The sequence below is a fragment of the Pituophis catenifer genome, unplaced genomic scaffold, assembly GCF_029215685.1.
Source record: "Pituophis catenifer annectens isolate HBS135680 unplaced genomic scaffold, rPitCat1.0.hap2 SCAF_1, whole genome shotgun sequence".
NCBI lineage: Eukaryota > Metazoa > Chordata > Lepidosauria > Squamata > Colubridae > Pituophis > Pituophis catenifer.
In genome coordinates, this window is record NW_027256881.1 from 225,503,073 (window position 1) to 225,791,430 (window position 288,358).

A 288,358-nucleotide genomic window follows, 5' to 3' on the forward strand; every position below is an offset into this window, starting at 1 on the left:
CTAATTTGGTGTACTGGTTAAGGCGTTAGATTAGGAACCAGGTGAGTTCTAGTTCCTGTCTTAGGCCCAAAGCCAGCTGAGTGACCTTGGACCAGTCCCCCTGTCTCAGCTCTAGGAAGCAGACAAGGGCAAACCACAAAAACTGCAGGGATCTTTCCAGGCAGGTGCTAGAAGTCAACATTGAATTGACATTATCAAAAACAAAATAATAACCCTCCATTTATGCCAATGAAACATCTGTGCTTGCTACCGTTTCTGGATTAATACCAGACTTCCAGATACCATCCTTTCTTGAGGCAACATGAGATTATTTCCCCAGTCTTCCTGACAAGAGATATTTCCACATATATCCCACCCCCATTCCTTTCTCCTTTTCTTTCTCATGCTTATTCTTTTCTTTGTTTATATATTTAGTTTTTAAAAATCATAATACTCATATTTACCTGGGCTCCCACTTTCACTTTCAAAAAATTGGCTTATTATATTTCTTCAAACCTTATCCTCTTGAAACTACTTTCACTTATTTGAAGGTCTCCATCATCAGAGGTCCATAAAAAGGATTTGTGCTGTTGCCTGCCCCTATTATTTCTTTGCACTATTTTCAAATTGAGTTCACCACTGAATTATGGAAGCTCAACCATTCTGTTTTGTTCTTCAAAAATCTAGGAGCCACCTTATCCTGTTGGGATTAATTTGCCCCATTTTCTCCAGTGGAAAGGGCCTACTTGGCTCCTGCCAGCCAAAGAATTTCAGTTGGCAGGGTCCAAGAGAAGAGCCTTTTCTGCTCTGGCCCCCACCCTCTGGAATAACCTCCTGTTAAAGGTGAGATCCTCCCCCATTCTACTGACCTTCTAGAAGAGCCTAAAAACTTGTCTCTGCTGTTTGGCCTGGGCCCCCGACAGGGATGGGTTACATTGGGTGGCAGATAGGATGGACCCAAAGAGGCAACTGGACTTTCTATTTTTTCTTTGAAGATGTTTTACTTCTCATCCAAGAAGCTTCTTCAGCTCTGACTGGATGATGGGGAGCTGAAGAAGCTTCTTGGATGAGAAGCGAAACATCTTCAAAGAAAAACCAGAAAATCCAGTTGCCTCTTGAAAAAAGCATGTTTGGGACAACCATGACCTGGATGAGTGAGAATCTCCATAGACAGACAGGATAGAGACAATTCTCTTCCCCATGCTGTCCATCATCTCGGTTTTTAATTTTAATTGTTTTTTGCACTTTTCAACTTTTATTACATTGTAAACTGTATTAGTGAGATCAGCAGCAGAGAAATCCAACAAACAAACAAATGAATAAAATGTCACTTATAAAGCGACAATACCTATTGAAGGAATGGTTTTAAAATACAATTTTCTTATTAGCCCATGATGACATTGGAACTCTTTTTAATTAAAAAAGGACGAGAATTTGGGCCTTCTTTGTTCTCTTTCAGCACGGCATAAGAAAAATCTAATAGGATTTTTCCATGAGATGCTCTGCTTCTCTTATAGCAGATGCAAAGCTTAATAACATCTGGGATCCATTTTTAAATCCACAATTCTGTGACATGTTGAACCAAAATCCAGACAAAATCAGCCCAGCCACCCTGTCATGTCTTATTGATCTTCCCATATCCTTTAACAGCCAGCATTTACTAATAAACTGCAATATGTAGCTCTTGCAGTTTAGAATTACGTACCCATAACTAAATAACTTTGTAATCAATGACAGGCCATTTTTAGTTGATGCCTTAAGACTGCTTTGTCTTTGAAGAACAGAAAATGGTGCTTATTGAGACAGGCTGTGACTGGAATTAACAAAAGGTCCTGGAATTCCGAGAAGGGAGAGAGTTACTAAAAGTCTACCAACACCATTTGCCAACACAGGTGGAGCTGGCTCTATTGCAACTATTCAGCAGGTTCTGACAGGTTCTGGAGAACCGGTAGTGAAAATTTTGAGTAGTTCGGAGAACCAGCAAATATCACCTCTGGCTAGTCCCAGAGTGGGATGAGAATGGGGATTTTGCAATATCCTTCCCCTGGAGTGGGGTGGGAATGGAGTTTTTGCAGTATCCTTCCCCTGCCATGCCCATCAAGCTACACCCACCAAGCCACACCCATAGAACCGGTAGTAAAAAAAAATTGAATTCCACCACTGCTCTATTGCCAATACTACCTGGTCTGGCCTGGAGAAAACCAGAGGGCCACGAGCTGTCCACAAACAATTAATTGTATACATTTTACTCTGACATCTAGTGCTGCCTGGATCATCGCAGCCTAGATCTGGAAACCCAGCCTTTTGATTTCATTGCTTGGCACCTTGTTAGATTCAGAAGCTAAGTGGAGTCAGGCTGGATGAATACTCAGATAGGAGACCACCAGGGGCTCACAACACTCTAGGCTATATTGGGAAATCAAAAATCATTCCCAGATCATCCCATTCCCATCATGGCAGTGGCAAACCACATCCATTCTGTTGCCAAGGAAGCTACACGAAGGATGAAAATCTCAGCCCGAAGGAGATTTTACATTTCCTTATACAGATGTTTAGATTTGCAGGCTTAAAAACCTGGCAGTTCTCTACCCTACCCTACTCAAAAGTAGGAGGGACTTTTGTTCTATGCTCCCCCGCCCTTCATAATGTAACCACAGGTTTCTCCTAACGCAGGCAATTCTCGGTCTCATACTGATAGGCCAAGAAGCCTGCTTTTGCTAGAAACTCCATGCTGAAATAGCACTAAAGCCACACTAAAGCTTGAACCGCCGTTTCACTTTGGCATAGTTTTTCAAAAGCTCCCATTGTCTCAGATTGTCTCCCTCCCCTCCTCCTTGTTTCATGCCTTATCAGATAACTGCAGATCATAATAAGAGTAATGCAGCCTGAACCCCCAGATTCCAGGAATTCCTGGCTAACCACGCATAATCAAATGGAAAGAAGCTCTAAGGAACTCTGACACATAGGAACCTTTTTAAGGGACCCGCAGATTTGAAACCTTAACCTGTCATGGGTTTAGAGAGATGAAAGGTCAGCAAAACAGGTCATTAAGTGGTTGGGGTTTTTTGGGGGTTTTTTTTGGCCGTATCTGGAGAATTAGAGTGAAAGCACCAATTAGAGGGAGGGAGTGTCACACGGAGATTGTGTTGCAGTCTTTTTCTTTTTTCTTTTCATTAAACTTCAGAAACATTACAGTGAATATATCCCCCCACATCTTAATAGTTTATACTATTCTACGTAAACTGCATTCCACCACTTCCTTTGCAGCTATTCATTTATGAGGTCTAGCAAAATAAGTTTTTCTTCCACATCACATTCATTTTGAATGTTGCACAGTAAGGCCTGGTTCTCCCATTATCATAATTCACTGTAGTGTAATGTGTATGAAGTGGTTCGGGAATAACGAGAGGCACAACCAAGCAAGTGACAACAGCTCTTTAATATACAGTGAGACTTCAGCAAAAACTCAGAGGCTGCAGCCCTCCTTATATACAATCCAGGAGGGACTGTCAGCCAATCAGAAATGATAGCAGGTTTGAAACTCCCGCTCAAAAGTATCAATACATAACACCCCTCCCTTCCCAGAAAGCACTGACATTCAAAAATTTACATATGTACACACAAAATCTCGCAGGTGCCTAGGACGAGTTCTCGCTCTAGTTGACCTGCGCAGTTCAGTGTCTGGTGGGGCGTCGAGCTGGTCGGAGGGACTTTCTGTCTCTCCCGGCTCTGCCAATGGAACCTCCTGGATTTTGTCCGGGGCGTGGTTATCCCCGGTTGGGAGTGGCGACTCGCTGGGGCAGCGCTGGAACCAGGGCTTGTCAGCTAAGTATTCTCGCGAACCCGGGCTTGAGTTAGCTGTTTTGGGAAAGTTGTTATAGTTAGGCTCGGAGATGTCTAAATTGATGTTTGCTTCACCGACTACCCTTTTTCTCAGTTGGTCTATGTGGCGCTTCCAGAGTCTGTCTACCCCTACGTCTACCGTATAAGATTTCGGGCCTGTTATGCCCACTATGGTTCCTGCAACCCATAGAGGTCCGCTGGCATAATTGCGAGCAAACACCGGGGACCCAACCTGAAACTGTCTTAGTCCGGAGGTTTCTCCCTTGAAATTTTCATGCGAGTAGTTAGGGTGAAGCCTGTCTAGCACGCACCGAAGCTTCCTGCCCATGAGGAGCTCTGCTGGGCTTCTCCCCGTGGCTGTGCATGGTGTGGCATGCTGGACAGCTAAGAATTGGTCTATCCTGGCCTGCCAGTCCCCGTTATCTAGTCTGGATAGTGCCTCTTTGGCCGTTCTTACAAAACGTTTGGCCAATCTGTTAGAAGCCGGGTAGAACAGGGCCGATAGGGCATGGCGGATGCCCAGTCCGGCCAAGTAGCCCTCGAACAGGGTTGCTGTGAATTGAGGGCCGTTGTCAGATACTAAGGTATCCGGTAGGCCATGTGTGGCAAAGAGTTTGCGAAGGGCTTTAATGACTGCCTTGGCTGTGGTAGAGGGCATTAGAATTATTTCGAGCCATTTCGAAAAGGCATCAACTACGATTAAAAATGTTTGCCCATGGAAGGGGCCAGCGAAATCAATATGGATCCTCCCCCATGGCCCTTTTGGTTTCTCCCACTCTCGGATGGGCGCTACTGGGGGATCGGGGCGAGACTCCTGGCAGGGTCTGCACTTCCCCACCCACTCGGAGATAACTTGGTCCATGTTGGGCCACCAAACATAACTGCGGGCTAAACTTTTCATTCTGACAATGCCCGGATGCCCTTCATGCAGCAACTCTAAGACCCTTGTTCGTAGTTTCTTTGGTACTACCACCCTGTCACCCCACAACAAACAACCCCCTTGCATAAACAGTTCGTTATGTTTGTTAACATAACCTTGGTATTCCCCCCCCGTCCACTTTGACCGGCCACCCCTTCAGCACCCAACCCATTACAGTGCAAATGGTTGGGTCTCTAGCCGAGGCTTTCGCCACCTCACAAGAGGAAATAGGCCCCAAAGTCAAAGTGTCCAGCAAAAGAACGGAGGCTTCTGGCGTTGGGTTGGCAAGGAGGTCAGGTAGGGGGCAGCGGCTGAGGGCATCCGCGTGACCCAAGGTCCGTCCGGGTCGATGGACAAGCTGATACGAATAGGCCGACAGAAAAATGGCCCATCTGGTCAAACGTGGGGAAAGGGCAGCGGGGGTTGGCCTATCGCCCGCCAAAAGTCCTAGCAAGGGCCGGTGGTCAGTCACAAGTTCGAATTGCCGGCCATAGAGGTACTCGTGGAACTTTTTAACCCCCGCAATTGCAGCCAGAGCCTCTCTGTCCAACTGACTATAGTTCCGCTCTGCGCTTGACAGTGTGCGAGAGTAAAACGCAATGGGCGCCTCTAGGCCGTTCGGCAGTCTATGGCCTAGGATGGCACCAACTCCTACGGGGGAGGCGTCACAAACCAATACAAGCGGTAGCGCTGCGTTGTATTGGATTAGGAAACTGTCTTCCAATAGAAGTCTCTTTACTGCCTCAAAAGCGGCTGCTTGTGATTTCCCCCAGACCCATGGTACATTCTTCCCCAATAGTTTGTGTAGGGGATCTGTGACGGTAGCTTTGTCTTTCAGGAACATTGAGTAAAAATTGAGCAGTCCAAGGAAGGCTTGGAGCTCTGCTTTGGTCTTGGGGGCAGGTGCGCTCTTAATAGCTCTCACCTTGCTTTCGGTAGGGTGGATGCCTGTGCCGTCCACCCTGTACCCCAAAAATTCAACGGAGGGGACAGCGATCATACATTTATTTTTCTTTAATTTTAGTCCCGCTTCCCTAAATCTAGAAAGGACGTTCCTTACTCTGTCCCCTAGCTGACGTTCGTCCTGAGCGCTGACTAGAACGTCATCAAAATAGGGCACCACTCTGGGGAGCCCTTGCAGAAGGCGCTCCATGGTGCTTTGAAACAGGCCGGGTGCGACGCTCACCCCAAACTGGAGCCTGGTGCATTTGAATGCACCCCTATGAGTTACAATCATTTGCGCCTCTGCCATGGCTTCATCAACTGGTAATTGTTGATAGGCCTGAGCCAGGTCTAATTTGGCAAAAAATTTTCCGGGCCCCAGGGAGTGTAGTAGATGATGCACGATCAGCACCGGATAGGCGCTCGGCTGCAAAGCCTTGTTGATCGTGCACTTGTAGTCGGCGCAGATCCTAATTGAGCCATCAGACTTTACTGGGGTCACTATAGGGGTTTCCCACTTTTCATGGTCAACGGGAACCAACACCCCTTGTTTAATTAATTTGTCCAGTTCCGCATCGATCTTTGGTTTCAATGCGAAAGGCACCCATCTGGCCTTGAGTCTTATTTGGGCTACGTTGGGGTCTAAATTAAGGGAGATGGGGTCCCCACATACTTGCCCAACGTGTCCCCGAAAACGTCCTGGAACTCGGTCAGGAGACTGTCTTTTAATGATGACTTGAGCATCTGGTGGACGCCGGTGAAGCCCATGCCGAGGGCTCGGAACCACCCCATGCCGAGAAGGCTGGGAAGCTGCTTCGTGACGATGGTCAGTGGCAGGTCTCTTTCGTAGTCTCCGTAGGTGACTCGGAACGTGCCCACGCCTTCGAGGGGGACTCGGTTCCCCTGGTAGTCTAGGATGCGCAGTCTCTGTTTGGAGAGCTGGTCCTTCCAGAACGACGGCAGGAGGGTCTTTAGGGTCGCCCATGACATTATGGAGAGAGCTGATCCGGTGTCGATCTCCATCGAGCATGGCTTGCCGTTGATTTCGACCACCATGCTGACTTTGTCCTCGATTTCCGCGCTGGCCTGGTCTATGTGAATGCTGCGGCCATCTTGAGGTTCAAATTCGCGCCATTTTTTCGCGCCGCCTTCTCTCGTTGGCTGTTTCTGGTGCGTTGATTCTGGTTGGCTGCGGCGCTCACGTGGTTGGTGTTTTCTGGGCAGAATGGCTCTACAGACTCGCGCCAAGTGCCCTTTTTTCTCGCAATGCCTGCAAATAGCCTCCCTGTATTTGCAGGACAGTCTATCATGGTGCCCTCCACAGCTGGGGCAGCTTCGCCGAGGGCTGTCTGTGTCTTTTCTCTGGTGCTCCGTTCGGAAGACGTCCTCATCCGACTCGGACTCCGAGCTGGATCCGGCGTCTTCTCTGTGCACCGGGGCAGGCTTGGGGTTGTCTTTGCTGGTCAGCGGACGCTGCAGCATTTCCGCGGCTTTTGTGGAGGCTTCATGAGCCCTGGCCTCATCTAGGGCTCCAGCAAGCGTCAAATCAGGCTTGGCGAGCAGGCGCCGTTGCAGCCTAATGTCCCGAACACCACAGATAAGTTGCTCAAGCAACGCATCATCCAAGTCTCTATAGTCGCAATGGGTTGCGGCTTTTCTCAGGCTGGCCATGTATGCACTGACCGGTTCTCCCTCTCGCTGAACGCGCTGTCTGAGTTGGTATCGTTGCACGAACTTGGAGGGCACGGGAGCATAGTGAGCCCGGAGCGTGGCCATCAGGGTGTCCCAGGAGACGGTCTGGACCGGCGTTGGCTCACACAGTGACTCTGCCATCTCGAACACGTCCGGTCCGCAGTGGCTTAGGAAGAGGGCCCTCTTCCGATTAGCGGAGAGCCCTTGCATGTCGCTGGCTTCGAGTGAGCATTCAAACCTCGTTAGGTATGAGACCCATTTTTCGCGGGTCGGATCAAAAGTCTTGGGCGGAACGTAGGCAGACATGTTCGGTATGCCTCCTGTAGTTCGCCTCGTCGCCTAGCTGAAGCTCGTGGTCTCACTGGTTCGCTTCTTGTGACCTCTATCCCACCTTCGTCGCCAATGAAGTGGTTCGGGAATAACGAGAGGCACAACCAAGCAAGTGACAACAGCTCTTTAATATACAGTGAGACTTCAGCAAAAACTCAGAGGCTGCAGCCCTCCTTATATACAATCCAGGAGGGACTGTCAGCCAATCAGAAATGATAGCAGGTTTGAAACTCCCGCTCAAAAGTATCAATACATAACAGTGTAACTAACATACTTATGAATTTCTAATTTCACACATATCCACGGCAGTCTGAGATGACACAAATTCATATCTTCTGATCTTTTGTTCGTAATAAAACCTACACTTTCATTTCTATGCACATATACATATTCATCAGTTTCATTTACATGATCAGTTCACCTTCATTCGGACCTATTACAATGAAACATTTAACTGCTCCCCAACTTTAGATGTTGTATTATGTTTATAATAATTCAGTAATGATATATAATAATGTAATGATATGATATTGTTAGCAATGCTTCAGAACACGTCTGTTTGAATATCCATCTCAAATAACAGACAAGTCCACTGGATCTGAAACAGGCGAGGCAGTTCAGTTTCTGTGAATTTTACAACATTCAAAGCTCTTTACAGTGTTTATGCAAAGTGATTTAACAGCACAGTTTATACTGATTATAGAACAACGTAATTATACAAATAATGCAAAATACAGCCATTGTAATGAGACAGGGAAAAGAAATGGCTCAGCTGTGAAAACAGAAGAAAAATAACAGCACCCTTTCAATAAGGGAAGTAGTAAAATAACTATCCTTCTGTGCCAAATTTATCACCAACTGAAAATATTTAGAGGTTATTTCTTGGCCCGCTAAATTACTAAATTATTTGTATACCGTACTCTGCTCATACTTCCATTTTACTTAGTTTGATGCAGATTTAGAATGATTTGCAAATTAATTTTGTCTTCTTGTATATTGAGGGTGGGCACAACTTACTTAATTTATAATAAATGCAATTAGAGAAATGAATGAGCTATCAGGATTTTTAAAGTATGATCCATCGGTATTGGTCTAACTTGTAATCCTGGTTATTATAAATAACAAAGAACTTTGGCTATATGGAATGCAATTTCCCTTGCACTTTTTCTCATTATTTTATGACATATGGGTTAATATTAAATTACAATGCCTTAATTTTCAAATCAGAGCTTAATTTCTAAGTAAAAGTAAATTGCTTCTGCAGAAGTAGGTTTTGGTTTGTGTATTTGTGTGTGTGTGTGTGTTTGTCACAGCCTTTTGCTTTTAAGGTTTAACATATTTCGTTGGTTCATTTTTTCTGAATTCTTACTCTATTCTACATAGACCTCCACTATCAAGTATCTCTGATCCTACATTCTAGAAGCAGCTTTAAAAGAGTATGAAGCTTTTCTGTATTGGACGTTTTTCATAACTTCATAATTTTTATGAATCTGATAATAGTTCTAAATGTGGAATGCTCACACACTGCTAAAACAAAATAAATTTCTTTCTGTTGAGTGTCTGAATGGAAACTTGTTTAGGAATGTCTAAGATCCTTAAGATAACAGTCAGAAAGGTCAGAATTTTCAGAAATGTTGGTATTCAGAAATACCTTGAAACCTTTATTTTCTAAGATTTGTACAGGGCTTCAAAAGAACAAGGCACAGCCATGGCTTCTTGGCTTCACTCTAAAACAGATTCACAAAGGGCTAGAACTACAATGCAATGTAATTCCCCTCCGGAATAGAAAGAAGGATATTTACTATATTCAATTTGATTCCTTCTGTACTGGAATTGTAGCTTTGACACTTTGGCTCACCAATAAAATCTCTCTGACCTGAAGTTGACTTTTGATTAGACTATTAAATAGGAACAACACTCACCACACAACCATTCTCCACCTCGCAAATTACATTGAATTTATCTCTAAACTGTTTAAATACTTCCATCTTATTTGACTAAGTCTCCCATAAATTATTTGTATTATACAAAGCCAATAAAAGGTCTGGCTACAATATTCAACATTCCAGTTGATCTTCAGTGAGGGGAATATTAAGGCAAACTCTCTAATGGGGTGTTATCATATTGGTATATTTGAGAGAGGGGGGGGAGAGAGATGATAGATAGATATAAAGATGATAGATAGATAGGTAAATGATAGATAAATGATAGATAAATAGATGATAGATAGATATAATTCTATCTATATCTATCTATTTAAAATATCTGCTGCAAACTCCATGTAACATCAGGAAGGGTATCCGTCCAGTAAAGGGCATCACCCCAACTACACCCTGAATTAAAAGGGAGTTTTAGATAGATGATAGATAGATATAGATAATATTTAAAATAATTATTGCACAGTCTTCCACAGCCAACCTACAGCCTTCCTAATGTGTTGGATTACAACTCTCATAACCCCAAGTGGCATTTCTTGAATTGCATTATGGGAATTGTAATTTCAGCTATTAGGAGATCACTAGTTTGGCAAACCTTAGAGAAGGTTTATAAAAAAATATAAAGTCCTCTGAGATTTAAGAATTATTTACATATAGATACAAATTGAGCCTTCCATGAAAATTTATAGCACTTAAATTCCTGCTCTCTGATTGCTATAGGCTTTTATTCTGGAGTCTCTAGACATCAACAAAATCACTTTCTGCTACAACTCTTCTCTCTCTCTCTTTCCTCCTCCCCTCTCTCCTCTCTCTTTTATCCATCCATCCATCCACCCATCTCCTACCTAACAAGAGAGTAAAAGGTGCATCTTTCTGTTACCTCTGTACCATGGTGAACCATCCCTTTCCATCATCAAAGACACAGTTATGCTGGCTATCAATTCATTTTACCACCTCTTAAGTGGGGTTATTCTAGGGTAGCTCAATTTAGAATTACCAAATCAAAAGGGATTCACTCCTGAAAGCTGTAATTGATTGATCAAAAGCATGGACTTTCTTTTACCAGTTGCTCCTTGGTCAATGCAAAATTTGGAGCATTATTTTTTCAACCTCTGTAACATTAGCTTTGAATGTGATGCTGCGGGTTTTGTCTCTGCCCCGTGAGTATTGCTTTTATGCCAAGGCCAATTTGTGTTTATATTATTTGCTATATATTTGGTGATCCCATTGCTCTTCAGAACTGCATATTGGTGAAAATAGGAAGGTAGAGATTGAGGAATGCAATTTGGAAAAGTTCCAGGCTGCAATTCAGCCAAGCTACAGATAGGGGGTCTACACAGCTTCTCTTTCCTGTTTATATGGAAAAGACAGAGATGCTCCATTTATTAATTTAATTTATTTCAGGAAGAGGCAACAGTGCTGACCTTTGAGTGGTAGAGGATATATTCTCTGCAGAAAGAAGGGCCAGATCTGAAAACTGTTAAAAATCGTGGGTGGGTGAAGAGAAAAACTAGTGGGGGAAAAAACGAAGCATAAATTTTTCATGTCTGGTAGTTATACTTAAACGGATCTCAAAATGTTTGCCTTTTATAAAATATTTGAAAATCCTAAAATATTTCAACAATTAAAAAATATGTGGGTTAGGAAATGAGCCAGCAGCACTTAAGAGCAACTCTTCTGGCCTGTTCACAACAAAGGTTGGGTACTGACTTCCTATTGTATCTGATTTAATCAATATCCTGGCCTTTCAGTTGAGACAGGATCATGCCCTATAAATTGCATTTGTGAGTGACTTTACATCTGATTTTTCCTTGAGATCCGAAAATAGATCTATTTACATTTACCTAGGAGCTATGCTTCTGGGCAGGGTTTCCTGGTGTGCAGTGACACCTTAGAGCAGGGGTGTTAAACTTGCGTTGTTACGGCGGCTTCATGTGACGTATTGGGACTTTCCCCCCCTTTGCTAAACTGGGCATGGGCATGGCCAGCGTGTGACACATCCAGTCTGTGGATGTTTGACAGCCCTGCCTTAGAGCATGTGGCTGCCTAACTTTTCATCTTGCAGCATCTCAGAGTAAAATACAACAGGCCTAGTTTTCTTGCAATGGGAGCTTGAGAAGAACTACCATATTTTTCGGAGTATAAGATGCACCTTTTTCCTCCCTAAAAGGGGGTGAAAATTTAGGTGCGTCTTATACACTGAATGTAGCCCTGCCCACCCACTGGCCCCCACCCTTTAGCCTGTGCCTCGCAACAGTTACCTCCTTGCAAGCAAACAGCAAGAAAAAACAGCTCCTTTCAGCTTCAGCATAGGCTAATTAGCACAAGTTGATTAGATTGGCCTCCCGACTCTCAGCTAAATTGTTCTCAGCTGTTTTGCAGAGGGCTCTGCTGCTTGCTGCAAAGAGTGCTGGAGCAGATTTTTTTCCCCTGGTGCTAATCAAGCTATGCTGAAAACGAAACTGAAAGTAAAGCATGCTGTTTGCTGCAAGGAAAAATTAGGCAGAGGAAGATTTCTTTTTCTTCTTTTTCCTCACTAAAAAAGGTAGGTGCAAACAATGGGAAATTTAGGGCAAAAGAGGAGAGTTCAAGATTTTAAAACACAAAAGAAAAAAAGGAGAAGAAAAAGGCAAAGAATAAAAAGGGAAAGGGAAAGGGATAAAAAGAAAAAGAAATGAAAGAGAAAGATGTTATACATATTTAGAATTGAAATATGAATAATAGTAAGAAATAAATGGGAAATCATGATTGTAAAATGAAATGAATATCCATCATTCTAGAAAGCATTATTCTCTGTCTCCTAGTGAATTTCTGCTGTAATATTTCTGCCATACCTGTGAAAGCATGGAGAACCTCTTATAATATTCTCCCTCAGTCATGGTCCACAGCCATCATACATGCTTAACTGAATCAGCAAGGGGTTGATGTAGTATAGGAACACCAACAATTGGTTAACTATCCTTCTCTGGGGTTTAAATGTTCTCACACAGGATTATATATATATAAGCAATATTAAATCCATGTAGCCACTTGTACTGGGAGATGACTTAAATATTGTACACTGCCCTATTTTACATATTTAGTTTTCCAAGAAAAAGAGCTGGAAAGGATTTGTAAAGGAAGTCAGTTTGCTCTAGTGGTTCAGGTACCAGGTTAGAAACCAGGAGACTGTGAGTTCTAGTCCTGCCTTAGGCATCAATGCCCAGTGGGTGACTTTGGGTCAGTCCCTCTTTCTCAGCCCAACTCACAGGATGGTTGTCATGGGGAAAATAGGAGGAGGACGGAGTATTAAGTATGTTTGCCACCTTGAGTTATTTATAATAATAATAAAAAACAGGATAAATATATATATATAAATAAAAAACAACAACAAGAAAAGTCAAGATGGCAATTGCAAACATTCAGCTGAAGCCCCACTTTTGTATATGCCTTCACGTTTGCATGCACATACAAAGGGGAACAATTTTGTACTGTATACAAATATCCTTGTGGCCACCATCTTGACACCAACACATTGCTGTCACTGGTTATTAGCCTTTGTTACCATATTGTGTCTCCCAAACCACAGAAAGCTAAAAGTCATCTGCTGGAGCAACAGCCAAGGAAGAGCAGCATCTTCATGCTCACCTTCTGAACTTGTGAGAGGCAGTTTGTAGATTGACCTCTGTCTAATCTAGCAGGGTTCTTCCCATGTTTGTGGATATGGAAAGATATATATGTATACTATAACCTAGGGGTGTCAAACTCGCCTCATCACATTGTCGTCACGTATCACGACTCCCCCCCCTTTGCTAAAACAGAGGTGGGCATGGCCAGCGGTGACGCATCCAGTCCATGGGCCGAGAGTTTGATACCCTGCTATAACGCATACCTCAGTTTGAGAGGAGAAGATTACATCCTCAGAGTAGCTTTGAAAACGCTTACAATGCCAAAAAAGCCAAACCTGGAGCTTTACCAGTAAATTAAGTAAGTAACTAACTCTTGTTGGAGTTCCACATGCAAGTATAATTTAACAAGTCAGGATCAACACTCTATTTATGAACTTCACTTTGGTCTTGTTTGTTTTGTTACTTTTACAGCAACATATTTAAACGGATAGTTTGCAGATTTTACTTGAAACATAAATTCTGCAGGAAGAAATTATACTTAGAGAAGACAAGTTTGTTTTCTTCAGCTGTTTTATTTACACATTAAATAGCTGTCAGCAAGAGGATCTGCTTGGCCGTAAATTGTCATCCATACAATTTATTGGAGAATGTTTTGTGGATTTATAATGTAGCCTAGCCTCCAGGTGCAATTCCCTGTTTCTGAGGAGCAAGATTCCTTGAAGTAGAAAGAGAGACCATTAGGATAAGAGGTCACAAGTGACATTTGAAGTCAGGATGACCTTTCTCTTCTATGACCATGTCACCAAATTTGTGGTTTACAATTAAGTGGATGAGAATAGACAGAATCAGTACTGAAGCAGTTACTTTTTTGGAGTTATCCTTTGATTATTATCTCCTTGAAACCAACGTTTATTAAAAGTCATTACTTCTTTCCACAAGTCAAATCAAAAATATGCTTTAGTGGATCCCTCAGGTAGAGCATCTGTTCCATGGCACTGAAAGGATCAAATCACATATAATGGCAAAAAACCTTGCCTCCCTAATAGCTAGAATAGGCAATGCATAGTTGGATTCACCATTAGTTTTTATAAGCAGTTCCTTTCCCATTCTTTGGGAAGTTTTTTTCAGTGATCTCTTAAGCTGAGAAAAGAGGAATAAAACAATAAAACAACAAACCCTGTTTGCTTTAGCATAGTCAGGCCCATGTTACCTTGAGCTTCAGACCAAGCCTACCACCAGAGTTTACTTGCAATACTATTTTTGTGTTTCATCAAAGGAGCATTGCTAGTTGTATTATGCTGACAGAGAAGTGAATGTGAAGCAGATGCAAAGAAGAAGAGACTATTTTAAGCCCATCCTCAAACAAGACTGTTTCCAATATGTTGGATGCAAAATAAGGTTGTATTTTTACAGTGGCCTCATGAGTAGATGTTGTTGTTACATTAGCAACTTTTAGGTATGGAACAATGTTATGTTGCTCTTCCTGATCAGGATAGCTATTCATTCAACGTAGAGTAAAATATAGTTGGCTTGCATAAACTTTAATTCTAACAGGATTTACTCTAGAAAAGCCAAAGATCTCTCACACAATATGGAGGAATAAATAAATAAATAACTTCAAATGCATATCCAACCCATAGTAGGTCTTAAAATGATGTATGGACTGAGAGAGAGGACTTACAAAGAAGGGCAAAATGTATCAGTCACCAGGCAAAATTTTTGCCCCCTCTGATAATACTAAGATACACAGGAGTGGATCCCCATTTTGTCCATTTCTCCAGATTTCTCTGAATAAGGAGTTTCAGCCAATAGCAGCACCCTAGTGATATGCTTGTATGATGATGATGATATTCATTCAGTCCAGTTATTCATTGGCAATTGAATGGGCCAGGTCTTTCCACATCTTCTGACCTTGCACTACTTCTTTGAGTTGCAAAGAGTTGTAAATTATGTGTCAGATTCATGCTATAATTGTATAGAATAACAGCTCAAACATGTGCAAGATTCTATAATGGACTGTATGTCAAAAGTTTAACTTTTAATGTTTATGGTTTTAATATATTAATATGCTGTTTTATTATTGATATTGTTTTAATTGCTGAACACTGGGAGCTTCCCAGTGTTTGATATAAAATGGGCAGCTATACAAATGTTTAAAATAGAGACAAGTGCTTATAAAATATAATGATGTAATGTGTAATGATATAGAATTTTGTGCCTTTATCTTATGACACATCCTGAATAATAATGAATAAAAACAGAAATTATGAAAAAAAATTACTTTTTTAATGTACAAAACATTTATATACAGTTTTAGCATATGACTGCCATCCGTACGATGTAGAAAACAGATAAAAAGCTCCTGGAGATATAAAGGCAGAACAATTCAGCTACAGTACTCTTATTAATAATGAATGCCTTCTATACAGAATATATACAGAGCCAGTTTTTGTTTGTTTGTTATAATACTATTACAGTAAATAAAGGGAAATCACCATGGACAAGTTGAAGAAAATAATGGACAAGTTGTATTTGCATTTGCTAATGCTTATCTGGGTTCATATCAGTATACAATCCTGCAACTAGGCATCCTGATGGCTTGTGGGATGCCCAATATCTTCTTCGCTCTTTGAAACTTTGTGCTATTCTTATTCTATATCAAGACAATTCTAAGTGATGGGGATGGGGGGGGGGGGTGTCACACAACCAAATCATGTGTGTAATGCTACATAATTATCACTTGAGAATGGTCCTATGAACAGATCTGAAAGGTCCACATTAGTAGGCCGATAGCAATACTGTCATCCTACTGAAAGAACTGAATTCATTTAAAAAAAATCACTTTCCTATCATGCCTTAAGATGTGCAATATTCAGATGTATTGAGAAGAACTACTGTAGTCATCTCTCCCATTCACCTTCTTTTAAGTCTTCCATTGTCCATTATGAATAATAAAACAACAACAACAGGAATAATACATTTTTGGAATACTAAATTGGTTTTCTTGTGACCCCTAAGTAAACATATTCTGCAGGTTAACCTTTAACATGGTGAAAGACATAACCAAAGTGATTTTCCTTGATGACACTGAAAAATATACAGGCAAAGGAAAGGATAACTAATAAGAAATGGATATGGTAATGTACTATCAGAAAATTTTGCCACCACAAACTCTGATGTGAGAAAAATGTTCCCTTTAGACACAGGAAAAGCTGTGAGACGGTCATCCATCACCTGCTTATACTCGGCTATTGATTAAATTGGACTTACACTCCTATGCTAAGGTGAGAACCAGTTCATATATTGGCATTTCTTGATGTAAACATGGTTATTCAAAACTCTCATACTTTTATGCATGGAAGGAGGCAGGGAGAAATGTCATTGGCTTGACTCTATGTCCATATGCTTATACACAGCCAGAATGGTCCACATTCAAGTCATCCTAATCAGACTCAATCTTGGCAATGTTTGCTGGACTGTGTATTTCCAAGGTAGAGGCTACAATGTGGATAAATGGCACTGCAAATGGATCAGATTCTGATACAGAATACTGATAGGAAAAAAAAAATGAGCAAAGACACTTTTGGGGCCCCTGTTTTTTTGTTTTTTAAAGAATTGGGTTTACAGCTCCTTTTTTAAAGTTCAAAAATAAATAATGAAACAAGTCACTCTAATCAAATGTATAAATATATAAAGTGGGGAATTTATAATACATCATCCTTTTACAGCTATGCTTTTATAATTCTGCTGAACCATAAAACCCACAGAGCTAACTCTAATGTCACACAAGATAATTGGACTTGTCCACCTTTTTTGTCTCCTCTGCTCCTCTTTTTGGTGTGCTCTCAAACCCGTTTTAGATAAACTTCAACCGTCTGAAGCAGATTTGGAAAAGCAGAAGCTGTATAGGAGAGAATGAACTTGGTTTTATCAGCAGTTACCCCGAAATGTTGGCTAGATAGATACTGATGTTATGTTGGTGTGTAGTGCCTATGATTTGGGCTTGAATACCTTAACTCAAATCTAGTGAGCCCCTTTATAAAAATACAAACCTTAGTACACCAAGGTTTTTACATTTGATATTTACCCTACCCTGTATTGCAGGGCTGTCAAAGCTGTGGCCCATGGGCCAGATGTGCTGGCCATGCCCACGCCCAGTTTAGCGAAGGGAAAAAAGTTGTGATACATCACGTGATGCCGTTGTGACACGTGTTTGACATCCCTGCTGTATTGCAGTTGGCAGCTGCCTAATTTCATGTTCTACTTTTTTCACAAGCTTTTCCTGGCTGGAATCTCTGCCCTTAATGATTGTCTGATTTCATAATTTTCTCTTTCCAAATAATGCTTTCCAAAATTCTATTAGATAAATGCATAAGTACCCCCACTGGTTTGCATGAATTAATTTATGAATTTTCCAGTGCAAATACTTCTGGATGACATGCAGTTTTGGCAGGAGCTGCTTATTGACACCAAAAATTATCTTAAGAGAGAGGAGACAATAAGCATGTATGTACTAGCTCTTCTTACTGAAGGGGTTAGGTATATAAATAGTATATGTTAGCTAAATACATGGATACTGGATGGCAACCGAGATGCCATAATACTGACTACAAATTTGCCATTCTTGTAATAGCACTGTTCATTTTTATGAGCTCAAGTTGATGAGCATGTAGCACTGAACCATTCTACTACTCTATTGTGTTATCTTGAAGGTTTGGCTTTTCAAGGATCTCCCCATTTCATCTAAGCACAATGGCAAAGACATAGAAGACCTTTCTGAAGGACTGCTGTTGAATCTCCTTGTTTTCTCCATGCTTAGGTAATATGGGAAGGTCTTCAAAGCAGTTACACGAAGCCTTCAAGCGATTATGCCACCAAGAGTTCCACCAGTGGGTTTGGAGAGGCGCCTGGCATTATATATTCATTTCATGCTTAAATGATTTTCTTTCTGTGCTATCCTTCTTTCCCAAGGAATTCTGAGCAGCTTTATAATCTCACAATAATGACATCACAACTGGCCAAGCAAACAGAAGATCATTTTTAGGAAAGCCAGTTGGCCAGTTGGCCAAAGTGACATATCAGTCAGAGCTAAGTTAACCCATGCAGTGTGTAATTAAACAGTTTGCTAGAACACCTAACTGGGAGGGATGAACAAATGTTATGACATAAAAACATACATATTTCTGCAGCATCATTTTTTAGGTCATATTTAACAAACTCCAGCACTGTTCTTTTTGTATGAGCAATTCCAAAGTGAAGTCCATAGAAACTCAGAGTGATCTATGTTTCACACCGTGCATGATAGGGATTGTTTTTTCCTACAATATTTTTAAATTAGTTTGGTTTTCAAACCTCCACTACATTCTCCATGATAGCCTCTGATTAGAAAAAAGCAAACAAACCAAAACCCAATAGGCCATTCAGTGTTTCCCATTTTCCCCATCAGCGTGTCTCTCTCAAATGTCTTTTTAGCAACACGGTGTTGCCTGACATAAATGCACCTTAATTTTATATATGCTTCTGGCAATACACACTTTGACATTATTGGGACAACAGATGCCTAGATGTCTCAACTGCTAATGCACAGTAAGGCACTTCGCCTCAAAGCTGATTCTCAGCTAAGGTGCAAGATACAAAGAGCGATACTGGATGTAATAATGACGTGTGTGTGTGTGTGTGTGTGTGTGTGTCTGCGCATGCATGCACAACTGGTCATAAGCAAAGCATGAAGCATTTATAGTATGGCTTTGCATATGGTTAAATTTATAACTCTCACTAGGGAGGACAAGGCAGTACATATTTGCAGCTATAGGTAAGGGAAAGCCAAAAGAAGATTGCAAAAAGTAAAGCTTCATTTGAAACATTGATTATTTTAACACATGGCTTTTGAGTGTCCCACAACTGGCAAAGTGCCGTTTAATTTTGAGGTTGATGGTTTGAAGAAACGTTAACCCTTTGCAAGCTAACAAGGGAAGGGAGGGTGGCAATGGCAGTCAGGTTTTTGAAAGGATTCTCAATGTGTCTACTTTTTTATAAATGGCGACACACTTTAGAAGCACTTTAAGAAAGACGGTGGCATCTTTCAGCACTCCAAAAAATAAGCACCAAAATAATACTAGAAGTGCATCCTTTCAGTGCTTTTTTTTTTTAATATAGTTTATGCATGTTTGTACAAAGATATTTTTTTCTTACTTGGAATTCCCTTAATACGTTTTAATACTTGTAAAAGTCTACTCTATGGAAACTTTTTTTTCCTTCTCCTTTTAAAAAAAAGAAAAGCACATTCATAACGTTGCCCAGCACATAATCTCTGGATATGTCTAGAGGTACATTTGTGCTTTATGCATTAAGACATCATGTTAAGAAATTTGCTCTCTTCTGCCAGGGTGGTCAGCATAGAATTCATGTCCCCTATTGCCATGTTACTAATTCCAGCTGGTATAGCTGGCAGTGTCAGAGAATTTCGGGGAGTTGTAAGGCGAGAAGAGTTCTGAGAGAGATTCTGCAGGATGCTAGGGCTCAAGGTTCCTGACATCAGACTTGAATGGTCGCCATCATCCATGATAGCATCAAAATCTATCTGAGGAGATTCCAGACCCTGAGAATCCACTGTGCTAGAAACTTGATTAGCACCAGGGGAAGGCATGGTGGCTGGTTTGGTGTTCAGCGCACATTGTTGTCTGACATTGTAATCTGTTTGGTTGCTGACATTCCCATTTTGTTCATACATATGTATTTGACCATAATAGTGCATCAAATGGCCTTCCCTCATACTATTGTTAAATTGTGGTTGCAACGATCCTACACCAGTTGTTCTCTTGGGGGAAGAGTGTGCCCTTTGCTGCCCTGAACTCACATCATTTGTTGGGTGAGACATTCTCACGTATCCCAACTGCTGCCCAGCACGGACTCCTTGGTGCTTGTTTCCTGGATTAGGATTAGGTGGAGGGTGAGGTTGTACCATTGAGGAAGTGAAGCTCTGTCCAACGGTACCGATTGTATTCTGTTGTGGCTCAAAGTTTGGTTGATTTGAGGTTATTAATGCAGAAGCTTGGTGGAAATCCTCTTGTGTCATGGAGAAGTTCATATGGCTTGACTGAGATGAAAAGCTCTGCTGATACCCTGGTTCCTGCATGTCTTGACTGTGCATTACATATTCTCTGCCATTGCTAACTATTGAAATGGGATTAGCCACGTTATCTAATTGCTGAGAATGGACATGGAATGCAGGCTTCATGGTCATGTTATTACAGGAAGGAGAAAGTTGGGTGACATCACCACCCATCGTATTTGGACTTAGTATTTGATGAACTTGGTTGAACACCTCATGGGAGTTCAGGTCTAGGTTGTTCCCAGAACCTGGATTCACCTGTTGCTGCTTTAAGTGCATGCAATTGAGCCTTTGTCCATCCATGCTTGCATTTTTCTGCACAAATTGCTGCAGATTCCCATTCATGTTGTTTTGGCCTACCTGCAACTGCTGTTGGTTGAAGTTCTGATACTGACCAAAATTTTGCTTCTGATGGAATACAGCTAGGTTCCGCTGAGGGAACTGCTGTTTTGCTTGAGAGGAGGGTACATCAACAGTTCCTGAGCTAACTTCATTCCACTGGACTGGCATGTTATTTTTATGCACATTAGAGTTAGCTCCATAGTTTATTTGGCATCCACCACCAACAGAGGTTGAATGGTTCATACTCAGATCTGGAACAGCCATTCTGCGCTGGTTTAATGCATTGTTGTTTTGCACTTTTGCATTTACTTGGAAAGTTTGCATTTCACTGCCATACCCTGTAGAAGAGTTCTCTGTGGCAATCCCACTGTTTTGGGATTTAATGTATTGTACCACATCATCAGGTAGGACAATATCGTCATCTCCCACAGAACTATCTGTCTCACCAGGCATTGCTTCCATGGGAATATTTTCACTAATACTTGGGGGTCGTGGGGAGTACACATGCCTAGCAAGGCTCCTGTCTGAATATGGAAAGACTGGAAGGTTGAATTGTCTTCTGTCTGCATGAGGGTGAAGAAGATTCATGCTGTTGGTGCTATTGAAAGTATGGATTCTAGGAAGGGAACTTGGGTCTCCAGCAGGTCTCCTCACTGGATCACTTGCCCGTCTTGCACTATTCCCAGGCACTTCATGAGAGAATGCAGGTGATGTCCCATACACATAAGCATTGCTATCACTACAACGCCTTGGCCCTGGAGGGAGACGAAATGAAGCCAAAGCAGGCTCTGAACCATCAAGGAGAGAGATTTTATTCCTCAGGGTCATTCTTTCCATGTTAGGTAGTGGTGTAGGTGGTGGGCCACCTGTGGCAGCAGCATACCTAGCTTTCAGCCTGTACTGCTGAGCTGGTGTGAGATTCAGGAGACCAGAGACCCCATTACATTGACTGGCATCACTTGACCTGCGAGAGGCATCTGTGGAAATAGGGTCATAGGAGTCAGCAGAGCTTGTGTTGTTAGGACGATTTCCAAATTGAGAAGCTTCACTGGAACGGCGGCTGGAGAAGTAAGGGGATATTCCTGATGATCTGCGGCTGACTGTGTAAGCAGAACTGATGGTACTGGTTGAGCTGTCACGGCGTTCGGCTAGTTGGTTTAGCATGGTAATTTCACTGATGGACAGCTCATTTATCCTTGGATTAGGCAGCATTGTAGAGGTGCCATGCATATTGTCCAGCAGACAACCTGAAAGAAAATGAGAAAGAGAGAAAGTAAGATTATTGGTCAGTGATTAAAAAGAAAGGCATCCCATTATTGTACTTGGATACAAACAATATCATCACCGTCATGTTGTATATTTATCCAGCTCACACATATAGATAAAACAGGTTGGAAAATGGAAAGTGGTCTGGAAGAACCATTGTTGTCTTCCAAATTATTTCCAACAAAATTGTTTGTCCATATTGTATCTTATAATTTATGTTGATTGCTTTTATTTAGTATCCTATGACTATCACTGAGTGTTTTATCTTATGATTTATAATGAGCTGTTCCGGTTTGGTGGCATGGTGAGAGAGTTGGGATAGCAGGGCTCTGCGAAATCCTGGCCGATTCTTCCTTGTTGGGGGCCCCTAAGAGGCTAAAGTCACCCTGGAGGGGTGATGAAGAAAGAAGGGATCTCTTGCTGATCATGGGAGAGTGGCGGTTCTTCTGCTCAATCTGAGGCGCCCTCCCGACCAAAAAAAAGAGAGACAGCCATTATGGCCGAACCGAAGCTGGGGCAACCGAAGAAAGAAATGAGCTGGAGCGGTTTGTGAACAGTGGATTGGAACTGGGTGAGGCAATTTTCAACTTCTTTATTAGAGACCCACCCTAAATAAAAGAATTCTTGAAAAACATCTAAGTGCTGAGAAAGTGGCGAATTAACACACAGAGATAAATTATAGATCCAAAAGAGAAATGAAATTTTAATGGAAGAATATGAAGTTTTAAAAGAAAGAAAGACTGAATTGAAATTTGTGGTACTGTGAAAAGTGATTTTAATCTTCTGGAAATACTGTCTGACTGCCGGAGGAAATTGTATGAAGAAAATGGGTTTTTTTGAACTTTGATAGCTTCCACCTCATTTTATTATTGGAATTTAGAGCTGGTGAAAGAAGATATTGTATTATTATATGGTTGGAAAAGACCTTGGGGCAGAAAAAAAGTCAGGATTGATAAAGAAGAAAGGAAAGTCAGGATTGATAAGAAGAAAGGACATAAAGTGAAAGGCAAACAACATCTGGAAGGCCGTCTTTTCGTTTTTGCTTCTCTATCTACTTTTTCGGTGGTTGGGGAGTAATTGATGAGCCTTTTGAAATTTTTCAAAGTAGTGTGGATTATAAATAATAGGAATTGCCCTTGAAACTGAACACCTGACTCTGTGAACTATTGAGACATGGTGTTCTGTCCCCGTACCATGCACACACCCAACCAACCAGCCAGCCAAGGGTTAAATAAACTCTTCAAACACTCAACATCAGTGAAAAGGAACTTGGCAGCAACTCCGTGGCTGCTTGCCAAGAGCTTTTACTCCGATAACACAGACAAAAATACACAGTTTGAATATTCCAGTTTGTAAATAAATCCACAGCAAATAGGTGTTGTGTCCGAAGGTGCAAAGTGCCTCGCCAGAGATTAGCTTTGTCCGTCACAGAGTCCGAATGGCCACCACACTCCCTTTTATAGCCTGTGGGGTGTGGTCCAGTGACTCAGCTAATCTCTGGCACGCCTTCCCCTCTGCTGCGCACGCTTCTCCCTGTGCCTCTGGCGAGGGTCCAGCCAGCACTTATTTTCCTCGTCGCTGTCCACCTGTGGCTGTGGGGACGTGCTTGGCTCTGAGCCTATCGTTTGGCCTTCAGTGTCCTCCGGAGGCATTGCCAGAGAGGAGAGTCCTGGAGAGGGAGGCCTTGCCAACTCCTCCCCCTCACTCTCAGAGTCTGCATCTGTTGATAGCCCAGGCTCAGGAGAAATTTGGTGGGCCATTCTGGACTATAATTACTATATGATATAACATCTTAAGAGGTGAAAGAAGAAAAATTAAACAAGACTTACAAATTTGGATAACTTTGTGGATACAAACATTGTGGATACTGAGGAACAGTTCAGGGATTGAGTAAATTTTTCTAATATTGGTTGTTTGGTGTTTTTGGACACTTGGGACTTTGATGGATTACTGAGTAACTCATAGCCCATTAAAATAAAGTAAAATGTTACAACAAGGGAAAACAAATACACTCCAAAAGGAAATACTATTAATGCTTCAATGTATTCAGGAAGTGATGAAAAGGAACCATAGGGAGATGATGGAAATAATGCATGACTCAGATGTGGGACTAGGAAACTCCCAGCAAATGACAACGAAGAATGAACAAAAAATTCAGAAAATAGAGGAGAAAGGAGTAAAGAATAGAGGAGATATTCTACTCTACTCTACTCTACTCTACTCTACTCTACTCTACTCTACTCTACTCTACTCTACTCTACTCTACTCTACTCTACTCTACTCTACTCTACTCTCATACAGCACAAAACACAAAAGACCAGGAAAGACAGCAATGACAATCAGTAATAGAACTGATTGCTTTGGAGTCATTGAATTAACAAAGAAACAATTTCAGTGGTAATATTTTTTAGAAACAGACTGTTAGAATTTAAATAAAGTTATGGACACATGAGTTGTTTGAACTAGTACAATTGATTAACCATGAAGACCATGAATATGAGGTATTTAGGAAAAGGTGTTTAATTTCTTCATTGAAATTATGATATTATTCATCTACACCTTTTATGTCCATAATACTCCAGTAAGCTGCCATTTTGGTGCCTGTAAATATAGGGCACAAACAAAGAACCCCCAAATTTTAAAAAAATCTATGTCAACTTCATGTCTTTTTAATTTCTCATCTGAGTCTAAGAGTGATGGACTGAGATCCAGAAAATATTTACCAAAGAAATAGAAGATTTGTTCAAGATAGCAAGGTAAGACTGAGAAAATGAAACTTTGTAAGGCAGGCTTCGTTCTGCCCTTGCTGACCTAGAGAACTTCTATATTAGTCATTTATATTACTGTGCAGGTAGTCCTCAACTTATGACTGTAATGGAGCATGGAATTTCTGTTGCAAGTCATAATGGTCATAAGTCAAGGCACTCACATAACAAGGTCTGATTTTATGACTTTTTTTGGTGACAGTCATTAAGCGAATGCCGCAGTTGTTAAGTGACTATAGGCATTTTTTTTGCCAGAAACCTTATAAAGAAGGGCGAGAATCATAGTCACATGATTGTGGAACACTGCAACTGGCTCTTAAGGTGAACTGGTTGTCAAAAGCCGAAATGCAGTCATGTGACTCTGGACCAGGTCATAAGTAGTTTTTTGGGGGTAACTGTCATAACTTCATTAAACAACACAATCACTAAGCAACTAGTTGTTAAGTGAGGACTACCTGTACATATTTTGAATGGTCTGTAGAGATTCTCAGTCATCCAGATCATGATTGTCCCAAAGGTGCTTTTTCAGGAGGCAACTGGACTATCCTGTGAGAGCTGAAGAAGCTTCTTGGATGAGAAGCGAAACATCTTCAAAGAAAAACAAGAAAGTCCAGTTGCCTCCTGAAAAAGCACCTTTGGGACATAATTTGAATGGGTTAACTGGGCTAACTTGAATTGACATTTTTTTGCTTTGTAAGTGTTTGGAATGCACTAATTTTATTGTACATAAATTAGACAGCCAAAAAAAATGTACGCCTGTTCAAATTGTAATTCTATATTTCAAAACTGGCTACCATCCCAATATCCTTGTTAATTTTCTGCCAGTCAATAAACCTTCAAGAATAATGCAAGATGTTATCTTTTTCAAGACTGAGACATCACAAGACATGCTGGTTGCACATCCCCATTTTCTGTTTCAAGTATGAATCTGCACATTACTTTTCAAGAGGGCAGAAAAGACTGGAATATTGAACATTGGAATAGAATGTCTATTTTGTCTAGGTAAAATTTGGAGCACATTCTCTTTCAAGTTGGCCTCTTGAATTTCTATCTCATCCACTGGTTGTCATGACAGTTAAAAAATGCACAAAAGCAATACTACAATGTGATACAGGAGTAGAGACAAGGGAAGGGGTGTTTGCAGGGGTGAAATCCAGCGGGTTCTGACAGGTTCTGGAGAACCGGTAGCGGAAATTTTGAGTAGTTCGGAGAACTGGCAAATGCCACCTCTGGCTGGCCCCAGAGTGAGGTGGGACTGGAGATTTTGCAATAGCCTTCCCCCAGGAGTGGGGAGGAAATGGGGATTTTGCAGTATCCTTCCCCTGCCACGCCCACCAAGCCACACCATGCCCACCAAGCCACGCCCACAGAACTGGTAGTAAAAAAAAATGGATTTCACCACTGGGTGTTTGTACATCTGTTTCGCTCATCTTATAGGTTTGGATCCCAGCTGAGCCTCCGACACTGTTTTAAGTAGAGGAAAGATATTCAGAAACACTGTTGGATAGATATCAAATAGTAGGCTAACTTACCACTGCCTGGGATGGGAGGCAGCTTGCTGTTTTTGACTTGTGGTGCTGGATTTGCCCATGAGCAAGAATCCTTCACTGTCCTGAGTTTCTCTTTCTTGAGCTGCTCAAGGCGTTGCATTGCTGTCATGTTTTTCCTTAGTTGAAGACTGACAGTTGAGTTGCCAGATGAGACTGTCGAGTCCACAACTGGAGTATTATCCTCCAACACAGTCAGGTCCCCCAGACTTCCCCCACTGTGCATGTTCATTTCCACTCCACTGTCATTGTTGTTGATGCTCCCAAGGGGTGATGGTTCACTACTGCATGATGATTGGCCACCAGGACTGGACTGATACATCTTAAAGAAGCAAAGAAAAACACCACCAATTGAAGACATTCCAGGTTTTCCCCTAGTGTTCTTAGTTAGCTCTATAAACTAAGGCTGCTTCAGTTCACAATTCACCGCAAAATGAACACAAACGAGACAACCAAATGAATTCCTAGGAAATATACTATTCTGCTAAACATTTGGGATGTTCTGACATCCTTTGATTACTTTGTATCTTGGCACATCTTTGTTTTTCCTTTTTGTCTTACTTCTTTGTGTTCTCCTCTGCCTCATTTTCCCATATTATATTTAATCTGATTGGCAGTGATGACCCAAATGATTGAAGTTGGTGACTGGTCCATGACATCATCACAAAATATATTGGACTGGGATGCGTTGACAAAAATCCCATGAGTTAATACTCCCTTAAGTTAAACTGCAGTGTGGATAAATGAAAATAAGGAAAAAATAGCATTGAGAAGATTGAAATATTTTTGGTCTCTATCTGAACATGTCAGAAATTAGCTATAAATTATAGATGCTTTCAGGGCGCAAGAAAATAAATCTTACCAGGGAGGGGGAGGACTTTCTTAACTAAGCCATTTAAGTGGTTTTTGTTTTTGTTTTTTTTAAAAAAGCAATTTAACTGATTAAAAAATTTCCCTGCAGACAAAGAAAAAAGAAATCAGAAAGTTTTACAGTGCCTATTGCGGCATGTCATCTTAAGAGTTGTGTTATTTATCCTAGAAAGGTTTAATTTTTCTTTCCAAAAAGTTCAGATTGTGTTCTTCAAACCTTGTTTTGATCTCAGGTCTGGGATTAGTGTATTAGTGTGTGTGTGTGTGTTTTATATTGATCTGTGTTTAAGACCGTTTTAGTCTGAGCTGTCCGTGTGGTTTTACTGTATATTTTGTTTTTATACAGGTTTTGGTCCTGTACGCTGCCCAAATTCCATTGGAGTTGGCCGGCTATTACAAATTTGACTAAACAAAAATATTTTATTGACTTAAGCTTAGGTATCATATTAAATATTCTCAAATTTAAATTAGCAGGAGAGGGAGAACTATAGAAAAATTTAAGTCTGCCTTCAGTACTGAAATTCTGGTGTATTCAAGTCCATTGCAATTTTAATTTAAACTGGATCTGTTCTTTAGGTAAACAAATCCTCATTACCTGATAAGTCAATGTGCCTATTATTGCCAGGAAGGGTGATGGCACTGTAGTGTGGACACAGGATTTTCCATCAGATAAGCCATTGAAATGATTTACTTAATTTTTATGACTTTTTAAAGCAGTGGTATGTAAACAGCAGGGAGCTAAAAGCCAAAGGGGCGGATTTTCTTTTTCTATTTTTTGTTAGCGAAGAATTATATGTGCTCTCTCAAGAAAAGTTAAGCTCTTGATGCCTCTGTCAGATAAACCTGGAACCTGAGTAGATTTCCACTTCTACAATGTGCCTGTTTATCTGCCGGCAGAATCAAACCTGAAATGCTTTAGGCACCATATATGCCTTTTGCTTCAAAGGCGAGCAGCATGCTTGGCTGACAGTCTTTATAAGCAGATAAGGGCATGATTTGCAGGCTTGGGTTTGGTCAATGTTTTTTATTAGGAATTACATTTCACATTAAGTAATTTATCTGCAATAAAAGTTAAATGTCCTCTGTTGGCTCCCTCAAAGGAAGGCTGTTTCGTTTTCTTTTGCTGTCTGACCCATGGCATTGTGATTTATGATTGCTGGCCCTCTGTGGCTATAGACTGGGAACGCTAGGTAACCCCTGAGTTGAATGGACTTTTCCCTTTTTTTAGCATAATATTTGTTGCTGAGGACTAAACAGGCGGTTCGGTCTACTATGCTTTATTTATCAAAGTGGATTTTCTTATGAACAAAGATTATTTGTAAATGGACAGGAAAAAGAAGCCTTTTGTCAAGGTGAAATGTTCTAGCAAGAAGATGCTGGCAATGTAATTCCAGCCAATGCTATAATGCTATTATAGCCCAATGCTATAATAGCACTTTGCAATAGCACTTAGACATATATACTGCTTCACGGTGCTTTACAGGCCTCTCTAAGCAGTTTACAGAATCAGCATATTGCCCCCAACAATCTGGGTCTCATTCTACCCACCTTGGAAGGATGGAAGGCTGAGTCAACCTTGAGCCTGGTGAGATTTGAACTGCCAAATTGCAGGCAGCTGGCAGTCAGCAGAAGAAGCCGGCAGTACTGCATTCTAACCACTGCACCACTGTGGCTCAACAACATAATGTTGTTATCACAAGAGGGACTTGGCTAACATGGACACAGTAATGGAATCATATTTCTGCCACTTCTTAAAATGTCCTCTTTGTCTGTTGTCTGTTCCACACTGCGTCTTGAATTGAGGAATTACCACAGTACCCCATAAATTTTGGATCAGGGAGGATTTGTCTAATGAATTTTATAGGTGTGGGTTCTCAATGGGTTAGTTTACTTGTGGAATGCCAAACTTAAAAAGGATGAGAGAGAAAGAATTGCAGACCACTATAACAGCTATTTAACTATAGCTGCTTTTCCAAACAGGCCATCATAGCTCCTGAAGGAATTCTACAGAGACCAACCACACAGCTGGTTTGCTTAGCCATACACACACAGGACAAAGCACATTATGTCTTTTGTAAGAGACTTTGACAAAGACAGGGTATTTGCTCACCTTAGTACCGACTGTCCTTGTGAAGTTGAGTAGAAAAAGTTAAGAGAGGAGAAAGAACAGGTTGTTAGAACGCAGACAACACAAAGGGGAAGGGTTGAGGTTATTGATGGAACAAGACATGAGGCAAAAAAAATAATAATGGCAGATTAGCAACAGCCACGGCACAGAGAAAACACTGCTCGAATGTCTGTAACATCACATTTATAACCTGTTTTTACACTACTGTCAATGTATATAGCACTTTAGAGAATCCAAATGTGACAATATGCCTTGGTACACAATCAGTTCTGGCGTCTCATCATGAGGGATCAGAAAATAAATATTTTCAGAGTATCCAGTTCCAGACATAATTTCATTCCTTCACCCAGATGTCCTGAAGTGGTATTTCGTACCACTCAAATATGCAGAATGTGAAATGTAGTTCTCTATATTATCACTACCATTAAAAATGTACATTTTATTTAACATCAGTAATGCACTTCATATTTGTGGTTGACATTTTCTTAAGGATACCTGTTCAATATATCCCGGTTTTATATTTAATTCAAATGCAATTTCTGGTATTTCATAGTGCTGCTAAATCATATCTGCAATGAATTTAAGGTATTTCTCAGCCTCACCACCTGTCATTTTGTCATGTAAAATCAATGTATTCTGCAGAATTGTTAATTACTATAGTAATTGCATAAATGGTTTAAATATTTGTCAATATTATTAGTCTCATGTAATAAATGTCAATATTATTTTAAAAAATAGTGGTTGAGTTTTGTTTGCTTTTGGTTACTTTGGAAAGAACATGCCATGGCCCATATTTTAGCCAGATGAATAAAGCCAGACCAGGCCACACACATTCATTCACATACAAATATGGGCTTCTTCCATAGGTTCTGTTGGGAAGAAGAATCTTTATTTAATATTTTAAGCAATATGTTTTCTTCTCCATCTTTCTTGCTAGAGGAGAGAAACTCCACCAACTTCTAGTCAAAATTAAGATGAAGAGCACAATTAGACAAGCTTTTTTTCAGCTTATCTTCTCATTGCAAAATGCTCCTCTCCTCATACTGAAATTTCCAAGTTAGTATGCCTGCCTGTGTCACTAAATACTGCAACTAAAGAGGAACAATTGAGGAAAGCAAGAAAAGCAGAGCAGATGCTGAGGTGAGTTGTCACAGGAGTAGGAAAGTTTATCACAACTTTGCTAGGATATTTAGAGAGGGTATAATTTGGGGAATATGTCAAGAATGGAGCATAACTCTATATCTGAATCGTGGTTTGGAGCTTCTCACACTGAGTCTTCAAACTGTCTTTTCATAATAGTTTGGAGAACCAGATGGACAATACTAGGAGAGAGCATAATTATGGTCTTGCTTAGAACATAGGTATTAGAAAAATAAAGTCTTTGTGCAAAAGACGAATGCTCTGGAAATTATAGCTTTACGTGTTATTAAAATTCAAAATATTATCTCTCTGAGGGTGGACAATTGTATTTCATGGATTTGCTCCTGGGAATCCTATCAAATTTTAATCACAGTGTAATGTAAAAGCTAGTCTGCTGTTTCACTCATCAGGAAAAAGAGTTTTCCCATTCTCAGAGAGAAACTCCAAATGTTAATTTTTCATCTTTTGTTTGGCTTATATATGTAAATATCTATTATACATGTCTGTGGCTGTATGAAGTCTTAAATTTGACGTGCAAAAGGATGCTGAAAAAATTGGAGCTGGGCTAAGGCAAAATCTAAACCTGGAGATCAGAAAAGATTGTACATCTGTGTGTTTGGGGGGTGAGGTGGAGAAAGAGTTAAGATCTATTTGCTACATATTATACAGTACTGTCAATAAGTCAACTAAAGCAAGTGCTTCTCTTACCACAGACTTCTCTGTCTTTATCGTTTTGACTTGTAAACTGTCCTCTGTGCCTGTGGTAGTGCTGTTTGCCTCAGCCCGCTCTTCAGTAGACCGGCTGCTCTGCTTGGCACTTGCTTCATTGTCATTGTTTTCCTTAAGAACAGGTGGCCTCAGATGAATGTCATTGCGTTGCTTTTTGGTGACGTGGGCTTCCGGTCCATGCACTGTCTTCACGTGTTTCCTGAGAGAACTGGGGTCTGTGTATCTCTTGGTGCAGCCTGGGATCTTGCAGACATAGGGTTTCTGCCAAAAGTAACAAAGCTGAAGCGATTCACCATAATAATAATAATAATGACAGCTGAGATATGTAGTTTAGCGGCAGTTTTGTGGAGAGAAAATGGTGAGAATGTGAGAAAGGTAAGAAAAGTATGTGAGAGAGGTAATTTTTTTTTACATTTAGGCAAGAAAAACCAAAAGCACAGGTACCACAGAGAAGGAGGGGGGGGGGGGTCAACCTATCCTTCAAGGCACCTGAAGTCAGGACAAGAAGCAATGGATGGAAACTAATCAAGGAGATGACCAACCTAGAAATAAGGAGAAATTTCCTGACAGTCAGAACAATTAATCAGTGGAAGGACTTGCCTCCAGAAGCTGTGGGTGCTCCAACACTGGAAGTTTTTAAGAAGAGGTTGGACAACATTTGTCTGAAATGGTATAGAATTCCCTGCCTGAGCAGGGGTTGGACTAGAAGACCTCCAAGGTCCCTTCCAACTCTGTAATTCTGTTATTTTGTGACATGGGGCTGATATGTTTTAAATATACAGCAACTTGTTTACGTATCATAGATACTATCACTACCCAGACAGAAGTGTATTTTTACAATCTGGGACCTTAATGTTGCTGAAGGAGGAACACTTTAGGAGTAGATCGCTTGTTTTGTCAGATTTGCTTGGTTTGCAAACAATCTCGATGTGGCCTTCCTTTGGATCGACTCATTCTTCTTAGCTATTCATAATCAATGAAAGGGTGATTCCAGTGTAAGAATCCTGCATATGCAAACTCCAAACTGAAAATGAGAAAATGTGAATTGTCGAAGCATTTTAACACTTAGCCCAATAATTGCATTGGACTGATTTCCATTTGTTCACGTTACTGCATTAGTAAGATTAGCATGGGATGTGGCTGGGACATGCAAGAAATCTCTTTAGGGCAACTTTTCTTTTCAAATATAATTGGCTTGGGTGGTTGATGGGAGGGAGAGAGAGGCATCCTGTTCTACAGAAAACCAGGAGTCAATCTGAACTGGGTTTGTAGCCCATCAGACCTCCCCCACATCTATATTCTGCTGTCAAATGGGTAGCTGTTTATGCTGTGGAGTGAAATCCAAAGCCCCACAGTGATTTTTGAAGATGATGCAATCACTTTGAAAATTTGAGCCACTGATAAACCACAGCACAAATAAATAGTGTTCGGCTCTACAGTTGGAGAGAGAAGCAAGCAAACAAGCAGAAAAGAGACCCCCTTCCCCCAAACCCAAATGCATTTCTTCAAATCTGCTTTCAGCAAGATAGTTCTGGTATCTCCTTCTGAAAGGCTGGATTCATGTAACATTCTGCTTCAGGCTGCTTAAAGCCTTTTTCCATTAGATCTTAGAAGGAGACCATCCAAAGAATGCTAATTTACTGCTTAGCTTTAGTGCAAAATACTTTTTCTACTTTCCTTAATTCTGATTTAGATATTGCTTTCCATATACAGGGAATGTAAAATCCTGTTAGCTAATTCACCCATTTCTAAGGTGGATAGGTAAGACCAGAAGGATGGAAACAATCTAGTTTCCCAGATAAGAAGAGTGCCTTATATTCATTCAATGGCCCTTATGCAGTTCCTAATAGAATTATAGGTAGGATCTAGGCACGCTAGTCTCTCTGTGAGGGAGATGGGTAGTTTAAAAATGTGAAATAATATTATGAAATAATATTTATTATTAAAACTATTTACAATTTTTAAAATAATTAAGTAAACTGAAAATAGAAAGGGTACTTCAAACAAAAATGTTTTGTCATATTATTCATGAACTGGCAGAGGCATGTAACAAGGTCAGCCAATGAATAGGCATAGCAACTAAGTCAACCAATGGGAGCTGAGACAGACTGGAGCCAGGGCGCGTCTTTGTCTGCAGCTTCTGAGTCTGTGCAGAGAAACTGAAACTAGTCTGCTCTGCTGAAATGAAACTAACTGTTCTCTCCTGCCTTGTGTTTTGCTTGTAACTGCTACTATGTTGAAGAAGAATCTATACTGGTATTGTAAAGTTACTTCATGTATTATTGTGTATATAAAGAAGTTAATGAATCCTGCTGCATCAGTCTGCCTGTGTGTGCTTTCTGGATTTGATTTTTGCAACAAATTCTGACATGTTTAAGACCGAGTTCGGATAGCAGATCCCAATTATCAGAACATAAAAGGTGGCTGAGACTATTCCAAAATGGATTAGAAGCACTTTTATTAAGCATGTTCCTATTTTATTATGATCAGTCCTCTGAACCCACCCTGAAAGTTTTATCTTTCTCCTCTCACAAAGCCCCTGAATTGATTCCATTGTTTACATTTCATCCATCTCATTTGATGGACATGCAGAGGGATGTGCAAATAAACCCAATAACACAACAGTTACAACTTCTGCACAAAACAAGTAGAGATTAACCATAAACTAGCAATATTCTTAAAACATTTGGCAAAACAATGTTGCCTTTGCTAAATGCCTAAAGAGATAATAATGAGAAGCCAAGCATCATTTCTTTAGGGAGGAAACTATACAATAGTTTGGATCTGCTCAAAAAAAAAAAAAAAAAGGTCAATTTGAAGTTTCTACCAGCCTTGCCTTTGAGGGAAGAGAAATATGTAAATAACATCAGAAGAGAGAGAGAGAGAGAGAGATAGAAAAAGGGAAAGAGGCAAGAGAGAGAAAAGAAAGAGAGTTGGGAGTTTTATAATAATCCCATCTGGAGAATGAGTTGCCTCTTGGTAAATCTACCTAGCTAGGTGTGAGCTGTCTACAAGCAGGCTAGAGTACTTTGATTCATTGGCCTACTTTGGGGTGCAGCTACAACTTTGGCTTATCTTAATTTTCCGTCCTCATCCCTCTTTCTTAGGGGGCAAAATTTTCCCTGCTTAATAAAGGGTTTTGATGGCTCCACCTCTTACCATTGGTAGCCTTCTGCCACCAATGCAGTCTTTTGCCTTCAAGCCATACATAACAAACACGAGATGGTATTTGTTAAGAAAAATATTGTTTGAAAGGAAGCGGTGAGGTGGCAAAAGAGCTTCAAAAGCACATCACTGGGGTATATCACTGATAACGATCCCCAAGTTTTTGAATCCGATATCACTTTTAAAATCCTCTGCTTGTATTGTTCCACTTGTTCATTATAAAGTATACTTATGATTAGATTATAAATTAATGTTACCCAGTTCCAGCGGTTTTTCAGAACTCCGGAGCATTTCCCCTTACTGTCCTTTGCTTAATTAGTGGTAATATAAGTTTCAACCTCAGCATTAGCCATTTGCAGCAGACCATCACATGTTGTTACAATAAATGCAATTTCCCGACCTTCCCCAGTTACTAATAATGGATCTTAATTAGCAAAGAGGACGACACAACATTTGTCTTGTGCGCCAGCCCCTACGCACTCCCAAGGCCAGCCACTTCATCTAGTTTTAGGCACTCAGAGGCTAGCTTGGTGAATTTATTTCTCAAATATACCAACTAAAATTGAGCAGGAGGAATACTCAATCTGGCCAAATTTATACGAGAAAATGTACAGGTATTAAACTAGCATCATCTCCCCTTCCAGCACAATATATGAGAAAAAGTCACTACGGTATGATTATAATACAAATTGGTGCATATTATTATCAACATAGGAAAAAAAAGTTTGATAAAGGACATTCCCTACCTCATTGGAATGTGTTCTGTTCTGGTGTTTTGCTCGATCGGAAGCATTGGAAAAGGCCTTATTGCAGCCCTCGTGTTCACAGACATAAGGTTTTTCTCCTGTATGTGACCTCAGGTGTGTCTTTAAGTTCTCTAGCCGCGAATAGGCTTTGGAGCAACCTTCAAACTAAAAAATAAAAGAAAACTGGAGTGTTAATCAGCTGGAGGCATTTTTCCATCTCATCTGGTTTTAATCTCTCTTGAAGAGAATAAATCCCAGGCAGATCTTAGCTTTCATGAGGAGTCTGAGACAGAAAAGGTCCTCCCCCCCCTTTTCTTTCTTTTTTTTAATGCAATTTGTAATCTGGGCAACTGATGGAAAGCAGGTGCTTGTACTTTTAAGACCAACCCACTCACTGGGGCTCTCTTCACGCACAATTTTCATGCAAGGAGCATTCTTGTTAGAGTCTACGTTTAGAACTGGACTGCAAGTCTGGGCTGCAGAGATCTGAATAGTCACTAAATTGCAGCAAAATACACCAAAAACTTTAACCAGCACATAGAAATTCTGAATACAAACATCCATATTTGAGCAGGGCAGCTGGTCAATCCAGTCTCCTATTTCTATGCCTGGATCTCGGTATCCGATGGGATTGGCTTCCATCCAATTATTTATCCTGAATAAGGATGCAAGCTGAAGGTTGCATCCTTCAGCTTGCAACCTGGCCTTCTGTTTGACATCCTATTTCTTATCTCAGCTGACTTTTAAAGAACGAGGGCAGGCTGAGACATGTTGCACAATGAACCTGGACACTTCTTCACTAAATGAGTTTTTAATCTAGATTATGGCACTGTGTGGAAGGGGTCTCTTGCTCTGAAGTCAGGGGTGGGATTCAGCCGGTTCGTACTGGTTCATGCGAACCAATAGTTGTGACCTGTGGGTGGGCGAACCGGTAGTTGTGACCTGCGGGTGCCCCCCCCGCCCCATCGCTATGCTGTCCTATTTAGCTGTGTTTTTTAAGCCGCGTGCATGTGTGCAAGCACGCGAGAGAACAAAGCGCATGCACAGAAGACCACACGCATGTGCGGAAGGCACACACACACTCACATTTTCAGTGCTAGGGCGAACTGGTTGTTAAATTATGTGAAGCCCACCTCTGTCTGAAGTTAAAAGTACTAATAGGGTCACAGCTGGCTAGATGCTACCATTCCCAGATGCAGGAATCATTGCTTTAACTTTTAAAATTCTCAAATTACTTTGTGGGGTTTCAAGTGAAGAACACATCTAAGTGGGGGGGACATGAATCAGACATAATTAATATGCTTTAACAGGAGACAGCGGAAGGAGGAAAACAGTAGCCTTGCTCACTGGATGTGTTTGTGCAAAAAGGAAGCTCCTTTTTGCAATTCAAGCAATCCCAGTTGCTCCCTTTGTGAAATTTCTGTTTTGCTAATCTGCAGGAGATAGTGGCCCACAGCATAAAGGAGCAGTCTTTGCTCTTTTGCTGGATATGCAGTGGATATTTTGCTGGATATTATATACTTAATAAGCACAAGTGTCTAGAGAGTAAGAAATGTTCTTCACATATTGAAACTGGCTCTGTGCTTATGGCCACATGTGGAGGATTATAGTATTGGCGACACTTGGGGCAGAGGCTGAAATCAGAGTGCGGGGTTCTCTTAATCGTCTGCCAAACATCTTTCCTTCCCCTCCTTCTGCACCAGACCCCACCTCTGCAAAGAAATCCTGGGTTTTTCTACCTTGAGGTAAAGACTTTCCCTCCCATCAGATGCAGATCAGAGAGAGAATCCCCTTTTCCTTCCCTGCCACTGAAAGGATCTTCCTCTCATTCTCTCAGTGTTATGGCAGAGGAAAGAGTTTATATGTTTAATCTGCTCCAGATTGCAGCCCGCTGCTGATCTGCTTGTGTTGGCTAGGGAAGCTGAGAGGCACATGCCTGCAGTAGCTTGTTTGCTAACGCCTCAGGCTGAGCACACTTCCACAGCGACACTCTCTTACCGTGCACTTGTGGGGTTTTTCTCCAGTATGCCTTCGCATGTGTACCACTAGCATGTATTGTGCTTTGAAAGGCTTCTGTTCCCGGGTACATTCCTGCCAGCGACAAACAAACTCCTTCTTCTCCCCATGAATATGATCATTGTTGATGTGCTGAAAGGCAAGAAGAAGAAGAAGCTGGGCTGTGAAACGAGAGGCTCGGCATCCCCATGTCACTTCTGCCAGGAAGATGGAAGGACATCTTATTGTGCTGGAGTCTCTCCTTGACAGGTTTCCTGGAAGTTCTGGATTGTTCTTAGATGAATAGAATCCTGTCACTGTATTATGAATGAAGTTGTTTTGGGAAATGGGTTTAGTTAAGTATAGTTTGTGTCTTTTTCTTTTCGGTGCCTTTCAGTCAGTGTTGAGTCCCGATGACTGCCTGGACAAATCCCTGCAATTTTTCTCTTTTGAAAACCAGTTTATTGTAGTGCTTAAGGCATCAGGCTAGAAACTGGGAGATCATGAGTTCTAGTCCCACCTTAGGCACAAAGCCAGCTGGGTGACTTTGGGCCAGTACTTCTTATTTCATTTCTGAAAAACCTTGATGAGAAAACGTCAGGGATTGGCTGGTCTGGGCATTTGCCAGGCGTGAACACTGATTTGAAGGCCCCCTCCAAAAAGAAAAAAAAAAGTTCTATTTTAAACTTCACCCTGCAATTTGCTCAGAGGAGGTTTGGTTTCAAAAGGCAGTGCCAGATATTTCAGAATATATCAATATACATGTTTAATTGGGGAAATCCTTCTGCCCTCCGGATGCTTTGTGTTATGAATTCATAACCTGTTGTCTTCATGATCCACAGCAACAACAAAACCTGGTCAGAGGAACATTTAGAGCATAAGAATTTCTTAATTTTAATCCTGTTCTGTTCCTCTTTTCAAATGAAATATACAATCACCAGTTATTTAGGTCAGTTTGTTACATTTATAGCCTACTGTTCCAACAAGAGCTTTGAAGCAGTTTGTTGTTTTTTCAGGACTTGTCATTCAGGCAACATGCAGGAACAAGCTTCTTTTGCTCTGTGTATTTGCAGAATGCAATTTAAGGACATTCTCAGATTGCAGACAGCTTTGAGTAAATTTCAGTTGTATTACAAGTTCATTTTGCATCAATATAAAGAAAGGAAGAGTTAGCATGTTCCCAAAATGTGGTCTTAACAGAGCATTGCTAATATGAAAGCCCACAAGGAATAATTTAAATCCATAGCATAAAAACTGTGATTCTTCCTTATTGTGATAATAGGGCAGTTCTTATTTGATGTCGCTCGCTTGCTCATTCCCTTAGATCTATAAGAACATCTTTGGGCTACTAGCTATTGCCCATATAACAACTCAGGCCAACATATGCTGGTTTAATAGGCATTTCACTGCTTGAAGAGATCTGTAGGTTTTTGATGGGGTACTGTCTGAGATTTCTCCCACTCACATCAAACAGAATTCTAAGATTGCTTCAGAAAAATTCATGACAAATAATGAAGTATCAAAGTGGAAAATGTGTAATGTGCATACAGCTATTAAGAAAAAAGGAAAGGGATAAGGTTATAAGGAGAGTACTGCAGAATCATATGTGGGTGCCATGTAATTCAGCCCTACAAAAGGTTGGTCTTCTGTGGTGATAGTCACACAATGAAATTGTGATCGTAACCCTTCGAACCCAAAAGGTATCTGCTACTACAGAATGTGGAGATATGGGAGAAGACAGTAAGACCAGCTTCATTTCATGAACTGACATTACCTCTGCCTGTCCGCAGCCTCCACCTAATGACGTGTTGTTGAAAATGACCCCTGGGGGGCTTCCGGTTTGACTTCCGTCGCCATCGGACGGTCCTTTGAGACTGCCAGCCCCGTCGCTCGTAAAGAGCCGCCTTTACATCTGAAAGGCGGCTCGAAAAACTCCATTTCCATAAGGAAATGTGAGATAGAGCAGGCGAGGGCAGGTAGAGCCCTCTGCGAAGTCCCCAGAGTTTTTCTTTTACCCTTGGGGACGAAGCAGGATGAGGCTCCCTATTTCCCTTGCCGCTGCTCCAGGCTTTGGGAGACCTCTGCCTCTTGCAGAGCCAGGCAACGAGATCAAACCTTTCAACGAAAATAATAGATTGCTTAATTAAAGAGGATGAGATCTGGACTTGGGACCCTAAATTGCAAGTATTTTTAATGGTTTTAGAAGCGTTTCTAAGTGAAGGGAAAAAAAAAAGCTTAAAATGGCGACCGCTGAGGCTTGAGAAGTAGCTGAAAGTGAAAGTCCTTCCGTAACAAGTTACAAAGTAGCAGAGCAAACAGTGCTGGCTAGAATAGAGAAAAGAAAAAATTTCTATTCTAAGTTTCTTTTTATTCTTGGAGATCTGATATTGATCTTGTTGGAGAGAAGTCCTCTTTCTTTAAAAAGAGTTTGTCTGTGTGGCAGGATGGCGTTAAAATTAACAAAGCCAGACAAACAAGCAGAGGGGGGGGTTCCCCCATTTACAATTATGTGAACAAGTTTCGAGTTTACAGACTCAGAAGAATGGTTTTAATTTAAAAGAATTTGTTTTGAAGGAAATGGCAAGACATGACGAGATTGTGAACCAGAATTTTGAAAAATTTAAGCAGGAAATTAAAGAATTCATACAATTAAAGTATGATAACTTACAAAGAAAGATTGTAACAGTGACTAATGCTTTTTCAGAAACAGTTATAAAAATGGATACAAATATCAAGTTATTAGAGTCTAAAATGGAGGAAGTTGATGATAAGATTTATAATTTGAACAATAAAATACAAAGAATGGAAAATGATTTGATAAACATTCAAGACAATAGCTCTGAAGTAAAGTCTAAAAAGGAAGCTGATCACGAGACTTACAATGCAGAAATAAAACAAGGGATTGAAAAAGAAGTTACAATGATGCAATACAGGCTCACAGAATTTGCGGTTAGAATGAGAGGGTTACAGGAAAATAATAGAGTTGATTTAAGAAAAATATCTGCCGAAGTTCTGGCTGGGATTTTAAAGATTCATCCAGAGGAGGTATCTTGTAAGATCGACAAGGCCTATAGAATAAATTCTTGGATTGCAAAGCAAAGGCAATTGCCTAGAGATGTGGTGATTTATTTTACAGATAAAGAAATAAGAAATGATATTGTGCAAAAATCTTTTAATTCCACTCTACAATTGTATGGAAGAAAGATCTGGATATATAAAGAGTTGCCGCCCAAGATATTAAAAGATAGAAAGAAATTCGGATTTTTGGTGACTGAGCTAAACAAACAAAACATCTCATTCAGGTGGGATGTCCCAGTTGGCATAATATTGAGATATCAAGGAGAAAGATACCAACTAAATTCTGTTGAAAAAGCGGAAGAATTTTACTATAAGGTTCTTAAAATGGGTTCAACATCTTCATGTATAATACATGAGTGGAATAAAGAAAAGCAAAATCAACAAGAGATAGAAATTCAAGATAAGCAGAAAGAGATGGAAAAACAACAAGTTACAGAGGACTTTGTAGATGAGCAGCTTCTGGATTCTCCTTCAGAGGTTACAGCTGGACTATTTATAAATACAAGAGAGGTGGCTTTGGATTCTAATGTGATGATTCATCAAGTTACAGACCAGCATAGAAATCAATCAGTTGATATACAACTCAAAGAAAAGAAACCAGAACGGAGACTTAAGTCACAAAAGCAAAACCAACAAGATCAAGTTATAGATCAGCATGAAAACCAAATAGTTGATACACAATTTATAGAAAGGAAATCAGGATGGAGATCTAACCCACAAAAAGTCAAGAAAAGAAGAAGCAGGTCTTACAAAAACAAAAACTTTTAAACTAAACAACAGTGCAATGCCAGTTATCTAAGAGATGATTAAATATATGAAAAGATAGCTGAGGCAAAGTATTGATTTATATTATCCTGACGACAGTGACAGACCTCTGCAGTGCTCTACTTTTGGGATGTGAAAAGGGCCTTAAACTGAATGGATTGGAATTATCTATTTTGGATTCTTTGATAAATGTATTACGTTTATGTTGAGCTACAAGGCAAGAGAGTTATGGGATTGGGGCACGCAGAAGATCTGGTTGTTATCCTATTACGGTGGTTGGAATTAATAATTTAGATGAAAGACACTACTTTAGACACTATATGGAATACAAATATAAATTCACTCGGGTGGTTGTTTTTTATATATCAAGACATCTATTGTTGACGGGGGCAGATGGTAATTGAAGATACCGAACATACTGTTGGAATTAGGATGTGATGTTACCCTAATATGGGTGATGGAGTTGACAATCCAGCTGAAAGACACTACAGAAGATATTATATGGATTACAAGCTTAAAGTCATTTGAGGATTTTATTTATATAAGGGAATACTTCTTAGTGGTGTGGGCAGAAGAATAAAGATATCAAGAACTATTATGTATGGTAATTCTGTAGGAAAGTGGGTGGAGATAGGTTAGCTTATTGATTGTTTAGTTGAAGAAAAGGGATATTATGTTTAGATATGAATATATGTAAAAGATTTGAGTTAAGAGATATATCTATGGGGGTGGAGGAAATGGGCAGACTATGAGTTGAATAAATGTTAAATTAGGATTTATTATCTAGTTTTATAGTGGAAGGTTGCTTTGAAATGTCATATTAATATACAAAAAAGATTTGATTTAAGAGATATATGTATGGGGGAGGAGTAAAAGAGTAGATCATGAGTAGAAATTGTTAAATTGGGGGATATAATAATATTACTATGCTAAATTAGGAGTTATTATATAATGTTATAGTAGAATGTTATTTCGAAATGTATAGTATAAGGGGGATATAATAATATTATTAGAAAGAAAGGGTCAGCATATGGGGGATGGAGCAAGGGGATGGTAAAGTATTATATAATCTGTTATGAATTTGGGTTGTACCCTGAAGAAGTCACAGGGGGAGGGGAGGGCGAGGGGGGGTTAGGGAGGGGGGGGGAAAGGGGGAAAATTTGTATTTGAAAAACTTTTTCAATTAAAAAAAAATGACCCCTGGTTAAATAATTATTGAAAAATTCCTAAATCACTTGTAACAGGGTAAGTGGATGGCAGAAGGACAACTCCTGTGTTCTGTATTTTTAAACATAAAGTATCCGCAGATCTATAAGATTTCAGGGGACCCTGGTTCTAAGGTTGCAAAAGTATAGGAGATCACTAGAGGACAGCCAAGAGACTCACATAACTTTTCTAGCATCCAATAATTTTTCTTATAGCCCAAACCTGGTAACTCTAAGTTTACTCAAATATTAAACTGCTAAGGAGTTAAACTGAAATATTAAATCTTGTTTTAAGGTTGATTTTATTACTACATTTTAGGAAAAAATATAATTACATATAATTATCCATAGTCAAAAAATATGAAATCAACCATTTCACAATCGTATAATTGTTTCTAGATACAAAGCCTTAAAATGTAATACCTGAAGGGCTTCTTAGAATCTGGATTTCTTTTCCATTTAACACTGAGATTTAACATGTGCGCTGCATCCCTAGGGGCACGCAACTCAGACGAGCCTGGATACTTTTGAGAAGCATTCATGTGAAAGCAAAACTTCCTTTAATAACTGCATAGAGCGCTCATGTTATCTTTCTAAATTCTTCATATGCATTCCTGTCTAATACTTTGCAGCAGCATGTCTTTCCTGGCTCAGGGCTCTCCTGATTATTCTTCAATTGACTTTTACTTTTCAGAGTTTTGCAAAACCCCTTTTATTGTAGACAGGCTAAAAAACCCCCCACACAACCCTTTCCTTTTCTCTGTAGAATTTAAAACAACATTACTTTAGAGTAGAATTATCTCACTACTTCCTCATAATTTCTTTGATGGAAAATAATGAGTCATTTTTGATATAACGGCAAGCCATGGCATGACACTCTTTGCCTATCAGAAGGTGTTTACATGAACAGTTTTGGGCGAACACTATTGCATTTGAATAGGAAAAACCCATTTGCACAAACACTGATGAACTGGTTTGTTGAGAATCAAAAGCAAAAGTAAACAACTGGCTTGTATTTATTGTATTGAAGGAAGGAGGAGGAGGAGTGAATAGAGACAAGTACCTACAAGGTGGGAGCAAATGACAATCCAAGCATCATGGCATCAGCTCTGTCTCAGGTGTCATTTTGTAATATATAATTACTTGGTGTGGGTCATGATAGCATGACTCAAATCCCCTTTAAGGCTTCATTATAACTGGTTATAGAGGCTATGCACGAGGCTCGTGGATTTAATATTATGTCTGAAGCCCAAAGTCATCCAACAAAAGGCACATTAGACATCAACTAGTGAAGTAATGCAATTTATGTCCACATAATATTTTGCCTCTGCTGTGATTGGAGGGATACACCTTAATGTGATCATGAGGAAGAGCTCATAGACATTGGAATGAACAGAAGGAATGTTCATTGAGGAACAGGAGGAAGATCCACAACCAAGACAACATTCAGATAAAAGAAATCTGAGTTTGGGGCAAAATTGTAATCTGAATAAACATTGCAGACAAAACCTTCCCTGGTTCTCATGAAGATAAGTGGGTGTCTGCGTGGGGGAGAGTCCATTCAGATTTTCAAGATTGTGTTACTATAATCTTATTGTAAAACTAGTTTTTAGCATGCATGACTTTGGTTTCTTAAACAGGGTCTATCTTTAAGGGCTGACGGTCCTTTTCTCACTAGTGCCTTACAGCGTGTTCATATCATCATCTACTCATTGTTGAAATGATTTTTTTAAAAAAATTTATGGTCTGTGACCAATAAAGAAATGTTAGAAAGCCTATCCTCACTAATTCAATTTTGGACAACATTGAATGACTTTTGTTTTTGATGCCTTCAAGTCAATCTTGACTCCTGGTGACTGCTGGAGTTTTCTTGGCAAAGCTTCAAAAGCGGATTGCTCTTGCTTGCTTCCTAGGGCTGAGAGACAGTGACTGGCACAAAGTTACTCAGCTGGCTTTATATCTAAGGCAGGAGTAGAACTCACTGGCTCCTGATTTCTAGCCAGTACATCATACTGACTCTCCGGATGACTCTAGGTCTTATAAACTACTAGTGGGAAAAACACATTATTTCTTACTCCAGTGTACTCCACAAAGTGTCATAAGGGCATCATTACAATGAACACCATTTTGAGGTCTCAGGAGAAAGGTGAGATACCAGTCTAACAAAGAGAGCTAAGTGGTGATTAATTTAGATGGGCACCTTACACTAAGGCACAGGGCCGTCTTAACAGCATTATGGATCCCGGGCAAAACAGTGTACTGGGGCCCCTACAACAACTACTCACAGGAATAAAAATGCAAATGTTTGATAAAATTAAACATATATTTGCATTTTAGCATTAATTTAAAAAATGCAGTAAAATGTAATAAATATGTTGCTGTATTTATATGATACAAGGTGCATTGAAGGGTTAACATACACCGATTAGTATGGGGCCCCTATGCTCGTGGAGCCCATGGGCAGGTGCCCATCAGGCCCATGTGTTAAGACAGCCCTGCTAAGGCAGTCACTACTCAAAATTACCTGGAAAAATGTAAGACAGCATGAACAGTGATAATAAGGTCTATCAGAAGCCCAGTTTCAATGGGAAGGTATTATCACCTGTACCATCATAACAACTCTTGGGACATGCTCAGCTGTTAGGCAGGACAAGGAAGTGGACATGACTGTGAGTGCTAAGAGAGTACAGTGTCAAGCAGAGGTAGTCCTGCTTGTCTCTTCAGTGCATCTCTTCATTGCACAATCAGCGCAAGACTGGATCACTCAGTAATTAGTCCACAAAGGTTTTCAGATTACAATAAAGTCCAGCAACAGATCAGTATTGATCTCAGAAGGCTGCGTGTGGCAACAGTTATTCTTACATGCTGGTTGCTGAGGAAAATTGAAAACCATCAAAGACTTTCCTGCAGCTACATTCTCCTGAACATTTGACTTCATTTGGCAAGGTTTACCTATGCCCAGTTGGATCATTTTTAAAGCTTTGTAGTTTGAAATTTGGCTGTGCAACTCACACAATATGATGGGAAGCTAAATCCTCAATCCAAGGGCTTAGGTCTCTTTCCTAAGAACACTTACGTGGACCAGCTGCTCCTGCGTATCATACTCCTTTGTACAACCTTCCCAGTGACAGTTGGTCTCATAAATAACTTCAGGCTCCTGCTTGCATTCGTCCTTATCAAGTTCTTCTTTCAAGTCTGTCAGAAGTTCCTGCAAGATATAAAACGTTTTAAGTAAGATGGACTGGCTTTGCCAGAAATCCTCAGTCACCCATAGATTAGCTAGCAGGTGCTATTGTGTCAAAGAAGAGAGCATTCCTGATCAGCTTAAGAAGACCTGAAATATACTTGCATGAAGAGACAAGCACCATAAAGCTGGCCAGTTGGTAGAAAATGTGAACAGATGTATTCCACTTTGTATTAAAGGCACATCTTCGGCCTGGGTGTTCAACAGCCATTTCATTTCTCTATCTGACTTTCTTAAAACTCATTTTGCTCTCAAAAATTGATATGGCTTTTTATCACACAGTTTTCTTTTTCTATTCTGGCCACTTTTTACATTGGCATGATTGAGAGCATTTTAACAAATTGTATCACTGTTTGGTTTGGTGGCAGCAGTGCCTCAGAGAGAAAGTCCATTCAGAGAGAGGTAAGGACAGCCAAGAAGATTATGGGAAGCTCTCTTCCTGTCATTCAGGATACTGCTTATAAGCACTATGTGCTTAGAGCTCAAAGCATTGTTAGAGACTCCACACACCCACTTCACAGTCTGTTTCTGTTGCTCCCCTCTGGAGGAGGTTTCAAAATATTTCTAGCAGATTCTGTAACAGCTTTGTTCCCTATGCCATCCGTCTGGGAAACTCGCAAGATTCGTTTCTCTCACCATGTATATGTATACATCCAAATTAAACTGTATTGTTTTTCCGTGTCATATAATATATATGGGTATATGCATAATTTTGTATTTATTTATTTTGTCATGTTTATGTAGTGTATATTAGAAGTGGAGACCCTTTGAGAGCTGTATGCAATGAAATTCCATTTTAATGTATGCTGATTAGTGTACCGTGTTTTCCTGAAAATAAGACCCTGTCTTATATTTTTTTGAACTCTTAAATAAGTGCTTGGCCTTACTGCCATGCGCTCAAAAGCCTGATTGGGCTTATTATCAGGGGATGTCTTATTTGGGGGCGAAACGTACATTCAAAGTGATAATAAAGTTATTCTAAGTCTAAGTCTAGACTTAAGTTAACAAAATTCAAGGAACAAAATTTAAGTACAAAACAAGAGCTAGGTTCTGCAAAGTCAAACTGTAAAGGATTAAAGCTGATAGAAATGATTTAAAATAGCCCAGGTAAGTTTTTTGTTTAAAGTAGGGTTGTTTTGTGTGTAAACTTGGCATCAGGACATTCCCTGGAATGGTAGAGAAAGCAGGGGTGAAATTCAGCAGGTTCTGACAGGTTCTGGAGAACCGGTAGCAGAGATTTTGAGAAGTCCGGAGAACCGGCAAATATCACCTCTGGCTGGGCCCAGAGTGGGGTGGGAATGGAGATTTTGCAGTATCCTTCCCCTGCCACGCCCACCAAGCCACGCCCACCAAGCCACACCACTCCCACGAAGCCACCCCCACAGAACCGGTAGTAAAAAAAAATTGAATTCCACCACTGAGGGAAAGGGAGGCCAAAGATGTTTAGCAGGCATGCAGGAAGATACTCCGTTAAGATTTAAATCCTAAGCCATTTACTGCTTTAAAAGGCAAGTAGTAGCACTTTAAAAAAAAGGCACTCAAGCAAACAGTGAGGAATGTAGGATGTATAAGAATTCTGCTTCTGCTTCCACTGGGGACAAATGTGGATGTTTTGCTCTGAACAGAATCTATGATGGCACAAGTACAAACATCGAGTCAAATCTAGCCAGCGCCTGGCTTGCTCTTAAAAATGTATGGCACTATAGAAGGAAGAGTGGGTGCACTTTATTCAGCATGCAAGGTGACTAGGAATGGAGCCTTTCACTTCTCTTTTCTTCAATTGTTAAAATACTCTTCCTGCTCTTAGCAGAGCAGAGTTTGTCTCCAGCACTTCCTAGAACAGGGGTCCCCAAACCCTCAGCCATGGCCCACTATTGGGCCGTGAGCTGTTTGGAACCAGGCTATGGAAGTGGCGGGTGAGTGCGTGCACGCTCCATTTGCGTGAGCTGCACTTGCCGGATGCTCATGCGGAAACGTTCCCCCCCCCCAAAAGCTGGATTCTGTCCTAGAATACCAAAGTAATTACACTTTTTGGTGATCAGAACTTTATGAACAGCTCTGCTTGACAAGAATGTGAGTAGACTGGAGAAGCAGAAGCAAAGTTACACACCTAGCCTAACCTAACATCACGTTCATGCCTTTCACATAATTAGGTGATCACATAATCCAGAACATGTTGCTGAAGGAGAAGTGTCTTACAATTTGTCTTACAAATTTGTCTTACAAAGTGTCTTACAATAAGCGCACCAGCAATCCCTGTCCTAATGTTCCCTTTTATTCATATCCATTTCATGTGTTCATAATCATGTTTACACTTATATCTGTTATCTAATACATGCTTGACGAAATGAATGAATGAATGAATGAATGAATAAAAAACAAAACAAAACAAAACAAAACAAAACAAAACAAAAAAAACAAAAGATCCCGTGGTGTAGTGAACATGGAGGATATTTGCATCATTCATGAAAAGAGAAGAAAATACGCAGTGGCCACTTTATACCTGAAATAAAACCAATTCAAACCTCTCCTTTCATTGGTATGTAGGGAGGCTATAAGAAGAAGTGCTCTGGACCAGAAATCTGTAGATAGGAAAATGGATAAAGTCTGGCATTTGAATTTTACACCAGCTGAAGTTCCAGAGACAGCCCTAAAGATAAGCATAACCAGACTATGCCGATTTGCAAGAGGTCATAGCTGACATACTGGACAAATCTAGTGAAAGATCCTGCAGCTTAAATAAATCACGTAGGCCCTAACTCTCCAGATCCACCTCTAGCCTGCAAACCTTTCAAGAGGAGAATGATCCCATCGAGAACTGATCAAACACAGGTAGCCCTTGATTTACAACAGTTTGTTTAGTGACCGTTCAAAGTTACAGCAGCATTGAAAAAAGTGACTTATGATCATTTTTCACACTTACAACTTTTGCAGCATCCCCATGATCACATGATCAAAATTCAGATGCTTGGCAACTGATTAATATTTATGACCTTTACTGTGTCCCAGGATCACTGTGATCCCCTTTTGCGACCTTCCGACAAGCAAAGTCAATGGGGAAGCCAGATTCATTTAACAACCAGGTTACTAACTTATCAACGGCACCAATTCACTTAACAACTGTGGCAAGAAAGGTCATAAAGTGGGGCAAAAGTCATTTAACAAATGTCTCACTTAACGACAGAAATTGGGGGCTCCATTGTGGTCATAAATCAAGGATTACCTGTACAATCTCCTATATAGTCTATAATCCAAAGATATGATATGTTAGATAATATATGAGATGGATTATAGGATGCCCAATTGAAGAGAATGAAAAGCAGAATTTGAAAACAATGTGCCGATATCTGAAACAGAGCTCCAGTGTTCTCCAGAAAAAGCACGAGGAGAAAAAACATTCTTTCATTGCTTCAACATTTCATGGTATGAGCAAAAGAAATCAGTGCAATTCTCAAGAGAGAGAGAGAGAGAGAGAGAAAGAGAGAGAGAAAGGGAGGTGGATGGGAATGGGTGTCACTGCTGGGCGTGCATGAGAGCATGTTTCAGCTCCCAACTGCAGGCTGCCCACCAATGTTTAAAAGAAATCTGACAGAAGTTTGTCCAGCTTTGTGGTTAATTACACTTTATTTACTTAAAACATTTATATAACTGCCCATCTAATAACCAATTGTGGGCAGCTCCCAACCAAAAGTAAAAATAACGTAAACGCTATAATAAAACGATAGAATTTAGCGTAGGATTCATGATAGTCTTTACTATTTATTTCTCCAGCTTGAATTTAAAACAACTGACAATTCAAACTCCCTTTTAAAAAAAAGATTCTCCTCAGAAAGATCAGCTTTATCAAAGATGCAATTAAAAAATGACTCTTCCAGACCAGGCTGTTTTCCAATTCTGATGAAAAGGTTAAACATAATGCAGTCTTCAGTCCTAAATTTTCCAGTATCCTTACAATGCTGCTTTTATTTTTATTATGCCCATACAGGGCTTCAAATACATTGATATAAAAGCATCCATAATCCTACTTGGCACCCGATTCTTTCAATATCAATTGGTTTTCAGAACTTGCTGTGGATTGCCTCTAGGTGCAACACGCTTTGTTCATTAATAGTCAAACTGAATCAATAAGAGGCTTGTTTTATTATTTTATTCTTTAGGTCCTCGCTGTGATTTCTTGTCATGACTCTGAATTTTATACAATTCTTTAAAGGCTGTGGGTAGTGAGATTGGATTAATTAGTTAAAACCACCCACTGTTGATTGCTTATTATAAAATGCTGGGGAAAACCCTGACTACTTATATATAAATCATTTTTATAAACCACCCTAAATGTTGACAAGTTAGGGTAGCATAGAGGTAAACAGTTAGTCAAGGAGTAGCAAATACACATTGTAATTCATTGGGATGGGTGCTGGTCAAAATTGTCCAGTATTAATGGACCAAGAGCAGGGGTGAAATCCAGCAGGTTCTAACAGGTTCTGGAGAACCGGTAGCGGAAATTTTGAGTAGTTCAGAGAACCGTCAAATACCATCTCTGGCTGGACCCAGATTGGGGTGGGAATGGAGATTTTGCAATATCCTCCCCTGGAGTGGGGTGGGAATGGAGATTTTGCAATATCCTTCCCCTGCCACGCCCACCAAGCCACGCCCACAAAACCGATAGGGAAAAATTTTGGATTTCACCCCTGACCAAGAGTGCCTGCAGGAAGGCATGTTAAAAGAATCAAGGCAATTACTGTGATGGAAGTCCTGTCCTTATTTTTTTACATGGGCTACTCCCTTTCTCCCACTAAAGAGTGTTCTTATTTTGGATCATTCAAAAGGACCAATAGTTTTAGAGCGTCGTTGGGCTGTTGCTGAGAATGCAGTGCTGAAAGACTTGCCATCTTTTACACCTAGCTTTCTGTTCTAAAGGCATAGTAGCTTCTATTGAACAAGTATGTCAGGAGCACAGTAGCAATAGCACTTAGACTTATATACCACTTCATGGTGCTTTACAGCCCTCTCTAAGCGGTTTACAGAGTCAGCATATTGCCCCCAACAATCTGGATCCTCATTTTACTGACCTACCGAAGGATGGAAGGCTGAATCAACCTTTTGCCTGGTGAGATTCGAACTGCCGAACTGCTGGCAGCTGGAAGTCAGCAGAAGTAGCCTGAATTCTGGCCACTGCGCTCATATACTCATATTTATAGTATTAAATACTCATATTTTGAAAGAATGTTCCTGACATGCTGCAGAAAGACTAGTGTGATCTTTCGAGCTGACAGAAGGCGCACATTCTTGTGTTATGCTTTTGCGTTGCTGTTTGCAATGCAGACAATCATCTGAGGCTGTGATTCTACACTTCCAAAAAAGTTGAATTCATCTGAAATCAACTTAGGTCTATATTACAGACGTTGTGACCTAGGCTTACTGAGTCATTAAAATATACAAGTAGTCCCAAAAAGCTATTTTATTGCAACAGCTGTGAATTACTTTCTTTTAGATGAGTCCCAATTAGTTGCAAAAAGTCCTTCGGGAGAAGTCCTTTGGGAAAATCACCAACCTTTATCTCCCTTGACATACTGCCAAAGACCTACTTGGCAAAGCCACATGGAGTCCAGAATCAAACAGAGATGCCGACTGGGAACAGAATTAACCATGTTGCTTTCCCACATGTTGCCCACGTGCCTTTGCTCCTCTTTTAAGCCTTATGGGAGGGGACAATCATCTCCAGGCCTTACTCCTGAGTTGTCCCTTTTGTTTTAACTGTTCTTGTCTTTTGGCAGCTCTGCGCATGCGCGCACTAGGAACAGGCTCCTCCTGTTCCTCTGCCTCTCTGATGCCTGACTCTGGAGGCTCTGGAGTCCATGCATAACTCCCAGATGGCCCTGGCCCCATCTCTGCCTCCGACGCAGGGCCCTCATCCGAGCCTTCCCCAGACTCCTGAACTGGCCCATGTTCCTCCCCAGCCTCCTCACTGTCCGACTCTGCTGCCAGGTTGCTGGCAGACCACAACAACAGAATGGCACCAAGGTACATGCAAAAGGTACCCACAAAAGAAATTTAACAAATCGGGACTTTCTAGGAAATGGGCTTTCGTGAAACATATGTATGTGTGCAAATATGGATGTGTCACAGGGAAATACTACAGAGGACCTGTAAAATTATTTTCAAGGAGAGTTCTAATTGTAAAATGTGTGAAGAAATCCATGCTTAGCCACAGATGCCAATTCCCAGAATCAGGGTCTCCAATGGCAGATGGAATTACTGCAACTTAAATGTCCCTTACTCTTTTTCCCTGCGAGAAAGGAAATCCCCTTTTCCCGTCTCTTGGCTTGTCTCTTGGTGTAAGGCAGCTATCTGATTTGATTATGCTGGGAGTAAAGCAGGATTGTTGTTTCAGATCCTGTGTTGTTTTGCTGCCTTTGTATGCCGAGCAGTTCCCAAACCAAATGCTCTAGAGAGATGTCTTTTTGCCCTAATCGTGCTGACTACAGCATGTTTATCTTTCCCAGATATGCTATCTTCATCAATTTTACCAGCCCCCTGATGATTGCACATGTTGCTGTCCCCATGCATCATGCCAAAACCCGCTTCTGAACTGGAACTGAAAGAGAAATTTGTCATAAACTCTTCTGTTGGCTTGACAATAGCAAGCCTCATATTTCATGAAAATGAAGTGCCTAGAGCACTCCCAATAGTTTACAGTTGTGATAAAGAACCGTCAGAGAGTGTGTCAGCCATTAAGCAGCTTGGAACTCAGCAGTTCTGATAAGGACACAAAAACCGGTGGGCCTTTCCAGGTGTCAAATATTGTGTCACTGGGGTAAAGGATGCTGCTCTCAGCAATTGCTTCCTGAAGAGGAACAAGTCTTTTATTGGGAGCTTCCTTTTGTGACACCAGTTCTTCTTGTCATCTATCTTTGCTCTCAGATACCATTATCACTCGCTTGGCGAGTCAGAAGTGTCAAACATCTTTCTTCTGGTTGCTTAGATGCAGTGGACATGTTTGTTGAAATAAAATGCCATGACCCAAGGACTCCCAACACATTCATTTCCAATCACTCGTAGAAATCTGCAATCATGCAGAAGGAGATCACTGATCTTGAAACAGTCCCACTGATAAATTTGGTTTAGAAACCCCCTGTCATTCCAGCCTATGCAACTTTCAAAGTGCTTTCTATTCAGGATGCAAATTGCAAATTTGCTAAATTCAGATCACTGAATCCTGCACTCAGAATGAAACTGCACTTGAGATTCTTGAGACTGCAACCCTGAACACTCACTACAGAGAGTATGCCTATTTAGCGCTGAAAAAGAATATAATTTTTACGGCATCAATCTTTGCAGTAAACAATTTCAAATAATTTTAGGGCAAACAGCCAAGGAAAAACATATTGCTAATCAGCCAGCACCTAGAACAGGGGTGTCAAACTTGATTTCACTGAGGGCCACATCAGGGTTGTGTTTGACCTCGGGGGGCTGGGGTGGGTGTGGCCAAGGTGAGCATGGCCAGCTAGACGTCACTTATGTCAGGGGTGCCTGTGGTGGCCCGAGCGCTCTGCCAGTGAAAACAGGCTCCTGAGCTCTGTTTTCTGCTGTGATGGCCTCCTGCAACCCTCTGTCAATGAAAACAGAGCTCGGGAGGGCCATGTGTAGCCCTCCTGAGCTTCGTTTTCGCTGGCAGAGGCACCGCAGGCCGGTCCTTCGCTGTTTCCAGGGTGGCCCCGCAGGCCAGATCTAAGCATCCTGTGGGTCGGATCTGGCCCCTGAGCCTTGAGTTTGACACCCTTGACCTAGAAGAACACTTCCCAATTCCAGTATGGCTCCATCACTTAATGCATTTCAAAGACAATGTACATCTCACACTTGAGGTTGCTGCCTTCTTCCTCACTGCAAATTCATAATTTACTCAAATAGTTGTGGGTTACAAAATTCTTGCTAATCAATCCCAGGACTGAATGTAGTCTTTCCTTTAAGAGTTACCTGAGTCGGTGGAGAAGCTGGTCGTAGAATCTCTGTTTCAGTCTTGACTTTACTGCGTTTATGAATTACCGGATTAACTGTGCTGCTAACAGCCGATTCACTACTTTGCTTGTTCTAGTAAGGCAAAAATAAAATGGGGATGAGTTAAGTGGTCATGCTCAATGTGTTTAAGTAAATGCAGGATTGTAGCATTGTAATTGACTGAAATCGATCAGTTTCAGATGACTGATAAGCAGTTGCTATACATCAAGATGAAAATGAATCCAGGAAAAGAAAATATGGATGGGTTTTTTTCTCTTAAAGCTTGTCTGCATTTTCCAAATACTATTATGTCGGTGAAATATCCCTTGTCGTGTATTTCACCCAGAAATGTACATGTAGATGTATCATTGTTTGTCTATGATAGACAAACTACATAATTATTTTCTAAGGTAGTAGGAACAGCCTGCAGCCTCAGTGTCAGAGGGGGTCACTTAAGATCATGGGTCTGGCCCTCAGAGAAATCTCCAATGCTGTTGATAAATGTTACATTTTAATACATCAGTAAAGGAAAATTATTATTCATATTGGCAACAATTCTGTGAATTGTGTTTGAAATTAAATCAAATATCCTCTAGGTCAGTGATGGCTAACCTTTTTGCCATCGCGTGCCAGGAGAGGGGGGCGGGGGAGGGTCGCGCACGCACGTGCCCACCCGCATGTGTGCGCAACCCCCTCCCCCCCGCTCCTGGTACATGATGGCCTGGTAGTCCCGTTTTTCTTTCTTACCTGGCTCCAGATCCTCTCTGTGTATCTGGGAACGGCGAAAACAGCCTTTCCCACTTCCTTGGAGGCCCTACGGAGGCTGAAAGGGTCCATTTCCCAACTCACGGTGGGATAGGAAGTGACATTTTTTGCTGTCCCCAGCCTCCAGAACCTCTCTAGGAGTCTCTAGGAGCCTCCCTAGGAGTCTCTGGAGGCTGGGGACAGGAAAAAAACTTCCTGTCCCACCAGGAGTGGGGAAATGGGCCCTTTCAGCCTCCGTAGGGCCTCCAAGGGAATGGGAAAGGCTGTTTTTGCCGTTCCCAGATACACAGAGAGGATCTGGAGCCAGGTAAGAAAGAAAAATGGGCCTTCCCCACCCCGCCCACAGGCCCTCCAGAGGCAGGAAACAGCCTGTTTCCCTACTTCTGGTGGGCCCAGAAGGCCCGAAAATCAGCTGACCGGTGCGCGCATGTGCCCCAGAGCTGAGCTGGCGTGCCCACTAATATGGCTCCGCGTGCCACCTGTGGCATGCATGCCATAGGTTCACCATCACGGCTCTAGGTCTATCCATTTTGGAGTTTCAGCACAAAAGATCACAATCAAATGCTGACTTTGGCCAACATAAGTTGTGTTCCTCTAATTTATGGTTTAGGATAGACCTGCTACTGAGGAATAAATCTTCATCTCCATTAAAAAGAAACCCTTTGCAGTGTTATTTTTCATACCGCACCTCTGATGAACATGCACACGGCAACACAACTGCTTGAACTAGCTGCTTCAATATGAATTGGACTAACCATATGGATTTCACCCAAGCTGGGAATTTCAGTTTACTTTAATGGATTCATCTGCACATTGGAGACAAATACCGTATTTTTCAGAGGGGAAAAAGATGCACCTTTCCCCCCCCTAAAAGAGACTGAAAATTTGGGTGCGTCTTATACTCTGAATGTAGCTTTTTCGAAGCTTTTTTTCAGCTCTAAATGAGGCACTAGTGAGTGAAGCAATCTTCCCAGCTTTGCCTGCTCCCTCGACACTCTCCGCTGTGTTTTAACGAGGCGCTAGTGAGTGAAGCAATCTCCATGCTTTGCTCTGACTCTCAGCTGTTCTTTATAAGCTTTTTTTTCGGCCCTAACTAGGCGCTAGCCGAGTGAAGTGATCTCCTTGTGCTTTGCCTGCTTTTCTCATTGCTGCTTCCTCTCAGCTGTGCCTTGGAAGCTATTTTTTATCCCCAAGAAGGGGATAAAAACCCAGCAAACTAATGTGCTGAAGATGACCAGACTAAGGACACTAGCTAGATGAATACCTGGTAGGCAGTTTTCCCCCCCTATTTTCCTCCCCAAAAACTAAGCTGTGTCTTATACTCTGGTGCATCTTATACTCTGAAAAATATGGTAGCTGTATTCTTTCCAAGTAGATACATTCAGCCCTCACTTGCCATCTAAAAGGCACTCTGTCATTGGAATGATATCTGATGAAGGGCAAATACACATATAAAGTTAATCTTGTACCAACGCGGCTGCTTCATAATCTGAGTACCAGTACATTTCATGGCCGATCATTGTAGGTTATCAGCATTCGCTGCTGGAGAAGCATGAGCACTGAGGCACAGTTGGCCAAGGGTAAGACAGGGTAAGAGCACTCTATGAGAGGGACCAGAATTGGGAAGACTTGGGATGCCAATGATTTAACATGAAAAGCCAGGGTTGTGATGAGTGAAATTGACAGGGCAATTGAAAAGATTAATGCTAAGAGACTCACCTGGGCTTTGTGAAAGTGCTTTCCACAAAACCACCTCAAACCCTGCCAGAAACTGATGAGGATCCTACCTGGTTGGACTCAGCGATGCAGTTGTTGCTGTTGCTGATCTGAGCAGGAGAAGAGTTGACTGAGATGACAGCTACGTGCTGCCGGGCAGGGAAAGTTGGAGATGGCTGTAGAAAAGGAGGGGTATGTCCAAATGCTGAGCTCAGGCCTCTTTGCTGGTTCAGAATTTGTTGGTATGTCACTGGGTTGATTGGATGAGGGAAGGTAAAGGCAGGACTGGAGAGAAGGAAGAAAGACCAAACTGGATTGGTGGAGCCTTTAACAATTACAACAAATTACTGAAGTTTGCTAAGGGCAGTTGCTGAGTTGAAGTCAGCCTGTCTGGGCTACTTCTTCCTCCTTTAGGCAGCAGGTTGTCCCATGCATGTCTTACTTTTGAATCTTAAAAACTTTCCTTGCAAAATAGGCAAAACTAACAAATAAGTTGGAACCCTAATGAAAAATAACTTTAGATTATTACATTTTCCTTTGGTGCATTCTGAATTTTCCAAGGAATCCCCTTAAGGCAATTTCCCTTGACTTTATGCTTTTTCCTGAGACTTAACAAGCTCACTGGAGCTAGCCTTTGTCAGTTGCATATTATCTCTTTGCTGACCATGAATTACACATGGTCAGTCTAAGATTATCAGAAGATCACTGATGAGCACTAGAGATTTTTTGGGAGCCATGTATTATTCAAGGTCAGTATTTCTATTGAGATATTGTGTACTGTTTACTATAGTTTCCTGGCATTCAATGGCCCTGCTGTTTCTGCTGTTTGAATCCTTCAAGGGAGGAATTGTACATGTGGAAATTACTGCTTACTATAAATTAGAAATTTGATTAATGGACATGTAAAATCCCTAGATCTACCAAACAAAGTACAAGAATGTGCTGATGCTTAAAAAGAATATTTACTCATACCACCAGGAAGTGCATCCCATTTTAATACTTATTTTTTATTAATGGTTCATCTAAGGTTTGACACATTCATAAATAATCAGAGAAAATAATTTAAATAACATTGCTCAGTTGTTGATAACTTGGGTAAATAGATACAAACTTTAAATAATTGTTTACAACTGACAGCGATGCACAATTTCTGAAGAACATAAAATAATCCACTTGAGGCCTGCGCACTTTCAACTTAATGGAAAAAGAACATATCTCTTTATGTTTCTGAAATCAGGGAATAGATTCATCTCTGTATACCAATAAAAGCCTTTGGAATCAGTTTGCAAGCAAGATATCTGCACAAGTTCCATTTTAAAAACATTGGTTTTAACAACCAAACAAATATGACTGAATGTGAGAGAATGGGCCTGTTGCTTTAACTGTAGAAAAGTCATAGACATTTTACAATCTCTGGGTCACTACTGGCTCCTTGGTTGTTCTGATTCAAAATTAAATATGGCTTTCCTGCTAGATGTGCCAATGGGGGGAAGTTCAGTGTTTTGACAAGCCTGGCAGACCATCTCATGCTTTGGAAGGCAGATAGATAGGTCCCTCTTTGGGCTGCTTATTGTGCAGTAGATTGATCTCTCCTAAGGCCATCAAAGGCCTGGTAGACCTGTCCCTCCTAGGCCATGCACACAATACAACTACATGGCTTTTACTTTGAAGGCAATTGCTATTTTTCTTTTCAATTTATGTATGCGCCCATGTGCAACAGTGTGCACCAGGGGTGAAATGTTCCCGGTTCGGACCGAATTGCCCAATCCTGTAGCGATGGCGACGGGTGGTTTGGAGAACCCGTAGCAAAAATCCATGCCCCCCCCCTGCCCAGCTGAGCCACGCAATCATCAGAGGCTTTTTTTTATTATTTTTAAAAGCATTTTTTCTACAACCTCTTCGGCCGAAAAAATGCTTTTAAAATTAAAAAAAAAAAAAAAGGCTCTGATGATCATGCGATTCAGCTGGGATCGTCAGAGGCTTTTAAAAGCATTTTTTTTTACAACCTCTTCCGCCGAAGAGGTTGTAGAAAAAATGCTTTTAAAAACAGAAGTCTTCAACCTTGGCAGCTTTAAGACTTGTGGACTTCAACTCCCTGAATTCTCCAGCCAACATAGCTCCAGCATAGTTGGCTGGAGAATTCTGGGAGTTGAAGTCCACAAGTCTTAAAGCTGCCAAGTTTGGGGACCCCTGTTTTAAAAGGCTCTGATGATCCCAGCTGAGTTGCCTGATCGTCAGAGTCCTTTAAAAACATTTTTTTACAACCTCTTGTAGAAAAAATGGTTTGAAAAGTAAAAAAAAAAAAAAGTTGGCCACACCCAGCCAGTCATATTACCCCCCACCAAGCCATGCCCACAGAACCGGTAGTAACAAATTTTACATTTCACCACTGGTGTGCACCTATTGGTTCAGTTCTCCACAAGAGTCCAGTTTGGCCTCTGGGGAAAATGAATTCCCAATCCCTGCTGTAGATAAGGATTGTGCCAGAAACTAAAAAGTTGTGAATTTTATTGCCTGAGATATTTCATCTTTCCTTACCTTATTGCCCCTGCTGATAAATGGCCGTATGAGCCACTAGCAGCAGAACTACTTCTGGAATTATTGATATAAGCGACCAGGGAATTGGGTGAAGTCCGAATCATGGTCTGGAGATCAATGCTGGCATCAGACAAGGGGGATATCGAAAGCGCTCGCTTCCGGCTGAGTCTTGGTGTTACTCTTGGGCTGGAGAATCTTGACACTGTGTGAAATGAAAATAAGGAGAGATGGCATGGTTCCAGAGTAAAAGAAGCTGGTTTTCAATCTTTTTAAAACAAATGTTTCAACACATACACAGTTAAAGTAATTTGAAATCAAATACAAATTAGGGGGAGGGCCTTCTCTGTGGGGGCACCTACCCTCTGGAATCAATTGCCTCCAGAGATAAGGAGAATCCAAGACCTCGGTGCCTTCCGCCGTGCCCTTAAAACCTTCCTTTTCCAGCAAGCCGGGCTGGCCTAATTTTTTAAGTGTTTTTAAGTGTTTTGTTTATTGTTTTTAATTAATGGGGCCAAATTTATATATGTATATTTTAACTGTATTTTAATATTTGTACTTGATGTTTTTACTTGGCTGTTCACCGCCCTGAGTCCTCAGGGAGAAGGGCGGTATACAAATTCAAAATAAAATAAAATAAAATAAAATAAAATAAAATAAAATACAGGTAGTCCTTAACTTACAACAGTTCATTTAGTGACCGTTCAAAGTTACAACGGCCCCGAAAAATGTGACTTATGACCGTTTTTCATAGTTACGACCTTTGCAGCCTCCCCGTGATCATGTGATCAAAATTCAAATGCTTGGCAACTGGTTCATATTTATGACCTTTGCTGTGTCCCAAGGTCATGTGATCCCCTTTTGCAACCTTCTGATAAATCAAGTCAACGGGGAAGCCAGATTCACTTAACAATTGGGTTACTAACTTATCAACTGCAGTGATTCACTTAACAACAGAGTACTACTAACGGAGCCTTGGTAGTACAGTGGTCTAAAGCACCCTGTTATTAAGACCAGCTGCCTGCAATTACTGCAGGTTCGAATCTCGCCAGGCTCAAGGTTGACTCAGCCTTCCATCCTTTCTAAGGTAGGTAAATTGAGGACCCAGTTGTGGGGGCAATAAGCTGACTTTGTATAAATATACAAAAGGATGAAGGCTATTGCTTAGCACATTGTAAGCCGCCCTGAGTCGGCGTATCAAATTAAAAAAAAAAAAACAGTGTCAAGAAAAGTTGTAAAATGGGGCAAAACTCACTTAACAAATGTCCCACTTAACAACAGAAATTCGGGGCTCAGTTGTGTTCGTAAATCAAGGATTAACCTGTACGCTTAGAGTTTGAGTGATATGTATATAGGGTCAGTAAGACCATATACAAACATCATTTATCTATGGGCGTTCAGAATGATAATCTTAGTTGTCATTACATCAGTGACCACAACCGACTCCTGATCTTGGATGGAAGAAAGAGAAGAATAGAATGCTATTATCTAGTGCTCTCCATGCTATGAAATGGGAACATTTCCAAGGAATCCCATTAGCGTTTTCTTCAAGGGATGATCAAACAATGAAGACTCAAAAAATTCAAGACGGTGACCACAACCATGTGATTGTGGGGCCCCCTTTTCACTGGTGATGCAGGTGCAATGCATGTAAAAAGGAGCAGGGTTTTGATCACATGATCAGTTAATCTCTTGATTTTTTTAAAAAATCCCTTTGCAGCTACCCCAGGTATTTAATCCTCTCTAATATGAGATTAATGATGTCTACAGTATTGTTAATTATATGAGCTTCACAGATCCTGGAATGCACTTCCCAGTGAAGTTTAGGTGATATGTCCTTTGATACTATTTTGATGTCAGTACAGATTTAAGGAAAAACAAAACCCAGCCATCTTGACTCCATGATCTAATTGAGTTTATCTCTGGTCTCTTTGGTTTTATATAGCATTATGAGACTTATTGTTGACTGGTTTCTTGCATGCAACAAATCTTTGCTTTCATTCTGGTTGTAAGGTGCTTTAAAGAGTTAGGGTGGCATGTAAATTGCCTTGCATAAATTAAGAAAAAAGGCATGCTTAAATTGTATCTGATAGAAACATCTTTGATTTTCACCTTCTTCTTCTTTGATTTTCACCTTCTCATCCCTCCATAAAAGTGGTGAAAAATGAAGATTTGCCATGATACTGGAAATGGCCACACTCAATTAAAAAAGTATCAATATAGTTACATCAAAAGTGCCTTTGCCCTGGGCAGACCTGTGCTGCCATTCTGCTGTTATGCATTTGCTGTATTCGGGAGCTACTCAAGGTTAAAACTAATAGTACTGTGCTGTTACAGATAGTGAGTCATAGTGAATTAGTTACCTTAAAGATTAAGAGCTGTCTCCTTAAGATATTGCATTGTGGGAGATGTAGAGAGAGACTGCATTATGGGAAATGTAGTCCATGCCATTGACCACATCTGTGTGTCTGATTGGCCACTGAGGCTTTCTGCCTGGGTGCAGAACAAAGACCCGGCCATTTTTCTTTTCTTTCTTTCTTTCTTTTATTAGATTTATATACCGCCCTACTCCCGAAGGACTCAGGGCAGTGAACAGCCATAAATAAAACAAATATAATATAAAATTTAAAAACAGTTAAAAAACATATTAAATAGATTTGGCCCACTAATTAAAACACCCCTATTTTTAAGAACAGATTCGAATTAAAATTAAACAATTAAAAAGAGTTAGGCCAGCCCCGCTTGCTGGAATAAAAAGGTCTTGAGGGCATGGCGTAAAGTGCGCAAATCCAGGATCCTCCATATCTCTGGGGTGAGCTCGTTCCAAAGGGCAGGTGCCCCCACAGAGAAGGCTCTCCCCCTGGGGGCTGCCAGTCGACACTGTTTGGCTGACGGCACCCTGAGAAGCCCCTCTCTGTGGGAGCGTACTGGCCGGTGAGAGGCTACCGGTGGCAGAAGGCGGTCTCGTAAATAACCAGGTCCTGAGCCATGGAGCGCTCTAAAGGTGGTAACCAATACCTTGAAGCGCACCCGGAAGACCACCGGGAGCCAGTGCAGCTCGCGCAGGAGAGATTACCTTCTGTGGTAATTTTGAATTACCACAGAAGGAAGAAGCATGCTTTCTGAACAGGGGGACAGAACTACCATCATTTTACACTAGGAAATGGGATAGATTATGAAATTCTTGGATGAACCTCACCTTGACTCACCTTGAGTATAAGTCTATATGTTGAAGGATTCCCAAATAAATATAATCTGCATGAAAACCTGTTTGCTAGAGTTTATCTGCTGTTCCCAGTGGAGCCAGAGGCCTGGGGAACAGAACAAGTACTGACCAACAAAATCAAAGCAGCTGATATATTTATTTTACACAGAGCTAAAAGGTCTGAAGAGCTAAAAAGTCAGATAAATTAAGTAAGCAGACGTCTTGAAAAATTTTGTTTGGCTTGTCATTACAATAGCAAAACAACTTTCCACTAACCTGGTTTGCATATCCCAAACTAATTCACAGATCACAACATGTTCATTCTATAAGCTGTTGGTGAAATATGACTCAAACATTAGCATTTATAAGTTAAAAACTTTAGAAAGGGATGTGAAGTATAGATACAAAGATTGATATGTAGTAATGGGAATTTCAAATTCCCATTACTATGGGAATAGTAATGGGAATTTAAAATTCCCATTATTTTATTTTGTTTTATTTAGAAAATAATTCTAAATTATATTTTAGTTAGAAAAATCAGCATGAGAGGATTTACTGCTGGTATATTAACCTAGTATGGATTGCTAAAATGGACAATTCGTTTTCTAAAAATGGTTGGCAATATAACAAAAAGCTTGGCTCATTTACATTTATGTAAATGTATAAATGTACATCCCCTCATTTAGTAAATACTTCAGTTAGACATCATACTCAAAACGATAGTAATAATCATTGCCCAACCAAATGTTGTGTGCCTAATAATAACACACATTGGAGCGAGAGTATTCTATTTGTTGCACAAGAAAGTTAATGCAGTGCTTCCAAAATCAAGGCTGGGTGCCATAGGAGAATCCCAATGAAGGCACAAAAGGAAAACAAACCTAATGCCTACTTATGAGGGAGGAATTCAAGAGTTCAAAAGCAGCCACTGTCTATTTGTCTAGCAGGCAAGATTCATTGCTTTCAGGTGGGTATGAGCAACTACAATTCTCAATGGAGCTATTAAACATTCTCCCCCCAAAAAATTCTCCTATTTGGAGAATAAGCAAAGTAAATGGACATGAGTAGTGTAAGCCCTTCATTTTAGGTCTTCCCCTCTCAATTGAGTTCATAAGAGTTTGGTATTTAATTAATAGTTGGGTTGTTTGCTTTCCTTCTTTAAAAAACATTGAGTTTAGCCTAACTGGTCTGTATATTTGTCTGTTTTTTGAGGAGGAGAAGTTGGGCTCCAAATGCGAGCCTTGGAATAGGATCCTCTTTGAACTGGGAAAATTAATTTAGTTGGGAGAGGCCAAAACATTAGGTTGGTTCACTTATGGCTTGTGGAGGAAGACGATAGTGGTTTTAAAGGGTAAATAAGAGTCTCTTTTGGAAGAGTTGTCAGTCAATGACTTTCATCATTTCTACAAATAAATCAAAGGTTTTGAATATAGGGAGGTTAGAAATTAGTTGACCAAGCAACCTCATAGAGGCCAGCTCTGGTTTCAGCATGTTTGCCATTAAATTAGCAATTCTCAACCATTCAATCAAGTAATCTTTGCTTTACTTAGGTCTCTACCAGTGCTAGGAGCACTGGTTTAATATAATAAGAGAGAGAGAGAGAGAGAGGAATGCTTAGTGAATTAGAAGATTTGTCCCCAGAAGACGCTTCCCTACGTATCAATTATTATTAGTAGTAATTAATTATAAACATGTTATGAACATGCTCACCAAATTCACTGATGTTTGATTTCATAAAAGCCAAAACATGATTCATGAGCAGTATTTCATGAGACATGATAATGCAACAAAGATTTTATAGATATAAACTGGGTATGTCTAATTTAATGAAAAGAAGGACTAGGGGTAGACATGATAGCAGTGTTCCAATCTCAGGGGCTGCTACAAAGAAGAGGGAGTCGAGCTATTCTCCAAAGCACCTGAGAGCAGGACAAGAAGCAGTGGATGGAAACTAATCAAGGAGAGAAGCAACTTAGAACTAAGGAGAAATTTCCTGACAGTTAGAACAATTAATCAGTGGAATAACTTGCCTCCAGAAGTTGTGAATGCTCCAACACTGGAAGTTTTTAAGAAGATGTTGGATAACAATTAATCTGAAGTCCTGCCTAAGCAGGGGGTTGGACTAGAAGACCTCCAAGGTCCCTTCCAACTCTGTTATTCTATTCTATATCTCAACAATAAATTATTATTTTATCTTAAATTCCCATAATTTGCCACCAAACTAAGATTACCAAATCTCAAGATCCAAAAAATAGATAAAATTTGCATATTACTTTGCATTTTTAGTTATTGGCCCCAACAAACTCAGCATATATTTTCCCTTCACTGGATTTCACTATGTCTTGCTTTCAGTCATGTGCAATAACAAAATCTCTTTCATCTAACAATAATACAATAACAACTCTTTCATTCAGCAAATAATACACTTTTATTGGTTTGGCTTAATTGGTCATGTGAACATTACTAATTGTGGCTTATTCAATAAATGATGGTTAAATAAAGCCAGGTTTATTATAATATGTGAAGCAGGTCAGTGCATTGCAGGGTGGACTGCAAACACATTGGGCTGGGGATGTCCAGCTTTGCGCTTTGAAAAAAGCTATCTACATAGGTAACCAAGAGCATGATAAGCTTAGGTTGTTGCCAAACCACTTTTCCTAAACAGTCCCCTCCTTATAACACTCTGGGGCTTCCTCCCAACACAAACCATTATAGCTGTGATTCTGAGCCCACATGCAATTCAGACCTGGCCACCATTATCCTGTTTCCAGGGGTGAAATCCAGCAGGTTCTGGAAAACTGGTAGCGGAAATTTTGAGCAGTTCGGAGAACTGGCAAATACCACCTCTGGCTAGCCCCAGAGTAGGGAGGGAATGGGGGTTTTGCAGTATCCTTCCCCTGCCACGCCCACCAAGCCACACCATGCCTACCAAGCCACGCCCACAGAACCGGTAGTAAAAAAATGTGGATTTCACCACTGCCTGCTTCTACAGTGGAAGTTAACTCAACAAATACCCCTAGAAGTAAGTGAAGCCAGCTCTGCTTAGATATTAACAATGCTCCCAAGCAGAATTAGCAATGCTGTTTTGGGAAAAAACTGGACAATCATCTTGGGGAGTTCAAAATCCCAACCAATCCAAATTTTTGGGTGGCTGGTAGGCTTACATCAGCTAATCTAAAGGCTTCATTCACTAAAGGCAACAATTATCAGTCAGGTAAACCATTTGAAGGAGCTGAATTGACAGGCAGGAGATAGCACTCGGCATCTCTGCAGGAAACAACATGAGTTTATCTCCAAAGACAATTCAGTGAAACTTTGCCAAGCCCATTGTTAACAGCTGCTACTTTTCACATACACTCTTCAGCTAGCATCATATACAGAATGACCTCTAAATTTTACAGTTTCAGCATTTAAGAAATTCTATTTATTTAATACAATTTATTCTATTGTTTTTTAGATATGAACTGGAGGATTCCCTAGGCCTCCAAAGCATCAGTTTTATTGACTACTTGAAATCTTACTCACTTCCCATGTGGCTTTGGAGAGGTTTTTCAACTCACCATGTTACTATCAAACTTAATTTTATACTCAGTTCTGTCTTTAAAATTACTTTTAATTTAAGAGTGTTTACACTGCTGAATGTTGAATACAATATAGCTTTCTACAGTTTATATTTTTAAATGTTTACCTACCATTAAGGTAAAAGTAAAGGTTTCCCATGCCCAGTTGTGTCCTACTCAAGGAGGTGATGCTCATCTCCATTTGCCAAGGGAGCCATCAGTGTTCAAAGACATTTCTGTGGTCATGTGACCAGCATGACTATACCCTGAGGTGCATGGAACATTGTTACCTTCCCACCAAAGTGATACCTATTTATCTATTCACATCTGCATGATTTTGAATTGCTAGGTGCGCAGGAGCTGGAGCAAGGAATGGGAGCTCACCCCATTGTATGGCATTTGGGTTTCAAACCCAGACTGCCAGCTTTGCAGCTGATAAACTCAGCATCTTTCACCATTGAGCTATTGCGCCCCCTTACCTACCATACAGCCGCATCTATTGTATAGAGCAGGGGTGTCAAACTCAAGGCCCGTGGGTTGGATTCGGCTCATGGGATGTTTAGATCTGGCCCATGGGGCCGCTCTGGAAACAGCGAAGGACTGGTCAGCGGTGCCTCTGTCAGCAAAAATGAAGCTTTGGTGGGCCATGTGTGGCCCTCCCAGGCTACATTTTCAGCCACGATGGCCTCCTGCAGTCCTCTGCCAATGAAAATGGAGCTCCCAGAGGGCTGCAGAAGGCTGAAAATGGGGCCTGGAGGGCTCCCACATGCACCCCCAAGCTCCCTTTTCACTGGCAGAGAGCTGCAGGAGGCCATTGTGGCTGAAAACAGAGCTCAGGAGCCCATTTTCCCTGGCAGAGCACTCAGGCCACCACAGGCACCCCGACATGAATGTCCACCCATGCCCATGCCCACACTGGCCCCTGAGGTCAAACACAACTCTGATGTAGCCCTCAATGAAATCAAGTTTGACACCCCTGGTATAGAGTGTATGCTATAAAAATAAAATAAATGAAAAAAGAAGGCATTCAACAATCTTGCTATAGGAAACACACTGTGGTTTATTGTTTTGCACTGGGAGATCTAAGGACACTCACAAAGGTTTCATGAGGAAGGCTAATAATACTGAGCCCATGGGAACCTAATTGAGAAACCGAGTAAGCCTCCTTGATGAAACAGACCCACCATTGGCTTGCAAATTCCCATGCTGAGGTTGCAGATGTGCTCATACGGACTGCATAACTGGCTGTCAATACTGCACACTTAATCCAGCAACTGCTTCCCTCTGTGGTACAGCCCTTGGGACCCAGCAAGACAAGCATCTCCCTGAGGATGTACTGCCGTGGTTGGACAGCATCTAACATATACCTAACCTCCTTTCAAAACCTCTGTGTGAATGTGTCTTCTTGAGCAATAGTCGTCCAGCTAATGAGGAATGATGCAGCACATTATACTAAAGATCCTTATTTTGATTATTCCTACAAGACAGAATTTTGCCAAGAGAAGATGCAAACATACTCACTCATTCGCCCAAATTGATACATCCATGAAGGGCTTTTGTGTGTGTGTCCATTCTCCTATTTTACCAAGAGGAGTGAGCAAGCTGGCTTTCACAGTCATATTTATCTCTGTTACTCCCACCTCTCAAGGGAGATCTGTTTATTAATGTGCCACTTCCCTTGATAAATTACTAAATAGAAAGAAAAGCCTTGTACTCGGTCCTCGCTGCTCCTTCCCACCATGATTTATGCTTGCCGTGTCAGCTCTGCCATTGGTTCCCATTAATTTGACCACTGTAGAAATCTTGATGTCCAAGAGCAGCCCAAGTTTTATTGGTACAACCATTTAGAGACCCCTAATCTTTTTTTTTTTTCCCCAGGGTAAAAACTCTGTTGGAAGCTGTCAGTTTCTGCAAGATAACCTGGGACTTATTTTATCACAAATCAAGGCATATGCATTTCATTACTGTCTGCTCTAATTTGGATCCTCCTGATATTGCAAGATGTGGTGAAATTTCTTTGGTGTTCTTGATTTTTATACCTAGAATTGAACACTGTGGGTTTAAGTTTCCATTAGAATCTGCTATGTGATGCATTCACATATAGGTTAAAGTCACAGGGTTGATCTCAGGCAATTCTATAGGCAAATTCCCTTTTTCCACCTCCTAGTACAAATTTCTAAGAGAGATGGAAGCAAATCAAAAGTTTGTTTTCCTTCACCGAAAGGCTGCACAAACAAAAATATAAGAAGCTAAACATATTTATTCAACGATAAGACTTCATCTGTCAATCACATTTGTAATGCATATCTAAAACAATGTTACATTACAAATATTTATTATTTGCCTAAATTTACTGGGAGAAACTGGGACACTTCAAGTTCTAGTCTTCCCTTAGACATAGAAGCTGGATGGGTGACTTTGGGCCAGTCTCTTTCTCTCAGGTCAACCCACTTCGCAAGATTGTCATTGTGGGGAATACAGGATGGAATGGGAAAACTAGCCATGGCCAACTTGCTGCGGGACAATTTAACAATTCTATAATTTTAGTTTCAATAAATTTTTAAAAATTAAATTTTTGTCATTCACATTGCATTCTGTCCCTCCTTTTGCATTCTTTTTTTTTTTTTAATGATTCTATTTCACCTTTTCTTTGACATTAGTGTAACTCTGGTTCCACAGCAAATTGTACCGCAGTGAGTTGGCCCTGGTGAGTTGTCCTGCGGCAATCTGGCCATGGTGAGTTGGCCATGGCAAATTGTCATAGACCCAATATAGGAGGAAGTGTCATTATGCATAGTACCTTGAGTTATACAAAATAAAGGTGACATATAACTCAATCAATATCCTTCTTTTACAATTGCCAAATGTAAATTAAACACACAGGGAAATTTTTGATTAGACTTTGACTAGTTAACATCTCTGCTACCTAGTAATCCAAGACACTCACATACCCGTATACCAATCTTCCGTTTGCATTCACTGATTTACTTTCAAATGTACTTTCATATCCTAATTATGGAAAAAAAAAATCTCTGTAATTTTCCAAAGTCGAGGCCTGGATTAATTATTAAATGGATTAATGAAAGTTTGATTCCCAGTTGTCCCCAGCTGTGTTTACTCACTTAACACCCTTCAAAGTCAAAATATAAATAAACAAATCTTAAATTGTTTCCACCTTCTCCATCATACTACTGGAAATTCTATGGCACAATCAGGAGTGCTCAGAGGAGCACAAGTAGCGTTGGGGCTTGCCCACTATCCTGCAATGGGTCCCCACTTTATTTCCCCATTGGGATCAAGGTTAAGATTGTATTAATCTGTAAAAATGCTGTTTCTATGTTGTATCATGCGTGGATAGAGAATGAAGGTTGGGGGGGAAATACGAATGGGGAAAATATGGATGTAGGACAGGTACAATCAGCTCTGCTCTCTGAATTGTTAGATTTTGTTACAATCTGTAGACATGTAGACATTTTTCCAATGCTAAATAACTAACCAAAAATCACATTACCTGCCTTGTGGCTAAATCCTTAGTTTGTTCCCGTTATTCTCATTCTGGGATATTATTAAGAAAACCAGAGGTTCGTGCTCTCATTATCTAGCATGGGAAAAGCATCAACACACACACACACACACACACACACACACACACACACACACTCTATTGTGTAGTTAATTCAATCTAAAACTTACTGATGCTTTTCCCCTTGCTCTAATGTCCATCATAACAAGAACACTGGATTGAGTCTGCAGGACCTTCTTATGGGCCACCCTCTGTGAATTTATACTTCATCGCCAAAGATCAACCAGTTAGCTTTGACTTATGATAAATTTTGTTTGACTTTGGATAGAGTATTAATTCTGCAATCATCATCATCATCATCATCATCATCATCATCATCCAATTCTCTGTGAACAGGGATAGTCATTTTTGTTTTTCCTGGACATTGTATACATTGGTCTTTCCCTTTGGATGGGTATTATGCCTCACAGGATAACCCATGTGCACCAAATTGTGCCTGCCCTAAAGGGAATTGCAGCCTTAGTAGAAACTATTTGGCATTCAAAGATATAAGGCCCTTCCTTCTGGTAGATTTGGTCACTGTTACATTGCTGCCCTTGAGCAACACAATTGACTGCTCCAAAAACTTTCTAAACCCCTTAGCAGGGGTGAAATGCTCCCGGTTCGGACCGGATCGGGCGATCTGGTAGCGATTGTGGCAGGTGGTTTGGAGAACCGGTAGCAATGATGGCGTGAGGCTCCGCCCACCTGCCTGGGTGTCATTACTTCCTGGTTTTAACCAGGAGGTAATGTGCTTTTTACCCTCTGCGCATACGCAGAAGGTCTGTGCATGCATGTGATGTGCGCGCAGTGCGTGCACTTCCGAACCGGTAAGGAAGGTAAGTAGATTTCACTCCTGCCCCTTAGATATAAACAGGATCTTCTGCAACCCAGAAAACTAAGAGAGATAAGGACCATTAATGCAAAAAATGGAAGGCCTGTTAAATTTTTAGTAAAGTCATGATCTGTATCCTGGTAGTGGTAGAGGTTTTGCCCAAGGAAATTGGAGAGGCCTTGGGGTAGAAACCAAAACATTCTGCCAAATCATCACACTTCAACATCAGTTTATATCTTAGCTAGTAAAGCATTAGGAGGCATTGTAAGTTCTAAATGTTGTTATGCATGTTTCTGATAAAATAGATGATATCAAGGCTTAGGCAGATGCCTGACAAAATGTCTTTTACATTCCCTATTTGTTTCTAGAGACTGGTAACTGAAATTGGTTTTACTTAATCATTGATGCTGTTAGTCTTCTGAAGGGCATTCAAGACCTGGTATTTCCTTTAGGTATTGAACCAGGGTATCTGTTGAGCCTTACATGTAGGGCGAGTTAGTTTCTTTTTGTTTAGTGTAAAAAGACTACCATTGTATTGTTTATGTGACTTTATTAGGCTTTTAGTATTTTTTACATTTTTATTTTATTAGGTTTTCAGTTTATTTTTTTTTTTCATTTTACATTATATTATGTTTTTATGCATTGTTAGCCACCCAGACTCACTATTTTGAAACAGGCAGTCATATAAATCACTTAAATAAATATAAATGATCTCTTGTATCCATGAGCCAAAAGCAAGGGAAAGAAAAATTATTCCAGGAATTATTGTTGCCTTTGTAACAGTAATTTGTCTTTGTGCTTTATTTCTTTTACTGAAGGATTATCTTGGTTCTATTTCTAACTGATGCCTCAGTGGAAGATTCCGTAAAGCCAACATCTGCTCTAAGTATGGCCATGACCATCATCATCATATCTTATCAGACTATGCTGATATTTTAGTTTCACTTCTGAGGAAGTAGACAGGGGGGAGTTTAGAGACAAACAATCCTTCATTATCTCTAAAATGGAGAGGTTACATACAAGGAAACAAGGGTAATAAATGAATACATATGTCAGGATGTTCTTGGACAGGGAAGTGACCTGCCAGCATTTTAAAAGAGCACATAAGAACAGAGTACTTTTGTATATGCAAAAAAAAATTTTTTTTTATCGTATAAGACATGGGTGTTCATTAAACCAATGAAAAATGAACACATTGTGGTATGCATATTTAAAGTACTATAACCATCCCAAGGTTGATTTTACTCCTGCAAGACAAATCCAGTGCTCATTGCTGAGTAGGTTTTTCTCTTTACCCGCTGCCCTCCTCTGTTTGTTGTTCTACAACAGGGGTGTCAAACTGGCGGCCCGTGGGCCAGATGCGTCACATGCAGCCCATGCCCACCCCAGCTCCGTGAATGGGAAAAATGTCGCAAAATGTCATGTGCCGGCAATGTGACGCGGTGAGTTTGACACCAGTGTTCTACAACAACCACAATAATCTTTGTCCTCGCTTGTACTGAGGCTCAATCTTTTTGACGATTCTGTCTAATATGGTAGCACATCAGTGGTGGGTTTCACTTACCTTTGCTACCGGTTTGCTTGTGCACACGCTTCACTCGCGCACACACCACTTCTGCACATGCGCAGAGCATATTTGATGACGTCCGGGAGGGTGGGTGGAGCCTCCCGCTGCCAGTATTCACCCGAACCGGGGTAAACCGGTAGCAATCCACCACTGTAGCACACACTTTTACCACTTATATCAAAATGGAATCAGGGTTTATGAGGAGCATGGAAAGATATTCGCACCACAATATAATATTTACAATTATTTACAAAATATCAAAACAATTTAAAGTTACTGAAAGTAATGACGAATCGGTAGGAGAAATAAATGAGGGAGGCAGGTTTGATTAAAACAGCTATTACAATTAACAAATTATTGCGGGGCAGAAAAATGGAAGATTGAAATATGATATGAAAGAAATGGATGGGAGATGAAAGGAATGGAAACTTGTAGAAACCAATTAACTGACTAATATGGGGGCAACGCATGGTAAAATTAGAATGAAAAAAAATCAGTTGGCTGTTCACAAGAAAGATTGTAGTTCTTCCTCCCCATAGCCACATAAGAATAGATCTTGGTAACCAAGATATATTTGTCAGTGTATACCTTTCAGTCAACTCTCAATCATGACATTTTCCCTGTACTCCCATACCAAGATGTTTACCTGAACAAATGTCCCAGCTATTTATCCATCCATCCATCCATCCATCCATCCATCCATCCATCCATCCCCAAAGTCACCCCGAATTTTCCCACTTCAAGCCAGCTTCCAGGTTCACTTTCAGTTGGAGTACAGCTTTTCCCAGTTTAGTGGAGATTCTTATGAATGAAAGGACAATCATGCATCAATATGAAACATCAGATTTAAATATAAACTGTTTCTGTTCTTTAAAGCAATCCATTTAGTTAATGGAATTATCAAGCAGCTTTAAGCAATTACAGCTACTTTTTATTTAGGTTTATATTTGCTTCATATTGACTGATATTTCTTGCCCTGTTTATATGCACAAAGACTTTTCTACCTCCAAAGCTAATAATACTTTGACTCTTTTGGAAAAGAGCTGAAAGTTCAGAAAGGGTGAGTAAAGTGTTACCCTACAGGGCTTCACTTCACCTCCTTTGGTGCTTGATCAAAAAGGAAACAGCACTCACTCCTAAATGGCTGGATATCCCTTCTGTGCTTCTTCTGCTTTTGAAAATGAAGTACAATCCTATTCATAAGACACCAAATCAGAAGCAATATTAACTTTAGCTGAAGCATGGTAAATAAATATATCATCAGAGTTCTGTATCAGGCAACTCCTTTATCACCAAACAGCATGTGGCTGCCATCTGTAATTTTCTTGTGAATTTTTTTTTATGGTCTGTAGTGTCACACCGCATCGTGTTTGTTCTGGCACAGGTGATGTCCTAAGAGACAAATTTCTTAGGGTCCTTTAGTTTTGCAGTTCAAGGTATTCCAAGATCCTTCTTGAGCAACACAAAAGCTGTCTCACCACCCTTAAAAATCATTAAGGCTCCTTAAACCAGCATAAGTAAATGGGATTTTTGAAGAATCCAGGAGTCAGCAAAATTTTAGCCAAAAGATCAGAGGAAAGAACTTTGAGAGATACCTTGTATTGTACTTTCTGTTGAGTGCAGTAAAATTAAATTTCAACAATGCAAATACTATTGTGATGCTATATCCACGACCCGCAACATGTATTAACTTATTTTTAAAATTGGTATCCATTTAACTTCGATAGCTCCTCTTTTTGCAATGACTAAAAAGCTGCGAAACACAAAGATCTTGAATTCATGTTAGTAAACCATATGTGACTGGATTTTGCCAGTATTTCCTATCCGCAGAAAATGTGATCTACAGAAAGTGGAAACACTACAGTGATAGCCATTGTTATTCATTTGTAGGCAACTTTTTTTGGTGGCGACGGGGGTGGGGGTGGGAAATCATCCCAAGGATTGAAAACCAGAGCCACAAAGAACTCTTTGGAGAGGACAAGGAATGAGGGGGAAAAAAAAAACAAAAAACACCAGCCCTTCCAAACTAGTAGCCTTTTAAAGTTACAGATGAACCTCCTCAGATTTAAAAGCTGACCTCATTTCTTTGGAGGTTGCTAAGGTTTTATCCTCCTGCGTGAAATTAACATAAATGCAACAGGGCGGAACTGAAGTTTTACTCCACAGAGGCCTGCTGCGAATTCTTCTATGGCACATTAAAGGTTGAGTAGTTTACTGTGGCCTGCGCGTCAACAGAGAACCCATGAGCTGGGGGGGTGCGGTGGGGGGTGGAGACACACTCTGAGAGAGGCTGATTTGAAAAGAGAACAAATGAAGGGAATCTGAACCGTAGAAAACAAATTTGTGTGCTATTTTATTTCATTAAACTCTATAAGCAAGAAGTATATGAGCTTGTGTATTCATCAACTTTCCCATAAGCTATATGGCTAAAATTCAGTGAATATTCATTACCGAAGCTCATATCACAATAAAATAATTGATCTCTAATATGCTACTAGATTCTGTTGTATAAAACACTCACATGGTTTAACCTGCAAAACCATACTCAAAAGATATCTTAAACTTACTACTCAGTTATAGCAATGCATAAAACTTCAGACACATGTGTTTCACGGTGGCTTTTTCCAATGGCATTGGCAAAGTCCTGGTAAACTTTCTCCTACTTAAGCCCAAATATTGTCATCAGTTAGAACCTGCTCAACAGTTGCCTTATTTCCAGTTGTTCCCACCTTATCTATATTAGTGAAAGGAAGGAAGCTGGAACATACAAACCAGGCATATTAAGCACTTGTTAGTCACATTTATTTAATGGAAGAGATTGTAGCATTTCCCCCCTGAAAACTGTTTATAGTGCTTCAGCTAAGATGACTTGTCTATAGTCTCTCAACAACTTGAAGAGATCCTCATCACATAACCTGTACTAATTCTGCAAAATTAATTCCTCCCTTTCTTAACTGAAAGGCTGGAGCTGTTCAAAACATGAAGTTTAACAAGCAAGCAAAACTTTAGATGAGAACTTTTTTCCCCTCCGTCCCTCCCAGTTTCTGAAGAGGCGGGGTCCAGCATTTGTTTCTGCACTGTGAAGCGATCGTGCCCGCTCTCATTTAGCATGGCAGAGCCTTTCAGTTCACACGTCTTAGCTTCCCAGTGTCTGCCAAGTTTAATGAGGATGTTTGTTATCCAGTAGAACTGGAGATTTAGCAAGACAAGTTGTACATTCTTTAAGGAGAGTTTGCAAAAACAAGCGGGGGAGAGGTTGGTCCTATTATGGGCCATGTGGCAAAACAGGGCCTTCAGCCACATGCAGAAAGTAAGAGGATGTCAAGTAACCCAGTGCTTTCAACAATCTTGTCTTTTTTGAGACACCTAGGGGAGCGCACACAGGGACACTTTTATGATAACGTTATAGTGCCATTCCCCCACTCTAGAAGTGGTCATTCCAGCAAAAACATTCCTGAACATGGATCCAGCCAGAGAAGGCTCTTGTACTCACCATCTACAGGGCTGAGGTAATCATGAAGATGCGTGGCCCCGGCTGCTGCTCCACTCTGCATGAGGAGGTCTCCATAAGGATTCGGGTGGCTGGCCATGAACGTCATCTGGTGATAGTAGTCTGCAGGGCTGGCTCCTGGAGGAGGATGGGGAAGGCCAAAGAGACTCCTCTCTTTCAGATGCTCATGAGCTACTGCATGGGGAACAAGACAGGGGCAGAGGAGAGAAGAAGGGTAAAATGTTTCCAGACAGCAAAATATCTGCAAAGATGTTAGAAACTCCCTGTTCCCTGCCAAAACTGTGTAGTTGTAACTCTGACGTGTTGCTCGCTCTGGACAAAAGACACCAGGCTGGGGCCCTCTACATTCCTCTATTTCCGCAAATTTATAAACAATCTCTCATTTCTAACCCCCCCTCCAAAATAATCCTGCTGTATGAACACAGAGTTCACAAGGGAGAAGGAAAAGGAGAGAAAGAGGGGGAGGAAGGGAATGGAGGAAAGGAGGGGAGACTTCTGGATGCAGTATTGTTGTCGAAATTAACATCCTGCCTTTTACAAAAGAAAAAGACAGACAAAGCCTAGTTAATGAGAAGCAGCATAAGAAAATTAAAGCAGGGTTCTAATAAAGTGTGTGTGTGTGTATGTGTGTGTGTGTGTGTGTGTGTGTGTGTGTGTGAGAGAGAGAGAGAGAGAGAGAGAGAGAGAGAGAGAGAGAGAGAGAGAGAGAGAGAGAGAGAGAGAGAGAGAAGAATGAGAGGTTTTTTTTAATAGTGTGCCTGGCAGTGGAAAACCATTTAGCTTGCCAGAACCAATTATCCTCACTTTTGCCCATTTGTGAAACCTGCCTGCCTCTATGCCCATTCTACACTGAACTTATTTACAAAGGGAGGAGGGGGAGGAGGGAGGGACGAGGAGAGAGGGAGAGGGAGAAGGAGAGAGAGAAATTTGAAAGCCAAGATCAAGACCCTTTCTAATGCCAAATAATAATAACATTTCTTTTGCAGGAAGAAAGAAGATTCAGGGGTCATACTGAGAGGAAGAAAGACTATTAAGAGCAATAAAACACATCTGTAGCTTACTTAATGCAGAAGCTTGGAAGCTTAACACTTGCTAAAGGGAAAGGCCCCTGGGATCAACAAAACCAAGTCAGCAATGAGAGAGAAACTAGGTTTTTACCAGATGCGTTACATCTGTCTAGCTGAGGACATGCCTCATATCGTCCAGTTATTATTCTGCAGAGGTGAAGTTCTAGCTTCATCCCAGATAGAGAGGAAGTGAAGGTTAGATATTTTCTTTCGACTTTACTACTAGGTAGCAGATAAGCACCAATCTATAGAATCTTCTACATAAGAGGAGCTAGTCAGGAGGCTTTTTATTGAAATCCATTTTGATGCCACTTACTTTTGATTACTTTTGAGACTGTTTGCAAGAATAAATTAGTGAACATGAACAGTATAGCTAACAGTATTCCCAATTATTATTTTCCTTCTTCCACCTTTCTCTCTATTTAACAGATCTGCCTCCTCTTTTTCTCTTTCTCTTGACATTAGCTATAATAAATACTCAATGTATAGCTGGTAATAGATAGCAAATGGTGACATGTGACTTCTGGTCTACTTTTCATGTAGTCTTCTCCCCCCCACCCCCACCTCACTCTTCCCTTCAGATTCCTTGGTGATCTAGAGGTCAGCCTGGAAAGTAAAACAAACAAATCTGTTCAGAAAGAAGGTAAGGGCAACATACTTCCATATTATTACCAAGAAAACTGGATGGCCATGACAGGAAATCAGCAAGAGTCAAGCTTGATTAGAAGACTTGACCTTTGCTTCCCTTCATGAAGACCGATAACCAGACCTTGAGCAATTTGAAAATCTTTGCCCTGCAAGCCTTTACACCAGTCCTGGAGAACATTTGGCCTGCAAGGTTGGTCGTTTGGTTTGAGAATCTCACTCAGTATCCTTTCCCTATTTCTCATCAGCCTGCTGTTGGCCATCTGAAGAAGGCCTTACACTGAACCATTGCTCTCTGGAATGGGACAGTTCGCTGCAGCCATCTTGTTGTGGCCAACTTGCCATGGCCATTTTGCTGCAGCCAACCTGCCTCCGGACAATTCGTCATGGACAATTCTACTCAATGCAATAAATGTTATTTGTCACTGTTTCTTCGACATTATTTCCACCTTTGTCAATGGAAATAATGTTAAAGAAACAGTGGCGGCTAACATTTATTGCTGTGAGGTATCCCACATGAACTTGTTCATAGCAAGATGGCTGTGATGAGTTGGCTGCGGCAAGCTGTCTTAGACCCATTGCGCTCTGCCTTTCCTTTGAATGCATACAGTTCAAGGGTAAGCATGTATGAGTGTGAAGGCTACATCCATTCCTTCATGACCCAATCCTATTGAACCACGTTTTATCAATATTTCATTTTAAAAAAAATGTTTTAACTTCCTTTAAGAAATAAATAAGGAATTTGTCTGGCTCCTTTTTTTTATTCCTCATTAGATATCATCAAGAAATGAATCACAAAGGAAACAATGAAAAATATATGGAAATCTATGATATAATCATAAGAATGTATGTTTCTGGTCAATATAATCCAAGAAAGATATTGCAGAACTGGGAAATATACAAATACGATATGATATAGAAGAATATTAGTAGTGAGAAGAAAATGAAGAATATTAGTATATTAATATTCTTATTAGTTTTATTCCCTTTTGTACTAGTACATTATAAGATACGATGACCAAAACTACCCATGATGTAAGTTCAGTCTGATTGCCCTTCTACCAGAGAAAATAAAGGGTCAAAGGTCAACCCACCCATCCTCCAATTTATTGGAGAATATGGGAAATTCTAGGATCATACACAGGAAGAATTTACAGAGAAGCTTTGGTTCCGAAAGATCTCCTGTAAGATCCAGCAAGGTTCCAGTTGTGTGATCCAAAAATTCCAGCGCCTCTATATATAAGCATGGAGATGTTGTCATTAAAATAAATGTTAATTGTAAAGAAGCAGATTTAAATTAGACATCAAGAAAAATGTATTAAAGTCTGTATAACAATGCAGTAGACTGCCTTGGGAGGTAGTGGACATGGGAAATGTTTAAATAAGGCAGTGGGTTGGATTAGATGATCTTCAAAATCCCTCCAAGTCTTTATATTCAAGATTATATTCAAGATGAATTGCACTCATATGCAATTAACAAAAGCCCAACCTGTTTGTAGGATGATTCATCTTTTCGTTCATGAATGTAATTAATTCATAAATGTAAAGTCCTGCTTTGGAAATATTAGTATTAGCCATATTACTGTGAGGGATTTGGTAGGTGTATAAAAGAAACCCATGACAGTTTCATTGGGAGTAAAAGGATCCAATTCACAACTCTTGCAGCAGATGAACGACCAGGACTGAAAACCAGTAATGTTTCTCATTCCTCATGCAAAAATTCATATAAAATGTACTTTTGGGGAAAAAAAATTCATAACAGAACATATACCTTTGCATGCAAAAAGTTTATTTTGAAACAAGAATTAGAAATAACTGTGTTTATAAGTCTATGCTAGAAATAATCACATATAAAACCTTGTCTATTAGGAAAGATTGTGCACTGCATAAAATTGTGAACAATATTATCAACAATGTAAAAAATATTAATGGAACGGAATAATATTTGTAAGTCTGTAACACTGACATGGACCTGATTTAGACTGATTTGTATATTGCTATTATTGTCCAAAAGGATCATGGATATTTACATTAATGGTAATTAATTTAGATAATCCCAAAGGTGCTTTTTCCAAAAGGCAACTGGACTTTGTTTCTCCTTGAAGACATTTCACTTCTCATCCAAGAAGCTTCCCCAGTTCTGGCCTAGGAAGTGTTATTGTACAGATGCGCCCTACTTGCCACAAACTTTCACTTTACCATTGAGTCAATCCTCAGAGCCCCACTTACCATCAGCTGGGCTGAGACCTCTAGCCGCTGAGATCATAGACAGAGTAGGGCTGCTGTGCATGGATCGGAAGTAATGCTCCACATGGGGGTTCATGTATGGATGAGGGTGGCTGAAAGGTGAGTCTGCAGGTCCCGCAGGGTGGGGTGACAGACGGATGAGGGAGATATCGGAGATAACAGGACTGCCACTTAGAGTGGAAGGTCTGTAAAAGAGGCAGAAAAAAACCCAACTTTTTATCAAGATCAGTCTCTTTAACTGCTGGAACATGAATACACTACAAAACCAGAAGGTAAGGAAGACGAAATACTGATAGTCCTTGTTTAGCGATTGGGACAGAAACTCTCGCTGTGTGCTGCAGTTGCTAAGTGGAAAATCACATCACTGCGACACTTCCTCTTCAATCGTTAAGCAACTAACTGTGGGAGTTAAGTGAAACATCACATGACTGTAACTTGTGCCTTCTCCATTAACTCTGCTTGTCACAAGCCAACATGTATTGTGCGTTGGTTATGCTGGCTAGCTAGCACAACTGGAAATCATGGTTTAGTAACATCTGCAGGGCCACAAATTGCCTAGTCTTCCACCAAGGGCAATGGGAAAAATGAAGCTGTAATTTAAAGATAAATGTTTAGGGATGCAAGTAAGCAATTTAAAATAATTTCCAAAAACATTGTTATTAAGATTCCACTGGAAATATAGCACTCCAAATGCCCAGTTTCATAGAATGGGATCTATAGAAAGAACAGCATTTTATTTGTGACATAATCCCACACCGTATTCCTCAGGCAAAGATCCAGCTTCCTGTTTCAGAAAAGGCTACAGGTAATAAAAGAACTGTGCCAAATCTAGTTGTTTAATTCATACTGGTAGAAAAGAACTAATGGTGAAAGAGAGAGAGAGAGCAAGGAATGAGAAAGCAAATAAAAAGACTGCATTTCAGACTCAGCTAGAGATCATTACGAATAATTTTAGTCCCATCTGGAAAAAATGAAACAGGATTTTTTTTAAAAAAAGAGTGATGTCATTAAGAAAACATCTGACAATTTAATGGTGATGAAGGCTAAATTGAAGTGTGTGACTTGCAGTGGGGAAAATGAAGCCGGGGGTAAACTGAAAGCAGCCCCAGACTTCCCTGAGCCATGAAACCTGCCTTAATACATCAGCCTTGAAAGAAATTCTCTTACATACACAATAAATTCTCTCTTTCATCAATACTCCATTTCTCCCAACAGGGTTGGGAATGCCTTTGATGGCTGCTTGAAACTATGTATTATGTAGTTCATGAGCTTTTTGAGTCAATTCAGATCAAACTAGGAGACCAACATCTAAAGCCCATTAACAAGATCCAGGATTTGCATATCAATTTTGCCTATGGCTTATGGGGGGGGGAAGGTGAATGAATCCTTTCAGCCCCACAGAAAAGATGATGTCTGCATTGGTCAAAAATAAGGATAAAAGGTGGCACCATGGATGCTATCTCTACTAAGAAATGGGTTGATACTACCACTGTTGTACTTCATAGCAGTGGTGGGTTGCCCCTGGTTTGGAACGGTTTGCAAGAACCGGTAGTAAAACCAGCCGGAGGCCCCGCCCACTGCCCCGGATGTCGTCATTGGTGATCTGTGCATGCGCAGAAGCTTCTGTGCATGCGCAGAAGCAAGGCGCAAGAGAGAGTGAAGCAAGCGCGTAGGCGTGATCCCATTCCGAACCGGTAGTAAAGGTAAGTAGAACCCACCCCTGCTTCATAGTCATTAAAACAAAAGCTATACCTGAAAATAGAGCAATGCTAGAGAATATAAAATCATTAAAAAAACACTAGGGAAATTCATTACGAAAGAATATTATTATAAACAACTTCTTCTCAGAACAGACTATTCTATTTGATACTGAGCATTAAGTGAAACAGTCCCTAAAATGAACAACATTCATGAATAATTGTGAGCTGTACCATGTAGTCTACAGAGTTAATTTATTGATAATAAAGCCAGAGTGACTAAGTTGTAGAAAGAGAGTTTTATAATTCTGTTACTCAACAAAATGCATGCATTTTTTTCCCAAGCTATAACATTCAGTCTGTGTAAATCAACACTTCTAGTATCAAGATTATTTTGCTTTAGGAATTGTTTATATCCTTTACAATCATGTATTGCTAAACATTTGATTTTTATAGAAATTTTACAAAACTGCTTAATGAAAGATGGTAACATTTTTAAGTTCAAACTTTTCTATTATTAATCCCTTATTTTTTTCACCATCAGAGTTGAAGCCAGTGTCTTTCTACTAATTGGATGCATGTTTCAATACTTTCTCTTTCATCATTACAGAATATATTTCTCTATTATTAATTCTCTCTCACTGCCTGACACTCACATACAATTATGCTTTTCCTTGGATCATTTACTTACATCTTTTCTGGGTTTGGGGCTGCAACTTTAAAGTTATTTGCTGTCTGATCCCCTCCAGCCATGAGTCATCCACCTAGACCTCCTGGTGCTTCTTACAGAATGAAAACAGTAAATAACTATTTATTAACTAGAAAAATATATGAGCACCTATCTTTTGGAAGTAGCTAAGACCTAGCTCTTAGCAAGTTCCCCTCAATGCTGTCTTTTAACTGAGTCAGTCTAGAATTAGATTCAAAATGGATTTAAAGAACAGAGCTTCCATTAGGTAAATAATATGGGGTAAAACTATATGATAAGATGACTCCATGATCCATGCCAGACTTTTAAAAATCTTTTTTAAATTTTTAAATGCCTGGTCAGTTGTTTCTAGTGAATAATAGGAATTTCGTCAGGGACAGGATCTTTAATAATTAGAAGAAATGGTTTCATTGACTACATTGAAAAAGTTCATTTTGGAACCTGATTCTTTACCATTCTTGTATAGAATGTTTATATGAGAACTGATTCTAGATTAGTCAATTTGGTTTGAATTCTGAGAAGTGACAGTGTATAAAAGTCATGAAAGAAGTGTTTTGAGCTGGTAGCATCCTATCTCCAAATAGTCTCCAAATCCTAGGAAAAGCGGTGTGTATGTGTGTGTTGGGGTAGTGGTGGTAGCTACGGGATGGAGATTATGAGGGATTGAGGCTGCAAAGCTGTGAAACCATTGCTAACATCTTTTATCCTTTTGTCTTCTTTATTAAAGTCAGGCTATAGTTTCTATCCATTCTTTGGAAGAAAAGTACAGTAACCATTTGGGATAAGCTATAGTTTTGGGCAGTTTATTTTGGAAAAATAGCAGAGGAAGTAGAATTATCCTTCTTTTCACATTCCAGATTCAATGTTGTACCCCACAGCAGTGGTGGGTTGCCCCCTGGTTCACAAGAACCAGTAGTAAAACCAGTGGGAGGCCCCGCCCACCGCCCTGGATGTCATCATCGGCATTCTGCGAGTGTGCAATCCTATTGCAAACTGGTAGTAAAGGTAAGTAGAACCCACCCCTGCCCCACAGGATGGCTTATTGTTGACAATTTATAGTGCAGGGAATATATATATAGAGAAAGAGAGATTAAAAAAGATAAAATAGATAAGATAACCTTTATTATCACTTTTTCTATATACACACTGTTACACATTAAAAGTGAAATTCTGACGCCCACTCTCAAAATTATATGTGTGTATACACATCCATACAAAAATTAACAAAAAATAGTTAGTATCCTACAGTAATAGTGGTGCACTTGCTTTCACAATGTGAGATACCCAATTTGTCTTTCCATTAATTCTAGTTCTTTATGTCATATCCCACAAGTTTTTAAAGAACCCTAACCTTTTAAAATAATTTCTGAAGATAGAGGAGTGCTACAATGAAGGTTCAGTGGGAACCCAATAGCCAACCTGACATGAGCAGAATTGGACTCTGCTAATGCAAAACCACTACTGACTCTAGTCCATTATTCATGTCCTTTGTTGGATGAATGGTCAACCCTACTTGCAAGTATAAACTAGACAATACAAAAAGGAATTCATTTATTTATGATTTATATTCCACCTTTATTTTGCGTAACTTAAGGCAGTACATATAATGTTCTCTCCTCTTCTCTTCTTCACAACAACAACAACCCTGTGAGGTTTGTAGACTGCCCCAAAATCACTCAGCTGCCTTCTTTCATAGTTGTTTTAGCCTGTCTGTGGAGTATCTATGGAGTTTATTTTTTTATTTTTTTGGTGAAGAGCCTGGGAACAAAAGAGAGGATGAGATCACAGGCTAAAGGATGCATCTCACTTGGAGCCTAATTTGCAGCCATGAGAAGAAGGTCTCAGATTATTTCGCCAGCTGTCAAAAGTCTTCCCTGCTGGTGCCATGTTCTCACCTACCTGTCAATGTTGAAAGCCACCCTGCTGAGTTGGGCCTAAAGTACATTCCTCCACAGACACAGAAATGCTCAGCAGTTGGTGTGCGATGGGGTGCAGGAATAATGCACTGGCAGTAAGATATATTAGGAACTGACACCTGACACATATAATCAGTAGGAGATCAGGAATGTCATTTATTTCCAGAAGTACCATCAGCTCCCTATGTCTTTGAGGTCTAAGAAAAGCAGCATAATTTTCTTAACATCTGTGTTTCCTTTGATGCAGCAAAATGAAATTCGAGCAAACGTACGATGTTTTAGTCAATGCCACAGAACTGAAGTCTAGCAGACAGGCAAAACTGGCAACCTCTTGGGAGGAGGAAGGGAAAAAAAATGAATCAGCAGATCAGCAGATGTCTCTCTTCCTGGAAGTCAAGATGGCTGGCAATCACTCCTTTACCTCAAGTCTCTTACCACCTTGTTGCCAGTCTCCTGAAGCAGGTGTGAACCAAATTTCAGGGACCTTATTCATATGGTATGAAGTTCCTGGGGAATAAACTGGATCTAAAGCTCTTGACTATATTCTACCACCAAACCAAAAAACTGGATATATTGTTATTTGTTGTTAAGTTGGGTTTCTGGTCAGTTGAGTGTTATGATTTGTATAGACCTGATTTGATTGTCTATACTGTACTTCTAAAATCTTTCAGTTCACCAACATGCATTTTTTTTTAGCAACAGGAAGCAACTATCACTGAATCATTTGATTCAGAATGGGAAATGGAAGGGAAAGGAGGGGAGGGGAGGGGAGAAGAGGAAGGAAGGAAGGAAGGAAGGAAGGAAGGAAGGAAGGAAGGAAGGAAGGAAGGAAGGAAGGAAACTTCAAAGACAAGAATTGGAACTGAAATCTCTGAAACCAAATTAAATTAATGTGGTAACGATAGAACTTTGATTCAAACTTAATAATGGTGGTTCTTGTTGTTGTTTAACATGCCTCACAGCCCACTTTACAGGCATATGTTTCTATGCTACATCAAAGGAAGTAAACAATCTGCTTCAGCCTAATATCCTTTTTTATCTAATTATCTATCTTGCATGATCTTTTCATTTGAAATTCTACAAGCTCTACCTTTTTGCACAAACCTTCAGCAATGGGGCCAGAGCCTGCCTATGTAAATGTTCGGGTTAGCTGATTTTTAATTTAAAAAAAGAAAGCATGAAAGATATCTCTACTCTATAAACGTTAGTTCACCATATTGCTGAAATAGACAACTTTGTAGTTCTCAGATGTTCAGGGCTTCAGTTCTCACCTACTGTATCTCAGCCAACATAAAGAACAAATATTGATGTTAGGCAAGATTCTAACATTGAAAGGAAGGACCTTCCCATTGATCTCAACTGGCAAAAGTGGTACGTTATACTTTGTGCCTCAGGGAGCATGAACCTGATGAAACTGGTAACTAGTGTCCTGCCATTTTGAAGTAGAAACATATGAATAATGCAAGGTATGTCCTAAAAATAGAATGATTACAATTAAAAAACAAAAAATGAAGATGTTTCTATAACATCTCCCCCAGCCCAGTCTCATTCACCTGTGTGATGGGACCCCAGTCCATTCATGGGTTTCAATCCAGCTGCCAAATATTAAGTGTAACTCTTCTTTATATTTATAATTTCAATTTAGAAAGCCACCTGAATGCAAAATCATCAGTTTGTTTAAGGAACACAGTATGCTTTTTTAAGTGAAGAACAATGCTAGGTTAAGAAATAATTTCCCTTTATTCTTTGAATAACACAAGAATATCATAATTAATTAAACAAAATTGAAGGCTGACTGATTCCAACATCTCTGAGGAGTTTACATTAAAAATAAGAAAAAGAAAAAACAAAACAAAACTAAGAACTAAGAGAAAGAAGATCTGATGTGTCCAGACAAACAAAATCCCTCAGACAGAAACATACAGTCCTCAGACAGGACTTCACAAGCAACCTTCTCAAACATCTGGGAGAACAGTTATGTTTTTAAAAAGTTCTGGAATCCCCTCAGCTTGGGAGCCGCATGGATTTGGGGGTAATCTTATTCCCAGGAGCAGATGTCTCAGTAGTGAAGGTTTACTTCCTGAACCCTGAAAGTTGGCATTGTTTGACTGATAAGGCCCAAGGTGCACCAATTTATAAGGTGACCAATCGTCCTCCTTTAGGGAGGACAGTCCTTCTTTTGTAAGTTCTGTCCTTTCTCAAAAAGTGTCCTCCTACATGTCTTCCTTTTCGATATTTGAAGACTAATCTGTAAATCTCCATATTCGATCGATGCCGATCCGATCTGTTGCGTGTGATGTGACATATTTGTATTTGACATGACAATTCGTCAAGGCTCGGTACAGTACGGTGAGACGTGATTATGAGATGCATGCGCTCCACACAGGAGAATTGTTTTGAGAGACTGGGCCGCACGCAAGAGTGCACCATGCGCAAATGGCTTTGTTTACTTCTTACCGAAACACGACATGGCACACACGCACATGTCCTCCTTCTCATTGTAAAAAAGTTGGTCATCTTACAATTTAGTACAGGTCATCTTTGACTTACAATAGTTCATTTAGTGACCATTCGAAGTTACAAGGGCACTGAAAAAGGGACTTATGACCATTTTTTCACACTTATGACCGTCATAGCATCCCCATGGTCACCTGATTTACATTCAGATGCTTGATCCCTGACTCATATTTATGACGGTTGCAATGTCCCAGAGTCACATGACCCCCTTTTGCGACCTTCTGACAAGCAGGGGAAACCAGATTCACTTAAAACCATGTTCCTAATATAACAACTGCAGTCGTTCACTTAACAAATGTGGCAAGAAAAGTCATAAAATGCGGGCAAAACTCACTTAACAAATTCCTCACTTAATGACATAAATGTTGGGCTCAATTGTGGTCATATGTTGAGAACTACCTGTAATGACAAGATCCCTTAAAGGCAACGAATGGGCTATGGTGGCCAGGCTCTTCAATCATATCCATCTCTATGCAATTGCAATTCTTCAGTAAATGCCAAGAACACTTAAAACAGTAATACAGAAATAAATAGCAGACATGAAGCACTCACGCCTAAATTGCCCACTGACTTCAGAAAAAAATTACCCATTGAAAGAGTAGTTTAACATGATCATTGAAATCAATGTGTTTAATGCTGGTTACAGTTAATACCTAAAATACCTACTATACAGGTAGTCCTCAACTTATAACAGTTCATTTAGTGACCTTCTAAGTTACAATGGTACTGAAAAAAGTGACTTATGGGGTCCTGGGGGGTCATGTGATAATCTTTTGTGGCCTTCTGACAAGCAAAGTCAATGGGGAATCCAAAGTCACTTAACAACCATATAATTTACTTGGACTTCAGTAAGGCATTTGATAAAGTAGACCATAACCTACTACTAGATAAAATAGAAAAATGTGGGTTAGACAGCATCACCACCAGATGGATTCATAACTGACTGACCAACCACACTCAACATGTAGTCTTTAATGGAACTGCATCTACATGGACGGAAGTATGCAGTGAGGTACCCCAAAGTTCTGTTTTAGGCCCAGTACTCTTCAACATCTTGATCAATGATTTGGATGAGGGGATAGATGGGAAACTCATCAAATTTGCAGATGACACTGCGGAAGAAAGGCTTAAGATACAGAAGGATCTTGACAGACTTGAACATTGGGCACTATCTAACAAAATGAAATTCAATGGTGAAAAAAGTAAGGTTATATATTTGGCAAGAAAAACAAAATGCACAGGTACAGTATATATGGTACCATGCTCAATAGTAGTAACTGTGAGAGGGATTTTGGAGTCCTAGTGGACAACCATTTAAATATGAGCCAGCTGTGTGCAGCAGCTGCCAAAAAAGGCAACACAGTTCTAGGCTACATAAACAGAGGGATAGAATCAAGATCATGTGAAGTGTTAATACCACTTTATAATGCCTTAGTAAGTCCACACTTGGAATACTGCATCCAGTTTTGGTTGCCATGATGTAAAAAAGATGTGGAGACTCTAGAAAGAGTGCAGAGAAGAGCAACAAAGATGATTAGGGGACTGAAGGCTAAAACATATGAAGAACAGCTGCAGGAACTGGGTATGTCTAGTTTAATGAAAAGAAGGACTAGGGGTGACATTATAGCAGTGTTCCAATATCTCAGGGGCTGCCACAAAGAAGAGGGAGTCAAAGCACCTGAGGGCAGGACAAGAAGCAATGGGTGGAAACTAATCAAGGAGAGAAGCAACATAGAACTAAGGAGAAATTTCCTGACAGTTAGAACAATTAATCAGTGGAACAACTTGCCTCCAGAAGTTGTGCATGCTCCCATACTGGAAGTTTTTAAGAAGATGTTGGATAACCATTTGTCAGAAGTGGTGTAGGGTTTCCTGCCTAAGAATGGGGTTGGACTAGAAGACCTCCAAGGTCCCTTCCAACTCTGTTATTTTGTTTTCTGTTTTCATATCCATGTTACTAACTTAACAAATGCAATGATTCACCTAACAACTATGGCAAGAAAAGTCATAAAATGGGGCAAACTCACTTAACAAATGTCTCACTTAGCAACTTAAATTTTGGGCTCAACTGTGGTTGCAACTTGAGGACTACCTGTAATCAGTTTATCCACCCACCTACTGACAAGTAGCAATTTTGTGTTATAATGGAAACAGCCTCCTCTAGCCCAAGGAAAGGTCTCAGCCAGACCTCATCTCTCATTCTCTTGACGCATACCTTAGTTTCTTATGCAGACATATATCTGTATACAAATACCATTCTGCTTGACCTCAAGATCACCCTGTTTCCATTACAGCATTGTTGTAAGCTCAACCAGACTTGCTTCAGCGCCAGCCCCAAACCGTCATTCCTTTTGCAGAGTGGTAATAAAGAAATCACTGTTTAAAACTGACGAAAAGCAGATTTTTTAACTGAGTAAATCCCAAGCCTTTTGGTAATGAAATTCAGCTATAAAATTGTTTCTAGAAAGAGATACCAACTAATTCAGATGTACTTTGTGAAGTCGCTGCTGCAGTACAATATCACCTCAGGCAAATTCCATTTGAATACTTATTGGAGTTTAGTTTGTTTTTAAAATTTTGTGTGTGTGTGTGTGTGTGTGTGTGTGGTGTGGGTTTTAGCTGAAAAAGCAAGAATGTTGCTTGTATCAATCGATTATCTATAGAAGGTAGAAAAGTAACCAACATTTTTACTATTTTGGATCAATTACTATCTATAATGCAGGTACTATATGTGCTATCTTACAAGAGGAGCATGGGAATAAATTCCCTTATTGTTGGGATTTGCTTTTCAGATTTCTACACTAGTTTTATCACAGCTATCAGGAAGATAAGGCTGGTCTGAGGAATAATTGAGAGGGGACTGCTCTCATGGAGTCTTAGCAAGAAATCACAATTGACAACTTTCTAGACTATTTTAACATGGGAAGGACTCTATGGCCATAATGTAACTTCTCTTAAACTGATGCCTTCTAGACTCACTGGAACTACCACTTCTATCTGGAATTTCTAGCTAGCTATCAGAAATGCTGGCTTGGAATTGTGTTCATTGTAATCTCAACACATCTGAAGGGTAGCAAGCATTTCCATCTTTTTCTCAGAGTTCTGAAGGTCCTCTGCTTACCAAAACATGTTTCTTCCTTATAGCCCCTGATCTGAAAATCATATTCCAAAAGGCTTCCATGATGCCAACAATTTTTTTATTCTCCTCAAAATTCACTTTTTCTTTCATTACACCTTGGATTAGTTCCAATAAAGCCAAGTGTCCTTTGAGTAAAACTCATCTCCTGACAACTTTGTAGATACGTCCATCTGGTTTTCTTGGGAATAACAGAGAAATTGTTTGCCATTGCTGCCTTCTGTGTATTGCTGTTTACTTTCTGTTGATATTCCCTGGAGTTTTCTCATCCAAATATTATCCAAGTCCTTACCTTGTCATATGCTACCATAAATTGAGATCATACTTAGTTTATTTGCAATTAAGTGTAACTAAAACTACATTATGTTCTGTTTGTAAACACAGCAATTGTACAAATGTATATGCCCAAACTTAATTTAGTTTATTTTTAAAGTACATTTTCTAACATTTTTTCCTCTTTTGAGATATTATCTTCAGGACTTGATTAAATTATTGGACAATAAACTAATAGCAGAAAATAATTCTCTCGGCTCTCTTTGTTTCTCCTGCCCCTCAACTGGATCAGTTATTACTTAAAATACCTGCGTGTTTCTTTATGAAATCAATTTGCTGTAAGGGATATTCTATTCCTTTTGAATTCGAAGAAAAAAATGTTAAAAATGGCCCTTATGTCTATAAGTAACAGTAAAAGTGACTTATTAAACTCAACCTATGTGCTAGTAACCTTGATCAATATTTCTTTTGAGCACTGTGTATGTATGTTTATTTAATTATTATGTATTTGTTAAAAGTATAATTATTAAGTATTTATTCCTTGGGTGAAGACAGTGGTGAAATCCATTTTTTTTACTACCGGTTCTGTGGGTGTGGCTTGGTGGGCATGGCAGGGGAAGGATACTGCAAAAACTCCATTCACACCCTACTCCAAGGGAAGGATACTGCAAAATCTCCATTCCCACTCCATTCCAGGGGAAGGATACTGCAAAATCCCCATTCCCTCCTCACTCCTGGGGGAAGGATATTGCAAAATCTCCATTCCCACCCCACTCTGGGACCAGCCAGAGGTGGTATTTGCCGGTTCTCCAAACTACTCAAAATTTCCGCTACTGGTTCTCCAGAGTCTGTCAGAACCTGCTGGATTTCTCTCCTGGGTGAAGAGGACAGTGGGGAGTAAGGGAGCAAATCTGGGCCCCTCCACAGAAAACCATCCAAATGTAGTACACATGTGTAAATTCCTGAACCCAGGCATTTAAGATTATTTCAACTTCTCTTTGAAACAGCTATAAACAAAACTCAAACTTTCTTTATGTTCTGAGTTTTCTGCAATGGATGAATATGAATTTTACCATTTAGCAGAGGACAGAGCGCTTATTTTTGCACAGCATAATGTTTATGGTAGTTGTCAGCAAGTAGCATGATGTCAGCCACTATGTTAGCCAAATAGCTATTATAAGCTATGTTCTTTACATAAAACGTTCAGCAAGTTTTTTTTTAAAGCATACTTAGAGTAAAAACAAAAGAAAAAAACCCTTTTAACTTATTTTAAAGTAGAACATGACCTATTTTAAAAGAATTTTGAATATGGTCCCTCACAAATATTTGCTGTTTGCAAACTCCCTGGTAATTAATTCTACATTATATTGGACTTAACCATCCGTCTCTAGAAGTAGGGTTGCCAGGTCTGCTTCCAAAAAATAGCGGACAAGCGGGGGGGGAGGGGTTAAGTAGTAAAAAAATTTAAATTTTTTTTACAATTAAATTATATATTTTCTTACAAACATTTTAACACGTATTAAAATAATCACTTCAAAACTTTACTTAAAATTCAAAACATCAAATATATTATAATAATATGTAAAATATTAAATTACATTTTACTTTGCTGTCGTGTGTATTTTTTATTTGACTGCGCAGCTTTGATCAATTCTTTGCGTTTAAGGAATAATTCTTTAATTTCAGTACAATGTTGAGAAATATTAAAAAATATACAAAGTTCACTTTGAACTGATACAAGCAGTCGGTTACGTTCGTCAGTCCACAAATTTCTTATGACGCTGAAAATTCATTCAACGTTTGCATTTGATACCGGAACTGATGCACAATACTGGAACAGTTTCAGTAAACTTGGAGCTGGCTCTTTCTTGAAAAAGTACGTCCACTTATCAAGGGAAGAATCGCCCTGCAGATGAACATAAACTTCTTCTAAGGCAGAAATTTCATTGAAGAGAGTGTTGGATGGAAGTTCTTCTCGCCATGGTGATAATAACCAGATGTTTGTCATTTCTTCTAAAGTTGGAGGATTATTGCGATCAATTAGATTGAAACAATTTAGCGTCTCATATACTGAATCGGTGAAATTATACCACTTTTCTAGGTATGCAATGGCTCTTTGATACATGTTGATGGCTTCTTTCTTGAACTTTTGCACGGCATTCTCAGGCAAATGTTTTTTACTTAAGGCAAATAAAACTTTCATTCCAAAAAACTGCTCATCGTATTTTTTTTGCAAAGAATCACGCAGCTTACACATGATAATGTGAAGATCACATGCAAGAATTTTCTTGCTTTCCAGCTTCAGTAGGGCGTCTTGCATTATTGACATGAAGAAGTGCATGAAATATAAATACAATTCTGAAATTGTTGGTTCATCGTCCTTTGCGAGTTCATTTTCCTGATCCGAAATAAGGTTCCAAATAACCTTATGGCACTCATCAGATCCAAGAGAAATAAAATACGACTTTAGAGGTATCCAGTTTAAAAGAAGTCTTTCGACCGCTTTAAACAAACTTAACCGTGTTGGAACATGGGGCAAAACTTCATGGAATTCTGACTCGCAAAACTCAAAAAATGATTTCAACTCTTCTCGTTTCTTCGCAGAATTCGAAAATTCGGCAAAAACCTTCAGCACTACATTTTCGATATCAAAAGATAACTGCTTTAATGCATTTTTTGCGCTGTTGTGTAAAATGTGATTATTGCAATGAGCATTTGATCTTTGTCTCATTCTAACTTATGGAAAAAAAAGACAAAACACGATTTTCCTATCCTTATTCTCTTAGACTGTACAGCTTTAGATTACGTACCATTTCATCATAAAGCTTTTGAATAAAAAAATGTCCACTATTTTGTGAAAAAAAATAGTGAACATAATGTGAAAAAAGTGGACTGTCCGCTCAAATAGTGGACATCTGGCAACCCTATCTAGAAGTGGTGGAATTCAATTTTTTTAACTACCGGTTCTGTGGGCGTGGCTTGGTGGGCGTGGCAGGGGAAGAATACTGCAAAATCTCCATTCCCACCCCGCTTCGGGGAAGGATACTGCAAAATCTCCATTCCCACCCCACTTTGGAACCAGCCAGAGGTGGTATTTGCCAGTTCTCCGAACTACTCAAAATTTCCACTACCGGTTCTCCAGAACCTGTCAGAACTTGCTGAATTTCACCCCTGTACTCTAGTAGGTAAAATCTATTTAGCTCAGCAGTCCTACTTCCAAGACTGTATGTAAGGAATTGCATCATGAGAAGCTTGTAAACTTTAGAAAACATAACAGCCATGCTGACTGATTAGCAGCCAGATCAGAGAGAAAGAAAGAAAGAAAGAGAGAGAGAGAGAGAGAGAGAGAGAGAGAGAGAGAGAGAGAGAGAGAGAGAGAGAGGGAGATGAAAAACTGAGCATTCCAGCATAAAGAAGAACTTCTTAGCTAATATATTTTGGAACCTGGCTAAAAGTTCTTTCCTGCACTTATGTTTGGAATCTATAAATAAAGAAAATACAAAAAGTATTGCTCAGCTTAATGATAATACAGCTACATAAATACTTCAAGAATTAAACAGCATCAGTAGTGAAAATCCTAGAGAAAATCCACCCATGTGATCACTAAGACACCGACTTGACGGTACATGATTAAATAATCAGTATGCAAAAAGAGGGGAAATGTGAAATATAAGTTGTCACTATTTGAATAGAGTGATCCCAATTTGACCAAGAGTCTGCTCTCTGTAAATAAAACCCAGCTCAAATTTGGATCTGCTCACACAACCAAGAACATTACTGGGATGCTCTTCCTCTAATCAAAAATATGATTACCTTATTCCAGAAAGTTCTACAGAAGGTAAAAGAGGATAAAAAACGCAAACCATTCGTCTTGCAGAAAGGTGTGGTTACAGAGTTGGATAAATCACCTGGTCCATCTCTGATTATTGTAAAATTCTAGAGATTGCCATTCAACCTTTATTAAAATGTACATTTTACATTGTACATTCAACCTTTATTTAAATTTATCTATTCCTGAAATTTGAAGTCAAAGGTTTGGGGTTTCAAACAAATTTGCTCCTTCCTTTGAAGACAGAATTATTTCACTTCTTCTTATTTGAAGATGCCATCTGTAATTTTATGATTATGCTTATCACCTGTCTATTATTTTTAGTTGGTATGTCTTTTATTGTTGTTATCTAGGATGCTTTTGTCTAATGTTGGATGTTACCAGGGATATTTTAAATTGTTTTACTACCACTGAGAGTCTTTTTGATTGCAATAGGATAAAATATGTTTACTAAATTATATAAATAAATATGTAAATAAATGAACAAACATTGATGCTTGCCTCAATGATGCAATCTCTTGCTTGTTTATGTAGAGATGAAACATATTTATCAAGAAACTCCCTTTTGCCATAGACACTAAATATTGTCTATTATGTTATTAGATAGTGTAACATTAGATTTAAGTATACTCCAATCTGGCATAAATCCAAGCAATTGAATTTATGCAAACTTCTTCAGAGAATGCTAGGGGACTGGCTGGAGCCATGAATGTCATTTGTATGATAGCCACAAAGAGCTCCACTAACGGTAGTTCTCCATAAGACATTAACTAATCACATTTTTGCTCCCTAAATATAAGGGCATATTATTATGACACCTATATTGTGTCCAGTTGGATTCATCTTGCACTACAATTGCTGATGTTCTTGGCTTTTCATCCACTTTATTACCTTGTTATGGCAAACATTTGTTTGCCTTGAGGAATCTGGTATCTAGAATTGAACACATTTCAGATGAAGGCTACTCCAAGTAGAGCGAAAACTACAGATTGCCTTGAAGTAAGCTTAGCTGCTGCTGACTTCATGAACATGCCCATGTGCAGTTTTCTTGGCAGCGATGATTGCTGGGTTGCCATGCCTTCTTTCAGGAAACTTTTTAATATATAATTTCTCAATCTAGCCTACAGCTTGGGATTTCCCGGTGTAGTCTCATCTGAATACTAACTGTTTTGATTATGCTTATTAGCTTGTGGGGTATTAGACACAGTCAATCAGCTGCTGCCACAGGCTGTAGACAAACAGGGTGTCACTATTATTTCCTGTAATTTGAATCTTATAGTGCAATTTGGTGTTAGTGCAATTAGAACGGGATTAGCCTGATTAATAATTATACTGCATCGCTGGCTGATATTTAGATGGCATGCATTCCTGCTGGGACCCAACTGGTCCCATGTTGGCTGTGTTGCAACATTGCTTTTAATTGTCCACTGGTGCTGTGAGGGAAGCTTTGTAGTCCAAAATACAATTCTAATTGCATCAAAGATATAACCAGTTGCCCCACAACATGGGTCACCTGGACATGAATTTCTCCTTGAAAGCAATTCTTTCATATGGGAATACAAATACAGTACAGATCACATTGTGCTGCAGCTAAATCAAATGCAGATGATTACCTTAGGGGTGAAGACTGTTGGTCTAGTTACTAGATCTGGCAAAAAGGAACCTTGCTTTCTTCCCATCAGGCCTTTCCCTGAGCCATTTTTTAAATGATGGTTTTTAATTCTGCCTTTATTGTTTTTCATAAATAACTCAAGGTGGCAAACATACAAAAATGCCTATTCCTCCTCCTATTTTCCCTACAACAACTACCCTGGTGGGCTGTTGGGTTGGGTTGGGTTGAGAGTGACTGACCCAAGGTTTGCATTTTGATACAAATGGATGCAAAGCACTGCAGTAGAGGGCAGCTCTTTTTATGCAAAAAGCATTCATGAAATGATCAGAGAAACCCAATAAAACCAAGGGGGCCTTGATGAGTCTTAAAAAGATTACTTTTCAATGTAATAATAATACATTGAAATAATACATTGATAATACATTGAAATAATAATAAAGGACAATGAAAATTAGACAGAGGTCCAGAAAATTCATAGGAGAAAGACTTGATATATATGCACGCAAACCTGTATTGAACTAGGAGGGCTTTGGTGAGTAAGAAAACCACATATTAGGAGAAATATAAATGATGAATATCAGGCTTTGCTTTGGGGAAGATGAAGCCAACCAAACTGAATATTGTGGTGGGTTAATTAACCTGTTTTCTTTTACTACACAGCAATTATCTGCAATCATCTTTTGATTAGTTCTAAAAAACGCTGAACTGAATTTTTGCCTGTTTTGAAAGAAAACACTAAACCATTTCGTGTCAGCAGATAATCTGCAACCCTGACTATTAAAATGTCTACAAAGTTCAGTGTTTCAGATTTTCCAGTGAGATGCCATGTGAAGAAGAAAAAGTTCTAAGCATCCTTATAGAATAATCCAAACTATGAGATTCTAATGAGGGTTTGAGGAATTGGAAAGAGCCATATATAGACAGCTTCTGAATTATAAAAGGAATTTTTGCTCACCCCCCCAAGAAAAACTAAAACCACCAAGGGAACGTACATATTTTTTCTAACATCTGGGGAAGCTTCTTCCCTTCAATCATCATTTACACTGGGGTTGGTGATCCTGTGGCCCTCCAGATGTTTGTAACCCTCCAGATGTTACTGAACTACAAGTTCTAGCCAATACGCTAATAGGAGTTGAAGTCCTGGAGGACCAGATGTTCCTTACTAAATTAACCACCACTTAAAATATCACATTTTGTCTAGGTTTTGCCTAATGAATGAGTGTAATAATAAAATCATCTTATGACCCATCTACTGAATGCCAAAAAATGAACTATCTGAATTCAAAGGACAAAAAAACGTACAGGGCAATGGATGAAAAACAAGACATAGGATTGGTTGGCCAAGACTATTTTTCTTCCTTTTATACTTCCCATTATTTGTGCATCTTGATGTGAGTGATTTAAGAAAGGTTTTAAACATTGGATGCTGAAGGAGGCAGGGTGGATTTGATTTAAATCGAGTTGATTTAAATCACAATTTAAATCATGATTTAAATCACCAGTAAAAAGGCTTGATTTAAATCAACTCAATTTAAATCATAATTTTTAAAGAGCAACTGTCATCTCTGCTATTCCTTTGACCCACTGTTGACCGATAGTCCCAGTGTTGCAGAATATACAGCCTCATGCTACATAACTAAGCTCCACTTCATGCTGAATAAACTAAATTATTTATGTATCTTAAATAGAAAACTATCTTACGATAGATTTTTACCCCAAAAGTTTTTTATTAAAATAAATCCGATTTAAATAAAAAAAATCTGTTTTTTTATTTTTTTAAAAAAAAATCATTGATTTTTATCCACCTTGGAAGGAGGCAATATGTCCCAAAGTACTATGCCTACCAAAGCATGCCAGCATAAGAAATTAGTATTGTAGGATATCTGATACTCCAGTGAAGGCTCCAGCTCAGAATCTATCACCATCTCTCCTTTCTCCTTCACGATTTTTAATTCTCACTTTCTCTTGACATATATATGAGCAAAGGCAAAAAAGTAAGAAAGAGTAGCAACTTTCATTTTTATCTTGCCTTTGTATCTCTGGCAGTGATACATCTTGGGCATAAAGAAAAAAAGCAACCAATGGGCCATGGGTCAGAAGGAAAGAAGTAGGCTGATCTACGGCACTATGAGCTTCCCAGTACTGCTGAACAGAAAGAGGAAAAGCTCTTGGAAGTAAGTGTTCCCTTCTACTTTGTTTCTCATTTCTTTTCATCTTCTGAGTTCCTGCTCCCTGTTCATGAACATTTTTTACACAGCCTACCATGTAGGCAGGAGATGAATTCTGGTCGAAGTTCCTAAATTTATATCTTTAGAAGTTTGAAATAAATAACAGCAGGTTGATACTTAGAATTAACTTCTCATAGACTCTTCCTTAGCCTGGGAATGAGCTGGAGGTACAATTCAGGGTCTGCCTGCTGTGAGTAGTATATATTACCACAATCTCCTTTTCTGGCTAGCTCCATTCATTTCACTGCTACCTTCTCCTTTGAATGGATAAACAGTCAGATCTACACCTAACTCCTTTCCATTTCTTTTATGGCAGTGCTATTCATTGACCGCCATCTTTTATAGCAGTCTATAGATCTATAAAAGCTGTAATTCCCAGAATAACCCCAATATATCTGAAAAGAATAAGGCTGGAGATTGTTCCAATGATTTACTATTCTAGACATAGGTTGGTGGTTTCCTCGCAGACATTTCATTACCCAAACTAGCTAACATTATTTGTACATTGGATGATGTTACCTAGTTTGGGTAATGAAACAACCAAGCTCGAGAGAGCACTAAGGACTCCTCATTTCGATCCTGAGCTACAAATGTTCTTCTCTATTAGCATAGTTACAGGCAAAGAAACAACACCCCAAAAGAAAGATTGGCCTGACAACAAGGCTCTTCTTAAGGCCTTCCTACATGTGCAAAGTTGTAACAACTGTTTAAATATTGTTTTATTTTTCAAGGCATGAGGTAACAAGCAGATAAATTCAGACTTTGCATAGTCAAGTCATGTGTGTGGAACTGTAAGAAGAGGCAGGCACAATGACCATTAAGCGGAAGCAGATTTAAAAGGTTGGCCACAAAGTAAAAACAAAGTAGAAAACCAGTCCTTTTCATGTTATTTATGTATTAACCACAGGTTTGCATCCTTTGCTCTAGCAGCAATAATTTTGACCATGTGGTCACATTGTGGGATCTTATTAAAATGTTTTAGCCACTTCCTATTCCTCATCTGGATCATACAGATGAGCAAATCTAAACAATTTCCAGAAACCATGGTAAGGGAAGTTCTTTAAAATGACATAACTGGTGTTATAGCACCATACTGCAAGAAATAGAGTAAGGATCCAATCCTCTCTGTGCTTATTCAAGAGATAAGCTCAGCTGATTTCAGTGAAAATGGTTACCACGTATATATGCTTAGGAATGCAGATTAAGTGTATCAGACACTGTGCTTTGTTATTAATTCATTCCATTATTAACATTTAAAATAACAGCATGGTGCAAAATCAGTGTCTCTGGCACATGGAAAATATAAGTATGCATCTCTGATTTAGCATCAAATTAAAGGTCTCCAGACATCCGTTCAAAAGAATTTTGAACAACCAAAACACAATACAGATGTGAAGATTAGTCTGATCAGCACCCAAATCTTTCTCTTGATTTTTTTTTCCAAGAGCATATTTTGTTGAGTGAAATTCTGGCAAAGCATCCAGATCCAAACCTCTGCCAAATCAGGCTTGCTGTAACCACAGACTACTTGGGTGGTCTTACACTAGACTAAAGTGTGTACAGTCTTTCAAACCACATGGTCTAGGCAGTCTAATTGAGTTGACTCATCTCTTCCTAATTTCAAATGTTTTCCATCATGAAACCATAGAGAATCTTCTGGAGAAGACTATGTTCCTCAATGATGATAAGCCTATGGAATCAACAACAATAAAAAATAGTGACATCACCATTTTTATTGGTTGTAAGATCTCTAAAACGTTCCTAAGCAACAAGCTAAAGCTTATTTCCTATTGTTATGGGCCAATGGATTACTTTTAGTGTTCAACAATATATTACAGCCGTGGTGGCACAGTGGTTAGAGTGCAGTACTGCAGGCTATTTCTGCTGCCTGTCGCCTGCCTGCAGTTTGGCAGTATTTCACCAGGCTCAAGGTTGACTCAGCCTTCCATCCTTCCGAGGTTGGTAAAACGAGGGCCCAGATTGTTGGGGGCAATATTCTGACTCAGTAAACTGCTTAGAGTGGGCTGTAAAGCACTGAAGTGGTATATAAGTCTAAGTGCTATCACTATTGCTACTTCTAGAATACATCAAGTCTTTTAAAAAGAATTTCAACACGATTCAGCAGGCTGAATTTGCAAATTTCAATTCAGTTTCAAATATTGTTCCATAGTAAGACAGATAAGTGTGAAGTGTGAACTTATGAGCGTAATTTTCATATAAACTAGTGACCTGCACCTGTAGAGAGAAAACAGAGGCTGTGTTTTTGAATGCCGTATTTGAAGAAAATATTAGGGATCAATACCACACAATTTTGATAGGAGTTTGAACTGTCATCACACAAATGAACATTTCTGACTTCAGGCTTTGGTTTCAAATGAGACACAGCTTTTTAAGAAAATGGGCCTTTTTGTTGGGGGTTTTTTTTTGTATTATTATCATGAAATTGTCCCCCTCAGAACGGGCTCGCAATTTGGGTGTCCTCCTAGACTCACAGCTAAGATTAGAGCAACATCTGTCAGCTGTGGCTAAGGGGACCTTTGCACAGGTTCGCCTGGTGCACCAATTGCGACCCTACTTGGATCAGGAGGCTCTCCTCACAGTCACTCATGCCCTTGTCATCTCATTGTTAGATTATTGCAACATGCTCTACATGGAGCTACCCTTGAAAAGTGTTCGGAGACTACAGAATGCAGCCGCGAGAGCTGTCGTGGGTGCACCTAGGTACACCCACATTACACCAATTCTCCACAAGTTGCACTGGCTCCCTATTGGTCTCCGGTCACAATTCAAGGTGTTGGTTATTACCTTTAAAGCCCTACATGACTCAGGGCCAGGGTATCTTCGAGACCGCCTTCTACCGCATAGCTCCCAGCGACCGGTAAGATCCCACAGAGTTGGTCTCCTCCAGGTCCCATCTGCTAAACAATGCTGGCTGGCAGGCCCGTGGGGGAGGGCCTTCTCTGTGGCTGCCCCAGCTCTCTGAAACCAGTTACCTCCTGAGGTCCGGACCATCCCCATTCTATTGGCCTTCCGAAAAGTGATGAAGATCTGGCTCTTCCAGCAGGCCTGGGGCCATTGATCTCGCTGTTGCAATCTGGCAAGATCTGGCCATGAATGGTGTGAATGGGTTTTAATTGATTTTAATGGTTTAACTTTTAATGTTTTATATATGGTTTTTAAATGCATTGTAAACTGCCTTGAGTCTTCAGAGAAAGGCGGCATACAAGTTGAACAAATAAATAAATAAATGAAAACCATTATAATTTTAGCTAGGTCAGTCTACTTCCTTTCAGTACCATTCCAATCCATATCAGAAGATCTGTAGCTATTCCTGGGCAAAGCTAACATTCAAAGAATGGTGTGTCCAAACACACCAGTATTTAATGAGTTATTAACTTTCAGTACATATGTACAAAAAACTCCCAATGCTTAGCTTTTCCAGTGTTAGAGATGAGTCTTGAAGGAACTTAAGAAGAACCATCAATCGAAAGAAACTAAAGATTAAAAAAAAAATCCTATAGAAGAATGTGTAACAATATACAATGCTGGGATACTGTTGTGAAATTAAACTGTTTTATGAGCTTCCTTCTATAAAAAGTGACTTTAAAGCAAAGGGTGTCCCCTTTTTAACCTCTGCTTAGACATAAGGAATTGTGTTCATTTTCTTTCCTTCCTTAAACTTGGGAAACTCCAATGCAAAATATTTAAAAAAAAACATAAGGCCACCAGGCTATGTGATAATTTGTTATATCAAGGGGTTAATTTAGCCCAAACTTTGGGAAATCGTTACTCTAGAAAACATTCAGTATAATTTTAGTATATTTTAGCTGCTATAAGAGTTTATTTTGAGTAAATGTAACAATTCTAATTCTCACCCCAAGAGCTGAAAGTATGATCTTACCCTTCCAGTGACCATATTAAGACATGGCTGTGCTCCTACAGTCATTAATGGGTGAAAGTAATTTTAAAAAAAGTTGAGACTGTCAGAATTTCTTCACTAGAATGGCTAATAGGCATGGTAGCTGCAGAGTTCTGATAGTTATTGTCTTAAGACTTGGTAGAAAACTAGGTTGGGGAAGCCTACTAAGTAAGACAGTGTCCAATTAGAATGACAATATACAAGCACTAGGAAATGCTATCATAACTACCTATTTGTAGACATGATAGAACCAGGGGTGGGTTCTACTTACCTTTACTACTGGTTGCACAACGGGGCCGCGCACCCTCGCTCGCTTTGCTCTCACACGCTCTTCTGTGCAAGCACAGAAGCATCTGTGCAAGCGCAGAAGCATTTTGATGATGTCAGGGTCAGTGAGCAGAGCCTCCTGCCGGTTTTACTACCGGTTCTATAGAACTGGTGCGAACTGGGGGCAACCCACCACTGGATAGAACAGATATTGGGATAATGTAAATTTCCCAGAACAGGCAGAATATGATGCAAAAAACAATTAAGTAATGTCTATTTAGAAACTTGGTGTAAAATTTTCCAGTGCTATAATTTAAAATACATATTTATTTTGGCATGTTAAAATACAGGACGAGGTAATGCAAAATTATAATATTCTTGTTGTGACAATATATTTTAACTGGAAAGAGTAATGCAAGAGTTTAATCTTGCTGGTAAAAACAGCACAAAATATTCTGAAGAAATACCAGAAAGATCTGTCTCTAATGAGGGCTGTTTCTTAATATTGATTTTATTTTTTTATTTTTATTTTATTAAAAAAAAGTTAAAATACAAAACACCAAAAATGTTTTAAAGAGGCAAAGAAAGAAAAAAGACAAAATAAACAAGACATTAAAAAGTGCATTAAAAAATTAACACATATGCCATATTATCCCCAGTTGAATACTGATTAATATATTACAATATTAGTTTCCCATCCCTTGCAAAATAGCCCCCTTCAAATTTTAAACTACTAATTCTATTTGCAAATTATTAACCTGTCATCTATATACTAATGACAAATTTATAAACAGGAAGAACAATAATAAAAAAGACAAGATTAAAATGTCAAAACCCTCTCTTATTATAATAAATTCAGAGAAAATTTACCATGACTTCTTAACCATCCCAAACCACCCCAAGAATTAACACTGATTCATGCTGGATCAAATTTCCATGTTTGTCTCTTAATGGCATCTCTTATCAACTGTTGTCGGATTAAATATACCGTATTTTTTGGAGTATAAAATGTTCTGGAGTATAAGACACACATTAGTTTTTGGGGAGGAAAACAAGAAAAAAAAGTTCTGCCTCTGCGTACCAGCATCCATTGGTATTCATCCGACTAGCATCCTTGCAGCAAACAGCAAACAGCCTGGTCAGCTTCAGCATGTTATCGCAGCTTGATTCAGCACGAGCAGCTGATTGGCGGTTGGATTGGCCTCCCGGAATACTGCCAATCAGCTGTTCCAGGCTGCGGGGATTACCACAGCTCATCGCCATCTCTGCGTGTCATGTTTTTGGCCTCTGTGCATTGCGTTTTTGGCCTTTGTGTGTCGTTCTTGGCCCCCGCGTTTTCAGCCCATTCCAGATGGCGGGATCACCACCGCCGCTGATCCCCACCACCTGGAACCAGCCAAATATGCAACATGTGGAGGCCAAAAATGGGGCGTGCGGAGGCCAAAAATGTGACATGCAGAGGCTGAAAATGCAATGCGCAGAGGCAGCAATGTGCTGTGGCAATCCTCGCAGCCTGGAACAGGTCTAAAGTGGAGCATGCAGAGGCTGAAAATATGACCTGCGGAGGCCGAAAGCGGCTGAAGGGTGGGGGCCAGCAGGTGGGGTGGGGCTTCAGCAACATTCGCTGTATAAGACGCACAGACATATCCACCCACTTTTGGATGGGGGAGTCCATCTTATACTCCAAAATATAGTAATACGTCCAATGTCCAAAGCCAGTCTATCTTCCCAAAAAAGTCCAGATGAAATTGTTTCCCAGTTAAGTGTGCTCCCCAATGTCTTTCAATCTATTAAAAAAAGACCAATTTGTCACTTATCCACTCAGACAGCTTTCTGCTATTGTATAAGAAAGCAGGCTTGAACTTCAGGGAGGCTTATGAAGTCAACGCAGTTAATTCTGAGTTCATACTTCTTACCAGCAAATCTATTGCTTTCCAATCACATTCCTTAGTTTATCTCCTGTTACTTGTTTCTGAATGTTTTCCACAGCTTTATGAGTTCATCAAACGTTTTAAAATAGCTTTCAGCTAAGATTTTCATGTTACCAAACAGTCTTTTTTTCGAGTGTCAGCTTCATTCCCTGTCTGAAATCTGAAATGTGGTTGCTCTATGTAGTAAAGAAGAGAGTTCTTCAAAGCAGAATAAAAAACAGACAAAGGAACAGGGGAGATAGTTTCTAGATATTTTGATTCAAAATAAAATTAAAAAAAGATTTGAGAAAAATAAGCTCCAAACTTTTTGGAAATTGTTAAAATATAAAATCCATGTAGTGAATGCCCAATAAAAATCTAAATCAAGTAAAAGAAAGCACTTTCACTATCCAGAAAGACGTGTGATTTTCCATATGGAAAAGCAGAAGTTAATAAAAACAGCCAAGTAAATCAAAGGAAAAAAAAGTAAGAAGAACAGATAAAATATAGCAGGGGGTTGAAATAAATCAGCATTCAACCAGCCAGTTAACTTTTAATGATAAAAAATAAAGCAAAACAAAAACTTCAAAAAGTGAAGTTAAAACCCAGGCTAGCTTACAAGAATGGTCTGCTAAGAGGAAAAGGTGGATAGAAGACTAGTGACTTTCTGGTTGCTCTCAAAGAGAACTGCAATAATCAAGATTTTCCATCCTGGGCAGGTCCACAGCCATCCAAACATTGTTTTGGGTCATTCCTAAATCCCTCCAGGGAACAACAGTGCCAAAGAACCAGGTTTGGCAGCAAAATCAGTAGATTGTCAGCAGGAGAGATAATTCTTCCTATTGGGCAGCAGCCATCTTGGGGAAGATTTCCTGATTTTATTTTTGTTGATCAAATCATCAACCAGATATCCTAACCCCTTTATCAATGTGAATGTCTTAATAGCCATATATATCTGATTGGTGACTTTTTGGACTGATTTTAGCATTTTCCCAACAATTCTGGAAACCAGCTGAAACTAGAATCTGTCCAGAAAGTCCCACTATACAAAAGATGTGTATTTTAAACTGAGAAGATAAAGATAATGTTTATACATATACATCACTCACATGAGAACAAAAACAACCTCTGAAGCAGTTATCATTGCTCTATTAATGATTCAGTTGTGTGCAACTGTTGTTGCATTCCTATGCATATTTTCTCAGAAGCCAGGACCACTGTAGAATTTCTTCCTTATTACATCCTTTCCTAATGCTGTATGGAATTTCCCAAATCTTTCAGTCAGCTACACTTAAAACTTTCTTTGGCCATCCCAAGATAGAAATTATGACGGTTGTCATTTAATAAATCAAAGGAGTGACTACTTGGGGAAGGCTGTCCAATTAAATATGCCAAAGACTGCAGTTTCATCTTTTTTCTGACCAAACATTAATATGCTACTTGGGACAATAAATGTCAGCATATGAGGACTAGAATTGGCGATATATGAACTTAACCTCAAAACAATGCTATAGAGCACTGCACACCAGAACAACTAGACACAAGAACAGTTTTTCCCCGAACTCCATCACTCTGTTAAACAAATAATTCCCTCAATACTGTCGAACTATTCACTAAGTCTGCATTACTATTAATCTTCTCATCATTCCTATCACCATCTCCTCCCACTTATGACTGTATGACTATAACCTTGTTGCTGGTATCCTTAAGATTTATACTGATTGTTTCCTAGTATGATTCAATTGCTTATTTGTACCCTATGACTATCATTAAGTGTTGTACCTTATGATTCTTGACTAATGTATCTTTTCTTTTACGTACACCGAGGGCATATGCACCAAAGACAAATTCCTTGTGTGTCCAATCACACTTGGCCAATAAAGAATTCTATTCTATTCTATTCTATTCTATTCTATTCTATTCTATTCTATTCTATTCTATTCTATTCTATTCTATTCTATTCTATTCTATTCTATTCTATTCTATTCTAAACACATATTGTGATTTTTGAAGCTTATACAGAATGGGCCAACCACTTTTCTATTATTTTCAGGCAGCCTAACTCAACAGTTACTAATAGTTGTGGTCTGTCACTAAGCAGTAGGTTCTCCTGTTGAACAATCTCTAATGATTGATTGGAGATGATTACTAATATTGATTAGCGGATTAAAATCCACAGGGACACCTTTACTTTATCTTACAGAAACCTGGACAGGGAATGATAGAATCCAATCCTTAATCTTCTTATAGATTACCTGTTTCCCCCAAAATAAGACATCCCCTGATAATAAACCCAGTCGAGCTTTTGAGCGCATAGCAATAAGGCCAAGCGCTTTTTCAGAGTTCAAAAAAATGTAAGGCAGGGTCTTATTTTCAGGAAAACACGGTAATATAAATTCTCTTGGGGCAGAGAACTGGTGTTAGAAGTACTGTTTCAGTTCAATGGCTTTTCTATTTGTTTTCCCACTCCTTTTACCTGAGTTATGAAGATTATAGCATCTAACAAATATAACAGGCAGGAGAGAGAGGTCACTAGAATATACTGTAGAAAAATCTAACTTCCCTTCCCCAACTTCTCTTCTTGTCAAAAGCAAAATAACATGGGCTTCAGTCTGTTTTCTTTTCTTTGTTAAACCCTTCAGATTTTTGTTTTTGGGTTTGTGTATTTTTTTTGGGGGGGGGCTTGACGGAGGAAGGAAAAAAAAAACAGTGGCAACTCTTGAGGATCTTTTCCTGTATTAAGGACTTCACCAGTCATGTAGCCCTGAAGCTTTATAGTGCTGTCTGAATAACAACAACAGTGCTGAAACTGCATCCTAAAACGTGCCAGGACATCAACCTAAAAACAATACTACCTTTCTTCTTACATTTCATGGTGTCTGACAACTTTCAACCACAGGAAAGCAGCTGCTTTGAAGAATCGTTTGCTAAGTCAAAATCTAGCAGAGAGCTTATAATGCATTAGCCTTTGGGCTCTTTCTTTTCTTTTTTTTTTCTTTTGGTCCAAAAAAGCTGAATTAAGAGTTTTTGTCAAAATCTCTTGTGTTGTGCATGTGCAGGAATAGGTGGGTGAAGGAAAGAAGCTCTCATATGAGTAGGTAAGTTTAAATCAGGGAACATAACATAGCAATGATTAAAGCAAACTTCGTAAACTTGGAAACTATTATTGGCATTTGATTGGGTTGAATTCTATATAGTTCTTTAAAAAAAAAGAGTCTGATCTCATTGGTTCCAGGCTGCAGGATTAAAGAAGAAATATTTCAAAATTCGGATAAAAAATTTAATTTTTAGCTACTCCTTCCACTTTTTTCCTATCGTGTCCTCGACAGATGTACAAATTAAACAATAAGTTAGTAGTTCACCTTTAAGGTTACCCACGTACACAATGACTCTGGGCAACTTTCTCTTAAAGATAATTGAAGACAATGGGTATCAAAGAAAGGGAATACAATTGAAGCAAATTCCTCTTTGGGGGTTCACATGATATCCAAGGGGGAAGGGGATATATACGCTTGGAGGACTTTGAATAGGCATAATCTTCACTAAGACCTTTTTCTTCCTACTTCTGCGTTTTACTGTACTTACTGTAAACTTGGTGGGCTACCTAAATATGTTAATGGTTATGAATGGTTGTTGTTGTTTGGCCACATAAGCATTGGCACTCTGAAAATGAATCTGCAATGTTTTCTTGCTGTATGTTTGTGTGTGCATAAGCACATCTGAAAATTAAGACTGTGATATGCTTCAGAGTTGATTCCCAAAACATGCTTCAGAACACTGGTGTTGTGTGAATATCACACCTGTCTGACAAGCCTTCAAAGCAGCTATCTCTTTTCCTAGGCAAATGTTATTTATAGTATTGCTTATTTTAACCAACCTAACATTGTTTGTTTGTTTATTATTTTGAAATAGATCCACACAACATATTATTAAGTAATCCCAAGAAAGGAGAGCCCATAGGAGATGCTAAATCATTTCAATGGAATTAGTGATTAAGAACATCGATATAATAAATGTTAATAAAAACAGTGCAACATGATCTATCTTGTTAAGCTTCACCACTCAATCATTCCACCAACCTCTTTGCTTTCTGTTCTGCAATTCCATATTGCTTTTGTCTTCGAATGCTTGCATACTTTACTTTCTGTAACATTTCTGAAAATAACTATGGAACAGACCTTCTGCAATTGTATTTAAGTTTGGTTAGAACAATTAATGAGTGGAACGACTTGCCTCCAGAAGTTGTGAGTGCTTCAACATTGGAGGTTCTTAAGAAGAGTTTGGACAGCCATTTTCTAAAATGGATCCCTAATATAGGGACCCATTTGCATAGGTCCCTAATGCATAGGCCCCTAATATAGGGACCTATGGCACATGTGCTGGAAGTGGTACACAGAGACATCTCTCCAGGCATGCCAGCCATCACCCATTGCTCTTCTGAGTTCTGACATGCACATGTGCACATGCGCACTGGCCAGCTGGTCTTCGCGTGCACAGGAGCACAGGAAACTGGAAGACCAGCTCCCTGCTGTGGATGTGCATACCGGGAACTTGAGCTTCTGGTTTCCGGCACATGAATGCGCATCAAGCAGCTGGTGTTCACTCATGCATGCGCGCCAGAAACCGGAAGATCAGGTGACTGGCGTGCATGTGCTCACCAGAAACTGGAAGCCCAGCTTCCCAAGGTGTGCATGTGTGCTGAAGAACTGCTCTTCTGGTTTCTGGCACTCCTGTGTGTGCGCACCGGGGAGCTGCTCTTCCAGTTTCTGGCGCTCCCCCCCCCACATATGTGTTCTGGTGTAGGGTCTCCTGCTTGAGCAGGGGTTTGGATTAGAAAACCTCAAAAGTCTCTTCCAACTTGTTATTCTATTATTCTATTATTATTCTGTTTTTTATAGTACAGACCAGTGGTGGGTTGCCCTCGGTTTGCACCGGTTCTATAGAACCGGTAGTAAAACTGGCAGGAGGCTCTGCCCACCGACCACATCATCAAAATTCTTCTGAGCATGTGCAGAAGCTTCTGTGCTTGCGCAGAAGAGCGCGCACACACGCACAGCCCCACTGCAAACCGGTAGTACAGATAAGTAGAACCCACCCCTGGTACAGACCTTTATTTGCCATGCCCACTGTGGAAAATCAATTCACCCTTTTGAAGATTCAAAGAGGATTGCATCTAGTACCAGATTGGGAGCAGGGCAATATGCCGCTTGAGTACATTTGAATCTACTTAAAACATTTGCATACTGCTTCCCATTAAAAAAAATCTCAACTCAGATTACAATGCTATTCAGTATTGTAAGTACAACACTATTCAACTAATATACCATTAGCTTTAGAATCAAGGTGATAGGGAAGGGAAGCCTTCTCTTCACTTTCGGTCATCCCTGGTTCCATTACTCAATTTGGGGCATGGGTTCTAGAGGGAAGGCTCAATTTTTCTGGCCTTTCAAGCCATTTTGCTCCTGATTCCTGGGTCCCTGGTAATGAACAGTCTGCAACGTGATGGTGAGAAAACAATGGATAGGGATTTTGGAGGCTCTCCAGACTTCAAAAATTGTGTTCCTGAGAGGAACATGTTAGATGCTTGAGCTTTGTTTGGATAATGGAACATTCTTGAAACATAACAAAGAAAAAAAAAGTATCCTCTCTCACCCAATGAAAGAAATTGCCATTGCAAATCTATTTACCTGCTACCCACTTATTAACTGGATGTCAATGTGCCCTTTGAGCACTGCTGTAATTCGGGGTCACTTCCTCAATGCATGAAATCAACTTTCCTTGTGTACCTCCAAGTTGCATTGGAACTCCAGCTGAACCCGTTCTCTCAACAGCTGGGCTGAAATAACTCCCACTCATTAGGCTATATGCAAACAGTGATAAAAGGGAATATAGAGTCCTGTTATGTTGAGGAGCTAAAAAACAAACCTTTGACACAAAGCAGCAGGCAGATAATAAGACTCTGTGGTTGACAACAAATGAGACTACACTTAATTTGCGGTGCAGTGTTCGTGTAATTAGATACATTTGGAACAGGCAAGAAAGTCGACAGCTAGAATATGGCCATGATGAATTGGGAGAGCCTCTTTCGGGCTCTGATCATATTAATCATAAAGCCCAAGCTTCGTGACTTCATTTTTCTTTAGAATATAAGACTTTCCAGGTTTCCCATAGGGAAAGTATGAAGCAGTTTGGGAACAAAATTCTTTTATATATATATAAGTTTTAATTATTATGGTTATAATGACAACAAAAATACTGAAATGATTCACTCAGAAATATTTCCTAATATATAGCACCATTGAATACTAGCCTATTGCATGATTATTCCTAATCCAATGCTTATGAACGTTGCACATACAACCAGAGGCCAAATTTCCTACTGAGAATTTAGCCAAATTCGTTTGATGCCATGTCAGTTTTGTACTTAAAACCCATGTTTTCTATTAATGCTTTGCTTATGATGGATCTTCTTGTGATCTTTGAAGGCTTCAAGGTTTAATATAGGATTGCCAAAAAGTATAGTGGTAGTTGTGGCTATATGCCTATCATTTCTGAAATAACCTTCACAATTCTGAAAAAGGACTCAATTTTCCATCTTTATACCAACCAATGACAATGTCTAGTGTAGAACTTTTTGAAGTAAGAAAGTATCTACTGAAATGATATACAATCAGTCCGACAACAGTATTACAAGTTAAATTTATGAAATAAACCAAAATTAGAAATGTAGCTACTCTTTCCATATCTTGATGACTCTGATTTCAACTTCAGTGATGTTCTGAGCCGGTATGATATAATTGTGAAGGTGTTGGACTCACACCTGGGAGATCAAGGTTCAAGCCCATCCTCATCAATAAAAGCTTCAATTGTGATTTTGAGCTAGTTTCTCTCTCTCCCTCTCCCTCTCCCTCCCTCCCTCCCTCCCTCCCTCCCCCCCCCCCCTCTCTCTCTCTCTCTCTCTCTCTCTTAGTCCAACCTATTCCACAGGATTGATGTTGAGGGGGAAAATGGAATGAAAAAGCAATGTATATGCTGCTTTGAGCTCCTGAAAGAAAGTGGGAATATAAATAAAATAAAATCAACAAAGAAACAATCAACCTACCTTGGGGCTTCCCACGAGCATGGCTTTGATCACTATGGGGATAAGAATTCTAGGCCAGTGTTTCTTAAACTTTTGCTTGACTCCTTCCCATATAGATACATCTTTAAGTTAACCCATCTCCTCAGCACTGCTCATGATGCAGTTTTATTGTCAATCATACTGAAATGGCCTGCCACTGTTTGTTTGTTTTTTTTGTAGTGATGTGGGGTGTTTTTATGATGTTCCAGTCCCTTCTGCAGCCTTATGAAGAGCCGTAGTGCGCAGTGGTTAGAATGCAATACTGCAGGCTACTTCTGCTGGCTGTCGACTGCCAGCAGTTCAGCAGTTTGATTCTCATCAACTCAAGGTTGACTTAGTCTTCCATTCTTCTGAGGTTGGTAAAATGAGGACCCAGATTGTTGGGGACAATATGCTGGCTCTGTAAACTACTTAGAGAGGGCTGTAAAGCACTGTGAAGCAGTATATAAGTCTAAGTGCTATTACTATTGCTAATATGAACTTCCAAGCATTACCCAGGATGAATACTTAGCTTTTCCAATTTTGGCTACGACTGGAAGTAAAGAAACAGAACAACTGCTGTTGTGCTCCCCCCACCACCCAAGTTGGATTCATTTTGGTTTAATGGAATCCTTTCTTCACATGTTTATTAGATCAATATCTTACTGTAATTGTAACTGAATCCATCCACTGGTCATCCTCTTCTTCTCTTTTCTTCCACCTTTCCCAGCATTAGACCCTTTAACATGTCCAAAGTAGGATAATATGAGTCTAGTCATTTATGCTCCCACTGAGAACTCTGGGTTGATTTATTTGTTTTCTTGAATGTCCAAAATATGCTCAAGTTTTTCACCAATACAAAAGTTCAAAGCAATCAATATTCTTCTTATCCTGCCACTTTAAAGTCCAATTTTGGTTCCATAGAATGTGAAGTTGAAATACCTGAAAAGTCTTTCCTTTATAAATGAATTCTAGATACATGTATTACTTGAACTGATATTTGTTTTTCCAACCATTATCTCTACTCCTAAACTCACTGAGATTAATCATCTTTAATATCAATATTAATTTGAAATATTTACAACTAAAGACTTTTTAACAAGAATTATTCTGTATCATCAGCATAACAACAGGTTGTATTCAGCCCATTTTTATGGCCAGATAACAGGAAAGCCATGTTAGTTTATAGTAGTCAAAAATCAGAAACAACCTTGTACCAGATTTCTATTAAAAGACATAAATATCACATGAAGGGAGTTTTGATTTACAAAAGATTGTACCATTCAATAAAATATGTTCATCTGAAAATGTTCTACCACGCTTCTAATTTTATGCCCAGAATGGCCTTCAATTGTTGGCCAACAGTTCCAATGACAAAATATATTTATGTAGCAAGCTTAAATGTTTTGTTTTTTAAAAAAATAAAATAAAATAACAAAATATAATAAAGTGAGAAACTTCACTGGAAAGAACTATTCTCTTGAGAATTTACTGCAGAGCAGATGATCAAAATAGTTATTTTGAATCCAAATACTTTATTTATTTATTAAGTGTATTTATTTAAATAAAATATTTGAAGTATGTTTATTTTTTATAAATTATACATTATAAAATAATAAAATAAATAAAATATTTAATTATCTTAAAATAAAAATATGTTTTTAAAAATAAAAAAAATCCATAGAAAGATCATTTAGGGCTTGAACTTCTTCATGCAATGAACAAGAACCTCAAACTACTGAAAATCCAAGTTTTAAAAGACAAAAGAGGCCCCAGCCATCTAATTCACTTAATGAAACAAATCCAGCTGCCCAGGGCTTTCTCACAGAATTTTTTTTAGGAGAAGAAGAAGGCTAATCAGATTTATTTTGCTGGTGCTCTTCTTATTGTGGATTCATTTGGAGCAGAAGACTACGATGGAATTCTTCTACATTCATATTTCTATATTTCTGACTTGTTGTCCTATCAGTTTGCATCTACACAGGGTGTATTCCGGCTCATTCTTGGCCAGGTTTTTCTATTAGCACACATACAAACCTGTTCTTAAGTTGTTTTCAGTCTGGAATCAATGAAAGCCATGCTCTCTGACTTCCACACTACATTTTCTGCCAAGGAGACAGAAAAGGCCTCTCATTCCTAACAGCTTCTTGCTATGGGCCTTCCAGTACCAAAGTAAACTGAAAATGTTGATGTCACTTTTTTAAACAGTTAAAAACAACATTTTATTGTATCTGGCTGCAACTTCGTGTCTAAATAATAAATCTGGTTAAACATGAACATTTCAATCGGGCAGAGGAATTCTGCTAGGTGAGCTGGCCTATGTTGATGCCTTCATCTTTTTAATCAAACCAGTTATTCGCAATGAGTACAACTACTCTTGCGGGGCATTGAGTCTTTAGAGGCTGAAAATTAGTAGCATTATATATCACTAACTTAAACAGATCTCTAAAGAGAGTTTCTGCTTAATAAGATAATATGTAATAGACCACTGGCTGATTTATGGTGTATTTGAGGACGATTGGTCTCAGTGGTTCATGGATTAACTAGATTCCCATCTAATAAAATTAATCAATGAACCCTCTGAATTTCTGGGATAAATGAGTAGTAAAGAAGGAACAACAACAATAATAACAACAAGGCTATTAGAGATCCCTAGCGTTTATTTCAGTTTAAGATCAATACTGATAATGTCGGTTTATTTATTTAAAACATTTATATAGTTGCCCATCTTATAACCAACTCTGGGCAGCTCCCAATCAAAAGTTAAAGCAGCATACAAAATTATAAAATTAAGTACATTAAAACATTAAAAATGACAGAAAACTGCCACTGTTGCACATATTTGTGATGCTTCTTACTAATTTCCAATTTGTAATTCTTTGCTTAATGATTTTTTTCCCCTAGAGGTTTAAAAACAAGAGGTTAGTTTCTATTCACTTGTGTGGGATTTGAGAATTCACCTGGATACTCTGGATCAGGGGTGAAATGCTACCGGTTTGCACCAATTCGGGCGAACTGGTAGTAATAAAAGCTACTGGTTCGGGTGAACCGATAGTAAAAAAAGGCTACCAGTTCGTCTGAACTGGTATTTCCGACGATCAGCTGTGCCGAGCAATTTATATTCACTAGAAAGCAGGAAATCCTGCTTTCTAGTGAATCTAAATTGTGCGACACAGCTGTTTTCCTCCCCTTGCTGTTCTACTTACCTTCTTAAATCTCCTTTTTCTGCACAAAGTGCACATTTGGCCCACACTGCACATGCGTGCATGCACAGCATGCATTTGGCATGCACCACGCATGCGCGCACAGCAAACCAGTGGCAAATGTCAGAGGATTTCACCGCTGCTCTGGATGGCTCCATTCTGTTCACTCTTCATATTCAGAAGAATTTTCAGAGAATAAGGACTCGGAGACAAGCCTATTCTCAGGTAAATTGGAATGAACTCTATGGAGGTTTTGTGACGGAAAAGGGGATACCCAAGATTGGAGAATGTTTGTTTCTATACAAATAAAGCATCTAGCAGTTTCTAACCTAGAAACACGCTAAATTACATCTCAATAAGCCTCAAGACTAGAAACTGTTGGATGCTTTATTTGTAAAGAAAGAAACATTCTCCAATACTGGGTACCCTCTTTTCCTTCACAAAACTAAACGTTTATAGCATTCTCTCTGCTGTCTCAGATGCAATAATACTGCTTAGGTTTTTATTGATGATCTCCCTCAGAATGATGGGATGTTTTGCTGCAGCAATCAACAAGCTTGCTAGGCGGCTGTGATAAACCCACCGAGGGATACTCTGAACAGGCAGAGAAGCACATTCTGTCCCAGGCACTGTGCCTGGTATTTCTGTGCAACAATGAAGCAGTTAGTACCCTTTTCAAAGTCCTCCGCAGCTCTTCATTGCATGAAATTGCCCAGCTGTCAGGACTTCAGACTGCCTTCATCCTCACAGCAGTTCCTCTTCTCAAAAAAAGAAAAAAGAAAAAAAAAGTGGGGGGGGGGAAATATCCGGAAACAGCATTCCAGAAGAGAAAGGGGGAGGAAAACCCCCTCAGCTGCGCAGCTTTTCATTATGCTGTGATGAAAAGAGGGTTCTTTCCCCCTCACTCCGATTGCTACAAGATTTGGAAGCAGCTAAGGAGCCCCTTGATGCCTCTCTCGAGACTTTTCTCTCTCTCTCTCCAAAGTCTTGTGTTGCTTTACAGCAAATCCTTCTCTATCGCTTGCCGGTGAGAAAGACTCAGAAATACAAATTCATCGGAAAGGTTGGTGTGCCTCTGAGACACCGAAGAAGGTTTTGCAATATTGATGAATGGTGGGTTCTAATCCAGAGTTGAGTGGAGTAGAAAGAGCAAACAAGTTCATCTATATGGCAAGTGTATTGTGCCGTACAGAAAACGAAGCTACAATATGATGCTAGGTATATGCTCGGATAATTGAGAATCTCAATGTTTGGTTGCTGTTGTTAAGTTTGGTAGATGGTATGGTTGCAAAAGCAATCCTGAAAGCAAAATTGGCTATAATCTCAAAGACAGAAAGATAAATATTTCCAGTGCCTGAGCCTTTATTGCCCGTGCAGTTCTACGTCACTCTATTTGCCTTGGCAATACAGAATGAAGCATGCAAATAGTATTGAAATGATCAATACTTCTATGCCCACAGTATAAACCATTCAGGGGAAATGTACTTTTTTGTGCACAATTCTTACAAGCCACAGAATTCATTTTTCCAGAAGTATAATTAATGTATTAGCAGAGGGAACGCTTGTTTCTAGTCAAAATAGCCCGAAATAATCTATGTTTTGGATTATTATCCCTCAAATTCCGTGGGATAATCTCCTGCTTCCAGATTTAAGTTTTGCTGTCGATTGCAGTGAATGGCACTGATGCAATCATCAAGAACGAACTCTTAAATTCACTATAGCACATGGGCTTATTTGCAGCGATTTCAGTATTTGTGTAATTCATTCAATTTATGTTAATTACTAGAAAGAAATAAGCAGATAAAAAACCTGACATTCCTGTGACAATAGCCTAGCCCCAGCCACTGAGTCAACCCAATATTACTTATATTCATGTCTCCAACAGAAAGGACTAGAAACTTGCTTTTTGAAAAGAAGATTGTGTATCCTTGGATTATGAATCAATGCACTCAGACACAATGATGTGATCTCCCATCTAACAATCACACAGATGACCAGCCATGACAATGGAATGACAGTTTATATATAAAATGCATATCACTTTGACTGATACAATGTAATGTTTCCAAATCTCTGGGACATTCAGGTTAGGAAATATATAGAGATAGGAAACACTAATAGGTTTTGGCGAAGCCAAGAATACAATGAGTTGGTCACTGAATAAAAATGCCTTACTTGCTACACTAGCACAAGCCTTCCCCTTATTCGCCCATCAGAGATGTTGTCTTACAGTATAGCTCCCATATGCTCCAGAAGTTCAGCCAAAGGCTTTTGAGAAACCCTTTTAGCCTTTCTAAAGGGAAAGGCAGCCGTAACAGATGTATTTCTTCTCTACATCATAAAACGCAAGAAAGGCTATGCTATAAAAGTGAACTTGCAAGACTTACCCATGAATCGCATGAAGGGAGTGAGGTTCATAATGGTATCTTCCTTCTTGGTGACGCATGTCAATTGGCAAAGGAGAATGGAAGGCTGGAAAAATGTGCTGTGGAACTGTGGATGGGGAAAAAAAAGAAAAAAAGAACTTAAAAAAAAAAAGAGCACGCTTCTTCACCATATCTTATTTTATTTTTTTTAAACCCATAGTTTCAAAGGCAGTAAAGCTCCATGCATTTTAGAGCAAGTGCGAGGCAGACAAGGGGTCTTAGTGATAGCAGCCCTAGAGTACACCAGAGAAGTGGAATGAATAAATAATCAAAGTCATGGGGAGAAATCCTACATCTTCGACATAAAAGATCTCCTACAGGGTTTTTGACAAAGACAAGCAACTAAGGGCTCTTTGAACTCAGGGAGATGATAGGAAGCACCAAGGAATGCTAGACTCCTAACACAAATCAGAGTTGACAGAGCTTGGCAGAAGGCACATCATTTCCACTGCTAGGAATGGCTGCTAAAGCACCTTTCCCTAAAAGGTGACTGTGTGCGCGCACGCACCATGCGCACACACACACAAATGCACACGTAAACATAGTGTGAAACTTGGAAATATTTACCTAGCTATGGAAAAACAAGCAGAGAAATGTGAAGTCTGTGTGTATCAGAAGCTCTGGCTAGAGATGACCTGCAGCTCCAGTTCTGAAAAAGCAGCCTGAATTGGCCTTATTGTTTTCATTCATAAACGTGCATCCAAAGAAAGTGGCCTGAAAATGCTCTGATTTAGAAGAACTACTGCAATATTTATTAACGCTCCCCAAAGTACAGCCATGAGCGCAGACGAGAGTTGTCCAATAAATGGGAATTTCAGTAGGTCAAGCTTCACACTGCGTATCTGCACACTCAACTACCCATTGAGTTACGTCCCAATTAGATATAATTTAGATATGTTCAAATAATATTCATTTACACAATTGGGCTTAATCATTTTATTAATCAAATTAATTTATTAATCAAATCAAATTGAAATAGTTACCCATTTCACCGAAGGTGATTCTAGGCAGTACTGAACAATCAGATAAAAAAACATAAAAGCAAATATTAAAATGTGAGACCCTTAAAAATTCAGGGAAGATTTATAAAGTCAATTTATTCTATCAGGGCTAAGAGGAAAATAGTCTTTAATCTGATCTCCTTTACTAGATTTTTGCTGACAAGGAATGACTGACAGAGCTTATGGATTTTTTTTTTTTTTTGTGAGATGTGAATATGAAAGGGAAGATATATAGTTATATTTAGAGTTGGTGACAAGCTCTTAAAATTGTACAACTGGGTATCATCCTCACATTGGTGACACTGAACCTGAACCTGATGAATAACTCTGGGAGATCCTACAAGTGAGAAACCATGGGTGAAAATCCCCCCTCCTATCAACACTCTTTGGAACCAACCACTGAGGATGGTGGTGAATCATTGTAGCATAGTGTCCCGTCCCCCCCATGCCAAGCCAAGCTGATTCAGAAGGATGGTTGGAAAATAGCCGAGAGATCAAGGAACACGAGGATGGATGCAGCCCCATCATTCCAGCTATGCCATAGGTCATTGATAAGCAAGACCACTGTCAAGCAAGACCAGATATTCGTATTACTGTATATCATGACCTCAAACCTGACAGAAGTGAGCCAGATAAGTCTGCTTCCTCTAAGGCCCTCTGCAACTGCTGTCTGACCACTTTCAACAGCCTTATAACAGTCTCCCTCAAAGCCAGGAGGACTCAAAGAGGTTGATATCTTTGCTTCAACCTACCCATGGGCCACCTTCCAGACCACCTTAACAACTGTGGTGGGACTTGGATGTAACACTCAATTGACTAAACTTATAGCATTTGTCCATTTGAACAGGACTCTTAGAATATTAGTCCAGATAACATCATAAGACTTCATTTTTTAAGAAGAGATTGGACAGCCACCTGTCTGAAATGGTATAGGGCTTGGGCAGGGGGTTGGACTAGAAGACCTCCAAGGTCCCTTCCAACTCTGTTATTTTGTTATTGTGTTATCTGGCCTAAAACTATTTTTTATTAAGATTGGCTAAAAAAGTATCTTGTAAGTCTAAATTTGCTTCTGCCCCTCTCTCTTTTATCTTCATGTAAATTTGGTGGTTGCTTATCTGAGATACTTTTGAACTGTCCCCCCCCCCCCCAAATTTGGGTGCCTAAAGAGTTTGTCTACTAGTTGTCTTGAGAATGGATCTTCCATCTCTCTGTCAAGGTAATCCCCTTTACTCTCTACATTGCCCCAGACAACTGACATGGACCTGCCTGCCAGAGTCCCTCTCCAAGAGAATGTAAGTGACTATCTGTCAGATCGTGTGAACGTTTCTCACTATGGCCTTATAGAAAGTCTTGTGGCCTATGGCTCCCCAGGTCACTTTAAACAGCAGCATGGATCACTCTAAACAGGGTCACAGGGTGACCATCAGAATATGCTCTAAGGTGAAGAAATAGTAATGTTTCACCAACCTTGCTACTACAATGTGGCCTGAAAATGGGCTCTTACTCTGGTTGGATTCATCTTTTTGCCTTTTTCTTGGATCCAGAAAACCATTGTGAACCTAGGATTGGCACCAAGAGGGCGTATCGGAGTAATCCAGACCAAAATCTCAGACATGCATCCATTTCATGGTGCAACCAGGGCCAAGCTGCCCACCAGATGCTTAGGAAAAACTCCAAACTCTCTCGGAACTGGACAGAGTCCAGCATATAGCAGTAGCAATAGCACATAGATTTATATACCTCTCCATGGTGCTTTATAGCACCCTCTGGGTGGTTTACAATGTCAGCATATTGCCCCCCAAAATTTGGGTCCTCATTTTACTGACCTCAGAAAAATGGAAAGCTGAGTCAACCTTGAGCCCTATCAGGATTGCACTCCAGACTGTGGGCAGAGTTTGCCTGCAATACTGCACGTAGAAGTTTCTCCAGTAATATTTGCCATGAATGATCAATCCCAAAGGTGCTTTTTAAGGAGGCAATTGGACTTTCTTCTTTTTTCTTTTGAAGACATTTCGCTTCTCATCCAAGAAGCTTCTTCAGCTCTGACAGCATAGTGGGGAGTGGAAAGAATTCCCCACCCTCCACTCTTTCTCTCTCTAGCTGCACTGTTACCTCTGGCTTTCAGTATGCAGGCGAAGTATAATTAGCAACCACATTATTATCTTTGTTGGAGTAAAGTACATACATTACTCACTGGGCATATTTTGTAAACTACTTCAAATAAGCAATTTTACTTTAAATGTTATTAAATGTAAGCCCCTAATGGAGTTTTGATCACAGGTTAAGTCAGAGCAACTGTAAATTAGTTGCCTTTCCTCCCTGTGTTCTCATTCTTAGTCAGATGAGGATTCTGCAGATGGCTTTCCCAGCATGTTAATATTCAGTGTGGTAATTGTGACTTCATCTGAGGAGAATCCCACAGGCAGACCAAGGCGATATGCTCTGTCATGCGGCTGTGACCCAGCTCCCTCCCACTTTGTCTGAGACCTTCTCTGACCCCTTCTCTATTCTCTCCTCTGATAATACACCTCAGGTCTTTATTGACAGTGCATTAAATTGGGTTTCCCTTTCAGAAGAGAGAGAGAGGTTTTTTGGGGTGGCGTCTAATTCAACTCATTTGAAAATTGCAGATTATTCAAACAGCATCATAAACATACCTAGTAAAATGTGTGATTCTAAGTCATTTTGCCATCTAGGATGGGAACTGATGCACACATGCTTGTAACCTCTCAAGGAAAACTACATGAATTCCATAGGATCAGACATCAGTGATAAAGATTAAAAGAAAGGAAAAGATAAGAAATAATCTAAAACTAATCTACACCAATATTCTTCACTAGACCTATCTTTCTAACAATCCATCTTTGCTTCCATTACATCCATATCACATTTCCTAAACTATATTATCTCTTCTCCTTTAAACTTTCTTTCCCTCTCTCTTTTTTTAAAGGATGTCATCAATTCCTTCCAACCACAACTTCCTTGGTTTCCCCATTCCTCTCAGTTCATTCACTGTTCCTTTGTAGATACATTTTGTGATTTTATTTTCTTTTATTTTCTTTTTATGAACAGAAAAATCTAAATATATTTCTTTTATTCAGGTCACTCGCTTTGTACTCCGTCTATATCCATTCAGCACCAATGCATTCTTTTGCCTCCCCCCCCCAGTTTTACCATCTCCTGCAGTTTATGCTTCATCACATACTGTACATTCAGGGGTGAAATCCAGCAGGTTCTGACAGGTTCTGGAGAACCGGTAGCGAAAATTTTGAGCAGATCGGAGAACCGTTAGCGGAAATTTTGAGCAGTTTAGAGAACCGGCAAATACCATCTCTGGCTGGCCCCAGAGTTGGGTGGGAATGGAGATTTTGCAATATCCTTCCCCCAGGAGTGGTGAGGGAATGGAGATTTTGCAGTATTCTTCCCCTGGAGTGGGGTGGGAATGGAGATTTTGCAGTATCCTTCCCTGTCACGCCCACCAAGCCACGCCCACCAAGCCACACCCACAGAACCGGTAGTAAAAAAATTTGGATTTCACCACTGCATACATTCAATACTTATTTCCACATAACACAGTGAGTAGAAGTACACTATTCTTTTTTAATTCTAATAAATATTCATTTTTTTCACAATAGAACATATACTACCCAGTATCATGAAATAAGTCACTGACCGGGCTTTGTCCTCTTCTTAAGCTGTTTTTTTGTTTCATTACTAAATAATTATTCTTTAAATTCTTATAGCACACTAAATGATAAAGCCTGACTTTGCATCCTCAGTTACAAACCACAGTGGCCTGATTTATATAGTTCTCTGAGCAACAGACAAGTCTACATTTGTTATGGTGCCATAGATGAACCTGTCAAAGCACTCTCATGTCTTGCAAACATCTGTAGAAGTTGGTAGTGAGAGAACCACCCAGTCTTAACAGCTATAGTAACTTTCCTTGTAAATATCCCACCCTCCAAGTTCCTGGAGGAAAGGCAGAATATCGGAGAAATAAAATAAATACATTTCCAGTAGAAAATAAGGTTCAGATGAGATAGAAGCAGTATTTCATAGTTTCATTTCCTTATCTAACTAGTGTTCTATTTCCCATAAAACATATCAAAACCATTTACAATAAAAAGGCAAATATTTAAGACGCACAAATACATAACATGTCATTCTCCATTGCCCAGCATCTCCCACTATTGGCGAGGTGGAAATTGGAACTATAGCAGCAGTCAGAAAGTTGCATGTTGTGTATCACTGCAGATTTTTAAAAAAAAATACTGTGAGAAATAGAGTGTCCTTCATGTTGTTCTTTTCTAGGCTACAAGTGGGCATTTGACCTGTGTTTCTAAAAACAAACCTAGTAGAAGATGCTGTTCACTGCTTTGGATTCATTTGTACAAATGGGTAGAGATATAAACACAGTATTTGTGGGTTGCTGTAACTCCTTAAGCAACCTTTCATTTCTTAGGATCTTAACTTTTTGCAGTTGAATTGAATGTGCTGCTCAGTTTGACTCCTAACCATTCATTTCATGTGAGGCTTCGTTGTCTAAAAATTATTTGTGCAATATTGTGGATGTGGAAGAAGACCATTCAAATTTGCTTGTAGTTGACCTCTTTCTAAAAAAAGCTTTAGGCCTTTGAGAAAACTTCTTTGTTATATCCTATTTGAACGGCACAGGACAAGAAAACATGTAATCAATGGGCAGCAACATACAACAGTTAACACTGGTCAAAGTGTTGGTGGACCTCAGCAACATGGCTTTGTAGATCAATGCCTATTATGATAGCCATGCCTTTGTTGTTGGACAAACTGTGGTAGATTAATTTGTATACTTCACAGATGTCACAAGTCTTTTGGCCTTTCCTTCACCTCTCTTGTATGCACACAATCTCCATCTCACCTCGCTTTAGTATTTCTGCAAATTCATGGAGGCATCCAGTCAAGGTGCTGATATTCAGTATGGCAATGTGGAATTGCTAGTGTGCACTAGTGTGCATCATATACATAAATTTGTCCAGGATTGTTTTCAGTAGGAGTCAGCAGTTGTAGTCCTGACATGGTAGGAAAACTGGGCATGCAGAGTTTATGGATTTATAAGTTGTTTTCAGTCTAATCTTCCTTTTGAAGAGAGAATAATCTTTTATCCTTTGGGAAGGGGCAGTACCTATTGGTTTTGCTACCACACAGGTACCTTTTCAACTCTACCAGTTTTTTAACTGGTAAAGAAGGGCATTCTGCACTAATTCTTCATTCCATTCTTGTATATATATTTCCAACTCTTGATACTAAAAACTCCATAAGCAGGAATTGGTTTGGCATTGATATTGGTATAAAAATGTTTAGCTCTTGTAAAACTGGACTGTAAATGAGATTTTGTTTTTATTTGACATCAAATAGAGTCATGCTGCATTTTTGGTTTGGGAAGATTTTGGCTGCATCTTTATTTAAAAGATTCCTACTACACAAGCCCTTTGAGTACTGTCAGATTAATGTGTAGACAGAAACCTGAGTGTATATACATGTCTGTAAATCCATAATACATTGATATTAATATATTTTCTCCTTTCTTTGGCAGGTTTTACAGTTATTCCACTGTGTATTGGCACTGGGCATGTTGCAAAAAAAAAATTGCTGTGATAGGACAATCAAGTACACAACTAGGAGTCTGATGAGCCTCTTAATGGAATCCTGCAATGAAACTGAATCATTTTAATTATAGGGGTGGTGAATTTCATTTCTCTCATTCTGACTTTTCTAATCTTTTTCTTCTTTTCTCAGCAACTTGGTAGTAACTTCAGGGGGAACTCAAGGGATCTTTTTCATTTTTGTTCACTAAACAGCTAAAGAACAGGATTTGAGGATTCATCCTAGTCTGAAGAAACAAAGAATTGAGAAAATATATTAACTCTATAAGTTATGAATCAATAGTGCCATCAGGATAGGCCCAAGGAGTAAAACGAGAAGGGGTGATCCAGAGAGCATCAAGGATTTTTCTTATATGTTAAAGTTAACTCAACTATAACATTAGCATCCAAGAATCATCTACTTCTCCCAACCATCCAAGAATTGTCTACTTAACCCAAGCTCTGGAATTTGCAAATCTAAGAGGAGTCCAGATACACTCTCTTTTCCAATAGGAATAATTTGGCAATAAGCATCGTTTGGGCCTTGGAGTTTTACTGTAGTCTTTTTACCTGTATTTCTTATCTTAATGTGCATGTATATTTTGTTCAAGATCATAAACTCATAAAGGAATAAGATATTCCAAATGTATTTATTTTTATCCTCAGTATCATGTAGGACCAGATATTCAGCTGATAGGGAAAGAGAGTTTAAACAAAATCGAGGCTACAATTACCCCTTCTTCAGAAGGGGTTCTTCTATCAAACTGCAGGTGGCAGCTGAGACCAGGTGGGTCTTTGCATGGGTTCACCTGATATGTCAATTGTGTCCTTTCCTCAACTGGGAGGTGGGGTCTTCAGATGGCCACTCCTGCCCTAACCATCTCACAATTGGACTACTTCGATGCTTTCTACCTTAGGATGCTTTTGAAGACCATTCAGAAGATACAGCTGATCCAAAATGCAGCGGCACAGGTCGTAATATTGTCTCAGCTATTCTGACATGACATGTCATTGTGCATGAGCCGCATTGATTGCCAGGTGAAATTCAAGGCATTGATCATTACTATAAAGCTCTTAGCATGTAGCATGGAGCCTGATTATCCAAGAGAGCACCTCCCTCCATTTGTTTCTACCTGTTCACTCCTCTTAGGCAGAGTGAGCATATGCCCAGATCCCCTCAATTAAAAGTTGTCATCTTGTAAGAGCAAGGAAGCATATTTTCTCTGACACAGTCCCTCTGTCCGGAACAACATCCTCCAGAGTTACTCTACACTTATTCTCCAAATATCCCAGAAGTCCCTTAAGACCTGGCTCTGCTACCAGACTTGGAGTTAGGATGTTTGTAGGACCCTGTCAAAGATTTTCTGAATGTTATTGATATTGTTTTGTCTGCCATTTTTTTAAAAAATGTGTATTTTAAATATTGTGAGACACCACTCTCCCTTTGGAATTAGCAGCCTCAAAAATATATGGATAAGAAATAAATAAAGTCCTGCCAAAGAGGAAATAACTTGTTCATGTAAAAACAGGGCAGATATTACAGACAACCCTTTATTAACCATGCAGGTACACAAGCACAGTCAGTTACCATCTGATAGTTTTCTTATCTTTACCCACTGACCAAGAGAGGACATAAAAAAAGAACATACCTTAAAATGACACTAATCAAGTCCATTAACTATTATACCACCCTCAACAAAGAAACAGATCTCTTGGTCATAGTAGATATCTACACATCTATGAACATGCTTGGACCAGGATTCAAGCCCGCTACAAACCTGATCTATATGGGGAATAAGAATGGGCATTTTCTTCTGGATAACTGAGCCATCAACCTTTGTCATGTTTGCTTTGTTTGACAGTCTTATTTAATTCATCCCTGATCCAATCTATCAAAGCTTTTAAGTATTCATTACAATGTGAGGTGGAAGAATGCCATCCTCACAGTGAAACAGTATATTCATTATTATTGGACAACTTAATCCACTTAATTTTACAGAACAGGAGATCATATCAATCCTTACAAATATCACAGAATCTTCATGTTCCAGAGCTATTTCCCACCATCACTGGCTTACATATAGAGACAAAGACACACTGTAGGTTTAGTTCAGAAGAATATAATGATCTAGAAGAAAGCTGAGCTCCAAGTGTTGCTGAACTCCAAATCTCATCATCTCCGACGACTGAGGTAAACTGCCAAAAATTATAATGAGCGGCATCAACATCTGGAAAGCAGTAGATTCCACAACTCTGTCTTAGTGAATAGTACCAAAAGCCAAGATGAACAGGTACATGCGTGTCTCTGAGAAATCCACATTCCACATAGGTGCTGCAGGAAATATGAGTCTAATAATGGGGTTTCCCCACAACTTCAACGTGTGGAGCTCCCCCAAGGCGTTGCCTTATATGGGGCTGTACATTATAGATATTAATGCTGAAATCACTCAGACATAATGTGTCTGTGTTGCCTTTTAGCTGCTCCTTTTCTAGTTGAGGCTTGTATCACAAAACATTTGTCTGGAAAGTGTGATGAAGCCATGTACCCTGGCATGTCAGAAAGTCATGCCAAAGTATATTCATATTACTGCATTATAAGCAGTTTTTGTTCCGTTGTTCTGTCTGCGAACCAAGCTGCTTTAGCTAAAGATACCGGAGATGGTAGAACAATATTCTTCTTTTTTTCTTTTTTTTAGCACACTTTATTAAACTTTTATTACATTAAAAACATAAAAAATTATATCACTCAACAACAGCTATTTGTGGTGTTTTTCTTGTAACAGTAATTCATGTGTTATTTACAAAAATTAAATTGTGCGTATTTACATTCTTATTTTATCTATTACTTATACTTAATAACTATCTATCTTTAATCTATTTCCGTTCTATCCAGTTATACCACTGTTCCCACACATTGTAAAATATTGATGCCTCTTTATCTTTTAAACTCAGCGTTAATTTGTCCATTTCTGCGCAATTCATGACCTTTTGTATGACAAGTTTCTCTGCAGGTGTGCATGGCTGTTTCCAACATTGAGCAAAGGCAATCCTGGCAGCGGTTAATATGTGTAGTATTAGATATTTTGTGTTCTTCACATTTTTTTTTTTGAACAATGTTCTTCTTAAATAACTTTCTAATACTCCCATTCGCTGGAGATCAGTGACACACCTTTATTCAGGTTCATTTTTTGTTTACTAAATAATTATTACACTTTAAAAACTTGGGTCTTCTGTTTTAAAACCCCAGATTTCATTCCCCAACCATGTCACTGAATCACTGTGACTAAAAAAAAATTCCTGCAAAAATTAATTTAGACCCATAAGATGCTAAAACACATTCTGATAGAATAGATGTTGGGGTGGGGTGGGGGGAGCAGTTTTTCAGAAAGCCTTTAAAAATTCTGGATGTTTTTAGTTATTTAAGGTGTCCATGAATGGAGACTGGAACCTAATGAATAAGAAAGCTCTGGTATAATATTATATGTAGGGGTATTTAAAGCTTCCAATGAACTTTTTTTAAGGGCTACCAGTACACTGTTTCCCCGGTTTTTATAAAAACTAGTAAATGATCAGATGATAAATCCTACCACCACCTTATGAAGATAAGTGATGAAACCTTTTCTCAGGGTGACTTAGTCATGTAATTCTTGAACTCAGAATTCAGGTAGTCCTCAACTTACAACAATTCATTTAGTGACCATTTGAAGTTAAAATGACATTGAAAAAATGACTTATGACCATTTTTCACACTTATGACCATTACAGCATCCCCATGATCATGTGATTTACATTCAGATGCTTAGCAACTGACTCATATTTATGACGGTTGCAGTGTCCTGGGATCATGTGATCATCTTTTGCAAACTTCTGGCAAGCAAAGTCAATGGGGAAACCCAATTCACTTAACAACCATGTTACTAATTTAACAACTGCACTGATTCACTTAACAAATTTGGCAGGAAAAATAGTAAAATGGGACAAAACTCACTTAGCAAATTTCTCATTTAGCAACATAAATTCTGGCCTCAATTGTGGTCGTAAGTTGATGACTACCTGTACTGTGTTTCTGAGATCTAGGGCATTTTGGGAGAAAGGGACCATGCTATACCAGAGTTCAAGACAGTCACATACCTTGGAGTTCAGGAATGAACATTATAATGAACTCAAGCAAAAGTTAAGCAGCATACTAAAATACTAACTGACAAGTAAGCCTCAGGGGGATAGAAGCTCCTTAAAATAAGAGGGGGAAAAAATACAGGCATAAATGATCCCTGTGAGAAAGAAGAATGGGGAAAGGTTTAAGAGTCCAGAATGGATGAATAGTGAGCTCATTGAGAAGCTTACATACAAGAAGATTTATAGGAAATAGAAGCAGGGACTAATAATTAATAACAATCTAATAGCTCAAGCCCCTAGGGATTTAGTCAAGCAGGCCAAAGTTCAGACCGAAGAGAAATAGAAATACAGTGAGGCATTAGTTATCTCTTAAGTATTAGAAGAATTTATTTGTTGCATGGAGAGAAAGAAGTCACTACAAGGAATAGGGAAAAGCCAGAACTATCTTACATTTTCTTTGTGGGTCACTTCTCACCAGAGGGGCCCCACTTGGGATTATCCTACAGTGGAGTCATCCACCATTACTGCCATGGCTCTCCACTTTCCAAGCGTCATGATCCACATCTTCAGATATGGGCAAATAAATTGTTGATAGTCTCAGTTGGGTCAAACAAGGACTACTGGCTCCAAGGCTACAGATACTCACAGCAAGCACACATGTAGCATGGAGATGATGCTCAGGCCAGCGGGACACAAAAGAAGACCAGAGACAAGTAGAAAAGGTCTATCCTTTTCTCCCCCTAAATGTCATTTGTCTGGTTACCGGGAAGGTGAATTACTACCCTTTTTTTTTTGTACATAGACAGCTTGGCCTTACTGTAAAGCATAGCTTTCAACCCCCACCCCCACATGGGAAAGAATGCTAGAGATAAGATCAAATATCTATTTTATACAGGCACACGCACTACTGCTCTTAGGTTTATACATTATATGGACATACACAAGTGACGTATGCGTAGAAAATACTAGAATATCTTGGCTCAGTTGATCTGCCAATCTGGAATACCTGTGTGTTTATGTGCATGCATTGTGTACATGTTCTTGATTTACATTAATGTTTAGATTCAGGATATCTTTACATATGCAGTGAGTGTCTGCATTTTCAAAAGCACTCTAAGATAGCAATAGCACTTAGACTTATCTACTGTATTGCTTCACAGTGCTTTTACAGCCCTCTCTAAGCGGTTTACCTCTCTAAGCATATTGCCCCCAACAATCTGAATCCTCAGTTTACCGACCTCGGAAGGATGGAAGGCTGAGTCAACCTTGAGCCTGGTGAGATTTGAACTGCCAAATTGCAGGCAGCCGGCAGTCAGCAGAAGTAGCTTGCAGTACTGCACTCTAACCACTGCGCCACCATGGCTCCAAAATTAATAGGCTAAAAAAAAAAAAAAAGACACGGAATGCACAGCTAGATTCAGCAACCCATTATCCATGTTGTTTAGCTATTATATTTTCCTCCAAAAGTTGACAAGCTTTGATTTGGTTTGACACTGAAAACTCTGCTTGGTTGTCTGGCTCTCGGGAGTTTTGAAACTCCTGCATCGCTATCCATTCACCCTCTTGCACTCTGTGCATTTGCATTCTCTTGTGTCCTTGTGTTTATGCAGACTTCAGAGTGGTTTTAAAAATACGGAGATGCTCTATGGCCTGATAACCTTACAGTAATGTATATACTTTGTGCAGGTTCCTGGTTGCTGCTGAGATTCTTGATAGTTATACAGTGAGTGGGGTCTTCTATAAGCTGTACAATGAAAAGGACAAGCAGTATCTTCACAGAGTGTGCATGTATACGTGAACTCCGGAAGGCATCATCAATGTTATTAACGTCATCAAAAAAATGCTAGTCCATCTGTCATGTCAAAGAATAAAATGAAGAGACTAGAAGGTCTCTTGATGATTATCTAAGTCCTCCTCAATGCAGGAATCTACAATTACATGCATGTCTGGTTGTCTAGTATGATCTCAAATTCTTATTTGGAGTTACTGGGTCAGTTAGGTAGTTTTTAAGCTTTGTATTTTGAATTTTATATGAGCTTTCCTTGTAGAGGTTTTTTTTTCTTACTTAAAAGTATAGTCAGCCCACCTTTCTGGATTCGGTAGCTCATCTCCTTCAACTGAGTACAAGAATCTTTGGCAGCAGCCAGCCTGATGACCCCAGGATGATAAAAGTTGAGTTGTGGCTTTAGAACCCACTTTTCTTCCCACCCCCAACACTGCATCAACAGGATGGGTAAAAATTGCACGGCTATGTGCTTTATATCACTTGTCCCCTCCCCCATTGTGGATGCTTGGGGTGCCTGGCATTTGCTCAATTACCCTACCAAAATGGTATTTCCATTTGGAGGAGCAAATAGGCAGGGCTTGGTTGTAAAGAATTGACAAGGCATTAGCAAGAATAAGGTTGCTTTAATGGTAGATTGGATCTTTTCCTGAATATGGAATCTGCACTCTATTCGGAGGCCATTTTTTTTCTTGTGGCAAATAATTGGGGGGTAGGGAAGGGCAGGGAAGACTGCATAGAAACCTGTGACATGCATTAAGCCAGTAGCTGTGGGAGCTCTCAGAGCATATGTGATCCTGCTTCTCAGCCATTTCATCGCTTAGGATATATCTTTCTCTACCTATTGGCTACTTTCCAGATTTTCCCTGTTGTGAGGAGAAAAAGAAATCAGAAAGAAAGACAGTCGGGGGGGGGGCAAGGCAACATGCCGAGCAGCCCTTGGGAGGATCTTCCTTTTGGGGGGCTATGGGATTATTGAAGAGACAGCCCAGCCTTCAGGTGATCATCTGGCAAATGTATACAGAAATATCTAAGTTTACCACTGGCTGTGGATGCTGTATCCAAGCTAACTAACAGCAAATCCAGCGAAGCAGAAAATTCAACCCAGAGGGTTTTTAAATCAGCAACTCATTAATTCCACAGGTCCAAAGCTGCAAAGCGCTAACAGCCTTGGAACTGCTTAGTTGCTTGGTCGTCATGCCAGAACATACGCCTAAGCATTCCTCCAATCTGAAAGTTATTAAAATACAATAAGGACACAAGTCTTGACTGTTCCACCATCCTTCCCAGGTTCCGCTCTCTGCTTCTTCCCAAGAGGAAGTACTTAATAAGAATAATAATATCCTGAAAGGGGAACCCATGGCAGGGTAATTAAAAAAGCTTTCCTTTGCCGGTCTCACTTTAAAGGAGGGGAGGAGGGATAAAATACGGGGGGGGGGGAGAGGAGGGATTAAAATCAGACAGGAAATTCCACTAAACAAGTTGGCTTCTGTCCTAATAATACAGGCCTCTGCCAATTCCACCAGAAAAACTGGAGGGAGGAGGGGGACGTCTAAGACGAGCTCAGATCTGAAAACATACTGTGGTAATTCTAAAGAGAGAAGGCACCATCGTAAAAAAAAGGAGAAAGTATTAATTGTTGTTATATAATGTCATCCTTGTATTAAGAGGGCAGTGGCTGCAATTTTAGCGGAAAAAATGAGCGCACAGAATAGGGAACTTTTAAAAAGCCAAATGGAAGCTTAAGCTCCTTCTGCCAGCAAAATGAGAGAGATTTCCATTGGCTAGCAAAATTCCTATAGAGGAATAAGATCAGATTAAAAGAGAAAGCAGGTAGTTGTCCGAAGCATGGGAGCACATTAATTGGAGGACCAGAGATTTAAGCAGCGGAGTAAATAATGAGGAACATGGGTAGAATTCTTTAATAGGTGGGGGAAAAAATAGGGGCTGACTTTCTTTAAAAGAGGGGAGGGAACTCTCTTTTCTAACAGGGTTTGAAAAATCATTCAACACGTATTCATTACTAAATATTAGTAGCTTTTAGCTAAAAACTACTTCAACAGCAGGAAAGATATATCTGTTTTCTACAAGAGGACCACAATGATATTGGATTCAGGTATTTGGGACAGGGAAGATATTGGCATGGTGACTTGCCCCAGTAATTTTCTCCTGTTGTTAGTGGAGTCTCTCATTTTGGGGATAGGGATGTATCTCCTTGGAAGAGCACAAACATTTCTTGCTGCAGGTTATACTATAGTTCAGCCTGCACAGTTTCCTTTCAAAGAAATATAGACAAGTGTTACTGGAAGGCAAAATTCATCTAGATTCTAATTTTGTATAAAGCAACTTCATGAGTTTAATATCCGTGCTTGTAATGGCACCACTTCTAGTCCCATTATTTCATGGACCAAGCATACTTTAATTTCTTGTAAGCTTTAAGGCCAATTCCCCTAAAAGCTTTCAGAAAATTTCCTAAGGTTTTGGTCTCCTAGTAGAGAAGTGTATGAGACATGTTGCATGAACTTCCCTCTCCAAACCTTGTTTCATTGGATCAGTCCAATATATGAAAAACATTGGCCTATAGTGAATTTTTCACTAAATGCCCAAAGATGACTGCAGGGGTCCCAGGACTATACATTTTTCTATAGAGTTTTAGTTGCTATTCTCTGGAACAAATGTTCCTAGTTGAGGTGGATACTAAAGTTAAAAGGCTTTCACTACGAGAAACTCCTGAGCTTCATATCCAAGTTCTTTTCATGGTAGAAACTGCATTCCTGGAACTCATTTGCAAAATGGGATGCATGTAGGGATCAAAGCAAGAATCGTACTGCAATGGGCCTCTTCAGACAGTCTAAGCCACAATTCCCTTCTTATTCATGCTGTGGAGTGACTAACATTGAAATCAATGGCTTGCTTATAAGGGATTTAGCATGACTTTTACAGGGGACAAGCACAGGCCGCCAAGGAACACATTCTTGCAGAGATGCTCCAGAGCCAAACATAACTTCATGAATAGAGGAGTGTAGAAATTTCACTCATTACCACGACTGGCTCACCCACTCTGAGGGCACCATTTCAAACACTTCCTGCAAATTTCAGTTTTTGCTCAAGTGGGGCCATTTGTCAATGCAACTGGCAGAGAAATAATTCAACATATCCTTGCAGGGTTGCCGGTAAAACTAGGAAAATACTAATTGTTTGTTTCTTTGGCAAATGATAGAGTTTAGTCGTGTCATTAGAGCTATTGCTAAAGAATCCCACAAAAAACAGAACAGTGGTTGTATTACCACAACCGCTTTTGCACCTTATCCCTCTTTCTTCAAGCAGCGGATTACCAAGATGCAAGGGAAATATGAATGAAGGAAAATTGAGATTAATCATGATTTATAACAGAGGGGGGTTTCAGCAGGTTCTGACCAGTTCTGGAAAACTGGTAGTGGAAATTTTGAGTAGTTTGGAAAATTGATAGTAAAAATTCTGACTGGCCCCACCCCCATCTATTCTCTGCCTTCCAAATCCCAGCTGATCGGGAGGGAATGGAAATTTTACAGTATCCTTCCCCTGCCATACCCACCAAGCCACACCCACAGAACCGGTAGTAAAAAATTTTTAAACCCACCACTGATTTATAAGCAGGATTTATAAGTATATAAGCTGTCAGGGTCACAGTAACTAATTTACTGAGTGAACATGATGGGACTGCTGAAGGCTATCAAGCCACCACCCAAAGAAACGGTAAAAACACAAAACACTGTTTTTGATCAGGGAACTCCTCCACCCCCGTGGCATGTCATCTTTATGCCAACCTAAGAAAAATCCCTCAAATCTTCAATTTTTTTCCCAAAAAAAGTTTTCTATATGCCCACCAGTTTTTTCTTGATATTCAGCCTAGTTTTAATCTTAAAAAAAAAAAAAAAAAACTTAAGGAAAACACTGTTGAGAAGACCAACAGAACTGATAATCTGATCATTTTAAAAAGCCCAAAGTATGATTTGAAGGCAATAGTTCTTAAAAAAAAACACCTTCATTCTGATAATCAAATCTCCCTCTTATAACCTAAGGCATCTGGAAAGTTCCAGGCTAAAGACTGAGGTAGGTGGCTGATGGCCAGATGCTGGAGATATTGTGGGAAGCCCTCTACCAGAAGAATGAAATATTTTGGGAAATATTAAAAAAAAGGCAGGATACAATATTTCCCCTAAAGGAGAAATAAAAAAAATCTTAAGGGAGACAGAAACCAGCCCCAGTTTCCCTGCCCCAAGCAGAAACTGAGGAGGTCAGCTTTTAGAAATTAGAAATGCAGATTTGGTAATCCATTCAGAGTGACTGGGTCAGACTCAGATAAGCAACAAACAAAAGATTGACAAAATTAGCAAGCACCTAGGATTTGCATTTCCTTTTGCCTATAGAGCCATCCATGACTCCATAGGAATCTGACAACAGCCAATAGAATATTAAAGGACCTATTCTTGAATAGGAAACTCAAATAGGGGGCAATGTTGTGGGTGCAATAAGCTGACTTTGTATAAATATACAAAAGGATGAAGGCTATTGCTGAGCACATTGTAAGCCTCCCTGAGTCTCCGGAGAAGGGCGGCATATAAATCAAATTTAAAAAAAATAAAATAAAAAAAAATAGAAAGCCCAAAAGAAGGTATAAAAACCCACCCACTCTCAACTCCATTTTGTCAGCTGCCCAGAATCACATGTGGTTGGTGGTTCTGCTTCATCAATAAATTCTTTCCAATCAGCCTCCAGCTTCCATTTTGTTTCCAGTGCCTTTCTCCTGGATTGGGACTGAACCAGATGAATTTTCCTTCCAACAATACCAAATATTGACAGAGCTCAGGTTGGTATTTTTTCTTTTCTGACATACCATGTTGTTCTCTTCATATCATTCTATACTGAATAAACATGGAATTGTCCCTGGGTTTGTCCCACTTAGAGAAGAATTTCATTTGCTTGAAGGAACCCATAATAATGATATTGTTTCTCCTTTCCTTGTCCTAGATTAGAAGCATATGCAAATAAGAGGAACAGTAGATGTGGCCATTCTATAATGAGCACAAGACAGTCAGCCTAGTTTGGAGTAGAGGAGAATGAGTGAGTTATCAGTTGTACCCAGCTGTGGTTCTGGTGCTAGCTAATAACCCCCATGTATCATCCTGCCTTGGTAAGTAAATGTTCTGACTGGTATTAAAAATGGGCCTAGTGGATTTTACAGCACATCCTCCTTGCTGTTCATGCAAAGTGCTGGTTGTTAGCTTGCTGCCTGTGCAATTAAGGTGCTTAAGACTGTGAGAGGTCTTCAGAAGGTCCGAAGAGTGATTGCAGTTCAGAATAATCACCCACCTGGTTGGGCAGTGATTTATGGCCTGCTCTGTTAATAGCCGTGCTTAACACAGGAGTTTGCTGAGATTAAATAATTGCCTTAAACAAACAAACAAAAAAAGTTTATTATCTTTTAAGTCTTTTGCTGATGAATGAACGGGCACTGAAGAAATCATGTAATAGATCATCTGAGATTTCCCTCCTAGCTTTAAAACAAAAATGTTATAAAATAGTTGAAATTAACTGTTTTTAAAATGTCTTATACAGACTGCCAAGAGTTAATATCAGAGTGGTGTAACTCTATTGAATATTAATAGTGGTATACACTGTTGCTTCTGTGGTTATAACATGCCATTTACAGTATTTTGGGAATAAACAAGTTGCAATTACACATTTAATTCATGATTTATACAGGTATATACTCACTCAGTTGTGAACGTTACATCCCCAAATTACTATATCTAAGTGATACGAAATTATATTGCATAATTTGGAATGTTCTTCTACATCATACACATGAGAGAAGGACATATTTTTTTCTTGAATTTTCTATGTGCAAAAAGCCTCCTTGAATATTAAGGAACACTAAAAAAATAAGTTTACAGTCTGTAGCCTCAAGGAAGTGTACTCTCTTATAACTTGCTCAGTATATGGATCTGGAATGAATGTATGAAAATATGTCTGAGAAAATGTGTGAATGATACAAGATCATTTGAACAGGGACAGAAAATTTACATATTAACTTTATGGTCTTATCATCCTTTGTTTTTTTCCAAATGAATTCCAATTCCAAATGAAAATATTTACATATTTGCTTGCACACCAGATATCTTGACTCACTTTGTTTTTCGTTCAGTAACTCTTCCATTTTTTTCCCACTGCGGCACTCATACAAGGAACCCCATATCTACAATGTTTCACAGGCTTTCATTTGTTTTCTCCTAAATGGAAACTGGAAGGACACTTCTAAAAAGAGATGCCTGGGAACTATGCTGGAATCCACATACAACAGACTGACTAGAGATCACATTACCTGGGTCACTGTGGAAGTTTGTGGCTCCCTGCTGGTTTATTTATTTTGCCAAGTTCTAAATTCATATGCAAAAAAACTCATGAGTAAGGCTTTCTTTGAAGGATCTAATAAAAAGTACATATATAAAGAGCAAAACCTACTGACTTTGCAGTTGTTTTGCTATTCTATCCCAGAAAACCTGCACAAAACCTGAAATGCTAATAATCAGGAGTTGATCTTCTAAAGATTGCATTTTGCCCTCTCTCTATGTGTAAGCACCAGGCATGCACCTTCTAAAGATACAACCTTAGTTTTCATAGGCAAAGCAATGCTATTGCTCCAAGATAAATTTATGTAGAGAGAACTTAAGAACCTTACTGTTCCATCAGCTTCAGACACTGGATATTAAAAGTCAAGGTCACCAGCTAGTACTGAATTATAACAAGCTTTTATTCCAGTAAGATGATTGCTTTCTGTGCTTAGGCTGTTATAACACACGATCATATTACTGTTCACAGTGTGTTAAGTGGCAGAGGATCATACATGTCGAACTTTTCCATGGAAGAAAGTGCAAAGTGAAAGATAGAAAACAGCCAAAAGATCTGCAACAGATTTACAATTGGAGTAACCTAGTAAGTTCATTAAAATTTCAGAGACAGGGGGCACCTTTGATTCAATCCTTAAATCCCAATGCACAACATCTGTTTAACTTCTGTTTTATAGCCTGCTGAAGATGACAATAGGTGGACCCTAAACAAATTTCAGGGAGGCTTCCCCCTTGGTTTATTGATGTCTTCAGTACAGGTTGACTGGGACTATAGCTGTCAGATATAGTCGAGTCTCTCTCTTTAACTAATATGTAACTGCAAAAGAAAACACTGCTATGAAGTTCATCTAGCTTACCCACTGGTTATCACCTTTAGAGCGCTCCATGGCTTAGGACCTAGTTATTTGCGGGACCGCCTGCTACCACCAATAGTCTCCCACCAACCAGTACGCTCCCATAGAGAGGGGCTCCTCCGGATGCCGTCGGCCAAACAATGTCAACTGGCGGCCCCCAGGGGGAGAGCCTTCTCTGTGGGGGCACCTACTCTCTGGAACGAGCTCCCCCCGGAGATACGGAGGATCCCGGATCTGCGTACCTTCCGTCGCGCGCTCAAGACGTTCTTATTTCATCAAGCTGGCCTGACCTAAGTTTCTCCCCTTTTTAAATGGAAATTTTAAATTTGGTCTTAAATTATTGGGGTTTTAAATTTTCAGCCAAATTATTTAATTCGTTTTATTTTATTTTAAATTTTGTACTCATATGTTTTATTCTATGGCTGTTCACCGCCCTGAGTCCTTCGGGAGTAGGGCGGTATACAAATTGAAATAATAAATAAATAAATAAATAAAAACATGCTGCTTGCAATTTGCAAGCAAGAGAACTGCTATGATGGTTGTGGAATTCGTGGAGCTGAAGTCCAGACATCTTAATGTTGCTAAAGTTGAGTAACACTAATTTACAGTATAGCAACCTCCAGCTATCGTGTGGTTGTCTAAACCGCATCTTTATTACTGCTGAAGGATGATGCTATAAGGTTCTATAAATCACTATAGAAGACTTTATCACAGTTTGGGGCTGATGCTAGATCCTGAGAGCTGAAGACTTATCATGAAGTCTGGAGGGCATGAGATCGAAGAAGGCTGACATTGCAGTTTGAACCCTAGTTTTGTCACAGCAGCATATATTGACTTCAGAGGAGATCTCCCACCCAACCACTAACAGATCTAGTCTGTTGGCTATCATTAGCAAGATGTCATAGGCCATTGGATTATTTACATAGACTGCTGGGCAGGGTGAGGATTTAACCTGTTTTCAGCACAGCTTGAATTGATAGGGTTATATTTATTCCCATGAGAAACTTACATAAACAATGGCCTGTGACTCATTTTTTTATTCTTTTTTAAGGTGGCTATAATCCTTATTTGATGCTATGAGCTGAGGCATTTTAAAGCATTTTTTTTTAAAAGGAAGAAGGCAAGTTGGTTCTTGTAAAGACGTGTATTGCTTTTCCTGTCACTTGGATGTAACAGTTCTCTTCTGTATTATGTGACTGATATTTTCCTAAACTGGGGTTTATCCTACCAGAACCCTAAAGCCAATGCCAGTGATATAAGGAAAGCTGAAAATTAAACTGAGCAATGGAATAATTGGTTACTCTGTCCCCATCCCTCTATAAGGTGAAACTCAGTGCTCCATGTTTCCTCAATAGAAACTATCTGAGAGGACAGTTTAGGCTGCATCTGCTAGAATAACCTTCTTTTTACTTCAGCCACAATATTTGTTCTGCTGCTGTCTTTCCCAAAATGAGATTTCTGCTCAGGTTCCACAGCAGGCCGGAGAAGAAATTCTTACTGAGTCAGGCAGTTAAAAATATAGGCACTTGCCCTACCTATATCTGGCATGGGACCTGATAGCCATGGGTTCAATGTGTGTATATTTATGTGTACACACACACACACACACACACACACACACATGCATGACCTAAAAATGACAGTTCAGCCAAAGAATAATTTTTCACACTCTTTTTGATATGTGTTCCCAAACCTAGCACTGAGTTGTGGTAGAAAAATGTGCGTACTAGTGCTTTTGAAGAGAAAATTGTGCCCTGAAGAGAGAGGGGAGGGGGGAGTAAATAATTAGGCTGCTTAAAGTGGAAGATATTTTTTTTTCTACAAGAAGCACTCAAGGGAAGTTTCCTGAGCAATTGTTAAAGATCACCCGTTGTGATGTTTAGATAGATACTACACAATTAACACTAAGGACTACTGTAATGCGTTCTTAATCCAAAGACCATCCTTCCACTTATTTGCTCTGTCATTGCCCCAGTGAACCCCCTCCCATTATTTGTAGCACCCCTACCTCTGAGAAAAGCAGGGGGTCAGAAAAGATTGGCTGTTTCTCAGCACAAGGAGTTTATTAAGCAATTGAACAATAGGCTCGAAAAAGTATGTGATTATTAGCTTCCTTAGGATTCTGGAGTGCCTTTGTGAACACAGAAAGGACAAAAAAGTGAAAATCCTCCGATAGGTTTAGAGGCTGTTGCAAACACCACCACTCATTTTGCCAGAGTTTCTCTTTTTTTCTTTTGACAACAAGGGAGTGTTTTATGAATTAAGTTACGGAAAGGGTTTTTTTAAATCAATTCTCTGTTTGAGGTCAGACAACATCTTCCCCCAACCACTATCTTTGGTTGGAACTGATAATGTTTCCTATCCTAGAACAGATTGGTACCAAGGCTGGCTACAGACAGCCGCTATTTTATTCAGCTTCATGACACTCTTTCCCTAGACTGGATTCTTGGATGAGAAGTAAAATGTCTTCAAAGGAAAAAAAAAGTCCAGTTGCCTCCTGAAAAAGCACTATTTAAAGGATCTTACCAACACGGACCAACTTTTTTTTTCATTTTGGGAAATTGGGAAGAGTTTGAAATAGACAAATGGGTCCCTTCCCCCTTGCAAACACTCGAAGTGTTATTCTACCCATTAAAATTGTTTATCATTCTCCTACTTCCCAAATCAAACCTAACCCACTTTAGAAGTATGATCCATGACATACCAGGAAAAGCCAGACATGGTAAGCTTTTAAACTCTGCCTTTATAACATGCGCCACTATAAGCATGTGAGCTGAATCAGTGGTTTATCTCGCAAGGCATCCTCTATTATTAAGGAATTATTCTCCTCTGCCTATTCCTCAGTTCTGATGGTATTAACAGGAATTATATGTGTCTTCTTTTACTACTTTTGTTATATGGATTGAATCGGCTTTCTAGACATTTCAAACTGGCCAACAAAGCAGATTCAAAATGATTTTCCAATTGCCACAAACATTCCATATATTCCCACGGCTATCCTTCTCCACCCAGTTTTTTAAAGGAGCATGAACAGGGTTTCTAATCCCCTTTCCAACCAGCCACAAACCATTCCTAGATCAATTTAGTTTCAACAAGGTGGCCATGTTGTACTATGTATTCCGTTTGAGTGGGCCCTGTTCTATTTCTGAATAGGTTTAGCAGATAAGGTATTCATAAGTAAAAGTAAATTCGTCCTTGAAATAAACTTCATTATAGATGATTATATGGATACATGGCAACAGTGTATACTTTTTTTTTTTTTTTTGCTATTACCTTCTTCTAGGAAGTTTTAATTTTTTTTAAAAAAAGTTCTGGCTTTTTTAAAAATAAATAATTCAAGGTGGCAAATGTACCTAATTTTCCTTCTATTTTCCCCACAACAACAGCCCTATGAGGTGAGTTGGACTGAGAGAAAATGACTGGCCCAAAGTTATACAGCCAGCTTTTGTGCCTTAGGTGGGACTCCCCTGGTTTCTCGCCTCATACCTTAACCACTAGACCAGTGGAACCTGTAGTGGTGGGTTGCTACCGGTTCTCCCTGGTTTTTGCGAACCGGTAGTGGAAATTTTGAGTAGTTCGGAGAACCGGTAAATACCACCTCTGCCTGGCCCTGCCCCCAATATATTCACTGCCTCCCAAGTCCCAGCTGATCGGCTAGAAGGAAAAAAACTGTTTAAACTCTTGCTGTGGCACTTCAAAGGGCCGCCCTACAGCTGATCAGTGGTAAAAGGCAGTGTGGTGGTAGACCAGTGCACTCCAAAAATAAATCGGTAGACCGGTGCGCTCCAAAAACAAATACTGTAGATAGACTGGAACACTCCAAAAACAAATAGGTAGACTCTGCAAGCAGTTAAAAGCCTGGTAGACCAGTACCTCTGCTAAATCCTAAAGAATTGTCACATGACCATCAAACCATGCCCACAAAATAAGCCATGCCCACAGAACCAGTAGTAAAAAAATTTAGAACCCACCCCTGATTCCCTGGTATTGTCTGCAACCCCCACCAAGTAAAAGTGATTCTGACTCTGCTTAGATATATTCTGTATAACTTGGTTTCAAGCATTAGGTAAAGCAATTGCCCATTGATAGGAACAAAAAAAGAGCCTTGATAGTACAGTGGTTTAGTGCACCCTGTTATTAACACAGCTGCCTGCAATTTCTGCTGGTTCGAATCTCTCCAAGGCTCAAAGTTGACTCAGCCTTCCATCCTTTCTAAGGTAGGTGAAATGAGGACCCAGTTTGTAGGGGCAATAAGCTGACTTTGTATAAAATATACAAAAGAATGAAGGCTATTGCTTAACGCATTGTAAGCCGCCCTGAGTCTCCGGAGAAGGGCGGCATATAAATCAAATTAAAAAAAAAAAATAGTCCCAGGAAAGACATATAGTTGCAGAATGACTACCACTCTGAACCTGTTCATATTCAACTGGATAGCTATCAAAGTTGAAATTATAAACAAATGCCCTTCAGTATTCTCCTTCCATCTTGCCTTCAGAAATGCCTGACTTCAGCATTAGCAAGTGAGATCAAAATTTTCTCTGAGGGAATGATTTTTCTGCTGCCTTTACTTATCAAATGTCCTAAATATTTCACTTCCCTTTCCACATACTGGAGTTTGTTTTTAGATACTCTCAGTCCTTAAGATGCTAGATAATTTAACAAGTCGTTAGTTCACTTCTCTACATCTGTGCCAGCAGAGCCATTGGTAAAGAAACCTTGAGAGATATAATCCAAGACTATTGGAGGTGTCCAGGTCTTTCAAGAGACGATTCCTAAACTGTGGTTTTATTTCTGCTTTTGTTGTTACTCTTCCCATGCATTTCTTGGCTTTTGTGCGTTTGTGGATTTGTTTTGTTTTTGTCCATTTGTCTCTATTGAAAAGGAACACAGTAGTTAAATATTTTAAAAATGTAGATAAATAGAATGGCTGTGGACTGCATTGGCTCACATGAACAGATGCCCATATGCATGCAGCAGCCATAGTTGTCATTTGAATTAAACATCCACAGGATTCCATATAATTGGCTCTCTATGGTGAGTAATCAGGAAGAGCTTTGGAAGATTCCTTGATCAGGGATAAGGTACCTTTGATCCCCTTGCCCTGTGATTTTTCATAATAAATGATATCTCCAATTTGAAAGAATGTCCCCTTCAACAATGGAAGCCCCAAGTGGTCTCCATCCCACAGAACAGCAGGAATGCATTTTTCCCCCTATAAAGAAAGATTTAGGAAAACCTATGCCAGTTCAATGCCCTTTGCTAAAAAACTGACCAGCACTGAACGTATATTTCTCCTTCATGAAATCCTCCTGGATTTTAAAAGGAAAACTTCAGTTTTAAACGGAATTGTAATTTGGTGGTTCTTCTTCTTCTTCTTCTTCTTCTTCTTCTTCTTCTTCTTCTTCTTCTTCTTCTTCTTCTTCTTCTTCTTCTTCTTCTTCTTCTTCTTCTTCCTCTTCCTCTTCCTCTTCCTCTTCCTCTTCTTCATCTTCATCTTCATCTTCATCTTCATCTTCATCTTCATCTTCATAAATATCACGACCTGGCCATCAAAACTACATGGCTATGGATGAAACATGTACCAGTGATACCCATTGTCATCGGAGCACTTGGTACCATGTCCAAGAATTTTATAAGATACATCAACAAATTGCAGCTTCCTGCAATAACACCAGCAGAACTGCAAAAAACTGCACTACTTGGAACATCGTACATCTTAAGAAGGTACTTGGTTGATACCTAGGACGCTAGCAGCAACCCGTATCAATCATTAGCACCAGTCAATGGTATTTGTGTTGCATTTTTGAATGTTCAGTTGGCTGAGTTTCATGTTTAATGAATAAAGTAAATAATAATAACAATATTTTTTTCCTAATGGAGAAGGGTGTTATTTTTGTTGGATTGTGGCTTCAGCCCCTAGGGTAGTCTACAGCAAGCTGGCTAAACAAACTAATCTGCTATCAGATCGTGGAGGTCAAAACACATATACAATGCTACTGAAATCTTAAGTCTCAAAACAAACAACTGTTGTTTGTTCAGCCTGTGTGGAACCTCCATGCATGGAGAGGATTTTGTACTTCACTATGTCCAGTTATTCTCAATCTGGCATGTTACTATATTTCTAAAGCAATAGCAAGATTTTTACTGTTTCTAAGGGATTTGCTCGCATTGGACATTTTAGCTTTTGCCTTCAGTGGAATGTGTTTCCGACTATCCTTAGATATATTGATGTTATCTAATAGCAAAGTAGGCTAACACCAATACAATTTAATCTGAACTCTGGATTCAACAGCCGGTTCAGGAGCTTATGTTTCACTAAGATGCTGTTGTTGCTGTTGCTTTGCCCATAAGATCATCTTAAACCAAGAACTTGAGGCCCCAAGGATCACCTGTGTCTCCACATGCCTGAGGTATGTCCCTCCCAAAATTGTCACCATTTTAAAAATGTAATGGAAGGAGGAATAATCATATTAACTATGTTTAATTTCAATCCAACCCTAATCTAATTCCTTTCTTTCACTTTTTTGATCTGCACCACCTACTTTTTGGAGTGCATGTCACCTAGCATAGCTGTGGGTCCTGGCTATGACATGTATTCCATTGCTTTTAAACTAACTTGATTGAGACAGAAACTGCAAAGCCAATTTGGTGTAGCAGTTAAGGCATCAGGCTAGAAACTGGGAGATTGTGAATTCTAGTCCCACCTTAGGCACAAGGCCAGCTGGGTGACTTTGGGCCAGTCACTTTCTCTCAGCTCTGGGAAGGAAGCAATGGCAAACCACTTCTGAAAAACCTTGCCAAGAAAACTGCAGGGACTTGTCTAACACAGTCACTGAGAATTGGACACAACTGAACGGAAGGGGGAAAAAAAAAGTTGCTATAGGCTTGCAGGCACCTGGAGAAAATACTGTCTGGTAAAAAGGTCTTAAAAATTACCAGAACATCCAAATGCCAATTAGCAATAGCACTTAGACTTAAATACCACTTTACAGTGCTTTACAGCCCTCTCTAAGCGGTTTAAAGAGCCAGCATATTGCCACCAACAATCTGAATGGTCATTTACCGATCTCACAAGGATGGAAGGCCGAGTCAATCTTGAGCCGGTGAGATTCGAATTGCCAAATTTTCAGCAGTCAGCAGAATTAGCCTGCAATACTGCATTCTAACCACCACACAACAATACTAGTCTAATATTATGAAGGCAAATATTTAATATTGAAGGCAAATTAATATAATAGTTTTCATATATACCATTAAAAAGATGGCCTCAGCCACCATAACATATGTGCGGCTAGAGCCATGAAGGGAATGAAGATTAGAAAGAAAACACACAGAGCAAGTTTAGTGTCATGCCAGAACTGAAATCCCAGAAATTTGCCCATGATACTCTGTGTAGAGTCCAACTGCATCTGTGCCTGCATAGAGAGACCACCTGAGAAGAATTTAGGCTAATCCATGAAGACACCATCCCTAGACAGAAAATGGTCTTCTTATGAGGTCAGATTTTGGCAGCCTTTTCAAGAGATTTGGAACATCTGCTTAGTACTCAGCTCCCAGGAGCTTCAAAAAAACATCAATGTACAACTCTAGCAGGAGAGAAAAACAGTGATGATTTCTACAAGGGGATGAAAGAAATAAATTCAGAATGTAGTTATTCTCCTTTCACACATTTATATGCCTAGGAACCCCAGCCTTGATACTTATCTGGTTCCCTTTCTCATATGATTTCTCCAATGTTTTGGTTTTTTTAAAAAAAAAAACTCAGTTTTTTTTAGAAATTGGCATGGTGTGAACACCAGCACCAACAATCTTGTTTATTCCTAAAATGTTTTGTGGTTGGTCCCAACATAGAAAACCTGAGCCAGAAATGCAGCAGTTGAGAAGTCATTTAACTTAGAGGAATATCCACATGCTCAGAAAATAGCAAAGGAGGTATAGTAAATAGCATCCTATTGAGATAAGTGAAACAACTTCATCAGTCTAGTAAGTAGCATTTTGTGACACCAAATCTAGTATGACGGATACTTTATGCTTTTCAAATTTCAAGGATTCTGCACGTTCCCCCAGAAATTGGGGAACTCTGTTCTTTACTAAGTGCTCTGAAAACTAAACAGTCATCCTCCTACTAGAGGCAGTTGTAAATTTGTTCAGCAGCCTTTCATGATTGCTCCAATAATAACACTATTTTTTTAAAAAATCCATTGTTATGCCCCTAGGCCAGTGTTTCTCAAGCTTGGCAAGTTTAAGATGTGTAGACTTCAACTCCCAGAATTCCCCAGCCAGCATGACTGGCTGGGGAATTCTGGGAGTTGAAGTCTACACATCTTAAAGTACTAAGGTTGAGAAACAGTGCCCTAGGCAATATACATGTCTAAGTAGATAGACAAACATGCATATATAACAAAAGAATCATTAATAGATCCCTACAATTATATTTATTAGGCATGACTGCCTGTTACCGACTGCATTGATTGGGTGAGTAAAATGTACTGAGCTTTGACAAAACTGGTAAAATGCAATCGTTAGTTTTTAATTTGGTAACAATCTTATCAAAGCTAAGATTTAAATTGTTGAGATTTTAGATGTGAATTAAAAGAAATAGAGATTCTCTACTTGATTTTTTAAAAATTTTCTGAGTTACTATAAGAAAGCTGATATGAACAGTAACTTAACTTGAAAGCCTTATTATATCTTCAGTAAATGCCAGATGTAGAGGGAGAGTCTCAGATATTATGATGCTTATATATTGGGCATAGAGTTGATGTCACAATTTTGGTTCCAAAAAGAAGTCTAGGAACTATTTCCCTTTCATCCAATCTCCATTTCGCAAATGACCAGAAGGTAAAAATTGTTTGTCTGCTGGATGATCTTGTGGCAGAAAATACAAAGAAGTAATCACTAGAGGGGGAAAAAAAGTTTCATATGTATAATACTTCATTTGTACAATTATGCATGGATCTGGAGGGATAGGCCCATTGAAATGAATGGAACTTACTTTCTGTGAGATATAGACTTAATTATGCCATACCATGGATTTAAAATTAAGTTTAACATTTTTTCAAGGTTAATTTTAATGAAATGTTCATTGGATATTGTCTTTTGAAGTAAAAGTAGACATCTGAAAGAGGAAGAGAAGGAAAAGGAGATTTGAACAGCAGCATTAATTGAGTTTGAGATTGCTCACGTATATACCTGCATTACCAGATTCCCAGATGAGAAGGCAAGACACAGTATAATGTAAACACAAGCTGGAATAGACATTTTAAGGACTTATTTTTATTATCAGAATGTGTGTCTGCTCTAAAATACCTGTGTTTCTTGCCTGAGTTCACATAAGCACTTATAAAAGATAGGTAGCCTAGCTGTGTGGGAGATTAAATCTCAGATAACATGTCTTTTGTGGAGCTGCAGCAAATTTTGATTTATATATCAAGTCAGGTCTCCTTAAAGTTCAGCTCGGCTCCTGGTGATTTAATGCTTTTCCTATGGTAGTAACAATTCAGAAGTGACTTGCCATTGCATTCTACCAGATTTTTTAAAAAATGTTGTGGCACAGCATGTCCTGGTATTCTTAAAACAATTTTATAATCTTTCTTTCAAATTCAGTTCCTTATAGCCCTATCTATTCAATAATAAATAACTGGTTAGTCATGTGTTCACTGAGTGATGTGGTGGCCTAGAGGTGGCGTTCTCACCTCACAATCAGGCGGTTGTGAGTTTGATCCTAGGTAACGGCAGATATTTCTCTGGGCGCAAAAAGAAAATATCTGCTGTGAACTCCATGTAGGCATCAGGAAGGGCATCTGGCCAGTAAACGCTCAACTCCATTCAGCTGCCCCGACTCAACCCCGATGCAAGAGATTACAGGATTTTTAAAAGAAAAGAAAAAAAGTCACGTGTTCATTGACTACTAATCCATAGCCAATTGTGTTATGCAGGACTTGTAGCTCCCCCAGCCATTGATAGCTGCATGGTTATTTTCTATGGCCTTCAGATATTCAGCAATCTCTGTTTTATCATCTGTGATACACAGCAAAATTTGGTGATCTTGTATTAATTAATGATTCTTGTATCTATGCAGTAATGTAATTTGTCTTGTTTCCCCCTCCCCCAAATTGTGAACACAACTATTGTGTGGTTGGTCAACCACTGGCTTATTGTAAGAGTGTGACATTTCTGGCAAGAGCCACAGTCCAAAAGGGGGTAGAGCCGAAACCAATTTTGATGCTTTAGATGCTTAGGGGAAAAGAAACACAAATGAACTAGATGTCCGCAAAGATCTTTGTGATCTTAAAAAATAAATAAATCTGATTTTTTAAAAACAAACAAACAAACATACAAATGTTTTGCTTATAGTGCCTCAGTCTTACTTTCTCCACTCCTAGATTATAGCTTAGTGAATAGTGTTAACACAGACAATTGTGATTTATTCAACAAACTATAGTTAACTACATGTCTTAAGAGTGTTTACTATTTTGCTTCCCCCCCCCCCCCATTTCATGCAATAGCAATAGTCTTTAGGTTTCTATGCCACCCCAGATTTTTATAGCACACTTTGGGGCACACTTTATATTGTCAAAGCATTATTTGCATATTGCTCCCAACAATCTGGGTCCTCATTTTATCAACCTCGGGAGGATAGAAGGCTGAGTCAACCTTGAGCCCCGTCAGGATCGAACTCCAGACTGTGGGCAGAGTTTGCCTGCAATACTGCACTGTGCAAGCAAGGCTCCTGATTCTCATTCTCCGAAACTGTCTGGACCAATCCTTTCAGTTTTCTTTGCAAGGTTTTTCAGAAGTGGTTTGCCACTGCCTCCCCACCCCCCATACAACTGGCTCAAGGTACAGTAGTCAGCTAGCTCTTTGCTTAAAATGGAACTAGAACTCACACAGTCTGCCAGTTATCCCTGATATGATTTTCTTCAAAATCTTAGCACAATACAACATCTTCTGGTGGCATATTTGTTCCAGGTATCTATGCAGATTTAGATTAGCTAGATTTCGAGCCTGATGCCTTAATCACTATATCAAAACTGTCTCAGTTTTGGCTTAGTACTATATATAAACCAAACAATGCCTTGTTTAAACTATATTTATTTATTTATTGTGTTTCTATCCCATTCATTTCCAAACAAACTATCCTGTGACGGCCAATAATAAAAAAATCTGAGCAAGACCAATAAAACTACAATACCCGATAAACCATAATATACTATAATCCTACAACGTATATTATCTATCAAAAGCAGAAATATACAGACTGTGAAACATTATAACTTCTGCCACAGAAATATTCAAGCAACAGTCTTGAAATCACCAATTCATCCAAAGACAAGCCAAATTATAACTTCTGAAAACAATCAGGGAGGGAGCAGCTTAAATCTCTAGGGCCAGAGGAGAGTTTCGTAAAACTTGGACTGACAGAGGGCACTATTGGACTATCTCCTAAAATGGCCTGCATCATTTCTATCATGCTACCTTCTCCTTCCACAGGAGCTGCAAGTTGTCTCTCTCTTCCCCGACACACATCCCTTCTCACATACATAATCCTACTAACAGCCGCAAAAAAACCTCATTTGTCCCAGTATAGAAAAATCACATAACAAAGTCCTTTTTTACAATCTAATCCCCCAGGTGCTAATCACTTAAAATACCAAGCAACATCCTCAAAAGACAAACTACCCCCTCTCTTTGTTCTCCCCTGAATCAGGCCTCAGTTTCTGTGGCTCCCATAATGATCCAAAGGAATACATGTAATAGTCATAAGTGTGAAGTGTCCTGTTGATACATTGTTGTTGTTGTTAGTTGCGACCCATTGCAACCCCATGGACAACATTCCTCCAGGCCTTCCTGTCCTCTACCATCCTCTGGAGTCCATTTAAGCTCAGTTGATACATTAGGAAAAGCCAATTTGGAAGAGAAGCTGCATTTGATTAGATAGAAAGCTAGAATACCATCATATCCCTCTGGGCAACCTCTTTATATCCTTCTGGGCACCTCTTCAGCTGCCCCCAGAGATAAGGAGAATCCAAGACCTCGGGGCCTTCCGCCGTGCCCTTAAAACTTTCTTTTTCCAGCAAGCCGGGCTGGCCTAACACTTTTTAAATGTTTTAATTGGTTTGTTACTGTTTTTAATTATGGGGCCAAATTTATACATATCTTTTAATGGTATTTTAATATTTGTAGTCTATGTTTTTATGTGGCTGAACACCGCCCTGAGTCCTTAGGGAGAAGGGCGGTATACAAATTAAGATATTATTATTATTATTTATCCTTAAAGGTAGGATCTGTGCTCTTGAACACAATTTTTCCCCCTTAGACTATTCACCCAAAGAATTCCCAAATAGGGAATATTTTGTAAGCCTTGATTGAAACACATAGGATGAAGTACCTGCACATAGTTCTCCTTGATTAGAAAGTGCTTGAAAATAAACATTAGTTTTTATTCCTAAATAAGGAACAGTTCCTTGAAGTATAGTAGAGATAGCCAGACTTCTACCTAGTATTGTGCGTGAACACATCCTAGTCTGCTGAGTCATAGTGTCTGATCTTTGATAATCCGTGGATCAAATATGCTTTGCAGTCAGGTATTTTAATGTAATGCCAGACATGCAGTACTCAGAATGGCAACACTAAAATGTAGAAAGTTGACAGTTATGTCATTCTCATATTACAGTATGTACTGTATGTCACATCCGCTTTATTAGGCAAACTGCCTGTGTATGCTACAGATAACATCTTCCCTAACTTTAGGGCAGGGGTCTCAAATTCAATTTCATTGAGGGCCACATCAGGATTGGGTTTGACCTTGGAGGGCTGGGTGGGGTGTCTGTGTGTGGCTATGGTGTGTGTGGCCATGGTGAGCATGACATGGGACCGCACCTCCGCAGACCTGGTTTTATCAACTTATAAAAATAGGGAGGTGTACATTTCTGTGATTTTGGTTTTTTTAATACTTACTTGATCTTCTTGATCACCTTATGAGAGAGAGACCAGATCAAGAAACTGACTCCATAGGAAGGCTAGAACTATAAATTATTGACATAGGCTATAGAAGCAGAATCCTGTAAGCCTGAAAAGTAAAATATTTTACTTTTCCTCCCTTTTATAACCTTCTGAGTCAAGGATGGCCTCCTGGAGCACTCCAGAGGCCCCGTTTTGGGCCTGGACCTTCCGGAGGACAAAAGCAGTTGCGGGGGGGTGCACCCCAAGCGCCCCCCATTTTTACTAGCAAAGGCACCGTGGGCCAATCCGTTGCTATTTCCAGACCGGCCCTGCGGGCCAGATCTAAGCAACCCACGGGCCGGATGTGGCCTGCGGGCCTTGAGTTTGACATCCCTGCTCTAGGGGTATCGCCAGGGTGTGACGAAAAAAGTCAAGGCTGCAGCCATACTGCTGCAATTGAAGTTCTGCCTGTTTTTATCTGGATTGTACCTGCAACACACATAAAAAAGAAGGGGAGCTTTAATTGCAGTTGTTGCAACCACCACAGAGGTCGGTTTTAGCAGGTTCTGACCAGTTCCGGAGAACTAGTAGCGGAAATTTTGAGTAGTTTGGAGAACCGGTAAATACCACCTCTGATTGGCCCTGCCCCCATCTATTCTCTGCCTCCTGAGTCCCAGCTGATGGGGAGGAAATGGGGATTTTACAGTATCCTTCCCCTGGAGTGGGGTGGGAATGGAGATTTTACAGTATCCTTCCCCTGCCACGTCCACCAAGCCACACCCACCAAACCATGCCACACCCACCAAGCCACGCCCATGGAACCAGTAGTAAAAAATTTTTAAACCCACCACTGACCCACAATATTGACTTTTTTAAAAAACCATGCTCTGTAGACATCCTTACCAACTTTCTAGGTAGGAGCATCATTAGCAGTAATAAACCATGTTAAGCCTCCAGGAGTGTGACATACACAAGAAAGACCATTGAACCATCACTGTTTAGCCACCGTTTAACCATGGGATTATACCATGTTTTCCTGATCTACATCCTGCTACCAAAATTCTTGTAAAATTCTGGATCAAAACTAGTGACTGAAAAAATATGCATGTAAAAAAAAAACAGGGTTATGTTCTATCTGGGTTTTGAAACTTGATCCAAGAACAGTCTAATGCCTGACTCATGCCTGATTCAGGAAATTAATCCAGTACAAATCCAAAATGTTTTAGAAGGCATAGGATAACCATTAAGTCCAGCAGATATTTCTTCCTTTAATCCCTTACCAATAATTCTTTGTTGTTTTAAAATACTGAGTTACAATATAGTTAGTAGAATATTAAGGAATTAAAAAAATTCTTCCCTAACTACAAAGCTCATTGGATATTTTTTTAAAGCTAAAACTACTGTATCTCCCCATCATTGGTTTCCTTGCCATGAATTTGCAAGAAAAAAAGATGGCACAGGAATGTGTTGCATATGAATATTTGTATTGGAGCTCCTCTGCATTTAGGAGCACACAAAGAGAAGAAATTCAGGTGTGATGATTTTCCCATTCATTCAATTTCATGCTGTGGAAGCATATACTGTATCTACTGAATTGTTGACCATAATGCTACCGTGTGACTTCGAACCTTAGCTGGAAGTAGAACTGCTTCAGATTTTTTTTCCATGACAAGCAGCCTACTGCCCAACAAAGTTGGCTTGGGAACATCTAATTGAAAAGTTGTTGTTCATTCTTTTATAATACCTTACTGAGGAAAAAAAAACCAGAGTTATATGAGGTAGGGTGATAAATGCTACATTCTGGATTCTTTGAAGTTACTTATCAAAGTAACATCATTATCATACTTATCAAAGTTATGATAGTTTTGAAGCAGGCTCAAGAAGAGTTGTACCACAGATCAGTTAGAATGTCTTCAATTTTAAACAATAGTAAACAACCTGTGCCCTATTGGGTCATTGTTTCAGAGATGCTTCCTTACCTACATTGAGAAACATAATGATCAAGAGTGGGCAAAGGAGCAGGTGTGATTTCTGACTTCCTGCTGGCTTCCTCATTGAATTTCCTTCTGAGAATCTGGCAGGGAGCATCCTTTCTCCTCTCCTCTCCTCTCCTCTCCTCTCCTCTCCTCTCCCCACACCAGCAGGGAATTAAGAAGTTGCTGCTGGTTGGGAGTGGGAGGGAATGATTGTAAGACTGGCTGGGAATGTTCAAAATTAAGATCAGGTGACCACAGCAGCAGTAGCACAACAGAGCCACTAGCACTGAAGCAGAACATTCTTCCTCAAATTTCATTCATCTGGAATTCATTCCCCTGAGTCCCACATTTGGGCCATATTCTATAAGTTAGCCCAAGGTACCTTGGTTGTTTCCTTGTGATCAATGGTGAAATCCATTTTTTTTTACTACCGATTCTGTGGGTGTGGCTTGGTGGGCATGGTAGGGGAAGAATACTGCAAAATCCCCATTCCCTCCCCACTCCTGGGGGAAGGATATTGCAAAATCTCCATTCCCACCCCACTCTGGGGCCATCCAGAGGTGGTATTTGCCAGTTCTCCGAACTACTCAAAATTTCCGCTACCGGTTCTCTGAATTGCTCAAAACATCCGCTACCGGTTCTCCGAATTGCTCAAAATTTACGCTACCAATTCTCCGAACTGCTCAAAATTTCCACTACTGGTTCTCCAGAACCTGTCAGAACCTGTTGGATATCACCTCTGCCTGTGATCCTTTCCTTTCCTTTCCTTTCCTTTCCTTTCCTTTCCTTTCCTTTCCTTTCCTTTCCCTCCCCTCCCCTCTCCTCTCCCCACCCCAGCAGGGAGTTAAGTAGCTGCTGCAGGTTGGGAGAGGGAGCGAATGATTGCAAGACTGGCTGGGAAACTGTCAGGGAATGTTCAAAATTAAGATTATGTGACCATAGCAGCAGCACAGCAGAGCCACTAGCACTGAAACAGACATTCTTTCCCAAATTTCATCCTTTGGATTTCATTCCCCTGGGTCCCACATGTTGGCCATATTCTATAAGTTATCCCATTTGAGGTACTTTGGTTCAAAAATTGTTGCCCTGTGATGCACCATTTCACCTAGGTAAAGATCACGAGAATGAGAGTTGTCGTAGTATATAGATGCAGGAAAGAAACAAATGCTAATAGAAAAGTAATCAGCGAGTTTTCAAGAAAAAAATGCAATTATAATTATTTCTGAGAACGTAGAGAATATACTATATAAGTCTTTGATTGTGACAGGGTAAAAATTAATAACAAAATATAAATACATGTTATCCTTGAATTATGCCAGTCTTTGCCATTTCCAAATTGAAGGTGTACAAAGCTAGACAACTTCTCTCAGCAACTTTGAGCATTCTCCACGTAGAAAGACCAGTTTCATGGTTACATGGACAAATGATGAAGCTGCTCCCACTGATCTACAACTTCTTTATGTGGCTTTGCAGTTCTTCCTTAAACCAGCTTGAAATAATGTAAAAGATACCTGCAGTTCCCTAGATCTCAATGGCATGTAAAATGAAAATGGAATATTCTGAGAAAGATTAGTTGTAAAACTATAACCTGATAGAATACCATACTTTGGAGGACAAAACAGCAGGGAGTTTCTCCTAGCTGGTGATACAATTCTCTTCATATTCATCTACTGATGTAACAGTCTCTTAATTCTTTAGCAGTATTTTTAAGCATGCTTATTGAAATCTGTACTTGAGTGGACATGAAGAAACTAAGGAAATGTATGCCTAATGCAAAACACTTTGTCAAGAGACACCCCCCCTCCCCAAATTTGTGTGATCAAAACTCAGCATAAAACTGACACAAAGCACAGCAAGGACAGGGCCATTTTCTTTCTTTCTGCCTTGTGAACAATGTCTCCATTTCAACCCCCTTTCTCCTGCTTTTCTCCATGTGATTAACATGCAGCCCATGTCCGGAAGAATGGGAATTTACTCTCACTTAAGGCTTCAAAAGGTGCCAGCAGGTCAGGTGGCTAATCATTAAATCAAATTGCCGTTCCTTCATTCTTGTGCTTCCTTTTGCCCATGTCTGGGGTTATAACTTGGGTTTATGTGAGACAAGCAAGTAGATGAGACAGATTCCACTGGCAAGAAAATGGGGAAGGGAGACATCAACAGAAGGCAGGAGAATAGGAGCAAACCATCAGTGGGCAAAAATCTCTAGCCTTCCAGCCAGCAGCAACTTCTGAATTTACTGATCTGCGATGGTTCAGCTTGCTCATATTGCTTTTTTTGTATGTGTGTGTGCTTTGTTTAAACTTGAAAGTCCTGATTGCATCCCCTCCCCCCATTTCCCATCCCTTTTAGCAAGTACTGTACTTGCTTCTTCAATAGCTACTGCAAAGTACTATTTTTCTGGCTGCGCTTGGTGATTCGTAATTACCTTCTCAAACTACATCAGCTAGTACATTTCATTTTCAATAGGTGAATTCAGGCATAAGTAATCTAATCGCTACCTCCTTCTAGGCACTTGTATGTAGTTTTGGGGAGAAGGGGAGGGAGCCAAGGCCTATTAGCAAAAAAAAAAAAAAAAAAGAGGAGGGTATGTTAATTGCAGGATATTTGGGGATTAGCTTCAGGACATTTGGAAGATCTTTACTCCTGCTGCAACAGGTAGAGTTTGAGTGGTGCAGGTGTCAAAAACTCTTGAGTGCAGAGTTTACTTTGCCAGAAATGTATTGTATCACTTAATGATAGGAATTTTCTGTGTTTGCTGTTAAATGTTGAGGTCTCTTCATGCCCACTTCCTTCAACCCGGCACCATTATAATGATCAAGGATTCCAAGACAGTGGAAGATGGGAGTGTAATCTAATACATGGGAGGCACCCCACTGTGGAAGACTATCACATCAACGGCATGAAACAGAAAGGTAACTGAGAAATAGTTAGGGAAACATCTATAGTGTTTCTGTAAACATTTCTATGTGTAAAGAGACTTTGGTTAAGCCACTTTCCAGCATGCAGTTGCTACATAATAAGTACACGAGAAATTATAAGTATCTGTTATGTTGATAACGTGAACCTCGAGTACTAATAACATAGGACTACTCTGTTGCTATCATGCTCATTTCTAAACCAAATTTCTTTTTGGAGACACATATAGAAACGGACTATAATTCTTTTGTATTTAATGTAATTTTTAAATCATTCATTCTCTTCTTACTAGCCTCTTCAAGAATCAAGGTGCCTCCTCTTTTCCATTACTTCCTAGTGGCTTACAGTTTCAAACAAAATCGTATCAGAAAAATAGATTAACTGAGGTTCATAATCTTTTCTCCAGTTTCCCAGTGCCAGCAGAAAATGGTTATCATATTGATGTATTTTCGTTCTTTTTCTTTTTTCATTGCTTATTTTATGGGTTCTATTATTTTACTTCTGTTCTGTTTATAGTCCTTTCATTTTCTTCCTTTCTATTATTGTAAGTTGCCTAGAGTAGCCTTATGGCTACATGGCAAGATAGATGGCCAAACAAACAAACAAACATGCCAAGCTTTTACAAGTAGTATGCGTTCTCTCTTGGTTTCATAAATAAAATAAGTATATCAAAACATCTAACTGGTGTTTCAGCTATGATCGCCTAAATCAGGGCCGGATGTGTCATGTGCTGGCCATGCCCACACCTGGTTTAGCAAAGGGGAAAAAAGTTGCGATACGTCATGCGATGATGCTGTGATGACACGGGTTTGACACCCCTGGCCTAAATGATCCTTGATAAAAACAGGTATCTAAGGAAAAAAAAGATAGCCGTCAAAATAAAAAGTAGACATATGCACTTCAGTGGTGGGTTGCCCCCGGTTCAGACCAGTTCTATAAAACCGGTAGTAAAACCAGCAGGAGGCTCCACCCACCGAACGAAATGTCATCAGAATGCTTCTGCGCATGTGCAAGCAAAGCAAGTGCACACAGCCCCATTGCAAACCGGTAGTAAAGGTAAGTAGAACCCACCCCTGATGCACTTGTATATTCTATGAATGATCACCCTCACGCTCTAATAGGCTATAATTCCTTTGTAACACAGTAATATTGAATTTACAACTATGGTGGCAGCTGTGGTGAAAAGAGGAAGCACATGGTTGCAATAATCATAGCTTTCAGTAGGACTTTATTATTCAGGAGGAATGACATCCTGATAGTCAGACAGCTTTTTCTCCTTGTACCAATAGCTCAGATGTTTTGAAAAACCCCTCAGCAAGTGCCCACAGCATGTACTGAAAACTACAGAGGGTATGCTAGGAGAGTTTTGTCAGTCTAGAAGCTGATGTCACACAGGGGAGGATTAACTCACCAAATGATGCGTCTGCATTTTCCTGCTGGTGGGCTTGAGGGAGCATTTTCTTGTTGTGTTACATGCTTATTCTCAATATTCTAAGATTGGCACAAATGAAGATAATCACACTACTGAGTATCAAAATATTCTTCTAAATATTCTTTTTTATATACAGATCTATCTTTCTCAATTTGGGTGTCTCCAGGATGTGTATACTTCCTAGCAATGGTCAGGCTGGTTAGAAAAGCCGAGGGTTAAAATCCACATGCCCAAAGAACATTCATTTAGAAGAATGCTGAGTTACTGTAGATAGGAGCAGTGCCAGGGAAAACATTATACGGCTGAAGTTTAACTGTACAATACTTAGTCCTGTTGATGTATTTTCAGTAATTTCAGATTAGGTTTTCCAAGCAATAATAAAGTGCCAGTAAAAAATGCTGTTTTTCAGCCTGCAAAAGCTTTTAAATATATTTCTTCTACATGTTATGGGGTGTAATTCGGGATGAAGAATTAGTGGATAGAAAAACAGCCAAGCATGCTAATATCCTTTCACAGTTCTCAAATCTACTTTCTATAATGGACTGTTAGAATTAAATGTACAATCTTTACCATTTTTTTCTTATCTACCATGGAAGTTAATGTTCAAAACAATATTTTATATAAAACACAGCCTGGCTAAAATATGGAAATACAATGAGGGGAATCTTGAAGAACAGACCTCAAAAAACCCTTCTGAATGGCAAATCCTAGTAGCTAAAATAAAATCAAAACTTATTGAACATCCGCATAAATTTAATAGTAAAAATAAAAAATATTGACTTTTAATAGCATTAAATTAAATTACTCAACTATCTGTACTGAAATAACATTTTTATTCTTTGCTGGCGGTTGCAGACGTGAATTAAATTCCTGAAAAAAACAAAACTAAGTAGAAATTGTAGATGAAGAATTTTTCTTTTATAGAAATTATGTTTAATGGAAGCCATGCTGTCAAGAATGAAGAATCTCTCTGTATTCCAACAGGTAGAGGGTACTGCAATGGCTTTTTAAGCAGTTGCCTCTCTTTTTTCTCTCTTTTTTCTCTCTCTATACAGTACTGCAAACCACTTCTTATAAATTTCAAAAATAAGCTCTTTAAAGATCACCTGGAATTATACTGGTTTTGGCTTTTACTACCCACAGGTGGGAAATCACTTTGCAGATTTTAAATAGACCTGGTCAATCAATTTGACTAACTGTGTTTTCCTAACAAATTAAGGGGTTCAACCATTTCAAGATAAAACAGCACAGAATCTCAAGGAGACAAAGTTCCATTGTTTAATCGATATTTATGAATACAGCCACTTAAGTCTGGAAAGTCTAGAAAGGAAAGAATTCAGGATGTGGCTCAGTCTAGAAAGTCTAGCAGTCTAGAAAGGAAAGAATTCAGGATGTGGCTCAATTTAAATATCTCAGTTCTTTAATCTGGCCTTCAATGTTGTAAAAACAACATGGTGAACAATATGTCAGTGAGAAATACATTTTTCTCCAATACTCCAACCCTGGCAAAATTCAAGAAAACTATGCAAATATTTTATAACAAAATAAAATACTTGCATGTCTCCCCCCCAAAGAAAATAATTGGCTGTAGCTACATGACCATAGATAGATGATTCAGTATAATTGAGAAACTGAGATGAATGGTTCGACATTCAGGATAGATTAGAGAAAATATTTTATTACTCATCTACTTAGACAGCTTTAAAAATGATCAATTAATTGAGGATTTGGCCAGAGCTTCTTAAGGGGTTGAGGTTGTCAGGCTTCAGCTTTCTTCTCCTGGTGCTTTTTAAACTCCTCCATTCTGATATGTGAAACAACTATATTCATGGCATCTTCTCCACCTTCTTTAGCTTTTAAAGTAATGTAAGTTTTAAATTCCAGAGCAACAATGCAATTTTACTTGGCAGCTACTTTCAAATCCATCAAAGTGCAGGGCGGAATTTATTTGACATGTGGTAATATATATTAGTTATTTCCATGTTGTATCTTACTAGCCTATGTCTATGTTATGGTAGAACATTTTCAGATTGCAAAAGACTATATCACATTAGGGCTAGCAGATCTTGGCTGCAAGAATCCAAGAGAGCACTTGAAGGCAGCAAAAAAAAAGGGAAGGCAGGCAGGCAGGCAGAAAAACTCCTTGCTGTCATCCAGTGGTTCTCTAGATTTTTTTAAACTCGGATCTGGCAGATGTACATGAGATGGCTGGACAAACTGAAAAGATGTCTTTTCTCATTTAGTTTCTAGGAGCACTAATCTTATCAATATTATGATGACTTCTACGTATCAGCTGGTAACTGGCCACTGTGGGGCAAACTGGTTTCTGACCTGATCAATTGTTGATTTACAACTGTATTATTCTTATGGATATCTAATATTGTAGAGTTAACATGAATGAAACATGATACACATCCATTAGAAGACGTGATCATTAATTCACCAGCTTAAACGTTATAGTAGACATGCACACATTTCATTGGTTATTGAACAGTCACTGGCTCATGTATGATATAGTATGGTATGCCTTATAAACAAAGTGACTTTTTTTTTACATGATATAACTTACATCTGCTGGTCATAGAATGCTGGTGTGGTGCAGGCTTAAGACAATGGACTAGCACAGGGTTGGGCAAATGTGGCCCTTTTACAACCTGTGGATTTCAACTCCCAGAATTCCTGAGACAGCTTGGCTGTCTCAGGAATTCTGGGAGTTGAAGTCCACAGGTTGTAAAAGGGCCACATTTGCCCACCCCTGGACTAGCATATTGGACAATCAGGTTCAAGGTCACCTTCAGCCATCAAAATTCATGGGGAGATTTTGGCTCTCTCTCAACCCATCTACTGCACTGTATTGGGGATAAACTGAAAACTTGACCTCCCAAAGAAAAGCTAAAACCTAAATGATGTTGACAAGGAGAAGAAACATGCTGAATATTTTCAGATTCAAACAATTCTATTTCCTTGAGTGCATCCAAATTTTGTCATGTAATATGTAAGATGTGCAGCAATTTGATTAATCTGTTTGCCTAATTGGTTAATCAATATGAGTTTTATGTACATCGGGTGTTTAATGGACTGGTCACTGACTGCAATAAGATTCTTCTTCATGCTAAAATGTAACCTCTGTTCGGTGAAGCTCTAAAAATAAGGTGAATATTATGCAGACCACAACTGAATAGAAGACTTTCAGCCATGTCCCTAAATCACATCCTAAGAGAAAAAAATCCAATGCTTTAATTATGCAGTATATCCATGTGGAATACAAATAGCACTGCCTACATTGTAATAACCCTTTTAAACTATTATATTTAGGTATAGTGGCTCTAAGGCTCTATAGAGAGCTTTCTAGCTTCATGGAAATTATCCCCTTTCATTTCCATATGGAATGCAAATGCCTGTTTTACAGAAGGCTCAGTATCCATTTTGCACCCTTTCTTAGCGAGTCCTAGCCATTGTAAATCTCTCAAAGTGGCACGTGATTGTATATGTGGCTTAATGGATTGCAGGTGAATGAGCTCTTGACAATGAACCCTTCAAGAGCCAAAGACGGCTGCCTTTTGAAGAAACACATCCGGTAATCCAAGAGAGAGTGCTTATGGATATGTGTCCAGGCTTCTTAGCAAACTGTCATATTGATCTAACGCAGCCTAAGAAGACTCAAGGAGTTTGGGCAAAGTCTCCTATTTGTGTTTGCCTTCCTCTTAAGAGTTTGCTGAGATGGCACTTCAGCATTTCCAAGCAGTGCACCTCCGACCCTGGCAATCCATCAAGTGAATGCAAATTGTGGACTAGACAAAACAAGGCAAACAGACGTTCTGCTCAGGAATAATGTACTGCCAGCAGAAGGACCTCCTCAGTAATGATGGTGGTGGTGGTGTATTCATTCAAACTAAAGGCTTGCATGTTTCCTCTAGACTAGATCTTCTCTCTCTCTCTCTCCCACTCCTTTTTTGAAATTACCCTAAGTAAATGATAAAAGTTGACTCAAGGCTGATCTCAAACAGTAGACTTTCTGTGTGTGTATACATCTCCACACATATATATAGTAAACACACACACACACGTTTATTATAAAAGTCCCTTTTGGAAGATCAACACTGATGAAGAAAGCTCTTTTCACAGCAAGTCAATATTAAGCTGGAGTATGCAAATTCCAGTCGCAAACAGAAGACAGTCATGGATACGGAAGCCACTAGTTAAATTTTGATCCTTGTACACTGCAATTTTAAGCCTCATATCTGGGAGTAAACACTCCTGAACTGGAATGACTTCTGATAAATATTTATACAGATGCAAGACAAAGCCAGGCAAATAAGGTTTGTTGAAATCTCTAGCCTTTGTCGGTTGGTTGTTCCGACCAACTTGTTTCTGAATGATACTGCTGTTTCCACTGCAGCCTTAGCATTCGCCATAGTTCTGCATCTCACTTCATGATCACAGCAGTGGTGAAATCCAAATATTTTTACTACCGGTTCTGTGGGCTTGGCTTGGTGGGCATGGTATAGCTTGGTGGGCGTGGCTTAGTAGTGTGGCAGGGGAAGGATACTGCAAAATCCCCATTCCTTTCCCACTTCTGGGGGAAAAATATTGCAAAATCTCCATTCCCACCCCACTCTGGGGCCAGCCAAAGGTGATATTTGCCGGTTCTCTGAACTGCTCAAAATTTCCGCTACCGGTTCTCCAGAACCTGTCAGAACCTGCTGCATTTCACCCCTGGATCACAGAAACAGGGAATGAATCTATAATGTAAACTTTCTAGTGCTCTACCCAACTACAAAATCATAAAATCTTTTCCTCAGTGTGTAACAGGGCCAAAATTGAAAAAGGAGAAATACATATTCACCTGGAACAATAAGGTAAGGGAATAAGATTTATATTGCAGATTTCCAGAAAGAAATCTTCTCCAGCTAATTGCCTACCTGCTGCTTTGTCTAACCTGAGCCTATTTGTGGCCACAGGAACCTACAGAAAATATCTCTGCTGCCAATAGATACCATGTTTCTCCAAAAATAAGACCCTGTCTTATATTTTTTTGAACCCCGAAATAAGCGCTTGGCCTTATTTTAGGGGAGGTCTTATTATTTTGGGGCACGTGGAGGAAACCAGAGGAAATGGTGGGGACTGGCTGCGCATGCATTTAAATATTTTCAGGGAGGGCTTATTTTCAGGGGGGACTTATTTTAGTGCATGCACTCAAAAGCCGATTGGGTTTATTATCAGGGGATGTCTTATTTTAGGGAAAACAGGGTACTTTCTAACTTTCTCCACTTAATTTTCCTGTTTGGAAGACACAAATCATCATACTATTTTCTGTGCAGCATTTCTTCATTAATGCTGAATGCGTAGGTTTTGATTAGGCAAATATATAGATTAATATATTTACATTTTATTTTTACAATAATTAATTATTTTTATAAATTAATTTATAAATTAATATATAATTTATATTATATATAAATATAATTTATATATAAATTATATAATTTATAATATAATTATTATAAATAATTTATATATAAATTATTATATATAATAATATATTATATTATATATATTATATAATATAATAATATATTATATTATAAAAATATAATTTTTATAACTGTTATTTTTATAACACTTTCACTCGGGTGAAATCCAGCAGGTTCTGAAGAACTGGTAGCAGAAATTTTGAGTAGTTTGAAGAACCGGCAAATACCACCTCTGGCTGGCCCTAGAGTTGGGTGGGAATGGAGATTTTGCAATATCCTTCCCTCAGGAGTGGGGAGGGAATGGGGATTTTGCAGTATCCTTCCCCTGTCACACCCACCAAGCCACGCCCACCAAGCCACACCATGCCCACCAAGCCACACCCACAAAACCGGTAGTAAAAAAATTTGGATTTCACTACTGCTTCCACTGATATTTTACTTTATGGTGTAGGACCTTTGGAAAAATGAAAACATTGTCAAAAAATTACTAGTTGAAGTGTGCACTGAAAGTCATTAAGTAATAGGAAAAAACAGAAATCTCTCCTTTTATTACAGCTAATTATAGTTGTAAGATAGAAATTGATTAGGAAAAGACACTAATTGTAATCTTCAAATTATATTTAAAAATCCCTTTCATCCATTGTTTATTTTAACAGACATATCCCTTGTAACAAGTTAACTTAAAATGCATATCTTCAAAAACAGCTGCATTATACCTACTAATCCATTTCAAATAACATTTATCAATTTGCAATTGATGACTTCAAGCTTTGGGATCTCTGTCATGGCAAGGGAGGAGAGAATCTGGGATGTGGCAAATTCCACATTGTAAAGTTTGGGTTGTAGCTACTACTGTATTCAGGAAAGGAGGATACTTTCAATTGCTAATCTTAAGTATTTTGAAAACTAGCATTCTTCCCTGAGAACCTGGCTAGTTTTAAGATTTTGGGTCCCCGCCACCACCAATATATTGTTATATAGAAAGGATACAAAATTAATGACAAGAAGTAGAACAACCAGCCTCTGAATTGACAATGAAGATATTCAAGTAGTAGATAGCTTCTGCCTTTAGAATCAGCCATCAACAGTAAAGGAACAAGCAGTCAAGAAATACGCTGTAGATAGAGCAGCCATGAGGATAAGATATTCAAATGCAATGATATGTTTATGTCTACTAAGAGCAGAATCACGCAAGTCATGTTACTCATTGAGATACACTATGGAAGTGAAAGTTGGACTTTAAAGAAGCAGAATAGGAAATTATTGATCCTTTGAATTTTGGTGTTAGAGAAGATTCCTGAGAATATTACGAACAGACAAGAAAACAAACTGATGTATCATTGAGCAAACAAATCCAGAATTCCCACTTGAGGCAGAATTCCCACGTGAGGCTCAAATTATCCTACTTTGGACACATTATGTGAAGACTCAGCTCTCTTGAAAAGGCTTTAATGCTGAGAAAGGTGGAAGGAAAGAGAAGAAGAGGACAACCAGCAGCAAAAGTGGATGGAGTCATTTTCAGAGGCAACATTGGGAGACATGAAAGAACAGGCTAGGGATAGATAGATAAAAATGCCCTGAAGCTTGTGAATGAGATTTCACACAACCAGAGCTACAAAACAACTTAGTTTACATAGGTAAAACCTGGCTAGAAAGAATATGCATATATATATATGGTGCAAAGAGTGACCAACTGTTAAGAACATAGGAAACTGCTCCTACAGCAGCTTGTCACTGTGACTCTTTTACAACCTGTGGACTTCAACTCCCAGAATTCCTGATACAGCCAAGCTGGCTCAGGAATTCTGGGAGTTGAGGTCCACAGGTTGTAAAAGGGCCACAGTTGCCCACCCCTGAAGTAGAGGACTACCTGTAGAACCATTTGAATTAGCAGTGCTTCTCCAGAGTTTCATGCGGGAGTCTTCCCCTTTCCTGATCTCCTGGAGAGGCCATGGCTGATCCTACAATGTATGTTCTCTAGCACTGAGCTGCAGCCCTTGTGAACAGTGTGACACTGATTGCTGTGTACTTGCCAATTGGTGGAGTTGCACAGGGCTTTGCAAATGATTCAGAAGATGGGCTTCCCATCATGGGCAAATACACCCACTTCCCATCTTCCAGCAGAAAGAACGGCTGTGGAAGCATAAACATGTAGACATAATTGAAAGCAGCTTCTGACGTCATTGCACAAATCTGGAAAAAAATAGGGACTGCTTTAATATTTTCAAGAGCAGAGCTTTGTATACATTGCAAAGCACAGCTTTCAAAGGGTCCCGCACAGCCTTAGTGTCCAACATGATAGGAAATTGTTTCAACACATAAATGTTAACACGTGCACTAATTTAACTCCTCCTATTACCACAGCTAAACCTGCTTTTAATGTGTTTTAACTCTTGGACCCTTTAAAATATTTTCAATGTCCCCAGTGCCATACTGTCCTGTCCCTAAATGCTATTCTTGTAAGCGTGCGTGAGAGGTTGAACTGAGCACAGTTTTCCGGCCCGCTCCCTCTTCTGTGTTTTGCTCTACATTGCCTTCCAACATTAATTCTCTTAGAAATATGAGAAGCATCACCACAATTTTTTCCAAGACGTAAATCAGAAAACCAAAGTCATAAACTGAGTTCAGCAGGGGGTGGGGTGGGAAGAGGGAGATGGTACTAAATTAAGCTTTATGTTAAATAAGGGCTTCAAGGGAAAGAAAAGGACGGGAGGGGGGGTGTAGGGTTCTTGTTTATGTGGGAGAAAGATCTTAATTAAAAGGATGCTTTTGGAATGAGACCTAAGTCTCTGGGCGAATGCCATCAAGATCTGAACAAAGTGGAAAGGAGCCTTCAAAGTCAAAGAGGATTGTGCAATTAGCCATTCCCCCCTCCCCTCAAAACCTCAGCACAATTATGATTTCTTTCTTCTTCTGTTTTTTTTTTTTTTTTACAATTCTCCAAAGGACTGAAGGCAAGGAATTTCATCTGGTTTGCATGTACAGGTAGTCCTCGACTTACGACCACAATTGAGCCCAAAATTCATGTGGTTAAGTGAGAGACATTTGTTAAGTGAGTTTTGTCCCCATTTTACGACCTTTCTTTCCACGGCGGTTAAGTGACTCGCCGCAGTTGGTAAGTTAGTTAACGTGGTTGTTAAGTGAATCTGGCTTCCCCCATTGCCTCTGCTTGTCAGAAGAGGGGACACAGCAACCGTCATAAATATGAACCAATCGCCAAGTGTCTGAATTTTGATCACATGATCATAGGGATGCTGCAAAGGGGATAACTCTGAAAAATGGTTATAAGTCATTTTTTTTTCAGTGCCGTTATAACTCTGAATGGTCACTAAATGAACTGTTGTAAGTCAATGACTATGTGTACTGCATTCAGATATTCTGAACAAAACCATCCTTCTAAGGAAATTTTCACATGGGTAGTTTGGGTAGTGTTTTGACCATCACATCCCTAATGAACCTAGTACAACACCTATCTTTCTAATACAATAGAGTAAGACTGTGTGATCTTTGCTTAGACCAGGGATGTCAAATTCGATTTCATTGAGGGCCTCATCAGGGTTGTGTTTGATCTCGGGGTGGGGGGATGCTGGGGTAGGCATGGCCAGGGTGGGTGTGGCCAGCTCAACGTCACTCGTGTCGGGGGCACCTGTGGCAGCCTGAGCACTCTGCCAGCTAAAATGGAAATCGGGAGGGCCGCCCGTGGCCCTCGCGAGCACTGTTATTGGCTGCAACAGCCTCCTGCAACCCTCTGCCAGCGAAAACAGAGCTCGGGAAGGCTGCCAGTGGCCCTCACGAGCTCTGTTTTCAGCTGCAACAGCCTCCTGCAACCCTCTGCCATTGAAAACGAAGCTCGGGAGAGCTGCAGGCGGCCTTCCCGAGCTCTGTTTTCACTGGCAGAGGCACCGTGGGCCAGTCCTTTACTGTTTCCAGGACAGCCCCATGGGCCAGATCTAAACACCCCATGGGCCAGATCCAGCCCCTGGGCCTTACGTTTGACACCCCTGGCTTAGACTAAGCAGCTAACCAGCTCAACCTGACAGCTATAATATTGCTGTTCTTGCAGCAAGCATATCTTGAAATCATCCCTCATCTGGTGTCCTCCAGATCTGTTTGGATTGTACCATAGAGACTTCACAGCCCAGAGTATATTGAAAAAAAACACAACGTTGGAGAATGCTGATGTGAACTATGGACTTGCCCATATCTTTAGATACGCGGGCATCTTTAGGGTGCGTGCGTGTGTATGCGAATGTGTAAGATGGCAGATGTGGCATTGCTGATGTTGCACACATGTAGAAAAGGGTTAGAGCTTCAATAGCAACAATGCACCTGTCACGGGGCAGATTATCTCACCCCCGACTGTTGTTTCTATCCTTACATCTAGGAACACTCTTTAGGTCCTCAATTTTTTTGTGCACAAAGAAGTACTCAAAGAAATTGGTACATCATTGAGGGAGCTGAAAGAGGATTCATTGGTTCTGTATATACAGCTTTATGATTCAACAAGTGAAAAGCGGCTAATCAATATACAGAAAGCTCTTTCTTTTGTTTTATAATTCTAAGAGAACAATGTAGCCCTTTGTGGAATGCCATGTTTGGCTGATTTGGGCTGCATGTGGGTTAGTAGACTGTGCAGGCTTTAAAAACATCTCTTTAGACAGCCTTTTACTATGACTCAGTGCCATAAAAATGAATAACTGAACTCTTTGCTTCCCAAAATGTTTGGGACATGTTATTTCACCTTGGAGAGGGACAGCAATTCAGGATCAGAACTAGTCCCCTTCCTGGAGTTTAGCAGTTTATTAATCCAAATGAGGTGCTTTCTGAAATCTAGAGAAAGATTTCTTGAGGAAGCTTTAAAAAGTCAGTGCAGAAATGACCTGTTTCTTTCTGTTCTAGCAAATTTGCCATAACAAGAGAACTTATATTAAGATAGTCTAGCAAACATATTAGAAAAATAACATCAAGCCTTGGGGTACAATTGCATAATGCTACAAGTAGCGAAAAGCAGTTATGATCAGAAGCAAGGAATGCATATCCCATATGCCAGCCAGAACAATTCATGCTCAGGGACCTTACTGAACCTTACTGAAAACACACTAGACAACTTGGACTTTATCCAGAATAAACAAGCAAAATGGAACCTGTAAGACTAACTGAAACTCTGTCACACAAGCCTCACACATTTCTAAAAAAGGGAATAAGCTAAAATTTAAGAAGACAATAGGCCAAAGGATCGTTTTGGTTTTAATTTATAAAGGACTTTGAATTTTGCAAAAGCAACACCATTAATTATTATAAGAGTAATCCCATAAATTAGTTATGCAGTTAAGTTTGTTAGTCTGCCTAATTTTTGATTAAAAAGGTAAGAGGAGTCTCAATGAAAAAAATTTTGGGAAGTGCAGTGTGACTTTATGTTCAGCCTGGAATGTGCAGATCCAGTTTTTGCTCTTCAGCAGATCATCGAGAAACACATGAATGTGAGATAGCGAATTGAGAGAAAATAAATGAAAAAGTTTGAATTATAGAACTTTTGGTGGAAATATTGAATGGTCACTGAATTCTGTAAGAACAATGAGTGTGGGAAATAAAGCAGGCAGGAAAATAAATGGAATGCTTAGAGTTCAATGTGGACAGGGAGTAAGGCAAAAATATGTGATGTTCATTTTCTTGTTAAATATATTTAATACATGTATATCTTAGGGTGATGTTACAAGTATGTTAGTTTAACACATGGATGTCTATGTACTTCAATGTGCAGATGATGTTAGTTGTTGGATGAGAACAAAAATTAATTGCAGCAGATGTTAAATAGATCATATGATGCAATGAAAAGTATGGATTGAAAATTAATGTGCATTAATGAAGATTTAAATAATGGAGCCTAATAGGGAAAATTGAACGAATAATTGGGGAAAAAGCTGGCAAAAATTATCAGATTAATTTGTGTACTATGGTCAAATATTTAGAAAGATGGGAAAATGGATGGCAAGGTTTTAAATAAAGAAGTGGATATCATGTGGTCTGGTGGGAGAAATAATTTTGAATGGTTATATGTAAGACATGCTTTTTATATAAAACTAGGAGTTGAGTATGCCAAGAGAATCATAAAAATAAGTTGAATGCAATGAGGATGGATGGAAGAGGATGGAGAAATGTAGTTAGTAAAACAAGATTCTTGACATAAAGTCAAGAATAAATGGGTGACAAATCTATTTACTTTGAATAAAAAAGTTAATTACCAATATGAAGGAAGGGCATTGATGTGGTTTGGTTTTATAAAGACACTGAATGAAGATGAATCACTGTCCAACTATATGAATCAACTGACATAAAAGACCATGACATTTGTGGTTTGATGGAGTTGAAAAGATCTCAGAAGTAAAGAGGTGAAAAGTGTAAAGAACAAAAGGTGCATGGATATGGAGAAAGCAAGTTCTGCTTGTACAACAAAAAGATCTGGAGAAATATATTGGATGATGGTGTAAATTAAATTTTGTAAGATTTCTTTTGGTTTTCTCTCACTGCTTTTTTTGTGTTATACAAAAATCACTAATATTGAAAGAGAACAGTCCGATGAGCAAATATTTATGTCATGCTTAATATTGTTCTCATAATGGAGTTTTAATTAAGGTGTTATTCTCAAATGGAAATCTCAGAATGAGACATTTGAATTAAACTGAGAAGGCAAAGTGCAACATTGAGCAGTAGCCTCTCAAAGGGATTCAGATTTTATCTTGTAGAGTTATTGAGAAATTTTCACACATTGAGCTATTGGATTATTACTATTGAGCAAAAAGAATCATAATCTGTACGGGCAACCAAAGATGGAAAATCCGCTAGAAAAATCTCCTCTGGCATATTACAAAATGCCACAGTAATCAAAATCATAGCACGCATATGTTTTGGCTATGAGGTACTTTGGTCACATCCTGATCATTTCCAAAGCTGCTCGCAGAAGACTATACCGCACATAGTCATATTTGTATGTGTTTTTACTTCAATAATTGAGGAAGTTCTTTTATCGTGTAATATTTGCTTTGAGCAGCTCACATAGAACTGCAAAGTGTTTCCAAAGAGATGAATATTTCCTTTGTTTGGAAACCTAGATGGACTTTAGAGTGACAAACTGATTATAGAGCAACATTCCTTCCTTCTAATTATAAGAAGAGTATCAGATTTCTTTGGAAAGTAGGTAATCTGAATGAAGAGCCACTTATAACTAAAGGACTGCTTTATAATTTCAGGTGCTTTTCAGCAACTTGTTAGGTTGATTGTTTACAAAAAACAAAGGTCAGATTTTCTTGTTCTACCACTACAAAGGATGAAATGATAGGTTCTGAATACTCTTAATGCTGCCGCCATAACCACAGAAATTAAATTGTTGATGAATTTTATATAAATCATATTGGCTAGGAAAATAGAACAGCATGGGATTACATTGTTTAAAATCCTTTAATACAGATATGTAACATTTTCCCCTAAATTTTGTACTCACTGGATGAATTGGACTACAACCCCCCTCCAATCCCTGGTATTGGGGAAGCCTGGTATAGAATAATCTACAAAGATCAATAATGCGATTCATAGTTTGTGTTTAAGAATAATTTACTACTGAAGGATATAAACCTTTATCCACAAAGGTTTTGTAAGTAGAAAACCAGCAATAGTCAACTTCTGGTATAATAAACAGAGGATGTTGTTTGATGTATTGGCAAAAATACGGGTTAAACATTGTAAAGTAAGTTGTTGCAAGTGAGAAACAAACCGTTTTAATTACAACTGATAATTGCAAACAGACATGAAGACCCATCTCTGATCTTTAGAAACTAAGTCATGAAAAAACACTTTAGTGTCTTGAAAGGACAGTAGAAACCATCCACTTCAACCAGTATTTGGATGAATCAGTCTTTATGGTTGTTCAGCTTGCAACCTTCAAATTATCTACTATATATAAATAATATGCAATAATTCGGCGTGCAGAAGAATTTATCCAGTAAAGCATTGATAAAACAAGAGAGAGAGAGAGAGAGAGAGAGAGACAGAGAGAGAAAGAAAAAGAAGGAAGGAAGGAAGGAAGGAAGGAAGGAAGGAAGGAAGGAAGGAAGGAAGGAAGGAAGGAAGGAAGGAAGGATAAGCTACATTGAGGAGGGGATTGGATTTAGTCATATAAGAAACCTAGCTCCTCCAGACAAGGGTACAGTTCCACATGAGTCCCCCACTGGCTATATGATGATGATGCAACCAGAAGTTTGTAATTGCAATCATTTGCAATATATCACTGTGTCAGTGGCATTTTTCCATAGATGAGAAAAAGCTGCTGCAAGATAATGACAGCTACTTCAGAAACAGTGACATACTGTTGCTTGAAGGTGCTCTCACACTGGAGTGAAATTCTTGATTCACCTTCCCTTCCATATCCTTGAAGGAGCATTCTGTCATAATTAGACAAAATGCAGAAGACCAAGCATACCAGCATTAGGAGTTCTGATGGCAGTGAACATTGGACAGGTGGCAAACAGGAAGAGATGGAGAAATGCCACCAATTTTCATTCTGTTTCATTTTTAAAGAAAGGGAAAAGATAGGTATTTAGGAATGGACCAGAATGGGTTTAGGAGGCACTCAGTTATTGGCCAGCAAGTGGGCATTGATTGGGTGATACATCTCTGTCTATTGCTGGTATTTGGGAATAACAAATATTGATTGGTTGGTAATTCTATGTGAGCTCTATAGATATGTAACCACGCTTGTGCTCCTAGCATCCTGATCTCCAAATATATCTAAAATCAGTCAAAACACGGGTGTCAAACTCACAGCGTCACGTTACCGTCATGTGACATTTTGTGATATTTTTTCTCTTCGCAGAGCTAGGATGGGTGTGGCCTGCATGTGATGCATTTGGCCTGTGGGCCGCCATTTTCACACCCCTGAGCCAAAACAACTCAGGTCATTTTTGAGTGTATTTCCAGCTGGATTCAGAAAAGCTGGGAGCTGGAAATATTGTTGTTGTGAAAGATCTCCAATGTCAAAAGCTGAAAAAGTAACTATGTGATTTAAAACATGCTTGACTAGTCTCACAGTATGACCCTCAATTTGTGGTAAGGAGATAATGCACTAATAAAATACTGCATACAACGAATTGTATTATAGCTGAATATTGGTTTTTGAAATGATTTAAATGCTGGTCTTCAGAAAATCGTAACAGGAGTTCTGTTAGGACTGTCCAAAAATCCTATCATGGATAGCATCCTATTTTCCACTGTAGCTCATCGTTTGCTTCTGGAAAAGTCACAAGCAGGTCATGATATCAATAGCTCCTTCCCACTATTTTTATTTAGCAACTGGTTCTCAAAGTCATAATGACCCAGAACTTGATTTTAACCAAAAAAAATAAATAAAAATCATTACATCTGGAAGGCATTCAGGTTGGAGAAGACTAAACTATACTTGTGCCATTTCTCTCTTCCGTCAGATGAAACAAATGTGGAGTCGAGAGATGATTCTTCTGGAGCTTTTTTCCCAAGTACAAAATATTTTAAGTTTAGCTCTTGTAACCATTTTCCTATCACTCTTTTCTAATCATCGAACAAGAAGCAAATAATGAGGGAGAGTGAGAAAGACATTGAAACTTGGCCCAGATCATTTCCCCCCCCCCAAAAAAACACTGTTCCACCGCATAAACTTGGTAGAAAGTAAGAGAAGATGCAACAGTTTTGGAGCATACAGATCAGCGGTAGGTTTCAAAATTTTTTACTATCAGTTCTGTGGGTGTGGCTTGGTGGGCGTGGCAGGGGAAGGATACTGTAAAATCTCATTCCCACCCCACTCCAGGGGAAGGTTACTGCAAAATCCCCATTTCTGCCTGATCAGCTGCGACTTGGGAGGCAGAGAATAGATGGGGGTGGGGCCAGTCAAAGGTGGTATTTACCGGTTCTCCAAATCACGCAAAATTTCTGCTACCGGTTCTCCAGAACTGGTCAGAACCTGCTGAAACCCACCTCTGATACAGATACACATATTGGGACTACCCCTAACTAAACTTTTAGTCAAAGCAAAAAAATAAGTGAATTAACATGGCACTGATGACCAGTTGGCAGTTCAGATGGGTTTGGACAAAGTAAACTGACTGAGAAGAAAATATATCATAGTGGAAAAGGAGAGTTAAACAAAAATCTTACAACCAAAACATATATTACATTCCAGCTGTACAGGTAGTCTTTGACTTACAACAGTTCATTTAGTGACCATTCAAAGTTACAACGGGATTGAAAAAAGTGACTTATGATCATTTTCACACGACAGTTGTGGTATCCCCATTGTCACATGATCAAAGTTCAGATGCTTGGCAAGTGGTTCATATTGCAGTGTCTGTTAGGAAATGATTATTACCTAACTTGTTGGGTTGGCAATATATAAACCATCAATATAGCTTTAAGACTGCTGTATTGCTGTAATTGCATCATACTGTGTCCTGATTGGTTAGCTCTGTAGCCAATGTCCTTAAGAGGGAGCTAGAACCTGGTTTGTTTCTCTTTGCTGATATCTTTGCTGTTTGCTGTGTGCTCTTTACTGCTCTTTGCTGTGTTTGCTACTGTTTGCAAATATAGAAGAACTGTTTATTGTGTATGACTACAATGACTGGTAAGAAGACTTTGTTATTGGATTATCCCTGGACTATTGTTTTACTATCTACTGCTTTATCTGTGTATGACCTGGACTGTTTATTGGACTGTGCCTTATTATTTCCTGAAAGTAAACACAACTCAATGTATCTCTGTGTTGGCTGTGTTATTCCTAACTACTCTCAATCGCTTTTCATGCGCATACCCTTGCTACTCAAGGGTTGCTATGCGAATTCCTTAACAGTGTCCCAGAGTTATGTGATCCGCTTTGGTGACCTTCTGATAAGCAAAGTTAATGAGGAATCCAGAGTCACTTAACAACCGTTTACTAATTTAACAAATGCAATGATTCAATGATTAACAGCTGCGGCAAGAAAAGTCATAAAATGGAGCAAGACTCACTTAACAAATGTTTCACTTAGCGACGTAAATTTTGGGGTCAGTTGTGGTGGTAACTCGAGGACTACCTGTATGTAATTGTACACTCACAAATGGCAAGTGACTATATTAATTGACCACCCTTTTTGTCTTGCAAAATGTCCTTGGTAGGAAAGCCTCTGTGGCAGAGGAGGTAGATAGGAAGGAAATGCATATTTCCCCCTCACCACCACCCTTGTATACATTCTTCCTTTAAAGCTTGTCCCAAAGGTGCTTTTTTCAGGAGGCAACTGGACTTTCTTGGTTTTTCTTCTGAAGACGTTTCGCTTCTCATCCATGAAGCTTCTTCAACTCTGACTGGATGGTGGGGAATGGAAGATTTATATTCCTTGCAGACAGCTGGCCATTTGCATCCTTTTTGAGGGTCGTTGAAGCACTTGGAGGTTTATCTGTATCCTCAGGGTCACCTGAGTAGTGCTGAGAGTTCCTGAAGAAACGTCTTCAAAGAAAAAACAAAAAAGTCCAGTTGCCTCCTGAAAAAGCACCTTTGGGACAACCATGACCGGGATGACTGAGAATCTCTATAGACTTCCTCTAAAGCTTCTTTCACAAGTTGAATTTTTTGGCTCTGCAAAGTAAGCACCAAGCCTGTATAAAAATACCTGGAAGGGGAAACACCAGGCACAAAAAGAATCTAGTGTCTTATTCTTTCTCTGCCATAAATCCTGTTCTCCTGAAGCTGCTATTGTGGGGAAGGTGAAACTCTTCAAGCTAACATCTACTTTGGCTCAAAGGTCCTTCACCAACGGGAAATAAAGTAGCAGGGACGCTAGCAATGAGAGAGGCTGACAGACCTGTCCAAACCGACTCTTTTTGCTTTTGGCCTGCAAGTCATTGCCTTTCTGCTGTCACGGAAACAAAACTACAGAGGTGGCTTTCAAGGCTGTTTGCTGCCCTTTCATTTTTCTTCCTGAGCGCTGCTCTTTGAAGCTCCTCTTACTGAACATATCAATCCTGTCACTTTGGCATCAACTGTTTTACTCAGATCTGCCACATCCATCATCTTGTGTCAATAGAAGAATGTGACGCACATGACTTCACCTTTCCTCCTTCCCACCCCTGCCCCCATCTCAAGAGTTGCAGTAGTTTCTTCTTAAAAAAATAAAATAAAAATTGTGTAGCAACACAGACAAAGTGACTTACGGACAGGGGCTTCCTAACAGTGCTTCTGTATCACACTCACATTATTGTATTATGAGGTGAGATTCTCCCTTTTTTGTTCACAATGCTTCTTTGAGGTTTTCACCACTATTATTTCTTTTTCACAGATACGGAATTGAACTTTGGGGGGAAATTAAAAAGAATAGTGAACTGTCCCAAGTCCATCAAGACAATGCTGCTTGAAAATATAGAGACTCTTTTTTTCAAAGAATTCATTCTTTCTCGTTCATAGTCATTTGGTTTCATTTAGACAAGTCTAAATTTGAGTCTATCCCATTAATATTAGCGGGTCTCAGAAATACATAGTTTTAATTGAATCTGGTCAAATTTCTTCTTACAAATTTCTTGCTCTTCAGTTGGAATTAACATAGTAATATGAGTATCTATGGAGATTCTCAGTCATTCAGGTCATGGTTGTCCCAAAGGTGCTTTTTCAAGAGGCAATTGGACTTTCTGGTTTTATTTTGAAGACGTTTTGCTTCTCATCCAAGAAGCTTCTTCAGCCATTTGTGAGTAATATGAGTAGTTTGAATCAGTAATATTGTGGTATTTATACAGACACACACACATTAACTGAACATTCGTTGTATTTTTGCTAGGATTGGCATTTAACTGCCAATCAGGGCATCTGCAGTCTAGATGGCGGTTGCAATCTTATAATCAGAAGCTTAGAATACGTACAAAAGAGGGCTGGTTTCATTATTTTAATTGTTTTTATTTTTAATTATTTTGCCACCCAGAGTCCCTTGTCGAGGTGAGTGGCCATATAAATTGAACGGCTCCATCACTGTGAAATTTTTGCAAGTCCCTCAAGATTTGGCTCCATCATCAGGCTTGGGTCCTCCATGGGAATGGTGAGCTGTTGAGGTGGCTCCATTGTTGTTAATAACTCTCTCTCCTTGGCTTTTTAAATTTGTAGTATTAATGTTTTAATTGTTCATTTTTTTATATATTATTGTTGCTGAATGTTTTTATTGCCTACCACCCAGAATCGGATTTTGTGAGATGTGAGGCTATATAAATGTGATGAATAAATAAATAAAGTGAATGGTTGCAGCTGGCATCCTAATATTTTATTCCCTCCCACTTCTCCAAGGACACCCACCAGAGAGAACTATTAAGAGTTGTATTCCAAAGGTTCTTTTGAGATAAATGAAACCTTTCCAATACGTGTTTAGCTTCACAGCCTAAATTTTCAAACATTTTGTATAATTTATTTTTTGGTTACAAATTTGTAGATATATTGATATTGGTCTGCTTTAAAGATACTCTTAATTCTGACAATATCCTACTTTTAAAATAAACTAATTCGAGATGAAAATAATGGATGTCAAGAGGAAATAACAAGAAATATTTATAAAAACAAACAATTACATTTGATTTGGTTTATATTTTTGGAAAAATGTAGGCAGACTGATATGAAACATGAGATACAAGGTCTTTTGGTTTTTTTCCTAAGGTAAAAAGTGAGCAAAACAGCAGTCAAAAGGTTAGTTTCTTTATGCATGTGACTTTGAGAGACAAACAACCTTCAGATGTACTAAAATATTTTCCATTTTACAGTAAAAGAACGGAGTAAAGAAGAATGGAGGATTTTCAAAACAGATGTATAAAAAGAGCACACATGATGAACAAGGGCCTGGTGGCTCAGCAGACTGATAGCATTGTGATTAACACCAGCTGTCTGCAATTACTGTAAGTTCGAATCTCACCAGGCTCAAGGTTGACTCAGCCTTCCATCCTTTCTAAGGTAGATAAATTGAGGACCCAGTTTGTGGGGGCAATAAGCTGACTTTGTATAAAATATACAAAATATGAAGGCTATTGCTTAACGCATTGTAAGCCGCCCTGAGTCTCCGGAGAAGGGTGGCATATAAATCAAATTAAAAAAAAAAAAGGTGAGATTACCATTTCAAATCAGGGTTACATTCTTACTACCTAGCAAGGAACTTGTGGCTCTCTAGATGTTTCTGAACTACAATTCCTAGCCACCCCTCCAATGCTGATGATACTGCAAGTTATTGTTCTTGAATAGGTGGAGGACAACAACCTGTAGATTAGCACAAGAGTTTTTAAAGTATTAGAAAGCAATTCCTCTTATTGTTCAGTTTCAAGTAATGTTTTCAATGGACTGTGAAGCCAAATGCTACCCAGCATAACAGATTTATAAAGATCCAGAAAGTACTTAAAATATATATCCCACTGAAATCTATAGAGCGTAGAGCTGGTTTATATATGTATGCACATCATTTCTCAACATGATGATTTATTGGTTCCTCTATAAAGCATCTCTACTGTTTTAACTGTGATAGTTCATTCACACACCAATGCCATTAAGTGATGTATCCATGCATGGATTCCTGCTAAACAGATTAGTTCAGACAAATTTGCCCAAGCATTTAATCTGAGAAAGTTTTGTGCTCATTACCAATGTTAGATAAGGCTACCTTTTGAAACATATGGAATTGGCAGGGGTCTTGAAACATGTAAAAAGAGTTTCTTGAGTGCCAACACTTCTTAGGAGTTAATTATTATGACAATTGCCTCAGAGCAGGGGTGTCAAACTCGCGGCCTGTGGGCCAGATGCGTCATGTGTTGGCCATGCCCTCATCCCCGGTTTAGCAAAGGGGAAAAAAGTTGCGATACGTCACGTGACGACAATGTGACACCATGAATTTGACACCGCTGCCTCAGAGAGAGAATGCTGCCAAAGAGAAAAATGCAGAAACCAAAATTGAATTCCTAAATCATTATGAAAATGAGATTACTGCAAGATGCTGCTCCTATCAGTAAGCTATAGATCCATGGATTCCTTGAAGAGTAGTTTTTTCGCAAACAGTAGCATGATTGCTCTTAATGCAAACTTTGTTCCACCATCATTTGGAGTAAAGCAATGAATATAATCTTAGAAATACTTGTATCAATTGCCCAGGAAAGGCCCTACAATTCTCACAACTACTGATATTTGAGCGACTATGCAAGCTGCGTATGTCTGGAGAAATAACAAATGTGTGCAGCTAGCACCTAATTTGCAATAATATTGAAGTCCCCCCATGATAACTCATTTACTCTTATAATAAATATATAAAAAAGACAAATTGCTACATTGAACATGCATTTTCTTCACTGCATGGAGCTGCTACCCCAGGGAGAAAGCCCTGTGCTGCTAACTAATAGTAAATCCTTTGGAAAATCATGTGTCATAATGATGGACAACCACGGAAAGAGTATTAAATAGATTTAGAGGTTAGATACTCAATGAGAACAAAAGGGACTCTTTGCAAACTCACACCAATCAGGGCTGCCTTGACGGTGTGAAGATTAGCACCAAATCCCAGCCTGAAAGAAAAAGGTTCATTATGAGACAAAACAACAAAGGGTTTGCCCAAAGAATCTTACTCTGCATTGTAAGTAGAGGGTTATCATATTACCATGGTGATTCTTTAAGGAACAATTAACACCTGGGCAATCACCCTACAATCTCTTACACTGTAAAGCCAATTGGCTCATTGGGCTACGGAAATATATAAAATACAGTGGTTTTTACAGTATTATTTTAATTTTTTTGTTTATTTTTATGTATTTTATGCTTTTATGTATTTTAGTGTAGGCTGCCTAAAGTCAAGTAAAAGTGAGATGGGTGAATAAATATAAACTGAATAAATAAATACAGTGAATAAATAAACTATAGATGGTGCCACTTGTACCAGGATCTATGAAATAATATGTCACGTACACAGCTCTAGATCGATTTAGAAGGCCAGTAACCTATTCAAGTAGTGATCCTGATCTCATATGAGCTCTTGGTCTTCTGCAAAGTAACTCCTTTTGCAAAATGAAAAATAATTTGAAAAAGTGATGCCAACACCCTAGACAAATAACACCTGAGTCCCCTGAATATCTGAATCTGTATAGCATCCCCAAATGTAAAGTACTGGTTTATATTGTAAATGAGATACTGGTCACATTGGTTGGAATTGATGTTCGAATTCAACTGACAGTTGAATTGGTTGGAATTGGTGTTTGAATTCAACTGACAGTTTCTTTTCTCAGATTTAAATTACAGAGAGGAAAGTGTATCCTTTTGTGTTCTGTAAAGCGTTAGGTATACTGTTTTTTTCAATGGTATTTTAACATAGTTATGTAATAGAAGAGAGCTGGTGTAGCGGTTAAAGCGCCAGGTTAGAAACCAGAAGACTCTGAGTTCTAGTCCTACCATAGGCATGAAGCTAACTAGGTGACCTTGGGCCAGTCACTCTCTTTCAGCCTAGTTTCAGACAAACCATTTCTGAAATCTTGTCAAGAAAACTGCAGAGATTGGTCCAACACTGATTCGAAGGCAGCAAACTATATTGTATTGCATTGTGTTGCGTTGCGTTGCATTGTTATTCTGATCTGTTCTGTTAGGTTCTGTTCTAGTCCAGTCCAGTCCCACACATACATATATACATACATACATACATACATACATACATGCAAACACATACATACACACACAGAGTATATATTTGTTAGATCGTTCATATTCAAAGCTTTAACTTATAAATCTAGTTATCCAATTTCAGACTTGAATTCCCTCCCCCGCTTTTGGCGAGTTGAGGATCTCAGATATTCATAAACATTATTTCTGCTTTATAACTAGCATAACATGCAGTTTACAGAAAACCCATACAGAGAAACTTGCATAGCGACGGACTGAAAATCTGGGGAGAAAAACTGTAAAAGAGTAGATGAAATTCAATAACTTTACATTTACATAGACTGTTTCTCTAAAAGGAAGAAAAGGAAAAGTGTGACAGAGCAAGGTTAAATCCCACATCTTCATCTGTCTCTTCTCTCTTGCAAAATTGCTACTTTTCAATAGCATACGCCAGACAGGTAGTTTCAAAAGACAAGGTAGAAGCAGGTATATAATGTATACATACATACATACTGTACATACATACATACATACAGTACATACATACGTGTGTGTGTGTATAATTCCATCATAAAAAAGAAAGGAAAGTACGAAACTTTGGCTAGAGAATTGAAAGATGAAAATTTAAATATGTATTTAATTGGTAGTAGGAACTCTATATTTTAATAATTACAATTTATAATAATAACTTTATTGTCATTGTATGTGTATATATAGTATACCCATACAACGAAATTCACTTAACACCCAAAGACACATAACAATCCCCAAACACACTTCCACCCACCACAAATTCCCCACCCCTAAACCACCCAAACATCCACACAACAGTCCAAGTAATACTGTCCAACAGCTCACTAATGGTGGCCCTTTAGTTCATTGTTGAGTGCAATTATAGCTCTGGCAATTTACAAGGATATATATATATATATAATATAGCAATTTACAAGGATGCTATAGAATCTTTGCTATGTGAGAAAGGAGGTAAAATTGACTCCAACCTTTTTTCTCTTCCTGGTTTTTCCCCCTGGTTAAGACATATCATCTGACATTGACATGTCACCAAATCAACTAGTTTACATTTTACCCAATATACCATCAGTCAGTAAGAAGAATGTTAAGTGAGATGAGAGTTTGCAGCTTCATACAATGCCAGAAAAATATTATAGCCATTTCAGAAAAAGTCAGTATTAGGGGAACATAATCCTATTTACAAAGGCTAATTGAAGGAAGGCGCTCATTTCTTTAGTAACACGAATCAACAATCACTGAATCATTTGATTCAGAATGGGAAAGGGAGAGAGGGAGGAAGACATGCACATACATACATATTCTTTATAGTTGAAAATGGCATGAAGTTTCAGACTGGAAATACAAATACAAAAACAAATACAAATGAACTATGCCCGTTATATGTGGCAGTCTCTATTATACTAACTTTGTCCTTGAAAAGTTACATTATGCTTATTATTCATGAATAAATGTATGGGTAGATGAAAGATACCAACAGAGAAGCCAGTCCTCCAACTTAGCTGTCCTGGATACGGTGGTAGAAATTAATTTACATGCCCTTCAAAATGCTATGGGAAGACATACCACGATGCATCATCCTCGCTGATTTGGGTTTTGAACTTAAAACTTTTCTATTCAATATACAAGAGTGGGGTAGTCATTTCTGTGGTCAACATTATGTATTTTCTTTATTAATAAGGATTGAAAGTTTCTTGAGTTGAACTTGAATACCCCATGTGGTTTTCCTGACAACAATGTCAAAATGATCTTCCATAATTTTCTCGGATTTCTTCAAATTCCCAGTTTAAGTTAGTCATTTTATAGCCTTGGGACTTTCTGGTGATTTTTCATCCAAATACAAATCATATCCTGCAACAGGGGTATTAATAGAATTCATTGCAGTTCCTTCTTTCCAGAAAGGGGAATTCATAAGTTTGCTCTCTTTTTCCCTACATGAAATCCTGTCTCTACAGATTTCTTGACATTCCCTCCCTCATATCTCTGTTTTGTTTGGAAATAAATTCTAAGATCTATATGCCTTGTGTGTTTCTGTACAGCATCTGACACATCTTTTTGCAATAAACGTTCAATGCTAGCAGAATAAAATAAAAATATGAGGAAAAAGACAGCCAGGATTTGGCTTTAGATGTATCTGGCAAAACTATACTGTTGAATATCCCATAATATGTTTTAATCAGTAGAATACAAATGTAAGTTTCTTTCCAAAAATTTAGAATTCTCCTAGGATCAGACTTTCCTCCAAAAAAACTTGATTCTCAGGAGCTTGCAACTAACTCAGGCTGCAAAAAAAAAAAAGCATTGCTAATTTGCACTTTTAAGAAGTAAGAGAGAAACCTTTTCTTTTGCCTTCTCATTTGTTACCAAGATGCCTTTCACTCCTGTCACAGTTACTGGGAGATGCAATGTTGAGCTCACGCATGAGGCTTCTTGATGTATTGGTATGGACTGAACTTCAAGTGGACGGCTGCGTACAAAGGTGTGGTTATTATGAATCATTTATTAGCCAAGCTACAGCTTAAAACAAATGCTCACTAATGCAAAGGAGAACTTGACTTTGGAAATACTACACTGTGTTATGCTGACTGTATATTTTACAGATTCTCACTGTTTTACCATCTGAATACATTTTTCAGGGGCCCTCTTTTGTCATCCTACAGTCAGTCAGCTCCAGACTTCCACAGTACACTTTCAAACGAACTGAAGATGTGGTCCTTATAGCATGGAGATATGTTTATGCCATATATCATAAACAATATACCTATATATACTTACATTGTAATCAAACAAAGCTACCGGTTAAACATGAAGAGTAACCTTAAACAAAAGTTGAGAAGCAAATAAAGGATTGACTTCAAAAATCATGGTCACTTTAAACATAAATCTTAAACATAAAAGTTGAACTACTTTCATTTATGGCTAGATCACCCATATTGAGGAGTGTATCTAATGCTGATGAATTCTTGAAACAGGTCCTTATCAACATCAAGGCCTATTTATAAGAATTTCAGAATGTGATTATTATTATTTTGGTTACATGTAACCTTTAAATTGTTTGAATTGTTCTTCAAAAGCACTGAAAGAAATGTTGCCCAAAATATGTTTGCTTTCCTTTCCAACTAACCAGGACATCAAATCATCCTGTTCTCTATCTTGATACATGGACTCTAGGACAATAGAGAATAAGCTCCTTCCAGTGGTGTGGATGAGTCCTATTCCTGACAGCTTCCTATGTTTGTTCATTTTCTTTTGTAGAGAATACAGTACAAATATCAAATAAAACAGCCCTATTGAAGCCTCTTGTAGTCTAACAATGTGTTTCCAGTTTGCATTTGGACTTTCCAGCGTCCTACCTTAATGTGAAATCTTAAAGACTTCCTAATGCTCATTCCCACATTTTATTCAAAACCTGCATGTAATTCCTGAATTCTTTACTGTTGACATAAAAATTGGAGTAGTTGTTAAGCTATGAAAAGAAGCGGGGTAGCATTGAATTCTCAGCAAAATTGGAATGATTGTTTCTTGATTTTTGTGAAAGTTTTTGCAAGTTCAGTTCTTAACTAGTAAGGAATTATTATTGCCATCTGAATCTCTATCTCTCTATGTCAACAACAATCTCTTGAAAATCAAATGATTAAAAAAAAAGATGGAAAGCAAAGCAGAGAAGGGCAGGATCCCTGGCTAAACTTTATTCATATTGGCATATCAGTATTTAAAAAACAGACACCATCTTGTTATGCCAAAACAGCTGCTCCCAAAGTCAATTCCATCCATACTTCTCTCCCTCCTCTTCATCTTCCTCATTCCTTTCCTTCCATAATTCCTTTGTGGTAAGGCTCAAAGTTTCCTCATAGATAAAACAAATGAAGTGTCTACATAGACAAGGCAAAAGGAAGAGTGAAGAAAGCTTAATTTGCATGAGGAAATTAATAATCTTTATAATACAGTTGTATGGCTTCAATTTTAATGACTGTTCTGACAGTGTTAACAAAAATCTGAGGTCAGAAGCTAAAGTCTGGCCACTGTCAGGGTCCCCAGGTCATAATGGTGTCCCGGGAAACAAAAACTGCTTCAGTATGTCATAGCAATGAGCTCAATGGATCAACATATTCCCAGCTTGCCATGGCTACCTAGAAAATATTAAATGGGGGGGGGGGGTTAGAAGAAAGGGAACAGATGGAAGTCAAGGAAGAAAGACATTCCTCTAGGAGTTAGATAGAGAGCATTCGGAGTTTGACTGGCTTAACCTGATTTTTACCGTGATAGGCTGGACAGATATTCCTATAATACTTGCAGTGCAATTATTTAGCATTCTGTATCACCAGGGGAGATGCAAAAGTAATAAAGAAGGATTGGCAAGGGGAACTCATAAAAAACAAATTGCAGCATCTACTTGGTATTAATAATTCTGCTAGGCAACATGCTCTTGCTTATTGGAATAAATCTTGGAAGTTTTATGGCCAAGGAAATACAAATTGCAGATCACAATGTCAAATATGCAACAGAAACTTTATTTGGCAAACATAGCCTCAGCACAAGCTGAAGAATAAATGGTTGACATGACTAGAGAATAAAGAATGAGGGGGACAGAAAGAGGGAATGGTAAAAGGAAAATATTCTAACTAGAAATTCAAGTGAGTTAAATGAAAAATCCAAATAAATGTCCAAAAGATGAAAGTTTGAGACAAGTGGCAAAATGAAATAAAAACTGAAAAAAGATTTTGGAGTCAGTCATCTATTACATGATCCCTTTCATTTCTGCATCAACCAAATTCTATCATGCAGCAAACCACATTTGGAATGTGGAAATCCACTCTTTTCTAATCATTTTTATATACTTAATAGTTTTTTTAAATATCTGTATTGCACTATGATGAAGTTTACTTTTATAGTTTTTCCTCACTGATACTGTTGTGATTTCTAGTATATTTAGGTATGTCTCCCAGAGGTTTTTCTACAAACTGTAGATATATTATACACAGTTTTGGAACACACAGCTATAGACAGTAAACCGAGATCTAATAAATATTGAGAAAAATAAAAACAGCAGGAGGAAAAGGAACAGGATTCTAAGCTGATTTAAAAGCACAAACATGATTTTAAATTAAAATAGCTGAAATAGTAGAACAATATTTACTTGCTACCAAAAAGAAAGCTGTGTGACTGTTAACAGGAGCATATTCCCAGACTTTGGTGCTACAGATAACATGGATTCAATGACAGGCAAAATCAGGAAACATTATTTGCATATAATTTATATAAATACAATAATATAAATATAATTGTATATAATTTTGCAGTTCTGTACCACCCACACCCCTGCCATTGTTCCTGCTCAGATTGTTATCCTGGCAAATCCTGAGATGATGATGATTTATACTGTAAATTTGATTTAGGATGCAAGTCAACTTTCAGTAAGATTTTACGACTGACCCAAATTGCCTACCCACTTTCTACAACTACAGTTCAACCCAGATCTCCTTTGCCATTATATCAAATGGATCTCCACTGCAGTATCTTTTTAACATTGCTGTTCCATGTCAGATGTCCGGCACTGGGCTTGCCAACAACAATCAAACTTTGCAATTTGGAATTGTTATAACACGATGGGTAGGTATTCCAACAAGAAGATGGTGAATAGGACGCTAAAATAAGGTTGATAATCCCAAGGCCAAGATGCAGGTAATTACAAAAGGCTGGAGGTTCCATAGTGTCTGCCTGTTATCTTGAAATTGTCTGGTATCTGAATATTAATACTCCAAAGAGTTATTCAAAGCCACTTCTGTTCTTCAGTGGATTTGAGGAATTGGATGTAGGATTGACTATACATTCTCCATAAGTATCTATCTATCTATCTATCTATCTATCTATCTATCTATCTATCTATCTATCTATCTATCATCTATCTATCCATCTCTATCTATCTATCTATCTATCTATCTATCTATCTATCTATCTATCTATCTATTTATCCACCTACCTACCTACCCATTTAGCTACTTAGCTATTTAGCTATCTAACTATTATCTATTTATCAACCATCTATCATCTACACACAAACAAACACAAAGAGTTACATTTACCCATCCCATCGGATTCTGCAGTCGAAAAATGCTACAGGTCCCATCAACAAAGGAATGTCATGTGAGAGAACCCAGGAAGAGAGCCTTTTCTGCTGTGGTATCTCCTTTTTAGGAAGTACCTGAAGAAGTTGCTATGCCACTGAGTTTGGGGAACAGTAAAAGTGATAGGCTTCCAATGCTTACACTGAATTGAAAGTACTGATTCTATTTATCTCTGATTCAGATTATGTTTTGTGTTTAACTTAATTTTTAAAAGTTATCTGAGTTTTTAAATTCTTTTAGTTTGGTTGCATGGCTGTTGCTTTCCTTTTGTATTTTTCATCATTCCTGCTATTGTTTTTTAATGGTTGTGAGCTGCCCAGAATCACATACATGAGATGGGTAGCAATACAAATTGAATAAATAAATATTTCTACCCATTGGCAGAATTTACTACTCTAGGGAACTTGGGAGAAAGGCAAAGGCCTTGCTCTGTATACATTTTAGTAAAAGAAAACATGAGATAATCCAGGTACTGCTTCTTTGAACTTTTCTACATTCTGCTTTGCATACACACATGAACCTACACTCAAGCTACTTGCCCGGTAATGCAGCTCTAAATCAACTCAATTGGATTATAGCAACCTTTTAAATTTTGTGCAAACCAGGTACAGTAGGCCTATTCTACCACCCTTGTACGGACTGCTGCTTAAGGCAGGGCAAGGCATATGAATGATACATAAGGACGAGTTACAGAAAAAGATTAAAAAGATGTCAGTTAACAAGAGGCTATTGAAGCAGGGCCTGATGTGGCACAGGATGATGAAAGATAGTAAAAAAAAAAAAGATGCAGGAAGAGTGCCTGAGAAGCATAAGTCAGCATCTATCATGAAGTTCTCTTACAATCGGTGGTTCTCTCATGGTAGAAGAAAGGCTATTCAACAATACCGGCTAACACTGAAAGAAGGACAGTTGCTGCCACTGGTAAATCTGCACAAAGAACAGATATTCCAAAAATCTCACAAATGAGGACAAAGTGAAGAAAGAAATATTCTATAAGTATTAATTACAATTCAGGATGTCACTGTTAATCAGAGTCTTGAGTATTTGGCTTTGTCATCAGGAGAAGGGATTGATTTACAAAGATCATTTGGTTACTTAAAGGAAGGAAATCTACTCAAAAAGTATGCCCTGAGAAAAGGGTAAAACATTCCAAAAGTCACATTTGGATGTAGCAATAGAAAACATAACCTTGGAATTAATGCGCAATACACAAAAAGTCATACTGGATAACCAAAAGAAAAGCAGAAACAAGATTGCATTTTTTGCTTGACCTTTTAATCTATAATTTGCATATTATTGAAGGACCACATTTAAAAAGAAACCGTTTGGGTGTTCTCAAGCACCCCCTTTGCATCTAGGAGGACTTCTGGTTTAAAGTTGTGATGACTCCCCTGGATGCTTTCCCAGATACCTCTTCAGATGTCAGTTTGGAGTAATATGAACCAGTTCCAGGCACTTCTGGAGGGAAGTTGGTCAATGGCTCCAAGCAGCCGTCTGAGGGGGGGTTTGGTTGAAGCATAGCTGCAGCAGGACAATCCTGAGGTGCCAGGTGGAGAAAGCATGCAGCTGCAGCCAGTCAGTGATGAGAAAGAGGACCTGCCTTCTACACGTGATCCAAGAACACGTAGGGCAGAGAAAAGGAAGGAGCGGAGAAGGTCAGCCAGATTACTCACGAGGAGAAAGCCTCACCCTTCTTGATGGGCTGCACCAGAAGCTGGCTATTTAACACAGCAGACAGATGGAAGTGATGCTGGGAATAACGTGTTCATTTCCAAGGTGTGTGTTTTCCGGTTGTTGTAATTCTTGCCTTGCTTTGGACTGACACCGTGCTTTATGAACTTTGGATTTTTCTTGCCTCAGGAGCCCTCTTGTATTGTGGATTTAATTTTGCCTGGTGGATTTATTTTGATTGAGAAACTTTCAAGTGTCTTGTGGATTCATTGGTCATTGTTCTGCGGACTAGCATCGGTCTGCTTGTGGCTGGACTTAATTGGGACAGTGTTTGGTGAAGGGACTTGAGGGGGAATATTAATAAACCCACTAAACCACAGCTCTGTGTGTGTGTGTGTGAGAGAGAGAGAGAGGGGGGGGAGGGAGAGAGGGAGAGAGAAGGGCAGCACAAAAGTTGGGGTGATGTGGTGGAACCACTGGCTGAAGAGGAGGAATCCCCTGTAGGGGGTATAAAGAGACATTCTAGCTTAGAGTCTGTTTGGGGAAAGAGACATCTGAGATCAAATCCTTAGATCCCAAGGGAAGTCACACAAGACTTCCCTTGCAATATTCTTTTAATATAGCTGATCAACAAGAAAATATCTTGGTATCGTAAAAATACTTAGGCATCCAAACAATGTAGCACACAGATGCCCTTCAAAGAACCATGACATGTTTTTATAGTCCTTACACAAAGTAATGGTACCGAGTATATTTTCTCAAAAAAGTCAAAGATTTAAGCGACATTTTAAAAGGCTTCATAGCAGCAGGCTACTCCAATTTCAAAGCATAGTGCTTGCACATGTCTGTCTATAACGCACGGCCCTTATGTCAGCAGAACCATTTTGAGGATTATAGCATCATTCGGTGATTATAAAAGCAAACCTTCAGATCTTTCAATGGGCATTTTCCAGTGGTGGAACAACCCTGAGAGTTGTAGATGAGTTATTTTCTTGCTTACACAAAACATTGACATGAATTGTTACAGTAGAATTTGGGGCATTTTTATTGTGATAAGATAGTTGGCTGTCTGTCAAGTGAAGTTTGGAATGCACCTGATCTGAAGATATGATCTCTAATTTTTAAACTAGCTCTTCAGGAAATGCCTTGTTTTTGAAACCTTAACCCCTAATGAACAATGTGAGTTCATTGTCTATTCCAGAATTTCTGTCAGAAAGCTGCAACTTTCAAATAGTAATCTGAATGCTATGTTGAATTGCTGAATTGCCAGTACATGATTTTCTATATGCTGTGGTTTGATGGTCATTTTATTGCTTTTATAATTTCTTTTGTTATTGGTTTATTCACTTCTGGAGTGGAAAGAATGAGACAGGGTAACTCCAGAAATCTCCATGGTAATTTGATCGTGACTGTTGCTCTTGGCAGCGAGTATCCTGCAAGGTAAAAACTAGAAATTCCCATTATGACTGTGATACAACCCAGAGAAGTGTAGAATAGCTTTTGCGCTTGGCAAGCTTCTTAATTTGTACAAGTGAAACCTATGCCAAAACATCTTTCACTTGGATGATGAAGTATTGCATTGCGTCCATTGCAAACAGCATACATGAAGCAATGTAAGGGCCTGGTGGCTCAGCAGACTGATAGCATTGTGATTAACACCAGCTGTCTGCAATTACTGTAAGTTCGAATCTCACTAGGCTCAAGGTTGACTCAGCCTTCCATCCTTTCTAAGGTAGGTAAATTGAGGACTCAGTTTGTGGGGGCAATAAGCTGACTTTGTATAAATATACAAAAGTATGAAGGCTATTGCTTACCGCATTGTAAGCTGCCCTGAGTCTCTGGAGAAGGGCGGCATATAAATCAAATTAAAAAATATATATTTCTAAGATGCAGAACGCAATATTTATTAAATCATCCATCTCACATATGACACTCTGATGGCGCAGTGGTTAGAATGCAATATTGCAGGCAAACTCTGCCCACAGTCGGGAGTTCGATCCTAATGTGGCTCGAGATTGACTCAGCTGTAAAGCATTATAAAGTGATATATACTGTAAGTCTAAGGGCTATTGCTATTAAACAGTTTTAAAACATCGATAATAAAAATACAACTGTTTAAAAAATGAACAGTATAAAAGCCATACTAAAACCATTACCTGTAGTAAAAACTTTGTTTAGAAAACACAAAAATAATCAGCAGCTGAGTACCAAGCATTCATAACATTCAGTACAGTTACTGAGCAAGCTCTGTACTGCGAGCAGATCTCCAAGAAGTGGCGCAAATTATAGCCTTCCAAAAAGTCAGTAGAGTCATGGCCTGTTTAAGCTTCAGGCAGAAGATGTTCCAAAGGGCTGATACCATAGCAGAGAAGGCTCTCTTCCTAGGTCTATTAGATACCATGCTTACGGCCCAGATCTTTAACATGCCTCTCCTGATGGGATGGTAGAAATTGGGGAGAGGCTATTCCTCAAATAAAAATTGACCTACTTACTTGATTGATTGATTGATTGATTTCTACAGCCACCTATCTCAGCAAAGGACTCTTATCTTTAAAAAAAACAAAACACCTAAGTCAGGGTGTGAAAACTGAAACTACATTTGTGTTGAATTATATATATATATATTTACCCACAAAGAAATAAAGGGAGACTAGTATAGATCTATTTCAAGCTATTTAGCTCTCGTCAGCTAGGTTTCTGGGATTTGAACCTGGGCTACTTGCATATTAGGTAGATGTATTAACCTCTAAGTCATGGGCTCTCCTAGCTTTGTTGGTATTACCAGGGGATAGATAGATCAGTGTCTATATGATAGACCTGATAGACCAGTCTCACCGGAAAAAACACTTGAAACTACATTTATTACTCTTGTGTATGAACTTTGCCAAGATCAGGATGGAAGGAGGGCAGCAATCCTAGTTCTGCTGAATCTTTCAGCAGCATTCAATACTACTGACCGAGTGGTGAAATCCCAATTTTTTTACTACTGTTTCTGTGGGCGTGGCTTGGTGGACGTGGTTTGGTGGGCATGGCAGGAGAAGAATACTGCAAAATCTCCATTCCCACCCCACTCCAGGGGAAGGATACTGCAAAATCCCCATTCCCTCCCCACTCTGGGGCCAGTCAGAGGTGGTATCTGCCAGTTCTCCAAACTACTCAAAATTTCCGCTACCGGTTCTCCAAACTACTCAAAATTTCCACTACCAGTTCTCCAGAACCTGTCAGAACCTGCTGGATTTCACCCCTGTATTGACCATGGTATTCTCTTGAATTGACCAAGAGGTCAGGAGTGGAAGAGGGAAGCACTGATCTTTTATATTTCTTTTTCTTTCTGATTGCCTGGTTCCATTCAATGGTGGCAACTAGTTCAGCATTTGATTACTCTGTTATAAGGTGCCACAGGATTTGGTCCCCTCCATTCTATATCCTTCTTCAACCCTTCTTCCATCTTTCATCCTCCATCCTTCTATTTAACGTGTGTAAAGCCTCTGTGATAGGTTACCCATCATCTATATGCTAAAGATACCTATTTATTGATTTAGTTATTTGAATTACATAGTCATCCATTCAACATATGACTCAAGGTTGAGTATACTACCAGAAGCACAATCTGCAACTGAGTCGTATAAAACAAGACAAATAATTTTTTTTAAAAATGGAAAGAAAAAGACATAAAGTCCAAGATATAGCCTTTATATGATAAAATTGGGTAGGATAGTTAAGAGATACCTAATTTTCATAGCAAACTGTAGTCAGTTATTAATGTTTTAAGTGTGAACTGGCTACCTACACCCCGTTAAGCTATATCTTGAGAAATTATTTACACCATGCATATACAGTATTTGGACAGTGATAATCAGTGAATTTCTAGCAAAGAAGAAATTCCACAGCTAACGTAAAGTTTCCTATAATTTCAGTAGGAAATCTGCTATTTTTTTAAAAAAATGTATATATATTTAGAATCAATACCTGTATTTGAAAATGAACAAAACATCTTTTATTCAGATTGCTGGGATGACAACTTCCAACATTTGACTATGGTGTATTAAAATTTTGGGAGTAACAGATTGTTGGGGAAAGGCTTAATTTACTGAAACCTACAGACCAAAAATGAACAACCTGATGTCCTTGAATTATTGTTGGACTCAACAGCTAGAAGATGCTACTGATGGTGACAGATTCTACATAAGTAATATCTGAGAAGCCTTTTTGTCCCTCCTCTTGCTACAGGTTATGTTCTGCCTGATATGATTAGTAACCAAACACTAGTGTTCAAATTGTTTTATCCCCCTCAAAATTTGTGGAACTATCATTAGTTTAAATCCAAATGTATGGTCTATATATCAGAACATAACCACCGCAAATGCTTTTTCAAGTCAACATTATTTACACAAAGTGACAGGCAGGTTTACCACCTGCAGGCAACAGTAATTATCCATGATAAGCAGGATAAGAATGACAAGATGCATTATTTGTAGCTATGTGCTGTTCATACTTTTTGGAACAGTTATATGGCTTTTCAAAGCAGTCCTCGCCTTCTGTTTGAATTCCATTTGGATCATTAACTTTGGGGTGGGGCCGTGGGGGGAATACAGAAAACATCATAGGAATATTTTGCATTATATATCATATAGCAGGAAGCAATCTTGTGTACAATGAGATTGACGACAGGTGAGAGAATTTAAATAGAAGTAATGTATGATCTTATACATCTTTATCTAGGAGTAAATCATTTTTAACTTTTGGGTAGACAAGAGCAGAAAAACAGTGCTAGAAACAGTGTTACAAGTAACATTTCTAGGTCTCATTGGTAAAGACCATTTCTAAAGGTAGTTCATTTAAAAGTGAATGAATGTCGTAGATATTATATATAAAATATGATAATTTCTCTGGAAAGTTTGTAAAAAGTTTCTAAAGGATTATGTGGGATTTGGAAGATGTTCATCATTGCAGCTGTTTATGACATAGAATACCCTTTAAACATAATAGGCCTGTTCAGGGAACAGGTTCCTAGGTAGAATTGATGGGAAGTGAACAGATCCTCCACTTACACAGTCACACTGGGGATATCAATGTACAATCTGATACAACAACTGTGGGCAAGCAGTGGGCAAGCATGCATGCACGCAGCTCCATTTATGCAATTGGCAGGCGCTTGCTCATGCAGCTCCATTTCCATAGGGGGTGGGTGCTCATGTTCTCACATGCAACTCCATTTATTTATGTGTATATGGGTACACATCAGGGGTGGGTTTTACTTATCTTTACTACCAGTTCGTGACGGGAGCCATGCGCATGCGCTTGCTTCACTCTCTCTCATGTGCACTCTTCTGCACATGTGCAGAAGCTTCCTGACGATGTCAGGGTCTGTGGGTGGAGCCTCCTGCCAGTTTTACTACCGGTTCTTGTGAACCAGTCCGAACCGGGGGCAACCCACCATATACACCACATGTGTATATGGGTACACATGATGCTTTTATTTCACATTTTAGAGATTAAAATATGTACTGCTAATGGAAACATGTCCATTTCCAAAATTAATATAGCTAAGTAACAGTGAATTAATTTCAATTTTTATATCACTGCTCAACAACACTTTAAAACCCACGTGCCCTCAGAGAACTCACAAATAACACTGCAAACAATTTACGAAGCCAAACATTTCGCCCAGATCAAATACAACATACATATTAGAATGATCAGCATAATTACAATGTGGGAAAATTAGAAAAAGGAGATAATCAGAAACAACAGCATAATAAGTCTGCTGCACATAAGTCATGCAGAATTATTATATTGAAATGAAAGAACCCTTGCTATTTTGACGTGGCCAAAGGAACTGATTGAGCTCTGTTATTGTCAGAAGACATTTTGGACTGAAACTGTCATTATTCCTGTCATAGCATTTGAAGCTTATAGGCCTTATTTTTGAAAACATGGAGGGCAACTGTTAGGAATGTCTGTTTTATTTGGAGAGAGGTAAGATAAGATAATAGTAACCTTTCTGCATTCATTTCCCAATTTACTCCAACTGGTAGCCTTCTCAAAACTTGAATTTGAGAGAGAGCAAAATTACTATTGGTATGAAACCAGATCAGTTCCATCCGTTGTTTCATGGATTGAGACCAAAAGAAAGGAGTTTGTGTCATGCAGGCACCAGGGTGTTTGGAAACTCTATTGAAATACTCTATTGAAATACTTATTGTAATCACTTTTCAAGGCACAAAGCAGATTTCAGGACGGGTCTGCTTCCCACATTGTTTCCTCCCTACAGGGTTAGATTTCAGATTTGCCTGGATTAGCCTAAACCCCAGGAATTCCCCATCTGGACATTAAGGAAACTGAGGAGGGACTGGATTTCATTTCAAAGGCCAGCAGGATGTGGTAATTTCTGCCTGATTCTGCACCAGAACTTTCATTTTTGCAACTTTTTTTTAAATCACTTTTTTTTTTAATATTGAAGATTTCTCTCCTGACACCCCCTCTCACACACACACTTGTAATCACATTCTTCAGCATCTGACTCTATACCCCAATATTGGCTGGTTGAAAAAAATATGAAACAGAGACATTAAATCTTTCTTTTATTATTTTATTTTATTTTATTATTTTATTTTATTTTTTAGGGACCCCTCCCATATGATATAACTAATATATATATATATATATATATATATATATATATATATATATATATATATATATATATATATATATATATATATATATATATACATACATACATACATACATACATACATACATATACTGTATATATTCTCCCCCCACAACAGTGGTGGGTTGCCCCTGGTTCAAACCGGTTCTATAGAACCGGTAGTAAAACCGGCAGGAGACTCCGCCCACTGACCCTGACATCATTAGAAGTGATCTGCGCATGCGCGCGATCCCGTTGCGAACTGGTAGAAAAGACAGAACCCACCCCTGCCCCACAACATCCCTGTGCTCTTAATAAATCATTCTGGGATTATCAATTAGGCTGGCTACAAAAAAGAAAAACAAGAGATGAAGAAAATTTAGATCAGTACATACAAATTTAGAAATGATGTCTATAGCTGAAACAGAATTACAAAAATATCTAATCAAACTGACGTATGCAGGCCTTGTTAACTGGCTTTCTGCTCAGCTTGCTATCTGGTTGCTAATTCCTGGCTGATACCTAACTTGCAACATCAATTTAATCTCCTTTTTTATGGCTTTTTTTCTTTCAACTAGATTGGACAGTCTTTCAAAAACAAGAACAAAAACCCCAAAGCCTGTAAATTAGTTTAAGTTGCAATTAAGAACAGTTCTGTGAGCTACAGGTTGTTTTATGATACTACTTGATGATCACTGCAGGCCTACATTTTTATATAGTGTCTCTCTGGATAGTGAGATGGGCGGCATATAAAACAAACAAACAAATATTAAAGAATAAATTTTATTTTTTAATTTATTTTTCTATTTCCTTTTTTACTTATTGACTATTCTTTCTTATTTTCTTTGTTTCTTTTCTAATAATTTACTACCTTATTAATGCAGGCCTCTATCTCTGTTTTACTGTTTTTAGTTACAGGTTGTCCTTACTGAATGATACCTACAGTACTCAGCAATCATTCAAAGTTAAAACGGGGTTGAACGAGAAGGACTTACAACAGGTCCTTGCAGTTGTGGCCATCGCAGTGACTTTGTGGCCACAGGATTGCAATTCAGGCATTTGGCAACTGGCTTGCAATTATGAAGGTTGCAAGTTCCTGGGGTCACATGAGCACATTTGTGATTTCACTGCCAGTTTCCAATAAGCAAAGTCAATGGGGAAACTGGCAGGAGGTTGCAAATGGTGAGCTGTGGAATGCTGTGGCCATGCAAGGTTCACCTAATGACAGCAACTTGGGACTCCTGCAATTGCCATCATAAGTCATCACAGTCACCGTGACATCACACCTTATAAGCGCATTACTTAATGAGGGCTCTGCTGTTCCTGATTACAGTTAAGTGATGACTTTCTCTAACTAAATACAAAAGAAGAAGAACAAGAATACAAAACATTATAAAAGAAGGGGGGGAAAACCCTCACAAAATAGAAAAGCAGACACATAGAAAAATTGATGAGCTGAAGCCATGATTCATTACGGTGATCCATGGTTAATCTATATTAAATCGATTCTGCAAACCGCTAAACAGCTGGAGCCATATGTTTGAGTTTCCAATGCTAAATAATAAGTCTTTTGCATGCTTATGTTCTCAAACCTACTATTTCTTGTTTGTTTCTGACAGCTTAACTATACCTTGAGGAGGTACAGTGCAGGCACTGAAAGCAGGAACTGTCATCAGGTATGGCTTGGCTTCTAGCCAAGAGTGTGAGTTCTAGCTTTTTTCCAATAGAGCTGCTATAATGTGTAGTTTGGCTTTAAGACTTGTTCTGTTTCATTCTGCATGTAAAGCGTTTCAACAAGAACCAAACACCATCACCCCCCAAAAAAACCAAAAAGACCCCAAAACCCAAAACCCTGAAGCAAAGGAGGTGAAGCAAGAGTATTGAACTGTGTACTTCCAAGGGTGAGTTATATAAGTTACAAGTATGTTCATTTCATGTGGTCAGAGAATGGAAATGGACAGATTAAGCGAGCAGCTATTGCACAAATATAGAGAAAACGGCCTTGTCTTTTACTGTCACATTAGGCCAAGTTGGTGTGGTACAGGACAAGGATCCAGATCCAGACAGAAAAAGTGCTGACTGAAACAAAAAAGTAGTACTTATGCAGAGGGAAAATGATCAAGGGGTGTCTATGGAGATTCTCAATCATCCAGGTCATGGTTGTCCCAAATGTGCTTTTTCCACTGAAGTTAGAACTGAAGAAGTTTCTTGGATGAGAAGTGAAATTTTTTCAAAGGAAAAAACAACAACAACAAGGTCCAGTTGCCTTTTGGAAAAAGCACCTTTGGGGGACCATCAAGGGGTGGAAGATAGATTGTTTTTAAGTTTACCATGAAGCAAACCATTGCTGCCAATTAGAGTATGAGGCATCCAGGCCAACTGCTGGACTGGGATGGGCCTTCAAGTGACCCCTCCAAGTGCCTTTAAAGGAGTCTTTCAATGGGAAGCAGGAAGTCTACTGTAGGTATGAACCAAGGATTTCAGTTCCAGCCAGCTGAAGTATAAGAACATTAGTCAACTGGAGTGTGAATAAAATTAATTCCTACCCAGGCTGTTATGTCACGCTCCAACAAGATGATGTAAGAAATGAGAAGAGTTTTTAAAAAGGGGGGGCACACATCAAAGGTGCAGACTCCCCTCCCAGGAATGTATCAAAAGAAGGAATTTTACCTCAAGTCTGGTACACACGCATCAACACAACAGAAGCTAATTGGTACAGTTTAAACCAAAAGGGGGAGCATCACACTTAATACAGATTACTGCCCAGTCACACAAAAAGAATTTGTGCTCAGCTACTAAAATAACAATTACCAGCAAACAAAAGAACCACTATCTTCTCTCATGTTAATGATGATTTTGGATGATGATGATGATGAAAAATTCTATCATTCTCAGATAAAAATTTGGTGGGTGATGCAGAATATTCTGAAAAGAAGGTTGAAATTTACTCCTCAATTGTTCCTACTGGGTATAACTACGGATTGTACAGTATTCGAGACTAAATTGATTTTGAATCTAATATCAGCAGCTAGGCTGTTGGTAGCGCAATACTGGAAGAAGGACTCTTTGCCCACTATTGAAGAGTGGATACTGAAAGTAACGAACCTAGCAGAAATGACGAAAATCTCAGCGTACTTGAAGGACTATACACAAGAAAGATATATTTTGGAATGGAGAAGATGGATTGACTATATTCAAAATAAGTATCAGACAAGAAAATATCATATAGCTTATGATTGAATGTTAAGTATTAGAGGTATTTAGTTATCTATAGTGGAGTTAAGGTTTCAGGGGGGGAGTTAGTAGTCTGAGGATAAGTAGGTTAATCTAGTTTATGATTGTTAAATGAAACACCTTGTATTTTGCTCTGGGAAGTCTGGGGGGGAAGGTGGGATGAGGGGAGGGAAAGGGTGGGGGGAATAGGGGAGGGAAGAAAATTTTTGTTTTTTGTAAAACTTTTTAATAAAAAAAAAAAAAGAAAAATTCTATCATTCTCAAAAAATATACAATAGCAGTTCCGCGCTTGACAAACCTTACTACTGCTATTTAAGCACTTGAGAAAGAAAATAAATACGGATGTGCTATATTTAGCAATGCACTTATCAGTATAATCCTTCCCAAATATAACAACATATTTCCCTTTATGGCTACTTTCAAAAAGAATATTTGCAGCTCCAAGGGGAAAAAATTAAAACATATTAAGTCCTAAGATGGACAGGACATTTTTTTTAAAAAAAAATGAAAATTAAGATACAGACTCTTTCTCTGAGATCAATATATAGGAAGAGAAACCAAGAAACAGTGTCACTCTACAGAAGAAGTATTTATACATTGTTTGGCTTTTCATTTGCTCTGAAAACTATGTGCAATGTTCATACATTTTTGCTTACATCTTTGTTCTTTTTTGAAGGAGCCCTAAATCTATTGAAAAAAAAAATGGATAGAAAAAATATACTAACAGGTTCAATAAACCGTGCTGATTCTAAGAAATATAGGAAATAACCATAAAGCTCATTCAAGGTTTTCATAATTGTCTGAAAGCAAACCATTAAAGAAGCAACTGATTCAGAATGCCATTTACAGCATATTTCTTGCCTTAAGAGAGAACCTTTATTTTTAGTAATATATTTTTTGATTTCTCCCTTTCCCTATGCATGGAGTTAAATTTTACATTACTAGCTCAACATACTAGCAAGTCATGTGTTAAAAACAAAACTAAACCACTTCCCCAAAGAACGAACATTTTCCCAGTTTGCTATGGTCTAATCTACACTGAAGACACCCTCTCCAAGCTTTCACTGAAGTTAATGCAGAAAGAGCCCTGCTGGATCACACCAAAGATCTGCCTAATCCATTAATCCAGTTCCTACTGTGGTCATCCATATTTAAACTACTTTACACAGAGAATCCTGTGAAATTCAGTTCAGGCAGCTAGGTTAAATTATGGGAGTCAACTTCTCTCACAAACAACTCTTTTTCCTTGTGATGGTCTTGATTTTTGAACAGGGGTAGTTTCTAGCCAGGCTTTGAAGCCAATCTGTTTTGAAAAACTTAAAATGTTGAAATGATGGTTTTATTTCGCCTTTAAAAAAGAACCACTGCTTGAAGATCTATATAATCTTCAGAGGCTGTCTTCAATTATTTATATTAATTTTGGGAGAATGTATTGCTGATTTATAAAATGATTTAAGTTGTTTCTTTCAATGATTCTGGAATGGAAAACAATTATTATTATTATTATTATTATTATTATTATTATTATTATTATTATTATTATTATTATTATTATTATTATTATTATTATTTGCATGTAAAGTACCTTCTGGGGAACCGCCCTAAATGGTGAGATGGAAATATTAGAAATTAAAAAATGATAAAACATTAACTTCAATATGTTTATTTTCCTCTGAAAGTGATGTGCACAGCTTGCTCTCATTTTATCCTCACATGAATCCTGATATATAGGTTTGACTGAGAGAGACCCAGCTAAACAATGCAGCAACTTTATGACTGGAGAAAAATTGAACCCAGATCTGGCCAGTCAAAAGTTGTCTTTTTAACCAAGGCATCACACTGCATCTTTGTAGAAAATGTTTTTGGAAGTAAATACTAGACTTTGCTCATTTTTGACAAACGTCTGGATACAAACTGAGAAAGCATGGAACAAAATACTTCTTTCAGCTAGCTCTTTGTTGAAAGGTTACATTGATACTCAAACCATAGAGATACCACCAAAAGATGGTTCCTCTTTAGATGGAAGTTGTGAAGATATCAAAAGGAAAAGGGACTTGCAAAGTTTCCTTCAAGTTAAGCTCAACTTTTGGTGACTTCATTAATATGTCCATCTTGCTTTCCTCACAGAAGCACAGAAATAGTTTGCCATTAGCCTTTCTGAGATATTATCTTGACTTCCCAATTTAGCATCCTTCCCTGATAGTCCCTAAATATACAGCATACAAACACTAACCAGATGGTGTTTGTAGGATTCTAACCTAATAAGAGTGGCACAATAGTTAGAATGCAGTACTGCAGGCTACTTCTGCTGATTGCTGGCTGCCAGCAGTTTGACAGTTTGAGTCTCACCGGCTCAAGATTGACTCAGCCTCCATCCTTCGGAGGTCGGTAAAATGAGGACCCAGACTGTTAAGGGCAATATGTTGACTCTGTAAAAACCACTTAGAGAGGGCTATAAAGCACTGTGAAGCGGTATATAAGTCTAAGTGCTATTGCTATTGTGATTTCCTACTTCACCAAAAATCTATCTCCTTTTTTAACAAGAACCAAGCCTCCATAACTATGGAATGAGTGAGGTTTGTGGTACTGATGGCCCTTTCTGGTCTCCAGTTAGAAATAAGGAACAGGTGTCAAAAGTCAACTGCTAATCATGTTCTAGACATACCAGAAAAGGTACAGGCTTTCTTGGCTACAAGTTACTGTAGAATAATTTCAATCAATTTATCATTAAAGTTGGCGCTGGCCCCACCTCCCTTAATTTAAGAGAGGCTTAAGCCTATTCTTTTTATGGAGGCCATTTAGCTTACCATTATTTATTCTGCTGAATGCAATTATTTTAATGGCTGAATTAAATTCCAAATTTAATTTTAGATATTATAACTTGTGGTGAGGCGGGCCTCCACTCTCCTGGCCTTTCAGAAAGGTGTGAAAATAAAACTCTGCGGCCTTGCTTGGGGTTCACAGGGGAGCAGGCAGCCATGGGGCTGGCTAGCTCCCTGAAAGTTCTCCCCTTGCCTTTTAATTAACTTTTAACATTGATTTTCAATCATCCTTTCCTTTTTTCATATACTGGGTTTATGTTTTAATATTTTATTTGTACATTACTCAGAGTCCCTTTGGAAGGGAGATGGTTGGTTTCACAATTTAATAAATAAATGTAAAATGGTCTACATACAGTACATATTTTTAAATAAATGCACACACATAAGAGAGAAACTTAGCAGGAGCTAATATTGGCATTCAAACTGACATGCCAAATTAGAAGATTCAGAAGAGGTCTTGCTCTCACATAACTTGGTTTTAAACTGTTGGATGTGCTAACCAATCATTGTGGCACAATGTCATGTGTATACCTTACCACTATGGCTTCTTCAGCAAGCTCCTTTTCCTTAAAACATAAATAAATAAATCCTGGCTTAGTGTTACAAGTGAACAGAATCAGGGCTTTAAGAAGCAGTATACAGATGAGCTTTTTTCACTTGTATAGCCACAACTGACAACAATGCCTCAGTATGGATGCCCAGATAAGGTAGCAAAGACTGAATTCTTTGCAGCAGTTGTCACCTCAGTAAGTCAGTTTCAGCGCAAGAGTCTTAGGCCAGACCGAATAATTTATAGCACAGGATTTCTAAAGGATGCTTTGACATCTCTCAAACTCCTCTCACTTTATTGTTAAGTTTTTGGTACATCAGAATGTGATATAATTTAATAAAGGGGATTATTTTAACCTCCTAGGTCCCATCCTAACTAAATTTATAGACTCAGAATTGCTGTAAATTATATTATAATTATACTGCTACACAAGTGACTTCCCTTTCTAGATATTAAAAAGCAATTCAGGTAAATGATCTTTTGCCACCGTGGTGCAGCCCTGCAGAACTCATTAACTCTGGGGATTACATGGCATACCAAAAAGATTACACAGTCAACATTGCAGTAGAGCTTTTGAAACAGTGATACACCTAGAATATAAATAATATGGCTGCCAGTCTGATTTGTTCTTCACTGCATTTTTCTTACCTATCAACAACCAGATAAGAAGACATTTGCAGCTTCGAAATCAAATCCTAATTTTTTGTTTGCTTATTTGCTTGCTTGCTTGATTTTCGAAGTCACCTGTCTTCAGGAAGATACCAGGCAGCTTATATTTTAAAAATAATAATAATAGCAGTAATAATTTAAAAGGACATGGCTGCCCAGACAATTAAATGACATCCAAAACTAAAATGAACTGACCCAATATGTTCGTTCCTGAATAATGAAGGATAAAAACCCCATCCCTATATTTGTGAACTTTTCTGAGTTTGAGGATGCAATTTTTGCAATTTTCATATAAATATCAATACACATGCAAGGAAAAAAACAAAGATAGATGTTAGCTGTAAGGAATCTAACTGCATTTATCAAAACTTTCAGGCAGTTTTAAATGCAAATATAAATGTTCAAGAAATATTAACTAAAAACAAACAAACAAAAACAACAGATTAAAAGTATGAAATTCATACAGAACAGAAATAGACTGACTGCTTATACAGGAAGATCCTTAATGATTTCCCCTTTTCCTCTTATGCTTTCAGAATAAAGACTGGTTGAAATAAGCAGAGTTGCTTTGAGTTAGCGGAGTTGCCTCTCAGCCGGCTCCCGTCTTTGAATAGCAATCACACCTTACACAATACTTGGTTTATTAAATAATAAAAAAAATTAACATAGTAACCATTTCATCAAATGAGTTTGTAAAGAAACTAGCAAATCCTGGGCCACTTTTATAAATGCATTGATATCATTAGGATGAAAGCCAGTTTGGTGAAGTAGTTAAGGCACAAGACTAGAAATCAGGAGGCCATAAATTCTAGACCTGCCTATTATTTCTTATGTTCTCATTTACAAAAGTATTGGTTGAATTCCATAATTCTGGACATTTTCTGTCCTTTGGATTTTATGATATTAATAATCATCAATGGGTAAATCTTTATTTCATCCAAGTTGTTTCATCGTAACACTAGCATTCCAGAAAGCTCTCCCAAATCTCAAAACTTCAATTCCGAGAGGCATGGGAACACATATGTATGTACACAGAAAAGGAAATGGTGTAAAGATCACACAAAAGAACAGAGCAAAAAAGAAAGAATGCAGCATGGGCATATTCATGAAGAGAGATTATATGGTTTTGGCTAAGCATCTGAAACCACTTGTAGGCCACACAGAAGTTACGAGTAAGCAGATGACATCCTCTTTAAAAATCTTTTTAGTCATAAACAGATTTTGAAACATATACTTAGAAACTACGTAAGCAAACTGGTTCTTCCTCATTATTATTCTGAAGAGTTGGCTACCAGCAAGACCCAGTGGTTACCTCTTGCCTTTTCCCCTTTTGCTTTGGTTGTCCTCTTTGCACATGCCTGCTTATGACCAACAAAGACACTGATGTTGGGATGAACCAAGTTAAGTATTTTGATTCATGGAGAGAGTTTTATAGCCCTGATTTGAAAAAAAGACTTAGGGGAAGGAAGTGTGCAAGCCTCAGCTTCATCAAAACTCTTGTATGTGCTAGCCCTGGACAAAGAAAAAAAAAACACTCCAATCAGGGGTGAAATGCTCCTAGTTCGGACTGGTTTGGCCGAACCGGTAGCGATGGCGGCGCAAGGCTCCGTCCACCCACCCGGTCATTGTTACGTCCTGGTTTTAACCAGGAAGTAACCTATTTTTACCCTCTGTGCATGCACAGAAGGGTTTATGCATGCGCAGAGAGTCTGCGTGTGCACATGACACGTGAGCGAGCGAAGCGATCATGCACGCATGGCGCGTGGACTTCTGAATCAGTTGGAAAGGTAAGTAGATTTCACCCCTGGTGCCAATGCCTGTGGTGTGATAAAACACCATGTTAGTCATCTCTAACTGGGCACCTTCTAAATGTGTTGAGACCAGCTCCCAGAATTCTTATCTAGAATGGCTGTGTTGAATTTGGAATATGGGAGTTGTAATTTCAGCTCATCTGAAGGGCGTGATGCTGGGAAAGGATGTTACTGCTGCTATTTCAATACCCGCAGAGACAATTAAAGCAGCTGTGTTTATGCTAGAAATCTTTTTCTTACTGCAAGCAGCTCTGATGGGGCCAACTGCTCTTATCATATTGCTGAGTTAGGTGCTAGCCATCTATCCAAAGGTCAGCAGAAAATGATACTAGTATGAAATCTGGTTTCATTGAAAATCCCACCCTTCCTTCATTATGCATGTTCTATATTTCCAATACTGCTGTTCTGAGTATGTAAGTGCAGCACCCGAGGAACAAAAAGATTGGTTGATTTCTCCAGTTTTGCTACTCTTCTTTTTCAGGATGTTGCCAGCCAATGGAAAAAGCAGCCACCCATCAGGGCACTGAAACAGAAGGGTGAGACTGACTTGCCAGAAGGACTATTCTTCTGTTCATGTTCCTATGCGCCAGAGGTGAGTTTCAGCAGGTTCTGACCAGTTCTGGAGAACCGGTAGTGGAAATTTTGAGTAGTTCAGAGAACCGGTAAATACCACCTCTGACTGGCCCCACCCCCCATCTATTCTCTGCCTCCCGAGTCCCAGCTGATCGGAGGAAATTGAGATTTTGCAGTAACCTTCCCCTGCCATGCCCACCAAGCCACGCCCAAGCCACGCCCACAGAACCAGTAGTAAACATTTTTGAAACCCATCACTGCTATGTGCCCTTCCGTCCTAAATCACAACTCATGTTCTAGAGGCACCTCAAGAGCTGGTTATGCCAACAGGCTTGGGATTCCCAGGGAATTGGTAACATTTTTAAGATAGCTCCACTATTGTGGTTGATATTTTCACTCTCTTTGTGCCTTGGGGTCTGTATATTTTAATTTTTAATACTTTAACCTTTAATATATTTTTGAAATGATGCTTTATATAGCTTTTTATATGATTTCACATGCCACTCAGAGTCACTTCTTCTGAGAAGGGTGGCCATACACATTTGATAAATAAACAAATGTTCAATAAATTGTTTTAAAAATTCAGTCTGAAGTCACCAAGTGAGCTGAGTTATAAGCAACCCTTTTATTTAGGTAAAGGTAAAAGTTCCCCTCGCATATATGTGCTAGTCGTTCCTGACTCTAGGGAGTGCTCATCTCCGTTTCAAAGCCAGAAGAGCCAACGCTGTCCGAAGACGTCTCTATGGTCTTGTGGCCAGCATGACTAAATGCCAAAGGCGCACAGAACGCTGTTACCTTCCCATCAAAAGTGGTCCCTATTTTTCTACTTGCATTTTTTACGTGCTTTCGAACTGCTAGGTTGGCAGAAGCTGGGACAAGTAACGGGAGCTCACCCTGTTATGCGGCACTAGGGATTCAAACCGCTGAACTGCCGACCTTTCTATCAACAAGCTCAGTGTCTTAACCACTGAGCCACTGCATCCCAAACCCTTTTATTTAGGGTTTGTTTTTCTGTATAGGTAACAAATACTAGCTTCGCCATTCCTCTGTGTTCTGTTTAGGAGTCAATGGGGGAAACTTGGTTCTATCATTCCAGTTTTATACCATTTCATCCCTGAGCTAAATTGTAAAGACACAGATTTAAAGTATTTATAGTACTGTTGTGGCAAAATTTTGGTTTAGAAACTGGAGGGGAAGAGTCATGATTACATCAACCTGAAATAGCCAATATGCATCTTCTGAACCCATCCACTACTGGTCATTTCACTTTGCCTCCAACATAGATTTTACACACCTTGTAGCTACTGGATGCTCTTGGGAAGATGATATTGAGACAGCTGCAGTTGATGTAAGCTTGTCTCATTAATAGAGTTTGAGAAAAAAAAATAAAGGTGTCAGAAAGACATGGAATAAGAAAAAACCAGATCACATGTGCTGTAATGCCATCACTGAACCTAAGTGTGAAAAGTCCATTATTTATCGGGATTAATTTCTTGGCAATTCAGGTGAACAGCAGAATTGAACTGGTCTTCATGCCAATCAAGCCTTCTTTCAATATTTGCAGTGTGAAATACAGATGGGATAAAAGTAGAGTTAGTGTGGATTAAGTACTCTTATAAAAAAGCACTGAGGTTACTAGAGCTCATTGAGGAAGACCCGCCCATTTCTGACTTTAATTTGGTCATTTCACGTGTGGGATAATTCTTAGCTCCATAAATGACACTCTTTGATCGATCAATTAGGTTCTGGTTCTTGTGTGGCTTTCTTCTTGAAAGGTTTATCCAGTCCTAAATGAACTAAAACCAGAATGGAACATGACTTCTGTCACATAAAAAGGAATTATGGAACAATGGATATAAATTGCCAGACTAGAATCGAGAAGTCCCAGTTTGAAGTTTACCTCAGTCATGAAAAATTATTGGGTGATTTTGAACCAATTACTTCTTCTTAATCTGCTCACAAAGTAGTTGTGGGATGAAATAAAGAATGGAGATCTTCATGTAAATTATCTTGTGGTCTTGGGATCAAGATAAATAAATCAGACCAATGAACAAATAAAGAAACCAGCCCCTTCCTTCTTACTAATGGTGTGGTTACGTAAAAATATGGTCCAGATGCCTTCCACATCTAACACTCAGAATGAATGGTTAAGACATCCATTATCACATAGGAGAAGGAGAAAAAGATATTAAGAGTAAATTCTGGCACTGTTACTTTTAAAGTGGGCTGGATTATGAGATTCTGCAGGAGCTGATCTTGTTTGTGATTAAGGCTTCATAGGACTGCAATAAAACTAACATACCTATCTGAGTTTTATCTTTGACTTTACCATTGCTAGTTCCTAAGTGCTGGCTGAGTTTTAAAAAGAGGGAGAGATTGCACTGCCATAGTTGAAACTCTTCAACTGCTAATAGTCACAAAGACTATTTCAGTATAATTTTAACACTGCAAATTTAAAGTGTCTGGGGGATGGGTTGGAGAAGAAGAATTATGTTATCTGTAAAAATGGGTTCCTTCCTTTCTCAAATTTGTGGAGCCAGGAGCCAAGGATTCTTCACTGACATTTTGTTTATGTTTGGAACTTGCCTACCCCTGCTCTAAAATTCACATGTTATACTCCCTTTCTCTAGGTGTCATATTATGTCTCCAGCTTCCCACGAAGCAACAATTCCCTAGCTTGACTCCTGAGACAGCAAGCAGATGCTGGCTATTCTTTGGACAATGGGAGATCAGGATGAGAAAACAAGAATTGATGGTCAGAGATGGCTGTCTTTGCTCACTGAAGCATTTCTGACCCTTTCCTGTCATAGCATTTATTACAAATGACTGCTATGTGCAGGTTAATTATATTATTAGCTAAAAGTACTATTGATTTCTATCTATGTCATTTTTCCTTCAGGGAGAAGGAATGGTGTTACACAATCTGAATACAGACCAGGATTCATTCTTATACAGTAACTAACGTGCCAAAGAATGAGATGGGTGAGCAATCTATCAGGGAATATCTCTTGAGAGACATTCAGGAAGGTAGAAAAAAATAAACCTAGGCATCCAGTAGAAATCACAACAATGAAAAAGAAAATTATGAAATCTTGTCACAACACATAGATCATTTTGTACTTGCACCCCACTGGCAGACAGAAACAGGTAAGTAAGGCAGTTTGCATCATATCATGATGTACATATTATCATTTCCCTACCTTTCCCTCATCTTTAGACACCTAAGGATATAAGCACACCAATCAACTGAAAGTTAATAATAGAAACAGACTTTCAGAATATTTTAGATATACATTGTGTAACACACAAAAACATCTTTTTATGGTCAACTATATTAAACGTAGAAGGGATGTGGTGGCTCAGTGCCTAAAACGCTGAGCTTGTCGATTGAAAGGTCGGCAGTTCAGTGGTTTGAATCCCTAGTGCCACGTAACGGGGTGAGCTCCCATTACTTGTCCCAGCTTCTGCCAACCTAGCAGTTCGAAAGCACATAAAAAATGCAAGGAGAAAAATAGGAACCACCTTTGGTGGGAAGGTAACAGTGTTCCGTGCGCCTTTGGTATTTAGTCATGCCAGCCACATGACCAGAGACGTCTTCGGACAGTGCTGACGTCTTCGAACTGTGCTGGAGATGAGCACCGCCCCCTAGAGTTGGGAACAACTAGCACATATGTGCAAGGGGAACTTTTACCTTTTATATTAAATGTAATGCAACTCAGGAAAGATTAGGTTTTAATTTTTTAAGAACATGTGCATTTGCTTGCAAGAACATTTATAAAAGCCTCTCTTTTATTTTGGATATTTGGATCAATGCGTTTTTCCAACATTGGAAACCTTAATAGTACTTCTGCAATCCAGTCTTAAGATAACACTTTTTGAGAAGAGACTCTCATTCTGCCACCCATATAAACTTTAAGCTACCTTTGTCATGTGGATTTTATTTTCTTATTTATGGTTTATTTGGGGAGATGCCAAACTATTTTTTGTTTGTTTATTTTCCATTTGCTTAGGAGTAATATATGGAGGTTTTTGTTGATGGTGGACAAGATGGAAGTAGCAGTAAACAGAGTCACAACACATTTTCTTTCTGCCTCTCCCAGTGGCATACATAAGCAAATTTTGACACTGGAAGCAGATCATTTTTTAAAAAAACTTCCCCTTCTTTCATTGTTGAAAGCCAGTTTGGTGTGGTGCTTACAGCATCAGATTGGAAACCAGAAGATTGTGAGTTCTGGTCATTGCCTTAGCCTTAGCTGGATGATTTTGGGCCAGTCACTTCTCTCAGCCCTTGAAGGAATTGGTAAGCCACTTCTGAAAAATTTACCAAAAAAATTTTAAGGCAGCTACCAGGAGGCAAAACTGACTCGAAGCATGGCATTTTCCTGCATCACGGCTGTGCCAACACTGTCCGCCAAAAAGCTGATTGATGAACAGACACCAACATCCCAACTCCACACCTGCCACACTGTCCTCTTGTCTTTCATAGTATCCCCCCTATTGCCTGTATCTAGGGCCAGATCACCACCACCCAACATCCCTGTTGGTATGTCACTATTCTCTCTGAAGACTTTCTCCAGTTTTTTCTGACTCTGTTGAGAGAGAAAGAGTGATGATGTTAGGGAAAAATAGTTGGTGATGTTCTACTTTAAGACAATTGACACAAACTCTCTGCTACTTTCTCACTTTTCTCACACCGCTATCAAGTCGCATGAACCTGAACATACATACACCTAGATTGGACATCCAAGAAATAGACAGAGATTTAAGTTAGGAATTTGGGAGGCAACTAAAAAAAAAGCATAGCAATTAAAGTATTGAAGTGTACAAGAGACGATGGATAGATGATTTTCTTGTTTAATGTTGTTCTGATTCGCTTTTCCTTCTTCCCCTTTTTCTTTTAAAGCATAGCAATTAAAGTATGAAGCAGGCAAGAGATGATGGATGGATGATTCCTTTTTGTTGTTGTTGCTGTTCTGAGTTGCTTCTACCCATCTCCCTCTCTCTGTTCTTTTTTTTTTCTTTTCTTTTTTTAGGCAGGTGACATGATTAGAAGTTAGACAGGAAAGAAAGAAAAAGTTTTGTAATAAAGGGTGACATGATTAAAAGCTAGAATAAGTGATAGAAATAAGGAGAATATTAATGTATACATTTTTATTTTATAAAATGAAAGTAATAATGAGAAAATGTGAAATAATTGAATAATGATAGACTGCAACCTAACATAGATGTGTATTGTTATTAGAACTACATAAGTTGATTGAATGTAATAATTATGTTTAATCTGATCAATTTCATTTGTATTGGAATGTATGGCGCCCAGGTGCCATGCTGTTCACGCATTGATTTGACATTTTTTTTAAAAAATAAAAAAATAAAAAACTGTGAACATGAACATACATAGACATCAATAGAACTTAATTAATGACCAACATAGCCTGTATTGCATCCAACCCAAAACTTGGCTCTTAAAGAGCCGTTCAACTGATCATAAAAAGAAATATGTTCACAACTTTAATAAGAAAAATACTTCTTCTACTGCTTCCAATTGAAATATATTTTATGACCCAAAGTTTCTATATTAAAACTTGCTCCTTAAAAGACCTCTTTCACATCCCCAAAGGGATTTTTAAAAAATGATCTTATAGCAGCTGTTATATATCTTTATAATGCACATATTTAATGGTGGAAATGTTGATTTAGTTCTATATATTTTTAGCAACCAGAAATAAATTTGCTTTGATTCAGAGGCTGGGGACTTTGTGACACTTTGTGACTTCCAGATGTTGTTGGAAAACAGTTCTAGTCAGTTCTATAAACTATAAAATCAGCATTAGCATATATTGTCCTGGCCCATTCAGACAATTAATGATAAATAGTATTTACCTGTAGAACTATTATGCATCATTTTGTTAATTACTATAAATAACATTTTTATCCTGCTTTTATTACTTTGTAAGTAATTCAAGGTAGTGAATATACCTAATACTTCTCCCACCTCCTATTTTCCCCACAACAGATGTGCCTGTGAGGTGAATTGGGCTGAGAGAGAGTGACTGGCCCAAAGTCATCCAGCCGGCTTTCATGCCTAAAACATGATTAGAATCAGTCTCCTGGTTTCTAGATTAGCTCTTTAACCTACACCAAACTGAGCCTAATTGTTCTAATTAATGCCTTAAAAGCAAAAATGAGTGTTTTAACCAGTGTTGGGTTGCTATGTAGCGGTGGTGGTGGGAGGCTCTGCCCACCTGCTCAGACGCTTCTGCGCATGTGTAGAAGTGTTGCACGCGCGCAAGCGAACTGGTAGTGATAGGTTTTGAAACCCACCCCTGGTTTTAGCTCTGTTTTTCCTCATAAGTTCTGCAATAATGGACCACTAACATTCCACAAAATTAATCCAATTTAACAAATGGTTCCTTGCATGTTTGTTTAAGTACAAGGGAGTGCACATTTTTTGAAAATAAATCATGACAGTTGTATTTGTATATATCTTCTAATCCCCTCCATTTTCAAAGACACTTTAAAACTAAATTGTATTTTTTTTTTCCAAAATCCAAAATATTTTATTTATTTAATTCAATTTTGGTGTCTTTCATTCTTACCAAAGCAAACAAGACAAAAATGGGGTAAAAACAAAACACAACAGAATAAATAGACAACATGGCAAGTTCAGACAACCAACTAAAATACGCTGTCCTCAAGGTCTGGGAGAACAGTCAGGTCTTTAAAGCTTTTTGGAATACCATCAGGGTAGGAATCATCTGGACCTCTGGGTGACTTTATTCCAGAGGGTAGGCATCATGAGAGGAAAGGCACACTTCTTGGATCTTGGTAGATGACACTTTTTAACCAAGGGGATCCAGACAACATGAGCTTTGGGGGCTCATATCAGCAATGCAGTATTTAATTAATTAGAAGTATTTAAGTTAAGTTTAAGTTAAGTTTAACTTTAACTTTATTGTCATTGTATGTATATACACAGTATACCCATACAACAAAATTCACTTAACACCCAAAGGCAAGGCCCAACACACATAATAATTTAATTGCCACTTGAATTATTTTATGTAATTCATGCCATAATAACAACTCTTAACACAATCCTATTGGTCAAGAATGTTCTTCAGTGTAATATCTGAATATTGATAGGCTGCGAATGAGTGAATCTCTAATCCAATAGAATTTGATGTTTAAATGTTCACCAACTTCATCAGCATCTAGGAGGAGGTGTCAAAAAGGCCAAGGGGGAGGTTTCAACTGCACAATCGAACTCCCATTCCTTCATATGAGTGTGCAACACTCCCCCAACTGTTGCTCCTGATCAATATATCATTTCTTCATACTTTCTTTTGGGTTGTTTGTACAAGACAATAGTTCTGGTTAGCAGAACCCATATGGACTCTCAGTTAATTATTGCATCTGAGCCTTGTTCACTACTGCCAGTGCTCAGATTACTATTTGTACGATCATTTGAATACTTCAGTGAAGCAATGTTCAGCCAATGATGCTCTCTTGTCAACTAGCTAGCTGCCCATGAACATCAGGAAATAAGATTTGAGCAGATGTAGAGAGTAAGGAAGATGACCTTGACGGAGATATGCAAGCTTTGTTACCAAAGCAGCGACGGAAGAAATATATCTCCCCAACAAACAGAAGTTATTCAGAAAATGGATACCCCACCCACCCCAATTCACAGAAGTATAAAAAGGTGGAGGAAGTATAGCACAATTGGATTTGCAAGATTCTTTTATTATAGCCACTTTGAAAATTACAGTAGTTTTAGTCTTCCTATGAAGCTGATTCCTAGTCTAGTCTACCTGTTGGAGCTGACGTTTGACTCTTGCAAGCTGCCTGTTGGCACAGGTGGGGCATAGACAGCCAGCAGAGTTTTGAATATCTGTGAATATCAACATTCACAAGGAGGTGGGTGATGCTGAGAATTATTTCTGGCCAAGATATAAAAAGGGGCTGCCTGGCAGATCTTGAAATTCCATCAATGGTCTATCAACCACAGTCTGCATATAGTTGTTTTAAACAGAGTTCTTTCCAATCAGGTTTTCTAGCGTTCACTGAATTATTGTAAATAATAATAATAATAATCCATGTTTATTCTACGGTAGAAAGAAGTTATCTGAGTGAAAATTAGCCTGAAATACTTAAAACTCATCCATTCTTCCCTGGATATTCCTCGTCTTGTTTATTCAGTTAACATGAATTATGTACTGTTTTTAGTATAAATTGTTCTAACATACTAACAATAAGAATATAATAATTTATCCTAATTGTAGCAGTGACAGAAGCACTCTAGGACTCTGAAATAGATCTAAGGCTTTGCTAGGAAGTTCCCTAGTGCCAAGAGACGGAACGGGAGAATATTCATCACTGAGAAAGAGAACAGAAGTCACAGATTTGCATACAATTTGCAAAAGCAATGTATATGTACACATGCAAATTAAACACTACAGTGTACATAGAAATAAAATACATATCTTCCCTCTGAGGAATCGATGACCGTGAGGATCATCTTGCTGGATCAGACTAAGCCCATCTTAATTCAGTATTTTTTTGGTCTTTGTGGCCAACCAGATTCTTCTGGGATACTTGCAAGTACAGGATGAAGATATAGTTCTCCATTATTTTCCTGCAACAGGTATTTGGAGCCATAGTGTCTCCATCCAGAGGTACCATTGAGTCTTCAGGACTAAAACACCTTGATAGACCCATTTTCCCTGAATGTATTCACTCCCCTTTAAAACCAGGTAGGATAACAGCCATCACATTAAATTTGTTAAATTTGCATTTTTTCACAGCTCTATTATATCCTTTTTCAAGTGTGATAATCAGAACAGTACACAGTATTCCAGATATGAATATATAACAGATTTCTGAAAAGATATTGCAATGTGGCTGGTTTTATTTTCAATTCCTTTCGTAATGATTGCTAACACAAAATTCATGTTTTTCACAGCTTCTGCATATTGAGCCAACCTGTTCTTATAGAAAGGTAATACAGGAGGGACTATTGTCCATATAGCCCAGAAAAAAGATGGCAGAAGATAAGATATAATATAGTCAATTAAAAATATATTTGTATGGTTTCACTATTCATCCCTCTAGCCCTCTCACAATTTTTCTAAACTTCTCTCCTTTGAAGTAATATCCACACCTTAATACAGCTATTTACTGAGTTTAGCCACTAAAAACTCATGTTCAACCACTAAATGTTACCTGATTTAAGGGTGGAATTCATGGACTCATATGCGGTTTTCACCCCAAACCATATATTCATCTAGGTTTACCTACATTCAGGAACCTCAGCAAATCATTTGGTGAACCTCACTTTAATTTCTAATGTATAATTAAAATTACCAATCTGGCCATATTTAAGATTCTCACAGTATGAAAGTAAAACTTAAAGCTTAGGGTTCTTTGCAAAGAAAAATGTGAATGATTCTTTTCGTTTTTGTAGTCAATTCTGACAATTGATCAGAATGGAAAGTGGGGGGAAGAGTTTCATGTCTTGTAACAATACTTTTTATGGATTCATGTTAGTCTGTAATATTACACTGAAAAATGAATAAAATGTGTTATTTTACAAGTAATAAATATAAACAAGTTGTTAGTGGGATTATTCTAAAGAAACAAAATTCATTCATTTGATATAAGAGTACCCAAAACTTATTCCCATTGTCAAGCTTCTCAATCTGGTGCCCACCAGATTTATTGAATCACAAATCTCAAGATGGCTTAGTATTATGGGAATCGAAGTCCCAACACATCTGGAGTGCATCAGTTAGGAAGCCTATCACAGGGGACTTAATGTCAAAACATCAGACAGGAAGTATGGGATGATTTTGTTCAAAAAGGCAGACAGGAAATACGGGAATAGACAAGGAACTAAAAACAGATTTTGTGAACCTAGGCTTGATTTCACACTACTGGCTGAATTGTGAGGCTCTAAATAAATCATATGTCTGTCAGAAGGCTAATAGCACATTTTATTTGATCAAATCCATTTTCATGTGCAGATGACACCAGAAAATTTTCAAACTGTCACTCCACATCTGCAGAAAGCAACATAAGTATCACTAATGCTTTAGCCAACGAAAGTTTTGATTCCTTCCCAAGGCAAATTCTAGGAAAGAAGGATACTTTATTACAGCACATCAAAATTCTTCCAGTAAAACCCATGAAAATATTTCGTAAAATTTTCATCTTTGTGGGTTTTTTTAAAAAAAATATTTTCCTCAGCTTGTAGCACTTATGAAAGAGATCAGTGATTCTAATTACAGACCGGCATGCGAGAGAAACACTCTGATGCCAAATGTGGTTCTAGAAAGTAAGCAGTCCTGACACGTTCCTGCTTGTATGAAAGGAAGAAAAGATGAGTAGTAAATGTCTCAAGATGTCCAAATAGATTACTGGTCTACCAGATTAAATGTGTCTGTGGGATGAGGGGAAATCAAGTCCAGCAGAAAAAAAACCAATAAAGCAAGATAATGAGTTTTTCATTATAATGACCCAGAAAAGGAAGCAAAAAATGGGAGGGTGTCACCCAATTTTATTTGTTTATGGGTTATCCTTGACTTATGACTGGACATTTAACTATTGTTTGCAGTGAAGACGGCCATGGAACAGGCATTGTAAAACCTTGCACCAGCTTCCCCCCAGTCACACAATTGGATTTCAAGCACTCGGCAAGCTCTTTGCATTTATGACTGGTTGCCAAGCGCCCAGCAACCACATGATTGCCATTTGCAATCTTCTCTGTCGGCTTCCCCAGAAAGTCAATGGGGAATCCAGCAGGGAAGGTAACAAAACAGAGGGGATGGAAGATTTGAGTTCCATTCCGCTAGCATGCTGAGGAATTTCCCCTCTGCTGCTCCAAATACAGGGAGGGGCTATCCTGGTGGAACAGATCTCAAATCTGGCAAAAACACTAGCAAAGCCAGCATTCTGAAATATTCTGAGCCTCAGTGTTTCAGAATGCTGGCTTTGTTACCATTTTTCTCACAGGAGGAGAAAATGCTACCGAATGCCATTGTTCCAGTGGTGAAATGTAAAATTTGTTACTACTGGTTCTGTGGGCGTGGCTTGGTGGGGTAGTGGTAATGTGACTGGGTAGGCATAGGCAACTTTTTTTTTTTTACTTTTAAAAGCATTTTTTTTTCTTTTAAAAGAAAAAAAGCCTCTGACGATCAGGCAACTCAGCTTTTAAAAGTATTTTTTTTTCGGCCAAAGAAAAAATGCTTTTAAAAGTAAAAAAAAAAAGCCTCTGATGATCGTGCGGCTCAGCTGGGCATGGGGGGTGGGCAGGGATTTTTGCTACCGGTTCTCCGAACCACCCGCCATCATCACTACCAGATCGGGAAATCGGTCTGAACCAGGAGCATTTCACCCCTGCATTGTTCTCATAATGGTTCAGAAGGCCCCATTCCCAACTTTCACAATTTGGAGAAAGAGCCTTTTGAATCATCATAAGAATAGGACCCACATGTAGGATGGAACAAAGTGACAAAAAGGTAAGTGAACCTGGATGTGGTGAGCAGGGAATGGGTCTGTACACCAATGGGCCTAGTCAGCTAACACCTCCCAGGGGCTCCCACACCCCCTAGGCACCACCGCACATTCACTTAATGCCCACTTAACAGCCACAACAGGGAGATCTCAGATTCTGGCAATTGAGAAAAGTGGTCACATGCTTACCTCACTGAATAACCACAATGACTCATGGCCAAAATTCCAGGATTCAGTTGTGGCCATAACAAAAGGACAAAATAAATTTCAGGCAATGACAGACTTGATAATATTTAAGGAATTTTTCATATGTTTTCATTTCGCCTCAAATATCTATGCTTGAGACAAGACAAATACTTAAGATATTCCTCAATTATAATTATAACAAAAAGAATATTGAAATACAGGATTTCTTACCCAAGCCGTCTGATTCAGAACTCTGAAAATCTTTTTTACTTGTTTGTCAGTGATTAAGAATTCTGTGTATGGTATGTTTTGAATTAGATGACTTTTGACTAATTTAATCACTGTGTTTTTATATTTCATGGAGTTGCTTGCAGTGTTGTGTCTCCTAGATACATTCTATTCTAGTCTAACGTAATTATGCATAACCAAATACCCAAAGTTAACTTCATAGATTAACTTTGTATTGGATCAATTTCTCCAGTCTGATGTCCTCCAGAAGTTGTTAAGAATAGAAAGTCCAGAATTGTGGAGGCTGAAGAATCCAGAAACTTATCTGAATACATCTGAAAAATACCAGGCTGGGGAAGGTTGAATTAGACCATTTAGTCTTTAACACAGCTGGATGAAAGTTAGAAGAAAAGGGAGGGAGGAAAAACCCTCTACTGGTTCCCCAGTAAGGCATGTTTTGTTTCTAAATTACGCATTTGGAGTTCCACACTGATACAACGAATGTTATCAAAACCTTGACTTTAGCTGTTTATTTAGAAATCCATCTGCTGTGAGCAGCATTTCTTGGATCTATTTCAGAATCAAGAGTAAATCCATGTGGCAAGAAAGCAGCAAAGCTTTTTTGGCATAAATATTTTGGATTCTATACTCCAGCTGCTGCAAAGCTCTATTGCAAGCATTCTGATCTCCTCAGGACATTACTTGGAGAATGTCTGCCTGTGTTTCCCTTGGAACCTATAAAAATGGAATGATACTAAAAAGTTTGAAGATGTTTACATAAGAAAACAGTATGCTGGTCAAACAGCCACTAAGCACCTGGGAGCCTCCCCTGAACCTGAGCACCACAAATCACTTCCTTCTAGTTCTTTAGAACTTTCCCAACAATAGGACTATTCTGGGATGACATCCAGTCTTTTCCGTCTCCAACTGGTCTATCGTGTATCTCCCCATCACTCCTGAGAATTTATTCTGAACTGAAAAATACATCATTCCTATCTCTCCTCATTCCAATGCACTTATTTATTATGAGGAAAGTACTTTATTAGTCAACCTGGATAATAATAATTGTTGTTGTTATTTCCAAATGAAGAAAGAAATAGCAAAATTCTCTTGGGTGAATGTGGGAGTCTTGTACTTTGTTTATTGCAGGGGTTGCCAAGCAATATAGTGAATATTCTACCTTTCATTTTACAATAGCTTCTTCCATCTTCTACAATTTCCTTGTTGATGATCCCAAAAGAAGACAGCTTGAAAGAATACCCCCCTTGGGGATTTTTCAGATCAGGATGTGTAAGCAACAGAAGGGAGACAGCAAAGTAACAAGGAAGAACTCAAATAGAAAAGATTCAAAACGTGACTGGAAAAAAGCCTAAAGGAATTCAAAAGTATCCTAAGAATAAAGAAAAAATAGACACTTATTTTGTGAGGGGGAAAAATGGGAGAAATGGAGGACAGATTTTAGCACTTGACAAATTCTATCATATATTCCACAATTGATACTTTGCAAAACTCGAGTTCTCCTAGACTTTAAGTCTATCCTCATATCCTCTCACATGTAAGAGCATTGTAATAACTGTGGAGGTAAGAAAGACATGTGGGCAAAGTAGTTGTCTCTTGGTTGTATCTCACATGAGGACCCAGATTGTGGGGGCAATAAGCTGACTTTGTATAAATATACAAAAGTATGAAGGCTATTACTTAACACATTGTAAGCCGCCCTGAATCTCTGGAGAAGGGCGGCATATAAATCAATTAAAACAAAAACAAAAACATGTCCACGTTTAACAATAAATGTTCAGGGAGTGACTCTGACCCAAAAAGAAACTAATGTCTCTCATCTTCTTGGAGCCACCAGCTATTTCTGTCAGCAGATTGCTAAAGAATGCGATTATTGCCTACAATGCCTACAATGATTCAAATAGTCAAAACTATTTGCTGGGAAGTGCCACTATGGAATGGAAAGACATGGTCATTTAATCTTGGGACCTTTGGGTTAACATCAAATTTTGCAATCCAAAAAAGTGAATGGGTCAGGTCAAAAACAAGATAAAATGAAATGCATATTTAAATTAAATACAAGGAATGTGATTTATTTAAAACCGACCTAGTTCCACATCCTCTCAACAAAAGAAGTCTAAGAATGGATCTGAAAGTCAGAGCCACTGAAGAGCAGTCCAAGCTATGTCTGTTTTTATTTATACGGTCATAATTATTTCTAACTTTGCATAACAATATTTTGCTAACCGCAAGAATTCTGGAAATCGCAATCCCAACACTTCTGGAAGGCACCAGTTTATCAAGGGAAGCTTGCCCTACAGTTTACTTGGGTCTTCAATAACTTGTGCCATTTATAGAGAGAGTAGCTGAAGCACCAGGGTGCAAACAGACCACATGGCATAGTGTCAATGGGAGGTTGGTAAACTGGTTGGTTGCTGGATGGAAGAAAATGTCCCACCTACCTCACCCAGACAGCAAGCATTCTTAGTAAGTATTAGTTGCTTACTTACTAAGATGCCAAGCAGTTAAGGACTATTGATGCCAAGGAGATAAGGGCTATTGAATATACATTTGCTTTGACAGGTACAATATAACATGCAAGGATAAAAAAAAGACAGATATTTCTTTCTGAGCACAAGTATTATGAGTTCAGGAGCACCTAGCTCTATGTTTGCTAGTGTTTTGCGTAACTTGTCTAGCCACATCATTAATTTTAGTTTTCCTCCGATAGACTAAGCAGTTTAAAATATATTTCCATTAAGTTTGGGACTTCACTTTCCTGAATTTAAGAAAATCTCTCTGGAGTAAAGTCTTGGTTGCAGAGTAAAGCATGTTCTGAAGTACATGAATCTTCAGAGTGAATGTTACTTGTTTTTTTCTTCTTCTTTTGCAGCATAACTATTAATGTTTCCTACAGTCATATAGGCTTCCTTTTCAGAGGAGCTAACTCTGAATAAACCAGATGCCTTGCCAAAACTATAGTATCATCATAGACCTTGATGTCATAATGCAAATGATGCTTGTCTGTCTGTCTGTCTGTCCTTCCATCTATCTATCTATCTATCTATCTATCTATCTATCTATCTATCTATCTATCTATCATCTATCTCATGCCTTTTATTATTTTTACAAACAGCTCAAGACAGCAAACATATCCTGCTCACTTTCCTCCTCCTATTATGTTGCTTGGGACAGTACATCATTCCTATCATTTGTGTGATGATGTTATGTGTGTAGCACTATTTCCCTCTCCTCCTCCTTTTCTTCACCCCCAATATCCATACTACACAATGGAAGAAGTGAGATGATGATGATGATGATGATGATGATGATGATTGGTTAATCTTTAGTGAGATTCACAGCCTTTGAGGCTGGTTAATAGCTCAGCAGCTCAAGTCCTAACCAAGGACCTAGGAACTGTTAAAGTATCGTCGGAGGATGTAAGCTGTTCCGAGTAAGGTGGTTTTTTGTAGAGTCAAAATGTTCAAGTCCGGCAAATTTAGAATTTCTAAATGGCGGGGTAGCCCTTTGGGTATTGCTCCAAGGGCTCCAATTACAATCGGGACAACACACGATTTCTTTTTCCACAGTCGCTCAACTTCAATTTGCAAGTCCCGGTACTTTGTGATTTTTTCTTGCTGCTTATCTTCAATCCATGCATCACCAGGTATTGCAATGTCAATGAACCATACTTTTTTCTTTTCAACTATTGTTATGTCAGGTGTGTTGTGGACAAAGTGCCTGTCTATTATTATTATTATTATTATTATTATTATTGTTGTTGTTGTTGTTGTTGTTGTTGTTATTGTTATTGTTATTGTTATTGTTATTGTTATTATTATTATTATTATTTTATTTTATTTTATTTCATTTTATTTCTATACCGCCCTTCTCCCGAAGGACTCAGGGCAGTGTACAGCCTATTAAAACACAAAAATATATGGATATCAATTAAAAAATAATTAAAATTATTAAATAATTTCGGCCTGAATTAAAACCCAAAAATTTAAAACACCCAATTTAAAATCATTTACTTTGATAGCCCGGCCTGGCGGAACAGCAGGGTCTTGAGGGCACAACGAAACAGCGATCCCCTCAAGTGTTCTGGCTTTGAGATTAATTCCAGAGTTTTTTCCTGAGAGCCCCTGCAAGCTTACTGCTGTCTCTAAGAATACTTTTAAAGAAAGAAAGAAAGAAAGAAAGAAAGAAAGAAAGAAAGAAAGAAAGAAAGAAAGAAAGAAAGAAAGAAAGAAAAAGAGATTGTGAAACTCAGTCGAATGCCCATTCCTGCTTGTCTGCTATGATATGCCTAAAGAAATTAACCAGATTCACTTTTGGCTGCATACTTTGGTGGAAAGGAAATGCAGGGTTGCATATTTTTCCCTTCTCTCTCCTTGGGAGCAGGGCTTTGTTTTCAAGGCATCCTGGTCATTCTTTAGGGAGGACGGCAATTACTAGGTGTCAGTAGTGAATGGGTAGCATTTTTAAGAGCATTTTTCTTTGCCACTTGCTAACCTTGAGAGCAACCCCACAGCTCCACAGAGAAAGCTTTGGAAGGTTCAGCCAAAGTCTATCAATTATTTAGTGTCAAAGGAAAAGGCTTAATCTATGTGATGAAGAAACACATTTTATCTGGAGCTTGTTCTCTCTTAACAGTGATTTACACAATTGGTCTCTCCAGGCCTTTTTCATAATGTGATTATTTTTACTTAGCAGTCTCCATACATTATTGTTATCTTCTACAGTCTTTCAATAGGCGAGGGAAAACCCACTAAATCCCTGTTGGTGATTTTTCATAAGCCTGGCTGAAAAATAGTATGTCATGGCAGAGTTGGTTCAAATTGTGCTTCAAGCTGGTTTCATTCATAAGAATGGTCCATCTGTAGGATTAATGATGTCAATGCTGTTTTGCATGTTCTATATTGAGCCACAGTGTTGACTGTAACATTGCAAGCTATGCTTCTCTTTACAGATAAATGGATGCCGTGCACACCACCAAAAATCTGGATCTCATAGTCAAAGAACAGCAAATAAGTCTCGGATGGTAAGAGGCCTATAATTTTCATGAGAAATAAAATATTCCTGAGCCATGACATTTTTCTTGATCTCTCTTTTCCCATATTTCATCCCAGTGAGTTCCCAAAGTAGCTACTAATCTGATATTTTATTTGTTATACCAAACTTCTATGGGAATTCTGAACATCTGGAAGAGGCTTACTAACATCATCGCACAACTATAATAAATCCTGGGAAGTAGTCATTGAGACTATACTAATATGGCAGAACAAAATTGTCCCCAACTGAATGGCAGGCCAGATTTCTTATGCAAATCCCAACATGAAACTGTGGTTTCAGGGGGTTTATTTGGCTTATTTTGCAGAAAAGATGTGATCCCACATGATGCTCTGTTTTGAGCCAGGAGCTCATAGTTGGCAAGTATTACAGTTTGCAGAATAAGCATCTTTGATCAAATAAAGTTTACTGCGTGATTCTATACATGTTTAAACTGGTATAAAACCCTCTATGTCCAATTATGCTTATTCATACATAAATTCATATTAGTGTAAGCAGATAATTTATATACATATAGTTTATTTTACTTCATGCTTAGTTACATGGCCATTAGCAGGAACCCTGCGAGCATAGACCGAAACATCTAGATAGAATTGGGCTTCATATTCATGTGTGTCCTTGTTCTTTGTGTATAGGATTGCATTTTAATTGTCTGAGTGTAGTTTAGAAAATCCTAGTCCATATAAACTCATTAGAACAGAAATGTTACAATGTCGAAGACAATAGCACAAAGCTATACATCTTGTTTTCTAATTTAATTATTTTCATACACAGAGGGATGGTTCTTCTTCAAATCGCAGTACCTATGAAAGAAAATTTGTCTTCTGCATCACTAGGTGACTTAGAAAAAAAAAATTTTTTTTGTTTGAAATGGTATAGGGCAGTGATGGCTAACCTTTTCCAGACCGAGTCCCCAAAGCGTGCACACGACCAAACCCCCAAAATGTAATGCACAGTCCCCTGCATGTGGTCCTGCCCCCCGCGCATGCCCGTGTGGTTCCCATGTGCCCCCATGTGCATGTGTGCACGGCTCCCCCCATATGTGTCCCACCCCCTGGACATGCATGGCAGAGACCTGAAGACCAGCTGGCCAGAGGGAGGCATGCACACATGCGCATTAGAGCTTAACTGGAGTGATGGCTCGCGTGCTATCAGAAGAGGGCACTGCATGCCACCTCTGGAACGCGTGCCATAGGTTCACCATCATGGATATAGGCAGGGGTGAAATGTAAAATCTGTTACTACCGGTTCTGTGGGCGTGGCTTGGTGGGGGGAGGGTAATGTGTCTGGGTGGGTGTGGCCAACTTTTTTTTTTTTAACTTTTCAAAGCATTTTTTCTAATGCTTTGAAAAGCTTCTCTACCGATCAGGGAACTCAGCTGGGATTGTCAGAGACTTTTCAAAGCATTTTTTTTTTACCACCTCTTTGGCCAAGAGGTTGCAGAAAAAAATGCTTTGAAAAGCCTCTGATGATCCCAGCTGAGCCACACGATCATCAGAGGCTTTTTTTTTTTTTACTTTTAAAAGCATTTTTTCATCGGAAGAGGTTGTAGAAAAAATGCTCTTAAAAGTAAAAAAAAAAAAAGCCTCTGATGTTCGTGTGGCTCATCTGGACATGGTGGGTGGGGGGGGATGCAGGGATTTTTGCTACCTGTTCTCCAAACCACCCGCCGCCATCGCTACCGGATCAGGCGACTAGAAGAACTCCAAGGTCCCTTCCAACTCAGTTATTCTGTTATTGATCATGGTTACAGTAAGAAGGGGAAAGTTATTCTGGGAGAGGAAAAGAGTTGGGTTTACGTCCTCTACAATTACCATCACTTGTACCACAGCCTTAGAAAGATTAAGACCAAAAGTCCAGCAACACAGAATCAAGCTTACAAATAGGTCATGATTCAAGTAGTATAAAAATTCAATTGAGTGCAATTTATTAAATCGTACCAGTCATATTTAACACAATGCAAAATTCAGTTAGTTCAAGGCTAGTGTGCACCCAATTGAGATTAGCACACATGCATTTATGGGTGAAGTCTTAAGGTGCTAATCATCGTTTATGCAAAATGGAGAAAAGGAAGCTTCCACATTTGAGGAAAGCTGAAAACCAAGTCTCGCTTTGAAGAACTACAGCAGCATACAGTAAACAGCAGGTATACTTTGGATACAAGTTTATTCTATTCTACTGTTATAATATAAATTTCATTAATAAGCATATACAAATTTATAATTAAATATTTTAATTGTACAGTATATCCAGCTGGAACCAATTACTGTATTTCCCACAGAAGTATCACTTTGAATCATGTGCATTTGAATAAGGAGACCATTTTGTGGGATTCAATAACCGTACTAGTGAAGACCTAACTGCACTTGGAAGTGTATTCCAAGTTTCCTCTATTTATTAGAAACTCTTGCATGTTTCCTCTTCTTGCTACAATAGAAGCATGGCTTTAAGGATATAGAATTGGAATGCGATGGAAACTAAGTTACATGAAATCTTTGTTTGTAGTGAATATCAAAAAGAAAGAGAAATTGGTCAGGAAATCAGAATATAAAACACCATGACCAGATTCCATTTCCTTTGCACAGTTTTTCTCCGGCTTACAACTCAGTGGCTGAGCTTAAAAGATTTCCTCCACTTATTCCAGAACATATAACTATCTCCTCTCTTTCCCTTTTCTAGCAAAACTAGGAAAACATTTCTCTGGAGGAGTCACTGGCCTGCCAAGGAGGGTAGGTTAGATTACTTAAGTGGCAGTTTCTATTTTCTTATTCCTTTAATTCTATGGAACACACACAGTTGACATTTTTATTGGCTTGTTTATGTGAGGCCTACTAAGATTCTGTTTTCCTTCCATCTTTCCTTTCCCCTGCACACGGCTGACCTTCCTGTCTTTCCTCACTACTTTTGAGGGGATGACCCCATTAGTAGTGCAGAAAGATTCCTGAAGTATTAATTGACACATTTCTTTATAGCTCCTTCTGTCTTACTGCTGAAATTGGATGACTATTTCTAAGGCCTTTCAGTATCTATCCACTCATTCATTTCATTTTCTTCATTCATATTTATTTTGGCCATTAACGGTCAAATCTTAACAGGCTTTTTTTTTTTTTTGCTGACTTATTGCAAAGGTCAATGCAATAAGGGTGGCTCTCTCATAAATTAATTACAATTTTTCTCTGTGAACACATACCATTCTATTGTTGTTAACACTTGCAATCTTTCTTGGCCACTTGTCTCTACACTTAGTCCTCCACTTACAACCACAATTGGAACCAGAATTGCTAAGCAAGACAGTTTTTAAGTGAGTCACACTTGATTTCATGACCTTTCTTTTGTTACGAGTTGTTAAGTGAATTAGGTGGTTGTTAAGCAAATCTGGTTTCCCCTATTGACTTTGCTTGTTGGAAGCCAAGTGGGAAGGTTGCAAATGGTGATCATATGACACATAGATGATGCAACTGTTGCAGATACATACTGGTTACCAAGCATTCCAAATTTTGATTGCCTGACCATGGGGATGTTACAATGGTTGTGAGTGCAACAACCAGTAATAAGCAACTTTTTTTTTCATTTGACTTTGAACGGTTGCAAAACAAATTGTTGTTAAGTCAAGAACTTATAACTATGTTATAAGTCAAAGACTACCTGTATTTTAGAGCAATGTGCCATCGTTTTTCCACCCTACAGTAAAGGAACAATGCTTTGGTGCCTTCTTGGATCTTTGCATGATTTCACCCTAAGGACAGGAAGGCCTGGAGGAACATTGTCCATAGGGTCACGATGGGTCGGACATGACTTTGCAACTAACAACAACAACCCTGTGTAGGGTAAGTATTACAGTTACTATTTTACAGTGTTGGAAAAACTGCTTCAAAAACATCATTCTTGTTGTTAAGCAAAATCAGTGGAACTTTGTTAATCTGGTCTAGGATCTTTCTTCATCTCACCCCAGTAAGAAAAGCTGCACCAGTGGTACAGTTTCATCACTCAAGTAACTTGCACAAAAGGGAGAGCTTGGTGAGCAATAGCGAGAATGTAATAAAAGGTCCCAAAGGTGCTTTTTCAAAAGGCAACTGGACTTCCTTTGTTTTTCCTTGAAGTCATTTCACATCTCATCCAAGAAGCTTCTTCAGTTCTGTAGTAAAGGATTACAATGAGGGAAAAACTTGGGCAGCATAGTAAATTCAGATTGTCCTGACTGCAAGAAACATTACATCGAAATCCCAAAGGTGCTTTTTCAAGGGGCAACTGGACTTTCTGGCTTTTCTTTGAAGATGTTTCTCTTTTCACCCAAGATGCTTCTTCAGCTCTGACTGGATGGTGGGAAGAAGCTTCTTGGAAACATCTTCAAAGAAAAACCAGAAAGTCCAGTTGCCTCTTGGAAAAAAAGCACCTTTGGGACAACCATGACCTGGATGAGTGAGAATCTCCATAGACATTAATCAAAATGCACCCAAGAGTGCAACCAAGCCACATCTATTCCTTTGCAGAGAATTTGCATCTGAACTACAAAGCTAGGATCACGTTTGGATTGGTAAGGGAGAGAGAAAAAGAGAAACCCCTCTCTTCCTCATACTTGCCATCTTTTATTGTTACCTTTCATTGATTTTAGTGCAATTTCTTCGTTTGTCTATTGCAAGCCATTCAAAATCATCGAGAGTCAGGCAGTATGCAAGTTTAAATTATGATAATGATGACAGTGACGATTATTAATCGATCTGACAGCCTTCGTTTTACCTATCTATGACAACATGGTATGAAAAAGGGGTCTCCCTATTTAAGCGCACAGAAAAAGAAATCAATTTTACAGCATACATATAAAAGACTATACAATATTCCATTCCACCCCTTCTGCAGTTAAAGCACATGTGGAAGGTGATGGGTTTTATTCCTTCACACAAGGCATTAATTTTCGAGAAATACTACCCAGTGGAAAAACTACATCCTGACTTTTCACTGGCTCCAAGCTTGGTTTTCCTATGTTTACACCAAGTGGCTGGTTGGACTTCATTATACACCAAGTATTTCCATAGATCAGAGGCAGTGAGACCTATGTAACCAACATAAAATAAATTACCTCCCTATGATAAATGGTTCTATTAGCAATCCAGATTGTTAAACTCCGATAGAACAGAATAGAGGGAGCACCAGCCCATTCATTCTCCCTCCGGCAGATACCAAGTTGTAAATAGGTTATTTTGTGTGTAAATAACACATTAAAACTCAGCATTAGCTGTGGCTTTTGATAGAGAGGAAATTGTTCCAAATAAATAATCCAGGACAGGAATGTAAAATAAGCCAGATTTAATAGTGCATGCCTCCCGTTGCCGTGTTAAACATGACTAAAATGATAAACCCCAGAATATACTAATAGTAAACCATGCTCTGACATCAAAGTAATGAGGCCATATTTTAACCCAGCTTTAGAAATGCTAAAATTAGTCTTGACAGAGCCAGACATCAGGAAAAAAGTGCTGCCAACATAAACACCATCAATTTACCAACTTGGTATTTGTGTCATGAGGGGTGCATAGCATTATGGGGTACAAGATGGTGTTTTTTGGGATTCAATAACAAGGCACTTGACACTTTGAAACAAGCATGTGCTGAAAAATTGTACAAATATGTATAAATTCATGACAATTTCCAGTTCCACCAGCTGGAATATTCAAAGAGATTTCAAATTCAGATTCTATCTTGAATGTGAAGTTGTTCTTTTAAATGTGAACAATTCAGCTGTGATATCTCTTGCTAGCATTAATCTTGGCAAGCTTCAGATAAGACGTCTCATAAAACATAATTGCATAGAAGCCATCAAATGCTATGAGCTCAAGAAATCCTATCTAAATATTGATTATGTGCCATCAAGATACTGTCGACTTTTAGCAACCACATAGATACACCTTCTCCTGGATGATCTGCCCCTAATCAGGCCCTTTAGGCTTTCCAATGGTGTACCCACTGCTGCTATAATTAAGCCCATTCATCTGTTGCTGGTCTTTCTCTTCTTCTATCCTTCCATCTTTCCCAGCATCGTAGAAAACTCAAAAGAGCTAGGTCTTTGCCAAAGTATAAAATATAACGATTTAAATCTGGTCATTTGTACCTTCAGTGAAAATGCTGGGTTGATATATTTCATAATCCACCTGTTCATTTTCTTGCCTATCCATGGTATTCTCAGAAATCTTCTCTAACTCCCAAATTCAAAAGCATCTATACTCTTTCTCTTCTGCTTCTTCAAAGTGCAAAGTTTGTTTTCCACAGATCTTTTCTCTTTCATCTTGAAGTCTTTCAACTCCTTGTATCAATTATATAGTCAATGTGATTGCTGTGTATTCCATCTGCTACTGTCCATGTATTGTTTGGTGGTTTAAAGACTGGATTAGCAATGAAGAAATCATTAGATTAGCATAACCTTTTAAATTGCTGTCATGCCTCATTTGTTTCCTGAGTCATACAATCCAACTACATTTTCTTTCTTATTATTTTCAACTTTGACATTCTACTCTCTAACTGCAAGAATCACCTCTTGCTTACATGATCTGTTGATTTCAGATTCAATTTGATCATAAAATCAACTTTATCATCTGCTGCATCAGTAGTTGGAACATAAACATAATCTTCATATTAAATGGTTGTCTGCAAGGTCTAATTATATAATATTATTCAAACATTGATTGCATTGGACCCAAGTATTGTCCTTGCTATTTCCTTTCCAATGTGAAAACAATACCACTCCATCTTGTTTTCATGTCCCAACTAGTAAAGAGTATGATATGACTGAAAGGGTCCATTTCAGTTCTGATGCCTAAGATGTCAATGTCTAGTTGATTTATTTCCTCTTTCACTGTGTTGAGCCCATTTCAATGTTTCTAGGTTTTACATTCGCACTTAATTCCATTTTCAGATTTTTCTTTTCCTGCATGGCAACGACACATCACGAAGGCTTTAATCTAATAATGGCACAAACAAATCCAACTCCAACAAATCCCAAGCTCAGTAGCAAATTGAGTGCCATCTGTCCTGGGGAAATCAACTTCTACAGTATATCATTAATCACTTTATCTTAATTATTCATTTGGTTTTCTTGGTAAAATATATGAGTGGTTTACCATTGCTTTCTCCTATATACAGTAGAGTGAACTGATTCCTTTTTCTGGTTGACACTGAAGAGGTTGTCTGTCTCCAGCATCTTTCTATATTACTACCAGTAATATAGATGACTACCTGCTTTCAGTGGGCACCTTGGGTGACTCTGTTGGGAGTATATACTCTTGGCGTAAGCTCCTGGCATCCTTCACTCTCAGGAACAGCATTCTTTTCCTGAACAGCACAGCTTGAGGGGATCCAACTATTACATAACCACTTCCAGGTTCTGTCATATACTAAATATAATATCCCAACTATTAGATAGTAACAACTATGAAATTCTTGTTTTATTCAACTATGTTCCGATTCCAAGAAGTAAGAGAATAGGAATAGTTAATAGATTTGTAAGATAATAGGAACAGAACCCTTGATCTACTCTGATATATTCAAACCTGGAATCAAAATGGCAGCACCAATCACATACTTTCTGCCTGAATGTGCCTGATATAATTAGCCTGAGCATGACATACAAAGGTCAAGTTATCGTCATGCCAAACTTGACTTATGGTAATTTCATGAACGTATCTGTGAAATTTTCTAGATGGTAGTAGCCGGATTGTTTGACATCACCTTTTTCTAGGCAGTGTCTCCATGGAGAAGAGATTAATATCTGTAAGATGGGTGGTGTGGTGTTGTAGTAACTGTGTCCAACAACCATGTAAACGGAGGCTTCGATCACTATGTTGATCTGGTCATTTTGCAGATTTTGATTCTCCACCTGAAACATTCCTGTTTCTGGGATATTTTAATTCCTAGGCTAGCCTACACAGCACCATATTTTACAACAATCTTTTGTAACATTCTTGAACTTGAAAAATTCTGCAGAATAGCCAGCTACGGTACCAAATGTTTGTAGTCCTATGGTTGGGAATTTCACGAACAAGATTTCCTAATTGCTGCTAGATGCCTAAACATAATCTGAATGTGTGGCATTTTGAAAGTGAAGCCACAGGTTCTAAATTTTAAGCAATTTGACATTTTTGAAATGTAGCTGCATGTTCAATTATTCAGATAAAAAAAGATACGTTAATAAACAATAATTAAATAATTAATAATGAAATAATAAGGTTTTATAATATTTATTAATATTGTATGAATTATTATATTTTATACCTCTTGTTTTTGCATTTGTTGTTTTATTTGATTGCTGTGTACCATCCTGAGTCATTTTTGGCAAGATGGGGGGAACTATATAGATTTGATAAATAGAATAAAAGAATATATTTAGAAAAAGTTATTATGGGCTGCACCTCAGGAATCCTCAATCCCCAGTCCATGACCTGCTATCGATCTGTAACCGGTCTGTGCAAGCAGCGGGCGAGCATACTAAGATCCATTTGTGCATGCGTGGGATTAGGTTTTGTGTGCAAAACCATCCCTTCTCCCCAGCCACCTGCTACCACCACCACTTCCTGTCTGCGAAGATTGAAAGGTAGGGGACTGCCTTGCTGTACCTGTTATCTTTGAGAATGGTGAATACTGAATGCAATATGTCTATGGAGATTTTCAGTCATCCAAGTCATGGTTGTCCCAGAGGTGCTTTTTTCAAGAGGCAATTGGACTTTCTGGTTTTTCTTTGAAGATGTTTCGTTTCTCATGCAAGAAGCTTCTTTAGTTCTTACTGGATGGTGGGAAGTCAGAGCTGAAGAAGCTTCTTGCATGAAGCTGCTTCTTGCATGTCATTTGTAGTTGGTCTGCTTCAGTTCAGGTAGATTTATGCCTTCAGTTTAACCGCGTGTGAGAGATTGTGATTCTATGGATTCTGTGTAGCCCAAAATATGAGTCTGCCATTAGTAAAGTCACTAGTAAAACTTCCTTCAACCATGTATGGCAAGGTCTGGCAACCTAAAGCCTTGGAATATATCATTGCAACTCTCAGAAATTTCCGACAGCAGTGTTGAAATCTAGCACAATCTTGGGGGTATCTGCATCATCCAATTTATGTATGTATGTATGTATGTATGTATGTATGTATGTATGTATGTATGTATGAATGTAAACAAAAATGTAGAATTCTGACTCCTTTACCTCCAGAGACATTGTTGTTTTACTATAGTGTGGGGGGGGCAGGAAATGCACTCTTCCACTACAAAATGGTGACCTGGCATGAAATCTAGTTTACATTAGCCTTTCTTCATAAGCTAATGAGCAGAAGGATGGCCAAAGAATGACCAAATGTGTCACACAGAGAAAAACCTGCTTAAGGTCAGAAATGTATATAGTAAGATCCTCAGTATAATGAGCCTGCAAAAAACATCTGAAAAGTATAAAGAATGTGTTATGAAATAACTGCAGAATTTTTAATCCTTCTTGGCAGAAAATTTAAGAAAGACCGGGACTCATGAACACATTTAAAAACAAGTTAAAAGGAAACCAGGCCTAAGAGTTCAGCTCTTCTCTCCCAGGGTTGGGCCCTCAGCTGTCTGAACAAACAAATAAATATGTTTTCCTCTCCTGAGGCACTATTTAAAAACACTGTAAAACTCATATATGTATGTCTTCCCCCACTCCCACAATCTTCATGTCAACAAATTAACATTTTCCAGAAGTTGAAAAGGATCCCTTTTGTACCCAGAATCCAAACATGACAATCCACAAATACTTTTTAAGAAATATTGTCCTTCAAAATTCCACAGAGTTTTTGAATATCTTTTCTTCCACTCAGTGTCATCTAAGAGACGACATAACTCAAGAGCTGTATAATTTTGATTTCTTCCCTCCAATCTTTTTTTTTTAAATAACTGAGCAAAAACTAGTAAGTTTCCTTTGAAAAGGGGAAAGCTAAAGTTACACATTTTGAAAGTATAACCAGCCCTGCAGCGAAAAATAGTAGGGAAACTTTCTCACTCCCCAAAATAATGTTATCTATCAAAACGAGGATGAATGGAAACAATTATTTTCCTAGATTGTTTTGTTTTAGATGTAAATATAAAGTGAGGGAAAAAAATAAGGAAATGTATATGTACTAAAGCAGAGCTGGTCCAGCAATGAGAAATATTTTTGACAGACCACAAAGCAGCTGAAAAAACTTTAGACAGCTGAAGATGCCACTTGTCACATTCCATTGGTCAAGTCCCAGCTAATGTGTTCCTTCAGTTCATACTGTGAAAGGTTATTCTATCCCGCATAACACAAACAAGGAGTGGGTTGGTATCGCACCAACACAAGCAAAAATCCTATGATTATTTCTTGTTGCTTCCATCCAAAGACAACAAATACCACCACTTTCTCAGTCAGCTTTCCATAGATGTGAAGTTCAAAGGGCCACATCATTCTGCACATTTAAAAGGAATAGGCAAAGTTTAGGAAGAGCATCCTTACCCAGACTGGGGAACTTCAGCTGTGTTAGAATGTAACTCACAAAATTGCAAAAGATCATAGCAATTATGTCGGCTTGGAATTCTGAGCAGCACTTCAACAGTGGATGTCAAGTTAAGGAAGGCTGATGTCAGTACTCACTTTATATCTTCATGAGATGCTAATTGGGGTTACTAAGAAAATAACTGAAATTATATTTTGTTAAGCTTGCCTCTTTTTTATATATATGATTTTTTAAAAAATGTTTTTTAAAATTTTACTTGTCCATCACCCAGGATTCCTCTGTGAGGGAGATGGACAATTTTTAAAAATTGATAAACAAACAAACAAACAAAAAAAGAAAAACCAACCAGAGAAAAATCTACACAGAATGAAACTCCATTGCTCCCATAGATATGAAAAGTCCTGATGGGGTTTTCATCTATCCTGATATCAATTGTATAAATGCCCCAATATCAATTGTATGTATCGATTGTATAAATGACCATCTTGCATGATGGAGCTCTAGAGGAAAGCAATCGAAGTTGCTGCCTAAGTTCGTCATCAAGTTGCTGCCTAAGTTCAAATTTATTTTTTTAAAGCATATGTTTCCAATACGAACAACATTTCTCACTTCCTTGCAGAAAGTTAGGTGTGCAAAGCCTTCTTTTAAGTAATATTAGCTGTTTTATTTGAAGAAGCATCGTCGGTCTTTTCAGATTTCCCCCTATCCCCTCAAGTTACTTTCTGGTTAACATTACTCATTATGTAGTCCTCAAGATCCGCAGTCATCCTATTTTTTTTCTCTTACACATTCATCTCAAGCAAAATGGGCAACTTTTTACATTGAAAATAGAATTGTGGCACTCTATATGCCGCAAGACTGGATGTCCAGCTCCAATCCTTATCCCAAAGTCTTATATTTGCTCTTATTTTCAGAGGGTGCTTGCTTCTGAAAACAAAATTCAGGAGTCAAAACAAACAGCATAACCGGTAAATTACATTATTTTAAAACAGCATGTTTGTTTCTTTAATCAAAGAGGGACTAAAATTTTCACCCTTCACTCTGGCATCCAATAAGCAACAACTGATCATCAGTGATATCTCTGGAGGAAAGAATGCACAAATCATCTTAGGCTCAAGTAGCCTTTATTTCAGCTCCACTTTTTTTTGAGTCACAGTTGTCTGGTCAAATGAGTCATTCTGTGATCACCTGAGATCTGCAAACGCTCAATTTCCATTTCCTGAAACTAAGACCAATAAACTCAGCATCCTAGCAGAAGGATATACAGGTAGACCTCAACTTCCATTTACTGACCGTTCAAGGGTACCGCAGCGCTGAAGAAAGTGACTTATGACCATTTTTCTTACTTATGACCATTGCAGCATCCCCAAGGTCATGTGACCAGAATTCAGATGCTTGGCAGCTGGCATGTACTTATGATGGTTGCAATATCCCTGGGGCCACAAGCAAAGTCAATGGGGAAGCCAGATTCACCTAACAACCATGTTGCTAACTGCAGTTAGCAGTTGTAAAATGGGAGAAAACCAGGGGTGAAATGCTCCCGGTTTGGACCGGATCGCCCAATCCGGTAGCGATGGAGGCGGATGGTTCGGAGAACCAGTAGCAAAAATCCCTGGCCCCTTCCCATGCCCAGCTGAGCCACACAATCATCAGAGGCTGTTTTTTTTTACTTTTAAAAGCATTTTTTCTACAACCTCTTCAGCCAAAAAATGCTTTTAAAAGTAAAAAAAAAAGCCTCTGATGATCACGTGGCTCAGCTGGGATCATCAAAGGCTTTTAAAAGAAAAAAAACCCTTTTTTTCATTTAAATGCCTCTGACGATCCCAGCTGAGTTGCCTGATCGGCAGAGGCTTTTTAAAAAAGCCTCTGCCGATCAGGCAACTCAGCTGGGATCATCGGAGCCTTTTGAAAGCATTTTTTTACAACCTCTTCGCCGAAGAGGTTGTAGAAAAAATGGTTTTAAAAGTAAAAAAAAAAAATGGCCACGCCCACCCAATCGCATTACCCAAGCCACGCCCACAGAACCGGTAGTAACAAATTTTAGATTTCACCACTGGAGAAAACCCACTTAACAACTATCTTGCTTAGCAATGGAAATTTGGAGCTCTATTGCGGTCATAAGTCGAGGACTACCTGTACACCTCCAACATTGGAAATTCTAAGCCTTTAAAATTAAGCCCAGGTTTGCTTTCAAAATGAGGCAAAGGAATACGAAGTACCTCCTTGAGTCACCACCGCTGCTGTGGCTGCAGCTGCTAAAGGAACTGGTTTCTTCGTTGGTTCGCTAAAGCCATTGTCTTCCAGAAGGACACTTTTCTCTTCTTTTTTCGCAGAAGCCATTGATGTGGATGTTTCCATCTTAGACATGCATATTCCAGCTTCCCAGTCCTTAAAAACAACACAAAAAGTTCAGGGTTTCTTTCTTTCTTTTTTTCCCCCCTATTAAAGACATAAAAATTGCTTTGATGGAAATTCTTTCATCCTATTCCAAAAGATAATTAAAAGCAATAACAATAAATATTGATTTAATTGCTCATCAAGTTTTTTGTTAAGCTGGGGGTAATTATATCCAGAAAGGATGTGAAGCCACATTTTTCTAAAGTATGGTTGACTTAAGATTGATGTATACATACACCCACACGGACATGTGCACATGCATGCAGGCTATCCCAAACATCAAACCCGTAGACCAATCACAATGTTTTGTAATTTGTTTTTTCCAGATAAAATGCTATTCTACTTAGGAATGTTTGAAAGTCACGTGTCAAACAAGGAAGTGTTTAGAAGAAAATGGCAAACAATTTAAACATTTAATGTAATTTGTATAATAAATTGTCTACGGAGCCTGCCTTTGGATACACCCTGCACGTATTCATTCATTTTTCATTCTATTAGAATAACCTTCCATGCCCTCCCCTAAGGTATAACTTTAGAGCAAACTGCTGATTAAAATTTGATAAGTAGAACAATTAGAAACTTCAAGAATATTTATATCCTTTTACTGGAAAACAGAAAGGAGACTTGTTCACTACTCTTCTGGAGTATTTTCTTAACCTAAAAAAAAATCAGTCCTTTATTTTGGACGCCTAAACACTACAGGTAGTTCTTGACGTATCACAGTTCATTCAGTGACCATCTGAAGTTACAATGGCACTGAAAAAAAGTGACTGATAACCGTTTTTCACACTTATGACCGTCACAGCATCCCCATGGTCACATGATCAAAATTGGGACACTTGGCAGCGGACTCATATTTAGGATGGTTTTCAGGATCCTTGGGCCATGTGATCCCAGCTTTTGTGACCTTGCAACAAGCAAAGTCAATGGGGAGGGCAGATTCACTTAGCAACTCTGCTACTAACTTAACTAAGTGCAGTGGTTCACTTAACAAATGGCAAGAAAGGTCATAAAATGAGGCAAAACTCACTTGACCATGTGTCTCATTGATCAGCAAAAATGTTGGGCTCAATTGTGGCCGTAAGTTGAGGACTACCTGTATTACCGAAACAAGATCAGGGAACCCCCTTCTATATGCTTTCCAAGGAAAAGGAGGAAACCAATCAGTCCAATGCCCCCTGAAACATTGACAAGGAGGCAGCAGACCGTACCATGGGGATTCTGCCATGCTTCATAGAGCTCGGTGTTGCTTATCTAGCAACTGGAGTAATTTTTTTCTGCCTTTGAATAGGCCTCTATCCAGAGGTGGTATTCAGCAGGTTCTGACCAGTTCTGGAGAACCGGTAGCAGAAATTTTGAGTAGTTTGGAGATCTGGTAAATACCACCTCTAACTGGCCCCGCCCCCATCTATTCTCTGCCTCCCGAGTCCCAGCTGATTGGGAGGAAATAGGGATTTTGCAGTAACCTTCCCCTGCCATGCCTACCAAGCCACACCCACCAAGCCATGCCACGCCCACCAAGTCACACCCACAGAACCGGTAGTAAAAAAATTTGAATCCCACCACTGCCTCTATCGCATGCAAAGCATGGACTTGAACACTGAGCTATGGCCCAACTCCTGTCCTCCTTGAAAAAAAGTTTCTTTAATACAGGTGAAAGGCAATAACATTCTAATAAAAAAATACCCATGCACCATAACATCTGTTAGGCCACAACTTGCATGTTGATTGCTGTATACTTCATTGTGCTTCAGTAACTCCACCTCTGAGCCTGACTTGCTACCAGCTCAGAAGATTATAGAATCTTCTGTCTAAATTGACAGAGATGTTGATCCCTGCTGTGTTTTGAGTTTGAAGGGGAAAAGCATCCATTCATGATGATCATGTGGTTGTGCATAGCATATATTGGGCTACATATTATTTACTGAGAGTGAGCATAATTTATGAAATAATCCTATTCCAAACGCCTGTCAAATTTTAATTTTATTCCTGCCAAACTGATCTGATTCCATATGTTTCCATGTCCTCATCCTCTAAACCGATCCCAAATGGTTCCCTCTTATTTCAAAAGACACTGGGAAAAAATTCATTACGTGGTTTTATTAAAATAGACTCTGCATTTTTCCCATGCAAGAAACACACACAAGGCACATAAAACACATATTAAATGCAGTTTTCAAAGTACTAAACAGGTACTTTAAAAGTTCATTTTGCACTTAGGACAAATCAAGTGCTCACACTTTGGAATATTACACTTTCTCTGTTTTATAAGGATCTTGCTGGCTCCAGTGTCCAAACAGAAGAAGAAACATTGGAAATGCTATTTGTATTTAATGAAGTTCATACATCTCAGAAGCAGCTAGTCTATAACTTGTGGACCTCCTTGGATTCATGGTAGCTGCTTGAAAAACTAGTTGAGGTTGTGATGAGGAGACTTTCCTCCAGATTCGGTAAGTGCACCAGCTATGGCCTTACTGAGACCATAAAGTCCTAGTTATAGTGGCTCATGTTCTTATCACTACTCTGTATTATTACAACACACTTTCCATGGGACTGACTTTGAATGTTACTCAGAAGGAAAAACTAATATAGAATGCAATGGCCAACTGTTAGCAGGGGAAAACCACTATTGCTAAGGAACTTCTGTTTTATGATTGCTGTACTGGTTACCAGTAAACTTCTGGGCCCAATTCAAATTGTTAAAAAAAAATTTAAGCTTACATGGCACAACTGGATACATAAGGCATCACCTAATATAAACGGAGTCCTCATTTCTTGTGAGGTCATCTGGAAAGGGTCTGATCAATACATCATCAGGGCATACAGTTATAGGAGCATGGCCTAGAAAGTGGATCTGCTCTGGTGCAGCCTCCATATTATAGCCCTGTTTCCCTCCAGTGGTACAGTTGCAGTGGTGGGTTTCAAAAATTTTTACTACCGGTTCTGTGGACGTGGCTTTGTGGGTGTGACAGGGAAAGGATACTGTAAAATCTCCATCCCCACAACACTCTGGGGGAAGGATACTGCAAAATCCCCATTTCTTCCCAATCAGCTGGGACTTGGGAGGCAGAGAATAGATGGGGGCGGGGCCAGTCAGAATTTTTACTACCAGTTCTCCAAACTACTCAAAATTTCCGCTACCGGTTCTCCAAAACTGGTCAGAACCTGCTGAAACCCACCTCTGTACAGTTGGTGTCCCTCACTTCTTAAATGATAGAAGGTATGATAAGAACCTTTCCTTTTAAATAGCCTTTTGTAGTCTAAATTATATTGGTGGGCATCAGATATTTTTTACTGTCCCCAAATTGATACTAGCAAGGGGTGGGGGGAGGGGGGAATGCTTAATTCACAAACATTTATACCGGCACCTATAAATTATTTGTCTTTAAACCTTCTATTTATTTATTTTTTAATCATATCAACTCGAGTGTGGATTTAGCTTAGAAATACAATTCTGAGACCAAAACTTTTGGAAAGCTAAATCAAAGTTATGTAAATTTATTAAGATTTGGAAAATGATCATAATAAACTAGATTTTACTACTGGTAGTACCAAAACATTCAGATAAATTAATTAATTAAATTAACCTTGTTTTAAGAATTTCATGGAAGTGTTTCAAAATGATTTCTAAATATGTTTTTACAAATCCAAGTGACATTTCATCCCATATATAATACTATTTCTTCAGTTGACTTTAGATTTTTCATTTTAGGCTTGAACATATTTTCAGAAGAAAATCTAGATATATTATTTATTGATATGTATTAAAAGTTAAGTGATTTCCTCAAATAATAAAGCGATTGTAAATAGTTGAATTTAACAAGTAGTCTCAATTATAGAAATATCTATTTTAAAAATGTTGTCTCATAATATCTGCTATTTAATGGCAAGATATATAAATGGATAATTATTTGTTAGTTTAATAATATTGTCTGATTAAGCAGGTTACACATAGGACATCAAGTTTTTCGGTTCTTGATGAGGCAGTAAGCATTTAGTTATGACCAAGCATTTTTTTTTCTGAGCAAAAGCCAGCCCACATTTGAATAGGCAATAGAAATATTTTATTAATATATTTATTGCCCTATGTCACCATCAAGAATTATCTAAGATATTTTGCTGCCAGTAGCAAAGCAATAAATGCGTGAGCAGGGGGTTGGACTAGATGACCTCCAAGGTCCCTTCCAACTATGTTGCTATTACCTCCTAGTCACAGATAAAAGAACATACAAACCTGGAGCAAACCAAGTTACTTCGTTATCTCTCCCCCTCCATTTTATAATATATATCATTTGCTTTAAGATGTAATTTACACCCAAAAATATTCTGCCTCTGTCTGCTACCTCAGTCTACATAATGGCTATTCTGGCTTTGACCTCCATTCTTTGTGGGTTGAAGGATTATCTGATGCAACAGTAAGTCTACTCTTTACATTTAAGTTCCTTATACAATTTAGAAATAAGAATTCAGTACTGACCAATAAATTCCATTCTCCTTGTGTGATGGAAGCCTGCTGGATCAGAGAAACAGTTCTGAACAGTTCAATTAATAGTCTCCACTACACTTTCCAAACATGATTCAACCAAACTAAACATGAGCTTATATGAATCCTATTATCAGGAACTTGTGGATAGTGTAGAATCATTTCCTAGTTTCTTCTGAAGAGAGACTTTGGAGAGGTCAGGTATCAAAGCTGTCCCTGAAGCAATCACATTTTATCCTAAAGGTATCTGGTCTTCAGCACACAAGCTGCATACAAGACACTGTTGTAATGGGTGAAAATAATCCTGAGAACAGGAGAAAGAGCTATAGCCTATGCAACTGTCTGATAAGCCAACAGAATCTCTCCACTAATTACATCCTCTGGGTTAAAAAACTCTAGATAAGGAGCAACCTATAGGTGCATTTGACCAAACTATTTGTTTGGTATTTCTGATAACCTAACCCATAATGGACATTTGGCTGAGCCAGAACTAAAAAGATGATGATTCGTGGATTGTGCATAAATAAAAGTTCGGTTATAGGAAGGATATCATGTCATACATGCAAATTCATTGGAGAAAGCAATGATGCTAGGAGTGGTTAGTGGAACAAGAAGGAGGTGCAAGTAAAGAACTTGCCAGCTTGATAACATCAAATCTGATACGAAGATGAATATCCAACAACTGAAAGAAGCTGTGCTTGACAGGGTATCATGTATAGCACTTGTCTATAAAGTTGCCAAGAGTGGGAGATAACTGATTGGTGTCAAACTGAAGGCCCGCAGGCCAGATCCAGCCCACAGGGTGCTTAGATCTAGCCTATGGGGCCATCCTGGAAACAGCGAAGCACCAACCTGCGGTGCCTCTGCTAACAAAAACGGGGCTCGCGAGGGCCGTTTGCAGCCCTCCCAAGTTCCTTTTTTGCTGGCTGAGGGTTGCAGGAGGCCATCCCAGCTGAAAACAAAGCTTGTGAAAGACACGTACGATCCTCCCGAGCTCTGTTTTTGCTGGCAGAGGGTTGCAGGAGATTGTCCCAGCTGAAAACGGAAGCTCGTTTTCGCTGGCAGAGCACTCAGGCCACAGGCGCCCCCGACATGAGTGACGTCAAGTTGGTGACACCCACCATGGCCACGCCCTTACCCCTGCCCCCTGAGATCAAACACAACCCTGATGCAGCCCTCAATGAAATCAAGTTTGACAGCCCTGTTAAAACAAGAACAACAAAGATGGGAAGAACAGGAGGTTTCGTTTATATTTGTAATTTTAAAAGAGGGTGAAAAGTTACTACATTAACTTATGCTCAGTGTGATGAAAGTTGAAAGCCACTTCTATATTACTGTCTTTGGGGGGGGGGTCCTTTTCTTCACTATTTTTCTTTTTTTCTGCAAATTCTAAACTTTTCTTTTACTGTCGTTTTTCCTTCCAGTTCAGTTTGCATTAGTTTTTACTATATTTCAAAAAAAAAAAAAAAGCCACCCTCAATAAAATTAATACAAAAGAAAATACAGTAGGAAGTTGATGTTATCTCTAGCTCAGAGGCCAACCAGAAGAAAAGCCCAGAGTGGTTGAAAGCTCACAAAACCCCCTAGAGAGTCTCATCATCTGCTCTGGAGCCAAAATTGGATCCCATACCTTCTTATTCTTCAGATCCTGAACAGGTTCCACTGATTCTAACCGTTAAGTGGCTTCAGTGCTACCATATGGTGGCATCGTTTACTGAGCATTGAGGGAGTGTTGAGCCTGGGCAAGAATAGATGAGCACCAGCTGAAAGCTAACAAGTACCAGCTGAGCCTAGGATAAAATTCATAAAGAAGACACACATGGATAGCAGACAGCTCACCAGAAGCAACATACATGGGCATTTCCTGCATACAGAAACATTAACTTTGATTTGACTGTTGGGGCTTCTTAACCATAGTTTTAACCTAATCCCTTCAAATATAGTACTATATCAAAACAACTAATTTACAGGTTGGATTTGAAATTAATGTTGCCAGGTGTCCACTATTTGAGCGGACAGTCCACTTTTTTTACATTATGTTCACTATTTTTTTTCACAAAATAGTGGACATTTTTTTTATTCAAAAGCTTTATGATGAAATTAAAATGTAATTTAATATTTTACATATTATTATAATATATTTGATGTTTTGAATTTTAAGTAAAGTTTTGAAGTGATTATTTTAATACGTGTTAAAATGTTTGTAAGAAAATACATAATTTAATTGTAAATTTTTTTTTATTTTTTTATTACTTAACAACCCACCCACCCACCCCGCTTGTCCGCTATTTTTTGGAAGCAGACCTGGCAACCCTATAAATACTACCTCAGAATTTATTTATTTTTTGTGGGACTGACTGAATGCATTTAGTTATAGCCAGTTAGAAAACTTTTTCATTTTTGTCTCTGTCTTCACATCTGTGGGACAGGAACTGGTTTAGTAAGACCTTGTAACCATTTTTTCCCAGTACCCTTGCCAACTTCTGAAGGTGGACCCTGGATGTGGAGCATAAAGTCTGAACCAGCTGGTACATCAAGAGTTGGCATATTAAGGAAAAAGAAACATCCTGGCCTCCAGCACTTAAAACTACTCCTAAGTACAGCAACTACAAAGAATGCAGCAAAAACCAAGAAATCAGCTTGATATATATTGCAATTAGGTATAGAGGAAGTGGTCTTGATCATTGGGCAGATATAGCTATAGGATATGCTTTTCAGTTTAGGGATATCAGGATCATAGTAACAACATATAAAAACAGCATTTAGGGAAGTGCCAAGAATTTGACTGGATTACTCCCCTATATTAGGGTGGCAGTCTAAGGCCACAGGACTGAATTCTGTTTTATTGCACTGATGAAGTTACTTGGTTGCAGGATGGATAACAATCAATATTTAAAAAAAAAATTAAAAAATTGGATTTTTTAAAATTTAAATCGGATTTTTTTATTTAATCGGATTTTTTTGATTTTTATTAAATTTATTTTTAAAAATGCTTTTGGAGTAAAAAATCTATCTAAAGTTAGTTTTCTATTTAAGATAATTTGTAATTTAGTTTATTCAGCATGAAATGGAGCTTAGTTATATAGCATGAGGCTGTATATTCTGCAATATTGGGACTGTCGGTGAATCAACAGCGGGTCAGAGGAGGAGCCGCTGCAGGACAGAGATGACAGGTGTTCTTTAAAAGTTATGATTTAAATCGAGTCGATTTAAATCAAGCCTTTTTTACTAGTGATTTAAATCATGTTTTAAAACGCGATTTAAATTGACTTGATTTAAATCAAATCCACCCTGCTTGGTTGGGTAATAAAACATCTGCAAGCAAAGTCAGAGAGTATCAAGAGCTCCACAGTTGAACCCTGAACAAAAATATTCACTTGTGTCAAATATTGGGACACAAATATATGAAGGTCCCATTTGCTTGATGATTTCACTGTACGTGTGATTTTGGCATCAAGTATTTTTGCTGCTCTTGTTGATTGGAGAGACTCTTTCAATGTATGAAGCAGCCTCAAACTAAACGAAATGATCCCTCCAGCTAGCCCTCTGATTAATAACACCCCTATGATTGGCGTTTCAATTCTCCAATCTTACTGGGGACAAACATTAGAACTGCTGGTAAGCAATGCATGTGTTTTACTGCTATGAATGATAGCCACTATGGTTCGAAGCCTCTCTGCTCCTCTTCTTCAATAGATGGGGAAAAAAACAGCATATAAACTTAAGCAAAGAAGTTATCATAATCTAAGTATCTATCTAGGGGAAAAAAACAACTCTCTGGTAGTTAAGCCACTTTAATCAATTCTTGCTAGGAGGACCTTCATGTATCTGAAAGAATGACATTTTTCACCTGCTTATGTAAAGCCGGCCTCCACTGAATCAACCTTAACTTCCAATGACAACATGGTGGATGTGAGTATGTAATTCTCCTGGCAAACAATGTAGAAGTGGGCTGGCCATGACTTTTTTTTCTCAAACATCATGGAATGTTAAACAATATTCCAATCTAGTCTAAAGACTTGGTATTCCTGAAAATTTCCCATCTAAGAATTTACCCTGGTTAGCTTTTCTCAAGATCAGTCAAGATTGGCCAGGTTTTCCCTCTACAGCAGTGTTTCTCAACCTTGGAAGCTTGAAGATGGGTGGACTTCAACTCCCAGAATCCCCCAGCCAGCGCTGCTGGCTGGGGGATTCTGGGAGTTGAAGTCCACCCATCTTCAAGCTACCAAGGTTGAGAAACACTGCTCTACAGTGACCATGAGAATATACCCTTCCCCCCTCCCAAATAAAAACCTGTGATAGATATCCCTATGTTGCTTGCCTCATACTTGTAAACATAAAGTACACTTGTTAAGAAGTTTCCAGTTCTCACTTTTCATAATAGGGTATTCATCTTTGTCTAACATCCTGGCCTTGTTTATAATGCCTTGCCATTAAGTCATACGAACAACGGTATCTCTATAACATACAAGTCTATCCACTGATTTTTATGTCCACAGTTTTTCCATGGTCCTGTGCCAGAAGCGATTTATAAGCTCAGCAACAGATTGATGGTAGGGGAGAACCATTTGGCACTGAAAAATCCAAATGGAAATCTTACCTATTCGGAAATAATATAACAGATGAACACCTTATGCAACGCCTGAAATTTCCCTCCAGTCATAACTCAAAGTAAGAACTCTTGGTTCCATTACCAAGCCTGTTCATCTGTATGACTTTCTCTGCAGGCAGAAAGTGCGATTGTTGTGTTTGGGAACTGAAATATTTCCACAGTGATGTTAACATGTTCAGAAATGCCCAGGATCTCAGTAAGGAAACTGCTGTATGATTTTGCCCTGGACAACTCTGGTATTTTAACAGCTGCATTACATATATTGAAAGAAAGCTACCTCAATGGGACCTAAATAAACCAACAAACTGTGGGAAAGAAAGGCATTTTAAATACTTCTTTAAGTGTAGTGATCTTGATATTCTTGTAATGGTCAAAATAGCTGTCTGAGGACTGAAGCATATTGAAAATTACAGGAGGCAAAACTATTTAAAAAGGTGATCAGTATATGCATTTGTCTGGGGAAAAAACCCCACTACCGGAATGTGCTCTGGTCTAACACACTCAACATACATGAGACACACTCAATCTATATACATTTGCACAAAGTTATAGTGACAGTTTTACCAGTAACTAACCTGAAATTTCCTTTCCCCCCCTTAACCAGCTGTTTCATGAAGCTAAAAATGTGCAATATAATTTATCTGATCCAACCTATACAATTACATTTACAGAAGGAAGAAAGGGAAGGGACAAAGGGAAAAAAAAGACTCCGTTGAGCCCTATGCCATTTTCCACCCACACATATAGCTGCACATATGAGATTTCAGAAACCGAATCCACAATAACATATCCTGGAGATTCCAGTGGGTTAAATATGTCTTGAAGGCTGGGTGACATCAATAACACTTAAAAGTGTTACGCAAAAAAACATTGCTTGATTTTGGCCCTATTAAAACCTTTGCTTAAGACCTCTTTCTCCTATGGATTGATCTCAATTTTCTGCTCTGGGTATGTGGACTAGGAATTCTGGAAGCTGCATTCCTCATACTTCTGGAGGCATGGTGTAATGGACGATTGGGAATCAACCAAGAAAACTCTAGAGGAGGATTGGGAATCAGCCAAGAAAACTCTAGATTGGGAATCAGTTCATTGTTCATGTATCCTCTTCCCTTTTCTCTTTTCCTGAAAAGGGCAAGTGAAACAATTGGAGGACTACAATTAATCCACATGAAGAAATACTACACACCAGTAGTTTACAACAGACGAGAGGTGAGCGAAACAAGGGAGAACAAAATATATAACAGTAAGTAATCAAAGTGGACAGAGCCAGTGCATTCATGGTACCCAGAGTCTCTTGATGGCTTGAAGAATGGAAACGCATGACAGAGAAAAGGAGACGATTCTTGGCCCAGCACATGTAAACTACGGAAATTGCTACTATAAAATTGGTACACCAAATAAAGAAAGAGAAATGAATGGAATGATTGGCTATTAATCAAGAAAGGTATGTGTTGCTTCCAGTATCAGGGTGATGTGAAGCCAACCCGCCTTCACAGGATTTCAATCTGTCAGCTACCTGTGACATAGACTGTAAGACATTGGTACCAATATCTTCTCTGTCTCAAACAGGATCTTCCTGAAGAAGGATGCTTATCTTAGTAGGTAACAAAAAGAGGTCCCCTAGACTCTTCCCTTCTGTAGAGGAAAAGGATTTTTGACTTTTAAAAAATCATGGTGTGAAGTAATAGACGAGGACTAGGAAAAAGGCTCCAATATACAGTACACACTCCTGAGAGTCTGATTAAAGATTGAAATATATGAGAATATGGAAGATCTGAGCAGCAAGGAAGAAGCTTTGTTCCAATGATCCATTCATCTCTAAGGAATAAGTAACAAGTCTGAGGTAGAAAAACCAAGTAAGATTACTTTTATCTTGAAATGTGTGGAGCTACTTAGGCTTTAGGGTCTTTGATACACCCTGTCTCTGATGTACGTTTTCTCTCTGTAAACTCAGCGATTGTGTGTTCTGAGTAACAGACAAATGCCATTGTATGGTCTGCTGAGAGTCTTAACTTTTCTTGTGCATTTTTTTGCACTGGAAATTCTCGAGAGATACTACTGGCAGTTCTCACAGCTCTCCGATTTTACTTTTTCCACCATTGACAATTTTGCATGTGACTAGTTAAAAAGTTGTAAGGATTTTTACCTTTTATGTTTCCCTCTTTTAGAAAAAGTCAATTTTGTCGATATCTTGTGAGATTACTCTATTTCTCAAAGGAGGAAGGACACATTTTCCTAGCTACACATCCCCATATTACACACCCAAGAGGTTGCGCTATAGTCTTTCTTTCTTTCTTTCTTTCTTTCTTTCTTTCTTTCTTTCTTTCTTTCTTTCTTTCTTCCTTCATTTTCCTTCCTTCCTTCCTTCCTTCCTTCCTTCCTTCCTTCCTTCCTTCCGCACTTCACTTCACCATTTCTTCCTGTCACACAAAAGTGTGGAATTTATTTATTTGATTTGATTTGATGACTTATCTATCTCACCTCCCATAGTTAAGGGCAGGATGGAAAATCAAGTCAGCCCCCTAAAAGTGAGGGAGCTATACCAAGCAGCTTTACCAAAGCAGAAAGGCAGAGCCAGATTGTGTAGATCAAGAAAGAGGTTGAAGACTACCCAAAAATTTTTATCCTACAGGCTCAACGAAGCAACACAGAGACAGTTATTTGGATCACTGGAGAACATCACTGGAGGAATGCTAATGTGTTTGCATCCTGCTTGTGGGTTTCTCAAGAGACAAGTTGTTTGGCACCGTGGAAAAAAATTAACTGGACCAAGTAAGCCTTTGGTTGATCCAGCTTTATTTTAAAGGAAAAGAAAGTTTTTTGTCTTGGTCTGTGGGAAGCAGATGGCAGTGTTTAATATTTAACAATAAACATAGATTAAATTTAAATTAGGAAGTAATTCACCAATTTACAGTCACAAAGAGATGAAGGGATAAAAAATGAAGAGAGAATTATATTCACCTTTTCATATGAAATATGGAAATGATTAAATATCTTAGGTCAGCTTACCCTTTTTCAAGGCATGAGTATATTCTTGATTCAAAATACAATTTAATCCAATTTTAATTTTTTAAAAGCTAGCATACAGGTAAATAGTGATAAATTACCACTTTCCGCGAAGCCAAACTCTTTATTTTCATTTTTTAAAAATCTATCATTTATCACTGGCTTCCTTTGCATAAAACAAAGTTTGAGCCAAATGTTTTACTACTGACTCAACACAGTGGCTCTCTCTATATATATATATTTCACAACTCTTAAGATCTTGTACTGGTACCAAATTCATATCTTCAGCTCTTCCTGTACTGCACTGCCCACTATCCTAGTGAAGCCAACACAAATCTGATTTGACACATTACAGCAAAATAGGGCTTTCCTAATTTATTTCTCTTACTAGCTTCTGCTAAGTGCCAACTTTAAAAAAATGTATTTTTCTCTACACATTGCTATCAATGTCCAGTTTAGAAGCCAGAAATACTGGCTGCATTTGTACAAAACACTAAACCTTTATATAACACCACAAGACTGAATGAGAGCAAGATTTTACCATCGGACTCTTTCCTTCTTTGAAGAGGCTCTAACTTTTACGTGGGTCATGAAAACTTATTACAGCTTTTTGTTATGTCCTAATCCACACTGCAATGTGAACAGCCTTAACAATGGTTATTTGAAGCAAACCAGTTTCAACCCTTAGTTTAGGAATCTGGCTTGCTTTCATCAAACATGTTTACAATTCAATGCTACATAAGGTTTAAATATGAAATGAAATTATGTTTAATCTAAACCAGAACTTCAATCTTTACCTTGCTGCCACTCCAGAGAAGCACTGAAAAAAATGCAAGACCACGAATCACCATGGTTAAGCTAAGGGTCTCTATTTTATGAAAAAGCAGAGTAGCATGTCACCAAATTGAATTGGCTTAATTTCAAGATTGGTGGTTGGCTGTATAGGATCTATAGGGAATAATGACTTCACTATTTTGCTGGAGCCTCTGACTGCTTTCTGGGCCCCTCTGATTTTTTTTCTTTTATCAAGTTTCTGTAACTAATTTTATATTTACTGGTTTTGTTTTGTTTTTAGTTTTAAATTGCACTGTATTGTTTGCTACTTTGAAAAGCTTATTTGAAGGGGAAAACTGAAATTATTTTTAGAAATAATGCTACTGCCTTTAGCATACATAAAATAAAAAGTCAGAAAAGAAGTACAATTAAGATGTAGCAAAAGAAAAATGAACGGACAACACTATAAAAATTCACACACACACACACACAGACATAAATAAGGCGTTTTACACATGACTATTCTAAAAGATTTTAGTTCATTTTTGTCTGCATCAATATGAAGTAGGTTCATAGAAAATAAACATATATCCACAATCTAAAATTTTAAATCAATAAATCAGCGTCTTTCCAATAAATATAGATTGTCCTCAACATACGATTTTAATGGAGCCTACCAATTGCAGCCTTGTGTTGTGTCGATAAAATGGGTCGGTCTCATGACCAATCCAATTTTACATTTTTCTGTGGCAATTACTAAGTGAATGCGGCAATTGTAAGGCAAACACTACTGTTGTTAGGAAAATCAATGGTTTTCAATAGGCACAGTTTTGCCAAAAACCAGGAGACGGTTTTCAGCAAAACCATTATAAAATGTGGTCACATCACCATGGGATTTTGCAAACTGCTATAAACGTGGCCATGTTACTGAGTGCCTGAAGTTCAGTCATATGATCGTGGAAGGAGTACAACTGTTGGAACTTTGAATCTGGGTCATAGCTTCTAACTTTTGGGTTGGTCATAACTTCTAACAGTTGCTAAGTGACTAGTCATAAATCAAAGACTAACTGTCAAACTATCTTTTTAGCTATGATCCATATACAATAGGACCAGATTCCTTTAAACATAGAAAAGTTCCCAATTTTTAATATATACTTCACATTTACATCTTTAAACTTTTAGTTCTTCTCCAAGTATCATATTAACAAATTTATTAAATTGGAGCTATACTCCATAAATAAATGTACAAACTACTCTTAACTCAAGGAATGTTTCCAACCTTAATTATTCAATTCTTGAATTCTTATTTCAATTGATAGGTTAGTAGATATAAGTGTAAAGCCACACTCTGTCTAGCTATACTCTATATGTATGGGACTTGTGAGCAAAAAGGCTACTGTCCTTATTCCCTTTGACATGACACAGCTTTTGTGCATGGGGAAGATATCAAAGAGAATCATCACTTGGAGAACAACTTTAGATATTTGTGAGGATATCTAATTGATTTCTTGCATTTTTCAGATGTATGGATGTCTAGCACTAAAGACATTCAACAAATCTTTCATAGAATAGAATCACTGAATTAGAAGAGTCCTAAGAGGTCAAACCCAACCTCCTACACACTGCAGAATTCACTAACTATTCTCAACAGAGAAGTATCAAGCCTTCATCTGAAAATCTCCAGTCAAGAGGAAGAAACCATAAGATATCTTTTGAAACTGGGGTGTACAGAACTGAACACAATACTCCAAAGTGAGGACTGACCAAGACAGAATATAGTGGGATAATTATTTTGACACTTTTTGGTCTTTTCACAGAAGCAAATCTCAGTGGTTTTGGCTTCTCTCCTTCCTCTGCAACTTTCCTTATAACAGCAGGCAGGAAAGATACATAAGTGATTTAACCTACGGCAATGCAACTTCTAAACTTCTATATAGAACACTGTGCAAGCCTAAATGTACAAGTCCACACTAAAATATGAACAATTAATGGTGGTGAATGAGTGTGGGGAACCACATTTTCTCTGTGTTTTTAGTTCCCCCCCCACTTCAGAAATAGGTGGAAAGGCCATGAGATATAGGCATCTTGCATTTGAACAAAGAAAGTTATATTTATGCTTTCAAAGTCATAGTTTTATCATTAAAAATTCTCCCTCTCCTACAACATAATTTTAATGAGAAGAACTGTCAGAGCAGATACAGTCAAGGTGGCTGTACATTCCTCAGAACCCAGGTCAAGATGCCATGAAAAGATACAAGAAAATGTTGTCTAAGAACTCCCTGGCATCAAAAATGATAAACCAAAAATGCAGGCATGTTACTGTTAACAATGTTATCAGCGGAAGTTTCACTCCTTCTGAATGCCTACCATAAAGTTTTCCAACTTTGGCAATCTCCAGAGGTGTGGACTTTTACTCCTAGAATTCTCAGCTGGTCATGCTGGCTAGGGAATTCTGGGAGTTGAAGTCCCAAGATTTCTACTTGGCCCAAAGAAAGCCAAACTATATCCTTGCTCTTGGAATTTAGGTAAACTCTGAGATGAGCCTTCCCCTCCCACCCCCGCTCCCAAGGATACTTGCAAATCACCTTCACACATTCAGCACAACACTGCATCCCACTCAGAGTTCTGTACTTCTGAAGCACCTAAGAAAGTTGGACTGGATGAAGAAGCCATTGATGAAAGCCATTATGGATGAAAGCCATTATGTGCTTAGCTTGCTTTCTGGTTGCTTAGGAAAAGTATTCTAAAATTCAGAAGTAGCAGAGTCAGAATGGAAATCCATACATGATTCTCACTAGGAGGTAAGTTTAAAACAGAGGTGTCCAATCTGGGGAACTTTTTAACACTTGTGGACTTCAACATGGCTGGCTGGAGAATTCTGGGAGTTGAAGTCCACAATTCCACAAGTCTTAAAGTTGCCAAGGTTGGACACCCCTCATTTAAACCCAAAAGAAAGGGAAAAGTAGGAAGATATTGTAGGATTTACCAGTCAATGGGAGAAATAGGGATGTACATCGTGCCACTATCTTTTCCTTTCAAAAAGCTTTTTTTCCACATAAATATTTAAAAAAGCAACACAAAGAGAGGGAGGGAAAGAGGGAGGGGGAGAGAGGGAGGGAGATTTTCATTTACTCCTATGAAAGAACTCTGGGCCAAAGAACTCTCCCCCACAAAAGATTCATCTCCTCAGGATCCCCGTCAGCCCATGGTGTAATTGGATCTGTTCGTTTCACTTGCTTTATGCTCTGAGGTGAGGCATGCTGTCAGTATTTCCATTACACCCCTAGCACCCTGGCTCAAACAAAAATCCAGAATAACAGACCTGGAGGGCGTTTTTTCCAACTTAAAGCAAAGTTGGCTAGAAGCCATTTGGCATTTGATCCTATGTCATTATAATAATATTGCAAACTAGGCATTTTTTCTCGTTTAGCTCTCCGTTTACTTCAGACTGCAAAATATCTAGGAAGCTTTGACATGCAAGACTTTTCATCCTGTATTTTATAACCAGTGACTAGATACAAATGGCAAAAGATTATAGTTTAGCACACCGTGGAGATCTTCGAACAATAAAATGGAAGAGCTGGGAGAGGCCATGAGAATCATCTAGTCCAAACCTCTGGCCAGTGCAAGGATCCAGATGCACCACACATTCACTGCTGGTTTCATTTGTGTTTGAATAGGAAACTAATTTGGATATCTATAAATGGTCCAGTAAGCCAAATGCAGACTTCTAATTATATGATGAAGCTTTTACACATATCCTTCTCTGATCTCCCAAGTATCCGGCAAAATAAAAAGGCTTAAAGAAGTACCAATGAATTACCATATGTGGTTGGCATACGCTTTTACTGGGAAGGAAGGGACCTGCTTTGAAATTGCTTACACTTTTGGACCATCATTTTGGTGCTTGTAATTGTGGCCATTACAATGTCCTTGTGGTTACATGATTATGATTTGGGCACATAGCAACCAGTTCACTGTCACGACATTACAGTATCTTGTGAGCATATGATCACCATTTGTAGCCTTCACTCACAACTTCCTAACGAAGCAAAGTCCATAAGGAAGCTGGCAGGAGGCTGCAAACGGTAAGCATGTGACTATGGAATACAACTGTATAGAATTCATCTAATGATGGTAACTGGGACTTCTAGAACTGCTCTCATAAGACAGCATGATCGTGTGACGTTGTGCCTTATGACTGTGTCACTTAGGAACAGAATTCCCAATCCTAATTTCTGTTGATAAATGAGAACTAGCTGTAGAGTTTCCAGAATTCCTTGACAGTAGCTGTGCGTCCTCCAAACACATCTGAAGAGACTCAGATTGTGTAAAGGTGGCCTAGATGCTTCTTTGTTATCAGGAAGTATTCCTACTGTGACTGAAGACTTGTTTGAATAAATGTGAAGGCTCAATGGTTTAGAAGCATTGCTTTAAAACAGGGGTGTCAAACTGGTGGATGTGTCACACATAGGCCACGCCCACCCCAGCTCCGCAAAGGGGAAAAAAAGTCACGATACGTTACGTGACAGCAACGTGCTGCCGCAAGTTTGACACCCATGCTTTAAATCCCATAATTTTACAAGTGTGTGTGCCATTAACAGTCTCATGGTTGCCTCTGTAAATAAGGAAAGCAAGGTCTCATAAAGGAAGTGATGTAGGAAATCATTTCATTGGGTACACCTGTGGCATATTCAACTCATAAGAATATAAATATTAATTGAGGCCACAGCTTCATAGTTTCATTCATCCAACTGTCTGGGCAACTGTTAACCAGCTGTATGCACTTGAGAAGCTCACAAGCTGTGACAGGAAAGTGATATGGCTTTTCCATTGTTGCACTTTTGTACCAAGTGCAGAAGACATGCTGCCTTGTTCTCAAGAGGTAATCTACAATACTCAAGACCAGTAGCCGCTAAAAGATTGGTCCTCTATGCGTTTGTCCTCTACCCTTTTAATTCCACTTAAAAGTGTAGATCATCGCTTCATGTCATTAGAATGAATTCTATAGCTTGATTATGTTTTGTGTAGAGAAGTGTTTCTTTTCATTGCTTCCAAGTCTCCATGCGTTTATGTCCAGTGGATGATGAGCACAGGGGCAGACACTGTTTTTGTAAGAGAATAAACTGCTATTCACTCCCCCCACACACACCATTTATGATTTTACTTAATACTGTCATATGTCTTTGAACTAAAAAACAAACAAACACACATACACAATTGGCTTTCTTCATGATTTAATGTCCTAACAATTTAAATGGCTTTTCCTCAAGTTTTAGACAGAATCCTGCACTATTCTTAGTAGGAGAAATGAAAGAACTGAACTGGGAATATTTGACAGAACAAAGATGTGATTTGGCATTGAGTAAGGCTGCCCAGCCTTCCACCTGTTTGTGATTTTGAACTTGGAAATGGTATCCCTAGGATAGCTGGCCAGATAAGGAGCAAAAAACAAAAATTAAAAAGCAGGGAAATGTAAGTTTATTATTTGCTTTTTTTTTAAAAAAAGGAGTTTTGTATCTATCTCAAGAAAAAAATTATGCACTTGTAGAATGCTAAATTTTCTTCTGACTGCTATAATTCCAAATAGATTATAAAATTCTGTTACTCTCCTAGCTAGTCACAAACACACACACCTCTTTCACAGCTAATGCCTCATTAAAATGATTTTCAGAGTTAAACCTTGTATTCCTAATGTAAGTGACATGGAAGATAATTATTAAATGTCACTTTTGGAAATCAATTCATTAGTATGAGTTGAGCTGTCTTGCATCCATTCAAGAGTATGTATCCCAATTAAAAATAAATTGCAACATGATCAGTCAAAGCAAACTGATTATGTTTTGTCTTCTACAGATGCCTTCAAGCAGGAAAAAGGCAATAGATACAGAGAAGGAGGAAAGGAAAGGGTAAGAGCAACATAAATATTTACATGTTCAGTTATTCTGGGATAACAACTTCCAAACTAATTCAGGTCTCTGATTTGTTAACCCAATAAGAGGGTTAGCAAGTGAGAAATGTAACCCGGTTTTCATCTCCCAATGTGATCATGTAACCCAGGCCAGCATAAATACATTTCTCTGATTTAGCAGATGGACATCATGAACAAAAGCCTTTATTGCCTGATCTGGGAACTTGAGGAATAACTTTCAGGGCCAGGCTGGACATATCCTAAGAGATTCATAGTGGCCAATAATGTCTTTCCTTCCTTTTGAGAGAGGAAGAATGGGTTTTATGTTTAGGAACCATAGGTGAGGGAAGCAGTGGATTAAACAGGGATGGGTCAATGGCCATTCCATACCCAGATGACTTTGAGATTGTCTCCTAACATATATGCTAAAAATGATGTGGCAGCTCTATGATGCATTTTGCTTTAAAGCAAGATTGAGGGAATACTAGGGTGTATGATGCCTCTTCCTACTCAGTAGTACCGTTATTAATTTTTTATGTATATAATCGGCATTCTCTAGACATAACACAAACTAAAAGTATATTCTTCCTCGAAGTGAGCTCGATTCCTGGTGACCATATGGATACATCCATGTTGTTTTCTTGGCAAAAGCATAGAAACAATAAGAACCGTTTGCAAAGGAAGAAGTATAAATGACTCAGATTTCCCTGCTTCCTCTGTTTAAAATGCAAACTAGTTCTAGGTCAGCATCCATTTAAACAAATGCAATGGAAATATACCTTTATTGTATATTATTTCCTGTTCAAGAGACCAGCCAAGAAAGCCTCACTACGAGAAGCTAAAATAAATGCAGTTGAAGAGATGTTTCTCAAGATCAAGGAAGGAGTGGAACTGGGCGTAGAGCAGTTTTGCAAGGGAGTTCAACAGTGGAAAGAACAAGCCAGCCACAGATCCCACCGAAACAACAGATTTAGAAAAAGCAATTGAATGCTCTTTGCTTTCTTGCCAGAATGATATTCTAATTATGCACGGTGCAAATATGAAAAGGCTGTTGATTAGCCTTTCTTATCAGATAAGCAGAATAAGAGCTCTGAGGAAGACAGAGCATAGCAAGTTCTCCAAGAGCATTGGAGACTGAAAGAAGCTCCCAAGTTGAAAGGATACACTTTTGAGCACAGGAACAGCAAACAATGGGGGAGTGGGGGGGGAGAGGGAATCCACAATAGCCTAAATGGAAGAAATTTGGTTTCTAGAAGTTGTGTGGGCATTACCACCCACACCACCAGATACTTCTTTGCAGGTGTTTTATAAGGAGAAGCCCCATCTCCTCAAAACTAGTAGAAAGGAGATAATAGTCAGTGTTTAAGCACCTTCCTCTTCTGTTTTCTAGATTTAATGATGTCTTTCTTGAAGAGCTGCAGCCGGGCTGCAAGATACAAGTTCATGGGAGGTTATTCTGCTCCAGACATTATCATTAGCAGGATAAATAAACATGTTAGACCAGACTTGTCCCCTTTTCCCCCACTGCTCAAACGTCATGGCCTTCTGAATCCTCTCAGTAGTAGGAAAAGTTAAAAAGAACCACAGAGCTAATTTTACCTTTGAATGTTGTTAACTAGCAGTCTCCTCACCCCACCCCCACATACACATACACACACTTTTTGTACTCTAGCCCTATGCACAACATAGTAGCTTTTCTCTCAGGTCCCAGTGAAATGTTTAATAACAGAGGATCTTGATGGTAGCTGATCTGCCATTACTTTCTCTAAATGCACAATAGACTTTTTCTGCTGTGCTGTAAAATATTTAAACATATCTTTAAAAAGTCACAAGTGGAAATGTATTGGTTTCTTGTAAAACTAGCACTAGTGATATAGTAGCAAAGTTGGTAGGAACTGGGGCAGTATGTTTCAAAAAGCATGTACAATGTAAACCATAACTCTCAAATTCTCCCTTAGCATTACCCCTATTCGGCAGCCTTCCATTTGTTCATTACCAGCCTTGTGCCATTGTTATTACTTCACAAAACTCAACACATATGATTGTTGATATTCTGTCCCTCAACTGCCACAATAAAAAGTGAAGCCAACAGCCTCACAGATTGCCATTGGTGGATATTGGCTTCCTTGCCCAATTTGTGGCCAAATTACAAATTCTAGAGAGAGTTGAGCACATCATAGTTGTCTAATCTTTGGCTGGAACAGTTATAACTCTAGAACGTAGGTTCCTCAGGTAGTGAAATTGGTTATTTAGGCCACTGGGTTCAACTCTTTACTCAATATAGCTATATTTCAGCTATCTAGCTTCTGCTTGAACAGAGAGAAGGGATCAGTGCCTCTCTGGGTATGTGGATAAAGATTCTCAATCATCCAGATAAAGTTGTCTAAAGGTTGTAGTTCAATGTGCAGGACTACAAAATAGTCAATTGAAGTCATATGAAGGCAGATTGTCATAATATATTAGAGACTTTTATCAATAAGAGCTTTTCACAATGGAAAAAAATACCAAATCATGCAGAGAGGCGCTGTGTCATAGCAACTGGACTTATTTTGTTGCTAGTTTGAGATGTTTCACTGCTCATCCAAGCAGCTTCATTAATCAATCAGAGCAAGTTAATTAGTTAGTTAGTTTAGAATATAAGTCCGGTTGCCATGACTCAACCTTCAGACAACTTTACTTGAATGACTGAGAATCTTTATCAAGATACTGCAACACACTTTGGGGGGAAAAAACCCTGAGGTTCGTGTGGGAGGAGTTGGTACATTCCAACAACTCTCTCCCTAACTAACTTGTTCTGACTGATGAAGCTGTTTGGATGAGCAGCAAAATATCTCAAACTAAAAAGAAAATAAGTCTAGTTGCCATGACTCAGCACCTCTCTGGGTGATTTGGTAATTTTTTCCATTGTGAAAAAAATCCATTTCTCTTATTGATAGAAAGTCTCTAATATTTTATCACAATCTGCCTTCATATGACTTCTCTTGACTATTTTGTAGTCCTGCACTTTGGAATAACAGAGGTGTTTATCATTTTCTATCTGATACTCTTTCAGGTATTTTGAAGATTGCTTTCAAATCATCCCTCAGGCTTTTCGATCCAAACATATCCAATTTCTTCAGGCTTTCTTCATAGGGCTCTGTGTCTTCTTCCCTGATCCTTTCTGACTTTCTTTCAATCTATCCAAATTTATTGGAATCCTTAAAATGTGCCCTGAATTGAACAAATATTCAAATTGGAATCAATGCAAAAAAAAAAAAATGGAAATATTACTCCCATGATTTGGAAATGAAACTTTTCTTAATGAAGCCTAAAATGGTGCCTGGTTTTGAAGCTACATCATACAGATGACTCATATTTATACTGCTGGCTTATTATCTTTAGGAGTAAATTAACTTAACCAGAAATTATGATATCTCAATGAGAATGAATTGATTTGTATTTTGCAATCTTGGAATTATTGGAACTTGTGGTATAATGTATATGGAGAATACTGGGATTGAGAGTTTCCCAAAGATGCTTTCTTTCCATAAGCAACTGAACTTCCTTGTTTTCTTTGAAGACGTTTTGCTTCTCGTCCAAGAAGCTTCTTCTGTTCAGTTCAGTTCTCCATGAACGGAAGGAGCTTCTTGGATAAGAAGCAAAGCATCTTCAAGCAAAACAAGAAAGTCCAGTTGCCTTTTGAAAGAAAGCATGTTTGGGAGAACCATGACCTGGGTAACTGAAAATCTCCATAGACATTAGGAAGTTATCTTAGAAGATGAGAAGATTTAGGAAACATCTGACTACTTTTCAAAAATCTTGATGTGGCCCATCTGCCTGGTTTCCCATACTCAAAAAATGTGTCCTATTATTATTATGTTTTCCAATATCTAAACATCCTTCCTTTTTCCATTCAATAGCTGTTGCAAAAATGCAAATATTCTCAGAAGCAAAATATTAATTTTTAAAAAAAACTATTGTTTTTTTTTTCCATGGGAATGATTTACTTTTACTGCAGGAGTTTAATTTCCTTGAGTTTCTTTGGCTCTAAATCTGGAGAGGATTGGCTCAAAATATATAAAGCATTAAGTAAGATCAAGTATGATTGCAGTTTTCATGACCATAGATAAATCCTTGAAATCATGAGAACTTTGTATATATATATATATATATATAAAATATATTCTTTTTATTTTCGAATTGAACGCCAAAGTATGAAGAATGGAGCTTTTAACATTGAACCCTTTCCCAAATGAATCATCTTGAATAGCTAATTCGTGCCTTTCTGGAACATTTGGGGTTGGCCACCATGATATAAAAGACAACCGCAGCCTAATCAAACAAATATTTGGGAGAGCTATACAGTCCTTGAACTGAACCCAACCTTTTTTGCCAAAATGCGAGCGCTTTTAAGTGCTGAAGAACCCTGTGTGATAACTGATTAGCTCTACAGCCATGATTCACCCTTACAAAAGAGGAAATGACAAGAAGCTGATTCCAGCTGTTGAAGGGAAGTGTCAAAAGCTGACCAAACCCCCCCCCCAAAAAAACCAACCCTCACATCGAGAGATCAGGTTTCCATTTTATGGAGCTATCAACAGGATAGGAACAACTTTTTCAGGTCCTGCCAAATCGTAGCCCTGTTTTGGAATGCAAGTTTTTGTTTTGATAAACTGCAGCTTGCAACCCCCACTTCCCCCCCCCACCTCCCAATTTTCACATCAAGAAGTTTGGCTTAAACTGCTTTTAGGCCATAGTGAATTCTTAACCATAGACAGCCAAAAAGAAAATAAAAAGAAGAATCACTACAAGGGAGGCTCAGGGACACATCATACTTGGACATCTGAACAGTTTCACAAAGGTCTGACTCAAGGGCAGGCAGTATTTACTGATAGGAATAACACTGCCAAATAAGGTATAAAGACTGGAGAAAAGAGATAAAAATCTGATGTGAACCACAATTTGGAACCTATATTAAATTCTTCAGCATTGTACATCCCAGGACAACTCCAGAAACATTTTGGCATGAAGTTATTTGAATTACTGATACAAGTTTTGACTTAGTTAAAAGGGGCAGCTAGAGCTACATCTCACTCAATTCAATAAAACAACGTTCTTCAAATTCTTATAGAGTGTAAGAATTTTGTAGTGATATGTTGTGTAAATGGTCACAGTCTTGCAAAAAAAATATTTCTTTTTTGTAATTTTGCATTTATGTTTTTTGGGGGGGTTGATTTTTTTTTTAATGTTTAAAAATCAATAAAATAGTTTTTTAAAAAAACAACAACAAACATTCTTATAAATAACTCGAATCTTAATAGCACTATTTCAGCACTATTTAACCACGGAATACCTAGTTGGCATGTTATATTTCTCACAAATATTATAAGCAACCCAGTCTGGCATTTATTTAGAAACAAATATTACGAAGAGGGAAGTAAGTCTTTCTCTCCATTTTGAATGCAAAATCATGATTTCCTGAATCAGCACACCAGCAGTAACCTATCTGTGTTTTAAGATAGTTTGCCTATTACAAACATACAGTCTTCCAAAACTATGGCTATCTCAATTGTAACTTGGATATGTTTTAAGACTGCCTTACTGAAGGTATTTTATTGGAAGCTTAAAAGACAGTTAAAGTTTCAAATCTTGGCTAGCCGTGACAAGGCTGTAACAGAATAGAGAATGTAGAATGCTGGGAGGAGATACACTAAGCCATTGTTTGTTTATTGTTTAAGAGAATAAATCACAATCTGCTGAGTTCACACCTATTAAAAGCCTTGGTTGACAAGCCTCACTGGTTGAGTTCCCATAGTATGCTGGGTAAACCACACTGAGGTTTATTCAGTGTGTCCTCATTTAATGTAGTGTATGGATGTAACGTTGTGTGTCCTTGGTGTCACACTAATGTATACTTAAAGTAATGGGTGGATCCCATCCCCGAAACATTGTTTTGGATCATTGTTCTTGATTTTGAATGATAAAAGTTTTCAGAGGCACGTTTCTCAGCTTATCTTTTGATGCCAAGGATTGAACTGGAACCCTCTGCATGCCAACTCTCTGCTCTTTCTCTCAGCTTTCCTTTCTGACGACAAGCTTTGCAGGTTAAATTGGCTGATTGAGAAAGTTGTCCTTAACCAAATGGTTATAGCCCAATTCAATTCAATTCAATTCAATTCAATTCAATTCAATTCAATTCAATTCAAATCTTCATTGTCAGTGCACAACATATGTACAATGAGATTGGTTGAGCTCCCTCAGTGCACCCTCCCCCAACACAATACAACTCACAGTGAAGACAGAAAATCCCTAACCCAATAAATCATTTTAACAAAACACCCAGTCCTATTGCACCAGTGTGAACATGTTACACATTGTGCCGGCCCTACAGTCCATCATACTACATAGTTACAATGTTATTTCTCATTCAGGAGTCTGACAGCCCATGGATAAAAACTGTTCTTCAGCCTGTACAGATACAGTACTTCTATATCTCCTTCCCGGTGGTAGGAGGGTAAAGAAGTGATGACCAGGGTGAGAGTCGTCCCTGAGAATTTTCTGTATGAGGAAGGAACTGGATAGCTCATCCTAGATAGCAAGAAACAGAGATATGCACACATGCAAATACTCATCCATGTAATGTTATAACCCTAATTCTCCAAAGAACAGGGTCTGAAGTAAACTTGGCAGCATAAAGCACCCCTTCAGAAGAAAGGCAAGTTTTCTTTTTAAGTTTTCTGAACACAGTCCCATGACTTGTATACAAAAGTCATATCACGGAACCTTGATCACAAGTTCCTATAGTTCCTTTCTTGATTAATACCTATGGACAGTACCAATCAGATAAAGCCCTTTCACTGGCAATTGAATTTGGCCTGAGGGCTGTACATGTCCCACCCCTGCCCATCAGATGCTTATCCAGCTGCTGCTCCAGAATGCAAGATTCTAATCCGGCCCTGCTCTTTCCTAAACATAGGAGCTATGCTATTGTTCTGAATTCAAATTGGAAAGAGAGGCATGGCCGAAGTATAGACTCAGGAGAGGGGCACTGGGTAGTCTCGCCTAAGAATGGCTATGTTTGACCTGTCTTTGTAGCCATATGATTGGACCATTCAATCATTCCTGCTGCAGGGACGCAATAGTATTGCCTGTCTTTTGAGGATAATGACTGAAAGAGACAAAGCAAGAGCTTTTCATTCATTTATTTCTCCCAATAGTCCTACTGGGTCACTCCAGCTAACAGTTCTGGAGCAACTGTTTTGTAATTTATGTGTTATGTATTTATCATTCCAATGATCAAACATTGTCACCGATTATCCATAGTTTTCTAGGTATCCTGCATTACAATGTCCAGGAAAGAAAGAAAATATGCGTTTTTGTTTAAACCAGAGCTGGGCAGGGAAGCCAAAAAAGCCAATGCAATCCTAAATTGCATTAACAGAGTGATACAATCAAGATCAAGTGAGGTACCAATGCCACTCTATAAAGCCCTAGTAAGAACACACCTAGAGTACAGCATCCAGTTTTGGTCTCCACACTACAAAAAAGATGTTAAGACTCTAGAAAAAGTGCAGAGGAGAGCAACCAGGATGATTAGGGGACTGGAGACTAAAACATATGAAGAATGGTTACAGGAACTGGGCATGGTTAGTCTAGTGAAGAGAAAGACCAGGGGAGACATGATAGCAGTCTTTCAATGCTTAAGGGGCTGCCACAGAGAGAAGGGGGTCAAGCTGTTTTCCAAAACACCTGAAGGCCAGACAAGGAATAATGGATGGAAACTGACCAAGGAGAGATTCAACCTAGAAATGAGGAGGAACTTTCTGACAGTGAGAACAATCAACCTATGGAACAGCTTGCATTCAGAAGTTGTGGGAGCTTCATTACTTGAGACTTTCAAGAAAAGATTGGATTGCTATTTGTCAGAAATGGTGTAGGGTCTCCTGTTTGAGTGGGGAGTTGGACTAGATGACCTATAAGGTCCCTTCCAACTCTGTTAATCTGTAAACATGTTCTTTTGTTTAGAAAGTTGAAAATATATCACAGCTATGACTCTAATAAATGATTGCTGTGATGATATGATTAGGCACCAAATCTCAATGCGAGAGGCAACGATGCTCCTTGTTATCTGGCCTTTCTACATCAAAGATATTCTTTATTTCCTTATCTTCCCCTTATTTTTGCTTTTTATTTCTGAGCAGGTTAAAAACATTTCTTTGTCAGGTTAGGGACAAAGCATTGGGCTGTAGCTGCTTGATATTTTTGTTGTGTTGGAGTACTTACGGGGCTCAGAACTATCCTTAGGTATCAACCTAGAAAATGCTAGGTTTTCTTTTATTATTATTTTTCATTCAAATGGAATGACACATAAGCTAGAATTGTTTCTTCCTCTTCTTTACATTTATGAACACATAATGCACAATTTATATTTCTGTCCCATTTTTTTTGGGGGGGGGAATGATACCTTGTCTTCTTGTTACTGTTATCATTATGAATGATGCGGCTGTCTTTGGAGCAAGAGAAATTATATTGAGCCATTTGGCCTCTTATATGGACCAAATAATCTTTTCATTTCTTTTCCAAAAAAAAAGAGAGAGAGAAACAAGCATTTTTTGTTTTAAGATAGCTTACTGTACTCTGACTTATACCCTAAAAACTCCCATTGCTTCCACTCCAGTTGACATTTGAGCAAAAGTTAAACAATCACATTCCAGCCACATTCCTATCTCGTCTACATTTTTAAAAAAATATTTTTTGTGCTGGCCAAGGGAAGAGCCGATTTTCTGATTCTTGCACGCCTAAAATGTGTCTCTTAGGCTGCATCTTTTCCTTATCTTGAAAAGCTCAACTGGAAAATTAGGCAAAACAGGCCTCTAAATCAAGCTGTAGCACCTCCAGTAAAATGGTAGTTTGTCTTCCGCACAAGCTGGATGGTGGAGATCCATGTAATTAGAGAAACAAATGCAGCCATAGCTCTTAACATCTACACCAGTAATTCAGTTCTTCCATGAAAAGGAGGGGGACGACAGCAACATGAAAGTGTCGGTTGGCTTAGATCACAAATTAGATCCACAGCTAAAACTGTCTTCCATAATTGGTTTTAAATATGCTGCATACTTCAATGCTTTGCTACCACACATGCTGCCACATCGGATCCCAAAATGCATATTATGTATTCTTTGGAGGTCACTCCAAATGCTATTCTATCACTGTCTAGAAAAAGATACATATGCCATGCTGTCTGAAGCAGTTTTCCCCGATCCAATTTTCCTAAAATGTGTTGAGCATAAAACACTCTTCTGATCATTGTGACCTCCAACATGTTTGGAGCATTCACAAGTCAACAGAAGCTAAGAGGCAACCACAGCTATATTGAAGACAATGACCCAAAAGTGGAAGTAAAATCTAATACCATGGGAGGGGGGAAATCACAGCCGTAGGACAGTGAAAGAAGAGGAAAGGCTGAGACTAAGCTATAAAGAGCACAATCCCATGATTTCATATAAAAAGGAGAGGCAGGTTGCATACTGAAGACAAAAATATCGCAATTAGTAGCAAACCGAATGATTGGAAACCAAATGATTGGGCAGATTTTTAGCAATGGGTAACATGCCAAAATAGGAATGTTTAAATATCTGGAGATTATATCACATCTTAAAGTTCTGGAGCTTTATGTGGTCACAGTAATAACTTGCTAGTAGTTTCTCGAGAATTCTATTAGATCATTGTAAGATTTCTCTAAGAACTAGCACTAGTACTTAGACTTATATACTGCTTTACAATGTTTTACAGCCCTCTCTAGCGGTTTACAGAGTCAGCATATTGCCCCCAACAATTTGGGGTCCTCATTTTACCCATTGGAAGGATGGAAGGCTGAGTCAATCTTGAGCCTGGTGTGATTTGAACTGCCAAATTGCAGGCAGCCGGCAGGCAGCAGAAGTAGCCTGCAGTACTGCACTCTAACCACTGCACCACCATGGCTCATAACACACTCTAAGACTGTGCAATCCTGATTGGTTACTGTAGGGATCAAATTAAGGAACCAGATCATAATTTCCCAGTGCTGAGTCTCCAGATGTTGTTGGCCATTATTTATACAGAATGGAGTGGTTGGATTTGAATTCCAACAATCTTATGTCATTCTTCTAGAAGTCACACCATGTTGTGATTGCAGTATAAATTTCAACATCTCATACTTTGCTAGTTCAGGTAATGTGTTTATTTTTGGCCAAAAACATAACTCTGAAGTCTTGAAGAACAGACTGCTGACAGGAGAAATAATCTTGGATTGTAAGCAAAGTCCCTGAAGTTAAATGATACTGTTAAAAGTGGATTTCTGATAGTACATGTGCCATCTTGTTTTCAGCAAGCACAAAGAAAAGAAGAACCTTATTTATGTTTGTAAATTAATCCAGTTTCTTGAACTTTTCTCATTTTCTAGGGTGTTGTCCTATTACATGTCTCATCTTATTAATTATAGTGATGATGTCTTTACAGTTATTAATAAGAAATGGCTCCAAACTATCTGTAACCAGATGCTTGGTCTTTAAAGAGTCCTCCAGAAATAGCACTTTAAATAAAAACTTCACTTTTAAAAAATAAAATTAAGTTTGTTCCTTAAACTAGCCTTGTTAACTTTATTATGAATCTTTTTCATCGTCACGCGTTTATGATTTTTTTGGCCTGATCCCAATAAAGTAAATCATGTTGGGGGGAAAAAAGGAACAGTCATAGTCTATTCATGAAATCTATTTTTTCAAAATAGAAAATCCCAAGTTCAGTCACTGTTATCACCAGTCAGGGCAATGTCTGTCAACCTTGGCAACTTTAAGATACATGGACTTCAACTCCCAGAATTCTGGATGCTGAAGTCCATGCATCTTAAAGTCACCAAAGCTGACAAGCGGTGAATCAGAAAGATCAATGCCAGCATTGCTGGCTGGAGAATTCTGGGAGCTGAAGTCCACACATCTTAAAATTGCCAAACAATGAATCAAGGAGAGTAGTACTGAACCTTAGAGTGCTGTTAATAGGTAAGTAAAAAATAAAGGTCAAGACTGTTTCCCCCCCCCCCCCCACAGGTCTTACATCTTCCTTACACTGTATGCTCTAATTAATTCCAATTCCAGGTGAGAAGATATGCAATGAGAGGGTGCCAGGTTGAAAAAGGTTGAACTGAATGACCAATGGAATGATTCAGCCTAAGGTAGCTTCAAAAGTTAAAGCCAAAGGATTGAACTACTTTGCCCTATATTTATTTATTTAGTATCTTTTAGTCTGTCTTGACCAGTGGTGGGATTCTATTGATTTGGGTGAACCGTTAGCTCCAGCTTTCAGCCATGAGCGAACTGGTTCACTCTGGTTTTGAAGGGGGCCCGCCCGCCCACCCACCCACCCCTGCATTATACTCACCTATATTTCCATTTCCGAAGCCCAGCTGATCGGCATGGCAGAATGGCAGAGTGGATTGCTGCGACTCAGCTGTTTTCCTCAGCAGCAATGTGGAAGGTGAGTTTTCTCCAAACCGCACACACATGTCTGGCGTGCATGAGATTTTAATTTTAATTTAATTTAATTTAATTTCCAATTTATATACCGCCCTTCTCCCTGAGGACTCAGGGCGGTGTACAGCCAAGATAAAAAACATAGAATACAAATATTAAAACATTTAAATATATATATAAATTTTGGCCCAGAAGTTAAAAAAATCACAGACTAATTAAAAGAATTTAAAAATTTCTTCTTAAGCCAACCCGGCTTGCTGGAAAAGATGGGTTTTCAGGGAACGACGGAAGGCATTGAGATTGTAGAGAGTGAGAGTGCATGTGCAAAGCGCACGCTTAGTGAACCAATTGTTAAACCGGTAGATCCCACCCATGGTCTTGACTCCTTGTGACTGCCTGCAGAGTCTTCTTGGCAAGACTTCAGAAGTGGCTGCTTTCTAAGGCTGAGAGAGGGTGACTGGTCCAAGGTCACCCAGCTGGCTTTGTGCCTAAAGTGGGACTTGAACTCACCACTCCTCAATTTCTAATCCGGTGCCTTAACTATTAGACCAAACTGGCTCTCTATTGTGTTTAAATGCTTTCAAAGTCAATTGACTCACTCTATCTCAGGACTACAACTTCCTGAGTCATTTCAGTACTATTTTCCTGCAAGGAAAATTTCCATGACTAATACCATAAATATGAAACTTGGATTTAAGAGCACCACACAATCAAATGCAAGTTTAGCTATACGCACAATTCATTACTTCATTTAACCTGCTTATTAAGTAGTTTTGTGACAGCTATACAAAACTAAAAAGAACATTTCCAAATGGGAGGCCATAATCTATTATGGAATATATCCAACACCTGCCTTTCATAAATCTCTAGCTGTTCTTTCCATCATGTGAAAGTCCTACAGTATGTTAACTTTAATTAAGTGATCTGAACAAATATTAGCAAGATGGTCTTCAAAATAGTTTGAAATGAGAAACCACAATTGAAACAATAGCCCTAATATAACTGTGGTTATACCAGATTGAAAATGCTAGAGAATGGGAACAGTTGTCCTTCCTCCATAGCAGGTTCACCCAGGAGATGAACAATATGAAGTTTACCAACAGAATCCACCAATGGAATCTTCGGTTACATCCTCCATTTTAATTATAAAATATTTTTATGTACTGCCAGATTATTTTCATCTTAATGACATTTTTCTAGATAATACATCCTAGACACCAGGGGTGTCAAACTCAAGGCCTGGGGGGCCAGATCCGGCCCCTGGGGTGCTTAGATCTGGCCCACAGGGCCACCTTGGAAACAGTGAAGGATTGGCCCACAGTGCCTCTGCCAGTGAAAATGGAGCTCGGGAGTCCTTTTTCACTGGCAGAGTGACCATAGACGTCCCCGACACAAGTGATGTCAAGCTGGCCATGCCCACCCCGGCCTCTCAAGGTCAAACACAACCCTGATGCGGCCCTCAATGAAATCGAGTTTGACACACCTGCTAGACACTCTTGGTAATTCCTGTGAAATTTAAACTCACCCATATATTCTGAGGAATGCTTGGCTTCTACAATCCCATGTCTCTTTAGTAATACTAAGTAGGTAAATCATGTGAACTGCAGCTCATAGTCTGATACTCACGACATGAGATGAGATTTAAACAAAACCCTAATCAAAGCTGAAACTGAAAGATCAAATGTTTTGGAACATTTATGAGGAAAAAAATCAAAGTTTTCTATTTTAACTTTTTAAAAATAAAATAAAAAATTGAGTACAATCAGAAGTGGTTGTCTGCTGCCTTCTTTCTAAAGCTGAAAAAAAAGATGTTTTAAACAAAGTCACCAGTTAAAAGCTGAGACTGAAAGATCATATGTTTTGGAACATTCATGAAAATGCCCCAAAACATTTTCTTTGGACGCCTTTCTAAAAAAAAAAAAAAAAAATCCCATTTACTTGGCCCTGTTTTGAGTTGGCCTCACTTAGTAACCATAACATCACTGTGCAGATTTAAACCTAAATAGTTAGGTAGCATTGTGATGTCATCCTCTGACTAACAGGGTGAAATTACTCTCACAGAGTTTCAAAAATAAAAGAGAACGAGCTGTGGAAAAAAATTGATATTCTGATGGGTTTGTTTCTTTCCAAAGATTCATGTTGATCATTTATATCCTCAAACTAAAACTGAAGACTGCCCAACAGTTTTAAAGTTGGCATGAACTACAGATTTTTCAGCTTTTTGCAGGTTATACAATAACATGCCTGGCAAATAGGGATATCGCATTGTAAGCCGCCCTGAGTCTCCAGAGAAGGGCGGCATATAAATCAAATTTTTTTTAAAAATACAATTTTGCAACTATATCACTTCTCATAGATAGATTATTAGGACATTTTAGTCTTTTGGTATATTTTTGAAATTATATCATGATATGATACAAAACAGAAGACAGAAAAGATGAATGTAAAAAAACCACATCTGGGATATTTTTATACTCTTCAGAGTCTATGTAGGATTGAGGCAGGTTATAACAATTATAAAATAAATGAATAAATAAGAGAGAGACACAGAGAGGGAGAGGGAGAGAGAGAGAGAGAGAGAGCTCAATCAAGTTATGCATATACTATATTTTATTACCAATATTTATAAAGAAATGTAGTACTTGCATAAAGCCCATTGAACTCGGTGGGAATCACAATGCAAAGTTTACTCAAAATGATTCCCCTTAGGTTCAATGGGGCCTGCTTCTTGGTAATTACATATAGGATTAAAACCAAAGGGATTATAAAGTTGGAACAGTCAGTCCAAAAGCAATGTTTCTCTAGGGCATTGGAAACAATGATACAACAGATCTAATGATAAACTGAAACAAATTACTTTCCACAATGAGAAAGAAACTGGAGGATTTGTTTAGATCCCTGGGAGTTCTTGATTTTAACTTACAGTAGGAGATCCCACATGAAACTGACGCCATTCTGATTAAAAGCAGAAGAGCCAAATTCTTCTAAGCAAAGATTCACAACTCTACATGACTGGGTTTTTTTTTTAATCTGATAAGTGTAGGAATAGCAAATGGTGAGACTACAGCAGTGGTGAAATTCAAATTTTTTTACTACCGGTTCTGTAGGCGTGGCAGGGGAAGGATACTGCAAAATCTCCATTCCCACCCTGCTCTGGGGCTAGCCAGAGGTGGCATTTGCCAGTTCTCCGAACTACTCAAAATTTCCGCTACCGATTCTCCAGAACCTTTCAGAACCTGCTGGATTTCACCCCTGGACTACAGGTTACAATAGTTCATTTAATGACTGCACTGAAAATGGTGACTTATGACCATTTCTCACACTTATGACCTTTGCAGAATCCCCATGGTCATGTGATTTACATTTGGATGGTTGACAACTGACTCACATTTATGATGGCTGCAATGTCCCGGGGTCACACGATCCCCTTTTGTGACCTCCTGACAAGCAAAGTCAACAGGGAAGCCAGATTCACTTAACAACCGAGTTGCTAACTTAACAACTGTGGTGACTCATTTAACAGCTGTGGCAAGAAAGGTCATAAAACGGGGCAAAGCGTACTTAAGAAATGTCTCACTTAGCAACATGAATTTAGGGCTTAATTGTGGTCATAAATTGAGGACTACCTATATAAAAGAAACAGCTGTCCACATCCAGGTTCTAAGGCTCCTTTGCCACTGCAGCTTTGGAGCAACTGAGGAATAGTCACCCATACTTTTACTACAGGTAATCTGTTGGATTAGTAGAAGAAGAGATTACATAGTTGCAAAGGGCAGAGAAAGAGAAGGGTTAAAACTAACATATGTTGTGCTTTCAAATTATACCAAAACATGTGGTGCTTGTCTCCCAAGCCTGGCACTAAGGAGCCTGTGGTCTGGCAAAAGTTTGGATTTCTGGTTTTGATTTCAGAAATCATCACAAAGACTAAAGCTGAAAAGCTCTAAATAACATTTGAAGGGAAGGGCTATAAAATCCTAGTTTATATACCATACATGAAACTAGACATTGTTCTTCTTGGAGTTTGTGTTCCAATTCTGTCTTTATATAATTAGATATGAATAGATCCTTAAAGGAGGAGGAGGAGGAAGAAGAAATTGGTACTATGTTAGATCTTGCTGTAAAAATCTTTTGGCAACAAGGCTGCTTAATCTCTGAGATTAATTCTTTATTTAAGAAGACAAGCACAGAAAGAATCTTGGATACTTCTGTAGTCTACAAGTATCAACATGGGACACTGCCTGGAATCTCCAAAGGCATGTTAATCCAATGGCTTTATCACGAAGTATCTGTCACTCTAAGAAAGCTGGATGGAGGCAAGATACAGTTGCTCTCATACTTTAACTCCTAATGCAAACGGTGATGGAGTTACCAACAATCTAATGAAACAAAGTCCTACTACTCTCTATGCGATGGGAATGTATCCAGGTTGGTTCTCTCCCAGTGAGATGTCACAGATCCATGGAACTCTGCATGTATTTCCACCTATAAATCAGTGGTGGGTTTCACTTACCTTTGCTACCAGTTCTCTCGCGCATATTGCACATGCCCAGAGCGTATTTGGTGACATCTGGGCAGGTGGGCGGAGCCTCCTGCCACCACTACCGGTTCTCCCAAACCGGGGCAAACCAGTAGCAACCCACCACTGCTATAAATAAGACATCTGAGCCACAGTGGCGCAGTGGTTAGAGTGCAGTAGTGCAGGCTACTTCTGCTGACTGCCTGCTGACTGCAATTTGGCAGTTCAAATCTCACCAGGTTCAAGGTTGACTCAGCCTTCCATCCTTCCAAGGTGGGTGAAATGAGGACCCAAATTATTGGGGACAATATGCTAACTCTGTAAACCGCTTAGAGAGGGCTGTAAAGCACTGTGAAATGGTATATAAGTCTAAGTGCTATTGCTATCTCCCCATTTCCAACTTCTTGCAGCAATTTGGAAGTCATTCCTAAAATTGCTTCAAAGTAGGTTGGGCTTCAGCAGTAAAAGGGGATGCTATAATCCTTTTATGTAACCAAAAGTTTCTCCAGTAGTCCCTTAAATGTCAACCTTATATAACATATCGCTTCAGCACACTTTTCTCTTTATTGAAACTAGAAGCCTGAGTCATTTTCCGTGTCTCACATATAATATATATAATACAATGTAGTACCTCTCCAAGAATTGGTGACTTTGGCATTCCTCAGCCAAATATTCTGAGCAGTTAATCAAAAACATCCTGAAAATGTATGACTTCTGTCACATCAGTTGCCAACGGGATGAAGAAGAAGCAGACCTTCTAACGAATTGTCTTTATGTATTAGTCAGAGAGTCAGTTTGGTGCAGTGGTTATGGCATTAGGCTAAAAACTGGGAGACTTGAGTTCTAGTTCCATATTAGACACAAAAAGCAGTGATATTGGGCCAATCACGTTCGCTCAGCCCTAGGAAGGAGACAATGGCAAACCACTTCTGAAATCTTGCCAACAAAATTGCAACGATTTGTCCAGGCCTCTCCAAGAATCAGACACAATTAAACAGAAGGGGAAAAAACCGGTATCAGTTGCCAAGGAACATAAATATAGTTTATATAGTTCATTGTATTGAGCTCATGTTCTGATTTGGGCTTTAGAGCCATGTTCTCACAACCAGTGTAACAAGACAAATGCTGGACCAAAAGAGGAAAGGCTCTGATCCAGAGTGGAACAACTTCAGCTCCATAGGCTCTACAATACTCCTATTTTAATCAGCTTGAAACCCAATAGAAAAAAAGACTGGTTCAAATCAGGGGTACAACACTCAGTTGGGAAAGGGAATGAGACAGGGGTGGGTTCTAAAATTTTTTACTACAGGTTCTGTGGGTGTGGCTTATTTTGTGGTCACATGGCTTGATGGTCAGGTGACAATTCTTTAGGATTTAGCAGAGGTACTGGTCTACCAGGCTTTTAACTGCTTGCAGAGCTGTACTCATTTGTTTTTGGAGGCATCGGTCTACCCATTTGTTTTTGAAGGCACTGGTCTACCCATTTATTTTTGCAGACACCGGTCTACTCATTTGTTTTTGGAGGCACCGGTCTACCAGGCACTGGTCTATCCATTTATTTTTGCAGGCACTGGTCTACTCATTTGTTTTTGGAGGCACTGGTCTACCACCACACTGCCTTTTAACACTGATCAGCTGTAGGGGGGCCCTTTGAAGCCCTGTGGCAAGAGTTTAAACAGGTTTTTTTTCCTTCTAGCCAATCAGCTGGGACTCAGGAGGCAGCAGTAGATTGGGGGTGGAGCCAAATAAAAGGTAAGAATAACGCGGGGGGGCGGGGGGCAGAATCGGTTCGGTGACATATTGTCACCACTACTGGCTCGGCGGAACCGGGAGGAACCGGGAGGAACCCACCACTGGAATGAGATGCATAAATAACAGTCATATTGAGACAGGAAGCTATTTATCAGAACCAAAACTGTTAAGTTCTATCATTCAAAACTCCATTCTTTCTTAAATTCCAAAACATCTAAGTTTCAACACTCTGTACAGAAAATGCTTTAATTATGAGTGGAATTCTATTACAAATCATGAAGTTATCTCTTAGAATATTCTAATCTGCTTTCTCCTCTGATATGAGGTACACTAATGCATATTTCATCAAATACAGATTTTTTTTTCAATAGCACAGATGAAAAATACAGGGAACTGCATTATCTCACTGGTTCTCCTACAAAATAAAGGCACACTGAGGCAAAATAATTATTCAGTTAGACTTTAAAGCTCATTAGCACTTCTAGATCAAGAGTAACAATATGAGACAGCAGCACAGAAATAGTTTTCTACATCTCTTTGATTCCATCTGTTGATTGTCCAGATTTTTTGCAGACCAAAGAAAATAGTCCTGCCTGGGCCAATAATAGGCTCAATATAGGACCAGCTATGGTCTTCTATACTTCTTTAATTCCTATACTGGGTAGGTCTTTGGATAATCACTGGACTATATTTATAGTGATACAGTTAATAACTTAATCAGAACTAAGTTCAAAGAGCAACAGTAATTCAGAACATATATAGTTATCTGCATAGTACTTGTTCAAAACACCTTAAAGCTGCCCCATTTTACTTTGGGTACCTATGGCAGATCTTGGAAAAGACACCCTGCATTAAGGTGTTCCTGGCAGGTGCAACATATATGATCACACATGTTCCACATCATATTAAAGTGATATTAGCATGCCATCTTGGACTCAAACATTATTAACAGTATATAATGAATCAAACTCATTGAGATATTTTATATTATATTCTGCATCGACAACTGAGAAAAGGCTCAAAGCAGGGGTGAACTCCAGCAGGTTCTGGAGAACCGTAGCGGAAATTTTGAGTAGTTCGGAGAACCGGCAAATACCACCTCTGGCTGGCCCCAGAATGGGGTGGGAATGGGAATTTTGCAGGATCCTTCTCCTGGAGTGGGGTGGGAATGGAGATTCTGCAGTATCCTTCCCCTGCCATGCCCACCAAGCCATGCTCACCAAGCCACACCACGCCCACCAAGCCCACAGAACCGGTAGTAAAAAAAATTGGATTTCACCACTGGCTCAAAGACCAAAAATGGTTATTCATAGGCAGGCAGACAGCAATTTTGCTCCAGAGGTCAAAAGCCATACCAGTAGGGTTATATTGGACAGAGATCTCAGTGGGATCACTGGCTCCATGAAGGAGCCATCCTCAGATGAACCAATGGCACTCTGCATCTCTGAAAACTGCAATCTCCTTTTAGGCAAAGAAACATATTTCCACTTCTTAAAGTGTCAGCTTTTTAAGGTTCTTTTCCCAACCAGAAAAACAACAACAACAGAATTTTAGAGAAGAATTCAATGAGGATAAAAGCCAGGGGTGGGCTGCTGGGGGTTCGCAGGGATTCGGGAGAACCTCTAGTTAAGATTCTGTGCAGTTCAGAGAACCCCCAAAACCCACTCACCTCGCCCCGCCCCTTCCAAAGGTCCCCACGTGGCCCGCTTTGCATGCAGGACCTCTGGAGCCTGGGGAGGCCATTTTTGCCCTCCCAGAGGCTCGAGGAAAGCCTCCGGAGCCCGGGGAGGGCAAAAACATCCCGCTCTTGCCATGGTGCAGGAGGCCGACTAGGCCAGAGATCACCAACCGGTAGTCCGTGGATCACTGGTGGTCCGCGAGAAAATTTTGGTGGTCCACACCCAGGTGGAGGAGCTGCTCCAGGATGAGCAATGGCCAGTCCTGTGACTAGAGCTCTGGAATATGGGACTGGCCAGGCATGGTGGGGATGTAAATCTCCACTGTAGAGGGAAGTTCGTGCAATTTGCAACTTTGCAGCACAGCCCTCACCGGCCGGAATAAGGTAATGGTGCAAGGGGGGTGGCGGTGCAGGTGGGCCAAAGCAACGGGTGGTGGCAACCCCAGGCTGTTTCTTCCTCCTGCTGTAGCTTCCTGTCATCTGAACCCACCAGTGGCTGTCCCCGCCCCTCAACCTCCCTTCCCAGTCACTCCTCGCCTGGCCTGAGAAGGGAAGAGTGGGGGATGGAGATTCCCTCCATATTCCAGAGCAGGAGCGAGCTTCATTTCTTGCTGGATCTCACAGCCATTTCTTCCGGCCCTTGTTGGTGTTCTGCGCACCTCAGTCTCTCGGGGAGACGCTTGACTTCCTTTCTGCCCCAAGACACTGGCTGGCCCATGAGATGAGAGAGAGAGAGAGAAAGAGAAAGAGAAAGAGAGAGAGAAAGAGAGAGAGAGAGAGAGAGAGAGAGAGAGAGAGAGAGAGAGAGAGAGAGAAAGAAAAAGACAGAGAGGGAATCAGAGAGAATGAGTGGGAGAGAGAGAAAGAGAGAGGGGGAGAGAGGGGGACCCCATCCCGTTACTGGGAGTCCAGGTGCTTCAGCAAGCAGCACACTGGATTCATATTAGTGGTCCATTAGTGCAGTGGTCCCCAACCTTTTTATCGCCGCGGCCCGCTGAGCGCGCGCAGGGGTGGGGGCACGGCCCAGGAGCTTTTGCGCACGGCCCATTGCGCACGGCCCAGGAGCCTTTGCGCTGCAGCGTTCATGTCCCCCGGCCGCTGCGCGGCCCGGTGCCAGGTACTCCACGGCCCGGCACCGGTCCGCGGACCGGGGGTTGGGGACCACTGCATTAGTGGATTTAAAATTATGAACTTGGTGGTCCCTGAGGTCCAAAAGGTTGGGGACTCCTGGACTAAGCCATGCCCACCATGGCCACGCCCACCCAGCAACCGGACAGAGAACCCCTTGCTATAATTTTTGAAGCCCACCCCTGATAAAAGCCATAGTCACGTTAATAGCCAACAAAAAGATGGAGGATACTGTGCAAGCTATCAACAGCACTGAGATCCTCAAAGAGAATAACTGCCAGACGGACCTGCCAGACAACACAGAATATCTGAGCTTCTGTAGCTCCCCATGTGTTATGTTTTATGCTGCTAATGGTAAAAGGGAACAAAGAACATGGAAATAAAGTGACCAATGAAAGCTGTACCTTGAGCACTGCACTTTGCTTGAATTGTTTGCACCTAGAACTGAGAACTCTCTGGCCTGGATAGAGCAAGAGTAAATGTAAATGTTCTGAATGATGGGCAATTTTAGTGTGCCGATAAGGTACAGGAGGCCCAGGTTTTAATTCTGCAAATAATGACACTTAGCCGGAGAAAATAAGACTTGACATCTACTCTATGAAGTCATCTCTTCAGGTAAAGGGTAGAAGTCAAAAGCTCCAATATCTTGAGGGGTGAACAATGAAGTTTGTCAACTGTAATAAAATTTGCAAAACAGCGAGTTTCAAAAACCAGAGATTTACAGCAAGGAGGCGTTCAGGTCAATCATGGTCAAACAAGGAAAATTTGTCCTATTTAGGACTGGCCAGCTTTTTAAAATAGTGTGCATAATCACATACTATGGCCAACTTGCAATAATGCAATGCCACTTCCTCAGAGACAGGTCTGTATGCTTTTTTAAAAAAATCTTTTGCATCAAGTATCAAAGATACACTGGTGTAACTTGTATATCTCATGAGAGGCCATCCTATTCTGCCCTCTAAGTCCTGTATCACCTCTATTCCACCAGTGCTGCCTCTTCCAAATCCAGCAATATGGATATATTTACGATTCATAATCCCATACATCAAATTCTGGTGAGTTTACAGCATGTGTCAATCAAGGAAGTTACTTTTGTGCAAATTCTTCGTACATGCCACTCACATGATACATGGGATTCATTTCATAGATTATTTTTCTGATGGATTTGTGCTTTTCTCCTGTTTGAAGTCAACCTTTGATTTTCTTAGACTCTTAACTTTAGCACAAATTTTTAATAGGCAGAATATTTCATAGGAGGCACAGCATTTTGGGCAGTAAAAACTAGACTTTAAACCTTGATCCTTAGGCCACCGAGCTATCAAAAGCAAAATTGATGATCATAAGCCCAACCATAACCAATGTATCAAACCAGGGTGCTTTGTTTCTGTTTTTTGAGGAGAAAAATGACAGACTGAAGGACTTTCAATTATCTGATTGACAAGACTTCCATTTTTGAAAAGCAAAGCTAAAATCTACCCTCATATTCAGCATCTTGAGCTATATTTATGTGTCATTTGTCCTTCTCTTTCTTTAACCTTTGAATGAAAACAAGGAAAAAGCTGTAGGTATGATTAATACAGACATTCACCAATGAGCAGCAACCCACAAATTATGTGTACATTTAGTATACATTTTTTGTGTATTAGCCCAAAACAAAATAGCCCCAAAGCCTCTGTATTCGTGCAGAGTGCTTCTTTTTTTCACCCTAGCAAGCGGGAGTCTCAACTACATACAAAATGAACGAAAGGAATTCATCTTTTATATAGTACATCCCCATAAACTAACAGATTCCCTATAAAGCATTAATCTTTCTGTTGAGTAAACATTGCCTTCCATTTCCCTGACAGTTCCAACATGGCAAACAAGCATTTAGCAGCATTCTATGATGCATTGTGGGATCTTTGGTCTTTCTGAACTTGGTGGTTTTCATCAAAATACTGCTTTGGGCACTGATGAGGTTGCCTAGTTTGGTAATGAAATGTCTGCAAGAAAACCACCAAGCTCAGAGAGCACCAAGGACCAAACAGTTTAACCCCAGGCTACAAATATTCTCTTCTATGATAGGTTCCTTAATCTCATTGTTTCTTCCATTTTTTCCCCAGAAACCTTGTTTGAAAACAAAATTGTTGTTGTTTGCCTTATACATACATATATAAATGATATGAATGTAATATCCTCACAGTTTACATAAAAAAGAAGTTTGAAATGGTACACAAGGCAAGTTTGCTGATAATATTAATCCCAGATTTCTTTTCTTTTTTTTTTCTTGCTGTTTCTCAAAATCTTAATCCCCAAATTGGAAAGTTCACTGAAATGTCTTAATCTACAACAGGGGTGTCAAACTGGCAGCCCGCAGGCTGGATGTGTCATGCGTAGGCCACACATACCCTGACTCTTCAAAGGCAAAAAAGTCATGATACGTTATGATGTGTCACATGATGCAATTGAGTTTGACACCCGTGATCTACAACCAAGATGTGCTCAACTAGCAATCAGTCATCATCATCATCATCATCATCATCATCATCATCATCATCACGCATGTTCACAATCAATAATACAGGAAACGGGCTCAAATACTGTAACACATTATTAAATAAATTATGATACTTATAGAGCTGCTATTAGCATAACCCTACTGTAATTCATAATGGCATCTAAAACAAATTCATCACACCCAGCAATATAATGATTTGATTTATACTGAAAAGGAAAAAAAAACACCTCTGGAGAACAAAATTAAACTTGCAAGATATACGTGCTTCTCAAACCCAAAGGTTTTTTTGTTTGTTTGTTTGTGTGTGTGCTTGCTTGCTTGCTTATTTTCAAGCATCAGAATAACTAAATTATTAAAAAGGAGGGTGGGCAAATGCTTCTCTGAAATTAAATCACATGTTTGATTCACGTTCACACGTCCAACGGTTATTAATGTCAAGCTGTAGTGAAGATACTCAAGAAAATCATTACCATTCAGAGCCACTAACAGCTATTAAATCTCCATCAATTCAACTTAACACAAGTGTACTTCAGGGCCCTTCCAGATGCAGCTCAGAAGCTCCTGCCTGACTTTATTCTATTGTCCTCTAAGTCACAAAAGGGCCCTTGCTGAGGATGTCTCTGGAAAAGAATCCTACACGTCTTATAGACCTGATGTTCTTTTAACAGATCTTTCCTTAATCAACAGATCCCACACACCCTTTTTCTACCAATGGATTGAAACAAAAATGGGAGAGAGTTCTAGGATAACCTCAGCAAATCAGCATCAAACAAGAAAAACAACTCTATTAATGTTACTGTAAGGAAGTTTTCCCCTCACCTCTTGGAGACAGGAGGAAGGCAAGGAATATTTAATCTGGAAAAAGTAAGGTAAAGGAACTCCTTGACTTGTGACCGCAATGGGGACCAAAACTTTCTTTGCTAAGTGACATAGTCATTAAGTCAGTAGCGCCCAATTTTACAAAAAAAAAATTGGCTGCAGTTATAAAGTGAATCACACAATCATTACATGAGTCTGGCTTCTCCCAATGACTTTGCTTGATGGGAGCCAGCTGGGAAGGTCACAAAGCAGGGTGGATAGAAATCAATGATTTTTTTAAAAAAAAATAAAAAAAAATCAGATTTTTTTTAATTTAAATTGGATTTTTTGATTTAAATTGGATTTTTTTGATTTTTATCGAATTTATTTTAATAAAAAACTTTTGGGGTAAAAATCTATCGTAAGGTAGTTTTCTATTTAAGATACATAAATAATTTAGCTTATTCAGCATGAAATGGAGCTTAGTTATGTAGCATGAGGCTGCATATTCTGCAACACTGGGACTATCGGTGACTCAACAGTGGGTCAAAGGAGTAGCAGAGATGACAGTTGCTCTTTAAAAATTATGATTTAAATCGAGTTGATGTAAATCAAGCCTTTTTACTAGGGATTTAAATCATGATTTAAATCAACTCGATTTAAATCAAATCCACCCTGTCACAAAGGGTGATGATGTGACCATAGGAGTTTGGAAGAGTTGTGAATACATGGCGGTTGCCCAACATCTGAATTTTGATCAGGGATGCTGCAACGACTGTAAGTGCTACCATCAGTCGTAAGTCACTTTTTCCCAGTACCACCATAAATGAATACCGTATTTTTCGGAGTATAAGATGCACCTTTTTCTCCCCAAAAAGAGGGTGAAAATCTGGGTGAGTCTTATACTCCGAATGTAGCCCCACCCAGCCATTCAAACGGAGGTTTCAGAGGCTGAAAAAAGCCTCAGAAATGAAGCTTCAGGAAAAAAAAAGCCTCCAAACAGAGCTTCAGAAAAAAAGCCTCCAAAACAGAGCTTCAGAAAAAAAGCTTTTTTTTCTGAAGCTCTGTTTCGGAGGCTTTCAGAGGTAGAAAAAAAAGGTTTTTCTGAAACAGAGTTTCAGAAGTTTCAGAGGCTGAAAAAAAAGCAAGGCACAGAGCTCACAACCAAGGAACCTGTTGCTAAAATTCACCTCTGAGAACAGTTGATTGGGGGTATTCCAGGAGGCCGATCCACCCGCCAATCAGCTTTTTTCTTATTTTCCTCCCCAAAAACTAAGGTGTGTCTTATACTCCAGTGCGTCTTATATGCCAAAAAATACGGTAGTTGTAATTGGACAACTCCCTGTATATCTCATTTCAGCACAGAGAGCTAAGTTCTGATTCTGGGTTTGTTGCTATTGCTCATTTAAATCCTCAGGATTTCAATCAATGTTGAATGTGCAGTGGAACTGCGTCTATAGTCTATGCCTATAACATTCCAGATAGTCACTGCACTCTAATGTGACCAAATGCAGGCCCATCATCAACTGGACAATGGGTCCAGACCTGTTCCCCGCTCTGTATTCGGTAATTAAATGGATGGAACATGGAAAGGTCACTTCATGAAACAGTCTACATGTTAAGCAAAATAGGTTTCAAGTTGCCCAGCACTTGGATGAGTGACTGGCTGACCAGCCTTCTTAAGTAGTCTTGAACTTTAGAAATAAACCATGTAAGCAATTGATCCCATGATTTTGGGGTGCCACAACTGAGCATCACACTGCCCAGGTTCTGGCAGTATTCCCCTATCAGATGACTGAACATGTAGCCGGACTTTTTTTGCAGATGTGCCATGCTGTTTGAGAATTCTGCCTGCCATGAGTCCAGTCTTTTTGGGAGGACCCCCAAGCTGGAGAAGGTTGACTTTCAGGTTTGTGGTGTGTCAGAAAAACGCATGAGGTAGCCAATGTTCCTGACTACAACTCTGAATGAAGACCCAATTTCCAATAGCTGCATGATGGATGTAAATCATTATTTGATGGGGGAACTATTTATATATTCATCCTGATAGAAATAAAACAGGCCTTGGCATTCAAAGGCAAACAGGTTTATATAAAGACTGGTTGCGCCTACAAAGACACTCTGATACCTATTTGTAAAATCTAAGAATGTACATTCCTTTCCTGATATATAATTGCCTACTCTCTTTTCTTTCTACCTGGCATGATGCACCATAAATAAAAAAAACAGGAGGGGGGAAAATTGATAGAACATTATGGTAGTCTAGAAATACATTAAAAAGCCAACAACCAAAGCACCTCTGATATTGTAAGCAAAATCCGCTGAGGCAAACTAATTCTGATGATTATTTGTTTATTATCTTTGGGTGCAAGGAAATACTAGGATAGTGCACTAGTCTGAGAAGCTGAAAAAATATTGAAGAAGATGATGGCCATTATAGCTACATGGACTTGTCCACATTGTCACCAGAAAACAACTAAAAGGGCACTTTTTTTACTTCTGATACGGCGAATGTTGTATACATTGGAACTTCTCTGACTAATATCAGTTATCTGTGACATCTATTTTCAGAATTCCATTTAATAGACATGCCAGAGATTAATCCAGAAATTTCAGCAAAGAGAACACATATTCTGTCATTCAACTAAGCCTGGTTTTTCTTTTCTGAGTATGGTGCCCGGCTAGTCAGGCTGATCCAAAAATCTTCCTTAACTTCCTCAGAGAATCTTTTTAAAATAGCAAGCAAACAAATTTCATGCCGTCTTAAACATTTCCTTTCATGTATTTCCAGAAAATGATAATTGAGGATCAGCTATTTCTTGATTGCATTTTCCGCTAATAGGCAGCCTTAGTTTTTCCATTAAAAAGAAAGAAAGAATAAAACTATTGTTACAATCATGTTAAAGACTTGATGGCATGTGAATGTAAAAATCCCATACAAATGCTGAGGATAGAAAATGCCTGTAAGAAGTCCACTGGTGATTGTTAATAGGCAGCAAATATCAGCATTCACCAGGTTGCTATCAGAGTGTGTGTGTGTGTGTGTGTGTGTGTGTGTGTGTGTGTGCATGCGTGCATGCACGCACAAACAACATGCGCCCATTTTCATATATTCATCAGCTTTCTCTAGGACAGTCAGCAAATTTAACTGAGCATAATAACAATTTAACAAGCAGCCACAAGTTATTGGGGGATCAAGTAAAAGATTGCTTGTAAAGTACTTTGTCCTACACAGGTATCCACTGGCCAATGAGAAAATGTGGTTATTTGGGAGACATTATCTGAAGCTAATAGAAGATAAAGGTCTTATATGTGCTAAATTCAGTTTTCCACTCTCCTGCCAGACAGGCACACAAAAGAAATAAAACAGGAGACTTAAGAATAACTACTGTTCAGTGTCTTAGAAATCAAGTATGACTGAATCATAAAGAGGGAACAGTTCAAATGATTCGCCCACCCCCACCCCCACCCCCACCACATAAGTTGCTTGAAAGAAAACTTAGCAGCATAATTGGTCTGGAAACCCCATTTAATTAGAGGGTTCGAGTCCAACTGGGAAGGAAAAGAACTCCATTTCAACCGCACCACCTGAGATCATCCAGATACTGAAACTATTTGCAAGTTGACAAAAACATTTGCATCATAAAACACGCCAAGGCAGTGGGCCGAGGCAAGGCAGATGTGGAATGTGCAAAGATCAGGGCACTAAAACAATTGGGGCTGTAAATAAGGACTAGTAATCAGCAATCATTGCAACTCAGGGGTTTAAATGCCAGGCAATTAATGGGCTTCGTTTCTACTGAAAGGAAATACTTTATCATAAGCTATCCCGTGAGCAGCCAAGAGCCTTGCATCTGACCCTCACAAAGGTATGAAAAGAGGGAGAAAAGCATTGATAATTGGGCTTTCTGTCCAGTCACGCACATTACACAAACTTTCTCTCTCTGAACCGTTAGGAGCACAGCTGTTTCCTGCACTTTCTACTGTATGTCTTACAGTAGAAGACACAATAAGAGAGAGAGAGAGGGAGGGAGAGAGAGAGAGAGAGACACAGAGAGAGAGAGTTTCTCTGGCGAAAAGGTGGGAAGGGGCGCCGGAGGGGAAGGCAGAATTCAACCTAGTGCTAAAAGTTCCTTTGATTTCGCTGTTGTTTTTGGTTCATTAAATTTTCCACAGATTTGCAGAGAAGAAAAAACATGATCAATAAACCCTGACAAAAGCGAACGTGTGAAAAAGGCAAGAGAAAGGCAAAGGGGGAGATAAAAGGGAGATCCTGATTTCAGAGCCAGATGACCAGAGCTTTGGGCTGCTGAAGAATTTGAATAGGCCATCATTTCTTTACAGCTTTTCACTTTCTTTCTCCTCCTGACTGTTGGAACTCTTCAGTCAATACAATAGTAAATGCACTAAAACTGGTTTTCTTATGCTAATGGATGGGATCGGGCACTCAGAGTTAAAACACACTTCCCACCAATGTGTGTTCTTTTTTCTCCTTTTTTTTTAAAAAAAAAAAATACATTAACCTATTCAAGTTAACCCAAAACTTCAGAGTCTGCTTAAAGCTTAACCTCCCCCATGCACAAAATTAATGTGGGTTCTGTTCCCACCTACTCTTTTTAGCAGCAAAGGGGCAGAAAAAGTCTTCAATCAGGGTAAGGTTTCTTTTAAAAGCCTTTCAGATGAGAGAAATGAAGACTGAAAAGGAAGGAACAGAAAATCAGCATCTAGAATTTTAGCCTGTCTTATTTCATTCAAACACTGAATGGAACTAAGTAATAGTAATACTTAATAACAGGAATAACAATACTTTGTAATTCGTTTCAAGGGGAAGTTCTGTGTTTCTATAAATCTCTGTGAGTTCTGGCCCTGTTATTCTGGGTAGCCAAGGTCACCAAAAACTAAATTTCATAAGCATTCTTCAAGGTTTAAATAAATGGCTTCATTGCTCTAGCTACCCTATCCTTAGAGTGACTCACTTTATAGAATATTCCAAATTACTTATCTCCTTCTGCGTTTTATCTTTAAGTGCAAGTATCACATAGTAAGTATCCAGTAACTAGACACAATTATGATAGCCATTTTTAAATAAGAATTTTGTTGTCTTTATGGCTTTGTGTGCTAAAGCAGTAATTGACCCTAAAGGGTTTACCTTCAAAATGTTAACAAATGAAGTCCAATTCTTTTCCCGTAGTCACCCTAATGTTGAGGATATGTCAAACACTTTTCAAGCAAATTAACACAAAGCAATCTACTTCATTCACAAAAATCCAGATAGCCAAGCCCCGCAGTTTAGAAGCAAACATTCACAGCCCAGTAAGTGTCAGAGAAGGCTTGGAGCCATAATTAGATAATAACCACATTTTAAAAGAAGGGGCATTCAAAATAAGCTCTCTCTCTCTTTTTTTTTTAACCTACTCCTTCAAAAATCTTTTGGTAAGATGGTGAAGTGTGCTCACTCTAAGGAAAGCAATGGTTGGGTATTTGCTACACAAATACACAGAGAGAGTTTTGGAAAGCTGCTTGCTGCATTTGCTTTCTTTGCTAATCTGTCCTGGAAACTCTGTTGTGAACAAGGCACTTCTGAGAATACAAAAAGCTTGAAGGATTTGTGTATCTTTCAGGACACAGTGCAAACAACTGGCTTACAGTAGGCCACCAGAAGTTGAGCGAGCAAGCTTAGCAACATTTATTCAGCTCCTATAAATGCTTTGGATGTCTCTAGAAAGATTGCTCTGCTAGGAGGAATTGCCCCTTAAAAAGTATATACGTTCAAGCTATTTTTTTTCTTCAAAAGCCAAGATATTCTTTGCCCTAAATAAAACTGAAAACGCTTGATATATATTAATCTGGCTAAGGAAGCTTTGTAATTAACCATCGCTTCCCCCTGCCCTGTAACTCTAGAGGAGCCACCACAACAAGTTATACCCCAAAACAAGTAATCTAAGAATAAAAGTGCATTACATTTTGCATAGATGTATTTCTTGAGATGTGATGCAATGAGTACTTGGCAGAGAACTGCCCGTGTAGTCAACAAAGTTTTTACCTTGTGGGAAAGTAATATGAATGAATGATAAAGCTGACAACTCATTCGCATTTGCTCAGAATGTAATACGAGCTTAAGATCAACAGATGATACTTCAGAAAAAAGGGTTATGCTGCAGCATCTCAAGATAGTTTTAAAGACTACGCTAAACCCACAATATGATTCCTCCACTGTCCGCTTCTTTACCTTTTTTTTTTTTTTTTTTTGGTAACTATTCAGCTTGCTTTTCCAGTATTGTCATCCTACACTAGCTTTATACTATGTTCTTTCAAGTTTATGAGAATTCCAAACAGAAAACTTCTGCATATAGACTAGCACTGTTAGATGTACCATGCATCAATTAATCACCCTAACCTAAGACAACATAATAGGAGAAAAGAGTAAAACAACAACAGGAAAGGGCTTGAATATTTCATCTTATTTCTTAAATGAATGTAACTGCATGCAAACATCACTTATATATACACGGAGATACCTCCACCTATATCCACTCCTGGATGTTAAGAAAGAAGGATATGAAAAGGAAGCTGGAACCCATCTTCCTGAGGACATATTTTCTTTTGCAGAGCAGTTAACATTTCTAAGCATTTCAAAGTGATGCATTTAAGTCTACAAGTGGATTCAGGATCAAATTATTCTTTCACCACACCTGCATTTTCAAAGATTATCTCTTTTGGAAAAGCCACACCACAGAATGAAAAAAAGCCACTAAAGAGAAAACAGTGATTATCAGATAGAAGAAACAGTTCTATCTTCTAAAAATTATGGGAAACCTATCTAAAGCCTTTAGAAAGATTATACACGTATAGACTCTGCAATTTTCTTGGCAAGATTTTTGGAAAGTTGCCTTATGTTTAATTGTCCCACAAAAAGTTCCACTGAGAGTAATTTACTTGAGAGACAAGCATGATAGAAAAGACCATACTGGATGAGATATTATATACTGTAACTGTCATTTATTTTGAGGACAAGTCAAAGGCAAGTGTTGTCACCACTTCCTAAAGCACACGGGGCAAAATAGAAATCACTTCAGGCAAACTTTAAAAACCACACATACAAACACAGAGTAGACACTGGTGTGCGAACTATGTGCAACCAACATTTGCAGCTAGGAAAACCTCCAATATCTGTAAAAAATTATTTTCCAAGTGAAGGAAAGTAATTTGATTTGGTACACACACACACACACACACACACACACACACACACAAGTAAATTTGCTTTACCTTCAGCCTGGTACACAGAAAATCACAAAAAAGGGATTCACTTAAATCTAAGGGAGCTAGAACAAACAGATGAGATCCATGCAGCTTTGCAAGAAATCAGTTTTTCCCCTTTCTGTATATTTTGGATTTTAGCGTTTATTTACTCTATCCTTTTGGCACAGGGTCCAAGGGACATGCCAATACAATATTTGTTTAAATGCTATTTTATGCAGCAGGCAAGAGAAACGTTTACTTTCGAATTCTTGGCCATCCCCTGAGACCCAATTGCATTAAAAAAAAGAGAGTAATTTTTACAACTGCTCTTTTTATTGGCAGCAGTCAATAGTACATGAACTTCAAAACCCAAAGCTGCAAAAGGGTACCCAGACCCAGTATTTTAGAAACTATATAAAATAAAAGAAACAAACGTAAACAACCTGTAAGTGTGTTAAGGATTTAAAAGATGAAACTTCATAGATTTCAATCTATTTCTCTATTCTGTAATGAGAGTACTGCCGAGGGTATATCTAAACTCAGTTTTATTTATGTTAAACACATTCTGAATTGTTACCACGTTGCTGTCTCTTACACTTGTTAGAAAAAAATGCTCATTTGGGGAAAATATATTGGACTTACTGATGAGTAAACTTACATAAAATCAATGATAAAGGGCAGTGTAGTTTATCAGAATACTGTCGGTGTATAATATATACTACTTAGAGAAAGTTAGACTTCCCAAGTGCAAAAGAATCTTTCCCACTTCTTAAGACTTAGCTTGTTTTTATTTTCTCTGTTATGTAACTTTGTCCAACACAGTTAGTCCTGTGGCCTTTACGATGAAAGGCGACCAATGGTGTGAAAAAGTTGTTTTTGCTGCAAGCCACATGTGTAGATGAGATAAAATTTAATGAGAAACTAAACTCTTATGTTGCCAGATGTTCCCGGCTTAAACCAGCCCAAAACTTCTCAGCATCTCTCTCCACACACAACTTTACATGCCCACAGCTGCCTCCAAACCTCAGCTCCCTAGAGAAGGAAAGGTACAAGAGGCCCCTGGCTATTATTCATCGTATTCTTTTGCGGCTGCTGACCGCTAAGAGTTTCCAATCTCGGCGCACTTCTAGTTAAATAAAGCCCAAGCCTAACTGCGCCTCGAGCAACCCTTGGAGGGAAAAAAGTGTGCCGTTCCGCCGGGACTGAATATTTCTAACTGGGAAACCCCAGCAAATGACAACAATCGAGTGATGGGTGTGTTTTGCGGTTGAGATGGGCACCCTGACGAGTTCAGTTCCTTCTCTTTGCAATTGTTTTCAGCCCCCCGGGGGGGGAGGGAGGGAGGGAGGGAGGGGGGGAGAGAGAGAGAGAGAATCCCCCCTTTGCTCTTCAAACCCTTAATAGGATTGGCGCCCAGTTCGCTCCACGCCGCTCCCCGACACACGCGGATCAAGTTGCAGAGGTGGATGGTTGAAATTCCTTCGCAAATATACTTGCTGAAAGATAGCTTCGGGGACCGGGGAAGGATGGGATGGTAAGGAAGGGGGGGGGGTGTAAGAAAACATCGTGGCTGGGAGGCGAGTGCGCAGAGTTAACTCGTATCCAGAGGTCTCTCTCTCTTCCCCCTCTCCCTCTGTCTCTCTCTCTCTCTTTCTCTCTGTCTCTGTCTCTCTCTCTTTCTCTCTGTCTCTGTCTCTCTCTCTTTCTCTCTGTCTCTCTCTTTTTTCTCTCTGTCTGTCTCTCTCTCTCTTTCTCTCTGTCTCTCGCTTTTTCTCTTTCTGTCTCTCTCTCTCTTTCTCTCTCTCTCTCTCTCTTTCTCTCTCTCCCTCCCTCGTCCCCTCCCTCTCCCCAACCCACATACCCAGGGAATAAGCCTACAGGAACTTCGGCCACGTTCTCCTTGTCTCTGGAAAGATACAAAAATAAACCTTGCGTTGCAAAAGGAGTGACTGTCAGGCTGTTACATCACAACCGCCACGAGGTTGCTGCCTTAGATCGCCGCACGCACTTCAGAGAAGCAGCATCCCAAGCAGCAGCACGCACACACAAGGGGCGCACACGCATCCTGCAACTCGGTCCAAACAAAGTATCCGGGAAATATAGTCCCGGGGAGGGGGGGGCGGCCCCGAAGACGCTTGGCAGGCAAAGTACGGGACGATCCTCACCCCATCCCTATCCGCTGAATCCTTGCAAAATTGGGCAAACGTGGAGAGAGAGGGGAGCGGACGGAGCCGAATCGAGCTTCTCTGGTCACCGAATGGACTCTACCTGAGGCGACCTGCCCGCGAAGAGGACGGGAGGCGCGGAGACCTCTGTTCTCCCCCCCCCCCCGCTGCAGAAGGCCGGCGGGACTGCGGGGGGGGGGGTTGAGCTTCTTTCTCCCTTCGCTCGGCTTCACACTATAGCCGGATCGGGCCTAGCCAGTTCACCTCCCCCCCCCAACTTTCCCTTCCCCTCTTCTGTCCCATTCGCCCCCGGCTAGCTTGCTCTCGTTTTCGGCTGCAGCGGGGCAGCCAGGCGCGGCTGCTAAGTTTTTGGAGTCGCTCCTCTCTGCAACCTCTCCTTGCGCGGTGGGAGGGGGGGGGTCCTGCCCCAACTTTTTTTTTCTTTCCCCTATGGGCCGTCACACCCACCCGAGAAGAGGAGGAGGAGGCGGGAAAACGCGTGTTTCTCCCCTGACCACGATCTCTCGGGAAGGAGCTGAGGAATCTCTCTGCTCGGGAAGCCGCGTCCCCCCCCCACACCCCAAACACCTCCCCAGGAGAAATGCCCAAACCCAGCGGTGGAGACAACACCCCCCCCCCCAAAAAAAAAGTCACGAGCGGCTCTACGGGAACCGCGACTTTACCCCTAAAGAGAAGTTTTCACGCGGCCAGCGGGTGTTCCGGTTCCAGAGCAGGGCGGCGAGCCCAGCTCCCCATCGTCCACTTCAACGAGCGAGTGGGGTTCGCTTGGCCGGGCTTCCTCTTTTTGTGCTCCGTCGCTCTGGACCCCCTCTTCTTTTTTTTTCTTTAAAGAAAGGCGAAGTCGCTGCTACTGTTGCTGCCGGCCCTTCCCGAGTCCCGACGCTCGCGCGGATTCTTTCCTCTTCTTTCTCCCGCTCCGAGGCTCATTGATGATCGCCGGGGGGAAAAAAGAGGGGGGGGAAGGGAGGCCGGGAGAGTTTAAAAAAGTGTCGAGCGCCCCTGCTGCTGGCGTCTTTCTGCCCTTCTGCCATCCATCATCCCTGCGTAGGACATCAATACACGCACGCTCGGGGGAGAATTAAGGCAGACGGAGAGGAGGAGGAGGAGGAGAGGGAGAGTTCTGTTTTCGCCCGCCGCCAATTGAAGAAAGTTCAAAAAAAAAAAAAAAAATAAGAAAAGAAAAGAGAGGCGAACCAAAGGGGAGGAGAAAAAAAAACTCCGTCTCTCTCTCTCTCTCTCTCTCTCTCTCTCTCTCTCCCAACTTTTGAAACCCAGTTGGGGTTTGGTTAACTCAAGTCAGATGATCTCCGGAACCCAAATCCATTGACTGATCTGTTTTCATTCTAATCCGCGGCGGCTGCTCCTCCTTCTCCTCCTCCCCGCCCTGAAGTCAACTGCACCATTAGCTCTTCCAGAGAGGCCGGCCTTCCTCGCATACCGGAGGGGAAAGGAGGTGCCGCGAGTGGCGGGGGTGGGGGAGAGAAGAGGCGGAAAAAGGGAGCCGGCGCAGCGGGAATTAAGCATCTCGAATTGCGCTTCGAAGAACAAGAAGATTCCCCCCTGAAGCGGGTCTCTCTCTCTTTCTCTTTCTCTCTCTCTCTCCCTCTCTCTCTCTCACACACAAACACTTTGGCCAAGGCGCAGCTCACATGGGCAGCCGGCCGAGCGAAACGTTCCTGAGTTGGAAGGCGCCAGCGACGAAGCTCCCCAGAAGTTCTTGAGGAGGTGCTAGAATCCCGTCCCCCAGTTCTCACCGATTGGCTCGAGTGGGTTTGGGATGAATCCCTGTTGGCATGGCCCTTGGTTGGGATGTAGTTTCCTTTGTGGGTAAGGGTTCCAGCAGTGGCAACTTCTTTTCTTAAAAGAGTTGCCAGGTGGCCTTGTTTGATGGCCTCCTCAGAGTTGTGTGTGCCTTTATTTTAAGTTTGCCAGTGCAAGAGGAAAAAGAATAAGGGGAGAAATTAATAGGAGAAGTTGACACTTTACAGATGTCTATGGAGATTCTCCAGCTCAGAGGTGTCCCCAGAGGTGCTTTTTCAAGAGGCAACTGGACTTTTTGGGTTTTTTTCTTTGAAGAGGTTTTGCTTCTCATCCAAGAAGCTTCTTCGGCTCACATACAGATCAAATATTTTCTTCCCCATAACAGATGTTTCAGTCTTGTCAATTGCCACAGGTCCAAATGCAGTTGACAATGTGTCATCTTAATAAATAAAAATGCATCAATCAATAAAGATTTCTGTCTCATTATACAGTTCAATTATTAATATTTAAATCGGTTGACTTAGCAGTAAGTGGATTATTCTGTCCCTTGTCAGCCTGGGTTCAAGCCAGGGCACGCCACTGAAACAGCATTGGTCACACTTGTCAATGACCTGTGGAGGGTTCAGGATGGAGGTGAAACAACCCTTTGGGCCCTTCTGGACTTTTCTGAGGCTGTTTGGGAGGAGAGGACTGGCTGTGCCCTAGGCCACTGCAAGGCCTCTCCTTTTTAGCTTCTACACGAAACCAGTATGGGGGTCCGGTAACATCTGATGATATCCAGTTATATCTCTCCATCCCTAGCCAGACAAGTGATGCTATGGCAGTGCTGGCTGGGTGCCTGGAAGCTGTGAGAATCTGGATGGGCAGAAACCTGCTTTGACTCAACTTTGACGGTGCTGTGGGCTTTTGCCTCCCCTTCCCCACCTCTGGCCCAGATGATGTTTCATCTTTGACTTTGGACAGGGCGAAACTCTCCAGAGCTATGTTGATACATAATTTAGAGTATGTATCAACCTTAGACTCAGGGCTGCTACTCAAGAGGCCGGTGGCAACCCTGTCTGGGGAAGAGGCTTTTCACACATGCCAATTGCACTTTCCCTGGACTGGGAGGTCTTGCTCATGGTTGTTCATGTCTTGGTCTCTTCTTGTTTGGATTACTGCAATGCACTCTACATGGGGCTGCCCTTAAAGACTACTCAGAAGCTACAATTGATCCAGAACTCAGCGTCAGGTGCAATGATGGATACCCCTAAGTTTACCTATGTAATACCTCTATTATTACCTTTAAAACCTATATAGCACAGGGCCAGCTTATCTATGGGACCATCTTACCTAGGAACATCTATCCCTCCTTCCAAATTAGATAGGATGGGCATCCTCCTAGCCCCTTCCTTTACACATTGCCACCTTATGGAGCTAGGAAGCATTCCAGCAGCCCCATGGAAAGCTTTTCCACCTGAAATTCAGTAGGCCTCTGCTCTCTTAGCCTTCTGAAAAGCACTGAAGATTTGGCTTTTCCCCCAAGCTAGTTTAGGATGAGGTGACTGCATGTCAACAGCTTAACTTGGGGTCAGGTTTTTGTTTTTAACACTTAATGTTTTAACCATAAAAAAGCGAAAGTTAGAATATTTTGGACATGTAATGCGACACCCGGAAAAATACGGCATACTTCACTTAATCCTCCATGGAAAGATTGAAGGCAAACGAGGTCCAGGCAGGAGAAGAACATCATGGCTTCAAAATCTAAAGGACTGGTTTGGACAAAACTCAACAGCACTTTTTCATGTGGCTGTTGATAAAAATAGGATCGTCAATATGATTGGCCACGTCCGATGATGGATATGGCACAAGAAGAAGATTTTTAATAGTTTTAATAAAGTTTTAATGTTGTTTTATTATTGATGATGATTTAGTTTACTTAGATTACATCTAATACATGGGCAATTAGCACTGGCACCCCTCAAGGCTGGGTGCTCTCTCCATTGCTCTTCTCTCTCTATACCAATGAATGCATCTTTAGGGATCCCCCTGTTAAAAGACTGAAGTTTGCAGATGATACAACCGTCATCGGTCTCATTCAAGATGGGGATGAGTCTGCATATAGATGGGAGGTTGAACAACCAGGCCTGTGGTGCAGCTGGAACAATCTGGAGCTGAACGTGCTTAATGCAGAGATGAGAGTGGATTTTAGGAAGATGAGGTCTTGTATTTTATCATCTCTTACTATAGTCGATGGCACAGCATCAGCAGTAGACTCCTCCAAGTTTTGGGGTTCTATAATCTTCCAGGATTTGAAATGGACACTTAACATTAGAACCATCATTTAAAAAGCACAACAAAGAATGTTCTTCTTGAGTCAGCTCAGGAAGTTCGGAATGCCCCAGGAGCTGTTAATACCATTTTAAAGAGGAATTATTGAGTCTGTCATTTGTATTTCTATAACTGTCTGGTTTGGTACAGCAACCAAACAGGACAGATATGGACAGATAGTTAGGATTGCAGAAAAAAAAAAAATTTGCAACCAGCCTGCCTTCCACAGAAGGTCTGTATGTTGCGTAATTCATACGGAGGGCTAAGAAAATATCTACAGACCCCCTCACATCTTTGATATAAACTGTTTCAACTCCTCCCCTTGGGACACCATTATAGGGCATTCCATGCCAAAACACCTAGACACAAAGACAGTTTCTTCCCTCATGCCATCACTCTGCTCAACACCTAATTCTCACATGTCTGTGTAAACTTACCCATGTTGTATGGTTGTTATGTCTATGTACATTTACCCATGTTGTATGATTGTATGTCTATGTACATTTACCCATGTTGTATGGTTGTATGTCTATGTACATTTACCCATGTTGTATGGTTGTAGCATTATTATCTTTCTTATCTTCTTTACTGCCCCCTCTTATTGGTATTAGTATGGTTATGATTATTACTCTGTTGCTTTGCATGTGCACTGAGACCATTTGCCCAGAGACAAATAAAGCTGTTCTGTTCTATTCTATTCTATTCTATTCTATTCTATTCTATTCTATTCTATTCTATTCTACCCTACCTGAGTTTGGTATAAAATAGGCAGTTAAATAATTAATTAATTAATTAATTAATTAATGCCAAGCAGGATTGGACCCCATTTGGGATTCTTCCAACCCTATTGGTTGGAAGAAGAAAAGGAAATCTCAAGGCTGCAGCTAGATTGGGAAGTTGCCTGAAAGAAGGCAATGGCAAAAGCCTTCTCCGTGATTCCCAGGAAACATTCTCAACAAGAGCAAGTCTTCACCATTACTTAAAAGAGGAAACAATGTAAAATTAAACATCTCTGTTAGTATGTGCTATCCAAATAGCTCAATCATTCTTTATTGGGGCTTTCCGTGGTGCAGTGCTTGCCCAAAGATAGAAAAGAGAGGGAAGCTCTTCACACTGTTGCATAACTGATGGAGAGTGGATGTCCTTCCAACTATTGAACATTGCTTTCTCCTGTCATCACTGCTTTCCCATGAAACAGTGCTCTGGCTTGACTGTTTATATAACCAAAAACCAGCAGCCAATGTGGCAGCCAATTTAAGAATACTGAAGCAGTGTGATGGCCAAACACATAAGCTGATTCATCGCTCTTAGATGAAAAGGAGGAACGGTAAAGATGAACAATTACTGTACTGCCACAGACATAAATGTTAGATTAACCTTCCCTTCCAGATCTATTGGCCTCCAACACCTTATTTCTCATAAGGATGGGTTTGGACAATGTCTCCCATAAGAAGCTTGCTGAAATCCTGGAAGAAAAACCATGCTACAGTTAGAAATTGTGGAGGATATATGAAAGGAGTAGGCTGCTCTGAGGAATGTCCAAAGAGACTGACCTTGTTTGGAAGTGTAGATGTGATATTAACCCATGTAGAAGTGGCCAAACAGGGCACATGCATTTGTTACCAGCATGTGCAATTATTCCAGCATAAACTTCAGTCAAACTGTATGAGCCACGGTGGCCCAGTGGTTAGAGTGCAGTACTGCAGGTTACTTCTGCTGACTGCTGGCTGCCTGCAATTTGGCAGTTCGAATCTCACCTGGCTCAAGGT

General features: G+C 39.2%; 1 protein-coding gene across 1 annotated transcript; it reads right to left on the reverse strand.

Moving 5' to 3' along the window:
• Nucleotides 1–19,596: 19,596 nt before the first annotated feature.
• On the reverse strand, nucleotides 19,597–230,422 carry GLI2 (GLI family zinc finger 2). Its single transcript, XM_070957097.1, has 13 exons — nucleotides 230,275–230,422; nucleotides 115,256–115,361; nucleotides 78,536–78,738; nucleotides 74,577–74,768; nucleotides 58,358–58,559; nucleotides 55,891–56,104; nucleotides 53,318–53,431; nucleotides 45,179–45,310; nucleotides 37,058–37,207; nucleotides 35,060–35,224; nucleotides 31,128–31,409; nucleotides 26,267–26,603; nucleotides 19,597–21,950 (listed from the first exon to the last, which is right to left on the reverse strand). Exons 1-13 carry the CDS (start codon nucleotides 230,420–230,422, stop codon nucleotides 19,597–19,599), a joined length of 4,599 nt encoding a protein of 1,532 aa, XP_070813198.1.
• Nucleotides 230,423–288,358: the final 57,936 nt, after the last annotated feature.

Bases quoted from the DNA above. Each gene is read 5' to 3' on its own strand.
- GLI2 (XM_070957097.1), bottom strand. From the start codon at position 230,422: ATGTCTAAGATGGAAACATCCACATCAATGGCTTCTGCGAAAAAAGAA. The intron at 115,362-230,274 runs GTACTTCGTATT...CCCCATCCACAG, and splicing joins AGCGGTGGTGACTCAAGGAG to TTCCACAGCACATTTTTCCA. The intron at 26,604-31,127 runs GTAAGAGAAGCA...TGCTTCTTTAAG, and splicing joins TAAAGACAGAGAAGTCTGTG to ATGTATCAGTCCAGTCCTGG.